Below are 288,358 nucleotides of genomic sequence, written 5' to 3'. Positions count from 1 at the left end.
CAAAGCAACCTCATTAGACAAGCAGTTTTGAGCCTCGTTAATGTGATGTCACACTGATAAAGCCCTGCCCACAGCCACTGACTGACAGTTCTGCAATACCAGTTTTCACCCTCAGTGAGTTGTACACTGTCCTTCATATTTTAACAGTGAGATAGTATTGTCTCAGACTGTATTCCCAGGTATTTTTCATCTATTTTGAACCAAAAGTGCTCACTGTCTCTTTTCATAAGGGAGTAAGGAGCTGTAGCTCCTTTGCATTCAAAGATACAGACATGAATCCACTATCACAAATTATTTCAAGCACAATCTACAGAAGGATTATAAATTCCAAAACACACATTATGTAAACAGTTTATTTGTATATTTTTCCCAACATAAAGTCATTTAAACTATATGAGCAGTAAAACCATAATGCAGAGAAAAAAGGACAAAAAAATAAAATCAAAATAAATACAAACCATGAAAGCAGACTTCTAAATAAATGCTGTCTATGATTTGTACACGAAAACTAAATGCCAGGATGTATTTACACAAAGTTACAACCATCAGTCTCAAAGTAAACACCCTTTTAACGCTCATGTGCCAACGATCAACATCATCTGCCAAAAAGTCATTTTACAAAATAAAAACAAAGTAAAATGAAATGACAGGTAACTGTATAAAAGGCATAGTTATAGCCTAATAAATATCCAGGGTTCAATAAGAGGAACACAGAGCCACTGAGTTTTGAATAATAGTTTGCAAAAGTCCATTAATGGGCATTGATGGCAGGAAGCACTGAGCCGCTGAATAGAGAGAGAGAGAACGATAGAGATAGAGAGAGTGTTGATCACACAAACTCTAAGGCCGAGCACTGGAAACCCAGCTGAACCCATTCTGAGTGTCAAGAGCTCACAGAAGAAGAGAAGATCTGACATCATCTGATAACTCAGGACACATCTGCAGAAAACAACAACAAAAAAGAATAACTAGAGATTCGTACACTGAAAACACATGCATATGTCTGATCAATAAGTGATACATACAGCTGGCAGGCTGCTCCCCGAATCTCCTCATCAACTGATCATGGGTGAACTTCACAAACGCATCATATTGTTCTGGGCAAAAATTAAATAAAATATCAGCATGAAGAAAAACAAAAATCAAAAGAAATAGTAATTTATTCGTGCCATCAACTGAACAACATATTCAACGGATCGTCTATGAGACAAAGTGATCATATGTCAATGCTAAAACTTAACATCTTGTTGATTTATTCATGAATAAAACAAAATAATAGTTCATGACAATACCTGCAAGTTTGGTGGTCAAGATCTCATCGTACTCCTCTCGGACTTTCTCCTCACGCTCTTTCAGCAGACGTTCACAGATCATTCCCACCTGTTTCAATGTGAACAAGGGCTGCTCTCGTCTGGATGGAGACACAGATCCAGAGGAGGTGCCTAACAAACAAAATCAAATAGGAACATTCACAAAACAGTCTGAATAACTGGCATGAAAACACAGGCTGATAAATAAACCCATCATAGTGCCCACAGTCAAATTACAGATCGCTCAAGTCTGCCACATGCGTGTCATAATCTACCGGATTCAATTCAAAATCATGATAGTTTTTATTTTTGTTGGTAAATTAGAAATTGTTTTACAACTTATAAATCCAACAATATTTTTTCCGCCTACCAATAGGCTTTGTTTAAGCCTGGAAATTAAACTTAAGACTATTTGTGATAAAATTTTCCAGACATTTTATCATATCCCTTAACATATTATCACTTGTAATGCCTTAAACTGACACCTTTAAAATAACATCATCCTCAGTGTCTTACCTTACATAGGTGTTAAAATAAAAAAATAAAACTGGTATGCTGTCACTTATATAAGATAACTCAAACCCCACTGTTAGCTATAAATCTTTTTTTTAATCAAGTTATAACAAATAAAGTTTGACCACAGTACATTTCTAAATATCAATTTTATATATAAACACACAGTGTTTACTTATTTACAATATTTTCAGGGCTCAACATAAAGGATTGCCCGGTGGCCCGGAGCAAGCGTGAGAGACTTTTGGGCCAGTAAAAAGTATTGTCACTTGCCTGATCATCAGGCCAGTGCTTCACCCTCAGTCACTAAAATATATTTTCATCAATGTATATTATTTAACATCTTGGAAGTAGGTAAAACACGACGACAATATTTTGCACAGTTTGCTGTCAGTTTACAGGCCTTATTATTGGAACATGTCTGTTGTATATGTATACAATTATATTTGACTTTTGAATTATTCTTTTTTATTATATGACACGGAGATTTTTTATTGGGGCCAGTGAAAGTTTTGGCCGGGCCAGTATAAAAACTCATTTGAGCCCTGATTTTGCATGTTAATTTTAATCTATAACGAAAAAATATATATATTGGTGGAAAGGTCTACAAATGTAGTTTTCAACTTTTCATATTTCAAAGCATTTTAACAATAATAATAATAATGCAGTAATGTATCAATTTGTTACAAGTGTATGCTGCAAACCACTGACACCTAGTGGCCGTTGTTGGTAAAACCACTAGAAGTGTAATGATGCGTTCACACCAGACGCGGAACAGGCGGCAAGCATGAGTGATTTACATGTTTAGTCAATGCAAAGACACGAATAGGCAACCTGCGGCATGGTAAGCGCAAATGGGGCGTTCCGTGCGAATTATGTGATCCGTGCGAGTTGAAAAAAATTCACGCGCGTTAACCAATCACGAGCTTGCTCTAGCAGTGATGTGATTACAGGAAGCGAGCAGATGCAGAAAAACAAAACAAAACAACAATGCAGGACAATCATCATCAGCTATACAAGACACCTTCATACTTTTACAGGAATTAAAAGCATCTTGTTTTGAAGAAAGTGAGGGGGGGCGACCAATCTGGTAAGTTTACTCAATTTGAGCTATATAAGCCCCTCCCATGAATGTCTTGAATGACTGGAATTTCATGCGTGAATGAAGCGAGTAAACTCAAAATGTTCATCTGTCCAACTACACGCGAATAATGTGTTTTTGCCACCTCTTCCGCGTCTGGTGTGAACGCACAGTAACACAAACATAATTTTTTGTGATATTTTATGTATAAAGTATTTACTGTATTGCATTATTATTTATTACAATAAACTGCTACAACAAATGTTTAATATTTTTACCTCCAGACACTTCCGTAAAATCTTTTAAAGTATCTACTTTAAAACAAGATAAAGATTAGGCTTCTAGACCAAAAAAATGCCAAAGTTATATTAATTTAAAGGTTCACATTTTCACGCCCCCTACACACACTCAAAAAGGGCTGTGCCATTTAAGGTGTTAAGTTCCAACTGGTAAGGAAAAAAAATGCTGCCTACATTTCAGGAAAAGTGAAAGTGAAGTGTGAATGAGTGGGGGATTTCTGGAGGACGGTATCATCACACCATACCTGCTATCGTGGCTGTGCTGCTGATGGAGGTGTGTGGCTGGGATTCAATAGGACAGCAGGCGTCAGTCTGTTGGAAACTGCTCTCCAGATGTCTTCTCTTCTGCATGCGCTTGTACTCCTGCTTGATGTTGCTCAGGATTTGCTCTGGAAGATTAGAAATTAAAACATAATTTCAACAAAGCAGCTTCAGGGACAGCAACACAAACACATGATGAACTTTTTCCCCTAGAAGATCATGCCAATATTTTGTGTTTTTCTTCTAGAAGAGCTACACGTCACTGCACATCTGACTGCTACAAGATTATTCTACACTAACATATAGATAACAACAGTCCCTCTATAGACATCACACCGGAAACACGCAAATGATTGACGGTCAGAGTGCGTTTCTGATTGGCTGAAATCCCGAACTGCTCAACCGACTCTTTGTGCTGTAAAAAAAGTGTTACCCGTAACCGTGCTACATCCAACACCACAATCGATAGTTAAACTTGTAAACCAGTTTATCTAATCTTATCTAACAGAAGTGTATCCAACAGACACACACATTTATCGCCTAACACAACATCTTTACCGTGTTTACACTCTAGTTTAACGTCCAGTTTCATAAACAAGCTTTCATTTAACTTAACGATCACCAATAATAATACGAGATCCTGTCTGGTTATCAGTCAGATCATAACAGATCACAGCTAGCGTCGTTAGCACACAGCGCCCGATTATTAAAAGACGATGGACTGACGTTGTGTGATCATATGAACACATCAATCACATCTGTTGACGTCATGTAAATGAATTCAACACGATGTGATGTCACACCTTTACTTTAGATTCATTGTGTGCTGTTGTTATTAGAGCTGAACAGACCTGTGGTGAGGACTGAAGACACTGTGCCGAAGGGCGACGGCTCCATGCGCAGGTACTTCTGCGGGGAGGAACTGGAGGAGGACGGGGACATGGGCGCACATCTCCTCCTTTTCGGAGACGCCGGATTCATCAAAGGATCAAAATCCATAGTCCGTTTCAGAGTGGCACCGCAGGCCATTTTAACTAAAGCGTGTGTGTGATATACGTATCAAGCGAAAGTAACCAGTTTGAGCCTTCTGCTAGCGACAGTCCTGTTTTGATCTCTAGGGAACTCGACTCAATCGTTTCGTTTTTATTCAATTCTTACGTCGATTCTTCAACCAAAACATCTACTACGACAAAATAAACGTTAAACTACAGCGATGAGCGTGACTGTGGACTGAAAACTCTACATGAACACGCCGATGATGTCGGATTCTGCTTAAAGTACATCCGACACCTCCTGATTTCCGCCAGTGAGCGCTAGCCGGCTAACAAATATGGCGTGCAAACAAAACATTCGACGAAATGCTCTCTTTGCGCATGCGCAGCGGCGTTCAGGGGACGTAGGAACTTGTAGTTTATGCATGACGCTTCATCGTAAATTCTACGTCCAAAGAGGAACGAAAAGAACTACATAAACACCAATGCATTGCTCTCTTTTTTATTGAGGGAAGTCGCCCATTGGTTGTTGGGAATTGTTTGTGAATTTGAAAAAAAGCAGCTTTAATATGTCATATACATCTCCTCCCACCAACTGTTAAAGGCTTAATAATCATACGCAATGCATTACTTTTATTGAGGACGCATACTCGTAGACTTTCTTTGTTTCTATATAAGTCAGGCTAATGACATATTTTACCCCCTAACCGTCAACCAAACCTGCTGACATTGTGAAAAAGTGCATTGTTTCCTCTCAAAGCATTGTGTATTTCACTCATTCCTGACTTCATGATGCTACTTGCAATGTAATGGTCTCCCTCCAGTATTAGTAAACGGTTACTAATTTTACTGTTTTTCTTAAGAAAATATTGTCCATCTATTTTCTAGTATCTTAATAATTGATTTAATTAAAACATAACATTTTGGGGAGAATATAATTCTCGATCTGGAATCTTTTTTACTCACAAACATGTAATGGTGTATCCTGGTTCAATTACCTGCGTTAAGATATTTGTTATTCACAGTCATATTCTCTGTAAATACGGTTCTGAGCAAACCTATTTTTTTTTAAAAAAAAATACATTACACTTTCTTTTCATTAAAAAAAAAACTGCATAGTTGGCTGTCTCTGGCTTTTTATTTATAAGGAGTGTTAAATGTTAGTCATGACTGTTGTGGCACTCTAGAATCAAATAAACACTGCACCCTATCATCTGGATTGCGTTTATTTTGTACCACATGGTCACACACACATAGACACACCCTGTATATAGTGTTAAGTGCTTTATAATGTTAATCAATGTACTGTTTGTAATCTGGTTGCTGTAGTTCTATGAAAAATGTAAGAAAAAAATGCAATCCTCTTCTATATTTACATTAAAGTTGGATTTATAGAGTTCTGTGTAGGACCTATGCTGTAGCCTGGTCAATCTTTGTTTTTACTGTCGCAAGCGAAAAATGCGTATGAGAAATCCAATGCACAGGAAGGCTTTTAGCAGACCAATCAAAGCACTTATGGAGCGCATAGGACTGACACGTTGTTATCTATGCCAGTGGTTCTCAAACTGGGGTCCGGGGCCCCCAGGGGGGCCGCGAGATGGTGCCGGGGGGGCCCCAGTTTGTTGACATTTTATAAAATACAGTAATTTATCATGAATTCTGTGTAATTAAACCTAAAAAATAAGCCAACTAACCAACAGCACTACTAGGTATAATTTATTATGCTTTGTTTAATTAAAATGTTACATTTTAGAACTGTTGTTGTCCTACATTTTTATTTTGGGGAGCCGCGAAGGAATGCACCTTACACAAGGGGGGCCGCACGCTGAAAAAGTTTGAGAACCACTGATCTATGGATAGGCTACAGTGTGTAGTCAACACAGAAGTTTAAATTGGACTTAACTTATTTTTTGCATTAGGTAGTGCCCTAATGCCAAGCTTTCACGTCCCAAGGTAGCAAAATAGTATTCTTGGAAGTACAATATGGTAATCAATCACCATAACAGCATTACCCTCTGATAGTTCACCAAAAAAATCTATTGACCCACCCTCATGTTGTTTTAAACCTGTATGAGTTTCTTTACTTTGTTAAACACAAAAGAAGATATTTTGCTAAATGATGGGGAGCACACATTTGTTTTTCTTACTATGGAAGCCAATGGCTACCATTAACTGTATGGTTATGACCATTTGTCAGAATATCTTCTTTTGGGTTCAACAGAATAAAGAAACTCATATAGGTTTAGAACAAAGTGAGGGTAAATAAAAGACAGCATTTTTACATTTTGTAAAAAGTAAAGCTTAATATGAATTTTTGAATTTGAAAATATATTTAGTTTTAACCTAAATATATTTCAAAATGTATTTCAGGGGCAACAAATACATTTCTAATTTTACAACCCTTATGGCAAAAAATATATTTTTCCCTGGCCAAAACAAAATATAAAAATATAAAAGTTTGTACAAAATCTACAAAGTATAAGTATAAAATGTAAATGTATGTATAAAATATAATAATATAAGTATATTTTTGCAGTTGAAAACATATTTAATTTTAACATTTTAAACTGATATGAATATAAATGCTATAAAAATATATCAATAAAGACCAAAAATATATTTGTGAAAAATACATGTTTATAAACATTTAAAAAATCTGCACATATTTTTTTGGCCATTATTGTATATTTTTAAATATATTTATATTGAATATATATATATATATATATATATATATATATATATATATTTTTTTTTTTTTGCTGTATATGGGGCACAACTGAAAATAGGGTGTGCAGATTTGGACACTATGCTTTCATGCAGTGGAGGCTGTGGTCTAAAATAATCATAGGTCTAAATGTGATAAAACACATCACAAACATTTAAATCTTCATTTCCTTTATTATGACAGATAATGTTTAGTCTTCCATATGAGACGACAATACTACCCACACATTCAATTCTTTTCACTTTTATTGTTACATATTTGACACACTTATAAGAAGTAAAAATGTTTTGCATGGTACTCATAGTAAGTTACATAATACAAGCAGTTGTTTTCCTCTTATTGTATTTAATTATTTCTCATTTGTATGAATGTACGCTTATTATTGTTCATGGGTGCCCCCCTCTTTACGGCCCAGCCCGTGAACGGGCGCCTCAGAAACCCCATCGATAATGCGCGGGCGTGAGTTTGCGCGCACACAAGCGCGAGATCGCTGATACAGAGCGTCGCGCGTGAGCTGTGCTGCCCGCCATTTTACATTATTGGGAATCGCGCGGAGCTCTGCCGGGGAGTCAGTTTACCCGTTACCCGTTCCCATTACACCGACCCGACACACATACACCGACCCGAAGAAACCGGAGAAACATCGTAAGGTAACCGCGTGGCCGCTCGCGAGGCGTTTGCCGCCGTGTGCACGTTTATTTCATCGCTGTTTGGAAACAATGTGAGGACCGCACGGGGGGAGGGGTGTACCAGACACGTCAAACGCCCGTTAACGGCGTTTCATCAGACGTTCAGTTCAGATTAAACATTACAGTGCGATTTGTGTGTGTTTTTTAACGCGTGCAGCTATGTATGTTCATGTTTGTTTGTGTCTGTGACGCGGGTGAGTTAGCAGGCTAACGTTAATGCTAATGTTTTTGACTGAAGACTCCTGAACCATATTTACGTTAGCACGTACACTTCTGATGTAAGATTTGATTGCTATACTCCCTTATTTTAAAGTAAAGACCACTAGCAGTTTGTTTTGAAATGTGTGTGTTTTTAAGCGCGGTTTGACTGAAAAGGGCCTGATACTGTACCGGCGCGTGCACATGCTTCATTTGACCCGCTGTGATAAGGGTTGAGTGTTTAACAGCACATCACTAAGTCAAGTGTAGCACAATCACACATAATTTGCATCATGTTTACTAAAACGGCCATATTATAACGTGAATAATCTATAGAAATCTACAGATAAAGTAAATCAATATGTTTGTGTAAAATATTGCAGAGGCAGATTTATAGGGCGATATTTGTGCAGTTAACTAAGCAAAGACTTTAAAATTGTATATTTATAAATGTTATGCATAACATGTTTATGTAACTTAAGTTATTTTCAGTTTGTCTCTTATTTAATGGAATTACATTTGTGTTATATGCGCCATACAGCTTTCATAATATCAGCATCAGAATTGGCTATTAAAAAAAAACATATCGGTCGACCACTAGAAATTGCCTGTAGCAAAACCTAAAATAATTTGGCTCATTGCATTTGAACAGATATCTGGAGACATGGCCACAGAACATATTAATGGGAATGGGACAGAAGAACCCATGGACACATCTGCTGCAGTTACCCATTCTGACCACTTCCAGACTTTATTAGAAGCTGGTTTACCACAGAAAGTTGCTGAAAAGCTAGATGAAATTTACCTAGCAGGTAAGACGAAACTTGAACCCTCCCAATTGACTTCTCACTCTTTGTGTCACATTCAATGCATGTCAAAGTGTACAGGTCACGCCTCTCTTTCAGTAGGGAATTGGAGTGTAACTGGCAACTTTGTGTGGTTTCACTGCAAAATGGGTACTGCAGCGTTGAACGATGCTGAATTGTCACGGCCTCTGGAATAAACGCCGAATTGAGCGTGTCTGGTCTGATCCAGAGAGCCGTCTTTCTGGGGATTAGCCCAATTTTAAAGGGAGATGGGAGGGGTCTGTCCCGGGGGACTCGGGCCAGCTGGGCATATGCTTGGACAATAGAGCCAGCTGTCTGGAGCGGAGACAGGTGATGTCCCCCTATAGCTTCTCGCTAACAGACGCTCATTACAAACGGGGATGAGATGGGCCCGGTTGCTTATAGTTTGTAATAATCATTATGGTTAATTTTAAACAAATGAATAAAGAGGAATGTCGGCCAGGCAGGCACTAATGATGGATTACAATTTGCTCTTTTTAATAATTTCCGGAGACATGAATGGATATAATTGAAAAACACTCATGCAAAAAAATGTCCAAATGATGATACACCTGAACTCTCTCTCCGAGTAACACGGTTACTCTGATGTACAACAGAAGAGTCTGATTGGACGTAGGTTATGATGTTCTGTGCATGATGTCACCTGCCGGTTAAATATGGCTGAGGTTTCTTCCACGCAGGTCTCGTAGCACACAGTGACCTGGACGAGAGGGCCATTGAAGCTTTGAAGGAGTTCAATGAGGAAGGTGCTCTGCAGGTTCTCGTTCAGTTCAAAGAGAGCGATCTATCTCATGTGCAGGTATGTGCGTTGTTCACATTTTGGGGTTATCCTCCAAATCGCTCGCTTTCACTAACACTCTCTCTCTTATCCAGAACAAAAGTGCCTTTCTCTGTGGAGTTATGAAGACGTACAGACAGAGAGAGAAACAGGGGACCAAAGTTTTAGACTCCAGTAAAGGACCAGATGAAGCGAAAATGAAAGTAAGTATGTCGTAGTGTACTATACTGTAAAGTATGTGGTAGTATTCATGTGTGTTATTGGGTAAGACGTCACTTAACTGCACTACACCTAATTGTGCACCTTTTGTAATTCATTGCTTTGCTCTGTAATGCTCTATAGATTCTGCTTGAGCGAACAGGCTACACACTTGACGTCACTACAGGTCAGCGTAAATACGGTGGCCCTCCTCCCGAGTCCGTTTACACCGGTGCACAGCCCACAATTGGAACAGAGGTAATGCACATAAGTCACATGACATAAAATGCTGAATGAATGAGGTCTCTTATGATTGTTTTCACCATATGGCTGTTCATATGATGAATTATGTACACTGTTCTGGAATAACTTTGTTATACTGACAGTTTACTGCTAAGATCTCACTATAGATCGATTGCTGACACCTAACATTTTAGAAAGACCTGACCATGTTAAATGGAATGGTTCACCGGTAAATGAAACTTCTTATAGTTTATTTACACTCATGCCATCTCGCATTATTAATTTTTTTACAGATTTATATAAAAATATGCGGAGACATGCAAGAACCAATAGCTGTGTTCACACTGCAAAGATTTGGGAGTGATATCTGCATTTTGAATCATATTGAGCAAATAATTTCATTTCAATTCATTTTGTCAATTTAAAATTTACTTGCACTTAATAATAATAGTGGACATTGTGTCTGTCTGTGTAGGAAATCTGTTGCCTGAGACAACAACAATCAGTTTTTTAGTTTACTGCTTAATGTTTTACCACGATTGACCAATCAGAATCATGTATACAGAAAGCCTCGTAATAATCCTTCACAAACCACAGTTGTTATCTTGCAGTACGTCAATGTATTTCTCACATGTATGCTCTCTGTCCTGCAGATCTTTGTAGGGAAGATCCCAAGGGACTTGTTTGAGGATGAGTTAGTGCCTCTGTTTGAGAAGGCAGGACCGATCTGGGACCTGCGTCTGATGATGGACCCTCTGAGCGGCCTGAACAGGGGATACGCCTTTCTCACCTTCTGCACTAAAGAGGCCGCACAGGAGGCTGTCAGGCTTGTAAGACATTTTACAAACTCAACTGAACTGCACATCAGTTCAGCGATCTTCGACAAATACACATTATGATGTGGCAGTTTTAGCCAAATTTCCATTTTGAAATTGTGTATTGGTAACACATGGTAGGAGTTTAAGAACAAGCATTGTTATTGATATGCCGCTTTTTTTGCAGTATAACAATCATGAAATTCGCCCCGGCAAACATATTGGCGTGTGTATATCGGTCGCAAACAACCGACTCTTTGTGGGCTCCATTCCCAAGAGCAAGACAAAGGAACAGATTGTTGAAGAGTTTTCCAAAGTCACAGGTGAGCGCACGGAGACAAAAGCCCTGGTTTATGCTGAATATTTCCCTTTTTTTCCCAGAGATAACCAAACTTGCTTCACGTCTACATGTGTTTTTTGTTTTTAGAGGGTCTCACTGATGTGATCCTGTACCATCAACCTGATGATAAGAAGAAGAACAGGGGCTTTTGTTTTTTGGAGTACGAGGACCACAAAACTGCAGCGCAGGCACGCCGAAGGCTCATGAGCGGCAAGGTGAAGGTCTGGGGGAACGTTGTCACAGTCGAATGGGCCGATCCTATCGAGGACCCTGATCCGGAGGTCATGGCAAAGGTCAGAACACGGCCCACTATAGAAAAGAGTTTTATGTCTGAATTTGAAGTTTAAACCATAATTGGGTATTAAAACTTTATCTGAGTTCTCAGATCTTGTATAAATAAATCTGATTATTTCACCTTTGTGATTGGCTGTCCAAAGGTCAGTGATTGGCTGTCCAAATGATGAAAGATTGGCTGTCCAAATGATGAATGATTGGCTGTCAAGTGATGAATTATGGAGTAACTTTTTTTTACAGTGACAGTTTTCCGCTGAGATCTTATTGGACAGCCTCTGATGTTGAATGCTTCTGTTGTTATTGTTACGCTATAATCTGTTTGCATTGTCAGATCATTTAAATGTCATCTAATGTATTGACAGTTTTTTGCGTCCGTCTCTGCTTTGTCAGGTGAAAGTGTTGTTCGTCAGGAACCTGGCCAACAGCGTAACGGAGGAAATACTTGAAAACACATTTGGTCAGTTTGGCAAACTGGAGAGAGTGAAGAAACTTAAGGACTATGCCTTCATTCACTATGATGAGAGAGATGGTGCGGTCAAGGTAATAACAAATTACAAATGACCTGAAGTAAGTCTGGTTTTATTGAATGGAAATAACAGACTGATGTGTTGTGTTGTACATTCACAGGCGCTGGCAGAAATGAACGGCAAAGATTTAGAGGGAGAGCATATTGAGATTGTGTTTGCCAAGCCACCTGACCAGAAACGAAAAGAGAGGAAGGCACAGCGACAAGCACAGAAGACGCAGATGTAAGATTTTATTCAGCATCATTTTTTTCTAGTTTATCTTTATTCCCACGCAGAAATGCGATGGATGCATCTGTAATGTGATGTGCGTAATGTTCTGTATCTGCTGTCTTTCCTCAGGTATGATGATTATTACTACTACGGCCCTCCTCAGATGCCACCTCCCGCCAGAGGCCGGGGCAGGGGCGCCGGTCGCGGCGGTTATGCCTATCCTCCGGACTATTACGGCTACGAAGATTACTATGATTATTATGGTTACGATTACCATAACTACAGAGGTGGCTACGATGACCCGTACTTCGGCTACGATGATTTCCAGGCGCCCGCTCGAGGCCGCGGGGGACGCGGCGGAGCCAGAGGCGGGACGTCTCCTGTGCGCGGCAGAGGTGCCGGCGCTCCACGGGGCAGGGCGGGCTTCCCGCAGCGCGGAGGTGGTCCGGGAGCAAGCAGAGGCCCACGGGGAGGAGCCAGAGGAGGGGTTCTGCCAAGAGGGCGCGGGGTACGTGGTGCTCGGGGTGGACGCGGTGGAAATGTAGGAGGCAAGCGCAAAGCCGATGGCTACAACCAGCCAGATTCCAAGCGGCGCCAGACCATTAATCAGAACTGGGGCTCGCAACCCATTGCACAGCAACCCTTGCAAGGTGGCGATCATTCTGGTAACTATGGTTACAAATCTGACAACCAGGAGTTTTATCAGGATTCTTTTGGGCAACAGTGGAAGTAGAGAACGTAGGCTTTTTTCTTTTTTTAAATAAAACCCTTTTTATAGAGACTTGATTGGTCCTCAAAAAACATTAAAGGTTGCCCCTCTCTCTGTTTCCTGGCGGTTTCCTTGTATATATTTTACGAATCCGCTTGGACTCGATCAGTAGTCACACACTCCTCCCACCTGCTTCTGCCGAACTGGTTTTGTTTTATGTTTTGTTTGGAAATCGTTTCCTACTTTTTAAAAATCGGGATTGAAATTTTTAAATTTGAAGTTCTGTGTCTATTTGGCTATATAGTACCATGTATGTTCATAGGATTTTTGCTCTCCATGTCTTAAGTAGGTTAACAGCAACAACAACAAAAAAAACTACGGGAAAAAATGTCTCCTAAACTTGTATTCAACATAAAAACCCACAAAAAATACAAAAAAAAAATTGCTACTTGTATGTTTCAAAAGATAATGCTAGTAAAATAGCTTGTCTTGTGTTTGAGAAAAACGATAAAAAAAAGGAAACAGGACTTTGATCCTAATTTTTTGGCTTTACATTTTGGCTTGTATTCTTTGCTGTTTGTCTGCTTGAATAAACATACACGCACCAGTGTACAAAAACTCAAATTGTGTTTCAAATTCATGTTTCGGCAAATTCTCTCTTCAAATTGCCTACAAATTTATGGCTCCTTGTGGAAGAAAAAGGATTAAAGGTTTGCCTATTAGACGTGCTGCTGCCTCACTCTGCATGCCTTCAGATTATATCACCAACACTTCAAGTTTTATGTGTAAAGAATACATATAATACCATTTCACACGATTGTTAACGGTTCACTGTCATTCCAATCCGGAGCTTTCTCTCCTGAGCTCCGTTTTTTTTTTTAAGGATTCAGTGGGGTTTTGTTAGAAAAACCCGACTGAGATAAGAGGCTCCGCTCTCACTTATAGCCACAGAAAGCACAATTTGACCCAACGCAGCTCGTCCAGATGAGGCGTCTTTGTCGCTGGAGGCTCTCTAACTCTTTGCACTTGCACGTTTGTTTTTCCAAATTTTCACGAAAATCGCCACGGTGGGAAATATTTATCATGCATGACTTTTTGTCTGTGTAGTATCTTTTGCTTTAGCCCAATTTGTCTTTTCTGTAACCCCCTCCCATCCACTGTGAGCCACCTAATTCCTGTCGCTAAGAGCCGTACTGGCTGTTGTGCTCGTTTCTTTCGGGCGCTTTACTCTTTGTGCATGCCAGACCACATGGTGTTGGTAGTCTCTAGTGAATGCATTACTCCTTTTAATTTTGTCTTAAACATCCCAACAGTCTTTTCTCTTGTTTGTGTCTGTGTGTGTGTGTGATTCTTGTATTTCCTTTGTGTTGTTGTATGTGTTGTTAATGCCCTTCTAATTTGTGTTCCTTTTGTTACCCGGCTAGCAGGGAATGGGGCTGGAGGCTGGTCTTGACATGTACCAGTGAGGATTGACTAGTTCGGTGGGGTCACGCCAGGTGCTGCCGGTGGATGTGACGGTAAGGTCTGGTCCACGGTCCGACTCAGTTCCTGCCTTATGGAAGCCTATCTACTCCCTGTCTGCCTCCGAGATTGCCATCAAAGCAAGTGTCATCATTAGACGTGTTTGGACTTTAAACCGTTATGCCACTACAGTAACTTATGGAGGTCGAGACGGCCCGAAGGATTTTTATCCTCAATTTTAAATGTTTTTTGCACTTTGTCCATGTTTGAAGTGGCTTGGAGGCGCTTGATGGTGTTGTATATTTTTGTGCATTTTTAACTGCGGCTTGGCATGGGATGAGAACATGTTGAGCTTCTGTTGAGTCTTGCTTTTTTATTTTATATATAAAAATATATTTTTATAACCTGGCATGCTTGACCAGGCATTCCAGGTCAAATGGTTCTTTTCTGAACCTGTTTTGCTTTGTTTCTTCTACTTTTTGAGGTTGTTTTGAAAGGGTTGGTTAACTACCTCATCGTGGAGGCTGAAACTGCCCTATCTGTACTGTACATACGGAGACTTTAAATGATGTGAGCAGGGCTTTTTATATTTCACTTATGCACAATGGTGACAGCAGAGACAATTTGTGTATTATATAGTTGGGGTTTTTGTATATTGCTGAGACAGTGAGACTGAACCTAATACTCATATGATGAGTCAAAGAGTTACCTGCCTCTGCAGATGAAGGTATGGTTAGGAGATCTAGTTACTTATTTGTAAAGGTGTGAACTTGAGAAAAAAGCTACTTTTTTAAGAAAAAAGCTTTGGCTATTTTTCTCTGGCGCTATCACACGTTTGAAGCTTTTTCTAAAAATACTTGATGGCTGCCCGATCAATTTTTAAATCAACATCATCCATTTTGTAGGCCGTGTCACTTAAACATGTACAATTTTACACCATTTGAAAGGTAAGTTTATAAATGCCAAGCGCTTCACTGAGACTCTGTTGTCCTAGGCAACCAATCAGATCTCACAGGATCGAGAGGATTTAGTGCTTCCTTGTTCTCCTCTCAGTGGAGGATGTTAGGCTGGGATCAATCTTTGATCCTAAGTTTTGCCTCTCCACCCTTTTGCCATTACCAATTGACTCTGTAGTGTGAGCTGGACAGGAAGTGTGATGATGTCATGTAACTGGGCACACCACAGCTGCCTTTACGTCACAACTAATGTGACAAATTAAAGGAAAACACCCCTGTTTTTCAATATTTTACCATGTTTTTACCTCAACTTAGATTAATTAAAACATACCTATCTTTTTTTAATGCGTGTACTTTCAATCTTTGTGCAGCACTACTTGAATGTGTAAGCATTTAGCCTAGCCCCATTCATTCCTATGACTCCAAACAAAAGTTTTATTTTGTGCCATCATACTTACTTGTGTAACTATTCATGTAACAGTCTTTAAATAGGGAAAACATGGAATTGTTTGGTGGCTTCTAAATTCATCCCTGTTTGGAGCCATAGGAATGAATTGGGCTAGGCTAAATGCTAATACATTCATGAGGCGCTGTACAAAGATTAAAAGAGAATGCATTGAAAAAAAGAGAGGTATGTATTAAAAAAGTTGAGGTAAGAACATGGTAAAATATTGAAAAACGGTGGTGTTTTCCTTTAATAAAGATATGCATCATTGTGGGCATGTGATTGATGATTTTAATTCTACTTTATTACAACTATAGGGTTTATATCTTTGTAAAGGGATTTTATGGTTTTTCAATTACTTTGTCTTTGAAAAATTTGACTGGATTTTGAACATGACTGACTGCCAGAATTTCTGTATTCTCATTAAACCATCTGATTACAAATGATGTTTGTTTTCAAAACAAAATACTGCTGCATATGTGATTTTGCATTCCTGCAAATAAATTTTGTAAATGAACGTGTAGACTATTTGATTTTGTTTGGGGAATATTGTCACTGGAAAAATTATGATTTTATTTGAATTTAAATGTTAAATTGTGTAATAAAAACTCCATCTTCCCCATGTAATTTCCAGTGTCATCATAGGTAATAAAAACACTAGTTCGAATGGACACATCTGTAGACAATAATACAGTCTTTTTTCATGTAAATAGATAAATATTATGATTTTTCTTTTTTTAAGAAGGCCATTTCAGAGACAGTAATAAATAAACTGATTTATACTGTAAGCATTTACAGTTTGGCTTTATCTTTTAAAGAATGTTTCATAGACTAATGTCTCAAAGTGATCACTTCTTCCACTTTCATTGTCTCATTCAGGTACGATGTATTCGAGCACTTAACAGCATTGTCTACTTTCTGTCTTTATGGAAGGCAAGTCTTTTTTAAATTTATCGACGCTTATCGTAATAACGTGACTTTATGTGCAGAGTCTGTATAGTGCCATGTTTACACATTAAGTGATATTTTAAAATATGTATTAAAACGATCTTTTTTTATGTATTAAAATTAAAAAAACAATCTGAGCTGGAAACAAAGAAACTTCCGTTTTCACATTTCCTTCCGGGTTGGGGGACGTCACAGATGATGGGCGGGGTCACTAATAAAACCTTACATTCATTGAACTGTAAATATAAATGTATACTGTATAAATGTAGATATTACGTCATATTGAAATGAGCAGTAGATACATTACTGAAAATACAACGGAGTTTTAATCATAGTATGCCTTCTTGGAAATTATGTGTTTCAAGACAACGCCTTTCAACTCACATTGGCGAAAGTAACGATAAAATGTTTAAAAAGTAATACATTTTTATAATATATTTATTTGGTACGAAATAACGGCACAGCAGCAGTGTTGTCTTTAGAGGCGGGACGTTAAGGGGCTGTAACGATGACGTAACACCATGGTGAACGCTGATTGGCTAGCCAGCATCGCGGAGGCTCGTGATTGGCTAAGCGGTAAATTCGAAAACATTCAGTCGTAGGCAACATGCATATGCTCAAGCGGAGATAGTTCGAGACAAATAAAACGAAAAATCCGACTATTAGCGATAAATGTTGCGATTAGAGCGTTGTAAATGAATTTATAAACAGTCAGTCACAGTGGACTTTTGAAGATTAGCGAGAAGAAGCGATGGACATTGCGTCTTATTTTCAGTGAGTACCACGAGACAGGGCGGTGTATTTCATGTTTGTTTGACTCTAACGTTATAAGTTACTGATATTTGACAGTACTGTATTGTGCTTGAATAGAATATAAAAGAGCTCGTTGATCTCCTAAAATTCACATGTGATAATTGCAGGGCTTTTGAGTCGAGTGTCTGCAACTATGTTGGAGATGACCCATTAGATCCTTGGGACAAGTAAGTGGATCGTTAAAGAAAGATCTATTTTGTATAGTAAAATAAAGAAATGGTCTCATTTTCTGGCTTGTCTGTGATTTGCCAGGTTTGTAGAGTTTCTGGAGAGCAGGCTGTCTCTGGAGGAGAGGACGGGTTTATCTGTTGTGTTGGACCGTCTGGTTCAAACCTTCCTTCAAGATGAACGATACCACAACGACTTGCGTTACGTCACTCACTGTATCAAATGTGTAAGTTTACATAGATTTTTGCTCAGTGAGATGTTCAGTCAATGTCTTATTGAGATGATGAACACACTTGAACCCTTCTCTCCAGGCGGGTTTCCACAGTGATCCGGTTGAGGTGTACAACTGTCTTCACAGTCAGGGTGTGGGGACACAGATTGCAGAGCTTTATATGGACTGGGCTCATCACTTTGAGAAGAAAGGATTAAACCATCAGGCTGAAGCTGTCTATCAGAGAGCTCTCCATAACAAAGCACAACCACAAGACCTTGTGCTGCAACAGTACAAGTAAGAGAGTTATCTCGCATAATATCTCATTAGCTGGGTTCCATCCAAACGTCAAGCGAAGCTTTTTAAATGGGACATATAATGAAATCTGACTTTATCAATGTTTAAGTGCTATAATTGGGTGCCCAGTGCTACTATCAACCGAGAAAATATGAAAACGAACAACCCAGTAACTTAGTTTTGGTAACCATTTTTTGCAAGGATGTGAAAAAAAAATAGGTAATTGAAATTTGTCTTCCCTTGTGATGTCAGAAGGGGATCTTATTATTATAATATCACCCCTTAATCTGCACTATCCAACCACGTCAATGCCATTTATTGGAGAGAGAGAAAATAATTGACAGTACAATTGAGTTTCAATTCTAACAAACAACCATCATTGCGATCAGTCTTTGCATATCATTAGCTCATTTGCATTTTAAAGGATACACCCAAAAACGACACATTTTGGCAATTTTATCATGCTATAAAAAATTCACAACTGCACTCTGGGGACACCAAAGATTTATTTTACATCTTAAAGGGGCTTCAAGCGAATCTATGTGACGTCACTTTTTTTGACGTTCGAAGTGTTGTCAAACAAAACGGAGCATAGCTAACTCCTCCCCCTCCCTCCCGTGCTTTCTGAAAAAGTCAACCCCCACTACCAGATCCTTCTTGTCGTTTATTGGCTGGAACACGTTTGTTATGTATCGTGGTTGTAGGCTACGCCACTTTGTTTTTGTTGCAGTTTGTGGAGCCTAGGCTGTCTACAGAGACCGTGTTTTTTACGGTGTGTTCAGGGGACAGGCAGCTAGCAGATAGTGAGGAGATGTTTACTGTATGAAAAAAAAAGTTTTATGGCCTAAAACGCGTGAATTCGCTTAGAGCACCTTGGTGATGTGCGGGTACCCGCAGTTACGAGTCATCCCAAAATATTTTTAATGATATTCGGGTTGTGGTCGGTCGGGTCGTTTGAAATAAAGATGCCAATTAACAATTTAAACAATTACTACTTTTAAAAAATGCCAGCCAGGGAGCGGGTCGGGTACAATATTACATTTTTAGCGTAAAGTCTTTTGTTTTTTTTATTTCGAGTTACTTTATTCTGTTGAGCAAAAACAATTATAAGCACGAAGTTGACGGTACCCATTTATGTCCATATTAGGAAAAATGAAAGAAAATGTTTACCGTCAACTGTGTGTTTACCATCTATGATGAAAACATCTTTTATACAGAATAAAGAAACTCATACAAGTTTAGGACAATATGAGGGCGAGTAAATGAATGAATTTTCATTATTGGGTGAACTAACTAAACTATCCATTACTCTTAAAACCTATAACATTATAGATATTGTTTCTGATCTTTCAAATTATTTATGTGGTGAATAATTATGTTGGCTTGAAAAAGCCAACATATTGTTATTGCTATTAAACTTATATCTTATTATTATGTTGGCTTGAGAAAGCCAACATACTGTTGTTGCACTTAAACTTATTATTATTATTATTATTATTATTATTATTCTTTTTCTTCTGAGACTAAAATTTCTAACTCTAACTCGTCCTAGAGCTTTCAAGCTACAGCCATCAAACTTTGGACAGACTTTCGGTCTGATCTGACGAGGTGTGCTATATCTTTTCTAACTGATGGGACCTTCCGAATTCCTAAACGGGGCGCTGAAACACCCCAAAATTTCCATTGACTTAACATTGAGACAAACTTTGACGGGTCATAGCTGCGAGTGAGAAACTTGTAGAAACTTGTGGCTTACCACATTTAAGGAGGCTGACAGGCTGTGTAAGAACATACATCACAATGGGGTGTAAGCTGTACCCCTGGGGTGTAAGAGGCCCCCAAAATTTCCCATTGACTTATAATGGGGCAGGAAACATGCCCATAAAAGGGAATAAAAGCGTCCCAGATGGAATATCTTCACTTTAGAGTGTCTTAGAGACATGGGGGTGGGCTCATTTTACTCAAGCATCCAATCAGTCTCTTAGGATCACCCCAGAGCTATTAAGCCACGCCCCTAGCAACAATTTTGGGTACCCTAGCAACATCTCCCATAGACTACCATTATAAAAAGCCCAGATGGATATCTTTGCACCAGAGTGTCATAGAGACATAGGGGTGGGCTCATTTTACTCAGGGATCCAATCAGTCTCTTAGGATTCTTATTGAGGTATTAAGCCACGCCCCTAGCAACAAAATATGAAGACCCTAGCAACATAATAAACAAAGCCTTATATCTCTGGATCTGAACATCGTAGAGACACATGGGTTGGACCGTTTTACTTGTGGCTTGAAGTGTAATCATTATGGGATGCCAATTTTCTCCCTAGCAACCAAACTTAGTACCCTAGCAACGGAATAAACAAAGCCTCATATCTCTGCATCAGAACATTGTAGAGACACGGGGGTTGGACCGTTTTACTTGTGGCTTGAAGTGTAATCATTATGGGATGCCAATTTTCTCCCTAGCAACCAAACTTAGTACCCTAGCAACGGAATAAACAAAGCCTCATATCTCTGCATCAGAACATTGTAGAGACACGGGGGTTGGACCGTTTTACTTGTGGCTTGAAGTGTGATCATTATGGGATGCCAATTTTCTCCCTAGCAACCAAACTTAGTACCCTAGTAACGGAATAAACAAAGCCTTATATCTCCGCATCAGAACATTGTAGAGACACGGGGGTTGGACCGTTTTACTTGTGGCTTGAAGGTTGATCATTATGGGATGCCAATTTTCTCCCTAGCAACCAAACTTAGTACCCTAGCAACGCAATACATGTTAGCTTCATGCTAGCTTCCTGCTAATCATGCTAGCTTCATGCTAGCTTCATGCTTATCATGCTAACATCATGCTAGCTTCCTGCTAATCATGCTAGCTTCATGCTAGCTTCATGCTAATCATGCTAACATCATGCTAGCTTCATGCTAATCATGCTAACTTCATGCTAGCTTCATGCTAATCATGCTAACTTCATGCTAGCTTCATGCTAATCATGCTAACATCATGCTAGCTTCATGCTAATCATGCTAGCATCATGCTAGCTTCATGCTAATCATGTTAGCATCATGCTAGCTTCATGCTAACTTCATGCTAATCATGCTAGCTTAATGCTAATCATGCTAGCATCATGCTAGCTTCATGCTAATCATGCTAGCATCATGCTAGCTTCATGCTTATCATGCTAGCATCATGCTAGCTTCATGCTAGCATCATGCTAGCTTCATGCTAATCATGCTAGCATCATGCTAGCTTCATGCTAATCATGCTAGCTTCATGCTAATCATGCTAGCATCATGCTAGCTTCATGCTAATCATGCTAGCATCATGCTAGCTTCATGCTAATCATGCTAGCATCATGCTAGCTTCATGCTAATCATGCTAGCATCATGCTAGCTTCATGCTAATCATGCTAGCTTCATGCTAATCATGCTAGCATCATGCTAACTTCATGCTAATCATGCTAACATCAAGCTAGCTTCATGCTAATCATGTTAGCATCATGCTAGCTTCATGCTAATCATGCTAGCATCATGCTAGCTTCATGCTAATTATGTTAGCATCATGCTAGCTTCATGCTAATCATGCTAGCATCATGCTAGCTTCATGCTAATCATGCTAACTTTATGCTAATCATGTTAGCATCATGCTAGCTTCATGCTAATCATGCTAGCATCATGCTAGCTTCATGCTAATCATGCTAACATCATGCTAGCTTCATGGTAAATCATGCTACCTTCATACTTAAACATACTAACAGCCAGATAGCCTACTAAACTAAACTTATGTCAAACCGTTTTAAACGTTCAGGCTACGCTTTCTCAAGCCAACATAAAGTTTGTCTTCAAACTTTACTATCTAGTTATTATTATTATTCTACCCCAAAATTTCTGACACTAACTCGTCCTAGAGTTTTCAAGCTACATGCACCAAATTTTCCACAGACCTTCAGACTGGTCTGACTTAGTGTGCTATATCTTTTCTAACTGATGGGACCTTCCGAATTCCTAAACGGGGGTCTCGAACACCCCAAAATTTCCATTGACTTAACATTGAGACAAACTTTGACGGGTCATAGCTGTGAGTGAGAAACTTGTAGAAACTTGTGGCTTACCACATTTAAGGTGGCTGGCAGGCTCGGTAAGAACATACATCACAATGGGGTGTAAGCTATACCCCTGGGGTGTAAGAGGCCCCCAAAATTGCCCATTGACTTATAATGGGGCAGGAAACATGCCCATATAAGGGAATAAAAGCATCCCAGATGGAATATCTTTACTTTAGAGTGTCGTAGAGACATGGGGGTTGGACCGTTTTACTTGTGGCTTGAAGGTTGATCATTATGGGATGCCATTTTTCTCCCTAGCAACCAAACTTAGTACCCTAGCAACGGAATAAACAAAGCCTTATATCTCCGCTTCAGAACATCATAGAGACACGGGGGTTGGACCGTTTTACTTGTGGCTTGAAGGTTGATCATTATGGGATGCCAATTTTCTCCCTAGCAACCAAACTTAGTACCCTAGCAACGGAATAAACAAAGCCTTATATCTCCGCTTCAGAACATCATAGAGACACGGGGGTTGGACCGTTTTACTTGTGGCTTGAAGGTTGATCATTATGGGATGCCAATTTTCTCCCTAGCAACCAAACTTAGTACCCTAGCAACGGAATAAACAAAGCCTTATATCTCCGCTTCAGAACATCATAGAGACACGGGGGTTGGACCGTTTTACTTGTGGCTTGAAGGTTGATCATTATGGGATGCCAATTTTCTCCCTAGCAACCAAACTTAGTACCCTAGCAACGGAATAAACAAAGCCTTATATCTCCGCTTCAGAACATCATAGAGACACGGGGGTTGGACCGTTTTACTTGTGGCTTGAAGGTTGATCATTATGGGATGCCAATTTTCTCCCTAGCAACCAAACTTAGTACCCTAGCAACGGAATAAACAAAGCCTTATATCTCCGCTTCAGAACATCATAGAGACACGGGGGTTGGACCGTTTTACTTGTGGCTTGAAGGTTGATCATTATGGGATGCCAATTTTCTCCCTAGCAACCAAACTTAGTACCCTAGCAACGGAATAAACAAAGCCTTATATCTCCGCTTCAGAACATCATAGAGACACGGGGGTTGGACCGTTTTACTTGTGGCTTGAAGGTTGATCATTATGGGATGCCAATTTTCTCCCTAGCAACCAAACTTAGTACCCTAGCAACGGAATAAACAAAGCCTTATATCTCCGCTTCAGAACATCATAGAGACACGGGGGTTGGACCGTTTTACTTGTGGCTTGAAGGTTGATCATTATGGGATGCCAATTTTCTCCCTAGCAACCAAACTTAGTACCCTAGCAACGGAATAAACAAAGCCTTATATCTCCGCTTCAGAACATCATAGAGACACGGGGGTTGGACCGTTTTACTTGTGGCTTGAAGGTTGATCATTATGGGATGCCAATTTTCTCCCTAGCAACCAAACTTAGTACCCTAGCAACGGAATAAACAAAGCCTTATATCTCCGCTTCAGAACATCATAGAGACACGGGGGTTGGACCGTTTTACTTGTGGCTTGAAGGTTGATCATTATGGGATGCCAATTTTCTCCCTAGCAACCAAACTTAGTACCCTAGCAACGGAATAAACAAAGCCTTATATCTCCGCTTCAGAACATCATAGAGACACGGGGGTTGGACCGTTTTACTTGTGGCTTGAAGGTTGATCATTATGGGATGCCAATTTTCTCCCTAGCAACCAAACTTAGTACCCTAGCAACGGAATAAACAAAGCCTTATATCTCCGCTTCAGAACATCATAGAGACATGGGGGTTGGACCGTTTTACTTGTGGCTTGAAGGTTGATCATTATGGGATGCCAATTTTCTCCCTAGCAACCAAACTTAGTACCCTAGCAACGGAATAAACAAAGCCTTTTATCTCCGCTTCAGAACATCTTAGAGACACGGGGGTTTGACCGTTTTACTTGTGGCTTGAAGGTTGATCATTATGGGATGCCAATTTTCTGCCTAGCAACCAAACTTAGTACCCTAGCAACGGAATAAACAAAGCCTTATATCTCCGCTTCAGAACATCATAGAGACACGGGGGTTGGACCGTTTTACTTGTGGCTTGAAGGTTGATTATTATGGGATGCCAATTTCCTCCCTAGCAACCAAACTTAGTACCCTAGCAACGGAATAAACAAAGCCTTTTATCTCCGCTTCAGAACATCTTAGAGACAGGGGTTTGACCGTTTTACTTGTGGCTTGAAGGTTGATCATTATGGGATGCCAATTTTCTCCCTAGCAACCAAACTTAGTACCCTAGCAACGGAATAAACAAAGCCTTTTATCTCCGCTTCAGAACATCTTAGAGACACGGGGGTTTGACCGTTTTACTTGTGGCTTGAAGGTTGATCATTATGGGATGCCAATTTTCTGCCTAGCAACCAAACTTAGTACCCTAGCAACGGAATAAACAAAGCCTTATTTCTCCGCTTCAGAACATCTTAGAGACACGGGGGTTGGACCGTTTTACTTGTGGCTTGAAGGTTGATTATTATGGGATGCCAATTTCCTCCCTAGCAACCAAACTTAGTACCCTAGCAACGGAATAAACAAAGCCTTATATCTCAGCATCAGAACATTGTAGAGACACGGGGGTTGGACCGTTTTACTTGTGGCTTGAAGGTTGATCATTATGGGATGCCAATTTTCTCCCTAGCAACCAAACTTAGTACCCTAGCAACGGAATAAACAAAGCCTTATATCTCCGCTTCAGAACATCATAGAGACATGGGGGTTGGACTGTTTTACTTGTGGCTTGAAGGTTGATCATTATGGGATGCCAATTTTCTCCCTAGCAACCAAACTTAGTACCCTAGCAACGGAATAAACAAAGCCTTTTATCTCTGCTTCAGAACATCTTAGAGACACGGGGGTTTGACCGTTTTACTTGTGGCTTGAAGGTTGATCATTATGGGATGCCAATTTTCTCCCTAGCAACCAAACTTAGTACCCTAGCAACGGAATAAACAAAGCCTTATATCTCCGCTTCAGAACATCATAGAGACACGGGGGTTGGACCGTTTTACTTGTGGCTTGAAGGTTGATCATTATGGGATGCCAATTGTCTCCCTAGCAACCAAACTTAGTACCCTAGCAACGGAATAAACAAAGCCTTATATCTCCGCTTCAGAACATCATAGAGACATGGGGGTTGGACCGTTTTACTTGTGGCTTGAAGGTTGATCATTATGGGATGCCAATTTTCTCCCTAGCAACCAAAGTTAGTACCCTAGCAACGGAATAAACAAAGCCTTATATCTCCGCTTCAAAACATCATAGAGACACGGGGGTTGGACCGTTTTACTTGTGGCTTGAAGGTTGATCATTATGGGATGCCAATTTTCTCCCTAGCAACCAAACTTAGTACCCTAGCAACGGAATAAATGTTAGCTTCATTCTAGCTTCATGCTAATCATGTTAGCTTCATGCTAGCTTCATGCTAATCATGCTAGCATCATGCTAGCTTCATGCTAATCATGTTAGCTTCATGTTAGCTTCATGCTAATCATGTTAGCTTCATGCTAGCTTCATACTGATCATGCTAACATCATGCTAGCTTCATGCTAATCATGCTAGCTTCATGCTAATCATGCTAACTTCATGCTAATCATGCTAACAGCCAGATAGCCTACTAAAATAAACTTCTGTCAAACCATTTTAAATGTTCAGGCTACGCTTTTTCAAGCCAACATAAAGTTTGTCCTCAAACTTTAATATCTAGTTTTATATTCTTATGTCTTCACGCAGGATGTTCCAGAGTCGAATGTCTACAAATACTCAGACGGTGATGTCAGGTAATTTAGCTTGTGTCACATGACTGGTTTAAGTGTTACTGAGGATGGTTTATAATCTATACATCACTGTCTGTTCAGTGACAGATCATGTACGTCAACCGCTGCAGAACTCTCAGCTCGTCAATCAGAACCCCAGACAGAGAGACACGCTCCAGACTCAATGCAAGGTAACCCTAACTACTCTTCACTACAGCTGCTTCTTTGATTTCTCATTCATAGACATTAAACACACATTTGTTGTGTTATAGGAACCAGAATCTCCTTGTCCTGCACCCAGAACAGTTCATGTGTAAGTGTTACTTTTACTGAATGTTCTTGAATACTGAAACACTGATATTATTATTATTATTACAATATTGTTATATTTCTGTTTTCTCAGAATCTCCCGGTCAGAGAATAACCCGAGCCGGACAGGTCGCAGTAATACACTTGAGTCTGTGTCCATGTATTGTGTGAATGAGATACAATGTGATGATGGATCAGAGATGTCTTTTGAAGAACTCCGAGCCAAACGATACTTTGCTAAATGCATAGAACAAGAGGAACAACGGAAGCTGGGTGAGTACGGTTACGTGTGAACTAATCACGGCTCACAGCAATGAGAGATAAAGAGATAAAATGAAAAGGGGAAGAGACACTTAAGGCCGAAGTATAGCCCATTTTAAGCCACATGAGGTTTAAAAAAATCAGTCAGTGCGTGTACAGTATGCGCTCACGCTTTCGATGATAAAAATTGCGTAACGCGGACTGTATGTTGACTCTTGCGTACGCGTAAAAACTTCGGCCTAATAACAAATATGAACTAATCACTGTTCATGGAAATGAGAGAGAGATAACATTCAAAGAGAAAGAGACACTTGGGCCGAAGTAAAGTCCATTTTTACATGTATGTGAGGGTCCACATACAGTTTGCGTGATGCAATTTTCATCATCAGAAGAGTGCGAGCGTACTTTATGCAAACTGGCAGATTTTTAAAACCCTGTGTACATTGTACGACGTGTAGGGCGTGCATGCGCCTACAGGAGAATGTAGCATGTAGCCCAGGAGATGCTTTGCACAATGCCATTGCGTCGAACGTCTGTGTACACGTACGAGTCAAACAAACTTTACTTTGCGTTCACATACATGTAAAAAAAAACAGACAATACTCTTGGCTTTAGAATTTGATTCTGTGTGACACTTTTGTTTACTTCATCCATATACTGTCATCCTTAACCAAATATTGAGAAACAACTAAGTTGGCTAAGAAACTGACAGGAGGTGACCAATCATGAGCCTCCACATCACTACAGGCGTGTTTGAGCATGGATAGCTAATGGTAGATTTTTAAATGTTTTAAATTTATTTTATTGTGCTTAAGTGAAACTCTCACTGAACTCAGATCTGTTTGGAAGCTGCTGAAAAACATAGATATTGAGAGCTGATGGATCATGGGTACATGCGTTTACATTATTGTGTATTGGCAGGCAGACAGGCATCCACACAGATAGCAAGGTGCTTAATGTTAAAATGAAAAGACAATATGAATGTGTGTTAGTTACACATACACACAGACATGATAATGATGATGAATGTTATGTGAGCAGCGGAGAAGCAGAGGAGGGTATTGGAGGAGGAAGAGGAGATTAGGAAGATGAAGCAGCTTCTGGAGAGTCTGGAGATGAATGTGACTGTACAGCCAGCAGAGCGGATGAAGGTAAAGATCCATTTACATCCAGATATCAATAAAAAAATTGTCGTATAACCTCAGTGAGGACACAAATTCAAATAGTTAAAGACTGTGTAAAGTCATTTCAGAGAATTGTTTCTGCACACATTATTAATGTTAGAAATGTATTTCTGACGCACGTTACAAAGACATAATTGCACAGTTTGATCTTTTAAAGTCAGTTATTTTATTTCTATGGCCAAACTGCTCTCACATTTTGTTGAAAGATTATAAAATATATTTTTCAATTGATGTGCAGGATCAAAGAGCATGTCCTGTTGAAAGTCCTCCTGAGCTGATGTCCTGCTCCAATCATCATACAGCACCACAGCTCTGCCCTGAGTACTCTGCAGTGCATGCTGGGAAATCAGACAGCTATGTGTCAGAAACAAACCGTTCACTCGTTCCTCAAGGCTCTCAGGCTCCTGATTGTGTGCGCAGCTACAGAGAGAGTGGTGATGAGCTGCAGACATACCGACGGTCAGAGGATGCTGATGGTGCGGTTTTTCATCAGAAAAACAGAGAAGATCAGTGAGTCTCCAATACATCATATCTGTTTTAAAAATCACTGAGCTTTGACCTGGGCTGCCAATTAATACAATAAGATAAATAAAATATGTTACCACATTTTTCTGATACAAAACTAAATGAACTCCATGTAAAATCACATAGCTGTTGCACATCACATGAATACAAGCAGTCAAACATCACTGTGCTGTTTATGAAATAATGTCACTCTTAGAACGCCACTCGATCAATAATATTTTGTTTCTATTGAATTTTGATTCATGTCTGTTGGTGTTTCTTTATCTGTAGTGATGTGTGTAAGCAGACAGAGGCAGAAAATGATGATGGAAATAATGTTGACAGTAAGAATTATCACACACACACACACACACACACACACATATATGTGGACTTACACATGCTCACTCTTTTTCTATGTCTCCCCCCCGCCCCAGCATCATGTGGAGGTTTTAATCACTCTCATATTACTCCAAACACATCTCTGGGTTTCATGCACGCCACCCCATCCCGAGTTCTTCCTTCTCCCACTGTCAACACACGAGAGGCTTTGGGTAAGAACACACCTCACACTCTTAACACTCTGATATACTTCATGTGCCACTCATTTGTCTTAGATTTCACATTATTTCTAGAAGTGAAGTACTGATGTATCGGCTGCCGATATGTATCGGTCGATTTTTGATAAGAAACCATCGGCAATAGCCCCAGAAAGGCCGATTCCGATTGTTTATTAATTAACTGCATGAAGGCAATAAGTTTCACGTCTGTTGCATAATAAATATTTAAATAATTAAATACTTCCCAAATCATAGTTTGTCAGACATGTGATGGTGGAAAAAAATCGTAAATCACGTAGTTAATCATGTGAGAGATTACTCATTCATGTGAGCCATGCGGTCATAGTAAGAGTATTTTGGGAAAATGTCTGCGGTCTGGGCTTTTTTCAAAATCTCGGAAAAATACCAAAAATCGCCAAAATTTGATTTTACTTTGTGCCTCTCTTATTTTGTTGGTCAGCTGAATGCAGAAATAAACTAGCTAATTGGCCAACAGTAAAGTATTGTATACAAGTGTTTAATATCGCTATTAGATATAAGGAATAATTGACGATGGGCCGTTGAATTATTAGAGAAATAATGCACACCTGAGGTGGTGATGCGGCCACGACGCGAAACGGAGGTTACCACACCTCAAGACATCGATCACATGTTCGTCCAGTTTTTGTACTTAAATCGCTTTTTTTTTCTTCCTCATCTCATCCTACGACTCTTTTGCTTGATCTGAGAGGGAGAGAGATTGTGTGAACGAGTTTACCTCTGTGCATCTCTAAACAGGACTGTTATTGCCTCGGTAAATTGTCTGTCGTGTTGTTTTTGTTAGTCCATTAATTTATTACAGTTTACTATGCGAAGTGATATGGAACTGTAATGTGGTCAAGAGAGCTGCCTGAAACTACATTCGATTTGTGTTTCCAAGAAAAAATTATTGCACACCTCAAAACGTTCATTAGCCAATCAGATTCAAGGATTCAACAGACCCGTAGTATAATAATATATATTTAATAGCATCGGTATCGGCCAATAGCTGTCAGTTTAAATCTGTATTCCCCCCCTCAACAAATCATATTGGTGCATCCCTAATTTCTAGCCAAGCTGTAGGCACACGTCATTGGAGTAAGACGGTGATGTAATAGTTAGCTCTGACTTCAGGCTTCACCCACAAATGTATTTCCCTACTTTCTCTATATTATCTATAACTCTATATATCTATCTGGTATTTTTAAAACTGTATGTTTTTTTGTCATGTTATATTGTGTTTGTTTTCTGTAGGTGTGATCATGGACATGTTTCAGGTGCCCACACTCCTTCAGGAGAGCATGATGTTTAACAGTGTCATTCAGCCGGAGGACAGCTTTGAGAAGAGCTGCAGAATCACCGGTCAGTAACTTTAACGTCATTTAGACCTGCGTGCCACAACATCACACTATAAGCACTATTCTGTTTATTCCTCTGGTTTGTTTTTGCATGCAGCCATTAAATACAAACTATTAAATGGGTTGCCATCCTACTTTGCACATTATTTCACTCTGATGTCACTCTGATTCTGGCTGGCCTGTGTTTTAGGCAGCGCTGCCTCATCTGTTAAACCAAACAACACAACTCCATTCATGATATACCAGGACAGAGATGAGCAGGAGAGTGGAAGGTAAGATCTGAACATTCATCTGTCCTGTCCTGTGCAGTGCTGTAGATGTTTGTATGTTTGACCTCTGTCTGTCTGTCTGTCTGCAGCTCATCTCAGGCTGTGCTCAGGAGAAAACCAGCAGTTAACCGAGGGCTTATGGAGATCTCGAAAGCAAGTGTGAGTATATGAGCGACTGTGCTCCACATGATTGGAGATTACAGTGAACATTAAAGGGGCCATAGAATATAAAACTGGATTTATCTAGGCATAGATTAATAATTATAGTTCTGTACGTGGTAATGATAATAGTGAGCCTCAAACATGATTGTTTCCTTCTTCTTGTGCATGCAGAAGGCCGTTGGAAAAAAGGCAAATCTCAACATAACGCCAACTGTGACGTTACAGTCATGATTTACGCCCACAACATTAAATTACACATTCAATTAAGTACCATGTTGCTACAATGATAGAAAGTTGTTACTGCTGTGTTAGCGCTATATGCTAGTTAATGCTATATGCTAACGTTTAGGCTGACGTCTACTGTTGACGTTACAATTACGACTTTCAGCTGCATACTAAAAAAACACAAACTTACCACTCAGAAATGTCCATTAGCAATCTCCAAAAAATTAATTATTCCTCAAAATCTGTATATTCGTCTGATACAGACTTAAAGTGCGTCTTGCAGGTTAACCACCACTGTCGATTAATGGGTACATAAATCACTCAAGATATGTGTATAATTTTTAAAATGTCTCAAAAATGGTCTTAAAGACCACTTTTTTTACGTTTTTGGTATTAACGGTTTTTTTACGCAATTCTGCGATGACGTCACGTTGGGGAGAAGTGAAGGAAGCCTCAGCCAGAGCCATAGAGATAGATGAGACATTTATTGCTGTTTAATACTTACGTATACAATTTGGAAATCATATATACATCGTAGTAAATATATAATGTGTTATACTGCAAAGTTACCATGATAATTATTATTTATGATATCTGTGGAAATAAATAAAACTTCGCAAATCTGCTGATTTGATCCATTCATGTCCTGACCACCAGGCTAGAGATTTTTAAACATCCTTAATCCACACTTACTAGTCTATCAAATAATATCTCAAATATATTGTTTTGTGAAATAAAAGAATGCTTTGTTATATTGTTTATGCGATAACGAATCACACGATCATTTTATACGCAGCAGCAGTCAGCAGCTGCAGCACACTCGGATCCGACCGCATACATACTGTAATAAACAGGCGTTCAGCGGCTTTTTACATCACGACAGACTATGCCATTTGAGGAGGAACCGCTCATTGATCACCGTATTTTTATAAATCCTGTACATGTTTGGACCTGCCGAACAGGTTGAGGACTTTCATATACTTTGTTTAGCAGAGAGGTTGAGCAGTTTGACCAGCGGGCTGCGGGAACCGGACGCATATCACGCCGCCAGACTGTGTTAACTCGAAATGTATAACTATTATCAGATCGACCCACCGGGAGAGTCCCGAGTCTCTCGATTGCCATTCCGCTACTGGCTGTAAGAAAACGAGTGCGTTTGGGTCGCTGGTCCCCGCGAACAGATGTGACGTGCCTCACTCACCTTCCTGGATTAGAGACATGCTGCCAAAACCGTTTGTGCTGAAGATCGCATAAAGTTACACCCATTTCAGGCAGGATCATCCCCCTCAAGCCAGCATGCACGAGTATGTTAATTGTTTGTTTACTTTCTACACGAAGATATGCTAACGTTATGCTATCTGGCTGTCTGTCTGCCTATCTCTCTATACTAGCCTATCCATCTGTCTGTCTGTCTGTCTGTCTGTCTGTCTGTCTGTCTGTCTGTCTGTCTGTCTGTCTGTCTGTCTGTCTGTCTGTCTGTCTGTCTGTCTGTCTGTCTGTCTGTCTGTCTGTCTGTCTGTCTATCTATCTATCTATCTATAATCTGCGCTATCAGAACTGTACTTTACTCGTCTTTCTATAGTCATTCTCAATGCTCTCAATGCAGCTTTGGTAAATTCTCTCCCCAGCGTGACGTCATACAGTGCGTTGTGGGGGAAAGGAGAATCATTGCAAACCGCTGTACTTTTTCATACTTTTTCGGGTTTTGTGATACCCAACAACATAAAATACAATGGATAACAGTTTAAATGTTTATTATCAACAAGCAAATTGCACAAATTCGTTGAAAAATTTTACCTGCAAATCGCCCTTTAAACATAAGGTCTGTTTACACACACACAGAGCTACTGAAGGAGCTGCTCTGAGAAACAGCCAATCAGAGCAGAGCTCAACATTATTATTCATGAACCGTTTAAATAAGGTAATAATAGATTCTTTCATTCTAAAGGCAAATCCTAGGGTTGTAAATGGACATGAAAAACCATCTCTGGATAATTTTTGAACTTATAAAAGCAACAAACCTTCTATGTTATATTTTATTATTTTTAACATTTCTTTTGCGCCTTTAACTACATTTACTCGCATTATAATCAATTCAGCTGCCGTCCACTGAGCTCTGCTTTACAGACCATCTATTTTATTTTCATCTGAAATTAAATCATATATGATTTAACTGTATAGTATAAGTTCAATGGTATGTATTGTAATAGCTTATTATTGTTATTAAATATGTTATGTTAAAGATGTTTAAATTTTAAAAACTTGTCATATATAATATTATTTTTTTTAGCTTTTTTGTTTAAAAAAAGTTTTTACCCATTGTCCTTTAGGTTTGGTACATAACATAACTGAGCCAACAGGTGAAAATGTTTTGAATTGTCAGTATTATTCAGTACAGAGCCTGTGAATGTGTCATGTGACACTACGAGTGTAGATGTATGATGTTCTTGTATGTATTGTGTAGGAGACTCCTGTCAGCACTGAATCTATCACAGATGAGACCGCAGTATGGGGGGCTCGTAACGTCTCGGTGGGCCCGTGTCCCAATCACACTCGTGATTTTACCCTGTCCGCTCATATGGTCTCCACACCCCTTCACCCTCGCGCTCCGTACTCCTGGGATCCGGAGCAGTCGCAAGGTATTTGTCTTGAGACGTCTTGAATCTGTTAATAATTTTTTTTTATCTATCTTATAGCAGTCAGTATTGATTAGGGTAGTCCTTATAATGCATTGTTCCTACAATATCTAGAGGTTGCTCAAAGCCTTTGAATATTTCCGAATTCACATATTTTTGCAAAAACTGTACCATTTAAAAACGCACAACAACACACATAAACTTGCTTCTTGGAGGGTAACTTTGTTCCAGTTATTTCAGTTTCTTCTGATCCGAGTAACCATATAGCGGACTTGCTTCGTGTTGCATCAGCCATTGTCTCAGTGTTTATTGTCTATTGTGCTTCATTCACATTGAAGCTTTCTTGCTTTGAAAGACATTTCACAACTAAAACGGGATGGAGCATGGTCAAATAAGTTTATTTCTGCCATATATTGTTAAACAATTATACATGCTAGCACATAATACGCCAAGGTCTTGAGCAACCACTAAATATTAATTCATATTGAAATTTTTTTAAATTTATTTATTCAAACATATTGGTGGGGTGAGAGCATGAATTTTTAAAAATTGAAAAATAAGGACCACCTTAGTATTGATGGATGATTGTTGTCTCCTCAGAGGAAAGTGTGCAGGTCAAAGGTGTTGAGAGCTCTGAGGAAAACCCATACGTGCGGCCGCCCACTAAACTCAGGTACCAGCTTCATTAAACAAGTTCATGATGTTGTTTCTTGCATTCTCATTTCTGTTAATCTTGTAGCTGAATTTCTCATTTGTCTGTAGTCCAATCATTGAGCAGAGTCCATTAGACGAGAAGCCTTCAGAGATGGCCGAGTGCAGTATGCAGGCTCAGGGCACTATTGTCGGTGAAGGTGTGTCTTTGGCTCATCAGACTCAGGGCGTTTCATTGAACCAGCACAACCAAACCTCCTGTAGCAGTAGCAGGCATCCACTGGCCGCCCTGTCCTTCCCCGACCAGACGGTCTTACGTGCGGAAGACGAGTCTGCGAGATTCGGCAGCACCAAACCCAGCTGGAGCATCTACCAGAGCCCGGAGAAAGAGCCGGAACCGGATCCCATCCCAGCGGCAGAAAGAGCTGGCTCCGGGTCCTTTCACAAGTATGAGTCTAGTGAGATGCCATCGGAGAATCAGGAGGTTGATCAAGATGTCTGTATGAGTCCCAAAGCTGCTCCAGGACTGAGCTGTTTACAGGTGGATAGCACGGCACACGCGGGAGAACGAGGTCTTGATGTCATGATGATGAGTCCTCGTCAGCCCGCAACTTGCACTCAACCCATCTGGACCATCTACAGGAGCCCAGACAAAGCTCCTGAACCAGGCTTCCTGTGGGCAAAGAGTCCAGAGCCAGTAGCAGAACATGATTTAGATATCCTCTCAGCGCAAGAGGAAGTACAAATTCTCCTTCCGAAGAAATCTTTCCAGCAGCGAAGATCAGGCACAGCAGCTCTTCAGATGTTACATGAATCTCTCCTGATGAGTCCACCAAAGCAAGTCTTTAAACCAGCACCGGACGAGCCCATGAGTCCAGCACCAGGACTAAACTGGCTCAGCACGGACACTCCACCTCGGCCAACAGAAACCGATCTGGATTTAATGGCGAGCCCACCGCAGAGCTCTGTTAAACTCTCAGAACTGAGCAGAATCGTACCCATGAGTCCTGATAGTACAGCAGATGTTCCCATGGTGGCCACACCTAAACCAGGTAATGATACTATACATTTAAACAATACTAATATATAGTAGTTAGTAGTTCATCACTTTAACTTCAGACCTACATCTTTATATTGAGTGATGTGTTTGTTTTTCTGCAGTCTGTCAGCAGCTGGTGTCAGATCCATGGAATGAAGATCTCATCGTTTCACTGCTCTCAAACCTTCAACCTCCTCTTGCTTCACATCCCAACCTCACTGTCTGGTCCTGTCGTCTGCCCAACATCACACCCAAAATGACCGTCCAGATCGGTAACCAGACGATACTTCTTCCACACTTAACACGTTTCACAGCCGGTCACACTATAAATGTGATGTAAATGTGTTCATACTTTACATGACAACAAAAATGGTCAAACATTTTTTTTGGTTTTCGGCTAAACAAGTAAAAAAAGGCAGAATACATTTTACAGAACTATTGGGGTTTTGATGATGCGATCAAATACCAACCAGCACAGTGCACGCTTTATAAATGCAGCAAACATGCAACATAACAAGTTTCATTTATTATTTAAAATCAAGACATCCTGAACAGCATGCAGCATATGAAAAAGCCACGACGGCGAATATGATTTTGGGTACTGGGAGAATGAGAGACTCTTTCATCTCATGCCATAAGAGTGAAGAGTAACGCCAAAGAGCGTCAGCAGTACGTAAAAAAAACTTCCTAGAACCAGTAAAGTCCTACAATGACAAACACGCTTTAATGAAACAAGAATTAAAATGTAGGGTTGTGCAATTAATCGTTTTTTGATTTAAAGCAACACTATGTAGTTTTTTTACCTTTAAATAATGTCTTTAAAATTATTTCAGTGATAGAACAACTTTTAACTGGACAAATTGTACTGTTGCTGCAACCTGAGCAGCCTCCTAGCTGCTACAAGCACACTCTGAAAGTGGCGGTGGAGGGTAGAGCACACAGCCCCGCCCCTCCCCCTGCCTGCAGAAGAGTGTCTGATACCAGGCACTGTTGCGCTTTTCAACCACATGGGGGAGCTGTAAGTCATTTTTACATGGAAACTACATAGTGTTGCTTTAAATTTCGATTGCAAAAAACAAGATAATCGAGGTAGATCGATTAGTGTGCTGCATTTCTGTCATTTCGTTTTAAGTTATAAATCCAGCGCATCATAAGCAGCTGCGCATCTCTCTCACACGTGCACGGCTGCACGCGCAGGGTTTCCCGCATCATATTTTAGTTAAGGCGGACCGCCTAAGCTTGGAAACCCTACCGCCTTAACTAGATCGTCCAAAAAATTAATAAAAAATTCGCTGCACAAAAGGCCGTCAAGTGCATCTCGGAGAATAGCGCGCACGTGCATTAAACAGCGAGCAGGGACGCGCGCCACACAGCCGAAATTAGATACACGTGGTCCGGACCGTCACTGTCTGGAGGATTACTTACTAGCCAGTTGATAAAACATTTCATAGAATAGAGCAGACGCACTACACACCACAAGCGTGCACGAGCACCACACGGCCGAAATGAGATATGACGTGCTCCGTCATGTCTGGAGGATAGCCAGTTGATAAAACGGGTGTCCGTGAGAACTGTAAGTGGACTTATGTTTTGGGTTTATTTAAGCCTGTTATTGTATAAGTCTACAGTTTGTGCAATTTTAAAGTAAGTTAGCTGGTGATTTTGTTGTTTGAGCAACCTGCTAGGGTTTCACGAGCCTGTTTATTCGATTGAGCGCTCTTGCTCACTTTATTTATGTGCATTATTTACATGCTACAGTAGTTACACTCCTTTAAGATAATGTAATTAATAGTGGGAAATAATCAGTTTTTACCATTTTTGCGCTATCTATCATCGTTCGCCAGACGTTCTACAACATCTGCTTTAGTTTGTGTTTATTAACCCTTTAGTTTCACTTCATCACGCAGCTATTCCTGTTAGGTAAAAACATTTAATTCATTAATAATCTAGTATGTGTTCATTTTTTGTCATAGCTTCTTCAAGAGAAAGTTTTATTGGAGAGCATTTTTTTTGAAGTCTGAACATAAAGTAGTAATCATCATCATGTGTTTGTTTAGTTTTGTGTTTCAAGCAAGCTGAGGCAAACTATTCCTCGTGTTTAAAATATTTTCACTGTAATGTGCCATCTACTACATATTGTTTGTTAGTTCAGTTGTGAATGATGGGTTTGTAGATATGACTCTCCTATATGATCTCTCTCTCTCTCTCTCCAGCTGGACAGTCACTGCGTGTGGACTTTATTCTTGGACAGGGAGCTTTTGCTACGGTTTATCAGGCTACAAACCTCACGAGTACACAAAAACTCTGTCTAAAGGTAAGAATAAAACTGGTTCAGTGGTGTATATAGATGGATAGATAGATACACACACGTTTACTGCTGAACATGTACCGTGTTTTCTGGACTAAAAGTCACTCTGGTGTATAAGTCGCATCAGTCAAAAATGCGGTTTGAAGAGGAAAAAACATATATAAGTCACAGTGGACTATACGTCGCATTTATTTAGATTTTTTTCCCCACTAAATCCAAGCCAAAGAACAGAAATTAAATCTGGAAAGGCAAGTTATTCAACTAAACAATAGCACAGAACAGCAGCCTGAATAGGTGTCCGTACATGATAAAGTAACATAAACAGTTATTTACACGATACACAATAGCATACAGAATATACCTGGGACGCTAAATAGGCTAAATGAACACGACAAGCCAAATCAAGTTCAAAAAGGTCCCGAAGTCATTCCACATCACTGCATCCATTGAATTACATTACATTAAAGGAACAGCATAGAGCGGACTCTCGCGGCTGTAGACAGTAATGGTGTCTCTTGGTTCATATGAAATAATTTTGATGTATAAGTTGCACTTGACTATAAGTTCCAGGACCCGCCAAACTTGTATTCCAGAAAATATGGTACAATACATTTGTGTCTCATGAGCTGAATCCTCACAGGTCCAGAAACCTGCCAATCCTTGGGAGTTTTATATCGACAGCCAGCTGAACGTCCGGCTAGAGCCCCGTGTACGTCATCTCTTTAACACCTTATACTCCGCTCATCTCTTCAACAATGGCAGCGTGTTGATCGGGGAGCTGCACAACTGTGGGACGTTACTGGTGAGAATCTGATTGGTTTAGATGTGAGGGCGGGGCTTGTTATTGTGACAGTTTGTAGATCCTTTATATGATATGATGATTTTAATGCACCCCATTTGACCTGCAAACTAAGTATTAGTGTGCTATGTTTTCCTCTGCAGAGCGCTATAAACCTGTACAGGGGTCGCAGTGAAAAGGTGATGCCTCAGCCGCTGGTTCTTTACTTCACCGTCTGTATACTGCACATGGTGGAGACGCTGCACCAGGCTAACATCATACACGCTGATATCAAACCTGATAACTTTCTGCTGGGAGAGAGGTACATACACCTGACTGAATCACTGGAAACATCATTCACAATGTTAATGTGACCTAGATTTCTAATAAACAACATTAATTTCCTGCTTCTTCATCAGAATTTCTCTCTTCACATTATGATAACATCAGCAATACCATGTTACAAAGACAAGAAGAAAGAGGATTTATTGTGTTAGCTGGTTTATTAAGGTCTCTCAGCAGATCTTGTGTTGGTTTCATATGAGCACACAGAATAATTGAAGCCAAGTTTCCACCGCATGTTGTTTAAAGCAATTTTGTTAGGAACTGAAGAACCTCACAGTTTGTGTGTGGGATTTTTAATGAAAGTGTGTTTGTTGTTTTATCACTCCTTAGGTTTCTGGAGAATGAATGTTTCGATCAGGAGAACCTGGAGCACGGTTTGACTCTCATTGATTTGGGTCAGAGCATCGACATGACACTCTTCCCAGAAGGCACTGCTTTCACAGCCAAATGTATGACATCTGGTTTTCAGTGTGTGGAGATGTTGAGCGGTCGACCCTGGAACTATCAGGTAATCGTCATTTACTCATTCATTACAAGACACTACATTTATTACAGTGCATTGAAAATGCGCTGTACTGTTCTTACTGGGCTTTTTATTATTATTATTATTATTATTATTCTTCCAACCAAATTTCCGCAATTAATACGGCTCGAACCGCTTAACTTAGAAACTTCATTCAAACTCTCAAACGTGCGGACTATTCGGGAATAGTGTGCTATGACTTTTATAAGCGATCGGGGGTACGGTCTTTGCCCCAGGGGCGAAAAAGCAGCCGAAAAATCCCATTGACTTAACATGGAGACAAACTTTGACGAGTCGTAGCTCAGACCTAGAATTTCACAGAAACTTGTGACTTGCCACATTTGAAGAGGCTGGCAGGCTCTGTAAGAACATACCTCACAATGGGGTGTAAGTTGTACCCCTGGGGTGTAAGAGGTCCCCAAATTTCCCCATAGACTTATAATGGGGCAGGAATCATGCCCATATAAGGAACTAAAAACGTCCCGGATGGGATATCTTTGCAGCGCAGTGTCATAGAAACATGGGGGTGGGCTCATTTTACTCAGGCATCCAATCAGTCCCTTAGGATCCTTATTGAGCTATCAAGCCACGCCCCTAGCAACCATTTTGGGCACCCTAGCAACATCTCCCATAGACTGCAATTATAAAATGCCCAGATGGATATCTTTGCAGCACAGTGTCACAGAGACATGGGGGTGGGCTCATTTTACTCAGGCATCCAATCAGTCTCTCACCATCCTTATTGAGGTATTAAGCCACGCCCCTAGCAACCAAATATGAGCAGCCTAGCAACATAATAAACAAAGCCTTATATCTCTGGATCCGGACATCATAGAGACATGGGGGTTGGGTCTTTGGGTCATATTAGCTTCATGCTAGCTTCATGCTAAGTCATGCTAGCTTCGTGCTAGTTTCATGCTAGCTTTATGCTAATTTCATAATAAATCTTGCTAACTTAATGCTAAATCATGCTAGCTTCATGTTAAATCTTGTTAGCTTCATGCTAAATCATGCTAGCTTCATGCTAATCATGCTAGCATCATCTTAATCATGCTAGCATCATGCTAATAATGCTAGGATCATGCTAATTTCATGCTAAATTCATGCTAACTTTATGGTAATCATGCTAGCATCATGCTAGCTTCATGCAAATTATGCTAGCTTCATGCTAATCATGCTAGCATCGTGCTAGCTTCATGCTAATCATGCTAGCATCGTGCTAGCTTCATGCTAATCATGCTAGCATCGTGCTAGCTTCATGCTAATCATGCTAGCATCGTGCTAGCTTCATGCTAATCATGCTAGCATCGTGCTAGCTTCATGCTAATCATGCTAGCATCGTGCTAGCTTCATGCTAATCATGCTAGCATCGTGCTAGCTTCATGCTAATCATGCTAGCATCGTGCTAGCTTCATGCTAATCATGCTAACATCGTGCTAGCTTCATGCTAATCATGCTAGCATCGTGCTAGCTTCATGCTAATCATGCTAGCATCGTGCTAGCTTCATGCTAATCATGCTAGCATCGTGCTAGCTTCATGCTAATCATATTAGCATCGTGCTAGCTTCATGCTAATCATGCTAGCATCGTGCTAGCTTCATGCTAATCATGCTAGCATCGTGCTAGCTTCATGCTAATCATGCTAGCATCGTGCTAGCTTCATGCTAATCATGCTAGCATCGTGCTAGCTTCATGCTAGCTTCATGCTAATCATGCTAGCATCGTGCTAGCTTCATGCTTATCATGCTAGCATCGTGTTAGCTTCATGCTAATCATGCTAGCTTTATGCTAATCATGCTAGCATCATGCTAATCATGCTAGCTTCATGCTAGCTTCATGCTAATCATGCTAGCATCATGCTAACGTCATGCTGAATCATGCTAATCATGCTAGCATCATATTTCATCATGATAACTTTTTTAAATCATGCTAGCTTCACACTAAAACATGTCAACAGCCAGGTAAACTACTAGACTAAATTTCTTTTACATTTCTGTCAATCAACTTTTTGCATTTTCATGCACTGGTAATTCCTTGGGAATTGCATATCTAGTTATGTATACTGTTGCATTTCATAGGTTTAATGTATTGATCCTGAAATAAACTCATGTTTTATTATAGTTATTGTGACTGATGCACAATCTTTGACTAAAAGAGAAGTCATATTAGCGCTTTCCACTAACTCTTTTCTTTTAAAATGATTCTTGAACCATTGAGGAAATATCTTGTCAATTTAGAGAAAACGCTTTCCTGCCAATGACGACTTTTTACGGCAATTCATATTTCTGCTATTATCCACTATGTGGTGCTCTTAGACAACTTATAAAATAGGGATGCACCGAATATTCGGCCACCGAAAATTTTCAGCCGAAAATGGCCCAATAGAGAATTGTCGATTTTCACCGAAACGATACGCCGAAATGTTGTGATGATACAAACAGAAACCGCAACCTGCACATGCTTGTCTAAAGCAACATGTCTGCGGTTTGGACGTATTTCAGTAGGCTATCCCTGTGTCTTAATTCGTTCCATAGCTCCCGCATTGTGATCATTCACAGCTTTACTCATCAACAACCAGCAAAACCATCATCTTCATTTTTAAACAGTACATGGTGAAAAACGCTGTCAATATCTGTGCATGAAATTTTAGGAATATAATTATTATTTTTTTCTTTACAATTTTAAAATATTAAATATTATAAAAAAATCGCTTTGTTACTTTGATCCTGGGTTACTTTCACCCCGGTTCTCCCATATACAGGGGTCAAGTTTAACTTTAATATTAATTTATGCAGTTGCAATGCCTTGATTTTAGTAAAGTAAGTTAGTAAACAGTCATAGCCATAAATGCAATGGTATTAATAATTGGTATAATTTCTTGTGGTGTTTCGGTTTCCTCTTTTTAGATTTCGGCCAAGAATTTTAATTTCGGTGCATCCCTATTATTAAACACTCTAGCCAGAGGCCAAACAGTAAAAAATGCTGACGCTGGCTGACTTTTTTCAAACGATGGTGGGAAACCGAAACACCGCAATAAATTTTTAAAGAAGAACATTTTCTGAAAGGCATTAAACTTTTGTGAAAATCAAAAAAAAAAATGCTGATGCTGGCTGACTTTTTTTCAAACAATGGTGGGGAAAGAGTTAAAGGAGCAGCTGTATGAAACATGACGTCTAGTGGCTGAACTTGGTACCGCAGTCTAAATTCTAAATATTGTAGACGGTTTATTCCCATCCCCCTTTCGGGTTGCCAGACACACAGGAGCTCAACTGATGATGACAACCTGTTTACATGATTACGTTTGCAATGTTTTTGTTAATTGCAAAATAAAATCTCGTTCATGTTAATTTTTTTTAACTCAATCTGCGTCGCCTTTCAGAGGTTGCATTTCGCTGGAGGTCGCATTTATGGGCCATTGCGGCCTCATTTAAGCAAGCGTAAAAACTAGCAACCGAGCTGTCAAAATACACTTGGGTAAATTGGCAATGGGCAGAATCACACAGACCAAAACAAAAACAGACAGTCTGACACGAAAGGCAAATTTTTTTACTGAATACAGCATTGTTTTTCAGAGAAACAGATGTGTGAACTTCATGTTTCTTAAATATCTACAAATCTATAATAGTATTTATCTTCATTTAGTCGAGGGGCAACCTTCAGATCTCTCTGATGAAGCTAACACAGAAGTGACTTAAACTGCAATTCATTGACTGGCCACTAGAGGCTCTAAAAGGGAGTCAATTCCCATAGACCTCCATGTTAAAATGCCCAACTGTAGAGCAGAAATAAATGTTTACAGCCTGGTACAAAATTAGTTTTTGGTCTGTATAGATAATTTTGCCCTTCATGACAACTGTGAGGGGGGTAATTTTTTTTAAACTCATTTGTTTAAATTATATTAAGCCTTAAACTTCTGCTTAATTAAGGGCGTGGCCACTTGAGTGACGGGTGAACTGCCACTGCTGTCACTACTGTCAAGCTAGGTGTGCGTTGTGTCAGCAACCAGCCACTTCAGCTTCACCCATGTCTCGCCTCTTTACCCATTTTCGGTTATCCGCGAGTGACGGGATGCTAAGATTGCGACGGCAGGCCCTGCCAACTATTGGCTTCATAAAAGCTCTTCACAAACCTATGGGTGATGTCACGGGCACTACGTCCATATTTTTTACAGTTATGGATTTAGTACAGTCAAAAACGTACATACAGCTCCTTTAAACAAGGACTATTAAAGGTAAGAGTTCACCCCAGAATGAAAATGAACCCAGGTTTTACTCGTCCTCAAGCAATCCTAGGTGTCTCTGACTTTCTTCTTTCAGTCAAACACAGTTCGAGTTATATTCAATAATATCCTGACTACTTTCAGCTTTATAATGGCATTTCTAAAGCTCATAATCTTGTAAATGACCTATGATTTGAATTGAGTTGTCAATTATTCTGTTGTGTTGTAACAGACGGATTACTTTGGCATCGCGGGGACGGTCCATTGCATGATATTTGGGACGTACATGCAAGTTAAAAATGAAGGTGGAGTTTGGAAAACGAATGGGATGTTTAAAAGGTAAATGATGATTATTTTAGATTTAATCTTGGTGTGACACATGCTGTTAGTGTGAATGTACTTTGTTTATTATAGGAGTTAATATATAGACACTACACATCACAATGTTTAATACTGGACTGCAAACACAGTTTTTATTGAGAAAAAAAATTGCATTATGAATATAGAATTAAACTGTGCATGTGAGTCTCATCTGTAGATTCATAAATAATTGTTTGGTGTGTGTTCAAGTTTTAAATAGAAATACTGCAATACAAAGAAGTCTGTTTGGTTTGTTTGTACTGAATGATTGATAATCTCCCTCTCTTTGTTTCTCAGAAACGTTCACGCTGATCTCTGGCAGAACTTCTTCCACACGCTCCTGAACGTTCCTGACTGCGGCTCAGTACCTTGTCTGCGCAGTCTTCGTCTGCAGCTGAACGCAGTCCTGCAAGAGAACTACAGCAGCAAACTGAAAAGCCTTAAAAACCGACTTGTGGTTCAGATCCTGGAGTCACGCTCTTCTTCACGCAGATAAACACCCATCACGTTTCACTTCAAAATCATTTTTCACTTTCTTTTATTCGTTTAAATTTTATCGTTGGATTTTATATTGTGTAAAAAAGTGTTGTGAAGCCTTTTGTAAATTGAAATAAACCCTGGATCATCCTCACTCCTCACAGCCGTTGTGTTGTGCAGTTCCTCTATCACACACTAGATGATGCTGTCAGACAAAAAACAGATATTAAAACAAAAGTCATTGTACTGACTTTCTAAATGTTTAAAGTGAAACCGGGGCATCATGCACTAACCGGCTTAACAAATTTATTGAAACATAAAAATAAATGCACACTGAGATGATGATGATCATCATCATAGCTATTAGCTAATTATTTTCTTATTTGAGATGCCAGTGTATTACCGGAGTCACATCAGGTCACATGTGTGCCTTAGGAACCAATCATATAACAGCTCTGATGTCACAGACCATTTGCAGTTAACGTTGAAATAGAATTGTTTTTGTTTTTTTGCACAGTATATATCACACATTTTGCTCCAAAAGGATTGTTAACCTCTCTAACACAAGGAAATGTCAGTGCCGTGCGTATTACAAGTTAAGGTGCTAGAATGAGTCCATGACGCACACATTCAGGTATGAGCAAAAGTCCAAGACGGCCGCTTTGAGTCCATGTGCATACGAGAACAAAATCTGCGCACATTACAAGCTCTCTTTGCGCAAAGTAAAACGCACAAACCCCCTCATGCGAATCATAGTTTCACATGTTAATGTGAAACTATGATGATAATTATTATTATTATTATTATTATTATTATGATGATAATAATAATAACCATCGCCAACTATCATCATGAAAGCCTGCTATAAGTGATATGTCTGACAATCGTCGATACACAATACTATCGTCTATCGGCACAACCCTAGTCGAGATGTACAGCCCAACATTAAATTGCACATTAAATTAAGTACAATGTTGCTACAATGTTAAAAACAAAGTTGTGACTTCTGAGTTGGTGCTACATTTTAGTTAATGCTATATGCTAGCATTTAGGCTGAAATTCTACTATTGATGTTACAGTTACGTTTTGCAGGTCCATACGGAATAGACACAATCTTACCACTCAGAAACGTCCATTAACAATCTTTAAAACAATTGAGCTACTGGCATGAGCCGCAGAGCTCAACATTATTATTCATGACCCTTCCAAATAGGGCAAAAATAGACCATTTCATTCAAAGGACGAATCCTAGGGTTGGAAATGGGCATGAATAAAACGTTTCTGGATAATTTTTTGCACTTAACGAAGTCACAGTCCTTTTATGTAAATGTATAAGAACAATGTAACATATTATCTCAATGCTTTCTTTGGCACCTTTAAGTGTTGAAGTTGGTGTTTCTTCTTGAGATCTGTAGTGAGTTTAGTGTTGGTGTGTGAATGAAGTATGTAGGCGCTGTACAATGAAGACATCCAAGCGCTGTTGCTATGTGCTTGTAACTATGATGTGACAAAGAAAGCTGGAATAAATCAAATAGATTTTTTTTAATTCAAGCTGAGGATTTTTAGTTCACATCTGTTCTGAGCTCTTATTGGCTGTTTTTTCTTTATGACTCAGTTCAGGTCATCCATTTCAAAAAATTACATACACCTTGAGATCTATAATAGGTTTTTAAGAAACATCACTAACATTTAAAGTTTTAAATTGTACTAAACTCAAATTGTTGACATTGAATCCTGATGTATAAATCCTTCTGGTGTTTGAATCAGTCATCAGATCATCGTAGTGGAAATCATTAGTTTTAAATTTCATCATCTTCATTCTTCAATGTCTTGTCTTGGATATCCCTCCAAAATTCATGAGTCTTTGATGAAAATTCAGGCCCTTTGAAGATCTTTTGTGTGGCCTTATTCAAAAGAGCATCTCTCGTCTTCTCTCGGTTTCCATTGGTTACACCACACAATGTGAATTCATTAACAATGAACAATGTGCTTTAAATACGTACCACATTCAGATGAAGCTGACAGCGTTAAACACAAACTGATGTGAACAGATGTGCAGCGTTACAGAGAAAAGCTTTTATTAATGGAGAATTAACAAAAGTGCTTACAGTAAACACAAGCGTGTTCATGTGAAGGTATTGATTCAGGTTATAGTTGATTTAATTGAAATGATGAGCGTTTATCATCACATTACTCCGTATGCGGATTAAAATATTATAAAATAAATATTTAAGTGATATAAAAGTTTATTTTAGTTCTAAAGTATTCCATAAGTTCTCCACGTTTAGACAACACTTCATTTACTAATCTGACCAAAGATACAAGGATTTATGACAAAATATGCATCGTATTTCATACACAAAAAGACCAAAACATTTGTTTAACAGAAATGTAACATAATTTCTTCTGTTCTTCTTAAATCAAGCAGGAGAAATGATCTAAGAGACAGCTGAATCAAATGAAGCACAACTCTGATTGTCATGAGGATTTGTGTTCATCTTTCACACCTCAGCTCAGACACCCACTGTAACTGATGATGAATCTGTCTCTATACTTTACACTGAATGTCAATCATACTTCAAACAGCTGAAAATAGCACACATCCGACCGTATATAGCGTTAATAATCATCTGTGTGATGTTAATGATGTGTGATTAATGACATTTCCTACTTGTTGTAGAAGTTTAACACAGCTATACAACCACATCATCAGACAAATATGGGTCATTCTACGGAAATGTCCATTTTTGTGTCCCTAGACTGTACAGAAATATTACATTTGAAAAACACTTTAGGGTTACAATTTTTTATATTTTAAAATGAAATGGTATGTTATTCGAACAATTACACCTTCTTGAGCCATCAATGTAGTAATATTTGATTTTTATTAATTAATTAGAATTCCAAGTACCACAGAAGTGCTCGTCCCCACAGTCATGTACAGAGGAATTTTTTTTATTTTGAGGTCAAAAAATAGTGTGTTCTTCCATTAAAAATACAACAATGTGGCCATAACTATCAAATATATGATGTAAATTACATTAAAAGACATAATGCTTAATAAATATTATAAAATATATAATGAAAGTAGTGGTCCCCTGGAGTTGTGTCACCGGTGTTACAGTTTAACAAAAAAGCTCTTATTTTTAAATCAAAATCACACTGATGACATCACTTGATTTTCTTCTTTCAATTTTGTGGAGATCTATGAAGAGACGCCCATATAAGTCCACTGTCTCTTTTCAGTTATCAGAAATCTTCTCATTTATCTCATGATTTCATATGAAGCTTTTAGTTTAAGTCACTGGTTTGACCTCCTTTATTGTTTGGGAATTGCAAAAAAATTGAATCAAAATGTATTAAACTACTTAATTTAGTGAATATACAATGATTGACAACGTGTGGTTTGATACTTTGCAGCAGAAATTTTGTAAAATGCAGTTTTCATGAAAATTGTCACTGGTGTTACCTTTCTTAGGGTAACAGCAGTGAAGATCTGTAACACCAGTGACTGGTGGTTTGTTGTGTCACTGGTGTTACTCTGTTTTTTTCTTTCACATTAAATAAATCTTTCACATGTGACATGATTATAAATTTTAATTAATTGAATTCTGTTACACTTAAGAATTAAGCTTTAAAGTAAAGAAATAATATTTCATAAATGCCTTTAATATTGCTAAAGAAGTAAGGTAACACCAGTGACAAAAGAAAGGTCTATGCAGTCTTAAAGTACATGCACACAAAAAATAAAAAAATCATTAAGCTGTCATTTATGTGTACTTATAAAGTCAAAGATTAAATGTTAGAAAAATAAATATATTTTAAGACATCTTGCCAAAAGTGGACGTTTCTGTAGAATGACCTATATACTAAAGTACATTATATATAAACTTCTAAATTATGTGAGGATCAGATGGATGGTGCTGGTATGAGGCAGCGACTAAACATGAAGTATTGAATATCTACCCAGTCTCACAAAGTTTCGTGATATAGTCACGTATTTTTTAAATTCTTTTTTCGTGATATTATCACGAATTTCCGCGTTTTTTCGTGATCGTATAACAAATTCCTGTTTTCTTGTGATTATCACATATTGGTTGCTCAACTGCTTTTTCCTATTTTTAAAGCATTGTCGCTTCGGTTTAGGGTTAGATTTGGTGCTTGCATTGGAATGTCACTTTATACATTGGTTTATACAATTTTTTCTGATTTATTTTTTATATGTCGCCTGGCGTTGGGGTTAGACCGAAGCGACAATAGTAAGAAAATAGGACAAAACAGTTGTAACCAATACATGATAATCACACGAAAACAAGAATTCGTTATACGATCACGAAAAAACTTGGAAATTCGTGATAATATCACAAAAAAAGAATAAAAAAAATACGTGACTATTCACAGCGAAACCTCACATGAGCTTCATTAATCTCTTCATATAGGTCAGGGGTCTTTAACTACTCTTCTTCAAGGGCCAGATTTAAAAATTGTAAATATGATGCAGGCCAAACTTTTACCACAATTTTTTACTTTTTATATATTATATTATATATATTACGCACACGCGCACGCGCACGCGCACGCGCACGCGCACACGCACGCGCACACGCACACGCACACGCACACGCACACACACGCACGCACACACACACACACACACACACACACACACACACACACACACACACACACACATATATGTCATAACTTATGTTGTTTTCGTTAATTTTTGTTATAGGTCATAAATGTAAAAACCATGCATCTTTAAAAAGATGCACACATCTTATTTCCAGTATTTTGCACTTTAATTACTGAATTAATAAAAATTATTTTCTTTTTTTAATATTTTAAAAACAATTGCAGTTTAACCTTGCACAAGCCTAATGTTAAAAGTTCAACTATGAATATTGCACAAAAAAGTGTAAGTGTAAATAACACATTTAGAACTCTTAAACTTCTTTTGTTTATAACTGTTTAACTTTCGTTAATTGTTTCATTTTAAGTATTCACAACATAGTCAGTCTTCTCCTAATGACTAAAATTACACTTCATGTTTTGTTTTTAATATTTTAAAAATATATAGGCTAAACCGCCTTTCAATTGTACACTACAATTAGACACGATGGTCGGAGTTCGCCCCCTAGTGGCAGTCGTCAAGAAATTTAGCCCATTAAATTTAATGACTGATTGTCATTAAAACAATCAGCCCATTTCTGCATTTTTTACGTCTTTTTTGGCCGTCATTTGTCATGTACAAGGGAAAGGTAAAAGTAACCACGCTGATTTTAAGTCAGACAAAAATGACCGGTTTGCCGGATAAAGGTGATTAGAGGACCGCATTTGGTCTGCGGGCCGCCACTTCACTATCCCTGCTATAGGTTGTTATATTGACATCTGCACTTATTGACTGGATTGTGCACTGTTAAAGGGGGAGTGCAATGTTTGAAAAACGCTTTGGAAAAGGGAGTCGGGCGGGTTTATCAAAAGAAGGTCCAGATTCTATTGGGATAGGGGCGTGTATGTTTAGGTGATTTCAAATATCAACATTGGCTATCAAACATTGTGCACTCCACCTTTAATGAACATTAAGATTATATGAGATTACCTTCTATAATCACCTGCCATCTATTCATCTATCCAATGCTGGCTAACAGCATTTAGAGATCATTCCAGTTCACATGTGATCTTAAACCCACACAGAGCTCATCTATATGACATCATTATAATCTTATGATTAGCAGTGAAACTCTCTGTTGGTTAAACTCAAGTGAAATGTTGTGTATGAATGCAGCTCTTTCTAAATGAAGAGAGAAGCACACAGTGATAAAACTGAAGGTCGTGTCATCCATCATAAGAAGCTGTAAGAAATGACCTTGTGTTCAAAGCCATGAAAGAACAGATTAAACATGAGAGAAAGACAGAAAACACTTGATTTACTTTTGAGTCATGAGTTTAATGTTGTAACAGGAGAAATCTTTTCTTCTGCCCACATTTACTTAATAAGAGAGGTGAGATGCTGAGCGGGAAGTCATCTGAAGAACTAAACTGTACATCACTGATCTGTCAATCATTTTAAAGCGGGGTGTGTGTGATTTTATGACTGTTTCATTGATGTAGAAATCTTTAAAGTCAATGTGAATGCAACAAGCAGCCATGGAATCGGTGTAGAATCCAATCCAACAATCAGCAGGCAAGGAAACATAATCAAAGACCAGGCAGATAAATCCAGTAAACCAAAAAGACAGACCAACCAGGCAACAAGACAAAGAGGCACAATAGTCGTGACAAGGAACATGGACACGAACAATAAACAGTGAAGGATGGAACGCTCAGTATGCAGATAAACTGACAATATTTTTCAATGTCAACATGGAAAAGGCATGGCTTAAATACACAACAAACAGGAAGTGAGTAAAAAAGGAGAGATATTGGGAGAGGGTGCCACGATTATCGGACATGTGCCCATTTATTACAGTGAAATCAAAATAGACCTTATTATTTTCTTAAAACGCATGATCAGTTCATTGGTGAATGTAATCCTAAAGTAAAATTGCATTTGGAGCCCATATGACCAGAGAGAGCGAACCTGAGCCCCAAGTTAAACCCCCCTGCAACGTAACTGCACAGATGAAGAAAGAGAGCATTGAAGGTGGAGATGGGGAGGAGAAGGGATACTGCCTTAAATATGCTTATAATGATGATTGACAGGCCTGAATTAGGCTCCTCCCAAACATACGTTTGAAATACATTCTGTGGAGTTACTGCCTGTTTTTGTAGATCTTCACATGTTAAATGTAAAGCTACAAATCGTCATTTATTCATTCAATCTTTAGGCAAACTCTTATTATGTAATGACACGCTTAAAAAAATATTCAAAGTAAACTTCAGTCTTTCATTTATTTTCCATTAAATTCATATATTTTTTGATATTCTTTTATATTTTTTGTCATTACAGTTCTGTGGTGATATTGTTCAAACATAGGATCATTTCGTATCATAAACCCTCACAGAATTCCTAAGTATGTGTTTGTATGTTTTTGTAAACTTTCTACTTTAAAGAAATGAAGATAAAAAATTTCAAATCTCTGTTAACATGTAATGAGTGTTTTCTGCTCTGAATCTGCACTGATGTTTTTTTGTCATTTTCACACACACACAAAATAGTATTGATAGCACACTTCATAGAAAGTAGAAGCTTTTTGTCAGTATTAAATAAAAATCAAGGACTTGAAAGGACACAACGTTCATGTATTAAAACTGCTCTAAATGTTCCATTAGAGCCATATGTTGGCCTTCAGACTCACATTAAACGACCTTTTGCTCACCTTATACAACCTCTTGTCTATTTTGGAGCGTCTGAAAGATGTTTTCTAAAGATGTTTTCCTGAGCATCTGAGAGCTGAAAACTTTTACAGCATGAATTGCTTTGGGAAGTCAAAACAACTTTCAGATCCTGAAGAATATTGTTGGTTAACAAACTCTTTATTCTGAGTCATACACTCACTGACCATCACTTTATCATGTGCACTTGTTGAACTGTTGCTCAGCCAATCATGTGACAGCAACTTAATGCATTTTAACACATCACGAAGAGAATCTGCTGATCTTCTGTTCTCTACTCAATACTCCAACATCTGAATGCAGGAGATGATTTAATAACCATGAAGGTGGTTGTTAGTGCCTGCGATTAGTTTTGAGGTACTTCTGAGGTAAACAACTTGAGACATTTGACATGAACACCAGAGGACTCAGATGAAGGTGTAAATGTGTCACAGTCCAGTGGAGACATATTCATGTTATCAGGTCTAACGGGAGTGGTGTTGTCTACGCCCATTTATTCATTCATACATTCATTCATCCACCATTCATTGATTCATCTATCCATCCATTGATTCATCCATCCATTCATTCATATCCATCCACCCATTCATTAATTAATTCATCCATCCATCCATTCATTGATTCTTTTATCCATTCATTTATTAATTCATTTATTCTTCCATCCATCAATTTATTCATTCATCCATTCATTCTTCCATACATCCATTAATTTATTCATTCATCCATACATCCATTTATTTATTCATCCATTCATTCTTCCATATATCAATTCATTTATCCATTCATTCTTTCATCTATTTTTTCATTTATTTATGAATCCATTAATTTATTTATTCATCCATCCGTCCATTCATTCATTCATCCATCCATCCACCCATTAATTAATTTATTCATCCATCCATTCATTCTTTCATCCATTTATTCATCCATTCATCCATCTATCCATCCATTCATTTTTTCATCCATTAATTTATTCATACATCCTTCCATTCATTCATCCATCCATTAATCCATCCATCAATGTATTTATTTATCTATTCATCCATTTATTTATTCATCCATTCATTTTTCCATAGATCCATCCATTCATTCATTCATTTATGAATCCATTCATTTTTACATCCATCCATTCATTCATTCATCCATTCATTTATTCATCCAATCATTCAGTCATTCATATCCATCCACCCATTCATTTATTTATTCATCCATCCATCCATTAATTCTTTTATCCATTCATTTATTCTTCCATCCATCCATTTATTTCTTCATCCATTCATTCTTTCATCTATCCACCCATTAATTTATTTATTCATCCATTCATTTATTCTTCCATTCAATCATTCATTCATCCATCAATCCATCCATTAATTTGTTAATCCATCCATCAATGTATTTATTTATCCATTCATCCATTTATTTATTCATCCATTCATTCTTCCATCCATCCATTCATTCATTCATCAGTCTATTCATTCATCCATACATTCTTTCATCCATCCATTCACCCATTTATTCATCCATTAATTTATTCATCCATCCATCCATCCATTAATTTATTAATTCATCATCCATCCATTTATTTATTCATCCATTAATTCTTCCATACATTTATTAATTCATTCATCAATCAATCTATTCATTCATCCATCCATTCATTCTTTCATTCATTCATCCATCAATACATTCATTAATTTATTTATGAATCCATTCATTCTTACATCCATCCATTCATCCATCCATCCATTCATCTATCCATCCATCCATCATCCATTAATTTTTTCATCCATCCATCCATGCATTTATTCATTCATTTATTTATCCATCTATCCATTCATTGATTCATCCATTCATCCATTTATTTATTCATTCCTCCATTTATACTTCCATTCATTCATCCACTCATTCATCCATTTATTTATGAATCCATTCATTCTTCCATCCATCCATCAATTTATTCATTTATTTATCCATCCATCCATCCATTTATACGCCCCCCACACACACTCATGAATAAAGCATAGATACAGAGATATCTGCTCTCTATGATTGTATTGATTGTTTTCTTCATCACAGTAAAGATATGTTTAGGGTTTTCTTCACATTTAAATGATCCAGTTACGGTCTGCTTCATTCATTGCTGCTCACATATAAATCATTCATTGGCTCATACCTAAACTTCCTCTTACACATCTTGAATAGGTCTCATCCAAAAACTGAATGATCTTTAGAAAACTGACTAAAGTCTGAACAGAGAAAGTGAGGACTTCAAACATTCCTATCTGCTGAAGAATACTTTGTTTTCATTCAGATCAATAAACTGCTGTTCAATCCGACTTTTGTATGATATTTTATTAGAAATAGATATGATTATAATCATATTAAATATATTTCTTTAACACTTCTGTACTCTTAATGTTTCCTACAGGAGAAGTGAAACAGTCCTTTCTGTTGCTCTGAGGTTAAATCTGTCTTTGATTTCAGAGATCTTCATCTAAACTCATTCAGTTTATATAACAGAGAGAGATGAAGAGTCAGAGTCTCCTGGCAACAGAGTTTGACCATGACACTCCTATACAACACTTAACTAAAGTCTTATATACTTATAATAACACAGACGTCTCTACAGGTCACACATTTCATATATATTTGACACCAACTTATAGAAGTTTCAGCAAACTATCTTTTTCTCAGTTTAACCCATATGATAAATGTAAACGAATGACACATCTTCTTCATTTCACAGGGCATAATGTTGCTTCTAGGCAATAAACTTTTTCAAATAATTTCTCGTGACACTTCAAATGACTCATAGTATTTTAAGGTGACGTTTACACACTAATAATATGAACAATTTTTCATGAGTGGAAAATCTTGTGTGAGCTGATCTCTATGGAAATTAAACAATACCGTAGTAAAACTCACTTATACCAGCAGACTCAGACCATTGGGTCGCTCCTACTGTCCAGACCTTTATATAATTTTTATTAGATGACGAAGAGAGCGATTACATTATCATCATCACTGTAGAGCTTCATGACATCACAACAGCTGATGGTTGTTTTTCAGCTCTTTACATCTTTACAATCAAGAGATCTGTAATGAAATCCTTCTCAAGGACAGCACACTTCTCCTAGGAGACAGCGCTTTATTAAAGATGTAAGAGTGAAGAGAAAAGCGAGTGAGGGGTGAAAATGAGACTTTATTAATAAATAATATAACACATGAATATTTCCCATAAAGTCATAGTTCAGTGTCAAAGAGAGAGAGAGAGAGAGAGAGAGAGAGACAGAGAGAGACAGACAGACAGAGAGAGATTAAACGTGTTCTTATATAGATATGTTAAGCACAGTTACGTTGAATCAAACAGACGGAAGCTGATAAAGTCCTGTTTAGTCACACAGGAAAAACGCTATCACCCACTTTACACCATTCAGCTTATTCTCAATCTTCACCAGTAAAGAAGAGAAGAGTGTTAGACATCTCAGAGTTAATAAAATGATGACATCAGACTCATGAAACAGTTGTGAGGTCTAAAACTACCAAGCAATTGATGCAGTTCTAAACGTAGGTTTGGGAGAAGCATAAACATTTAGGATCGAACCCCTGCCTCAGGTTCAGTCATTCTGAAGTTTCAGAGCTCCCTTCGAGGACAGCAAGTCAAGTTTGTTTATTAATAATTATTAAGACTGAATACGGAGGCAATAGTGAAATACTTTTGGTCCAAAACTCCAGGATAAACCTCAGGGTTTGCAGTTCGGGCAGCCCGCCTAAGCTGGAAAACCCTACCGCCTTAACTAAGTCGTCCAAAAAAAAGAAGCGGGCATGCGCGCCACACGACCGAAATGAAAAACGGTCCGTCACTGTCTGGAGGATAACTAGCTAGTTGATAAAACATCTCGGAGAAAAGCGCGGATGCGCTTCACGACCGAAATGAGAGAATGATGATGTGCTCACTTTATTCATGTGCATTATTTACATGCTACAGTAGTTACACTCCTTTAAGATAATGTAATTAATAGTGGAAAATAATCAGTTTTTACAATCTTCACGCTATATATCATTGTTCGCCAAATGTCCTACAACATCTGCTTCAGTTTGTGTTTATTAACCCTTTAGTTTCACTTCGTCATGCAGCTATTCCCATTAGAGGTATCTGTTAAAAATTAATAATCTAGTATGTGTTCATTTTCTGTCATATTTTCTTCAAAATTAAGTTTTATTTGAGTGTTTTTAATAAAAATATTTAAATTTTTATCATGACGTGTGCATCCCGCCCCTTTGATTGCCTTGCCCCCCGGGCCCGCCCACCCGTCCAACCCTACCACCTTAATTAACACATTTTCTACAGGAAACCCTGAACATATATTTTTTTTAAATACACTGAACAAGTAAAATTACTTAAATAAATACATTTGCAGTTTAACACTGTGTCTGTCTGATATTATTATTTATTTTATAAATAATAATAAATAAATATTTTATCCGGTTCTCAAATCTGGCAAAAAGCTTTTCCAGCCATGCAATATTTCACCAGTATCATCACAGGAACCATCGTTTGTATGATTCCTCCACTGATGGTTTTAGGCAGTGTTCAAATTATGTCAAAGATTATGGGGGTCCACTGTCTAAGACCCTCTCCCCGACCAAGCCGCCCCATGATTACAGGGTCGTTGTGATTTCACAAAATAAGATGTAGTCCTGGATCAATGTTTTGATCAAAGAAACCCCAAATTACCTTTAACTCAAACGCTAGTCCTTTTACAACCACTCAAATTAGTGTTAAATAATAGTTTGAGAAGCATTTTTTTAATACCCCCCTAACCCAATCCTAGATCTAAATCTAACAATCAATTCCTCCATAAAACAGCGTGAGGCACATTTGAGGGTATACAAACAAAAATCTTTTGGATTAGTTTATTGCAAAATTGGGACAAATAATGGACTGTATCGCTTTGTGGCAGTGCAGGTTTTAGGCTTGTCATGAAAAAACTGTGTGTTTATGTGACACACACTTAAAACAAGAGCAGAAGTACTACGATAAACCAGAACACGTAGGTTAATCATTAGTGATGGCCAACACCGCTCTCTTCTGTTATTTTAGATGTAAAAGAGACTTTACATCTGCACCCTTATAGTGTCATTATTGCCACCAACTAATAGTACAGACCATAAACACTTTACCAACTTGATTTTATCACATATCCTTATGAAAATATACAGACGTGTTATAAACGCTCACAACAAAGAGCTGAAAGAGTTTCCTGTCATCCTGGGCTTTAGTTTAGCACAAAAGAGGCTTTTAAAGACACTCCATTGTGGTTTTTGATTTATCTACACACTTTTGCTGTTGTGTAAATCCAACATCACTCTGGCCATGTTATATGGCTCTATATCAGCTGTGATTGTCTCTTGTAGTCGACCTGCGGCCTCGTGCCTTTGACCTAATCACAGCCGTGCGAATATATAGAGACATAGCACACAACTTCCAGAGAGATATAGCTTTTATAAAAAGACTTGTGAATGTCAGGTGTGAAGACATGCACTTTACACAGCTGTCTCCAGCTCTCTTCGTGCTATAACTCAGCCCATAAAAAATAAAAACAGATTAATCAGACATTAACTTCTCATTTAACAAGTCTTCCTCTTTTCTCCAGTTTATATCATTCACACGGTTCAATTTTCTGACTAAGTGTGTAAATATATAAGAGCTTCAGCACCTCTGTGTAATTATGAGGGGTAGTCAGTTCACCTTCAAGGTGAAAGTAAAGCTGCAGTCTGATGATATCTATTCTTCTGCATTCCTCTGAACATCCTCCAAAAAACACAGAATATTTCATCTGCTTACACTTCATGTCTTATATTATTTTAAATAGATTCATATCTGAGCTTTAAGACAAGCTGTTATAAATTAGATAAGGTGTATGTTGAGTGTACCAACTCTCTTTCTCTCTCTCTCTCTCTCTCTCTCTCTCTCTCTCTCTTTAATGCAGGTGGTTTAAGACATTCAGTGCTTTTTAATTTTAATATGTGAATGTGTGTGCAGTGTTGTCACACAGTTTCTATAATGAGTGAGTATTTACACAAATGCTTCCAAAAGGACATACATTAGTGCTTTCTGTTCACAACAGCCTCTCGGTTTCCCGTCTGTCATGGTTAGACTAAAATCAGTGTTAAAATGGTGTATTGTGTTATTTATTGGGATTTCACCCCCAGTCATCAGAGGGCTTACTCATCTGAATATTAATGTATGGACTCCATTTCTAATAATGCAATTCACCCACCTTGATTACTACTGCACCTGTTGGATAGCAGTGGGATTATTTAAAGAGCACCAATTATCCGATTTATAAGTGCGAGTGTAAGTGTGTATTAGTACATGTTAAGATATGCGAAAGGTAGTAAACGATGACGCAAGTTATCGTTTTCAACTTAAATCTCTTCTCTTGGACTACAACAAACACACAGATTGTAGACAACAGTTTACTTCCTGGGCCTGTTGACATGGATATGACGATCATTATCATAACTCTGCCCACTTCTGCCTGTAAGTAGTCTATGTTTTTATATTTAAAGAATTTACTACTGACTAGTGATTCAAGTTTTGTGCAGTGCAGAGTAGCGCTTGTTGTTTGTTGTTTCTAAGATCACAAAGGCAAACAAAATAGCTTATATGTCATTGAATTTCTTAACTGGTATTTTATGTCAGAATAATTAATAGGGGCTCCGTAGTATTGGCTGTTGACAAAGCGCTGTTCATCTATGCCAGTGTTTCTTAAACTTTTTCAGCATAAGGACCACTTTATCTTCCAATTTTTTTCTGAGGACAACCTAACAGAATCCCACTCTAACACGCCCCCAAAAAACAACAAAATAGGAAGGATAAGCTAAATTTAAGTTTAATATGCAACTGTTTCAAGTCAAAAACTAATGCAATGCTATGTTCAGAAATTATTATATGAATTTTATTTCATTTGAAAAAGTAAATGTGAAATGAGTTGCAGCTTAATAAAAACAACAGACTGCTCATGTGAAAAAAACTGCAATTAAACATACTGTAACGATCCCACTTAATGTCATTCCAAAGAGTCATTAGTTTAAAACTGAGGTGGTGGGTATATGAAGTTTATGGTTGTAACTGTAACTATAACTATTCCCCTTAAATGTCCAAAATCACTGAAATTGACAGAGATTTTACACATGAAACAAAAACTAGTACAGTACAAAACTAATAGATCAATGGATTTTAGCTGCTTTCAGTTGATTCTTGATCTTTTGACTCCTCTTTGGTTTACCCACCGATCCATTTTTACGTTATTAAAACATAATAGCAAGAACTGATATCACAGTTTCGCAAGTGCATTAAAAATCTACTTAAATAAGTAACGATTGTATAAACACTTGCCTAGTTTAGGTCATCTTTTGGCGGACCACTGGGGGGGTTTGGCAGACCACTAGTGGTCCGCGGACCACACTTTAAGAATTACTGATCTATGCATTTACTTAAGCAAAATTGTCCCCTGCTATTGAAAGTAACCAAGGGGACTATTTTCGGGCAGTGCATAATATCACTACGCCTGCTGCAGCCATGTTACATCAGCAAAGTCACAGATTTTTATGCCAGAATGAGAGTATATCTGCCATATCTGCCCAGAAAATTGCAACTTTAAATTTAATGTAACTACAGAAGAGTCAAGTTTTAAATAGGAAAAATATCAAAACTCTTTGGTTATTTTTTAGCGCAATGCTAATGGTCTAATCAGATTCAATGAATTATGCTAAGCTATGCCAAAAGTGGAACCGCCAGACCCGGAGATCTTCTGAATGGATTCCAAAACGGTAAAAATCTAATGTTTAACTCTAGGGAAGCAAAAAGAGTGGAGTGTCCCTTTAAAGGACAAGTTCGGTATTTTACACTTAAAGCCCTCTTTTCAGATTGTTTATGGTGAAATAGAATGGTTTTGACTGAAATTTCGACATATGCGGCTGTCCTGAGAATTTTCGCGTGTTTGTGTTTCACCTCACACCTCTACAATGGGTTTAATGGTGCACTGGAACAATCCTTCCTAAAATGCATTAAACTTTCGTTTACAAAGACGTGAAACTCACCGAGTGGTCAGGGGTGTTCACTGATATGCTCACACAAAAATCGCTGCAAAAGATGCTTTCCAACAGCTGTTTTAACATTCGTTGTTAACTTGTGGACCTATTTTTCCAAACGCCTCACACCCGTACATTCTTCCGCTTAGAGCTTGAATAATAGACACTCCAGCCCAGGTGGTGGTGATAATCCGCCTTTGCCAATTGCAAGAATAGAAACAAAGTTCCCGGCGCGGAGTAATACCGTACCTCACAGCACATCTAATACATATCAATGGAGGTGGTAAAAACTACGATAAAACCTGTTGGAATGCGTCTTTTGCAGCGATTTTTGTGTGAGCATATCAGTGAACACCCATGACCACTCAGTGAGTTTCACGTCTTTGTAAACGAAAGTTTAATGCATTTTAGGAAGGATTGTTCCAGTGCACCATTAAACCCATTGTAAAGGTGGGAGGTGAAACACAAACCCCCAAATTCTCGGAGCAGCCGCATATGTTGACATTTCAGTCAAAACCGTTCTATTTCACCATAAACAATCTGAAAACAGGGCTTTAAGTGTAAAATACCGAACTTGTCCTTTAATAAGGTAGTATATAACTCCTGTCAGTATTGCATTGGGAGCAGAGCATTTGAGCGGTGCGGAGCGGTGTGACGCTCCGCTAAATATTCCGCTCTACTGTTAAAGCGCTCCACTCAGTCGCTCACCGCCCAAGCAAGCACTCCGTTAACTTTCCGCTCACGCTCGGAAATAAACCAATTCCCGCTCAGATCCCGCTCCGACATAAAAAAATATTTAGTAAGCCTAATTGTTTTCTGTACTGACGTTCTTGGATAATTGCATTTAATTAAAGTATTAGCTAATACATCGAAGTTATGTACAGTTGTTTGTTGGCTATTAGACCTAGTTTAACTGATACGGATATAATTCAAATTAACAATTTGTTTCCACGACCTCCACATGTTTTACTAATTCACGATTTTAAGTAATAATAAATGTAATTAGTAATTATGAAATATTATAACAATTCGTTCCCCTTATGAGAAAAAGATTAACAAACTATAATATTATATAAATATATTATTTGAAAAAACTAAAATAAATTCAAGAACAATTTCTTAACAAGAAGGTTTTTAAGTGCGAATTTACATTGCATGGTAAAAACAGAACACAGTGTCTTAAAGAAATTAAAATTAGACTGTATTTATGAACCTGTAAATGTACAAAACGAATGCAATACAGAATATTTATTTATGGCATTTTCAATAGTATATTAGTAGATATATTAACATGTATCTATATAGTATGAAAACGAATAAATCATTATTTTGGCTAAATTGATCTGGATAGATCATTTTAGTCAGACTAAACATTTCATCATTTCAGAACAAGAACAAGCTTAAATGCTATCTATAACAACTTACATTTTATCCCAAATGTTACATGGTCGAAAATATGTAGAAATATAGCCTATAGACGGTTTCATCGGACGCACGTGATACACGTCTGGATCCGAACCTTACTTCCGGTTTCGTTTTTTTAATGGTCTGACTAGTTGCTATACTGATCTCTTGAATGAATGCCTCGTCGAAAATAACAAATGTTTTGGTTTCCTAGGTAATCTATGTGTTGTTTTTTTGCTTGTTATATAAATAAACTATGTTTAAAGAACTTTGTTGTTATTTATTCTTAGCGGAGTTTACCGGAAGTTACGTGCGGACCGCGACAGCCGCTTGTTTATGTTGTTACTGCTGAAACGGTCTATACGAGAACAAATTACAGAACAAAAATGTTTAGCTCACGCGGACCGAACGAAAAGCCGTTAATTAAGCGGACTCTCTGTAAAATAGAGGACGTGCTGAATCAGTCGAGTCTGCAGATTATCATCAATGTTTATAATGTTCCACGCAGATACTGTTGATGAAAAAATTTAATATCTAAATGTCCAGGTAAGTCAAGTGTTCAGTCAGTTAATACTAAAGGCACCGGCGTTTTTGGCTACAGCTTCCTCATCCACGGAGTGGCTGCTGTACATACACAAAGAACTATAAATGTTTTTATTTTAAGTGGTTTTAATGCTGGTAAGCAATCAGTTATACTATGTACAAATATATTTGTATTTGTGTTGATCAGTTAGATTAAAGTTATTTTAATCTTTAAAACTGCATCTAGATGCAGACGACGCTACAGTTATTCTGTCATCTTAGTTTCATTTCTTTCATTTATATATAAGGCTGACAACTTCATTAAAACAATATTTGAACTCCATAACTTATTGCTAGCCATTTTTACAGATTCTCGAACTAGCAAATTACAAAAGGGCATTCTGGGATGAGCGAGCGGTGCTGAGCGTATTGAGCGAGCGGAGCGGAATTTTCGGAAATGCGCTCTGCGCTCTGATGGAAATATTACCGCACCGCTCAACGCTCCGCTCCCGCTCCGCACCGCTCACATGCTCTGATTGGGAGTTAATCTTTCCAACATGGTAAAGAGCGTCACATTTCTGGCTGACCTCAGAGGTATTCAGGCCAATCACAATGTCTGGTTACAGTGCTTTTCAGAACAAAGAGATTTGTACAAAATCAAAGCGTTTCCGGAAGACAGGGATTTATAGAGCAACAAGAATGTATGGTATGTGGAAAATAATGTGTTTTTTGAACCATAATCCACGTTAACAAATTACATGACACCAAAATACACAAAATAACATTGTTGTTAGCAATTTAATAGGGGCTCTTTAAGTCTGCGATTCACTCACATTCAATGTGAAATCAACTACTTAGGACTTTGTTAAGAATTTTCAGGTGGTTTTCTTGTGTTTGATCTTTGCCTGGACTCTTGTTATGATTGTTTCCTGCTTGCCCTGATCAGTGATGCATGCTTATCATCTTTATATGTTTGTTGTGCATGCATGATTATCATTTATGATTGTGTTTGCCCAGACTATTTGTTGAGTTACATGCTGCCTATTGTCGCTCTTCACTGTTAATCATTAAGTTTGTGCAACAAGTCTTGAATCTATGTTAAATACTCAAATATTTTTGTGGAGTGATTTTTACATGTAGGCGCAGAACAAATAATCCAGTTTTTAAAGCTGATAGATTATGATGGTGCTGTAAAGGACGGCTTTAGATGTACTGTAGTATTGATGAGCACTGATGTGAGGTTTAATGTAAACAGAGCAGTTACATTAAAACACTTTACTGTTCATCTGATATGGCATGTAAATAAGATACTTTATTTATTCTACAGTATAACATCTACTCAAGAGGTGAGATATGACCTGCGAAGCATCACATTTGTGATTTTAATTGATTTGTTAATTAATTAAAGTCTGAGCAGATGCACAGTTTTGTTTGTCCGTTTGCTGCAAGTCTTTGGAAATATAAACAATTCCTGCTGTCCATAAAGGATTTAAACATTGACAGGCCAGTGACATTAATTAGATTTAGATTTAAAACTGCTCAGCTGCACACAATTTCAAGATCATTTGCAATTTATAGATTTCATAGCTGAAAGAGACAGGTATTCGTGTTTTCTGTGCGCACATTTGTTTTATGAATCGTATACGCTCTTTTAAAAAATGATTATAAGATTAAATTTAGGATGGTTTCTATGGATTTGAGTGCACAGAGCCACTGTGTCTGTGAGATCATCAGATTGTGATGTAATGACGTGAGGGTGACACACAGTGATGTTGTGTATATCAGAAGGTGGAGAGAGTCACAATAAGACAGGACTGAGTGTAGTTGCTGTGATATGAAGGGTGAAAACTGACCCAGTAACTAACAGTCATCATTTCACCGTGTAGGTAAACTATAGACCTGATATAGTCCTGCTATAAGTAAGCCACTTTTAGCCAAAATAAACTTGAATTAGGTTACATAACATTTTGCCAAAATAACTTGTCTGATATTCCATCATGTAAGGCGAATTCAACTGTTTGATTTCATTCTTTGATTTATTTAATTTAATTTAATTTATTTCTGAGCTATGGTTAGACTAATCTAATATATCTAATACATTTTTACAGACAGCCCAGATTTTGCCTTATTTTAGCCTATACGTCTAAGCTGTCATTGGATGGCTATTAGACGCCTTTTAATTTGCAAAATTGTGACACCGAAGCCGTTCATTTCAGTGCATATTTTTAAAACTTTAGTGCTCCAATCAGACCTGGGTGGGCGGAGCTAGCATAAAAAACACTCCATTAAGAGCTAATAGAAAGAAGATATCATTTACAAATATACAACAATGCAACAAAATCAGTAGTGCAAATTGAATAGTAGTGGTGCGCGGGGTAAAAACTAACGCGGGGTTAGTCTGATAGCGTAGCCTGACGTGCACCTCGCAAAATTTTTAACAGTGCGTCAGTTCTACGCGGACTGCAAGCACTGTGATTGGTCCACCAGAACCCCTCCCGTCAGGTAAAAAAATTGCGTCATAGGTATTTCCGTTTGTGACGGTAAAACAAAGATGAGACAAGTTGAGGAGTGATTTAACTCAAACTGCAACAAAAGTCACTGTTTATTTACTTCCATCATTGCTTGTGTTAGGAATCACACAACACAGGAATCCCAGCGCAGAGGTTTTTAATTCAAAATGTATAATAGAGAAAACACTTGGTGAATGTGTATAATAGATAACTCTCAGTGTCCGTGTGTGTGATGAATAGATGGTGAGAGAACACTAGCGAGGCGGACCACAGCGATCTCCTCTGGATAGGCTCAATGTGGGAAACACAGCCGGGCTGTAGGACATCCACAGAACTGCAAACACAGAGATGTAATCCTGGTGGGCAAACAGAGAGATTCCTGGCGGGCAGAGAGAGAGAGAGGCGGTCAGAGTCTTCAGCAGAGTCTGTGCTGGACAGCGCACAGCGACAGTCCGAGTCTTACGCAGAATTACGCGCCCGAGAGCGCACTGCGGCTGGACAGCGCTAGATGTAGACAGGCGCTCGGAGAATCCACAGACAGAGTGTACATAGAGGCTTGACGGCAGACACACCACTCGGGAGAGACTGACAGCGGGGCGAGGATCTACAGGGCAAAGGCAGCAGAGAGCACGGTGAATAATCCAAGAATGGAAGCTTGACAAGACAAGAGCTAGACAAGACAAGAACTAGACAGAGCTAGCGGGCACGAACACACTAAGACGAACTTGCAAAGAACAGAGGAAACGAGGGGAATTTAAATCAAACCGGATGGGCAAATAATAAGGATCAGGTGTGGGACGCCGATGAAAAGAGTCGGAGATGATGAGGTCACCAGGTGGAAGGCGCGCACGTGTGGAGCTGTCAAAACACAAACACAACACAACACATGGTGAAACAAAGAAAAAGCGGCCAATAAGACCGAAATCATGACAGGACTCCCCCCCCCACGACCGCCACCGGGCGGTCCATGAGGAGGCTCACCCCGTCGCCGGCGGAGATCCTCTATCAGCCCAGGGTCCAGGATGTCCCTGGCCGGTACCCAACACCTCTCCTCCGGACCATAGCCCTCCCAGTCTACGAGGTATTGAAATCCCCTACCCCGGCGACGCACATCTAGTAGGGACTTAACTGTATAAACGGGAGCACCATCTACAAGCTGAGGGGTGGGAGGGGCGGGGGCAGAGGGAACAGGGTTAAGGTGGGAAAAATGAACCGGTTTAAGTTTGGAAACATGGAAAACCGGGTGAACCCGACCGAGTGCTGGGGGCAATCTGAGCCGAACCGTCACGGGATTAATAACCTTCACTATGCTGTATGGCCCAAGGAATCGTGGAGCCAGCTTGCGAGAGGGCTCACGGAGAGGTAAATCCTTGGACGAAAGCCATACTTTCTGCCCACAGATAAAACGGGGCGCGGTTCTACGGTGACGATCGGCCGCGGCTTTGGTTCGTCTGGAAACCTGACGTAATGTAAATCTAGCTCTCCTCCAGGTGCGTTTGCAACGACGGACGAAGGCTAGCGCAGACGGAACCACCGCATCAGGTTCTTAGGACGGGAATAAAGGAGGCTGAAACCCCATGGACGCCTCAAAAGGGGACATGTTGAGAGAAGAAACAGGGAGAGAATTATGGGCGTATTCAGCCCAGGGTAACTGTTGGCACCAGGAGCTCGGATATTGCGATGTCAGACAGCGGAGAGCTCTACCTAAATCTTGGTTAGCCCGTTCACATTGCCCGTTGGTCTGAGGATGATACATCGAAGACAAGCTAGCTGTGGAGCCTATTTGTCTACAAAATTCCTGCCAGAAACGAGAAATAAACTGGGGACCCCTATCTGAAACAACGTCTGTAGGCAGACCATGTAAGCGAAAGACGTGTTCGATCATAACCTGGGCAGTTTCCTTCGCAGTGGGTAACTTGGGCAAAGGGACAAAGTGAGCCGCCTTGGAGAAGCGGTCGACAATGATCAAAACTACAGTGTTTCCCTTAGAACTAGGCAAATTGGTTACAAAATCGATTGCGATATGTGACCAAGGACGAGAGGGAATGGGTAATGGTTTAAGCAGACCAATAGGGGCTTGATGAGAGGCCTTATTACGGGCACAAACCTGACAGGCTAACACAAACTGTCTGACATCGGGACCCATAGAGGGCCACCAAAAACGCTGACGTACGGTAGCCAACGTTCTCCGCACCCCTGGATGGCAAACAAACTTGGACTCGTGACCCCACCGGATGACCTCGGAGCGAAGCGCATTCGGAACCCATAATCGACCCGCTGGGCACCCTTCTGGCACTTCCCCCTCCCGGCCGGCCCGTCTCACCCGCTGTTCTATTCCCCAGTGCAGGGCACCCACCACCCGCCCCTCCGGGAGGATGGTTTCGTCCCCAGCGGAACCGGGGCTTTCGAACAAACGAGAGAGAGCATCGGGCTTAGTATTCTTGGAACCGGGCCGGTACGAGAGGGTGAAGTTAAATCTGTCAAAGAAGAGCGCCCAACGAGCCTGACGAGAAGATAACCTCCTGGCTGAACGGATGTATTCGAGATTCTTATGATCCGTCCAGACCAGGAAGGGCTCCGAGGTCCCCTCTAACCAGTGACGCCACTCACCCAAAGCCAGTCTGACCGCCAGCAGCTCCCGATTGCCTATGTCAGGGGTCGGCAAGTAACTTTGGCCGCGGGCCAATATTTTTTTTAGCCAGTAGATGGCGGGCCAACTGCTGTTGGCACACTTACGTCTTATTTTGAATTAGCCTAGTATAGGCTATCTGATCTTTTGTCAAGAAACATTGTCTTTATTTCCTATTTAAAATACGAAAGACGGCATTAAAAATGGCTAAAAACATGGTTATGGGTGTGTGTATCATTCGTTCAATCGTTTTTTAAATTAAAAACAAAAATGAAAAAATTAACCACCACGGGTTTTCTGATTGTGTGCTCAGATAAAAAATTAATTACTGGATTAGACAATTTTTTTATTTAACACCTTTATAGGCATAATATATAAATGAAATCATTTTAAACAGATCAAGTACTATTAGTGGTAACATTACAGGCATTTATGCTCTCATGAAAGACTCTTACAGTCCGACTTTTGAACTGTATTCCTTTTTTTATTAATATTTATCCGGGACACACACATACATGTCACAAGGTGACGATCTTTCAGGGCGGAACCAAAAGTTGAGGAAGTTTGGTTCCGCCCGGATGTTTCCGTCCAGACCGGAGAACAGAAACACCGGACATCCGGCAGCTTCACGAAGGCTGTAATCAGCCGATTGAGCACAGCTGTGCCTAGTTAAAGAGATCGCCGGGCAATTGGACAACGGGAGTACATGGAGGAGTATAAAAAGCACAATTAGATCACAGTTGAGAGGTCGTAGTGTGTGCTGAGGAACGGAGCTGTGCTCATTGTTAGACGTGGTGGCTGTCTGTATTTCTCTCTCTCTCTCCCTCTCTCGTTGTAGTTTACGGTGGACCTGCTGGAGTAAACGGAAAATCCTATGGGTAAAAAGGAACTTTGGTCTAACCAGTACTTTTGAAGGAGTAAAGCAGGAAGAAAATTGACCTTGTTGTACAACGTAAACAAAGGCTATCCGCTGTGAGTATACCTTTTTGGTGTGGAGTAACTTGCAGAAATTAACCTGTGTAACCGTTGGAAACCTCCAGGAGAAGGAGGGCGGCCCTACCCCTACCATAGTGTGGTGGGCGAGCCGTTAGAAGCGTAAATCCAAGCAGCCACAGCAACGAGACTCTATTTTTGTCGTATTTCCATCGCCCTTATCTCAGCCCAAGTGCAGTGGAGGACACCGGGCGTTTCCCTTGTTGTGTTGCACTTATAGTGTGGTGAGTGAGACTTTGCAATTAATAAGCTTTTCACGTTGGAGTGGTGCTGTGTATTTGCTGTGGGTTGCTGTGTGTCTTGTCAGACGAAGCCCCGCATCATCCATTTCTTCTACTGGGCAGAGGACGGAGAGGCTAACGACCTTAGAAATTACCGCTACCATACGCAGTGTGCTGTTTCGGAGTGCGAAGGGACGCAGATCAAGAGCTGTCAGTGACTGTGAGTACAATATTGGAAATATTCGTGGTGCAAACTTACCTGTGTCTGTCTTTGTCGCAGAGTCAGAGGCGAAAGGGTCCGCCGCCCCCGCGGTCTCTACAAAGGGGCGCCCCTGTCCAGGATTCGATCGCCCTACGGGCAGTGGAGATAGGGCAGCGCTCGACCCGGTGAGGTGGTGTGTGACCTTCGCCCCTCTGCTGACCTACGGAGGAAACTATACCTACCCAGAGAGCTGTAAACAGCAGAGCCGGTGAGAAATACTCGAAGTCCAAGTAACAGTGTCTTTGTGTCCTAGTGGCCACCTGTGGAGAGAAAGGAGAACGAGAGTGAATAATTGAAGAACAGGCTGTGAACGTGATACCTACCCAGAGAGCTGTAAACAGCAGAGCCGGTGAGAAATACTCGAAGTCCAAGTAACAGTGTCTTTGTGTCCTAGTGGCCACCTGTGGAGAGAAAGGAGAATGAGAGTGAATAATTGAAGAACAGACTGTGAACGTGATACCTACCCAGAGAGCTGTAAACAGCAGAGCCGGTGAGAAATACTCGAAGTCCAAGTAACCGTGTCTTTGTGTCCTAGTGGCCACCTGTGGAGAGAAAGGAGAATGAGAGTGAATAATTGAAGAACAGACTGTGAACGTGATACCTACCCAGAGAGCTGTAAACAGCAGAGCCGGTGAGAAATACTCGAAGTCCAAGTAACCGTGTCTTTGTGTCCTAGTGGCCACCTGTGGAGAGAAAGGAGAACGAGAGTGAATAATTGAAGAACAGGCTGTGAACGTGATACCTACCCAGAGAGCTGTAAACAGCAGAGCCGGTGAGAAATACTCGAAGTCCAAGTAACAGTGTCTTTGTGTCCTAGTGGCCACCTGTGGAGAGAAAGGAGAACGAGAGTGAATAATTGAAGAACAGACTGTGAACGTGATACCTACCCAGAGAGCTGTAAACAGCAGAGCCGGTGAGAAATACTCGAAGTCCAAGTAACAGTGTCTTTGTGTCCTAGTGGCCACCTGTGGAGAGAAAGGAGAACGAGAGTGAATAATCAGAGAACAGACTGTGTAACGTGATACCTACCCAGAGAGCTGTAAACAGCAGAGCCGGTGAGAAATACTCGAAGTCCAAGTCCAAGTAACAGAGTCTTCGTGTCGCAGTGACTGCCCGTGGGAAACAAGGAGAACGAGGGCGAACGGACGATGGGGAACGTGAAGGAAAACCATATTTTTGCGGATTACTTTCATTTTTTAACGAATTTACCTGCCCATTTAGTCTTAATAATTAACGATAAACGAACTTGACTTGCTGTCGAACCTAAGGTCGGGCTCGAGCCCCAAGTTCAAGTAACAGAACAGAACAGTAGATTCCTTTAAAATCTACGTTAAAAGTGTAATAGTTAAAATATTACTGCAGTAAAAGAGTTTATTTTATCATATTTTGTGGTTTCTAAATGCCTGCAATTACTTTTCAGTAATTTGCAATGTCACGGAGTTTAACGTCTTCACGCGTGACGCATTGACATGATTTACGAGGTAAATTTGCAAATGATTCATGAAGTCAAACCTCTGCAATTATTTGATTGATTGTGTTTTAGAAGTATGTTCAAAATCTAATGACAGTTATGATCGCGGATGCGCTGGTAGAGAAAGAGAACGAGAAAGAGCGGCCGGTTAAGATTAAACTAGCTATTATACGCATTTTTTTCAGGACATTCTTGCGAGCTGGTGGCAACTTGTCCACGACGCAAATATTTTTTTTTCAGACGCAAATATTTTTTTTTCAGGTAATACATATTATTTGTCAGTGTGTTATACGCGAATAAATAATAATGAAAAAAGTTCAAAAGTCGGACTGTAAGCGAATGAGACTTACCGGAAAGGTTTCTATTCAAACCCTTATTAAAACCCTTATTAAAATGTAATCTGTTAGTACCTGATCTGTTTAAATTTATTTCATTGGTATATGTCTGCTAAGGTGTTCGATTAAAATTTGTCCGAACCGTTTTCATTCATTTTTGTTATTTTTGATCTGAGCGCACATTCAGAAAACGAGTCGTTTGATTTTAGTTCAGGAAATAAATAATAGAAAAACAAGTCGTTTTTCTTTCTTTCTTTTTTTTGGTTTTGATTTGAAAAAACGAATGAAGGAATGATACACGGGGCCATTTTTGTAAACTGTTATTTTAAAATAAAAAAGTGTGATTAAAAAAGTGTGATAAAAAAAATTTTTTTTTTTAAACGGATTTCAAATTAATCTGACGGGCCAGAAAATATTACTGGCGGGCCACTTTTGGCCCGCGGGCCGCCTGTTGCCGACCCCTGGCCTATGTCATAATTTCGCTCTGCTGGGCTTAACCGATGGGAGAAGAAGGCACAGGGATGCACCTTGCCATCCTTAGCAGACCGCTGAGACAAAACGGCGCCTACCCCGACATCCAAAGCATCCACCTCCACAATAAATTGAGCAGCCGGATCTGGAATAGAGAGAACAGGAGCAGAGATAAACCGGGACTTTAAATTATCAAAGGCCTCCTGAGCACTGGAATTCCAGACAAACCTCTCCTTAGTGGAAGTGAGAGCAGTAAGAGGTTGAGCAATCTGACCATAATTTCTGATAAATCGCCGGTAAAAATTGGCGAAACCCAGAAATCTTAATAAATCCTTACGGAAGTCGGGGACTGGCCATTCGGCCACCGCTTTGATCTTGGCTGGGTCGGGACGGATCTCACCGGGGGAAACAACAAAACCCAGGAACGAAACTGACTTACAATGGAATTCGCACTTCTCCGCCTTGACATACAGCTTATTTTCTAACAACCGGCGTAAGACTCGGCGGACATGCTGAGTGTGTTCCTGCATAGAGGGAGAAAAGATGAGAATATCATCTATGTACACAAAGACAAACTTGTTAATCATGTCTCTCAGCACATCATTGACCAGAGTTTGGAAGACAGAGGGGGCGTTACAAAGGCCGAACGGCAGAACGCTGTACTCAAAGTGTCCGGTAGGGGTGTTAAAGGCTGTCTTCTATTCATCTCCCTCTCTTATACGCACCAGATGATAGGCGTTGCGTAAATCTAGCTTAGTAAAGAACTGCGCCCCCTGCAGGAGCTCAAACACAGTAGACATTAAAGGAAGGGGGTACCTATTCTTAACAGTAATGTCATTTAAACCCCTATAGTCAATACAAGGGCGCAGGGAGCCGTCCTTCTTGCCAACAAAAAACCCCCGCCCCTGCGGGCGAGGTGGAGGGACGGATGAGACCGGCACGCAGGGCATCATTAATATACTGGTCCATAGCCTCTCTCTCAGGACCTGATAAAGAATAAAGTCTACCCTTAGGCGGAGAAGTGCCGGGGAGGAGATCAATAGCACAATCATATGGCCGGTGAGGAGGAAGGTAGGTGGCCCGGGCTTTACTAAACACCTGAGCGATATCCGCATACTCCGCCGGGACTCCGGTCAAATCGACCGCCGGAACCTGAGGAAGAGAAAGAACAGAACCAGAAACAGCAGAACCAAGACAAGACACATGACAAGACTGGGACCAAGACAAAATTACACTATGCTGCCAATCAACGTGAGGATTGTGTTGCGCTAACCAACCATGCCCTAAAATAATGGGAGATAGAGAAGCATGAAGAATATGCAACACAATCTCTTCACGATGATTACCAGACACAGAGAGACTCACAGGGGGAGTGCAATGTGTGATCCGCGCCATCTGCTGCCCCTTAAGGGACCAGACATCCAAAGGGGATTGGAGAGGGACAGCCGGGAGATCCCAGGAGCGAACCAGAGCTTCATCAATGAAGTTGCCCTCCGCACCAGAGTCGAGAAGGGCGGTGGACGGATGATCACGCCCAGCGAAAGACAGCATGACGGGGAGCTGGGTGGAGGAAACAGGGGAGAGTTTAGAAGATGTAGCGCCCACCAGGACTCCCGGACTCACTGGTGGGCAGCGGCTTTTAACGGGCAGGTCCTTGCAAAATGTCCGGGTTTTCCGCAGTAGAGGCAGAGGGCATTCTGCAGCCGTCTCTCTCTCTGTGACAGGCGCATGCGCCCCAGTTGCATGGGTTCTGACTCGACAGGGGGAGACGTCGGGGCAGAGGGAGAAGTGGAAGTCTCACCCATGAGCACTCGCTGGCGCAGAGAGCGACGCTGACTACGAAGGATCCTCCGGGCTTCGATCCGGAGAGCCAGATCAATAATGGCTTCGAGAGTGGGGGGAAGATTGTGCACGGCGATCTCATCCTGAAGATCATCTGACAACCCCTCAACAAACTGCGCTCGAAGAGCCGCTTCGTTCCAGTGGCAGGCAGCCGCTAGGGTCTTAAACTCTATGGCGTACTCGGTGACTGAGTGTCTTCCCTGAACCAGGCGTGCCAACCGAGCCGCAGCGGCGTCCCCGCGAACGGAGCGGTCGAATAGCTTTTCCATCTCCTCGCCAAACTCATCGAAGGATCGGCAGCAAGGATCGCCGGCATCCCAAATGGCTGTAGCCCACTCACGAGCCCTCCCAACCAGCAGGGTAATCACGTACGCAATCCGGGTGCGCTCAGAAGCATAGCGACGCGGCTGGAGGGCAAAGACCAGGGAGCATTGTGACAAAAACGCTCGGCAGGAGGCGGGATCGCCATCATACGGTGGTGGGGCTGTGGCATGAGGCTCCGTCTCAAACTGCTGACTGGTATGAGAGGTGTTCTGCCGAACCTGGTCAAGACGGGAGGAGAGGTCAGCCATGCGAGTAGATAAATCCTCGACCTCTTGAGACGTGGTGGTGAGACGGGCCGAGTGTTGGCCCAACCAAGAACCTTGCTGGGCGAGAGTAGATCGGAGGGCGTCAACCTCCGCGGGATCCATACTGGCAAGTTCGTCCTGTTAGGAATCACACAACACAGGAATCCCAGCGCAGAGGTTTTTAATTCAAAATGTATAATAGAGAAAACACTTGGTGAATGTGTATAATAGATAACTCTCAGTGTCCGTGTGTGTGATGAATAGATGGTGAGAGAACACTAGCGAGGCGGACCACAGCGATCTCCTCTGGATAGGCTCAATGTGGGAAACACAGCCGGGCTGTAGGACATCCACAAAACTGCAAACACAGAGATGTAATCCTGGCGGGCAAACAGAGAGATTCCTGGCGGGCAGAGAGAGAGAGAGGCGGTCAGAGTCTTCAGCAGAGTCTGTGCTGGACAGCGCACAGCGGCAGTCCGAGTCTTACGCAGAATTACGCGCCCGAGAGCGCACTGCGGCTGGACAGCGCTAGATGTAGACAGGCGCTCTGAGAATCCACAGACAGAGTTTACACAGAGGCTTGACGGCAGACACACCACTCGGGAGAGACTGACAGCGGGGCGAGGATCTACAGGGCAAAGGCAGCAGAGAGCACGGTGAATAATCCAAGAATGGAAGCTTGACAAGACAAGAGCTAGACAAGACAAGAACTAGACAGAGCTAGCGGGCACGAACACACTAAGACGAACTTGCAAAGAACAGAGGAAACGAGGGGAATTTAAATCAAACCGGATGGGCAAATAATAAGGATCAGGTGTGGGAGGCCGGTGAGAAGAGTCGGAGATGATGAGGTCACCAGGTGGAAGGCGCCCACGTGTGGAGCTGTCAAAACACAAACACAACACAACACATGGTGAAACAAAGAAAAAGCGGCCAATAAGACCGAAATCATGACAGCTTGTCTTCTTAAATCATACACAACAAGTTACTATTTCTTCTTCGTTTGTGGGTTAATTTGTCAAGCTTCTTCTTCTTTGATGGTCGCGCTGCTACTGTGGTTACACGGGTGAATACTGTCTACCAGCGGTCTGCACGCATGTTTGCACGTCGACGCGGAGGAAGACGCAAAAGTATAAATGAAAACCGACGCAGAACTACGCCGTAGGTCCTACGCACAACTATAAAGAGCCCTTAACAACTAACCCCCTGCCTGTTACAATTAACCTAGTCTCAGTCTCAGAAGTCACGCCCACAGACTGTTGGCTAAAAGTCTGATTTTTATCGTACACTTTTCTGGAAACCCTGTGAGAATGTTGAAGTCGTTTTGATTGGTTGAAATAAACCCGATTTCCAGGAGACGCGAGTGTCACGATTAGTTTCGTTCCCTGGAAAACAAAGCTCTGACCTTCCATTGAGGAAGAGAATCAGTCGTGTTTACGTGAATAATAATGACCAGTTATCATGATCAGCTAAACATTGGATTCTCAAAAATATGCAAACTTCGTGGCATAGACTCTCTAAAAGACGTCCAAGAGTTTTGCTTGAGGCAGTTAGTGGAGTCAAAAAGTTCGGTTCTCCTGAATTCCTTGTAGGTGTTACAAAGTGGAGAGATATGCTTCAAACAGAGATGGGAGTGTCTCATTGGTGTGGAAGTTGATGAAGTGCACAACGTTGTTCTATGGTGAGTAATGTTGTTTATTTAGATGCTATTCTGTTGCTGCTGGTTATTTTAATAACTGACTTGTTGCCAGCCGGCTCGTTATTGTGGGGAGAATACGCGACGCTAACGTGACGCTAGACGAAACAAACTGTGATTGGTTGTTTGACATGTCGGTCAAACAGCTCGTTGGCGGGCTTTGTCCAGAAAAAACAACGATTAACACCAGACCTTCAGTATTGAAGGTCTGGCTACGCGAGACTACAATTAACCCCACCTATGGGGTAAGTTGTAACGTTTGCACTTCTGTTACGTTTGGTGTAGTAGTCCAAGAGTGGTAAGTACTAGAAACAAACTTCAAATGTTCATTTGTAGCAGAGCTGTGTGTGTTACTTGTGTAAAAATATAATTTATCAAACTCAAATATTTTTTTCATGATTGAGCCAAAACCAAAAAGCATTAGGTTGTGCTCCGCTCTTCCCCTACAGCAGTGGTCTCAAACTCCCGGCCCGCGGGCCATTTGCGACCCGCCCTCCCCCTCTCTGCGGCACCTTTCAACAATATAACATAATCTGGCCCGCAGAAAGATTTTTATTCACTTTGTTTTATATTCATTTCATTTTTAATTTAAACGTTTAAGGGTTCGTTCACATGTCGCGTCTAACAACGCGTGTTAAAACGGGTCAAAGCATTTCTTACTTTCTAAAGTGCTCGGGAGTGGAAGTTGCGCTCCGTGGCGTGACGTCACGCGTTGCTACGGAGCCATGAGCTGCGCGCGCTCTGTGATTGCGAGGATAACGGAATGCGTGATCGGACTTTAATTCCTCATCTGGACCTCGCGTCAATCATATCATTGTCACCATGCGATCAGTTAATCTGGTCGGGACTTTGTAGTGTTTGTCCAGAGAAGATTTGTTACTTCTGGGTGAATATCAGCTGTTACTCAGAGAAGAGCTGCGATGGGACTCTCATCAACAAGTCACAGCTTCTAATGGAGACACCGCATAATATGAGGGAGAGCCGTAGATGTAATGCAACACATAAACTACAGATAAGGAAAACTGCCATCAAAGTGCCCAGGTTAAAAGAGGAAAGATGAGGAGAAACATGCAGAGGATAAAAGTATGTATACTGCTATATATAATGAAGTATAATATATTATTATGTAGCTTGCTATGCAATTACACCTAGCAGTATTATAATGTTTTTCTGTTTAACTAGCTTATGTAACATTGACTACTACCCATTCAGAAGTTTAAGGATCACTTTCACTTATTCATATTTTTCCACATATAATAGCAAATTCATTAAAACTGTGGAATAACAAAGATGGAGCATAATAAAGTCTATACCAGGGGTTCTCAAAGTCCGGACTCTGGTCCGGATCCGGATCCGACGGCAACTTGATCCGGACCCGCGTCCACTTCATAGTACAAGTGCATTAATTTCTATGTGATTGATTAAATGTGTGCAGTTGCTATTTTACAAATGCATATTAAACTTGTAAACCATTCGTTTAGTTTTTTTTCTTTTTAGATTTAAGAGTATTCCTGGTCCGAAAATAAAACGAGTTATTTAAAAATTTCCTGTGTGACGCTGTAGCCATCACACCCAGATATTATGCACAGCTACTTCATGTACTACGGCTTTTGATCAGTCCTTACCAATCACTGTTGGTTTGAGTCGTTTAAAACATGCATTTTAAAAAAGCAACACTCGTCAAACATAATCTTATACATATTCTTTATTATCATGAAAATACCTGAAAAGGTTTGAAGAACAGCAATATAAATATATCCTTAAGCCATTTCCTGGAGCTCCGTGTATCTGGTTCTTCGTCTGCAGCACATGTTAAGTTTCTGCCCAAGAGCGCCCCCTGGCTTTTGGATGTAGCGGCATTTCACCGTTATTTATTGAGAAGCATAGCAAGCATCATCAGCCAATTTATAGGTGCACTCCTTATTTTGGTCAGTGTCTCTGCCTACCAACCACACTTTTTTTCTTTTTTTGCCATGGTTTATGCATATGATGGAGAACAAACTGTGCCATTTCTCTAATTAGGTTGCTCTGTATTTTGCACCTGGTTACTTTTGGCATATTTCTTGTGTTTATTTAAAAAAAAAATTACTTTAAATGCAAAATACACTTATGTTTTTTCCCAAACTATTTATGTTGATTTGTTATATAAACAAATGATTTACATAAAGTTTTTCCGGACCTATGAAAATTATGGGAATTCAGATTTGGACCTTTGAATGTAAACTTTAAGAACCCCTGGTCTATACTATGACTGTAAACAATCCAAAATAAATCAAAACACAAACACTTACTGATGGTAATTTTTTATATTAGTTTATAAATGTATACAGAAATGTTATTTGTTAGTTTAATGCAAGGTTTTAATAGGCCTTAATTATTAAAGAGAAGGTTAAGAGATGATTTACTTATATAAAATAATGTATATTTAAAAGATAAAACCACTGCTTTTAGTATACATTAAATAATAGAATTTTAACTGTCTATTTACAGAAATATTGTACTTTTTAACCTTAAAATAGCTCTGCGGCCCTCCGATAAAATGTCAATCTCAGAAATGGCCCCATCAAGCCAATTTGAGTTTGAGACCCCTGCCCTACAGTAAGTGATGTAGTGTCTGTTCAACAGTACTGTGTGTGTGATGAATGTAAATTATGAAGATATGATGAGAAGTGTATTTTTGGTAGTTATAAGGTGATGCCAGTGATCTATCAACAGCTGTAGGCCTTCAGTGAATGTTTGCTTGTGAACACTGACTGATTACAGCACAGCAGAGAAAAAGAAATCTGATTGAAAAGATCTCGCTCAAATATTTTCCCCATGAATGACTAGTGACTCTTTTAGAGTCCATTTCAATATGATGAAAACTTAGCAGTGGGCGCAGACTGATGTGTATTTGTGTATGAGAGATGGACAGTGTTTAATTGACTCGCCCACAGATCATCCCCTCAAAGTAATCAGGACAGAAGCAGTCAAAAGTGGACAAAAGACACAGATTATAAACACCAGGTGTGAATGTGTCTCTCTCGTCCACTTGTGATCCGATCGACCAAAACGCATCTTAATACCAGGAGTGCAAAGTACACAAAACTCATCACAAAACTATAGTCTCCAAATCATACATGGATATCTGTATTCTCATATGGTGTCTTACATGCATGTTAATAGTCAGATACAGACTCTTGCAGACACAAACATGAATTAAATGCTAATATGATCAGAGATTGACCTGAACAGCAGGAAGATAATATTAGTGAGTCAGCGATCTGGGTGTAATTCAGCTACGGACCCGAAAAATATAAACGAAAACGGCCATCTGTCCACAGTCTGAGCAGAGGCACGGAGGACAATATCACTCCATAGAGACTGAAGTTTTGTGGACAGAGGGTGGGTGGAAGGTGAGATATGAAGGGACAGATATAGATGAAGATTAAAGACAAACTAAAAGTCTGTGTGTGTGTGTGTGTGTGTGTGTGTGTGCTTATTCTGATGATGATGTGCGACTGATGTGAGACTCTAGCTGTGACCGAGAGCTCAGCAGCGTCTCTGATTCATCATCATCTGACCTTCACATGCCGAGGGTTATGTGTTAATAAAGGGTTAAATTAATCGTGTGAAATGTAAATTAATTTATTCTTTCTTTTCACACCTATGTGGAACATTTAAAAAATGTTCATGCAAGTGATTTTACTGCTCAGCTCTCATAAAGAAGGATCGTTAACTGTTCGATTTTATATGACAGCTGTGTGTGAGGAATCTCCAGAAGACACATCAATGAATGAGATGAATTTCGTGATTTAAATGATGAAGATCCGATTCAAACAGTTATTATTTGAATTAAACAACGTCAGTCTGAAAACAATTAATAAGGTTTTGGCATAAACCACATATTCAAACCCACACAGACTGAGAATCAGGCGAATCCTGTTCTTATCATTCCAGCATCACATACAAGTGTTTGTTCTGATGGGAGAGCAGTCACGCGCACACATAGACACGCGCACAGACACGCGCACGCACACACCTCACAGTTTCACAGTTTCAGTCCACACTCATCTTCTCCTGAGGTGTTGTCCACAGAGATGTTATAAAGGTTTGATTGACAGCACACGTGGGATGCTGATGGTCATTTTATCACATCTTTACATTCTTCTCTTCTGTAAGCCACTGATCATATTTCTCTTAAAGGATTAGTCATTTTTAAAAAAAAAAAAATCCAGATAATTTACTCACCACCATGTCATCCAAAATGTTGTCTTTCTTTGTTCAGTCGAGAAGAAATTATGTTTTTTGAGGAAAACATTCTAGGATTTTTAATGGACTTTAATGGACCCCAACACTTAACAGTTTTAATGCAGTTTAAAATTGCAGTTTCAAAGGAATCTAAACAATCCGAAACGAGGCATAAGGGTCTTATCTAGCGAAACAATTGTCATTTTTGACAAGAAAAAAAAATGCACTTTTAAACCACAACTTTTCACCTATTTGTATGATGTTGATGAGTGGTACCCAGTGGGGTCTTCTGCTGTTGTAGCCCATCCGCCTCATGGTTTTGCGTGTTCCGGCTTTACAAATGCTTTGCTGCATACCTTGGTTGTAACAAGTGGTTATTTCAGTCAAAGTTGCTCTTCTATCAGCTTGAATCGGTCAGCCCATTCTCCTCTGACCTCTAGCATCAACAAGGCATTTTCGCCCACAGGACTGCCACATACTGGATGTTTTTTTCCTTTTCACACCATTCTTTGTAAACCTTAGAAACGGTTGTGCGTGAAAATCCCAATAACTGGGCAGATTGTGAAATACTCAGACCGCCCCGTCTGGCACCAACAACCATGCCACGCTCAAAATTGGTTAAATCCCCTTTCTTTTCCATTCTGACATTCAGTTTGGAGTTCAGGAGATTGTCTTGACCAGGGCCACACCCCTACATGCATTGAAGCAACTGCCATATGATTGGTTGATTAGATAATTGCATTAATGAGAAATTGAACAGGTGTTCCTAATAATCCTTTATGTGAGTGTATGTGTGTGTGTGTATATATATATATAATGTGTGTGTTTGTGTGTGACAATGGCTTAGTAAAAATGGGAAAGATTGGGTGGTCCTTGTAATTGAACAATGGCTAATGAATAATAAATCCAAGATAATTAGTAATTAGAAAAATGGGTGGAGGGATTGAATTGTTCAGCACGCTGAGAAAGGCTTTGAGCCAAAACGTTTGTGTCTGTTCCCAATAATGATGAATGTAAAATGAAACTGAAAAAGAAGAATGTTATTGAGTGTAATTTCTTATATTATTTGAGAATGAGCAGACATTGAAGGAATTTGTTAAACAATAACTGAGCATTTGTGAATCTAAACATGCATTTATAATAACAGCTCAGATCTTACACACTGCACATTACATTTGCTCTTTATCTTGTCTTTATTCACTCGTGGGGCTTTTCCACAGCTCAGATCATTTTAAAGATTTTACCCAAAGCCAACGGTGGATTTAATTAAAGTTAAGAATTTTTTTTTTCATAAAAATGAAAGCTTTTGTAAAGTGCGATATTTTTATATATTGCACTGTTCCTGTGTGTTGTTCTTAGTGGACAGAAAAATGTTAAACTATTTTAAAACCAATATATTTTGATAAGTAATAGTAAAAACATGGATGATTGGCTAACTTCAACTTTGGGCTTACCATCATTTATCAGAATATCTTTGTGTTTACGAGAATAAAGAAACTCATACAGGTTTGAAACAACATGAGGGAGAGAAAACAATGACAGAATTTTAATTTTGGGTTAAAATATCCCTTTAAACCACGATGTGTCAACTGTTCAAAGTCTTCCCCATTTCAAATTACCATGGTATTACTATCTGATAGCACCACTACTGTCACCGCTAATATAAAACATATTGGCAGCATCATGACGTTTTATCCCGTCACCATGGCAACCGTCCGCAGCATCCTCTGTCCATCCACGCAGCTGGACGGTAAGAGCCCACATGATCACATTCAGACAGACAGCGGATGATGGTGAAGATGTCAGGTGTGTTAGCCCAGGTTAAACAGCTGAAGACAAATACGATACACATCGGATTGATGAGGAATACATCAACAGCATGAAGGTCAGTTCAATGAAACCTTCTATTATTTGCTTTCATAGTTTATATGAATAAGTACGACGTTAAATCTTACACAGATAAATGAAAATAAGCGCTAAACTTCTGAGGTAAAGATGATAAATGACTTTGTGAGTTATCAAACCTTTACATTTCAATGACAGAAACATTTGAACACTGCGTTATTTCAATCCGCTTCTTCACCACTGACGCGACTACACGAGCGCGCGTTTATTCATGTAGTTTATAATCTTCATCTATATGATCGTCAGACAGCATATACAGCTACAGTTATACAAAATATAAGTGGATCAAACCGAGACCTGAGAAAACTTCTTGATTTCGATATTTTTTCGAGATTAAAATAGTTATCTTCGGTATTAAAGGAAACAAGATATCCTAAAGGTAACACTTTACATTAAGCTTTTTCTGTTAACATTAGTAAATGCATTAGTTAACATGAAGTAACAATGAGCAATATAGTATTTTAGCATTTATAAATCGTTGTTAATGTTAGTTAATGCAATTAAAATAGTTTAGGCTATGTTAATTCATTCTGCATTAATTTATGTTAACATTTCCAACTTTACATAAAAAAAATGTGATAGTAAATGCTGAAATTAACACAAACTAAGATTAATGAATGCTTTAGAAGTATTGTTCGTGGTTAGTTCATGTTAGTTAATGCAGTAATTCTCAAACTTTTTCGGTGTACCCCCAAAGAAAATATATTAAATAAATCTAAAACTTAAAAATAGGAATTTTATTAAACATAAAATATCTCTTTTTTTAACATGGCATATTAAACAAAACATATGCAATTATACATCTTAGTGCTGTTGGTTGGTAGCCTTATTTTCTGAGGTTTAATTACACAGAATTAATTATGAGTTAATATATTTTATAAAATGTCATAAAACTAGGACCCCCTGGCACAATCGCATGGCCCCCAGTTTGAGAATGTCTGAGCTAATGCATTAACTAATGTTAACTTATAAAGTGCGTCCAACGTGTTTTCTTGTAAATTTCTTGTTATGTTTAGGTTCAGTATTTTCAGTTTAATCCCAATGAAAAGATTATTAGTTAGTAATTGAAATGTTGTATTTTACATTACTTTTGTTATTTTATTTTTAATGAACAAATTTGACTTTCTTTAGCTGCAAAACCCTCTAAGTGTATGCACTCATTACTACCCGCCTTTTAGGAATTTCCCATTCAAATTTGGTTTTTATGTAAAATCTTACTGTGCGTTCACACCAGCCGCGTTTGAGGAGTCAAAATCGCGTGTACCGCGTCTAGTTTGCTGCTTGAACATTTTGAATGCATTTGGGCGTCTAGAGCGAAGTAGACGCGTGGAAAAAGCAAGCATGTGACACGCGTCAGAGGCTAAATCCACTGCTTGTGGGAGGGCAAGTGCTATGCGGTTGTCTGTTCGCAGAATGGCAGATGCCGCGGGTTGAAAAAACGTCACGTGACTCAAAAGTGAAGTGTGTATTTACAACTGACCAGGTTGCCGAATGTCCTCACTGACACTCTACCAAGCGAGGTCCTTTTTAATTCCTGTCTCTATAGAAATAAGAACTTCATAAGAAGTCTCCGGGTGACTGCTCACGGACAATATCAAGCATTCCTCCATGTTGAATGAGTGACTGCGGGCGGGGCTGCTGCCACAGCAGCAAGCAAACTCATAATTGGTTAATGCGGCTGGAAAATTCGCCAAAGTAAAACATCTTCAAATCAGGCGTCAGACGCAAATTCGCATGAAACGCAAAATGCACCAAAAGCACCATGAGACGGAATCATGTCTACCACGCCACACTTAATGCCTCATTCGAGTAGATATTCTCATATTCAGAAAAAATAGTATAAACCAATACTTAAAGTGACATACTAACGCAAACACCAAATCTAACCCTAAACCGAAGTGACAATGGTTTGAAAATAGGAAAAAGCAGTTGAGTAACCAATCAGTGAGAATGCCACGGAAATATGCGGAGATCCGTGAGAATGCCACGGAAAAATTTGCAAAACATTTCGTGACTATCTAACTTTGTGAGATCATGTTGCATAATTTTTTTTAAATGTAATAAAATCTTAATAAAAATTATTACACTATGAAAAATGTGTTACATAATAAACTCAACAAAATATTGTCAGAACTGTAATCATTTTAAACATTGCAAAAAATATTATTAGTGGTGCTTGCATAATTATTGGTGGACACCAATTCACTGCCAAGCAACCAAATAGAGTACCCTAACCACCGTTTAGCAAGACCTATATATCTGTATTAGAAGAGATGTTAGTGAGCTCGTTTCCTTAATGGCCTTGACTGTAATCATTGGAAGCCAATTCACTCCAAAGCAACCACCCCATGTACCCTAGCAACCGCATAGTAACACACTAGCAGGACCCATCCTATATCTCTAAATCAGAACATGTGTGTGGTCTCTTTTGATGTATGTTAGCAAACAGAACATTGTGAGTTTTGCCAAGGCAAGCACCACTTCACATTTTCTTTAGAAAATTACGTTTTGTATATAATAAAACTTATTTCCCACCCGCATCCACCAGTAAGAAATGTGAAAACAGGAATTAAAAATGAATGACAAGAAAATAAACCTTAAATCTTAAAGGGTGGAACTGTGAGGATTTGGAAAAAGAAACTATAAGTATTATTAAGTATGTGGATAAGTGAGTCATTTACGCCTTGAAATGTATGGAAAAGAATTTATATTGAAAAATAATTACTTTTGTAAAAGTAATTGTTTAAATTATTTGCTGGTATTACCTTATCAACTTATCAATTACATTTTAAGTAAGGAATAATGTAGAGGCAGCCGGTAGTTATCGGGAAATAAGAACACTGAAGGGGCTTATTTCCCGATAACTACCGGCTGCCTCTACATTATCCCGCTTATTACACGGCTACTTGCCACATAAGAAAAAAAACTGGACATGAATATGAATTTGAAACATTTTATTGGCATATTTGTTTTAAATTAACATTTTTATCCTTCCGCGAAACTTTGCACAGATGCATAAAATGATCGTAATACCTTATTAAGATCCTCTGCTTCATACTTGTCTGTCTCCATTTTTTCTCTTTTAGCCAGTCTTTGAGAAGTTTTAATGCCCATTCTGTATTTTTTTGTGTGTTGGCTTCGTAGCTGTCATGCTCTATTTTGTCAAGTTCAGTCTCAGAAAGCTCTCTTTGTCTTGTCGTTGTTCGTTCTTCTATCCACTGTTTAAATGTTTTTTTTTCCGTACATGTTAAAATTACTGTCAAAATGTTCCATTCTTAATTGTGGTTGTCCAGTGTTTGTCACAAGATGGCGCCAAACAGTAATCTTTATTGGCGCGGAGCGATTTTAATCGTACAAGTAGTACCGGCTATACGTTATTACTTTGGAGCGGTTATTATTTGAAAAGAACGAACCTGCAAATGTCTCAACTGACCAATCAGAATCAAGCATTCCAGAGAGCCGTATAATAATTGTTCATAATGTTATTTTATGAGAAATGTATTACATTATGTGAAAAATTAATACATTGAAAAAAATTATTACATTATGAGCTCAAGATTTTATTACATTTTGAGAAAATTATTACATTATGAACATTTAATTATAATAATAATGTAATACATGAAGCAATGATCCAAAAACTTTTTATTTTCCCACGAGGTATTTGTTCCAGAGGTCAATTTATTCACTAGCCAGATCATAAAACAAACAAAGACCGAAAAGTAACTTTAGACCAAATGGGTAACAGCGACAACGTGTGTGCATCTGATGAAACTGTCTATAAGATGTTGACATTTACACTGAGGAGAAATGGGAAACTTATACACAACTATTACAATAGATACTCACTGAATTTTAAGACGGCAACATTAAGAGCCAGGGATGATCAATGTCAAATGTTGTTATTTTGTTTAAAGATAGTTTCTTCATTTACAGTAGTATCATTCTTCTGAAGATATATGTTTAAATGCTTCCTGAACGGTGAAATAAAATGAATCGATCATTAGTTTTCATAGCCCTTGCTCTGCTTGTATTTATAAGCATCAGTGAATCTTTACACATGTTTTGAATGAGTTGGATTGTCATCTTCTGAACTGCAGTAATGTGTGATGTTATACATTAATGTGCAGACATTTACTTACAGTTAGGGCTTTGTTAAAATACCAAACCCATATAAACAATAATCAAGCTTTTAACACATACTGCCAATAAGTGAATAAATCAAGTTTCATCTCAAGATCAGTAATCATTCTAATGCGTACGGAAGCGCAACACTAATAAATGTTTTGTATTTGTTTGTTGTTATAATCTGCGACTGTTACCTTTCAGTCATCACTTTAAAATAATCTGTGTGACCTACATGATCTAAATATATTTATGCTATTACAAAATATAAGACTGTAGCAGATGTTCAAAGTCCAGGCTATCGTCAAACACAAGTCAACAATTCAACCAGCAAACAAAAAAGCAACATTGATCCGTAATACAAGATGCCAGACAAACACAATAAATAAGAACATAACAATGAAAAAACTAATCGAGACTGACCCAATTTATATTGAGTGAAGGTGAACAAATAGACGTAGATGAAAAATTGAGTGGTTTATGTGCTTAAAATGACGTTGGCTCCTTCTAGTGGTTGGGAGGTTTGGCTATCAATGGCAGATGTAAAGTAAATTCGGACTATTATCATTGTATTATAACTCTAGCTGACAATAGATACATACACACAATTATTTATAAAAAATTTTTTTGCATAATTGTATTATTATTGGAATGAGTTATTACAGTTTCAGTGTTTTAGTGTTTTCTGTCCTGTACAAGAACTACATTTTGATTGTCTTAAGTGTTGTGGTACTTCTCTTGTAAAACTCTTGAATAAATGTCTATACTGCTTGTGGTTCAAATGATTCATATAATGAAGAGCAGTATAGCAGAGCTTCAGGTCTGTGTATGTGTGTATTTAACAGTGTTTGAGTTTGACCACCACCTGCTGTTTCCTTGAAACTGAAGCCATTTTCTGTTTAGAGTTTCAGCTCCGCTTCTGTTTGATTGCTGACAAACCATTCAATCAAGAGAAGAAAAACTCTTACTATTCCCATCACGCACGCACGCATGCACGCACGCACACACACACGCACGCACACACACACACGCACACATTCCATAGACGTAATGTTTTTATAATTTACAAACTGAATATTTTATTCCCTTTCCCTAAACCTAACCCCAACTATCACAAAAAACTTTCTGCTACTTCACATTTTCAAGAAACATTATCCTGATTTATAAGCTTGTTTCCTCATGGGGACCTCAAAACTTCCCCACAAGGTCACAAATATACTGGTATTCCTATCTTTGTAGGGACAATTGGTCTATATACAATTGTTTATATTTTTCTGTCATCATCTCCTTTGTCCTCCACCATATGCCATAACATACACACACACACACACACACACACACACACACACACACACACACACACACACACACACACACACACACACACACACACACACACACACACACACACACACACACACACACACACACACACACACACACACGATTTATTCAATCAGATTCAGTTTGAAGCACTTACACACTAGGTACATGCAACCAAATAATTTGTTTGTAATCGTATTGATGGCTCAATCGTATTGAAAAGCCTTCATGTAAACACTTTACAGTTTTTTTTATTCGCTTTGGTACTATTTTCACAAGTAAGGTGTACATTTTCAAAACTCTTAGTACAAAAATCCAAACTGATCACACTTGTAACGCAGCTAGTCATTCTTTCAAAACCTGATGTAATGCTTTCAGTGAGTTGCACATGTTTTCAGTCCACATAGTCATTGTTTCAAATACAAGATTATTGTAATATGTAATGAGAACATTTGGTTTAATCACCGAAACACAACGGTATGATCTTCTTTCAGTTTAGTACTTTTAACAATCAGTTCATCCAACAGCAAACAATGCAAGATACATGTTTCAAATCAGCCTTAATAGTGCTGAAATTAATATGCTACAGTACTAAAAAAATACATATTGCTGTACACAGTTTCACATTAGGCACTACACTTACATTACTTCCATAATCTATCATTTCCAAAATATCCATCCTATGTGTAATCAAGTGAAGGATCAATGAAGACATCCTCTACAATCATTTGAGCAAATTACAGTAGTTTTTTTCAGATATAATTGTAACATATGTATACTTTCTATAATGTAACTGAATGAAAACATAAAATTTAGTGCACACATTACATTACATTACAGTAATTTGGATCGAGCCTGTCTTGAGCATTTGGCCGTAGATTTTTGTCCATCTCTTTGACCTCTCTGTGGGTGCCCATGCCCACCTCTCTGACGGATCCCTTGTCCACAAGATCTTTTTATTCCTTGCTATCTATTGTGCTTCATGTTGAAATAAATTGCCAGTGTTTACACCCCCACTTTACAGTACAGTAAATCTACTGTAATGACCAACTTTGGTTACCACTATGTAAAATCAATTAGCAATAAAGAGTATTTTATCATGTGTGGTTACACATAATTTATATGTTCGTACAAACACAGGTTTTATTTTTGTAGTTCTCAAAATCCATATACTGTATATTGCTGAAATGAAAATATATAGGTTTACCAAATGGTTCAGTGATTAACCATTAAGATCAGTTGGATTTAGTGATGGTCAAATGTATTTACACAAATGAGATGAGAAGCATTTCAAAAGTATTGTGAGCATTGCATTGTGAAAGACAATTACTTCAAATGAAAGATATTTCTTTGATGACACAATGATTAAGTGTGGTGAAAAAGTGAATGTATCATTTTGTGTGTTGTACTAAGTCAATTGAACATATGATTAAATGTTTGAAAAAACTGACTATTTGATGATCTGCCTTGAGTTTTGTACTAACAGTTGTGAAGTTTTACCACATACTTGTGAAAATAGTACCAAAGCGAATAAAAAAACTGTAATCAATAAGAGTGAGATTGATCGGTTGAAAATTTGGATCGTATTGAAGGGGGTGGTGTACTACCATCTGTGATTCGATCATTTGGAGTAAAGTATGCATGTAAACGTGTGAATCGTAGTATTTTCTCAATCCGAGGCAAAAGTACCTTGTGCATATGCGCTGAACATTTGTGCTCAAGTTAACATCATGTCATATTACCTCATATTTGCATCTCACATGATGCTCGTCACAGAAACATGCAATAGAAAGGCAATGGCAACACGCATTATTAAGGTAATAGGGGTCACGCGCTGTGTTCAAGTGTACTTTTATAATATTAGGCTACATAAAGAAATAAAATAGCATTATGCCTTTTGATAATTGTGTTTTCTTGCCTTGCCTTTATCTTGTACATTTATCCAGAGATAAAACATAAACTGAGATGCTGTGCGCTGGGTGGTGTTGCCAAGTCATCTGCTTTTTTCGAGTTCAGATTTGAATACGGTTTAAACTGTCTCTGCGGGTTGTTTTTTCCCTTGGGATTAAAGATGAAAGGATTTGGTTCATTAGTTATTGGCATTTGGACTATGAATAGTCATTGGGATGCTTTTGGGCTAGTTTTGAATGGCCATTGGGATTAGGGGTGTTCTAGATATTTGGAGGCCCTAGGCCAAATTTATTTTGGAGACCCCTCACATTCCTCCAATTTTCAGAATAATGTCAGTAATTGTTTTTTCTACCCTGTAAGAATTCATTTAAGCACTACAGTTATTAAACATGTTTTTCCGCATTACTTTTCTTTTTCATCAAGTTAAAAGTTTATTAGAAATAAAAATGTTATTAGAAATTATGCAAAACCACATGTGTTAAACATTTTAAAGCAGATACAATTTGTTCCCTTTCAATACGGTTCACTTCGCATTGCGTCAGTTTGCTGACGCTATGGGGGAAACTCCTGTTTACTCCGTGATTGAAGCCTATTGGTTAACGTCTGTAGAAAATACAGACCAATGACGTTTGAGCCCGCGCGGGGGCGTGGCACACGTCCCTATATAAGCCGGTGAAATACGTCAAGAGCTCATTACTTTTCTCCTTCAGCGCGAACCTTCTCGCTGCTCCGAAGAAGAAGCCCTTACTCGCCGTCGATCCAAGCACTGCAGCGGACTACAACACACCAGCGTGTTCCCCTGCCGCTTTCCGGTGAGCCTACAAGAGTATCTAAAAGAGCAGAAGCGCGTTGAGATAATGTCGCTTCGGCATTGCGGCTCCTGCCGAGCCCCTTTGCCCGTGGAGGATTTCCACAAAGAGTGCGTCATCTGTCTGGGTCCTGCCCACGCCGAGGCCGTACTCACTGAGGCGGGCTGCGCCCACTGCGAGCTCCTTCCTATCGCGGTGCTGCGCTCCCGCCTCGATATCTTTAAACGGAAGGCTTCCCGTGCTCTCCCGCCTAAACAGCAGCGGAGCCGTGAAGCTGGAAGACACCCTGAGACCGAGTCCACGCCGGCTCATCCCCCGCGTGCTCTGTCTCCCCGCCGTCATCCTGTCACCTTCGCCCGTGAGGACTTACGCCCCCTGCCGAGTGCTAGCGGCATGGTTTCCTTTGGGTCCGGTGACAACTTGGAGATGATGTCATCCTCTGAGGAGTTGGAGGATTGGGCGGCTTCGGATGACGACGCCCACGCAGCCGCCGCCGATGAACCTACCGAGTCGCGTCCTCACGACTCTGAGCTCATCCGCATCTTGACGCAAGCTACGGCGGAGCTCAATATCAAGTGGTCGCCGCCGTCAGAGCCTCAACTCAGCCGGTTGGACGAGTGGTTTCTGCAGCCCGGGCGCCGTCAATCATCCCGCCAACGGCAGGCGCCGTTTTTCCCTGAGGTTCACCAGGAGCTCACCAAATCCTGGCGTGCTCCCCACTCCACCCGAGCTCAGAGCGCCGTCTCCCACGTCCTCTCCGTAGTGGACGGCGCCGACGAACACGGCTACTCTAAGATGCCGCCGCTCGAGGAAACTGTCGCCGCCCATCTCTGCCCGTCTTCAGCCGGCGGATGGAGGGCTAAGTTGAACCATCCGTCGAAGCCCTGTCGCCTGACATCGACCCTGGCGTCGAAATCCTACGCCGCCGACGGACACGCTGCATCCGCTCTCCATACGATGGCGGTACTGCAGGTATACCAGGCAAAACTCCTCCGTGACATGGACGAGTCAGGTCCGGACCCGTCGACCTTTCAAAACCTGCGCAGCGCGACTGATCTGGCCCTTCGCGCCACTAAAGTCGCCACTCAGGCTGTAGGAAGAGCCATGGCCAGCCTGGTTGTTCTGGAGAGACATCTGTGGCTGAACTTGACGGAAATCAAGGACACGGACCGGGTTGCCCTTCTTGACTCGCCCGTGTCACCGTCGGGGCTCTTCGGCTCCGCTGTGGAGGGGTTCACCCAGCGCTTCACTGAGGCACAGAAATCGTCGCAGGCTATGCGGCATTTTCTACCGAAACGATCTGCCTCAGCGTCTGAGACCGGCCGCCCAAAACCGCCGCCAACTCAACGCCCTAAGCCAGCACCAGCTCAGCCCCAGCCGAGAGCTGAACCGGAGGTCAAGCGCCAGCGTCCTGCACGACCGGCTGGCCCGCCTCGACGCCGCGGTCCCCGTCCTAGGATTACGCTGGACCCGACGCCGGCACCGCCTCCCTGAAGAGAGTCTGAGGAGGAAAAGAGGCTCTGGTCCCGCTTCGGCCGGCCCGCCCTCGAAAGTTCTGCGTGTTTCAGTCCCCTCGGGCGCTGGACACACCCTCGCTGTAACAGCGAAACACAAATTTTTACCTTTTCACAAAAAGAGCAAATTTCCTCCTCTGTACACACAAACACACACACACGGCTTAACGTCCATAAGCATATCGACGCTCGCCGTCAAATTTCACGTTTGGCAATCCACCCCCGGTATGCCGGGCTGGATTCTAAACGTAATCCAACACGGTTATTCACTTCAATTCGCCCGGAGACCACCCCGGTTTCGCGGCGTTCTCTACACCACTGTCCCAGACGATCGTATACAGATCCTCAGGGAAGAGGTGCGTTCTTTATTACTAAAAGACGCGATAGAGACGGTCCCGGCGGATCAAAGCGAATCAGGCTTTTACAGTCGTTATTTTCTCGTTCCAAAGAAAGACGGCGGCCTCAGACCGATATTGGATCTACGCGTTTTGAATCGCGCTCTTGCCAAACGGCCGTTCAAAATGCTTACAGCCAGACGAATCATGGCGTTAATTCGACCGGGCGATTGGTTCATATCAGTGGATCTGAAAGACGCTTACTTTCACATTCCGATAGCGCCACGTCACAGGCCGTTCCTAAGATTCGCGTTCGACGGGACAGCATACCAGTACAAAGTTCTGCCCTTCGGATTATCTCTGGCACCACGCACATTTACCAAATGTGCGGATGCGGCTCTCGCCCCTCTCAGACAGAGCGGCATCCGCATATTGAATTACCTCGACGATTGGCTTATTCTGGCACAGTCAGAGAGGGAAATTACTGCGCACAAGACCGTTGTACTCCAGCATTTGGAGAATTTGGGGTTCAAAATCAACCTCCAGAAGAGTTTGCTCACCCCCACGCAGCGAATCACGTTCTTAGGCACGACGCTCGACTCATTAAAGATGCGGGCATGGCTTACACAGGAACGCGCGCTCACGGTCAGACGCGAGGCGGCATCGTTCAAAGCGGGTTCACATCTCCCTCTCAAACGATTCCAGAAAATGCTGGGTCTGATGGCAGCAGCATCCCCACTAATACCGTTGGGAATGCTGTTCATGAGGCCGCTTCAGTTTTGGTTGAAAGCGAAAGTTCCGCCCCGTGCTTGGTTGTCGGGCCGCTTATTAATCAAAATCACGTACAGCTGCGTGAAAGCGCTTTCGATATGGACATCCCCTCACCTTTTCCTCTCGGGCACGGAGCTCGGCTCCGTGAGCAGGAGGAAAGTGGTGACTACGGATGCGTCTGCGACGGGTTGGGGCGCTCACTGCGACGGCGAGCTCGCCTTCGGTGCGTGGAACAACCAGTTGTCTCAGCTACATATCAACCACCTCGAGATGTGGGCGGTTATCTTAGCGCTGCGACACTTTCGACCGAAACTCCAACATCAACACGTTCTAGTGCGGTCGGACAGTATGACGGTGGTTTCGTTCATAAACCACCAAGGAGGGCTGAGATCTCGCTCCCTATCCAGGCTGGCGAAACGGCTTTTATTATGGGCTCACGCGAACGTACGTTCGTTAAAAGCGACTCACGTACCGGGTGTAGCCAATACGGGTGCAGACATTCTCTCGCGCAACGGTCCGCCGCCGGGAGAATGGAGACTGCATCCTCAGACGGTCGAGAGAATATGGACCGTCTTCGGCCGGGCGGAGATCGATCTGTTTGCATCAGACGAGAACGCGCATTGCCCGATCTTCTTCTCGAGACATCACGATGCCCTGTCGCAAGCATGGCCGGCGTGTCTTCTGTATGCTTTTCCTCCGGTGGCCCTGTTACCACAGGTCCTTCAGAGGATAAGAGAGACGAAATGCGCGATAATTCTGGTCGCTCCGTTTTGGCACAATCAACCGTGGCTCCCCGACCTATGGCAGCTGAAAACATCAGCACCATGGCCAGTACCGCTGAGGAAAGACCTCCTATCTCAGGCGAGAGGGACGATATGGCATCCACAGCCGGAGCTATGGAATCTACACGTTTGGTCTCTGAACGGCAACCTTCACGCCTTTCAGGACGAGTGTTAAATACTCTAACTGAAGCTAGGGCCCCATCTACCAGGCGCCTTTACGCTCAAAAGTGGTCTATTTTTTCTGATTGGTGCACGACGAAAGACTTAAACCCAAACACCTGTGAAGTGGAGCATATTCTCTCCTTTCTGCAGGAAATGCTGGACAGCGGTCGCGCGCCCTCGACGCTTAAAGTGTATGTGGCGGCGATAACGGCGAATCACGCCCTTATCGCCGGTCGCACCGTGGGAAAACATGATCTAATCATTAAATTCCTCAGAGGCGCTCGCAGACTACACCCACCGCGACCTAACATGGTCCCGTCTTGGGATCTGTCCACGGTCCTGAAAGCGCTGCGCGGTCCCCCTTTCGAGCCCCTCGAGCAGGCTGACCTGCGCGCTCTCTCGTTTAAAACCGCTCTCCTCCTGGCGTTGGCATCGGTTAAACGAGTGGGCGATTTACACGCGTTTTCAATTGACCCGTCGTGTCTGGAATTCGGTCCTAACGATAGCAAAGTGATCCTTAGACCGAGAGCGGGATACATTCCTAAAGTTTTGACCACGCCATTTAGAGTTCAGGTGGTTTCACTTCTCGCCCTTCCAACGGCGGACGGCGAACAAACCCCGAACACGCTCTGCCCCGTCAGAGCGTTAAGAATATACACGGACCGTTCTGCCTCATACCGCAAGTCAGATCAGCTGTTCGTAAGCTTCGCACAACATTCCTTAGGTATGCCGCTCACTAAACAGAGGCTATCTAAATGGATCGTCGAAGCCATTGCTTTGGCTTACGCCTCCCTGAATGAACATTGTCCAGTTGGTTTAAAAGCTCACTCCACGAGGGGTATGGCTTCATCTTGGGCTTGGTCTACGGGGATTTCTATCGTTGACATTTGTAACGCGGCCGGCTGGTCCTCGCCGTCTACGTTTGTCAGATTTTATAGCCTGGATGTCCCTGCCTTACAAGCACAGGTCTTATCGGCTTAATGATTCACGCGATTGCGTTTCTGTATGCCTTCACGGTGCGTTGCTAGCTCACCGTCATGGCTACCTATTAATAAATCATGCACAGCTCGCGGCGCGCTCAGGGAACCCGCCGTCTCGTGCTCTATTGTATATGCATCATGGTGCGTTTAGAAACTTCACTGTATGCGTATTACTGTCTCATATATGGTGCTTACACTTGCGCTCGCTAGAGCTATGTATATGCTGGGTTAGGGCCACATGCAGTGTCTCTCCGGTAAGGGCACCTCAGTCCGTTGTGTATGCACGGCGGGATGGGATTACGTTCCCCCATAGCGTCAGCAAACTGACGCAATGCGAAGTGAACCGTATTGAAAGGGAACGCTTAGGTTACTCATGTAACCCCGGTTCCCTGAAATAACGGGAACGAAGCATTGCGTCGCTGGCCGTGCTACAAACGTCTACGCAGCGAGTGTTATTCGGCTGCGCGCTTCAGTCGAATAATAATGAGCTCTTGACGTATTTCACCGGCTTATATAGGGACGTGTGCCACGCCCCCGCGCGGGCTCAAACGTCATTGGTCTGTATTTTCTACAGACGTTAACCAATAGGCTTCAATCACGGAGTAAACAGGAGTTTCCCCCATAGCGTCAGCAAACTGACGCAATGCTTCGTTCCCGTTATTTCAGGGAACCGGGGTTACATGAGTAACCTAAGCGTTGTTGTTGTGGATGCAGGAGAATAATAAAAAAAACTTTCCCCAAAGAAAAAAATTAATGAGACAACACTACATTGCAAAAACCCTAACCCTAAAAAACTACAGATGAACACCTCCTAGACATTATTTCATTATAGGTGCTCTATGTGAATCTGTGTGACGTCACTTCTTGTTGATGTTTGAAGTGTTGTCAAACAAAACAAAGCATAGCTAACTCCTCCCCCTCCCTTGCGTGCTTTCTGAAAGAGTCATGAATGCGCCCACCCGTACTCCCAAATCCTTCTTGTCGTTTATTGGCTGGAACACGTTTGTTATGTTTCATGGTTGTAGGCTGCGCTACTTTGTTTTTGTTGCAGTTTGTGGAGCCTGGGCTGTCTACAGAGACCGCGTTTTTTTACAGTGTGTTCAGGGGACAGGCAGCTAGCCTAAAACGTGTGAATTTGCTTAGAGCACTTTTTTATTTTAGCTGGGTATGAAGAGGATTTTGTGATAGCCACTTTCCTTGTCACTTAACTCTTTCACCGCCATTGATGAGATATCTCGTCAATTAAGAGAAAACGCTTCCCCGCCAATGACGAGAGTTTCCGTCTTTCCGCAATACCGATATTATCCACCAGGTGGCTTCCGCAACTTTTTAAACCCGGAAGTATTGCCCTATGGCAAGCGGCTGCATGTCTGTTTTAAAGATCGCTCTGAATGGGATCTCTATGAAAAGTCCGTCACAAAAATGGAATTATCTCTGCTTTTTGCTCAAAATTTGGTGTTTTTGCAGAAACCTACCCATATTCAAAAGCTGATTACAAAAGAACCACTGAAGGTAGGATGAAACGTTTTTTTTGTTTGAAAGCAGAGGGTCTGTTCTTTCATTTGGTATATTGTATGTTAATATATTTAAAGAAGAACATTTTCTGGAAGGCATTAAACTTTGGTGAAAATCATGAAAAACGCTGGCGGTGAAAGAGTTAAAGTCGGTCATCTGCAGAGATTTGAATGCTGTTCATCATAAAGGCTAGGCTTCTTCAACTTCATGCGTGCTGCAAGAACCGACAGGCAAATGACATCATAGCACAGAGAGAGCGAATTGAGAAATCATCCAGAGGAGTTTGCTTATCAATCGTTCTCGCGTTACTTTAATGTCATCCACCTGTGGTTCTTGTGGATTGTCAAAATGTTGTGCATGTAAACAAAGCCATTGCTCAATTTTAAAACACTTGTTACCCTTCTTCTTTCTAATAAAATAGTCTGGGTTTGATTTTCTTTCATTGATATTGTGAGAGTAAATGTGTGAATATGTTGAACAATCACAAAACCAATACTGTAAATTGAATGTTTATTTCTCTCCACATGGTAAAAATAAGTCAATACATCCATGCTTTCCCAATCAGTCAATTCTTTGCACTAAAAATCAGAACATATACTAAATATGATTTAGAATAAACATTTGTGGAGACTAAAACAACACATGAGGAGAAAACACAAAGCTTACTGTAAGCATCAAGTGTGAGGCTGAGAATGTGCTTGTAGTTGTGCAGATCTGCGCTAAGGTTTTGCTTCTTCTACTTCTTCCTTTAAAACAGACAGTGGAGGATAAAGAAAGATAAAAAGTAAAAGCCACATTGCATCAGAAAACATCAAAAGGGAGCCCATTATTGCATTGGTCACGAATGTAGAAACAAGTTTCAAAGTGTCAAAGCAAAGGACAAAAGAGTCAAATTTGTCATTGCATCTAAACGCCTTCATCTCACAGTTTGTTCATGTGGGCACCACTTTGTTATTTTAAAGACAAATGTCACAAACAGAATAAGTGTAAAGTTACACATAAAAGTCTACGCTTGACTCATGCAGTTGGCAGAGAAATGGTGAAATTTAAAGCTCATGTTAGACTTAAAGGTTCTGCAGACGAAGAAGAGATACGACCGGCTTTTAAATGACTAGATGGGCGGTGACATTACTGCGTGCGAGAAACCTGACAAATCTCCAAATGTAAATGCAATTTTTTGCATAGCCGGTTTATTGATTTCTACAATAAGCAGATTTTTTTTATAGTTATCCGCTTATTCTGTGAGAAATGATCACGCAGACTGCTGTTGTGCTCACTGTGTCAAGAGTTTTGTCACTAAAGTATTGAGAAATGTGTCCTACGGATTGTAACAAACTGTAATGCTAAATACCAGTGGCGGCTCTTAACTGCTTTTCCGAGGGGCGCAAATTCAAAATAAGTGTTTGGAGTGTCGTGTGTTGCTTGCGTTTTCAAAATATGTGTTTGTTGCGTCATGAAAAACAATGTGCATCACGTGTTTTGTCAAAATAAGTGCCTGCTGCACATGCATCAAAACCGTTTATGATAAAAGAGTTCACAAAATACATGCAAGACGCTTCCTTACTAAACTTTGATTAAGATTATGGGTGTATCTGGCAAACGCGAGGGTCTCTTTTATCATAAACCCTTTAGATGCATCTGCAGCAGGCACTTATTTTGACAAGACATGTGATGCACACAGCTTCAATTGACGTGCCGAACACATATTTTGAAATTATGAACCACACACATGATGGACTACATACATTTTGTGACAAACTTCACATCATGCACCCTCGAAAAAAGAAGTCACCGGCCCCCACTGCTAAATACTAGATGATTGTCCTGCTTCCAAATGTATCTAATTGGTCTGACTTTAATCATCTGCACTATAAAAAATAGAAACTGTTCTTGAAGAGACATTCTGAACACATTGGCTCATGATGAATCACACAGAAGAACAATACAAAACAATAATACAATATGGTGCCATGACCACCTGCCACATGTGTTTGTAGACACACAAATAATATCACCACTGGATCTCTTTTGTATAAATTTGCTTAATGCTTACCAACAGATATATCACTGAAAATGTATGACAGTGGGTTTATACCAATGAATGCAGTGTTGTATTAGGATCAGGAGGAATATTAGTCAATGTTTCATTAACTGTGTACTGTAATACCTTTTGTCTGATGTGACTGATCATGTGTAATGTGTCTGATGTGTCTGACCGTGTGTAATGTGTCTGTGTCATCAATTCTCTGATGTCTCTCGCTTTACTGCCACAGTTTTCCTCAGGTCACTTCAGCAGTGAACATTTAAGGTTATACACAGACAACTTGACAAATGTTTCCAGCAGCACTTCTGGGCCTTTGGGAGCTTTGCCAATCCCTCTTCAGTCCCTCAGGTGGGCTTTGACTCTTGGCTCTGTCCAAGACTATATGTGTGTATGAAGATAAGCTCAAGGACAATGATGTAAGTTTAACTTAAAGAATTAGTTCAGCCCAAAAGGAACATTTAACCCTTATGTTGTGTTTAAACCTCTTATGTTTTTCTTTGTTCTTCAGAACCTAAACAAAGATTTTGTGTTATTTTGGGTTTTTGGGGTGACTATGGGAGTGAATAGTGACTTCTTCTTCAGGCTTCAAAAGAACACACAAGTGTTTACTTAAAACTCATAGTTGAACATCATATATATTTATATATTCATACATACATACATAAAAGGTTTTCCTGTGAAAGTAATTTCTTCATGCTTTAAAATAGCTTGAATGTAACGCTACACCCTTACTTACCTTATTTAGTATACATGGATCTAGGAACATGCACATTAGTCCCCACCTCCACTATTTCACACCACATCCGACCATATATATATATAAGATGCTATGTTTGGCAAATTCAGACAGCTGATGGTTTTACAATGCATACGTGAACTGCCCGTGCTGCAGTCGTGCAGCATACATACATAATATCTATTATTCGAAACTACTGATCCACTTTTTCAACTGTGATGTGATTGGTTCCTGCGTTGAATCATGCATCTGCACATGGTTTATCTTAAAGCATATTAAAAACACCACATAGTAATATAAACAACAATAAGAACTTACTTTTCACCACAGAGGGACTTAAAGACCAGATGCAAACATCACAGTTGACACAAAAACCAGCATACCAACCATATGTTGTGTTTTGGTGCTGGTTTGCTAGTGACCACCAGCTAAACGAGCATAGACCAGCATAATTCCCATGCTGGTTTGAGGCTGTTTTTTTCAGCAGGGTTGTTTCCCAGACATTACACATTATTTAAAAATCATAAATGACACAGGCACATGTCAACACTTTTATTAAATAGATTATATTTTAGTTACACTTAAGTTATGTACACTTGATTAATGACATTTTTGTGGTCTCTTGAAGCTTGAAGAGATGGTGACCATCCAATCTCATTGTAACCAGAAAACACAAAACAACACTTTGTAAAAATCAATGTTTTGGTTCTGAACTGAGAGAGAGAGAGAGATAATTTTAAAAGCTCTTTATTCACAAATATACAAAAATGCTTACATCAATAATACAAATCAATAAAAAAAAATTCAGTAAATTACACTGCAGAGTTGAAAAATGATACAGAACACAGAGCCTACTTACTGCGCTATTTCAACACAAAAGAAGGAAAGTCATTAACTTGAACAAAATTAAAATCGATAAGCACTTTGGACTTTACAAAAGCTGAGGAAAGAACACTTACTTCATGCTCAGGTTTTTGTTCAATTACTGTAAGTTCTTCCTACTTATGTAGATTGCTATAGTTTTGCTTGACCCAAAATAAAATGAAGGAACAAACGTCTTTTCAGTTAATATCTCACAGAGGTTTCTACAGAAAAAGCTTAAGAAATGACATTTTCACGTGTAGCGCCAAGTTGTTTAAATAGCAAATGCATTTGCGCCCATTTGGCGCCCATGGGCGTTCTGATCTAAAAACGAGGTGTGTTCAGGCGCGTTGCTATTTTGAGGCAACTAAAATAGGCGCAATATGTTTTGTTGTTATTTAATGAGCGCGTTAGAAATATGCGCCTATAAACAGGACGACAACGCGGGTTTGCTTATCACACACATGGATGCGCAGCAGCACAAAAAAGCTTTTAAATATGAAAAGGTAAAGCATTCAAATGTTAAAGATTATTATTGAGTCTCTTGGACATATATGTCGTTAAATTAGCAAAAGTGGATTCGGACATGATTCGGAAGCGTTTAAACCGTGCGCTGTGCGCTTTAAACAATGCGCTTAGATCGGTAAAATAGGGCCCATAATGTTGGAAAAGGGTCATCACTATTGGGAATTCTTATCCCAGTACAAAAATCTGATTTTAAAAGTCTTTCTTCAGTTGTTAAAGCAGACTGATATTTAACCATCAGTTGAGAAACTATTTGGGTGGAGGAGATCCTGAGGTGTGAGGCTGCTTGGTCAATATTAGAAAAAGTGGGTACAGCCAGATCACAAGTTAGCCCCAAGGTGGTAATATTAGAGCTGCACAATATGGAGTTTAGACCACGAAAACTAAAATCAATGTCAGATATGTCCAAGCGGGCTCCATATACTAAAGGCTCTTTTAACAGCCAATCTAGCGAGTCCATATCTTGCATTTTTTTTAAATGAAAGAGGCTCCATACTTCTGATAAAAAACTGCCAAGCCTTGAGTGTCCAACTTAAGGGGGTCTATCAGAAAGAGGGATTTGACCATTTGTCCAGGGATTTTGCCTCCCAAGCACCGTAAGAAAGCACAAGCAATGGCTCTCCAGCCAAATTTTGTTGAACCCACAAGTAGTCTCTTTATAAACTGCAGACAGAAAGCTTCTGTTCTGCTTTGAATGTTCTACCCTCCTCTTTGAACATAAAATACTTTGAAGAATCCAGTGTAATTTGTCCAAAAATAAATCTAATAAAACTGCTTGAATTTCTGCCAGCAACTTTGGTGGTGGATCTACACAAGCAAGTTTATGCCAGAGAGATGAAGCGACTAAGTTGTTTATAACTAGAATACGCCCATTGTAAGACAACTTTGGAGCCAGCCACTTCCATTTGGTTAAACAACCAAGCTTCTCAACAAGTCCTTCACAGTTTTTTGCATGGTAATTTTATCACCTAGAAAAAAACTAATATTTAAAACCACCTTAACTCAAAAATACTTCAAGTTAGTCACATTCCCAAAATGTAATGCTTTACTCTTATTCCAGTTTTGGCAGAGGATAAGAACTTAAAATCATCAAGCAAATTTAATAAACACTGTACATCACTTTGACTATTGATCCCTATGAGCACCTCATCTGCATAAGCTGATAAATGAACATTGAAGTTAAAACCAGGTATATGTAAACCACTTAACTTAGATCTTATTTGTTGCAAAAGGGATTCTATGGAAATTGAATAGAGCATGTCTGACAAAGAACACCCTCGCCTGACACCCCTACCAACTTGAATGGGAGTGCATAAACCACCATTCACTTCCAGCATACTCTCAACGTCACTGTATTATCAACAAATTCTTGTCAAAAACCAAATGCTGTTAAGGTTTTCCAAAAAAAGTTATGCTCAACTCTGTCAAAAGCCTTCTCTTGGTCTAAAGAAATTAAAGCAAAATCCAATTTATACAGTTTGGAGACTTCTAAAATATCATTATCATTGAAATATTATCAAAGATTGTTCTACCAGGAACGCAGTAGCTTTGGTCCGGATGAATGATTTGTTGCATTACTTCCGCCAACCTATTTGCCAAAGATTTAGAGAGCAGTTTGTAATCTGTGCAGAGCAGTGAGATGGGACGCCAGTTCTTGATGTCAGAGAGAGAGGTATAGGCTATGTCCTGCTGTCAGTCTTGTACTAATGTAGAAGGTAAATAAACATTTGGCTACTTGGTTATGGTAAAACTGTTTTTTGGCTAAGAAGTAAGTTCTGAAAGCTTGAAAAATGACCTCCAAAAGAAAATGATATTTCTCAGCATGTGAAAAGATATTAAATATGTTTTCAGTTTGTCACACCACTGAAAAATGTGTGTTATTAACCAGCCAGCCAAATTTGAATGATTAAAAAAACGGCAAGTAAATAAAATAAGTTATCAAAATCTATAAAAAACAGGCAGGATTCTCTATTCTCAAACACTGTCCACTGTGGTTAGAGCTGAAACCACACCCACTAGCAGGAAAGCTGCGATCTCTCTCTCAACTTTCAAACAAAGCTATGGACCTGAATAGATGCTTGCGATTGTGTTAGGGGCGGGGTCATGCTCGGTGGCTCCAGTGCATCATCGAGCTTTTGTTTTAGCCCCCCCAAATAATCCTGAACTCAGAAATGTGGAAAAACTTTAAAACTTGTGTACAGTCTTTGTACTGTTTCAGCAATTCAATTCTAACAGTTATAATGTGTGCAGAAACAATTGTCTGACATACTATACACCAGGTATATACAACCCTGCTCCTGGTGAGCAACTGTCCTGCAGACTTCAGTTCCAACCCAACCACAATTCTAAAGGAGCTACAATCTACAGGACGGTAGATCACCAGCTGTAGACTTTAATGTAACACTGGTCTTAAACAGAATTGTTTAGTGTTGATCAGTGGCGTGTTTACCATTTTGGGGGCCCTAAGCAAAGTCCAAGGACCTGGGGCCCCCCATGCCCCAACATTAAGAAAAAAATTCTTGGTTTAAAAATACAAATAGTGCCAATTGTCTTATTCAAAAGAATAAAGAATCATTATCTGTCAAAAACATAAAGGTCTTGGTTTTACCGCAGTGGTTTCCAAACTTTTTCCAAAAGGCCTCCCTTTTGTACAGAAAAATATTTCTAAGCCTATCTCAGATATATCCTTTGCTGGCAAATTCCTTATAAGATGTATTTAAAATGATGTAATTAATACAGTACTGCAACTTCAGTGTGTGATCTTAAAAAAAAAAGAAGAAAAAAGCGGAATGCTTACCACGCAGACTTTTTATAACTCTGCAATCATTAAATAAAAAAATCATTAAATAAGTTAACCGCTTGTGGACAGTAGGGGGCCCCCCAAGCCCGTGGGGCCCCAAGCAATTGCGTGGTTTGCGTGGTGGGTAAACACGCCACTGGTGTTGATCTGTTCATAAGAATAACACATTACCAAGATCTGTAATCAGCATATCAATTTCTATGTACAATCAAATAGCATAATTCACATGTCTCTTGGGCTTGAAGTATGTAGTCATATTTTCTGATCTCTGGAGATCCATTGATGATGTGGTGATCCAACCTTTAATGCTTTGATCTTTGAGAAATGTCGTCTTCTCTTAAGAAGAGCTTTGAATAATAAATGCATTCATAGATGTGATTTTGAATGTCAGTGAGTGCTATTTTCTATTAATTTAATCACACTGCTGCTTAAATGAATTTTTAAGTAGACATGTGACATTACGACACACAGTGTGCTGTCAGATTATTCTCTGACACTTGACACAAATCAGAACAATGATTTTCCAGCACAGCATCTGAAGAACACAAACCTGAACTCAAATTAACCTGCAAAACTGAGGGAAAAACACAAGTTAACACAAACACTGATCATACATTTAGTAAAGACTATTTTGCACTTTATACTCTATATATGTCAGATTGCAGTCACTTTTATTTATAGATTAAACACATTTATTTGATAATATGCATGAACACTGTGGGCTCATTTACCATAAACTTCATTCTCACTTTGACTTCATGTAGACCAGTAATTCTCAAAGTGTGGTCCGCGGACCACTATTGGTCCGCCAAACCCCACCAGTGGTCCGCCAAAAGATGACCTAAACTAGGCAAGTGTTTATTCAATCGTCACTTATTTAAGTAGATTAAAACAGTTGCATATTAAACTTAAATTTAGCTTATCCTTCCTATTATGTTGTTTTTTGGGGGCGTGTTAGAGTGAGATTTTGTTAGGTGGTCCTCAGAAAAAAATTGGAAGATAAAGTGGTCCTTGGGCTGAAAAAGTTTGAGAAACACTGATGTAGACCAATCAATGTTTGACATTATTAAAATATGCTGACCGCTCGACATGTCTTTGAACTGCTCTCATGATACTTTGATGTCAAACGCTGATCAGTCTGTGCCGTCTTGCATGTAGTCAAACAGTCCTGTTGACTGCACAGATGTCTGTGGGCTGTGTTTTCAGCATTATCAGTCATTATCAGTCTATTAATCATCTGTTCTTACCACTTTACATTTATTTAATGTTTTCATTTTGATAGAGGATATATGAACCATGACAGATCAATGTTGTACTCAGCACTCGGTTAATATGACAGTATTTGTAAAAGCAGACAGTTTTTAGATAATCTGTTCTATAATGTCTCATAACCCATTACTGTGTGTCAGGGCTGGACTGGTAATTTGGCATACCGGTGGGCCGACGTCCTTGGGGGCCGGTGAATATAATATGATTTTTTTTTATTGGCCAACGACCGGCCCAAAAAGCAGGGACGGCGGCATTGGTTCATTTTCCATACTGACACTGGGCTGGCCCAATCATCTCTTAACAAGCTCCACCCTCCCCCTGTTTCTTCTTTCAGATGGACAGTCACAAGAAACAGAGAGCGAGTATCATACAGACGTATCATACATCTGACACTATTTTTGTCTGACCAGCCACTCGTACATCACGCAACGCAGCCCGTTGCTCACTTTCTTTTTTTGTGTGAATGTAATTTATTAATGGCTCTAAAAGGCGCAGTGGCAATGTCCTGCATTTTCCAAAAAAGTTATTTGTACACGGTGTGACTTTAAAAATCACAACACATAAATAGGAAAATGTTTGCGTTATTTTGTCACTTATTGGGAGCAGTTTGCTAGCTGGAGCCATTCACTTCTAGTCTTTGTGCTAAGCTAAGCTAAGCTAGCGGGGCTGTGTCAGACAGAGTTACAGCACGCCCGGAGATGAGAAAAGTATGTAAGTACTTATCTAACTCTGGGGGATACGGTGAATAAGCAAAATTTCCAAAGTGTGGGCGTGTTCCTTTAAAAGTGCATTTTAGTTCATATTCATCATGTTTCAAGATAGCAAGGATAAGTACACTTAGATAATTTTAAGAACATCTTAAGAAGTACTAAAGAATTTTTTTTAGTATATTAAGTACAAAATTAGTGTACTACTTTTTTTATCTGGGCTTTCATCACATTCAGGCAGAAAATCAATCTGATCAACATTCACTCATTCTGTTTCTCTCTACAGAATTAAGCTGACGGTATTTAACTCTTTCATTAACTTCTTACAATTTATGGTGTTAAAAGCTCCATGTGTCTTAATCAGCTCCTTCATGTATTGTGAATCCCTATATGGGTTTGGCCACTGTTAAGGACACTTGGTCACTACACACTGGAACACAGATGACTTATTTTCCTGTAATGGGACTATTTAAAGGGCATAGTTAAACGTCAGCAAGGGTTTTTATCACCAACAGGCAGAAGCGAGCTCTCTCTTTTTTCAATGCCGCTTCACGTACTTTGATTATTCTGTTACAGGTCTGTGCAAAATTTCAGCCGAACTTTAAAGGTGACATAGAATGATTGAACGGGGTATTTATCCTTGTTCTGTGATGTGACATGTAGACAAAAACATTTTTGTTTGGGTCTGTAATGCCTTAGAAGCTTCCTAAAACCTCTCTCAGATAGCTCTATTAGGGTGGGGGATTTTAAACAAGTGGTTTTGCACCTATTTGGCTCCCCCTACTGGCTTAACTTGCAATCTCATTACTGATTGGCTGACTTTGCTGCCACTCAAAAAATGTAGCCAAATTATTTTAAAGTGAAGGGACAGTGAGATGCCTGTGATGTCATAAGCATCAGTTTTTCAGATTGGGCTGTTTTCTGGCTGACATTTCTAAAAGAGGAATTTCTATTAAACTGAGATGTTTAGCATGTCTAGCACTTTTGTATGTTCGTGAATGCGGATAGACTACCATTATTCAACAAAGACAAGGTAAAAATGGTTTATCATTCTCTGTCCCCTTTAAATTTGAACTAATTTGATGTTTCCTTCTTGTCTAACGATGTGTGCATATATGAATCATGAATAAATAATGGCAAAAGTTTTGGCTAAACTGTTCCTTTAAAGTCCTTTATTTAACCCTGTTTATCTGTGTCTTTCACAGGGTGCTAGTTGTCCAGAAGAGAAGTCTTTCTGTCTGTATTCCTGGTTTTCCAGGAATCAAATACTCTCAGATTGAGGTCCCGGCTGTGGGATGGAGATGGAACGTTACTTGGGGGAAAATTCTGCCGCTCCGCCCAACGCCACCAACGTCACAACCACAACAGGGGCAACGTTTCATGTTAAGGCGTTGACAGAACGATTAGCCCTGGTGGCTCTGTTGGCTTTGCTGACGCTACTGACGGCCATCATGAACGCTGCTGTTATCGCGGCCATTTGCACCACCAAGAAGCTCCACCTCCCCGCAAACTACCTCATCTGCTCATTGGCTGTCACTGACTTCCTGGTTGCTGTGCTGGTAATGCCTATTAGCATCCTCTACATCACCATGGAGACGTGGTCTTTGGGGCAGATTGTGTGTGAGGCGTGGCTGAGCGTCGACATGACCTGCTGTACTAGCTCTATTCTGCATTTGTGCGTCATAGCACTGGACCGCTACTGGGCCATCACCAAAGCCATCGAATATGCACGCAAGAGGACAGCTCGTCGTGCGGCCATCATGGTGGCGACGGCGTGGCTGATTTCTGTGTTTATCTCTATACCTCCTCTGTTTTGGAGGCGTCGGGAGGACGGCGGTGGCCCGCAGCAGTGCATCATAGAGCACGATCACGTGGGCTATACCATCTTTTCAACCTTTGGCGCATTTTACATCCCCATGACACTCATCCTCATCTTGTACTCGCGCATCTATGCCGCCGCCAAGACGCTGTATCAGAAACGGGGCTCGTCGCGACACCTCAGCAGCCGTAGCACCGATAGCCAGAACTCTCTGAACCACTGCCGGGTCACGCACGCTTTCTGCATCTCCGACCTCTCAAATTCTGACCCTACAACAGAGTTCGACCGGAACAACATCGCAATTCGCATGCCATCCATCGATATGGAAATGGCAGATTCAGATGAGAGGAATCAGATCTGTACGTCCCGTGAGAGGAAGGCTGCACGGATTTTGGGCCTTATCATGGGAGCTTTCATCCTGTGCTGGCTACCATTCTTTCTGAAAGAGCTGCTGGTGGGCCTGAAGATGTTAAATCCACCGCCTCACGTGTCAGACCTTCTCACGTGGCTGGGCTACATGAATTCTTTGATTAACCCGTTGCTCTACACCAGCTTCAATGAGGACTTTAAACAGGCCTTTAAGAGACTGATCGGACGCAAAGAGCACACATAGGCACAAATTGTACCTTAAAGAGACTCTTAAACTAAATCATGCACAACTGAGTTCTAGATTTTGGATTTTCACTAAAGTCAATATGTTTCTCAAGAGAAAGTATCACTTGAAACATTACTTGCTGATATCATTTCCTAACATTTTAATAAAACCCAATGAAAACCCACTCTTTGCTTTTTTACAGCACAGAATCATTTCATTCATTTTGACACAACAGAGATCTCAGCAATAAACTACATTATTAACTTTAATTATACATTAAAGGTAGGGTAACACATTTTGAAAAATGCTAACGGTAGCCGCCTAGCAATGTAATCCCGATCCCACCCTCAAGTCAAATCGCCATCCAAAGTCACGCCTCTTTCCAAACACATGAACACGCACAGATCAGACGGTCACGTCTCATGTCTCATTCACCAGTGAGAAAACTTTGCAGTACAAAGTGAATAACACTTCCAAAATAACCAACATAAACAACTGGTTTACATCAGAATTAGTTTAAGCACACGTTCGGTTGTGTAGACGTAGTAACTATATCGTTATGCTAATCCGTAAACTAACACAAATTTCATAAGCAACACAACGTTTCATCAAAGTAGAATATCTGAATCCATCTCAATACAAACATATCGCGTACCTACCTTACCAAAATAAACAGTGCAACGACCCTTTCAGACCCTTTGCCTCCTGTAGCTGTTTGCATCTCGTGGTAAAGCAGTAAAGTTACTGATGTTCATTTGGATTTTTGCTCTTACTGATCCAGGCAGTTTTTGCTGTTGTTGTTATAAAAGATGCATTTAGTTTTGTTGCTCCTGTGTAGGTTGTCAATTTAGCAGAAAAGTTTGCTGTTCTCGCTGTTTACAGACAGAGCGCACGTGAACGCGCCGATGACGTATGGTATCTGCGTGGACTCGCTGCGCAGTGGGAATTCAAATTACGCTTACGTATGAGGGACATAAAAGGAAACGTCCGTTCGGACCGAAATCTATGATTTGTTGAACATTTTTTTGTCCTACGCCTTTCACAGATGACATAAATTTTTACAAATACATTTAAACAACTTAACACAGTGATTGCTATCAGGATGTGAGGAGACTTTTAACCAGCATAACTAAAAATGTTTCAGGATCAAATCTGTTACCCTACCTTTAATTATAACCACAGACATTTAATCACAAATGTTTCTGTCAATGTTTGTATTCAAAGAAATTTCCAATATTAACCAGTGTAACATCCATCCTCAATGGGTCACCTGTCAATGGGTCACGTCAGCGTTATTCTTGGAATTTGCATTTCACTGATTCTTGAAACTTTGGCAAAAACATGTCCCACTAAGAAAAGTGCTAATTCTGTTGGAAATTAAAAACATTTTCATGAAGAAAAAGAATCAATGTTTTAATCAGAGGGTCCTTTGCACATATGTAAGGTTCTTTTATAGGTTTATTTTAATTTTGTATTAATTTAATGATTATATGCTTGCCCATTGCCGACAAAATCAGCTCTCCTCGGTTAATAATGCTTACTAGGACTAGATGTTAAAATCCCTTGATAATTAACAAAGTTGTTGTTGTAGACGTCCTCTTGAGTGGGGTTGGGTTGAGGAGGAGAAAAAAAAAAAAAACCCTGGTGCCTCCAATACACCACATCATCAGTTGTGCACCCCGGCCTCATTGGGTGTTTCAGCCTTTTACCACAATACACCCTCACCCGAGGATGGCCCACCACAGGCTGATCAGACCTGGGTGTGTGTTGCACTGGAGGCTCCATAAGGTCATTTGGCTGCCCATACGGTCTCCTTCCGCTTCAGCCACAGCCAGTGACTGCTTCTTTCGGCAGTGGTTGCAAGGTCTTTGATGGTTTTTCGCTGCGCCTGTCCTCTGATTCCAACCTCCTTTAGTAACCTTGTGGTGGAACTAGCAACAAAGCCCCTGCAGCCCACTTCCACTGGACGCACGCTTACCTTCCAGCCCCGGTCCTCTGCTTCGGCAGCCAACTCTGCATATCGCAACCTTTTACTTTCAGATGCCTCTTCGATGGCTTCTTCCCATGGGACTGTCAGTTCCACTATGAAGACATGTCGACAGGATTTGGACCACAGGACCAGGTCTGGGCGCAAGTTGGTCGCTGCAATTTCCGGTGGGAAGATGAGCCTCTGACCTAAGTCTACCCGCATTTCCCAGTCTCGGGCTGCGTTCAGTGGGCATAAGTTTGGAGGCGATCGATTGGTAGACCTTTTTTCCCACTCCCGGACGAAGGATTTTGGTTGCATGAAGGTAGTTTGGCTTTCCTGGGGCATGGCGTTAATGGTAACCCTTTTACTCTCCAATGTAGCAGCGAGGCACTTCAGCACTTGGTTGTGGCGCCAGGTGTATCTGCCTTGTGTAAGGCTGGTCTTACAGCCCACCAGGATGTGTTTCAGGGTTGCTGGGGCAAGGCACTGGAGGCAGGCTGGATCTTCTCCAAACCAGAGATGTAGGTTGGTTGGAGAGGGCAGGACATCATATGTGGCTCTGATGGTAAAGCTCAACATATTAGCCTCCGTGTTCCACAGTTCGCTCCAAGTGATCTTCCTCCTCTCCACACCTTCCCACCTCATCCAACGGCCTTGCTTTGCTTGGGACACCGCTCTGGCACACCTGTCCGCTTCCTCCTGGTGGCGCACCTCTTCAACTACCAGGTGCCGGCGTTCAGCTGGAGTAGCCTTCTGCCATGTGGGTGTTGTTGTTCCCAACCCCAAACCCCCTCTGCCTTGCTGGACCTGGCCCACAATGTCTCTGTGTTTTAGAGCGGACTTTGCCTGTGCCACTGCTACACCTGACCTCCACTTCCTCCCTGTGGCTAAAGTGGGAGCAGCCCCTCTGATAAAAGGATCCCTGGATTCTGTGAGAGTCATTTCGAGCCTTACTTTAGAGCATTTGTACTCGTCCACCAGGCTTGAGATTGGCAGGGAGAGTGCCCCATTGCCATATAGGCCTATGCTGCTGAGGCATCTGGGTAATCCAAGCCACTTTTTTACTTGCACATTCACCAATTGCTCCAATCGATTAGCATGGGAAAGGGTGACTTCGTAGATAGAGAGTGGCCACATGAGGCGGGGCAGAAGTCCAAACTGAAGGCACCAGAGCTTCAGCTTCCCTGGGAGAGCCGTGCTGTTGATCTGCTTCAAGCCACTGATGGTATCCTGCCTAAGTTGTTCCACCTGTTCGGCATCTTTGAGATCTGCGTTGTACCACCGGCCAAGGCTTTTGATGGGATTTTCCAGAATTGTTGGTATCGGCACGTCATTGATGTAGAACCTCTCATTTACAATCTGGCCCTTGACAATGGAGATACTGCGGGACTTGCTGGGTTTAAACTCCATTCGTGCCCATCTGATGTTTTCTTGGAGTTTGTACAGCAGGCGTTTGGTGCATGCGTTAGTCGTTGTTATGGTCGTCATGTCATCCATATACGCCCTGATTGGAGGAAGCCGCAGCCCGCTCTTCAGACGTTTACCTCCAACCACCCATCGAGATGCCCGAATTATTAACTCCATTGCCATGATGAAGGCCAGTGGGGAGATGGTACAGCCCGCCATTATGCCAATCTCCAATTGCTGCCAGGCAGTTGTACTAGCCTGAGTTGTAACACAGAACTGGAGGTCCTGAAAATAGGCTTTGACCAGCCTTGTGATGCTCTCTGGGACTTGAAAGAAGTTGAAAGCTGCCCACAGCACCTCATGAGGCACTGACCCGAATGCGTTGGCAAGGTCTAGAAAAACCACATGCAAGTCTTTCTTTTCCTTCTTGGCTGCTTGTACCTGGTGCCAGATGATATTTGCATGTTCCAAACATCCTGAGAAACCACTTATCCCTGCCTTCTGCACTGAGGTGTCCACATAGTTATTCTTTTGCAGGAATGCTGAGAGTCTCTGGGCCACTATGCTGAAGAAAATTTTTCCTTCCACATTCAGTAGGCTGATCTGGCGAAACTGGTGGATAGTTGAGGAATTCTTCTCTTTAGGAATCAGAATCCCTCCTGCCCTTCTCCATGCCTTAGGTATGATCCCTTTTTCCCATGTCACCTTCATTAGCTTCCAGAGTACCTTCAGGACGCCTGGTGTTTTCTTATACAGCCTATATGGAACACCGTTGGGCCCAGGAGCTGATGCTGTTCTTGCCCGCTTTACTGTGTTCTCAACTTCGCTCCAGGTTGGGGGTCTTGTGTCCAACTGGTGCTCAGGTGGTTGGATTGGTGGCATGTCATCTGGAATGGTGGCTGGCACATGCCTTTGATTGTCAGAGTAGGTCTTCCTCAAGTGCTCCTCCAGTTCCCTCACAGTTACATTAAGAGTCCCGGTTTTCTCCTTTACAAAGAGGTCTTTGGCAAACTTGTAGGGATCTCTATAGAAGGCTGTCCTTGCTCTCTCTTTCTTTTTACGTAAAGAGATAATCATTTCAACTTGATAAAAAAGCCAAAAGTAATAATTGAATTGAATAATATATTTACCACATGAAAGAGTACATTGTAATATGTATTAAAAACTACAAACAGTGAGTTTTGAACAATATTTACTATTATTTTGTGATTGCTCAAAATCTGTCCCACATATTCGTCACCACCGTCAGATATTTATAAAAGCAATAAAATCAGACGACTACAGGGTCAACTGCATTCCTGAGGACCCCATTTTCAAACCTTCAGCTCTACTTCATGCTTCAAGATCACTCAAGCTCCTGTATGTTTGCAATTTTCTCTTAAACTATTAATAAACTAATATTTTTGGACACTGCTACTGTGACAACCATAACATGTCAACACTGCCATCTTTGTAAAAAAAAATATTAGATTAGATTATGAAATAAATGTATCATTTTTAAGAAGAGGTCTGAAATAGCTAGCAACAGAGGGGAAACAAGATGGCTAATGTGATCAACTCATCTATTTTTTGTATCTATATTAGGTTTTTGTCACCACCGTCAGGTTTTCTGTCTTTTCTGTCAGGTTTTATGTATTTTAGGAAGTTATGATTTGATATTTGTCCAACACAGTGCTCAGGATTGTTATTTTTGGACCAAATATTTACATAAAGTTTAAGCAAGAAGCCATTGACTTGAGTGGTATACATTTTGGAATAATGAGGCAAATGTCACCACCGTCAGATTATTGTCACCACCATCAGACGGAGTTTTATTTGTTTTAAATAAATATGATCACAATATGTTTCTTCAGTGCTGTTGTATTAAATTTAAAGTCTCTAGTAATACAAAAATATGTTTATTAAATAAAAAACAATTTATTTTTCTATTTAGGCTTAAAGTAAATGTTGTAGTAGTAATAACTGGAAAAACGCCTATTTTATAAAAAAATACGAACAGGGGAGGTTGCACCAGTAAATTGCTGAACAGCCAAGACCTTGGTCTATAATGATATACCTTCAGATTTTGTAATTTAACTAACTTTTTTTTCAAAATGTAAACCTGTTTTATCCAAATTCCCAAGAATCACTGATTTACTGCTGTAGAAATCCTCAGTGTATTCCACATAATGGTGTGAGTCTTGTTAGATGGATTTCCATCAGCCATGGAGGTGAAGACTACAACTCCCAACATTCCCCGCTCCTTTACAGCTTCATCCATAGACATTAAAGAAATATGTTATGTCCCGTGTTAATGTTAATACACTGCAATACTGAGCCAGTCCACTAGAGGCTGCAGGAGTCAGTAGTCTGTGGTTGATGCTGAAAGGAGTAAAATAAAATAAGAGTGATGTTGTGAACCTAGGGTGCGTTCCACTCCAGTTTTAGACACACACTCGCGAACTTCCCTAAGCGGGGGAATCCCTGTCCCCATTTTTAAGTGCGTTCCACTTCGTAAAGTGGATAAGGGAAGTTTGTATGGACAGACCCTCGCTCCCTCGATTTTGACAGAGGGAGCGAGTCTGCTTCATATGTACACTTCATGCAGCTTCATATCCCACAATGCAACACGATTGTGATGTCACTTCAGCGTCTCGCGCTTTGCACATGGAGGAGGCGGTCTCCACTTTCCATGTGATCAAGGGCTTAGGGCGAACCATTTGAACCCACTTCAAGTGTTCTAGCAGTAGTGGGCACTCGTACAACGTAAGCAATGACGTACATCCGAGTGAACGAGACTGAGGGAAGTTAGCGAGGGAAGTTTCTTAAAAAAACGAACTGGAACGCAGGGCACGTCATAAGCCGTTTCTTAATATTCGTTCTTGTCTGTACTTGTGTTCTTGTGGACTTGTGAAACGTCATCAGTCGCGGCCCAAGTACTGTTCCAATTCAAAGTTCGCATCAAGCCCAAGTTCACATAAACTCCCCGGATGTGTTCTTGATCCGCCCATTTTATCGAGGATGCATCAGAGGAGACTTGTGTGGACTTATGACAGCAAAGTTTCCCAGAATGCATTTCGCTTCAGGAGTTCGTTCTTCCGAGTCTGAACTTGCAAGTTCGAACTACGAAGGACACAAGTCCGAGTTTGGCTTACTTGGTATTGAGAAACGGCTATGTTCTCTTCATCTAAATCCTTCACATAATAAGCTCCAAACACTACAAAATACCTAGACCACCCTTTGGCCACTTTTGTTCTGCTCCTACAATACGTCAGCTACGCCGCCATAGATGTGGCAAATGGCTACATCAAGCTTTGCCATAGTTTTTTTGATTTCCTGTTGTAGTCAAATTGTAGTCCTGTTCATGTTACCTCACCCTAATTCTGTCAAACACCCTGAGCTCTAAAAACTTTCTAAAGCTCTAAAAATCTAAAACTTTAGCTGAATTCTAAACGCATCCATGTGCCTGATTCAGATGGTCAGAGTTTGTGAAGTGGAAACTTTGGAAGAAGATGGGCAATTGTAATTATTCTATAATAATATACTCATTTGCATCACACTTGGGGAACAGACTAATGAAAACATCATTTTTCTTTTCTCATCATTTGCATCCCATTCCGGCAATTCCTTTTAATGTTTAAAACATGCAGTTCCTGCAGCACTACTGACGCACACAAGGACTGATTGCCTGATGCTTAATTAATGATTATATAACAGTTCTTTCTGGTTCTCGAATCTGATTGGCTAAGAACTCTTTTCCCAGCCGCGCAATATTTTACTGATAACATAACAGTAACCGCATCACTGTTTGTATCATTTGGCCACCTACTCGTCATTTTAGAATTAGACAGGGAGGCTTCTTTAAACACTTGATCCATACGCTCACATATTTGTGATTGGAAAAAGCCAAAAGATTGATGGTCACACACATCCACGAGCTCAAACGCTGTTTTACACAGACTTTCCGTGTCTCAATAAGTTCCCTAGCTCGTGAATCCCTTTGAAGACCAGCAAGCTCTTGGATGTAAACTTTTCGAGGGAGTTCCGCAATATTGTAACATCGTGTGGACGATGTAAATACACTTGGCAAATAAAGCAATGAAATAAAATAGTAATCTCTTTATCTGGAGCGTCTGTTTCCGCGTCTCTCCTACCTGAAGTGCTCTTTAAGGATGCAAAAACGCCATTTGGAACTGCAGGTAAGGATTGCACACTAGGGACACTTGATGATTATTTTCGTGTGACGTGACTATTAAAACACGTTGTGAGATATCACCACTGATATTTATAAGCAACACGCAGAAACATCTCTCTGACTTATTAAAACATATTACAATATAAAAGTCTTAATTATTCTGTTTTATGTAGTACTGACAAAAATAAAGTCCAGTTATAAAGCAAGTGCTCAATTTCCTTAAATCGAATGTCAACTTTTTGAGAGAAAAACAGGTAAAAACCAATACAATACGAATAATGCAGATTTTCTCATTTAGTCTTTGGCTGAATGCAATTTTACATAGTTATTTAAAAATAACATATTAACCAAATAAGTCTTTATATTAAATAATAATTATATTAAATTGCAAAAATATTTAAAGTTGCATGCTACGTTTAATGCACGAATGAAAGTAGCATCCCCTAGATGCATAAGCTGGTAGCTGGTTTTAGCTGGTCCAAGCTGGTCCTTCCAGTATGGCAAAGCTGGATAAAGCTTAAAAAGTGACCAAAACACAGCCAGACCAGCTTGCTAAACCAGCAAAACCAGCTAAAACCAGCTCACCAGTTTATGCTGGTCTTAGCTGGATTTTTCAGTAGGGTCAATTAAAATATTACGTAAATATACAATGTAAAGCACGTTACAATTACATACATTAGAAGCTTAACACAGTAAAACCTTCATTAATTCCTAAAATATCCAACAGGGAAGCTTGGAAAGCATAAATAAAAGCAACAAGCGATTTTTAGAATAAGGGGCTACAAATCCATGAATACAGTTTGCAAAACCGTGGTGATGGATTGCGAAAGCGTGGACACAGTTTATACATTTGTAAAACTGAGGGAACAGTTTAATAATTTGTACGGTGTATAAACTAAGGGGACTAATTACAAAACCGTGATCATGGATTTGCAGGTCTTGTTCTCTTTTCTCCAAGGGGTGACCTGCCAGGCTCCGTACTTCATTATGCATTTGCAGCAAAAATTCAGAGTTCAGGGAGTTCAGAGGAACTTTATTGTATCAGTTTCAGCAATGATAGAAATTTTTCTTTGGTTAAAAGGCTCCCATACAATCCAACATAACTGATACATACATACAATCCACAATGCATGATTCATTTTAAAACAAACATCTAACATTAAGATAAAAAAACAACCCCACACTCACTTAACCTTATACTTTTTAAGTGTGTTGCTTTAACTCTAAATAATGTCTGATTTACTTTCTGTAAGATATTCAATGTAAACAAAGTGAACACAAAAATATCAAAACAGCGTCATCTGCCTTTAGTTTATTCTTACAGGATTTAGCTATTATCTAAATCTGGTAATCACGTTGGCCGTTTTCAAAGCTATTTTTATGTAGCGTCATTAAATACAAAAATTACATTTTCCTCAAAGCCACGTGAACAAGAGGTATTAATCACACGTTTCCAGAGAAGAAAAAAGAAAAATATTTACTTTAAAAATCCTTTTTTTTACTTTTTCCAAAGGAGTACTGTATAATTTGAAATCATTCATAATATGTGACAGATTTGGTTTACAAAGTGCCCATTTTGTTTTGTATTTTTTTTTATGTATTTTTATTGCATAACTAATCAAATACATCAAATACAAAAAAAAACACATTTTGCTCAATGCCACATGAACAAGAGGTATAATCAACATAGGTTACCAGAAAAGAAAGATAAAAAAATACATAATTGAGTGCTTTTAAAATATTACATGTTTTCAGAGCTTTTTTGTTTTTTACTTTCTCCAAAGGGGTACTGTATAACTTGAAATCATTCATAAAACGTGACAGATTTGGATTACAAAGTGCTTACAGATTTGGTTAACATTTTGTTTTGTGTATATGGTACTTAATACAATAAATAACTGTATAATAAATTGTTCATTACTTTCCAAATGATCTCTCTCAAAATATAAAAACACATCAAATACACCAATTTCTACTAATATAATTTTCCACATCTTTCCCAAAAAGTCTTGAGTAGATACAATGATGAAACAGATGCAAACTTGTTTCTTTTTCCTATTTACAAAATTCACAAGCATATGAAATATTAAGTTTAAATCTTTCCAAAAAGCAGGATACATAAGAACTTTTAAGAACATTTATTGCTGACACAAAACTTGTTCAGTATTTTCCATATTTTATCCTAGTAAGTACTGTATTACCAAAGAAACAAAACAAAGGGTTCTCTTATAACATTATTGCTACACTTTTGTTTTAAGATATTAACATTGACGATGTATATACTACCACAAAAATCATCCAAATTAATTTTCAATGAACTAGAATTCTTTAAAAGAAAAAATACAACACTCTTTGAAATTGCATCAAGAACAATAGCACAATCTTTTGGTTTAACTATCATAATTTTCCAAGAAATTCAGTGTATGACAACAAATACCCATCAGAATTTACCAGAACTGTTTTACCAAAATAATCCCTTTATTGCTTTGAATTGAAAATATAGTTGTATATATTCTTTAGTATTACATATAACCTATTTTTTAAATAATGGGGCTTTTTCTTCAGATAAAGTGATACAATATCTTAGACAACAACACCTTCCCAAATACCACAAATTAAATGTCTTTTTTATAATTGGTCTTCTTTGTTTTTCATTTTTGCAAATAACTATACCCAGATAAGTTACCTTCTATATGTGTAAGGGAGCAAACTTTTAGGGGTAACAATGCAGATTTATCTAGATTCATTTTAAGGCCTGAAACAGCAGTAAACGCCTCATACTCTGGAATATATCTGAAACCAAAGAGTATAGAAGCCCAAGAGGCGAAACTATGTTGTGTTATGGGTAACAGTCTGTAGATGGCGCTGCGGAGCCACGGCCGCCATTATGGACTGTAAGCTGCTGAAATCGTTAGCGCGCCTCACAACTATTCCACACTCTTCCATTCTATGTCAGTGCCTCTTCTCTCACAAAAAGAAAAAAATTCAACAAAACTTCTCATACACAAATGCTCACACAATAGATGGTGGTGTCTGATTAATTACTGAGATCTTATGGCTCCATTTTAGTACTGTTTATAGTTTATGTGTGCACTTGCTAGATTGCACATCTTTTTTGTACCTTTCCGCCTGTAATAGGACATTCACAGATTGTTTTTGTTCTTGCCATTGAAACGTTCACTGTGACTTGTTAATATTTTTGTGATATTCTATGTAAAAGATTAACTCTTAAAGGAGCATTTCACCCGTAGAAACATTAATTTTTATTGAAAGTGTGTCATATTTGTAGTCGAAATGTAACATACATTTAAAATTTTGTGCCTATTTGACAGAGAAAAGGGGTGTTTGTAGTCTCACCCCCTCAACAAAGATATTGGACTTCCTTCTTTCAATGATGCAAAATGATGATTTTTACATCATTGAAAGAAGGAAGTGCAACACTGAAATCTGTATTTCTTCTGTCTCAGTGGCAACTGAGAAAATTATGCATGACCATTCAAAAACATGACTGGGGTTCTAACTATACAAAGCTTAATGCAAATCGGTGAAGTGTCCCTTTAAGAAATGTTCATTTATAATTTATTTATTTATTTTTCCAAATCATATATATATGATGTTCACTCATTTCAAAATCAACATTTGAATAAATATCTTATTACTGTGTGTCTGCCTATATATTATTTCATGAATTTCTGTTATTCATATAACAAGGAAAATGCATAATAGAACATGAATATTGATAGATTAAAGGTTTGCAGTAATTTTATAATTGTATCTTTGCAAACCGTAAGTAGGCTAATGAAGCCGATTCGGTGGGGGACATACCCTTACGAAAAAGTACTATAGGAATCTTATAGTATTTTGGGACAAAATAGTATAGTAATCTTATATGAATACTATAGTAATTTGGGACATACTATAGAAGTACGATAAGACTAGTATAGAAATACTATAGCAGCTTTAAAATATTATAGAGGTATAAGAACATCACAGAAGTATGTTATGTTCTGTAATACCTCTATAATATAGCCGCTAAAGTATTTCTATAGTATATCGTACTTTTATAGTAATATTTTGTCCCAAAATACTATTTTCCTAAGGATTATTAGGCCATGCATAAACACGTTGTTTTCGTATTTAGATATGACGACCAGAAAAAAAATAAGTTATGCCAAGTTTTTGTTATGTTAAGTTGGTTCAGTGCCATTGACTCTCATTAGGTGTGTTCGACATCGGCTGCGGCTGGATGTAACCGATCGGCGAGATTAGCCGCGTGCAGGCGGGGAGGAGCTGAAAACGGAGACGTGAAGTCGGACGCGCTGTGGTTCCCGTAGTTTGCTGCATTTACGTCAGGCATGGCTGATCACGTGCCGTTTGCTTGCTTAATCGCATTAAACATGATTTGTAAGATGTAAACTACATAAAAAGTGATTACTGTTTTGAATGTCCGTGTATGAGCATGAGTGGAACTGAAGAGGCTTACAGCATCTGTTTTTACAAGAATAAAGTTTAACAGAAGGATAAATTATTTAAATACCAATGTAGTTGGGTCTACGTTTTTTATCCATTTTATTTTGATGAAGATGAAACAATATAACATCGCGACTACATGAAAAGAGCTTTAACTGTTATAAAAATACAGATTTGTGAGCATTTGTGGAACTGAGGACGTGAAAATACACACGAAACACACGTGATTGTTGTCATGTGGTGAATCCGACCAATCTTGAAACAGCTGTGTCGTCATTACAGCCCGTGCAGCTCCTCTTTGGGAACTGCGCTGGCTAACTCAGGCGGCTGATCTTGAACCGCTCTCGCGGTACTTAAAAACCATATGACACAGTCACGTGCCTGCAGCGCCAGCTTAAGTCGGACAGAAATACTAACCGGAATGCACTGCTTCAAGTCAGCCGCCGATCGGTCTGCGCAGCGCCGCATGAAGTCGAACACACCTATTATTTTTCGGCGTTTTCCTTCAGTTTTCAGTCCATAATGGCGGCCGCGCCGTCACGTCATGGGGGCAACTGTTGCTATGGAGCGTTCTATTGAGCTTCGCCTCTTGGGCTTCTATACTCTTTTTTTTTTTTTTTTTTTTTGCAAGAACTAACAGATGAGAACATACATACAAAAACATAGACATACAATATCGAGACAATATACAGAGAAAAAAATGATAAATAATAATAAATAAGTAAATAAAGAAGAGGACAAAAGAACAAAAAGAAACAAAAAAATAAAATAAAATAAAAAAAATAAAAAAAAGGGGCTATCACCTAAACAGCATCAGATGAAGAGGTCAAAAGTAGAACAGATCCTAACTGTACTTATGGCTTTCTTATTAGTGGAGACTGATATTACATTCAAGTAATTTTGCAGATCTTTCAGGAAGACAGAGAATACAGGTTTAGAGTTTGAAAATTTACATTTGTGAATGTAAAATTTGCTAAGAAAAATAATTAAATTAACAATAAAGCAAATATTTGTTTTTTTGGGGTCAGTGTCATAAAATCCAAATATAACGTTTCTCAAACGTACTGCAAATCCTGGCAAAATCTTACACTTAACAAACACATCAATATCTTTCCAGAACTTTTGTACGTAATGACATGACCAAAACAAATGTACAACGGTTTCATCACAAGTCAAACAAAAAGAACATGTAGTCTCAATGTCAGCTCTAAATCTTTGCATAAATCTCTTTACAGGGTAAAATCTGTGTAAAAGCTTAAAGGAAATTTCTTTCACTTTGTTTGTGAGGAAAATTTTTTGTTGTAGAGACCAGATTTTTGTCCAATTCAGGTTAACAAATAATTTATTCCAAAAAGAAATTGCAGCTGGAACAGAAATCAGGTTCTTAAGAAATAATGACCTTATCTTATAATTTTTAGATTTCGACTCAGAGAAGCAAATTTGTCCAACAGGAGTATCACAAATTTTTGGAAAGGATGCAGTAGGGCCTATAGAAAAATCACAATTTTTAAAAAGCATACATAAACCAGAGGGAATAGCTCCCATAACTATAGCAAACTCTTTGGGTGTTATTGGTATTTGATATTTAGTTAGAAATTCTGCGTAGCTGAACAAAAGACCCTTCTCATTAAACAATTGCTTCACCAAAAATAAACCATTATTAAACCAATTATCAAAAAACAAGGACTTATTCTTGAATAAAATGTTCTTATTGTTCCAAATGAAGCATTTTTGTGGTGAAAAGTTGTGTTTATAAATTAACGCCCAGGCTAAAAGAGCCTGACGATGAAAGTTGGATAGTTTGGTTGGTAGTTTTAATATATCATAATTGCAGGTTAAAAGAAAATTAATACCACCAAAATGTGAAAAGATAAGTTGGGGGAAAACATTCCATATGCTTCTATACTCTTTGCTGGAAACTCAAAAAATACATAAATACAGCACGTGACGAGACTCACGTGACTCACATAGTGCGTAATGACGTACAGGGATTTGGTGTCACGTGACGCGCTGTGCGTACGCGGCGGAATTGTAAGTGAAGATGGCGGACGAGGAGGCCGAGCAGGACCGCAGCGAGCGGATCGACGCTTCCGACGCTTTTAATGCGTTCTCAAAGCGACTCGACGAGATAGCGGCGGCTTTAAAAAGCAGCACGGAGTCTCGTGACGAGTGCACGTCGCAGTACTGTTATGACTTCTGTCAGGTGAGAGCAGATTAACCGACACAACACTCACAAACATCAGCACTGCAACTCCGATAAAATAAGAACTGTTCTGAGAACTGCGGCATGACTGCATAAAAACATTACTAGGGGTATAATTGATGCATTAATGTGTCTGTAGCGCCTTTGTCGCGTTTTTGGTGTCGTTATTTGGCTACTGTGTGCATCACGCGCAGCTCACTGTAAACAAGCACGCAGCGCACGCACGCAAAGCTGCAGAATCAACGCTGTGTCACTGTTATACATTTATATTATCTATTACTGACGTCACATAATCATCTATCAGTCATTGCACTGGGTGTGAGAAAAGGGCATTATAAATGAAACGTAGCCTATTATTATAATCTGAAGTGAATGACAGATAATGATGATGATGGTGATGAAGTGCAGTGAATGACAGATGATAATGATGTGCAGTGAATGAGAGATGATATGTATATATTTTCATGAATCAGTTTAATGAATTTGAACATTATTTAAACATCATGTTTTTCCAAAAATAAATAATGGACTACATTGTAGACCTTTACCATTTTTGCTTTGAGTTTTGTCTTTGAAGTTTTCTTAGGGGCCCCTTAAAACCTTCTGGGGGACCCCTGATCTAGAATACATTTCACTAGGGGTGTAACGGATCACAAAACTCACGGTTCGGATCACATTACGGTTTTTGATGCACGGATCAGATAATTTTTCAGATCAGCAAAAAAGTGGTGGAAAAAATCTAAAAAGAACAAATAAAGAAATTACAAAAATGTATAAAAAAGTAAAGTTTAAAGGTTAATTAAGGTTACTGTCTCTTTAAGATGAACACAGACCTGGTTTCCGTACGGATCACGGATCAACTGTGATCCGTAACACCCCTTCCATTTTTGCTTTGTATTTTCTGGGGGCCCCTTAAAACCTTCTGTGTGCCCCCTAATCTAAAATACAATTCACAATCTTTATGCGACTAGAGGTTGCTTTTACACAGTAATACAATAACAAAGGCAAAGCTTGATAATGTTATGAAGAAGAGTGGAACGATGGAGGATGTAGTGCGGATATTAATTATGGATTTACAAATCCTTGGTAACTTTTGGGATTATGTACGACTCCATAAAATATATCACATTGTGCAAGTGGTTTTTGGATATTTTTATTACTAAAATCTTACATATTGTGGCTTTTACATATAATATGAATATGTGCATTGGGTATTCAAAAACAAATTTTTTTAAAATATTTAATCTCTCTCTTACCCATCTGTATTTTTGGAATCAGCATGGTGATATTGTTTTTTACTTTTATAGAGGTAGTGTATGATGATAATAGATGAGAATAGCATTATCAGTTTCCTGTAATTCAGCGAATGTTTTTTTTTTGTGTGTGTATTTGTATGTTAATGTTTATGTGATGAGATGAGTGAGTGAGTTTATGCAGTTGTGTTTTTGCTTTGATAGTTTGTTGACCATCCATCTACTACCATCCATATGAATAAGTCCTTTCATCATTGATATGTTTATTCTGCCCTTAACTCGAGATAAAATTAAGTTGTGGTAGTCTATACGTTTTTAAACACATGATAAATATATGAATCATTTTTCATTAATACCACTGATTAGTTGATATTAAATCAGTTCAAATCCATTTACACTGCAAATCGTAACGCACATTGACATTTGTTTACCTTTATCAAACATGTTTCTTATCTCACACTGACAGTTGGCATTAAAGATACATTTCTAGCACAACATCAGAGAGTCTTAATGTTTGTCATATCAAGAGTAAAACACATTGTTCTGTAATCTGCAGAGAGAAACGATTGCTTGTAAATCTCATGTTATAAAGATAAACACATTGCACCATGCTGGCAGCAAAAAGCTTCTGTAGTCTAAGAAATAAATTTGCATGTATAAGAAATTGTGAGACATAAGCTTTGGTAGGTCTGTGTAAACAAAAATGGAAAAATCTAGTTTAAGGTTTAGATTGAATATTTCCAGAAATAACACATAGTTTCTTAGCAGAAGTGTACTCTTTTAAGCAACATTGAGAACGAGTGTCAACAGTGAACATAAATTGTCTTACTTTTGACACACCTGTGACCTTGAGTGCCTGATTTCCTGAATTAACAAACCTCCTTAGATGTTTGTGTGTGCATTTAAGAAATGAAATACATTGTGTTTCAGGATAATGATTAAAGGAAAGGAAGGATAGCAATGATAAGACTTGTTTAATGCTTCAATGGTATGTTGTATATGGTCATGTTCAATCATATTACAGCTTTTATACAGATTTTAAAATACTGCTACTACAGTACAGATCAAGTCCAAAAGTAGTAGGGGTTTGATGAGACACTAACTCCACGAGATGAGACGTGAGATTTTTGCACTTTTTAAGAAATCCTCAATGATAAAATATATGAATGGGAAACTGAAATCACATGTTTCTGCAATGTTTGAACTAATCAAGGACTGTCACTAACAATTCTTTTGGTAATTAGTAATGAAGTAATTTGATTTTTTTGGGTAATAGATAGGAATGCACCGATTGTTCGGCAGCAAAAATTATTCGGCCGAATAAATGAAAAGACCGAATACATTTAATTGAAAAATTAGGTCTTTGATGACATGATCAATAAAAAACCAGCACACAGTAAGAGATGTCCAAATGCAGCAAACATGTTGGTAAAAGCATTTTAAAGTGTCAGAGAAAGACACGAAAACATACAGCAGTACAAGTTTCCAAAAACCTTTAAAATTAATAAAATAATAATTAAAATAATGGACGCACAGACTGACATGCGGCTGTTACCAGTGTGCCCATATAAAGCAGAGATATACCCTTTGTCTATTAGTCATCATATTTCATTACGAGATAAGTTTGATCGATGATTTTATTAAAACATAAAACTACATTGACTCATTTTAAAGTCCCACTAGCAAGTTATTTAGGCAAAAAATATTAATTTGCTTGAGAAAGCTGCCGTTTGTACATACATTTTCATGTCATTGGCTATATGCCACTGCACTAAAGGCTTGTTGGAATATTACTAGTAACTATTATTTAATTGATTGATCGTTAATTTAAACGATCATCGAACATGGAAAATCGCATAAATTGACATCCCTAGTGGCATATGCGCCAGTGTATTGTAAAAAAAAATGGCGTCATTATTTCCTTATCGATTTAAGCCTGAATCAGACCAGGGAATATTAGTTAAGAAGATTTAACAGAATCTTTGCAATCTTAAAGAATGTTTCAGAATTATGTTTTTGTTTGTAGTTGTCTTATACTTTTTAGATACGTTGTTATTTGTATAATGTTATATTTGATTACAGACTGTGGATCTACAGTGATTGTTACTGACTGTAAAGCAACCCTACTTTTATCTTTTTACAAAAAATTTACAAAAACTCACCCCCTTGATTGCGTGTTCCCCAGAGGAAGGATTTGTGTAAATTTGTGATGTTACTAACCCAGGAAGAAGCTCAATGTAGTAAATCCAGCCGTTCTTTTGTAGTTTATGAGAAGCGTTTATTTTTTTATTTATTTTTCTTCTGTTAAAGAAAATATCTCCCTGTGCATTAAACCTCGAGTGTTGTAACTTTGCAGATGTTGTTTATGCTCAAACAGCAAGTTTAAAAAGTGAAACCATAATCAAGGACCCCTTTATGTGTGAAGAAATTGTGTTAAAATGTAGTACGTTGAGATAAATTTTAAGTGGATGTTTTGGGGGGATTTGTCTGTAATGACCAAATGAGCAGTAGTGACCAATAGTTAATGAAGTATGGCCACTTTGCTTGTGATCATTTCAGGCATTGGTGGAGTTTGCCAGTCTGTGGAAGATAGATGAGGAACCATTAGCAGTACTGGAGGTTTACGTCATCGCTCTTCTCAGCTTTACACAGGTGACCTCATACCTTTCTGTACAGTGTGAAAAGGTGCCTGTCGTACTCGAAAGACTCTCACTGTAAGTATGCACTTAACAGTTATGTAAGAATGCTTGATTGTTTCTGTTTTTATTTCATATACTTTTACTTCTCTATTAGTGCTGGGCGATAGACTGGTTCAAACAATAAACCGGGCTGAATTACACACACACGGTACGACTAAAAAAAGCGGCATACCAGTAGGAGTGGTTAAATGGTGGTTTAACAGTATTGCATGTATTCTGACTTATTAACACAGTTTTAGAGTTGGATTCCTCATGCTAAACATAGGCAAAGTGTCAAAAAAGGTGTTAAAACATTTCCTAATTTGAAACGTGCTACAGAGTATTTCAGGATTCATATACGTTTCTGAATTTTTTTTTCGAACATGGGTACATTTAACGTAGTATGGGAAGACCTTGCGTATCATTTCTTTTATGGGCACGTCTCCCGAAGAAGCACGCCCATACGTCAGTTACGCTAGAAGTCACAGGCATCACTGCTTGCAACAGCTTTTTTTATATCAAGACTTAACAATGGCACTAAAGAAGAAGTTTGTTATTGGATGTAAGGAGAATTTTATTCTCATTGTGTTTTTATTAAAAATAATAATAAACCACAAATTATGTATCTTAAAGTAAGGGAAAAATCCAAAGGTCTTTCGTGGGGAACCGTGATAAACGGTAAAAACTGCCACCCTTAAAAAACAACAAAAACAGGTCAAACTGCCCAGCACTACTCTCTATCTGTATTTCTGTTTTTTATTTTGCAAACTGTGATTATTTTTCCTTCTGTAGGAGTTGTGTAGAGTTGCTGATTTCCCTGCACCAGAATGTCCCAGATGTATTGTGGGAAAGGTTTAGGTCATCTGTTCAGGTAAATTAAATAAAGCATTGGTTAGCTTTACCATATTTGGACTGTTATTCTAAACTGACAGATAAACAAACAAAGCAAATTCTGTTTCATTTCACTACTTCAATTTTGCATTGGTTTCCAGACTAATGGTTGTAAAATAATGGTTATATTGTGGGCTACTACTTGTGTTTAGACTGCCCATTCATCGGTACAGGAGAAGGGAATCTCCCAGCTGATGATGCTCTACACCCTCTCACAAGAGCAAGGCATATGGACCAATCCAACACTGCAGAGTATCCTTAAAAATGATACACTAGCTCAAGAGAAAGGTGCGATTTATCTTCATTTTCCTCTTTAAATCAGTGTGAGGAACCGACACCAGCAGTCTGAGATTCTTCTTTTTTATCTCTTTAGTTCATGAGTTCCTCACTCTTGAAGGACCAACATTGCTTATGCTACGAGTCAAGCACCTGATCAAAGAGAATTATGTTGAGCAGGCTGCATTGCTGGCCAAGGCCTGTGCTGAGATCTCTCAAATTGAAGAAAAGGGACACTTCAAACAGACATACCTGGTTTGTTTGTGCACTATTGCTCCACAGGAAATTGTAATGGAAGAGGTAAGAATGAATGAATTTGCATACCATCATTCTGGTTTAGTTTACTTATAAAAGTTTTAAAAAGTCAAATGAACCAGAGCTTTATTGAACTTTCTGATAGTTTTTGTCAGTAGGTTCTTGGAGGTAGCTTTTCATACACTTAAACACAAATTAATTGGCTTATGGCTTTATATGACTTTTTTCTTTTCAGCTATCGAGAGTGGACTGTCGTGATGCTTTAGAGATGATTTGCAACCTTGAGGCAGACGGTGATGAGAAAGCTGCATTTACTTTGTGTTCTGGTTTTTTGACCCGTCAGATTCTTCAAGAGGATTCTTACTGTGCTTGGTAAGTTACAAAAGTAACCATCGTTAAGAGAATAAGTGTGGAATTTGATAATGCTACATTCACCTTGGTAAGAAATTTCAGCTCATTGTCAAAAACAGGGCTGCCCAGTACAACGAAAATTATTGAAATATCGCAGATGTGTATATGGCAATAATAGTTTGCAATAACGGAATAATTTGAATTCTTCCAAAGGCAATGTTCAAGTCAAAGTTTATCAAACCGTCTGGAGTACTTGTGTGTGCTTTGATGTGTGGAAAATTATCCACTATCAGAAAGAATGTTAAACATTTTAATAAGTTCAAATTTATTTCACAAACTTTGGATTGCATATCTATTATCGCATCAAGCTATCGCATATGAAAATATTATTCGATATTGTGCAGCCCTAGGGAAAAACATGGATGATAATTTATATTCTAAATAATTTGATGTAATGATTTGTATGCTCTCTTGGCAGGGAGCTGACTCTGTTCTGGGGCAAACTACTGAAGAGATTAGAGCCTTCAGAGCAAGGCTTTTTAGACAGATGTCGTCAAATGTCGCTTCTGTCCAAAACTGTGTTCCATCTACTCTTTTTCGTTAAAGTCGTCCAGTCAGAGGTGTGCCTTTCCTCATCTCATGCTTTATGTAATTATTTTACAAAAAAAATTTAAATGTCTTGGAAACACTAACCAAACCTTTTTTTAAATCTGTAGATGGATAAAGATGGACTGCCGACTTGCATTGAGATGTGTATACGAGCTCTCCGAATGGAGTCTTGTGAAGATAGCACCAAGGCCACGGTCTGCAAAACCATTTCCTGCCTGTTACCCTCAGACCTAGAGGTTAAACGGGCCTGCCAGCTGACACAGTTTCTCATGGAGCCAACGGTTGACTCCTATTACGCGGTGGAAACTCTTTTCAATGAGCCAGACCAGAAGCTAGAGGAAGAACATCTACCAGTACCAAACTCACTGCGTTGTGATCTAATTTTAGTCCTCAAAACCCAATGGCCTTTTGACCCTGAGTTCTGGGACTGGAAGACATTAAAACGCCACTGTTTGGGTCTTATGGGAGAGGAGGCCTCTATCGTGTCCTCCATTGATGAACTAAATGATGGTGACCCTGAGGCATCAGAGGAAGAGGCGAACTTGTTCGGTGGGGAGTTTAAGGATGTAACTCAGCGGTTTGTGGATGCAACTAATGAACTGAATGAAATTGCAGATCAGAAGCAGAAGAACAGAGAGATAAAAAAGTTGAGAGAAAAAGGCTTTGTTTCTGCTCGGTTCAGGAATTGGCAGGCTTACATGCAGTATTGTGTTTTGTGTGATAAGGAGTTTCTCGGTCACAGAATAGTGCGACATGCACAAACTCACTTTAAGGATGGATGCTACACCTGCCCAATATGTTTAGAGACATTTGATGCAAGAGAGACTCTCGAACCACACGTTGCATCGCATGTGAAACTTTCATGTAAAGAACGTCTGGCAGCGATGGACACGAGTAAGAAATTAGCCAACCCAAAAACTGCCGCTCCTGTCATAGCTGCTCTGAAAGCTAAAAGTGGTGAGAATCAGCTGCGAAAGACCAAAGCAAAAACCAACTGCAACAGGGACTCCAACAAACTCCTTAATGGAGATGCCGATGACTCAGAGCGTTTGGACTTAAATGATGGTAGCGAAGGGAGTATTTGCCCGGTTCAGAGCTGCCGGAAGGGATTTAAATACTTTCGTAATCTTCTTGCTCACGTAAAAGATCACGGGGACAACGACGAAGCAAAGCGCTTTCTTGAAATGCAGAGCACAAAAGTAGTGTGTCAGTATTGCCGTCGTCAGTTTGTCAGCGTTGATCACCTGAACGATCACTTACAGGTACACTGTGGCACAAAACCCTACATTTGCATACAGCTTAATTGCAAAGCCAGTTTTGACTCTAATGCTGAACTTCTTGTACATAAAAAAGACCACCCAATCTTCAAGGCTAAGTGTATGTTTCCAGGTTGTGGCAAGATTTTTCATGAAGCCTATAAACTGTATGATCATGAGGCACAGCATTACAAAACATTTACCTGCAAAGCACCAGACTGTGGTAAAGTGTTTCATTGTCAGGCCGAGTTAGATCTCCACACTGAGGGTCACGTCACAAAAGTGGAATCCCAGAGCACTGACGGCCAACCTACAGAACCTTATCAAGAACAGTTGCATCAGCCAGACCCCGCCTTGGTCACACATTTAAATGGCATTGGCGTGGATCCTCTTGTGGACCGTCCTTCAGCCACGGTGTTAGTAAAGCATTCTGTCGAAAATATGCTAAAAGGTGCTTTTGCAGTTTCCTCTGAAGGGTCCATCCATCCAGAAATAGGTAAACCTAAACGGCAAGAAGAGAATCCTATCTATCAGCAGATCCCTCAAACAAATGACCATCTGACCCAGCCAGCCATGGGTGCACACATGTCTCATTTAAATCAGTTTGGGCCAGAGGAATCTCTGCTGGAGGCATTGATGAATGATTCAGATCCCATGCCCTCTACATCTTCTTACCAGAGCTTATTAGAGGACTTTCTGCCTGTTCCAGCGACTGATGTTTTGCAAGACCAGCTACCAACCACTGATTTGGGGAAGGCTTCATTATACAACAATACAAATGGAGTGTTTGGGCAGTACAGTCCCAATCCTTTGGGTCAGATTCAGTCGCAGTATTCAAACATTTACCCTAATAACATGACGCCACAAACGCAGCCTTGTCACAGTGCAACGCCACTTGTGTCATTGTGTCAGATGGTTCCACCTGTTTCACAAACGCTTCCTCTTCAAATTGCTCCATTACCACCAAGTAATGGACAAACATCTGAAATCAAAACTGTCCAACCGGTAGGCACAAACAGTGCTGTACAAGTGGTGAAAGAAAAAGAAAGACACAAATGTCCACATGATTCATGTACCCGAGACTATAGCTCTTACAGGAGTGTAACTAAGCACATGAAGGCTGTTCATCCTGATTTTTACACACAGTGGAAACTAGCGAAGAAGAACAACATGGCACCCCGTTCTGTTTCTATGAAAGGACGTGTCAGTTCAATTCGACGAGACAAGATGGGTCAAAAAGTCCCTGGCCCTGTTGTTCAAACACAGAACCCCCTTAGTCCATCTAATCCCTACTCAACAAACTGCATAAACCCCAGTTTTCCTTCTGTCGCCTCTCATATAACTTCTCCCCCCACAGGCCATATCCAAACCAATGGAATGGACAACATATTGGATCCCATTGTGACCTCTCAACTTGGAAATGGTACAAATCAGTCTCAAATGCAATCTGCCCACTCATGGGACTCCAGGAACAATTCATTGCCCCAACAACAGACATGTCATTCCCAGGCAATGCCTCAAAACATGAACACCATGTTAAATAGTAATTTTACTCCTCACTTGGACACAGCTTCTAGTGAAAATCCCATGCATAGAGGAATGCACTATATTACTCTACAATCACAGAATAATCCTAACATTTCACCTGCGCCAGCCCCAGTGGACAGTGTTCAAAAGCTAATTGGACCCACCAATAACAGTTTGCATTCACTTGGCAACATCCATCCACCTCAACAAGTCATGAGTCCTAATATGATGGGAGTTGGTAATTCTGTAGCAAATCCAACTTCGTCCCCTGCTCAAACGTCTGTGTTACCCTCTTACACTGACAGTCTGAACAGTTCAATTCCTAAAGATTCATCCGTATGCAATGATACTTTCTCTGGAGTAACACACACTGAGTGTGTAGTGAAGATGGAAAGGGAAGAGGATCCCAATTTACATATACCACTTTCAAGCATTGGAGCTGCCCCATTAGATGAGAGTTCTTCTCACAATAACACTGGACATGTGTCAGACGGCAAGGGCAAAAAAAAGGTCAAACGAAGCAAAAGAACAAAGTGGCCTGCCATTATTAAAGATGGAAAGTTTATTTGTTGCAGGTGCTATCGAGAATTTCCAAGTCCTAAATCTCTTGGAGGGCACTTATCAAAGCGTTCTTATTGCAAACCATTTGAGGAAACTGACCTAACAACTGATCTTCCGAGCTCCTTTCTTGATCTTCTCAATTCACCTCATCCAACACCTTCCTCATATGTGAACCTGGAGCTGTCTGTGCACCCACCAGTTAAAGGCCCTCTTGATCCGAAACTATTTCCCAATGTCACTTATCCCCAAGCTAATGGTTCCATTCACACGAACAATGATAAACAGATGGAAGAAGTGTTCAAGCAAAGCCCATCAAATTTGTGTGTGAGCTCTGGAAAAGAACAACAGATGCTTCCAGATGCCGGTGGAGTGTATACTCAAAGCAATCGCATGTCAGAAACTAGTGTTATACAGCACACAGATAGTGTGAAAAATCAACTACAAGCAAGTTACCCAGAGCTGTCCAACCCTATTTTTAATAATGGTCTTAGTGATCCTCTTCTTTCTCAGTTGTTGGCTGAGGACCACTCTGCATCCTCCCCAGGTAGTGGATCTTCAGATCATGTCAGTCAATTTCTTCAAGCTAAAACTATGAATAAAATGAAAGAGAGCAAGGACAAAACATCTGTCGTCAATGCAAGTGAGTTATCAAATGATGGACTTCTGGCAGCCATGGCCACTCTTGCTCATAATTTAGTGTCTGAAAAGAGCGTCAAAGAGAGACTGCGTGAACAGATATTGGCTGGAGACCCCAACAAAAAACCCAGCAGTTTGCCTGGTGAATCAAGTGTTGAGAGTCCCTGCTCACAAATGTCTGTAGCAAGTTCGGTGACTGAAGATATGCAGCGTAGCTCAAACGTTAATCAGAATTTTACTCAAAATGAGCAGGAAATTGTGGGAAATGCTGCTGGGAGTTCTGCCAAAACTGTTCTGGAGTTGGGAGACGACAATCCGAACGAGGGCTTAATTCAAACCAAGTCCTCTGCACCGTCAGGACCTGCTGTGAATGACCAAATCGCAGCCAAAGTGGATGAAATCTTGGAAATTCAAAATGCTTTGGAGAAGCTTGACCTAGACAGAGATATCAATGAAGATAGCAGCACTGTCAGTGGTGCTAAAGTGAATGACGAGAAGCCTAATAAGCCAGTAGAGTCCAAAGGTTCACCCGCTGAGATGCCAAGTTTTGTGAAACCATTTGGATGTGATGCAAAGGGTTGTACTTACAGAGCAATGACAAAAGATGCTCTTTTTAAACATCTAATCAAACTGCACAATTACACAGATGACATGCTCGCTCAGTTAAAAGACCAGTTTAATGTCGCCCCTTTCACCTGTCAAAAATGTTCCAAGGCATTCACACGCAACTCCAACCTCAGAGCCCATTATCTAACAATTCATAATTTTTCACAGGAAGATTGGAAAAAGATGAAAATGAATTGTCAGTCGATTCACATGCTGAAGGAAAGTGACAAAGGAAGCCCTTGCCCAGTGCCAGAATTTGTGTCCAATCAAGTGAAAAAAATGCCACTTCCAGATGAGTGTCAGCAGCAAGAAGCTGCTTCAGTAAAATCAGGGTCCTTGAAAGTGAATAAAATCAAAAAATCTATTTGCGTCACCCCATCATTTGTCCAGCAAACCGCTGTCGTGCCTAAAGGCAAACGTCTTGCTATAAAAAAACAGGCATTAACTTGGGAAGTTCCGATTACTATTCAACCCTCAGTCATTGTGTCTGGTCATTCTTCAATGAATCCAAAAGTAGATCAGCTTCCAAATACATGGTGTCCTGGTCAGGTGCATGGCTCCCCCCTTAAAGAACTTCTACCTATGCCTCCCTTAACCCAAAATCCGTCAGCACCTGAACAGAAAGCAAATAAGTCAGTGGACATAAAGCCCAAACCTAGCAAGCCCCGACCGGCAAAGCCAAAAGAATCTCCCAAAAAAACAAAAGAGAAAAAGGTAGAAACTGATGATGCATTTAGTCCCTACAGACCTTATCGTTGTGTTCACAACGGCTGTGTGGCGGCATTTACAATTCAGCAAAATTTGATTCTACATTACAAAGCGGTGCATCAGTCGGCTTTGCCTAAATTTGAGGTGAACAATCAAGATGAGCAAAACGATGATGAGACAGAGGAAAATGGTAAGAATGAGGAGAACGAGGACACTCCAGATAGTGAAATTAAAGAGGTGGATGAGTTCAGGTGTCAAGTCAAAGACTGTTCTTGTATTTTCCAGTCAGTTCCAGACTTGCTACAGCATTACCTTCAGCTGCACAAGTTAACCCTCGAGAAAGCAGGTGCCATGATGTGCAGCATCAATCTGGGCCGGTTTCAGTGTGATCAGCCAGACTGCTCTGAGAGTTTTACAGGCTTTTGGAAGTATATCAATCATGTCGATACAAAGCATAAAGATATAAAAATCTCTCAAGTTGAGGCTGTGGAGGGCTTGTTCAGATGTCAGGTGGAGGGTTGTGAATGCGCTTACAGCACACGGTCAAATCTACTGCGGCACACCATGAAGAAACACCATGATGTTTACAAACGAATGCTTATGAACCCACAAGAAAGCAGGGGGGTTAAACTCGGTCGTCCGAGGAAAAATCCTTTAGACGTCGTTGAAAAAGAAAACAGGGAAAATCGGGAAACGAACAAGAAGCCAATAAAAAAGGGGTGTCTGAAAAAGAAAAAAGATAAGAAAAACAATTGGACCAAATATGGAAAGCCCATTTTGAAAACCCAGGAAGAAGCTTCTGCGATGTGCACAAAACGATTACAACTGCAGTATGCTTGTATGATAAAAGGTTGTGAAACTGTGACCGGTTCAGAAAGAAATATAATGAAACATTACCTGCAGCATGGTCTCCCAAAACAGTACCTGGAGGAACAGAGAAGCAACTTTATATACTGTAAAAAGTTACCCCGATCCAGATATAAAGGTATCGCGTCCAGAAGTGACGACACTGATAAATCTGCAGAGAGCTCCATCGAGACATCTGATAACGAGGAAACTGTTGAGCCGGGTCCGAGCGAATCTGAGTTCTCAAAACCCACATCTGAGAAAGAAAGCACAGAGGATGCAGATCTATCAGACGCCAAGCCTACCACAGACACGTGTTCAGAGATATCCGTAGTGGTAAAACGGCGGAGGGGACGCCCACGCAAGGGCGATGGCAAAACAGACCGATCATTCGCACGTAACAGGACAACGAAGCCAAGGACCGCGAGAAGCTGTGCTGTGAGTTATCTAGACGTAAACTCTGATTCCACCTCCTCTAGCGCTACTCTGACCCAGGAGGATGTCTCTGATCCAAACACACCATTGAATTCGTTCAAGCCCATGGGATTTGAGGTGTCCTTTCTTCAGTTTCTTAAGGAATCAAGGACACCCAATAAGCGAAAGGCTACAGTACCGATAAATGGAAGTTCATGTAAGCGGATGGCTGCTTTCCATCTAAAGACTGCGACAGTGGTGTGCAGAAGATCTGATGCAATAATGCCCTCACGGGATGTCCTCCAACTTGTTGAATTTAAAAATCCTCAAAAGTTGACTTGTCTCAGCAATGTCACGTTTGAAGTGCATAAAGTCTTTTCTGATGTCCTTGAACTTCTGCTCAAACAGCTTCATGACATGCGACCCACAGTGATTCTCGAAAAAGAAAATTAATTTACATGAACTTTTGTTGTTGGAACTCAGGATTAAGGTTCATTGCTGCAAACTGGTGTCTAGTCAAATGGTTTTATCTCTGGTATGACATGAACGCAGAACAGCTGTTGCTCGTCGAAGGAGCTGTGGAATTATTTTTAATTATGTAGAAAACACTACGTGCCCTTGATCTTAATGACCCCTATAGTATGATGTTTATAACTTGTCAAGACAGCTTGTGTATGTTAACCTCACGTGATAGTTGCAGTAGATGATGAAATACCTCTAAAGCATGCGTGTCCTTATATAAAGCCCATCAGCACATTTTCTTGCCTTGATTTTGGTTCCTTTATTATCTGTTTTGAGTATTGGATAGGCTCATGACTTTGTAATATTCTATTGAACTTTTTCTATCCAACTGAAAGTGATTCATGATCAGTTCTGAGGTTATGTGCTGTGTAAGAATTGTAACCGTTTTGGTCATGTTTACCTTGTAAATCTGAAATTTGTCAAAAATGTTGTGTCTGGTTCTTTGATCAACTACTGCCACCAGCAGTCTGTATGTTACTCAATAGATACCAATTTAATACAGCTTGCATTTTCTTACTCTGTCTTGGACTCATTCTTAATGACAAAGTGTGATTTTTTTTCACGCATTTATTCATTCAGCAGATGCGTCTGTCCAAAGCGACTTGCAAATTCATTTTATTGCCGGTAGTACAATATTATTAAGTTTTAGTCACAACATTGTGTTAACAAGTATTGTTAGCAAGTACACGAAGAGATGAAGGAAAGAGAGAATTAGTCTGATTTTTTCTTCTGCTATCATGTTGCACTTCTGTTACCATCATCCTGATCTGGGTACTTCAAAATTTGGTTAGTATCAATCTTTTCAGTGGCCATTACTAATACACTTTCAGCGAAAAAGTTACAAAAGTTGTCACTAAGGTGACACCTTTAAATAGGTCCAAATACCTACTATTTAGGTACTGATTTGTACCTTTAAGTGTGAACCTTTATAGCAGTGGTCACCAATCCTGGTCCTGGAGGGCGGTGTCTCTGTAGAGTAAGAAGCCGTTTCTCAATATGCGTTCTTGTCTGTTCTTGTGGACTTGTGAAACGTCATCAGTTGCAGCCCAAGAACTGTTCCAATTCAAAGTTCGCGTCAAGCCCAAGTTCGCATAAAATCCCCGGATGTGTTCTTGATCCGCCCATTTTATCGAGGATGCATCAGAGGAGACTTGTGTGGACTTATGACAGCGAAGATTCCCAGAATGCATTCCGCGTCAGGAGTTCGTTCTTCCGAGTCTGAACTTGAAACTTCGAACTACGAAGGACACAAGTCCGAGTTCGGCGTACTTGGTTTTGAGAAACGGCTAGAGACAACAAACACACCTAATCAAACACACCTGAAGCAGCTAATTAAGGTGTTTCAGGTGTGTTTAATTAGGGTTGGAGCTAAACTCTGCAGAGACACCGGCCCTCCAGGAACAGGATTAGTGACTACTGCTTTAGAGGTAGCAATATTCACCTGGCTTTTAGGTACAAAAGTGTACTGTTTGAGAAGGTACTGCTTCAGTGACAACTTTAGTGGATTTTTTTCCCTTTTTTTAAGAGTCTACAAGGAGAGCAGGTTGGCTGATGCCAGTACGTATATAATGATAGCAAGTGAGAACGTTGTCAAGCTGTAAAAAATACTCAAACAATATTTATTATAAAACTACACAGTTTTGTTGGAAGAACCACTTGTGTTTATTGGCCATGAAAACACTGTTAACAGATCTCATGGGAATTTGTACATATTTTACAAGTTGGCTATTTCAAATCTTATATGGCAAAAAAAATATATTTCAAAATATACAAAAATGGCCAAAAAATACTGAAATATATTCTGAAATATGTTTACAAAATTTTTTTTCTTGTATATGTTATTGTCCGTTTTTGTCTAGTTTATATTATATCATATATTTTAAAGCATTTATATTCACTTTGTGTTGGAAGAAAAACTTTGTATTGTAAAACCTATAAACAACTGGAAACTGCAAGAATATACTTAGAATTATACACACTTATAGACTTTATACTTCTACTTTATACATTTTATTCAAACTTTTATTTGGGCCATAAAAATATATTTTTGCTGTTTGGGTTGTAAAATTAGAAATGTATTTGTTGCCCCTGAAATACATTTTGAATTATATGTTAATATAATAATTTATGAAGGTTAAATAAAATATGTGAAGGTTAAAAACTAAATATATTTTTATTCAATAATATATTTACTTAAGCATTACTTTTTACTAAATTAATTTAGAATATATTTTTAAAAACATATTTTTGGCCAAAGAAATTTGTTTTTTGCATTATGGGATGAATTCGTACAAAATGTAAAAAATATAAACAGTAATGAAACCCCGCCCCTAACGCCAACGTCACGGGGCGAAATCAGTTTGTTCAGAAATGTGTGAATGTGGATGTATGAATTAAAGGAACAGTATGTAGGATTGTAGCCAAAACTGGTATTGCAATCACAAAACTTGTGGCTAAAACTGGTACTGCAATCACACAGCAGGGGCCCGTTCTTCGTACGTCGCTAACTCAGTTAGCTGGATTTGATTGTTGATGATTTGGCATGATCTTGGATTATTTGGTTCTTCGAAGCTCATTCTAAACTTGCTGTCATAGCAACAGGTCCCTAAGCTCAAACCTGCTCGGGAGCAGGCTTATTTCATGTAAACAAGATTAGTTTGTACCTTTTTAAGCGGATGTGATACGGAAAGTCTGACGCAGTCGCGTATTCTTCATTATACGAGCGCAATCTGCGTAAGATGCATGATTAATATAAAGAGCTTTTCAAATTCAACACGTAATAAAAAAAGAATATATTAATTAAATCTTTTAGCGATGTTATTTAAAAAATATATAATATAACAAATATATTTTCCTGTACTTGTGCGACTTGTTTTTGTGTAACAGGTGTTTGATTATTATTCTTAAACGAATGACATGCTGATCACATTCATTTTAAATTTGTTTGAATTTTCCTTAATAAAAACAGCAATTAATCATACCCAGCACTAATAGATGTTATGTACAATAAAGACTATTACTCAGTGTGAAATAATTTTCATTTGAATAAACTAATCTCCTATTTTAGTTTTGTCTTTAGATTGTCAAGTAGCTGTCATGCATGAAAGGGTTTTCGTTTAGTAATTTCTATCTGTTCTATCTTTAAAACGTTGTCTACAAATATGTTACCCTGTCCCTGTTCTGTGACAAAAATGACCAAAATAACCAAATAAGTTTTTTGCACATATTTTCACATATCTTTATCTGCTTTACTACACTTTTCTGTGCAGATGCAGGACTTTCGGTTAACGTGGAATACTGCTAATATAGTCAGAAATCAGTTAAGAATAATGCAATTGAAGTAAACTTATTTAACCACTTGCATATAGTTTCTCTAAAGGACTACCATCTGAGAGGATTTCTTTACTGTCATGTGCATTGCTATCAGAAACGGTTGTATTTTATAATCTTTTGATGTAGAATAACATTACCATTCCCTTACTGCACATCATACTTTATTTACCACATTATTGGAAACTGCTAAAAGTGTTGGTGTATTATCTACAACTGCACAAAAGAGAGGAAAACACTATCTTATAATACACTACAATTAAAATTTTATTTATCAGGAATTAAATTGTTGCATTGGCTGTCGGTTTAAGAAAGAGCAACTGCTCCAGAGATTATCTGTACAATCAGCCAGTTTAGAGACATCACTCCTGCCAGCACATCACATGAAGATGGAGGGCCACCACCTGTGTTTTTTTATTCTGCTTTTTAAGTTGCTGTTACAAACAGACAAAATAGCATTTAACTGTTTTTAAAAGAGACTTAAAGTACTTTAGGAGCATCAAATTTTAATTACAATCATTAATTTCAATCTTTGACAAGCATAGTAAAGATATCAAGATTATATTTTTACAGAAAATTTTGAATGATTTATGGTGATCTATGTACTAAAGTAGCTTTAACTGGGTTTTTAAATTTAGTCACATAAAAAGTTCACAACCTTCCATCAATAGCTCTCAGACTGCAGGGGTTAAAAATGGGCGTGTTCTTGGCCATTGTAACAACTGGCCAATCACAGCGTGGCTGATCAGTGTTTCTACTATCGATATGTATTGACTTTTCTTGCAGTGCACGAACGCGCTAGCCTGGTTAGCCAGACCTACATCAAGATGTAAGGTCTGGCAACTCTTCACACAAACGGCTCAATGCAAGGGGCGGGATATAAGTTTGTCCCTCAAAATGCCTCTGCACGCAATAGGATAGCGCTATGACCAATCAGAGCAACGAAGAAGGTGACGTAGTTACCGTAACCAGTTGGCAAAACTCCAAACACATCTTTCTTGCTTAAAAAGGACTTCAGTAGGGTTATTTGCTCTTCTCTCAAAGAAAAACATAAGTCTAAGTCCTCCAGAGTCGCGGCCAAAGCCGCTTCAAAAGAAAGCTGCTCGCCAGCAGCAGCAGCCCTTCTTTGTTTTCAAGTAGGAACCGTTGCAGCTCTGTCGTCATCATCTTAAGCCCGCCCCACAGACGCTACACACGATGTGATTGGCCTGACCAAATTTTGGTTTTTGGAGCTGTTAAGTGTATTGTGAGTGCCTAGACTAAACCCTGGCAGCAAATATATTTTGCGGCCGCTAGGGTGCGTCTAGATTTCTAGGCTACGAACGCGCAGTGATCTCAGATAATTCAATCCTGCCATAATAATCATCAACAGCAGTGGTGTTCAAAGAACCAAATAAACGAGATTATAATTAGCCAGATCTAAACTTCTCGGATGTCTCATTTGATCTCGGATGTATTAAGCGACGTACGAAGAACGGGCCCCTGGTGGCCAACACACAAAATGACAACATAAACATCAGTTGCGGGCTGCAACTCCAATTTTTAAATGACAATATCCAGGCCGGATCACTGTTGTCAGTGATATAAGTATTTGAAATGAAAATGATTTCTTAATGTCTACTAACATATCAGGGCCATTTTATGATTAATTGATATAAATTTCTTACATACTGTTCCTTTAATACCAATTCACGTGAGATTGTGTTGTAACAGACGATGTTTGTTATCAGTCTGGCTGCTAATCTGTCCATGACTGCTTTTTTGCACAAAGGATGGACTTGCCCCACCAAGTCTTTAGAAATCTTAACACTTTATTTTTCCTGGTTTAATCCACTGCGACGTAGGCACCTTTCACTTAAAATAATCACAACAGTCCGTCTATGATGTGGCATTAAAGGTTGGGTTTTCTTTCTCTGTTGATGCTGAATGCAGGCCACCATCATTAGATGTTGATAAAAGCTTTGGGGCGGCTGAACCAACAGTCGCCACAGACGGAGGTCGACTGCGACGGACGACTCTTTCGTTCACAGAAATATACCTCCTACTGAAACACTTCCAACACTGTTTAGATATAATGTACAGCATCTCCACCATGTTCAGTACGATGCAGAGTACAGATGTGCATCCCATAATATACAGAAATATTTTTTTCTCCGTGGCTTTAGAGATATAGCAGTCCACAGTATTGGGGCAGGGGCTCTCCTCACACTGGAGTAATCGAGGAACGTTAAAGCCGCTGTACAGGAAATAGAAACCGAGTAGAGTAGCCACCTCAAATGTGGTTTTAAGGATCAAACTCATGATGTAAGTGAAGAGCAAACCTCCGTCTATGCTGCTCGTGCTCTCGTAGAGTCGTCTCTTGTGTTTGCTCTCGCGGTGTTCTCGGTAAGCCACGTGCAGCGCCACCAACAGCGACGGTGTGGAGACCGTGATCAGCTGAATAGCCCACAGTCTCACCTGAGAGATGGGGAAGAAATGGTCGAAGCAGACCTGCTCGCAGCCCGGCTGCTGTGTGTTGCACACAAACTCTTTAAACTCATCCTTCCACACCTGCTCGGCGGCGGCCACGAACACCAGGATCCGGAATACGAAGAGGATGGAGAGCCAAACCCGTCCGATGACTGTCGAGTATTTGTTTACTCCGCTCAACACGTTCTCCAGAAATCCCCAGTTCATCTTCTGTCGGCTGTCATCGGGCTGTCGATGTTAAAAAACACCCTGAAATCAACATACAGTAGAGGTGTTGTTCTGTTCAGATTTGCTTATGAGATACAGAGGTGGAACCTCCTGAAAGTTTGCATTTTGCAAAATACATAATTTCAGCTAAAAAAGTGCTATATTTCCTCAAAACAAATGTCTCTACACTCTAAAAAATGCTGGTTGTTTTCACATGGTTGGGTCATATTGGACAAAAACACATTTGCAGTTTTGATTGCAGTTTTTTTTTACCCAGCAGTGTGTTCTGTGCAATTAAAAACAACTTTGCACTTTTGTTTTGGTATTTATGTGCCACCGAAAATTTTGATTTTAATGAAACATTAAAAACCTCTAGAAAGACACGCACCATACTTTACATTAATCTGACAAAGTGCTTCATAAATGTGAATAATACAGCAGAAAAGAATAATCAAACTTTACATATTCATGACATCGCATTTACAGATGATTGATCAGAATTTTGCAAATAAAATACTTTACTTTGGCATACGTCTTAGAGAAATAGGTCTTATTTACCTGTGAATTTGGTCTGATTCCTCTTTTCTGTAGTTTTTCTCTGTTTGGTAAAGGCTAAAGCTCGTCTCTCTGCTATTTGATAGTCAAATACACCTGGCGTAGGTGCCGCACCTGTTTGGTTTCCATGGGAGAGCTCTTATGTCAATGGAAACACTTCATGCCAACCAGAGTGAAAATGGACCAATCAGATGCTTTATCGCAGTACATGGTTTCTGGTAAACAGAACATGTGATGATGTTGTATCCTGCTGCAGTGTTATCACTGTCAACACTCACTGTGGGTTGTGTTCAACTAACCTCATAAGATTAACACACTTGAGTCCTTGGTGTAATGTTACAGCACCGCACAGTAGTTTCTTCATTTCAGTCTCATCGCAGCACATTTCAGTGAGGCTTTGCTAAGACCATAGAGGAATTTCAAAAACTATATTTGACACAACATGCATTATGAGTTAAATAGCCTATTGTTTGGAGCAGAAAATAAATGAGTTTGTATTTTTCCGATTGATTTTTAAAGCTTGCAGTTTGTTGATGTGAAGAAGGGAACAGATGTCATCTCAGTCATCTAACACAACTTCCTCCGATAGTGGAGCTTCATCTTCCTCATTTGACCACAAACAGAAACATCACATTATTATTATACAAATCTATATTCATTCAAGCCCTTTTCTTCCTTTAAGGTCAAAAATATGTTTAATGTTGAAGTTGGTAAGTGAATCTTTCCATTCCCATAACATTTGTTTATTTAAAGTGACTGATATTGGGTAGATGGGCCTCATATACTACAATTTGTAAGTTAAGCTTTAATGTATTGTGTTGGCTGTTCCTCAATCTAAAAAAGAAGTCAAAAGGGATTTGGGTGATTCTCTCGAAATTAGGCTTATGAGGTAACATTTTGATAAAAAAGTAAGAGTATCAAAATAAGATGCATACAGTTAAAAACATCTCTTTATGTACTATTTTGCACATGAATTCAAATGACAAACCAATTTTGTTGTTTTTTCCACATTTAAGGGAAAAATTGTCATTACCGCAACGTGTCCATGACTGGATTTGGGTTCTTTGACATGGGAATATTTATAATTAAAAAATAAAAAGCTTCAGTGCATGTTATACTTTAAACATTTACAGTAAAGAAACATGTGTTATTTGTAATCATTGGTATATTTAGAGACAATAATAAGGAATATAAATGTGTCCAAGACCAATTTTCTCATCCTCCACAACAATTTTCAATCATTGTTTAAGCCCTCAAGGAACTAACATTTTCAAAAAAAAAAAAAAAAATGTTGGAAGGGACATAATTGACTGTGACACTCAAGATGGCTACCAGGTAAGCAATTCTTGGCTGTTTCTCAATGTCAAGGATACTTCCTTTGCAGGACTAGTTCTTACAAGTCGCTTCCTTCAGAGGCTAGGCGTGGCTCCTCTTTAGCATTCGGAGAACACGTAAATGAAACAGGCTAGCAAGTGCACGTCATTACATCAGTGAAAAGGTGTGCTTTCAGCGCTGCACGCATAGGATTGTGGGTTATTTCAGAGCACGTAGGCTACACATATGCATCCTTTCCTGTACATGGAATATTTCTCGAATGAAGGACTCAGTCCTTGGTTGAAATTCCAAGGATCCTCGACACTGAAACAGTCCTTCGACGGATGTTGATGACGTAACATCCTCGCAATTCTGGCTTTCAAGGATCCTTCCTTGACAATGAGAAACACCTCTTAATTCTTCTATCCAGATACAGTTACAATTTTGTTTGTCATTGTACCAAGACAACTTTTTATTTCTCATTACCGAAACATGAGTTTGAAAAGTCATATATTTAATGTAATGTCATGTTGCGGTAATGATAATTTTGGATAATGATAATGTAAAAAATGTAAATAATTCTATAGGAAATTTTTTTTAAATACTCTAAAAATAATGGTTATAGTAAATTTTTTTTTAAATTTTAATTTTTTTTGATGATGGACACCTTCTTAATCTGGATTACGTGAGAATCACCCAATTGGGCTTTCTCTAGTAGCTCCTAAACAGTCTGCACCTTTATATTCAGAATCGTCAGACTCCATCCCTAGAAGTTTTTGAAGACTCATCTCTTCAGCCTGGCTTTTTGCATGACTCATGTTGTCCTCCATACACTGTGGGCAACAAAGTTGCATTTAAATGTGCTATATTAATAAATTAAAGTTAAAGTTGAAGTGTTCAAACCCAAGGGGTAGAATCAACTTCTCCTAACTGTGAGAAGAGTTCCTCTCAGCCATCATGCACAAACTCAACATCTATCTTTTTAGAGATTTATGCTGTGATGAATTTGTTTATATGTAAGGTAGCAGAACTGCAACAGGAGGTACTGATCCAAGTTAATGTCACAATTGCAGAAAACTGATGTAACACAACAGGTGCACATTCACTTTTAATGACTGCCCATGAATTACTGATGAGATCTGTGGCACTGATCTTATTACCAGTGCAGAGACTGTATGTAGAATATTATACATTGTTTCCTTCATCAAACTACAATAGATCTGATGCTACTTACCATATATATATAGTATTTATCTCATTATGAATGATACAACAGTGCTTGTTATTCAATAAAATATCACTTATATACATACATGTAACAACTCAGCCTACGCTGACCACATCAAACACTTTTACTCTTAACACGTCTACTCCAACCATCTGTCATGTTGTGTCTGCCAGATAATTCCCTATCAGAAATATACTGTATGTGATCCTGTGGTCTGTGTAATCCAGTCTAAAGTTTCATAATCTAATGATGAGAATAAGAATTTGATTTCACTCGTTGATTTTAATCCTTGATTTCATTTAGGCATTTAACAGATGATTTTATCCACAGCAACTTACAAAGATTAGGAAAAAATAAAGCGATTTGTCATAGCCTCATAGGGAGGCAATAATACAAGTGCTTATACCAGGTTACAAATTTTCAATCTTTGACATGACCGTACACACTTAATATTAAAGATATCACAATGACTCATGTAGGTTGAGTTTATAGTAAACAATAGGCTAGATTACAAATGACTTCAGCTGGGTTTTTACAGGCAATTCACAATTCAAATATTGTTGAATATCCAGTTTCACTTGAAAATACAGTCAGAGTGAAATGAATTTATGTCAACTCCAATTCAGTGAAGGAAACTTAAAAGTTACAGATATGATTAAATGACATAAAAAGTTTACAAATATTTTACCTAATAGGAGGATAATAGGAATAAATTACCTGATCGTTTGAAGTATTTTAAATAACTGATCTGAGGACTGGTATCATTGTGCATGTTTTGAGTCTTCCTCGGTGTATTGCTGTGTAACTTCACACAAGATTTCTGTCACATTGTAACTACATAGTAAATATGTAGTAATATTGAAATTAAAACAAATTGAATGACTTTATTTTGAAACTAACAGGTTTTAACAACCAACGATTTTACAGTAAACGGTGAATTTATTAAAAGTAACCGGACACAAATGTGCTCCGACTCTTAGCGTCACATCATCTCGATAATCCCTTCTGTTCATTTGAATATCGACTCATCGATATTATGCAGTGATGTGTTGTGAACCCTAGAGGGCGCTGTGATTTTACTCTGACGCGTGTAAACTCTCTGTGCTCTCTTTATTTTCAGTGTTTTATCCAACATGTCGTCCGCCTGTGCATGAAAACAACAGAAGCGATATTCACTGCGCAGTTTATGAAGTGAAGGTTTTTTTTTCTTTATTAAAGGGAGTTTATTAAGTGAACAAAGCATGTGTCGTGCGGAGGACGCCAGCGGGAAGGGAGGCGCGCAGAAGCCGGGTATCGGTGAGCGGGAGACGGGCTACAGGAGTCCCGGGCTCCGGGGAGTCCAAACCACTTCACTGTTCCGCGCTGTCAACCCGGAGCTCTTCATCAAACCTGTCAGTGTTTAGTATTTTAAGTGTCAAGTCTCAAATGCGTTGCGATTTGTAAAAAAAATATATAGAGAGATGACCTTCTGTGTCCTTAAACTAACACTCTGGGCTGTGTGTTTCGAGACAGCCATGGATATGTCAATGTTTTTTGTATTTGACATCACATGAAGTGTAAACATAAGAGTGTGGTGTGTTAGATGTTACTGTCTTTAATAAACCCCAGTAAAGTGTACTGATGTATTTGTTTTGTCAGAATAAAGCTGTGATGGTGATGGGATTGTTGAGCATCAGTCTGTGTGTTGGATATCTCGGCTATCTTCACGCCATCAGAGATAGAGACCAGCAGCTGTATGAAGCCATAGACAGTGATGGAGAGACATACATGAGGAGAAAAACCTCCAGATGGGACTGATGATGGACAGAAAACTGAGAGTCTACATATACAGTTGTGTGCATATAAAAAACATCAACAATAAAGCATTTATTTATTTTATTGATAATCATCACATTTTGTCAGTTATAAAATAAAGTATTGACAATGTCTGACAATGATGTCCGGTGCCATAACGGCACTTTTTGCTATGCTGGATGTATGTTGAATGGTTGTACACAAATATATTATTTTGTTAATTAAAATAAAAAAATCATATCTATTTATCAGTAGCCCTGTATTACTGCTGTATAATCATCTCACAACATTTATTTGGGGTGATTATGGGTGTTCGTATCATAGACAATGAGGTTTGGATTTGTAGAATGGATGAGAACTAAACTCGGCTGATTTTAATAAAAAATTACCACAGATCAGTTCACTGAAATGTCATGGTCATTTCTGAATATCTCTGATAATCATCAGATTTACTGAATCTCTTTGAGAAAACATCTCATGACTTATCAAACACAGTATGAGGGATTCTCTTCTATATATTCATTTTATCATAATTGTGTATGAAAGAGACATCTAAAGCTTCATAAATCTTAAGATAGGTTTGACACAAAAAACTTTAACTTGAAATATGCTTGATATTAAAGATATCACAATGCTCCATCATTTACAATGAAAACAGGACTAATATAAGAATAAAAGAGATCACATGTACTCTTTAGTTTACTGTACATATCAGGTCAAAAAAGTTTGCTTGTCAAGTGTAAAATTTTAAATGATAAAGATCTTGATTATCAAATCATTTTTTTACAAGAAATAAACTACTAAATGTGTAATTGATGAAGACAGAAGAGGGGAGGATGACATTTAGATCTCTAGAGCTACGTGGACACGCTTATGTTAAACATATATCATGCAGTGGTTACATTTTCTGTTATCTCACCATCAGCAGTAAATAAAGACACAAAGGTCCAGAGGATTTTCTCATACATGTAGCATTATAAACATCTGGGGGTGTATTATAGTGTTAGGCCAACCAGACGATTTATGAGTGTTCATTTGATCAGAAATAAATGAATTCCAGTTCAGTCATAATACAGTACAAAGACAGAAAAAACAACAATGCCTGTGACATTTCAGTCAATTGATGGTTTTGGACAACGGTGTGTTTTAGTGGAGTTTGCATACAGTAAATCACACCATAATACTTTCACATCTGCAAGAGACTTTCTTAACCAAACACTACAAACTGATGTTTGCCCCAAAAACATTTATGTTGTCTAGTTAATATAAAACATATACAGTCCTGTCTTATTGTGCATTATTTCAGTGTATCAGTGTGTATACAACAACAACAACTGTTGCTGTTCAAACTTTTCTTAGTTCACCCACAAAATGAAAACTGTGATTAATGAATCACTCTTCTGTAAGACTCCTGTAGGACTTAAAAGAATTACCTAACAGATGTTATTCATCCTCTTTATCATCATTTGTGTTTCACAGAAGAAATAAACTACTATGAATGATATCATATTAGTTGAGATATCAACAGGGTGAGTAAGAGATGAAAGATGTTTCACTTTCAGGTTAATGTTTTCTTTAAAGGAACAGTATTTAGGATTGTGGCCAAAACTGGTATTGCAACAACAAAACTTGTGGCTAAAACTGGTACTGCAATCACCCAACTGGTGGCCAATACACAACATGACAACATAAACATCAGTCGAGGGCTGCAACTCCACTTTTAAAATAACAATATCCTGACAATATCCTGATATAAGTATTTGAAATGAAAATGATTTCTTAATGTCTAGTGACATATCAGGGCCATTTTATGATTAATTGATATAAATTTCTTACATACTGTTCCTTTAACTAACAGCAAATATTGTGCCGTGTTTTAATATCCACTGTTGTAGATATTACAGGTTTTACAAAATACATCAATGAAATAAAGAGGAACAAAGCTATATTTGAAAACAAACACAGATCAAAAGGTTTACTTTAATTTGTTAGGGGGCGTACACAATAAAGCTTTTACGCTCGTGGTCAGCGCATGTTTTCAATTGTTTCCAATGGAAGCTCTGCGTTTTTCAAATAAGCCAGCAGCTTGGGTTTTTTCTTCCACGCCGAAAACTGTCGCTCGGCGGTTTTTGAGCGCAGAGAGTTGAAAGATATTCAGCTTTGGGTGAAAAGCTTCGCTCGTCAATTTCAGTTCTTATGGCCGTTTCACACGGTACGTGGCAAGCGTCGAAATCGCCGCGCGGCTACAGCTTTTTTCGTGTAGTGGAAGCGTTTTGTGCAGCATTTCGTGCCAATCTGTTTATCTTCAATGGCGCCTGCCATGAAGAGCCTTGTTCGCGAAAGGAATAGGATTTTGGGTGCACTAGCAAACTCTGTTTCACTTTTATAACCGCCCCCGTTTTGGTAGCTTTGATACTTAAGCTGTGATCCGATTGGTTGCTGTGGTAATGTCCCGCCCCTCCTCCACTGTTGGATGGCCGTGTGAGGACTGACAAATTCTTTTGAATATTCGGCGCTGAGCGTGGAAAAACCGCAGAGTGCCAGTTTTCAGCGCAAAAAAAACCCTGCTAGCTGCTAGCTTTTTAAAAAAGAAAAACGCAGAGCTTCCATTGGAAACAATTGAAAACATGCTCCGGCCGCGAGCTTAGAAGCTTTGGTGTGCATGCTCCCTTACAGTATATAACTCAAATCTGCCTAATATTTCCCTATTAACTCTATATCTATATATGATAAACCTCATTTTACTTATTCTTGGAATAATTTCATTTGGTCCTTATTAAAAAATGTTTTACTTTTTTTTACATTTTGATAAGAACTAGTATCAGTGACATCACAATGTCCAACATTACTACAAAGAAAGATTAAAGAAAGATCCCTTACGAAAATTAACCATGGTTTTACTACAGTTAAGACCAAAAAACCATGGTTACTCTAGTAAAACCCTGGTTACCACAAAATAACCATGGTTTTGACAACCATGGTTTTCAAAAACCATAGTTAAACCACGGTTAGTGTAGTAAAACCATGGTTTTGCTCATAGTAATCAATTGACCAAAAAACCATGGTTACTTACTACACTTTTACCACAATAAAACCATGGTTAATTTTCGCAAGGGATATAACAGCACTGCTGAGAAACAACATTTACATCATCAATTACTAGAGATCATTCAGCTTAAGCTATAACAGATAACAATCATAAAACCCCCCAGAAGATTCTGTTGAATTTAATGAGAGTTTTTTCCTTCTAAAGCTGTATGACCTGTTCCCGTCACATTCCTTTAACATAATTGGTTTACAAATACATTTCTGGTGGGTTTTTTTCTACAAGACTGGATTTTTCAACATTTTTTAAATGCCTACATGTTTGTTTCAGTGTGTGGGTAGAGTGGGCGGGTGTTTGTCGGTTTGCTCCGCCCATCCGCTGTAGGTTATAAATGAGCGCGTGCGGTATCGGATTCGGCTGGCCGGTTATCAGGACCACTAAACGTCGAGATGTTCGCGGTTTCGGCCTTAACATGGCGGAATCTGTCGCGTGTTATGTCTCTGTCCCACTGCACACTAAAGTTTTTTTTCAATGAGGATTATTATGGAAACGGACGCAGTTTTTGGTGTTAAATGAAAAACATGAGCAGCTCACGCGCAGGTAAGCAACAAGTGGATCAGCTTCAGTTTAAAGTTCGTCAGGTTAAATAAGTTTTTTTTTTGATAATCATGAGTTTTTGTGTGAGAGTGTAAATAAACAAACAAAAAACACACAGACGAATATTTAATGCCCAATTGTTTTTGTTTTAGAGATGCTGCCTGCAGATGACGTGTTAAAGTCTGGAGCTCTTACATTCCCCGGTAAATCTAATTCAGATTACAGTCGTCATCATTACAACCCTTGAATCTGATAAGATCTGATAATGAGTGAATGTGTGCAGGTGTTTTTGATCAGACCGGATGTCCACTGCTCGTGTTTCCTGCTGAGACTCAACACAAACTCAAATCAGATGAGATCAACAGAGAGGATGTGTCTCAATTCATACACTACTGTCTGCGTCTACACAGGTCACGCGCACACACTCACACATCTCAGTGTGTAAACACTGAAATGTTAAGTAAATTATGAAGTTTTGTCATCAAACTGCTTCATAAATCATAAATGTGTTGTTCATGTTTACAGTAAGAAAGTTGAGGAGACTCAAGTGTCTGTGGTTGCTGATCTGAGACATGCTGACATCACTATCGTGAGGTTTATCACTGAAACCCTGCTTTGGTTGGAGGTTTGTTGATCCTTTAGAGATGTTTTCTATAACATTAGTTGTCATTTAGTATAAAGAATTAATAAGATGTTGATGAGGTCAGACAGACCTTAACCATGTTTACTGTATTTTTACTCTGTGTGATTCAGACGTTCATCTGTTGTACTGCACAGATTTTGATAACTTCTCAGTTTGTTTGAGTATTGAAAGACTTCAGTGTTTTGTTTGCTGAATTGTCCAGAAGTTCACATGTCTGTTGTCGATCACATGTCTGATCTTATCTAATGCTGAACCTTTACTGGGATGCTTTTAGGGTTTAAATGGACATTACAATTCATTAATCCTTTGATTTTCAGTATTATTAAACATAAGTTGTTATATGATGTTAAAGGGGTAGTTCACCCAAAAATGAAAATTGTCATTTTCTCAAACTCATGTTGTTTTAAACCTGTTTTATTTATTTATTTATTTCAGTTGAACACAAAAGATATTTCGATAAATGCTGGTAAACGCACAGCTGATTGTAACCACTGACTTCCATAGTAGGAAAAACAAATACAATGGATTTCAATGGGTACCGTCAACTCTCTGCTTGGCTTGGCTTACCATCGTTTATCAAAATATCTTCATCATTTATCACAATACTACCATAATATTTGTTTTTTTTTACTATGGAAGTCAATGGTTACAATCAGCTGTGTGTTTAAGTGTCCAGAGACTGTACATCAGACAGCTGATTATCTGATGTCATGCAGGTTTACAGGAGGATCATTCATTCAGTGTATATTGTCCAGCCGAAGAAGAGATCCGTGCAGAAGCAGCTGGTGAAACTTCTGACGCCGAGCTCCAAACAGAACAAACCCATTCTCTTTAAAGTAAGTTCATGAGGATTTCTTTCTTCTGTTTCTTCATAGATGCATGACAACGCTGTCACCTGTATGACTTTCTGCTGTTAAAGCCATTTTGAAGAACTTATTGCTGTTTTTATTATAAACTTGTTGTAGCCTTGATTAGAGTCTGGTTTGTAACTAAAAGGTCATCGGTCTGGGTCTCTCGGCTGGCAGGTTGTGCCTTTAGCAAAGCAATTTAACCCCAAATGCTCCAAGTGCTGCACAGTGCTGTGTGTTTGTGTGCGTGTGTTCATGGCTCACTGGATGGGTTAAATGCAGAGGTCACATTTTAAGTATGGGTTACCACACTTGACAAAACATGATGTCACACTTTCACTTTTAAAATGATTGGATACAGTGAGCAGAGACTGCCAAGCTCCACAAAATCACTTTTAAAATGTTATAAAATGGCAAATGCTACTGTAGGGCAAAGCTTCTGAGCTGATATAATGGGTTGATGTGAGCAACAGATGTACAGTTAAAGGATTAGTTCATTTTCTTAAAAGAAATCTAGATAATTTACCACCATGTCATCCAAAATGTTGATGTCTTTCTTTGTTCAGTTGAGAAGAAATGCATTTTTTTTTTTTTTTTTTTGAGGAAAACATTCCGGGATTTTTCTCATTTTGATGGACTTTAATAGACCCCAACACATAACAGTTTTAATGCAGTTTAATATTGCAGTTTCAATATAAAATCCCAAACGAGGCATAAGGGTCTTATCTAGCGAAACGATTGTCATTTTTGACAAGAAAAATAAAAAAATGCACCTTTAAACCACAATTTCTGGTCTATCTCTGGTCCTGTGACATGCCAGCGCGACCTCACGTAATTGCGTAATGCCGTGGAAAGGTCACGTGTATGTATATATTTTAAAACATAAACTGATACAAAGACATTAATTGGTATCATTTGACATACAACAACGTCGGAACGGTCCTCCTTTCTCCACACTTGTAAACACTGGGGCGTAGTTTCGCATTCGTCATCTGGGACCTCTTGACGTGATGACGTGTTACGTGATTTCGCAGAACCGGAGATAAACAAAGTTGTGGTTTAAAAGTGCATATTTTTTTATTTTTCTTGTCAAAAATGACAATATTTTCCTAGATAAGACCCTTATGCCTTGTTTGCGATGGTTTAGAGTCCTTTGAAAAACTGTTGAAACTGCAATTTTAAACTGCATTAAAACTGTTAAGTGTTGGGGTCCATTAAAGTCCATTAAAATGAGAAAAATCCTGGAATGTTTTCCTAAAAAAAAAAACATAATTTCTTCTCGACTGAACAAAGAAATACATCAACATTTTGGATGACATGGTGGTGAGTAAATTATCAGGATTTTTTAAGGAAGTGAACTATTCCTTTAAGCTGTTGTATTTGATTTGACCTTCATGTAAATATTTCAACTGCATTAGAGATATTTATGTCATACCTGGTGTGTGTAGATGTATTATAATATATCACAAATGTGTGCTTAGAAAACTGTTGTTGTGAATGATTGTTCGGTTCATAAATGTTTTTTTTTTTTTTTTGCATGTATACACAGCGAGTTTTCCTCAAGGATGTTTTTGAGCTTTCCAACTACATCGACAGAAGTCAGTTAACATCTGATTTAGGAGGATACCTCATATACTCTCATGAGAGCTGGGTTAACTTCATTAAGGTAAGAGTGTGTGCATCTGCGAGTGTGTCTGTGTTTAACATTAAGCAAAGACAGCAGAACTGAAGGATGTTTAATGATTATAAAGTAGTGTATATGTGTGACTGTATTGTCTGGGTTATTTTTAAGACTTTTCATCTTTAATCACATGATGTTGTGTCTGTCTATCTACACACACTTAAGTATACAAAATATATGCAGTAAGAGTTGTGGGTTTTGTAGCAATGTTTGTTTCTGAATGTAACTACTGTCTGAATGCTTTGCTAAACGGAGTGTCGTTTTTTTTTTATAAGTGTAACTATGCATGTCATCAGTTGCGTGTGTATGTAGTACAAAGGATCTTTTAGAGTACAGTAGTGTCTCATGATCTTATTCAGCGCGGTAGTTTTCTCTTCATTTCACTTTAAGATTGTCAAGATCTCCTGACATACTGAAGCCTTCGTGTACTCCGTGCTTGTTGTGTGTTTTGTTGTATCACAGTATTATTGAATCCATTATTATGTGGTGTGCTATTTATTTTATCGTACTCTTTTGCACAAACATGAGTACACTTCTTAAAATGACTATCAAATATAATGTCTTCGTATTCCTAATGTCAACTCGTATTGATACTGCCATAATTCACAGGGCAGTTAGTACACCGTATTAAAGAACTATTGTCTTTCCCTCAATTCATTCTTCATCCTTTTACCCTCGGGTCATAGACAATTACCCCACCAAAAGCACGCTTCAGAGAGTTTTGTACCCTTGGCTATTAGAGAGTTAAACTAAAACAAGTTTCTCCTATTAGCTCTGTGTAGGGGTACTGATGTATATTTTGTATAGGATGGGGTGTATCTTGTGAAATGATTTTGTCTGGTGTAAATGTGTCTGTATTTGTACTTTGTGAAAAATGTGTTTGACACACACAAACCAAATGCACATAATACATCGTTTGGTGTACAGTCTGTGGAAACAAACTTTCTCTATTGAGTACAATAAAGAATGAATGTGAATGTTTCATCATTAGTGTATTCATGAGCTCATATCTATTGTGTGTTTCTCTGGAGGAGCTTCAGAGATCTGAGATCATTAACATGTGAAAGGGGGAACGTTCGCTCGCTTTCTCTTGTGTGCTTGTCCTCAATGTCATGTGCCTGCTATTCACAGACACCAGTGCTCGTGGTTTAAAGGGTACTTCTGCTATGAAGACTTTGTATGCTTTAATACTTCAAATTTGCCTTTGTTAAACTAATGTTTCTACTTGGGCTGGGCCATTTTCTTTTTCCGATTTGAATGTTTTGACGTTTTTCATTTTATTATTTTTATTTCAATGCAGGGTTTGCCTGCATTTAAAATGAAATTGCAGCCGCCCAGGCAAAATTTTGGAACGCCATAATCAATTAAGTATTTTTCCTCCTACGTACGTTGTGGGAGAAGTAACATTAATAGAGAGTGCTGTTATCCCTCCTTGTGCGCATTCCCTTAACTTTCCCTCCGGCGTTCAAGCTATGTCGCTCAGCTCTTTTCTTCAAAAGTGCAGATGAATGAAACATGACCTAAACCCTGTTGTGGTCCATGCATTTCACACCTAGGCCTTCAGTGGTGTCCTATCTGAAATAATCCATCTTGTAAACTACCATTATGGCGTCTTCGCAATAGAAACACATCAAAAGGTTAATTGCAAAGTAAATAGAAATTACTGTATTTTACACCTCGAAATAAGTCACATTTACTTTAGACTAAGACACTACAAAATGAGATGCAGCGAATAATGTACAGAAACCCATTTGAACGGTATTTTTAAATGAAGGCAAACTTTTCATAAATGGTTCTTGAAAAAGCTTACCAAGTGTTTTTAAAGTTGCCAGCCAGCGCCAGCATTTTTCATGATTTTCACTGAAGTGACTTTCAGAAAATTTTCTTAAAATATATAAACCTACAATATATCAAATGAAAGCACAGACCTTCTGCTTTCAAACAAGACGTAGTTTCATCCTACTTTGTAACCTCTCAAATCTGGGTAGGTTTCTACAAAAACACCAAATTTTGAGCAAAAAGCTGAGCTAAGTCCGAGTCATTACCAGTGCAGGTGCTAGGAGTCAATGCCATGTACTCTTGCTTTGACTTGAATGCACAAGACGCATGCAAAGTAAATCACACAAACTCTCTCATGCGAGGGGAAAAGCATGCAATGTGCATCTTAATGTGAATCTAGGCTAATAATACTAACTATCGGTGACTCTCATTAAAGCCAGCTATCAGCCAAATGTCTGACTATTGTCGATACACGATAGTATCCTCTATCGGCACAACCCTAGATCCCAGTGTTAATCTAAACCAGGGGTGCCCAACCCTGTTCTTGGAGGGCTACCGTCCTGCAGATTTTAACTCCTACCCCAATCAAACACAGCTGAAGCAGCTAATACAGGTGTTCAGGGTTGCTTGATAATTACAAACATGTGTGTTGGAGCTGGGTTGGAACTGAAGTCTGCAGGACGGTAGCCCTCCAGGAGCAGGGTTGGGCACCCCTGATCTAAACCATACATGCGTTTTATAGTCGTGATACACTTGTATTATATAGTTATTACAATAAAAACCCAGAGAAGGGCCTAATAATAGTGTCGGAAGTCTTGAGTGTAATTGAGTGATACTACTATCTCTCTATTGATCTTCTGATCTGTTGTCTTCTACAGGAGATTGATGCGTTTGTTCAGGAGTTTCTGTCTGTAGTGAGCAGACTGCCGTCCTGTATATCAACCCTACAGTCACTTGCTAAACTTCCTGTACCTGCAGGCTTTGAGGCGCTCAGTGAGTTTTGCTCTGTGAATGAAGCTCGATTCCAGCAGCTCAGGAGGTATTCATCACACTGACATCCTCACAGAAATCTGGGTTCTCATTAGATGTGTAGCAGTCGTGTCTTGTCTCTAATCAGACACACACTTTTTAGGGATCTTGGATTGGATGACTTGTTAAAGCGCTGTGAGTGTTTACTAGAGAAACTGCGTTACCCCGAAACAGAGCCCTGTTTTCACGCCATGGCAGGAACGAACCTTTTCGCAAACACTACCCTAGAAATGATCCATAACTATAATCGGTACGTCTGAACACTTGACACTTTCATTCACAAAAAACTTCTGTTGAAATGTTAAGACAAGTCTCTTTGTATCTGTCTTTCTCTCAGTATAAATGCAGCGGTGGAGAAAGTGGAGTTGCTATGGCAACAGGTATTTTCAAAGGCCCGTGTCCAACTTCAGGTCATTCACCTGCAAAGAGAAGCTCAACAGGTTAACAACACACAAGGATCATTAAACACATGTTTCCTTAAAGGCTGTGTCTGAAATAATCCCTTGTGTCCTCCTTCACTATGCCCTACAATACTCCACCAATATTCTCCACTTAGAGGAGTGAATAAAAACAAGAGGCACTTAAGTGCTCCAGAAGTGCTGCGGGCCCGTCGCCATCTTGTGTTGAGATGCAGGAGTTTATTTGGTACTGCAAGCCTCAATGTGATTGAGTAGCAGCTAGCTCTTGATTGGACATCGGTTGTATGCTGGTTTTGTGTATTATGGGATTTGAATAAGTGCTGTTGATAATGTCCACTTTAAATTTGGACACCATTACAGCCCACTACTGTATATAAGAGTACTGTGAGATATTTTAAACCCAGCCTAAATGTATCTGCATTGATTTTCTCAATCTGAGTGAAGCTGATCTGAGTACAGCAGAGGATTGATATGAATGTCTGCTTTTATTTCAGATACAGGAAGAAATGATTGTGTTGCACAGCGAGAAGGTGCAGTCCTACAGGATTGAACAGGCTGAAGATGTCCACAGGGCTGAAAGTCGCCGGCTTGAGTTTGAGACTTCAGTGTACATGCATGCAATGGTCTGTACCAGATCTTAAGGATGGATAAAATATATTTTTACTTGTTTAGATGATCAAACTTCAGTCTAATATTAACAAGCTATAAAATAAAATCTTACAGTAGCCACATTTCCATTACTCTTTAAATTGCACAAATTGATAATGCAAATTGAAAATACTGCCAAAGGAAACACGCCAGTTTCACAAAAACTCATATATCAGACAAAAGTGTGTACGCCCGCATTAGGTGTTTGTTCAAGAAATTTGAAAAAGAGGTATTTTGCAACACTGCAATTTGAAACCTGATGCACGTAAGTCACTATTATTTCAAGATGACACTGAATGTACTAAAACCTCCCAGAAACACCTCCATACGTGTCTGATCCCAGGTATAGGAGGCTTTCCTTACAGATAATGTTTAACTTATTCACCTCCTTTGGTTAAAGGTGACATAGAGTGATTGAACGGAGTATTTATCCTTGTTCTGTGATGTGACATGTGGACAAAAACAATTTTGTTTGGGTCTGTAATGCCTGAGAAGCTTCCTAAAAACCTCTCTCAGATAGCTCTATTAGGGTGGAGGATTTTAAACAAGTGGTTTTGCACCTATTTGGCTCCCCCTACTGGCTTAACTTGCAATCTCATTACTGATTGGCTGACTTTGCTGCCACTCAAAAAATGTAGCCAATTATTTTAAAGTGGAGGGGCAGTGAGATGCCTGTGATGTCATAAGCATCAGTTTTTCAGATTGGGCCGTTTTCTGGCTGACATTTTTAAAAGAGGAATTTCTATGAGACTGAGATGTTAAGCATGTCTAGCACTTTTTGTATGTTTGTGAATGTGGGTAGACTACCATTATTCAACAAAGACAAGGTAAAAATGGTTTTTCATTCTCTGTTCCCTTTAAAAATAATGCCTAGTGCGGTGGATGTTATATAAGTAAACCTACCAACATCGCGAAAGGAAAAAACTCTTTCAGTCCCATATCATCGGTTAATGGAAATGCTGTCATTTTGCAATAGTTTTTTGTCGGCATTTAAAAAAATTGCGAACGTTTTGAGCAAATCTTCAATGGAAACTGAGCTACTGATGGAGTGATTCATGTCAACCGACCCCAAGTCGCTTATCAGTGTCTGTGGTTGGTCAAATTAAGTCTTTGTAGATCTGAAATGAGGGATTTATCTGTCATGTTGTACAACGGTTTCATATTCGATTACATCAAAATCAACAGCAGTTTTTTAATGGTTTGTCTGTGTTAGATGTTTGCATGCAGGGTTCCCACAGGTCCTTGAAATCCTTGAAAGTTTATGAAATGTACATACATAGATACAGGTTGTTGAAAGTGCAAGAAGATTTCTAGAAAAAAATCCATGTAATTCCCTTTGAAGTGTAGGATAATATTATAAAAATTCTTGACTTTATAAGCACATGTGCTAAACGGTTTGCTTTAAATGCTTATATCATCTGTATGCGAATGTTGATTTATAACAAAATGCTTTTTTGCATAGTTGAGTTTGACACGTGAAAACTTCTCGTTGTTCCCTGAGAAGAGAATGAGGCGCTGCGTCTCCCTAGCCATACTTCCTGCGTCCCTGTTACGCCGTCTTTGGCAATATTTCAAATAGTGATATACTTCCGGGTTCTCGCGTACCTCTGTCATTGTCGTTAAACCTCACCATTGGTTGAATTTGATATACACATTCAGATGCACTTACCCCTGGAGGCGTCCCCAAAGTGTCACTGCAGTGACTCAGCGCAAGTTCCCTCGAAAGGGAACTGTAACAATGTATCTTAAAAGGTAGCATGATGTAACCTTGCTCTCACTTGAAATGTGTCCCCACATTCAGTCCTTGATTTTGACGGTATTGGACCTGGAAAGTCCTTGAAAGGTCCTTGAATTTGAAGTTAACTAAGGTGTGAAAAACTTGTGCGTGTTTAATCTGCTCTCATGTTCATCAAGCCTCTTGTTAACAGGCCCTTGTTCGGCGTGCAGAAGATGTGATCCATACATTAGCAGAGATGTTTCCATTAACAGAGCTCCAGCCCAGAGAACCGTGGGTAGATGATCTGAGAAGAATCAAGGAGAACCTCGCATCTTCTGTTCAACATCTTTATCAAACTCTCAGAAATCTGTCAGACTTTCATTACACGTTAAACAAGGTGTGTGCACTTCATTCAAAGGGAACATTGTTTACTGCTGAACTCTGAGTCTCAATGTTGTGTTAATTGTGGCACGTGTTATAGTTTCAAACTTAGATGTGTCGATTTTTATCAATAGTGCAAGAACTGGCACAACCTTGTGCTATGCAAAGCCTTCCTGCAAGATCTGTTGGTGAGCAGAAGTCATGATGAACTGGATGAGAGCCGTTTTTCTTCAGACCTGAGTGGAGTGAGACGAGGATTTGAGTCGTTTCTCAGGAGTAATCCCTGCCCTTCGGTACAAGAGTTGGTGAAGTTGGCTCATCTTGCTAACATTATAAGTGACCCTAACCTGCAGTACAGTGGCAAACAACTCTCTCACAGGTAAACACTAGTGTCTTAAACAATTATAATAGAGATGTCCCAAACTGATTGGCTGTATTTGTTGGCTTTTATTTATTAGTTATGTTTGGTAAACTGAGCTCAAGTTGTGAATGAATACTCTGCTAAATCGGCTGTGGTGTAAAAATATAAAAGCAGGACAACAAACACTTGTAATGTCTGTAATGCAAGCATTTCATGTAAGATTAGTTCATCTAATATTTTTACATCTAAAGCATTGATTTGCCGCATCTGATAAATGTTTCTAATCTCATGTACAGATGCATGACACTTAGGAGACTCTTGACTTCACCTCAGTCTGTGGATCTTCATGACCTTCAGCTTGCACTTCGCTGGCAATATGAGCACCTCATGAGTAACAACAAAACCTCTGACATCACTTCACCCGAGACCACCGACCAGAATAAGCCCCTCATAGACTCGCTCTTTATATCCAACTCTGTGTCACACAGACGTTCAGTGTCTCACTGTGTGAGTTTGATTGATTTAGCCAAATGTCCTTCATCCATCGGCAGCCCTGTCGTAGCGTCTGCTGCGGTCAAACCTCCGTCTCTCAGCTCTTTTGACTCTGGCTTTGATGGAGCAGGAAGCAGTCACTTGGATGTAAGGAGCAGAAGAGACGGCACTCCTGGGTTTTTGGGCAGCGTGGACTCCATCAAACCCAAACCGGCTTATGCAGAACTTCATGAGGAGAACGTTACGAGTGTGTCTGATTCAGAAGATCAGCATGAAGAACTACGCTTTAGTTTAAAGAAAGATAACGCTCAGGCCAGTATTCAAATCGTTCCCAAAATAACCTCAGACTCCTTGAACCTTGAGATCAAGGTGAAACGGTCGGCAACGCTACCCAAAAACCCCTGGCTTAGTCTACCTATAGATGATTTGGAGAGCTCTTATACGGTAACGATTACACAGAACTCGTCACGAGAACCGTCTGCCCGGACACATGACCTGAACACGGATATGAAGAGCCAGGACTGCTTCGAGGACTCTGACCTAGAACCTATCGGCAATGTTTTGTCCAGTACCATAACAGATCATGAAGAGAAACCCAACTGCACAGCGGAGGCTGAAGCGTCTCTTGTTTGGGACACATTTGATCTTCACAATCTTAGACCGGATTCTTCTGAACGGTAAGGCTTTTAGACTCATAACCACATTTCGTTCATATTTAATGCTACTTTTATAAATTGCTTATTTTTTTACTGATGTTTGTTAGTGCATTAGCAAATTTTGATGGACCTTCAGGTCGATGTGTTTATTTTAATTGGTTGTGTTGTGTTTTGGATAGGTTGGGTGTTTCTCTTTGTGACTGGGTTCAGAGAGAACAACAGGAGCTTCAAGAAGTAGAGAAGACTTTAAACCGAGCAGCTGAGATTCTGCAGGTGAGTCTTGAGTTGGGAAATGAATCGAATGGGAAGCCTTTTACACAAAGTGTTTGTTTCAGAACCTATGGCATTTTTCCCGTGGTTCAGTTAATTTAGTTATATGTGACCACTGCTTGGATCCGCACCAAACTAGTTACTAGATAAAAATTTAACTCTGGATCAGTTTGCTTCTGGTGAAAAGGCAGACCTTCAAATCAGTCTGTATCACAAATGTGAAATTATTGTATGAGTATTACTGCACCACACGCTTCGTTGTTGTGGTGTTTGTCAAGCGTTATGATGCCGACTCCTTTCTGAAGAACTATGTTGCTTGAATAATTTTTTCTTATCAGTAAACAATGACTCTCTTGTTCTTGGGTCTTACTGCTTTAAATATCTCAAGTATGTTGATTTATAATGATGAAATCTGTTAGGAACATCAGTGTCACTGAACTTTTTTTAAGCAATGAATTATAAGGGTGCTCTCGCATTGTACCTTACCTGACCAAACAGTACAAGAGCACGATTGTCCCACTCCCCACAGGCTTGCACTCCCACTGTACTTTGCAGTGGCGGCCAGTGACCTCTTTTTTTCAAAGGGGACTCGATGCGAAGTTCGTCACATGTATGTAGCCCGTCATGTGTGTGGTTCCTTTTTTCAAAATATGTGTTCTGCCCATCGAGCGAACCTATGTGCATCACGTGTCTTGTCAAAATAAGTTCCTGCCACAGATGCGTCTAAAGGGTTTATGATAAAAGAGACCCTCGCGTTTGCCAGATACTCGCATAATCTTATGCATAATCACTGTTAAGGGAGTGTCTTGCATGTATTTAGTGAACTCTCTTATCCTAAACTGTTTTGACACGTGTGCAGCAGGCACTTATTTTGACAAAACACGTGATGCACATGGTTTACATGATGCAACAAACACATTTTGAAAACGCAAGCAACTCACATGACACTCTGAACACTTATTTTGAATTTGCCCCCTCGGATGAGCAGTCACAAGCACGTTTTCATAATTAGGATGTGACAGTTTTAAAGACAACAGGAAGTAAAGCGCTTTCTCGACACTGAATCCCATCATAATGTTATGTGACGTCAGAGGTCTTCAGGCCAATCACAACATGCAGGTTAGCTGGCCAATCAGGGGGACGGAGCTTTTCAGATCGATGAGCTTTGTACAAAATCAGTGCGTTTCAGGAAGAGAGGAATATCAGGAGCTACAAAAATGTACGGTATGTTGGAAATGTGTTTTTGAACAATATACTACGCGAAAACATTATATTATACCAAATACACACAATGTTTTTTAGCAATGAAATAGGTGCACTTCAGAAGATTTATCGTCAATGCTTATATTTAAAAAAATTCAAATATCAGGCAATATATCGGTCTATCACTAATTTGTGGCTTGTATTTTGAGTGGTTTGGAACGCAGTGACGATCCATCGCTTACGCCGCTCGATGTTCACACATCCGTGCTGCGCGCATCAGAAGGTTTTTATGAAAGCAGATGAAGTCAACTGACGTCTCACCTTTTGAACTGCACACTGAGTTTTGGCTAGTTTGGAAACCGCACAATTCTCGTGAATGTTTGGTTTAGGACAGGGATGGGCAACTTCGGTCCTGGAGGGCCGGTGTCCTGCAGAGTTTAGCTCCAACTTGCCTCAGCACACCTGTCTTAAAGTTTCTAGTATGCCTAGTAAGACCTTAATTGTGTGTTTAATTATGGTTGGAGCTAAACTCTGCAGGGCACCGGCCCTCCAGGACCGAAGTTGCCCATCCCTGGTTTAGGGTAAGGTTTGGTGGTAGGATTAGTATGAAAACCGTACTTATCCGGTTTGTTTTGGATAGTGCAAGTACTTTCTAATGTAACTGCAAAATAAACTGATTAACTCTTACCAATGAAAAGAGAGTTAACTTCTACATGACTTAGTTTGGAATGTAATATTGTAAACGCGAACCAAGAGGAAATTGCAACATTGTAATGATGCAAGTCCCTGTTTCACAACAAAGCTAATGTATCAAAAACATGCAAAAACAAAAATAATTTATTAAAGGTTAATTCACCATTTCATTAAGAGTGAATTTACTTGGTTGTCTGATGGAGGTTGGATGTGATATTTGGATTTTGATGTTTGGTATCACGTGTCAACAAATGGTGTTCAATATCAGATGAAGTTTCATTGAAAACATCTCTCATTTAATCTGATATCATTTGTGAGGTTTATAACATCACATCGGCCCTCACTCTCAGCTTGTACCCTGTATCTCTGTTAAGGGTTCTGAGCACAACGCCCTCCCCTCAGACAACACACCAAAGATGCTTTATTATCATAAAATTACATGTTAACGCAAAATTAATATTGCCTGTTTGTCATTGATCTCTTAAGGAAGAAGAGCATGTACTTGAACAGGAGGTGATACTCGATGATCTGTTAAAAACTGATGATCTGTACAACCATTGGCCTTTATGGAACGAAGATCAACACAATGCTGTAAGTTTGCCTTCATATTTATTAACAAATCTGAGATCTTTTACAGCAGTGTGCATGAGCATTCATATTTCCTTATTCAATCTGAAGTCATCTTGTACTAGAATGTTCAACTGTGAATGCCATTGTCAACAGAAATGAGCTGGAGTCACTGATTTACTTTTTAGTCTGTAATGCTCTATAAGGGTCCCAAATAATATTTAATATTACTTCTTTGTTTCTTGAATGATTAACATCCACATAAATAACTGTATACAAACTGTTTTTGTTTTGTAGCTCTTGTGTATATAGTGCGTAGAAATTTGTTTTTTATTGGGAGAAACTATACCTACAATATTTGAATTTCATGTCAATTTTCTTTTTCTTTCTAGATGTCACCACATGATCAGTATCAGTCTGCTGTTATAGGATTGGATGATGATGATGATTGTGATGATATCTCATCTGTGCTCCCCATCAGTCCTCAGAGTAAACTTTCATCTTCTGATTCAGACACGGTTACAACAAGTGAGATTTGTCAAAACCCCTCTCCTGAATTATTTTTGGGAAGCCCTGCACATCTGGATGGGCTCATAGATCAGAAGGTGGACCGAAGTCACGTCCTTCAAGAGCTTAAAGATCTTGATGAGCAGATTATTGAGGAAAGCTTAAAACTTGATGCCCTGCGTTGCAGTGAATCTGAGGAGCATCGGTCTGACGTCACCGCACACAGCTCCTGTGGAGAGCCGAAGATGATCCTGACACAACCGGAAGAGAAGAAGGTGGAGAATATAGATAAAAGTCTGAACGGAGGACAAATGAAGGTGAAGAAGAACTCAAGATACAAAGTTGTGAAGTGCTCCATCATGGACAGAAACTGTGGTTTCAGACAGCATAGACTTCAAGATCTTGATTCTGCTCCTCTGAAACATCTGTCAGATCCAGCAACAGATGAAACCAGCAGTCAACAACCTCATCATACAGATACATGTCAGTCCACATCTGAAGAAGATTACATCAGTCAGCCACATTTAAATGAAACCATAAAGGAGGACTTGTTTAATACTGAGCCTTTGAGTTTAGACGTCACACATGCATCTGAGCATCGCTCAAGTTTAGATGAGATTAATGATCAGTGTCACATTGAATCTGTTATACAAACACCCAGTACACATTTATCTGCATGTGTCCAATCAGAGAGCTCCTCAGATCTTCCTGTAGTTAGCATCTGTCAGACAGAGACCGATGATGTGTCTGATCCTGAGCAAGATACATTTGATCCTGGTGGTGTTGTAACTCCTGTGCCTGTGGTCTGGTCTGATGCAGTGGAGAAATTATCATCCAATGAAACCGCAGACAGACATGGGCAGTCAGACTTGATCTCACGTGACGAAACCCTCCCAATACCCCGAGAGTTCACTAACCCACTACAAGGACAGCATAACAATAACAACAACAACAAAAATACTGTCGTCCAGCCACCAGTATTGGACCGAGTACCATCTGAAGCCCAGATGAGCTATGAGTCCTCAAGAGTCCCATCAGAGATGAAGCATACAGACTGTATGTTTATCAATGTTAAAGGTGTTGAGATGATCAGACAGGTGTCAGATAAGAATGAAGGTGATGTTTATGACGGTGGTGACACTATGAGAGCCGTCTACAGATCTTCACTTGACCGACTGCAGATGAACACTTCAACTAGACTGGTGGGAACTTAAATATTATACATGGGTTTCAGCTGGCGTCACTCTCTTGTCTTCCGCCATTTTGAGGACCTGAAGTGGTCGCAAAAGAACTATAAGCTCAGCCTTCAATATGTTGTGAGCATCAAAATCGCTATTTTTACAACACTAAGAAGGCTCGACAAAACATGATATTTTGCTCGAAGTATCGCCTGTGTCTCTACACGTGAACTCGAGCATTGAGAACATTGTTTGTGAACAAAGAGTTTACTAAAAAGAAGGTTTTGAACAACTGACTTTGGTTGATTTGGCTTCCGCTCGCCGCCATCTTCCCAGTCTAGATGTATCGATCTGCGAATGGAACGTAAGGAGGGAGGAGAGTAAAGATGAATAGCTCCTAAAGCATAGTTCCATATAAATGCACAGATAATTCGTTGTTTTGTCGCAAGTGAAAAACAATATTGACCTTCTAGTTGAAAAAGGAGCCTCATATGAGATTCATTCATTCGCATTCAGAAATCGATTATTTCCGTCTGGCAGGGATGACGAGCAGACACCATAACAGCCAAAGTCAGTTGTACAAAACCTTTCTTTTTATTAAACTCTGTGTACACAAACAATGTTCTCAATGTTCGCGTTCATGAGTAGAGATCCAGGTGATACTTCGAGCAAAGTTTCATGTTGTGATGCACCGCCTTAGTGTTGTAAAATAGTGGTAGTTCGGTAGCAGCGAACAGCGGCTGGAAGAACGTATCGGGGATTGAGTAGGCATCACACCCAAACCAAGGTATATTTTTTTTAAGTCGCGTTTCTTTTCATGACAGTCGAGGTGCGACATGTTGTCTTTCGTAGCCATTTCCCGTATCCATAAGAATCATAGACAGTAAAAGATAAGAAATCCGTAAATCGTAGCAAGCCAGCCAATGCTTGTCAGTAGCCTACTGGTACTCGGTAGGTCCTCAAGATGGCGGCATAACGTAAAAAGTCACATGACTGAAACCCATGTATACTGTAGTGATGACATGACAGCAGTTTCAAACATTACTGAGCTCTCTTCAAAGCGTATATTGATGGACTTTACATCTACTCATACTTCATCTAAAGCACTAGTATCGGACTCAATCTAACATTTTATTCCAAGCTAACAAGATTACTTGAATCTGATTTGGCACTGGAATTGACCACGTTTAAATGCACACTCATAATGCGATTTATAATGGGATTTTGGCAATATTGCAATTATACCTTTTTAAATCATGTAAGCGCAATACTTTAGATAAAAATAATGTGATTTAAGCTCATAATCGCATAAAGTATAATTGTATCAAAAGAGGTGCTATACGCTGGTTTTAATCACAGTATGTGTCCATGTAAACGCCCTATTGGTGTTCATGTAAACATAGTCATTGATGTACTGCGCAAATGCATATACCGGTATACTAAATTATAATGTCCATTGAGTTTAACAGCATCTGACATGTGGGTTTTATACTGCCTACATGGGTGATTCTCACGAAAACTTGGTTTTAAAAATGTCAAGCATGAAAATGTAAAAATTGCTTAAATTTACTTTTTTTCCCACCAGACATTGAAAAACAAAGTCTGGAGTAAATGGGAACATTAATTTAAACACTTTTACTTATCATTTAACACTTTTTGTAACATAATTAAAAAAAAAATTAGTCCTAAAAAATCTCATTACCGCAACAGTCAGAAAACATCAACACTGACATATTTTCAAAATGACATGACAAACCTGAAAGAACATAATTTGGAGATTCTGCACATGCATTTAAAATCAAAGTATTATGCTTCTATTAATTAAATTAACATTTAATAAGCATCTGTTGCGGTAATGATAATCAAAATGTCGTGTAAGCATTCTGACAAGACAATATTTCAAATTAACTGTAAAAAAATGATCTTACCTGGTAGCCATCTAGAAGTAACTGGTCCATGTGCTTGGTCACTCAAAATCAAACTTTATTAAAATTCTGTATGTGTGCTTAAACTGTTCTCAAAAAGTGTTGCGGAGGATGAGAACATCAGGCATGGACACATCATTTTCCTAATTTTTCTTCATTATTATTATACATGAATATTCAGTAAATATTTTTCTGTCATCTAAAGTAGTCTAGCAAAACATCCATTTATTTTTTTTCTAAATTTTTGTGTTAATTTGATTAAATTACAACATAACGCATGTTCAAACACAGTCGGACATATTGCGGTAATGAGAATTTCAGCAGAAAATGAGATAAAATTGACAAATTATAAATTCTTATGTTGAAATCACACATTGTGCAAGGTAGAACACAGTATTGTGTTAATTCTGATGCTTTTTAATATTACTATATTAATATATAAAATACTATACTATATATAAAATCATTAGTGCCGTGGTGTTTCAATGGTTTCGTGAGAATCACCCACATAGACATGAAGTCTGCTCACTAGGGTTTGAAACGGCTTTTGTCTTACTACCACCTTTCATATTCCTATTGAGTTTATAATAACCAGACATCATTCATATCTATTCCTTTTACCGTCTTTTTTTATTTTAATCATTTAGAATCAGATGGAGTACAAGACGGCCATTGTTTTGGATACAGGATCTGGTTTAATGAAGGCTGGGTTTGCAGACCAGGACCTTCCGACATCTGTGTTTCCAACTATTATTGGGCATCCAAAATATGAGGTAGTTTCTTCTGCGTGCATACAGTCAGATCATCTTCAGTTCTTCAGACAGTCATGAATGTTGATGTTATTGCAGGAGGTGATGAGTGGAGGTGTAGATCGAGAACTGTATGTTGGTCATGATGCTCAACACATGAGAGGAGTTTTGACTCTTAAACATCCCATAAAGAACGGCATCGTAAACAACTGGGATGAGATGGAGATGGTGAGATGATCACAGATGCTGTTGGGTGTTAATGGGTACTGATGTAGTGCACACGGTTTATTAGGGTCTTTGAAAACCTGATGAGTGTTTTTCAATCATAAAGGTTTCTGAATTTGTGATTTTTGGGCTTTGTTTCTAAAAATAAGATTTTTTTTGTGTGTAGATCTGGCATCATGCTTTCCAGCAGCTTGCTGTGGATCCTCAGGATCATCCTGTGTTGTTAACAGAGGCCGCCAGGAACCCCGTGGAGAACCGTCAGCGGATGATCGAAGTGATGTTTGAGGTCTTTAATGTCCCTCTCACATTTGTGGCCATGCAGGCTGTTCTGGCACTTTATGCTTCAGGACGTACCACAGGTCTGTGGGTTATTTTACCTGCTGCTCTCAATCACAGTATGTCAACAGATGAAGTTAGACTTTGGCCTTTAAAAATTATACTTTTATCAGTTGATAGTACAGCTAATCCAGTATTTATGGTCCATGTGTGGAGCTGATTATTCACACTTCTTTCGTTGTGTGTTTGCAAAATGATGTATCATGTTTCCCTGTATCATGGTTTATGGATTAGTTTGTTTCTATGCAAAATGTTCGTCATATATAGAAAATAAGTGTTGTGTGTTTGTATGGTCAGGTGTGGTGTTGGACTCTGGAGATGGTGTCAGTCATTGCGTTCCAGTATTTGATGGTTACTGTCTGCCTCATGCGGTACAGCGCTTCAACCTGGCTGGAGCAGACGTCACCTCACAGCTTCAGAAGGTGCACACACATTTAAACAATTTATTTAAAAGGGTTAGTTCACCCAAAAATGAAAATTTTATTAAAGACCCTTAAGACCTTCGTTCATCTTTGGATCACAGTTTAAGATGTTTAAGATTTAGTCCAAGAGCTTTCTGACCCTCCATTGAAAAATCTATGTACAGTATACTGTCCATGTCAAGAAAGGTAATTTAAACATCAAAGTAGTCCATGTGACATCAGTGGGTCAGTTAAAATGTGTTGAAACATTGAAAATACATTTTGGTCCAAAAATTACGACTTTATTCAGTGTCGTCTTTTGTAAATCCACGTGCATGACACTACAGTGACGCTGCTAATGTACGACACTGCTGACGTGTTATCTGGTGCGCCCGAGCTCAGTTTACAGTCTGAGGGAAACACACGCTGTATTCAAGCTATTGTATTGTTTGTATTTTGGTATTGCTATATTTTTTTAAATGGTGCGTAAGTGTGCATGTTGTGGATGTCCTAATCCCTCAGACCGTAAACGAAGCATGGGCCCACCAGATAACATTGACCAATGACACACACCGATGCATGCACCCGCACACAATTCATACATTGAGCAGAAATTGTGATGAGATGCGAATTGAATTTTTAGAGACAACATTGTGACTTAATAGACATTTGTGCATTTAAGTGATTTATTTTTTATTTTTATAAAACTAGAGCAGCAATATGACACTGCAGGGTTCAATAAAGTGTTTATTAAAATGTTTATCAGTTTTTTAATAGCGCTCTTTAGGCCCTTTATGGTTGACAAGTGTCAGGTTTATAGTTTAAATAACTGATAATATTACTTTTAACGTACAGACATCTATTCAGCCTGCTGTTGTTTAATTGAATAACTTGCCTTTCCAGATTAAATGTCTGTTTTTCGAATTGGATTTTATGAAATAATTTTCTAAATAAACACGACGTATAGTCCACTGTGACTTTTGTTTCGTCTTAATGACGCATTTTTGAATGATGCGGCTTATATTCCGGTGCGGTTTATAGTCCGAAAAGTACTGTACTTCATAAATGTTTTTTTCTTTAATAGTAAAGTTTCTGTATGTTGTAGCTGCTCCTGGATCAGGGTGTTCGTATGCAGACATCTGCAGAACTGGAGATCGTACGAGAGATGAAAGAGAAATGTTGTTATGTGGCTTTGGATTATGAATCTGAGCTCAGGAGAGGAGATACAGACTCATCTGAACTTCACTACACTTTACCTGATGGACGTCTCGTCTCGCTCACCACAGAACCATTCAGGTTAATCATCTGTTTGTCTCTCAACTAAACCTCATCACTCATTTAACCGTCAGATATTAACATTGATCCATCAGCGAGACCTGCTGTATTCTGTAAATCTACACTATATTACTGTCATACACAGGGCTCCAGAAATCCTCTTCAGACCGGAGCTGATTGGACGAGATCATTATGGGATGCACGAGAGCGTTTTCAAATCCATTCTTCAGTCAGACATTGATCTGCGGAGGAGCTTTGTAGGAAATATCGTCCTATCAGGTAGAGAAATAAAGATTATTAGTTCTATTGTTCTAATCAGTCAGATTTTTTTGTGATCGTTGCGGGCTAAAGTGCTTGATCTTGCGGCAGGTTTGCGATTTAAATATGTGGGATATTTATGCAATTTTATGCGATGAAATTGCGGGAACTTGGAAAAATTGCGGGAACTTGCAAAAACTGAGAACTTGCAAAAACTGTTTGCAGCTTTTCGTTGGTGTTCACGTCTCGTAATTGCGTCACTTCCTAACATTCCCATGACAACAGGGGACATGGCTGCGCTTGTGTGAAGTGAATTAAACATTTTCAGCTTTTTTGCTAAGATATATTTGCCATTAAAATGCGGGGATTATGAAATCATGCAAGCCCCACATATTTTGCTTGTGGAAATCTGCAATTTATGCAGCGAAAGTGCAGCGTATTTTAAATTTATAAACAATTTATACAATTTGTTAGTTAATATTTTTTATAAGACTAATAATATTAGTTTTGTAATAGAGATTTGTAATAGAGAACATTACAGCACTTATTATATTGTTAGTGTTTTGACCAATCAGCATTAGGCATGGGCCGATTACCGGTTTCAAGGTATACCGAGGTTTAAAACAGTCAAGGTTTCAAAACCACTAAAATGTTCTGTGATACCGTCTCCAAGGTATGAGCTGTGTTTATACAAAATTCATTAAATCATGAAGTCATGTGATTGATTTGATGTTTACATTTAATATATATTACGAAAATATTATATATGTCTTGAAAGCATATTATAATTTAAAGGCTTTATTGTACCTGGCATTTGAAAATAACACATTTTAGTGTTGCAATGGCAATACCGCAACACCGTGAAACCGTGGTATTTTTGCTAAAGGTTATCATACCGCCAGAATCTTATACCGGCCCATGCCTAATCAGCATCCAGATGTTCTCTAACGCTCACCATTGTTTTTTTTTTTTTGGAGGTGGTAATACGCTGTTGGCCGGTCTTCCTGAGCGTTTACAATATGAGATCAGACACATGGTTCCTGTTGATCTGATGGACAACGTGAGAGTATTGAGTCCAAAAGATCGAGATTTCTCTGTATGGTGTGGAGGAGCCGTATTGTCAAACCTGCCCTTGTTCTCCAGTGCCTGGATCAGTGCTGATGAATATGAAGAGTTTGGTCCACAGATTGTCTTTAGGAAATGTTTCTGAGACAACTCATTTTAATGTTTTATTGTCTGTCAATCTAAGGCTTTTGAAAAGAGAGAGGATTTTTCTTTTTAAGTCTTTAAAGCTGCCTGATGTATTCTCAGGTTTTGACCTCAAACTTGAAGGTCACGTTTTAATGATTACAAATGAACTTCTTTAAACAAACACACAAAGCTCTTAATAATAATAATATTGCTTATATTAATCAGATGTCTTTTTATCAAATTAATTTTCTAAACAATATTTTGTCTGTTTGTGTGTAACCAGAGTCTGGTTTTTATAAATGTTAAGTTGTCAGTGTTATTCTAATGCTGTGTGTAAATGTGCAGGCTGTGCCATAATCATCTATAGACTTAAATCATCTTTATATAAAACTCTCAGAGGAGTGCAGTCTTTACATCATGAGATCCTTTTCTATTACATCTGCCCAATTTCTCAACCTTTTCTCAGGTACTTTTTATCTTTTGTGTGTTTTGCTGAGCAGAATTTGATTTATTTTTTGTGCACGCGTGTCATTTTTCAGTTATGTTTGTAACTTCACTTGGGTTTTGATTTAGTCCCTAATCTGAAGAAATGGTTTTGAATATGGATGGATTACATGCATTGATCTCTGTCCTGCAGACTTTGAACTCACAGACCTCTTAAATCCCATCGGTTAAAATTGCTTTATAATTCACCTCGTATGTATGTGTATTTACTGTGTCTGTCTGCGTTTCTGTGACTGTATCAACTGTAAATGTACTGTAAATCTCTAGGGATTTGGTAGTGTGTAAATGTTAATAGTTGAGGTTTAAAGACAATCTAAATCCTCTTATGTGGAGTTACTGTATGTGTTTAATGTAATGGATTTTATGTCATGTGATCCCAGCATCAGTGTGTGTTAAACTGTCCTGACATTTTACAATAAATATTAATTCAAAACTGGTTTTATGTACTTTACTATATAAATGTTTACAATTACCACACTTGAAATCTCTACTGCTGCTTCTAAACTACACTAGTCAACATTTGAAGTGGATCAAAACCTTTTCTAAAAGTTTTCTTAAAACCAATATCCAATACCCGTTCTTGTTTTAGGACAAATTTGGTGAATGTTTTTGATCCACTTCAAATGTTGACTACTATATTTCAAAAGTGGTTATATGTAAAATTAGGTTTTATTTGACATGTACAGACACTACTTTTTAAATGCTTTTGTTTTGTTATTTTTAGGAAAATGTTGTGCACCCAATATGTTATTGATGTTACATGCATTAGACTCATTCCCGGTAACACCCCTGCATATGTCTGACATTTAAATTGACTTGATGTAAAAAAAAAATGTGTAAAACATTATGACTGATTTACATGTTAACCCTAGTCAACATTTAAAGCGAGTCAAAAAAGTTAGTGTCATCCTAAGACAAGAATGGGTATTGGTTTAAAGACAACTTTTATGAAAGGTTTTGATCCACTTCAAATTTTGACAGGTATAACTTCAGTGCGTTTTATTTCTGTATCTTTATACATTTTATTCATCACAATAAGAGACTTTCATTTTGAAATGTCCGATGATAGAGACTTTTATTATGAAACTTCCGGCTTTAAACGGACGCTGATTGTTTTGATCGCTGGCTTCACTGCGCTGTTTTCACGTGTTCACACATCAGTGAGGTGAAGCGAATTGGAATAATGTCACATTCAGACGGAATCGTGTAAGTAAATGTTTGTGTGTACTGTTCTGTTTGTAATTTTATGTTATACATCATTTTGTCTAACTTTAGTTTAGAAGGGTAACGTTAGTTAAGTTGTTTTAGTAAAAATATCTTGCCAGCTTTCTCAATTTGAGACACGTGAAGCTAGTCTTGGATTATTTATCTGTATTTCCACAGCGTAGTTTCATTAACTTACCATCGCAAAAATAACCGTGGTTAAGTTAGTACCAGACAGTGTACAGTGATGGTGGTGTACCATGGTATGTTTGATGTTTTTGAGACATGATTGTGCTCTTGTGTTTGTCTTGTGCCTGAGATCATGCGAAGCTTGTGTTCTTTAAAAACTGACGTTGAGTTTCTTCACTTTTGCTTGTAAATGTTGATGTTGATAATGATCTTTTATTTATTTATTTCTTGTAGTAAAGCGAAAACGAGGCGATCCAAACGCTTTCTGCAGAGCAGAGAAGCCAAACTAACAGAAGACCTCAAACATGCGATGATCATTAAAGGAGGAAACACGAGTGAGATCGTCACACAAACTTTAAAAGATGTGGTGAGCGGTCATAATGTCTGTCAACAACATCAGATCAGATCAACACCAAAAAAACCCAACTTTACTTATTGTTAGTTCATAATTGTTTATGATGTTTTAAATGTTTGATTGATTGTTTTGTGTTGTATTTGAATTTTTTTGTTTCAGTATGCTCTAAAGAAACCAAACGCAGTAATGTATAAGAAGTAAGTTTTTGTTGTGTGTGTCTGTAATGAAATAATCCAGGATTTGGATTTGGTTAATGCAGTAACACTGATCTACTGACATTATAGTCTCTACAGTACAGTTGCATGATGTAGTCACTTGTATCATTCAGTAATCTATTGGGGAAAGTTACTTTTAAAAGCAGTGTATGACAACAATATTAAGTTTCTCTCCAAAAAATAAACTAATTGCATTACTTACTTTCTGTCCATGGAAAGTAATACTTATGTTACTTTGAAGTTACCTTTGCATTCTTCCTTGGCTGAGGCTTGATCTCTTTCAGGCCCTGCAGGTGTTTTTTTATGACTGAGATTGCGTGTTCCCATCGCAAAAATGTCTGCATTCGTTAAAAATGAGCAATAAACTCAATATTTAATGTTTCTTACCTCTGCTTGGAGGTCAGGTCCTGATAGTGTCTGGGATATTTCTGTGATAACAACCTGCTGCCTGTACATTATCTCTTAAACAGACATGAGTTTGGTCATCATGTAGAGAGTGACACTAAAACTTTTGTCTCTTCTCAGGAAAAACATAGTAAGGCCATTTGAAGACTCAACAGCATTGGTGAGATTATGATTTGAGTGTCATGATTTTATTCATATGTAGTTTCAAAGTCTCATTGTGTAACATGTTCTGATGTTTATAATTTCTCAGGAATTCTTCTCAAAGAAATCCGATTGCTCCTTGTTTCTGTTTGGGTCACACAACAAGAAGCGACCTCATAATCTCATATTTGGTACGTTGGCTGAATAAATCGTGAAGGTTTACTGTAGGCTACACTTACACAGCAATAAAATAGTAATATATATTTGCATTGTTAAAACTTTTCAATGGAGTCAAAAAGATTGCATTTACACAGATCTGTGAACAGAATTAAATGTGCACCTGGTCAGTAGATGGCGATGTTACTTTATATAGAAACACTACACGTTTGCACACGTACACGGTCTTCAACTGAGCAATAAATACAAACAATCAAGGCCACAAAACCGTAAAGTAGTTTTGTCTAAAAATGTTACTTTTGCTTGTGATCTTTGCAGGTCGCATGTTTGATTTTCATGTGCTGGACATGTTTGAGCTCGGCATTGAAAAGTTTGTCGCTCTCAAAGATATAAAGGTACAGCAGCCTTCAGTTGTCTGAATGTTTGTTTTTTCCCCCCATATAAATAGATGCGTAGTATATATTATTTGATCCCGTTACAAACTAGGGATGCACCGATAGGATTTTTTTGGGCCGATACCGATTTAAACAGACAACTTCTGGCCGATGCCGATATTAAACACTTGTATACAATACTATACAGTTGGTCTATTAGCTAGTTTATTTCTGCATCAAATTATTTTTACTGAACATGGATTAGATCTAATTAACATTCAACTGACCAACATAATAAGAGAGGCACAAATTAAGGTAAAACAAATATAATAAGACAGCATGACAACCTTCAAATGTGGTTTTCGCTATTCAGCATTTATTTTATTAACAACATTAACTCATTTTTTGCATATAATGGATTTCTTTATGCGGTTAATTAATAAACAATCGGTATCGGCCTTTCTCATGCTATTGCCGATATGCCGATGGTTTCAAATTCATCAAAAATCGGCCGATAAATATCGGCGGCCGATACATCGGTGCATCACTATTACAAACCCTTAACTGAATAGAAAGATTACATATGAATTTAATTTACCCGAGACATTTGATGAGTTGTGTATGCAAACTAAAAAAAGTTTCTGTCTTTTGTAAAGATAAACAAGTGTCCTGAGGGCACAAAGCCAATGCTGGTGTTTACAGGTGAACTGTTTGACACAGATAATGAACATAAGAGATTAAAGAATCTTCTAACAGGTAAGAGATCTCCTCTGAACTCTCACTAGCCCTTTTCACACAGACATTCCGGAAAATACACGGGAAAGGCATCCTGGATTTTTCTGGGATCCTTAGATGATGATGATGATGATGATGAGAGATGAAACCTCTCTTACTACAGTCAAAAAATATTAACTCTACATTGTGTGAATGTAGTGAAACTTGTCAAATAAATAAATAAATAGTTTTAATATAAATCCATGAGAATATATTTTTCAATTATTTATCCTCTTTATTCTCATGTTTGATTCATATGAACTTTTCCAAACTCAAAGACACTTGTGTAAGGTTGTGTTATTTTCTGATGTTGTGTCAGTCATCACTGTAAAGCTGTCTTCACTTTCAGTCGAAATGTTAAACTTGAGCTTGAAACCTCTTGAGCTGATGTTTAGCCACCATTTGAGTAGATGTTATTTGACAGTTAAATGGGACATATCATGAAAAATTTTTCCATGTTTAAGTGCTATAATTGGGTCCCCAGTGCTTCTATCAACCTAATAAATGTGAAAAAGATCAACCCTGTAACTTAGTTTTAGTAAGCCCTTCTCTGCAAGCATGTGAAAAAATAGGTAATTGAAATTTGGCTCCCCTTGTGATGTCAGAAGGGGATCTTCTTATAATAATACCGCCCCTTAATCTGCACTATCCAACCACGGCACTGCCATTAAGTGCAGAGAAAGAAAATCACAACTGAGTTTCAATTTCAACAAACCACCATTATGGCATTTCATCGGCTCATTTACATTTTCAAGGACACACCCAAAACGGCACTTTTTTACATTTTTGCTCACACCTACAAAGTGGCAATTTTAACATGAAAATTATCTGTGGGGTATTTTGAACTAGAACTTATGTACTCTGGAGAGCTTAAAAAGTGAAATGTACTGTTTTAAAGTCCCTGATATTAATATTGTAGGGATGATAAGAGTTTGATAAGAGCAAACCAGCAGCTGGAGTCAGTCAGATGAAGTGCTGTAACGTTTCTCTGATTTTGCTCTGTCAGATTTTTTCTGTGGTCCCAAAGTAAAAGCCGTGCGCCTGGCAGGACTCGAACATGTGCTGCATTTCACTGCGCTGGACGGCAAGATTTACATGCGCAGCTACAAGTAAGACACACAAACACTTGTTTATTTGCATAATACCCCAACCCACCCACTAAACCTTACACTCATAGAAAACTTTTACCTCTTGCTTTAAAGCCTCACAGGAAGTGTTTATGTTGTATACCCATAAACCACATCTGCTTATCCAGACTTTATTTCATATGATTGAGTGATAAAGTTACTGTGATTCTTACAGAGTCTTGTTGAAGAAATCTGGCTGTCGGACACCCAGGATTGAACTGGAGGAAATGGGACCTTCATTTGATTTTGCCATGAGGAGATGTCACATAGCTTCAGATGACCTGTACAGATCTGCACACAAACAGCCTAAAGGCCTGAAGGTACACAGTCACCTTATAAACATAATTCAGAAAGCATTCATTGTCTTTCCTCTCATCTGTTTCTGAGTTTAGGTGTTTTGTTTCCTGATAGAGCGATCACTTCATGTAGTGATTCACTATTTCCAGAGTGTTGTCATAGAAAAGCATAATTTGAATCGGAGTTAAAATTGTTTTGCTGAAGATTACAGATTAGATCTTCATGAAACTTCATTATGTTGTGTCTTTATATCTGCACAGCCCAAGAAAAAGAAGAACATATCCCATGATGCCTTTGGCACCAGATTAGGCCGTTTACACATGCAGAAGCAGAACTTGGACAAACTGCAGACGCGCAAGATGAAGGGCTTGAAGAAGAGGAGAGGAGACGTCAAGACCGATGCCACATCAGCCAAAAAACCCAAAACTGATGAATAACGTGACACTGTTGCATTATGGGACTGTGTGTCAGATTTAAAATCCCAAACGGGCTTTAATGCAAAAGAAAGAGGAAGATGTGGATGGCCTTTCTATTCAACATACATCTCTATCAGTGACAGGATATTTACATGGAGGAAGACTGAACCTGGGGTTTATACATTAAAACAGATTTACATTGATAAAAAGCTTACACTTGAGTTGTGATTGTAATAAACTCATGTTTGTGCAGTTTCTTTTTTGAATAAACTGCTGTTTAATAAATGTTGCACAGTGATGTGTTTGTGTGTTTGAATGCATTCAGTTTTCTGAAGCTGTCAGATGTTTGTGTGTGTGGCCATCATGGCTCTATAACGTACAAGAAAGACTTGTGTCTGTATGCATTTTTTTTCTTGATGAAAAACACTGGTTGTGATGGTGCATGTAAGAAGGATAACAGTAAAAGAGTTGAACGTCTGTAGCTCTATTTGATTGGAGGGCAAGAAAGCTCAATTTTCTGTCTATTTCAAGCTATGAATATTTAAATCACCTCTAAACAGATGAACAGAAAGTACCAATCCAACTGCAAGTAAAAATGCGAGATTCCTGCCAGGCCTCCACTTCAGCGATGCTACATTTATTTCATGGCAATACTTGCCTGACAGCGGGGCGTTCCCCTTATTGCGTGATAACTTACTTAATGCTGGAGTACGGAAGCCCTGCAGCGCAACATAAAAAATAAAACGAGGAAAAATATTCTTCCTGAGACATAAGAGTCCTAAGACTTTTTTCTCGGTCAATTATTTACTTAAGACCACCACAAAAGAAAATAAATGCAACAATTAGCATGCCATGTAATACCAACTTTGACCCCCAGGTGTCACCACAAGAATGAAATCGTGTGCTTTAAATGCCCTCTCTGCAGATAAGTGATTATTTAACAGAGGTTACATATGCTTAATTCAGTCCACAATCACTTTTTATATTGAAAATCAGTCATTTTGTGTTTCCCCCCAAATCACTCATGAACTTAGCATTAAGTTAGCATTGACAAAAAGCATATGTCAAACAAATATAATGTTCATATTATTTATTAACTATTATTTATTATTAATTATTTATTTAAAATTCTTTTTTGACAATCACACAAATCAGTAAACTTTATTGAGTTTATTAATGTTACCTTGGAGCATGTATTTTCAGATTCTTAATTTTACATTTCCTTTGGTGTGTAAGTATTAGTGGGTATTTCCCAAATAGTGGGCCTATTTATGTCCACAGGGTGTAATTCTATTAAAAACCAATTAAATCTAATACATTTTAGCACCATTAATTAGTATAAACAAAAACAAGCCTAGATTTTTTATGGGTGCTCTTACTAATAATTTTATCACATTTTATTTGTGTTTTGGGGTACAATATCAGTGTGTTGGTGTTGTCCTTCACCAGAGTTTTCACATGTTGTGCCATATCTCATGCATGTATTTTGTGATAAATAATGTTTATGAATAAAATTTTACTTGAACTAATAAACTACATGCACAGATTAAGCATATATATGCATTTTGTACTTAATTTTGCTTAATTTCTACCTTTCCCATGGTTTAACTGTCATTACCAACACGCTCTGTATAAAGGGACTTTCCCATGGCATTCACTTAAAATAAGCTTATATTCCATGCAGGGTAGATTGATGAATCATAAATTTAGATACATAAATGACTATAATTCATCTTGAAAGTAAAAATCTCATTAAGATAAATAAGATTCCATGTGAAACCACAAAATATTTTAAAAGCACTGATGTATCATTTAAGTTTTATATGTATTCGATGATGTGAGGGTAAAGACACATTTACTTGACATAGTTAAGAAAATGGCAAAAAAATCATAAATTCCCTTATCTTATGGTCTCAACCAAGCTCATAACGTCGCTCCTGACTTAAGGACTGATAATTTGATGTATACCAATAAGTCAAATTTGGAATGTTAATTTTCAAAATTGCAGCAACCCAATTTGGCACTTAATCTGAGAAATACCCGAGTAAATGATAACAATATGCAAAGGTACAAATCCCAAAATAAACAATGACGCAAATTATCTTCTCCAACTTAAATCTCTTTTCTTGGACTACAACAAACACACAGACTGTAGGCAACAGTTTACTTTCTGAGCTGATTGACATGGACACAATGTCTTGATCATAATCCCGCCCACTTCTGACTCACAGCCTGTAAGTAGTCTTATGTTTTCATATTTAAAGAATTAAGTACTGACTAAACCATGACTCAAACACAAGTTGTGTGCAGAGTAGCGCTTGTTGTTTGTTGTTTCTACGTTCATTAATGCAGACATGGTTTTATGTTTTAATATCCTTACCATACCAATCTTTTATGTTCTTCTGCTCATAGCCACGCTGGTAAAGTTGATCCATCAGCTTGGTCATCTGCATTTTCTGGAACAGATTCGGCCCATATTGATAATGTAGTAAAGCCGATATTAACTCCTGTCAGGATTACATTGGGAGCTTATCTTTCAAACATGGTAAGGAGCGTCACAGGCCAATCAGAACATACTGGTTAGCTGGCCAATCAGAGGACACTGCACTTTTCAGATCGATGAGTTTTGTACAAAATCAGAATGTTTCAGGGAGGCAGGGCATAGAGGAGCAACAATAAAGTACGTGTTGAAAATAACGTGTTTTTGAACTATAAACTATGCAAACACATTGTATTACACCAAATACACACTATAATGTTGTCTTTAGCAATGTAATAGGGACTTTTTAAGGGCAACAACCAAGCAACAACATAACAGACCAATTAACATAAATGAAAACGATATTAAACTGTGATATTATTAATCATTACAGTGTGTTACAAATTATCCTATAACTTCAGTTTAAAACACTATTGCTCAAAAGTAGGTTCACTGTGGTGTAACACAAATTTTACTGTAATTATATATGTTGAATAAAAATCCAAAAATAAAATGTCACTGTAGTGCCCTGCAGGTTGGTCCTGCATGTCTAGTGATACAGTAAGATCCTATACAGGACAAGTGAAATCCTGCAGGAATCCTACATATTCCTACAGTCCTACAGGGCAATATGTTAGTGGTTCTCATACTTTTCAGCATGCGGCCCCCCTTGTGTACGCTGCATTACTTTGCGGCCCCCGAAAGAAAATTTATGACAAAAATAGTTCTAAAATGTAACATTTTAATTAAACAAAACATATTAAATTATACCTGTGCTGTTGGTAAGTTGGCTTTTTTAAGGTTTAATTACACATAATTCATGATAAATGAATGTATTGTATAAAATGTCATAAAAACTGGGGCCCCCAGTTTGAGAACCAATGTGTTAATAAACCCTGTAGGATTTTTATTCTATCCCACAAGAATCCTGTACATAAAACTACAATCCATTCCTGAAAAACTGGAAAAGACCAGGCATGATCAGTCGTATGATCAAATTACATTCATAATCTGTGTAAAAATTATTAGGTGTGTCTACAAGACCCCAGTTTAGGGGCAGTACTGTCTTCAGTGATTTACTGTAGTAAAGTGGGAAGGATTTTTGTAGCCCCGCCTCTCTCAGCTAGATCTATATTTACACGTGTTTTTGCAAAACCAGAAGAGGCATAGGAACCGCGTGCTGCGAGAAAGTATGGTGTTTGTATAGCGATCCGCACCAGCTCATACTATATACAATCATATACCTGCAGTGACATCAGACATCAGCATGAGTGACGCGTCAAACGCGAGTAAAGACATCAGCATGAGTGACGCGTCAAACGCGAGTAAAGACACCGCTGAGATGGACGCTAACGAGCCGGAGGTGAAGCAGGAGAATGGGGGCAGTAAAAGCGCTCCGGGCGAGGAGAAAGCCCCACCGGCAGAGTTCGAGCCCCCTGAGGGCGGCTGGGGATGGGTGGTGATGCTGGCGGCTATGTGGTGCAACGGCTCGGTGTTCGGGATCCAGAACGCTTTCGGTATTTTATTTGTGTCTCTACTGAATGAGTTCGGCTCCGCGGACGACGAAGACCTCCGCTTTAAAACAGGTAAACGAGCACGCGACACAATAGGCTACAGTAAAGGCGCGTTTTTAAGTGTTTAAAACTTTATGAATGTAATCTAAACACGAGTCAACTTAATCTGGCCTGAAGTTTAATAGAAACCTGTGTGAGATATAAGAGCAAAGTTCACTGTATGATTATGGGATTTTACTGTCAGCTGTTATCAAATGAAATATGATGATGGAGCAAATTTCTAGATTGGAGGACAGAATTTACAAACAGATGAACTAAAGACGTTGAAACAAAACCCCTGCTAGAGAAAAACCGCATCTGTGCACATTTTTACATTTACAGTCTTGTGGAAACTTGCCCATTGACAACTTGCCCCGGTTTCTTATCTCATTCATGCCCACGAAACTACATATAAATTTGTGACTGTGTGAATAAACATGAAACGAGACTCTGAGGCTTTTTTTCAAAGCTTTGTGCAGGTGACAACAGGTCCAGAATCAGATCTGTGATAATGATGACTGACATTACAAAGTTTATAATAATATGAAGAGATCATAATTCAGTGAATGAAGTGTTTGGTTCCGAAACGAGATAACTCCGTTTTTTTAATTCGTCAGAAATCTCGTTTTTTGACTGCATTTCAAATAATATCAATCAAATTGCAGTTGGTTTGTTTTGATTTAAGCCTTCTTAATAAAAAATAAAACACAATTAAAACATAAACATGTTTTGACAAAAAAAAATATCGCGGGTTATCTCGAAGTGAAATACAGGTCTGGTTAACTTACTGATACTTTTCAAGTAATACAAATAATAATTAAAAGGTAATAATTAAATACACGATAACAATAATAATACAGATGGTATGATAAAAACAGAAATCTAGTATGCAAACCTGATGTTTGTTAGTCTTGAGGTAATGCAGGGACTGTATATGTAATAATGCTCTCATAACACTGATAGTATCCATATGAAATCTAGCACTAGCTTATCTCATGCAGGTCAATGTGGGAAAATTCACACAGAGATTTAAATGAAGTTTATTGTCAGTAAAGTTTGTGTGAATGTGTTTGAAGCAAAGCTAGGGGGAGCAGAAATGTGTTCAAGTCATCTGCACAACAATAGAGTAAACTTAGCTGTGAACATTCCTGTCTTTGTCATTAGTTTTGCATTAGCAAGCGATTATTCGCTGGTATTAACATTTGAATATTGTAGTGAGAGATGATTTCCTTCGTAATGTTTGTGAAGATTGCATCATTATCATCATCAAAAGCGGTAAAGTCCAGCTGTCCTCGTCCCTCAGACAGCAGTGACGGATGCCAACAGAGCTCAATGTCCAGCTTTTAAAACACAGTCAACATACTGCACACACACACACTGAAACTGTAAAACACACAAATACATTTCATTAATTATACCCTGAATGTGTATTTTTCATTTTTAAAGAAACATCACCCGATCTTCTGGTTTGAGAAGGTTTGTGTGCTTTGAGGAGGAGAATTGCTCGTCATCATTTATGTGTTTAAGGAGAGTCATTGATTCATTCATGTACTGTCAGACACAAATACTGACTGAGGTTTTTTTACACCACAACCATTCAACCTTTAACAAGAAAGTGTTTATGAGGTTTGGCTGTTTGTTTACATGACAATGGTGTTTTGGGGCCTAAAAAAACGCATATCTGTGATGCGCATGTGTAAATTTAGTCTATAGACATGCGTGAGTATAACCGAAACAACAATGGTGGCCTACAGGGGCCTATGCCATGAAGCCAGACGGTTTAGTTTGCTAGCCTGGTAAGTTCAGGATTCGTTTGTGCCAATTCTGGGTTTTGGGCCTCATGAAAGTTACTCAGTAATGAATTTTGTTACATCTAAGTGAATTTTTCATTTTCAGTTCGTTCACCGAAATGATTCATTGAGATTCGTTCACTGATTCGTTCTAAATACACCAGTAGGTGGTGAAGCTGCGCGTCTAATGTGTTATAAGACAATGAAATAAACTAAATCTCATTAGGGTTTATTAAAGCTCAAAGTGTGAAAGCTAGAGAAAACAGTTAATGTTGTTGTGTATTTGTAATGTATTTGACAGATGTATACAGTTATAGTTAATCTATTCTGTGCTTGTTGTGAACAAAGACTTGCATGCTGTACTGAGTGACTGGCAATGGATGCCTGCTTTGGTTCAGTCGACCATCAGAATATAAATTAAAATTACATAAAGGTTTTTATAAATGCAAAGGAAAAACTTTGTGTTTTTCACCACATCGTTGTGGTGTAAACATGGCCTGAATTTGCAGTGGCTTTTTACCACAGTATTTTACCACATGCTTTTTTACACAACTTCTGACTGTCACACAAGCTTGTGATTACTGTATGTGTGGATGGTTTGTGTTGTCAGTAGTTAGTCTGTAATGGTGTGAATTTGGGTGATGGGTTTTAATTCAGTAATTTGTAGAGCTGGGTATCGATTCAGATCGATTCAATTTCGATTCACAAGCTATCAAATCGATTCGATTTCCATTCTCGGTTCAATTTTCGATTCCGGTTCTTGGGTCGGTTTTTATACTCGATTCTTGATTCAACTCAATAAATAGAGATTTAATACAAATACTATATTAATAAAAAATAACATTGAACATAAGTTTACAAGTGGGTAATTAATACAAAGAAATTAAAAGTCACAACACTATCATTGTCGTCTTGCTTGCGAAATCTAAAATGCTTCCATACCTCTTAGTTTTTATGTGGAGGTGGCATCTTCGTCGATGAAGCACCTAAAACCGCCATTTTAAGCACTCAATGAATGAATGAATGACAGGCTCGCCTCTCGCTCCTTGGTAACATCGCGCAAGGCAAAAAGAGGGTGACATCTAGTGAAGAAGACTAGTAATTTGATAAATGTTAAACTTACATTTAATGTTTGCAGGAAAAAATATGAAAAAAAAATCGATTCTGCTCTCTGAGAATCGATTCTGAATCAACCACGTAAAAAAACGATTAATCGAAAAATCTATTTTTTTGCCCATCCCTAGTAACTTGAAACATTGTCTGTATTTTACTGCAAGACCAAACCTCCTGCTGCTGATATTTTTAGCTTGAGATGTCGTACTGTAGGTTTATGTTTCCATTGCAGTGTTTATGAAGGTGTATCTGTTATCCTTTAATCTGGCTTTCCTCTGGAAATTTGAGTTTTTTTTTTTCAAATGTTGACATTCGTTTTTTGGCAGGTCTATGTGCTGCTGTGGTTCTTGTTTCCACCTGAATCTGATGAGAGGCTGAAACACACAGAGATGATGCAGTGTTTAGGGATTAGGTTCTGGTGCTGTAGGAATTTGAGCCCATCGATTTACTGGTTTTGGTGGTTGAGGTTTTAAAGTGAGAGGTGTAGGGTTTAATGGATGGCCTGAGATGAGCTAAGCAGATCAGGCAACATGACTGTTACTGTTGTCAATTCCCTGACAGTTTCTCTCTCTCTCTCTCTCTCTCTCTCTCTCTCTCTCTCTCTCTCTCTCTCTCTCTCTCTCTCTCTCTCTCTCTCTCTCTCTCTCTCTCTCTCTCTCTCTCTCTCTCTCTCAGAAGCAGTAAAAGTGCCTCTCTTTCTATTCCTCTTTTGCAGATTAAAAACGTTTAATCCACTCATTATATCAGATTCAAAAGTCTACTAGCTGTCCCGGTGACAGGGGACTTTACATTACAGCTTTGAGTTTTTATATCTTGAGTCAGCTTGAGCTTTACTCGTTCAGTGCTTGACATAAGCATTGCTTATTTGCTACCATCTCTGTGGTCTCTGAGCAAACCAGGGGCCTCATTTGTAAAATGCTGCATAGAGACCATTCTAAATTCATTTCACAAAAATGCATACATGTGATTTATAGAACGTACAGAAAAAACAGGTACCCATTTTTTCAGATGTGAAATCTATAAATCACAAATGATCTTGAACTTGTGCGCAGATGAGCAGTTTCAGTGGCTCATGAAAGGGCGCCTGTCAATGTTTAAATCATTTTCGAGCAGCAAGAATGGCTTATATTTCCAAATAGCAACAGTAGTAGAGGTTTACACATCATGTATAGACAATGTAAATGAGAATTGACAAACTTAAGTGGTTTCTAGCATTTGAATTGAAACATTAAATCATGCTTTAATGGTGTCATTTCCTTATTCTTATGTAAACCTTGTACATTCAAAAGACTGGAAAACAGGCCAATCTCAACATTACACCGACTGTGACATTAAAGTCGAGATGTAGCTACACCCCAACAATAAATTAATTACAATGTTATTACAATGCTAAAAACAAAGTTGTGACTGCTGAGTTAGCACTGTATGCTAGTTAATGCTTTATGCTAGCGCTAAGGCTGAAGTTCTACTATTGACGTTACAGTTACGTTTTGCAGGTCCATACGGAAGAAACACAAACTTACCACTCAGAAATGTCTTATAACAATCTCCAAACAATTGATTGTTCCTCAAAATCTGTATTTTCGTCTGATACAGACTCAAACATAAGGTCTGTTTACACACACAGAGCTACTGAAGAAGCTGCTCTGAGAAACAGCCAATCAGATTATTCATGGCCAGTGTTGGGGAAAGTTTAAGTAACAATATTAAGTTACTCACCAAAAAAGTAACTAATTGCGTTACTTAGTTACTTTTTATGGAAAGTAATACTCACATTACTTTTAAGTTACTTTTGTGTTACTTTTTCTTACTTGGCTGAGGATTGATCTCTTTCAGGCCTTGCAGGTGTTTTTTATGACTCAGAAGTTTTGCATTCCGAAACGGCATATTTATATCAAAAAAATATCAAGCACTGGCCTGCAATCTCCTTTTCTGATTCAAACTGTTTTCGCTAAGGGGCCCACGCACAGGGGTGCGTAATGCTATGTGACTACGTTCAGTTTAATTCAGTTCATTATTTTTATTAATCAAATTAATTAAACTGAAAAGTAAATCGCATTACTTTTTTAAAAAGTACTTTAAATATTAACGTGTACATTTATAAACAAAAGTGTTACTTTACTCGTTACTTCAGAAAAGTAAACTAAAAATGAAAGCTAAGAAGAAACTTTACATTACATACACACACTGTCATTCAGTGCGACTGAATGTTTTTTTTTGTGTTTACTGCTGTGTCATCTCATAAACTTTTATCTGTGTCTCACACACGTGGACTGCTGTCACATTTCCACATAATAAACTTGTTTTAAAGCAGATAAGAGATACACATACACTGCTGGCATCAGGCTTCATGCTGGGGTACAATAACAGTTTAAAAACAAGTTTGTGTTTTTCTAAATTCAATGCAGAAATTTATGTTTGTGATTTCAAAACATATTTTGCAGAGGAAATGTTTATAATTCATGTCTTTTGTACTCTTAAATCTTAAAGTGGTCTATGATTTTCCACAGCTTATTATTTGTTTTATTGTAGTAATATATGACCACCTGCTCTCAGACCTTTTTGAGAAAAACTCGTACATTGCTTCTCCTTTACGTCCTCTAGTGTTATGATTGGCTCACATCCTTTAATGTTAAAAGTGATATTTTTCATTAGGTGTCCCCAGCTACTTTACGGCCTAAAAAAAATTATGTGACACAAGCAATAAAAGAAATTGTGCTTCGTTAAAAAACTTCCTAAGGTGATAGTAGAGATTTTGGGGCTTTAACTAGGCTTACGTGGATCAGATCTCTTCTGTCTTTTCAAGATAAACATCAGTGTTACTCACATTATAGGGAGATGTATATAACAGTGGTTAAAGGCGGAGTGCACGGTTTCTGAAAGGCGCTTTGAAAAGGGAGTCGTGCCGACTACCAAAACACACTTGTAGCCAATCAGCAGTAAGGGGCGTGTCTTCTAACCGACATCGTTGCCTGGGTTGTGTATGTGTGGGGTGGGTCTATCAAAAGAAGGTCCAGATACTTTTGGGGTAGGGGCGTGTTTTTTTAGGTGATTTCAAATGTCAACATTGGCTTTTAAAGATTATGGACCCTGCATTTAAAGAACTTTCATTTTACAATACAAAATATTAGCATATTTAAATATTAACATTAATTAAATGTCATTACACTCATGCTGGGTTGTTTTAACTTATTGTTGGGTGAAATAGAAACATTTTCTGGCAAATGTGTAAATGTAAATCATAACTTAATTACTTGAAGAACTGTAATAATTTTTCATAAATGTGATTATGAATGATAAATGACTTTTAGTTCCAGAGGTAATGATTTTGCATTCAGTCTTTTGTAGTTGTCTGTGATCAAATCGATTGTTGTCAGTGCTAGAAGGAAAACGTGTGACGCCCCTATCATGTTTTTGTGTGTGTCTGATACTCTTTAGTGAAACAGTGACATCTCTGAACAAATATATCAGTGCCATTGTTTTGTCTCAAGATGCACACCATTATTGTTTTTTTTTTTGTAGGTTTTGTTTGTAAAAACTACTTAAATGTCCTAATATAACTTAGGCCTAGCCCAGGATTAATCTAAACCTTGTCAAGGAAACTAACCCTTAGGGGTGGTTTCCCGGACAAGGATTATTTTAAGCCAGGAATAGACCTGAGTTGAATTGGAAAATATAACTAGTTTTAACAAACATACCTTACTAAAAACATTACTTGTGTGCATTTTGAGGCAAAACAAAGGGCACTGATGTATTTTAAGATATGTCAGTGCAAGTTGTTTTCAGTTTGGACAGCTCTTACATTTATTTTAGTCTAGGACTAGTCTAATCCCTGTCTGGGAAACCGTCCCTTAATGTTTTTAAAATCAACCCGCTGTATGTGCTTGACAACTAAATAACTCTGCAGTGCATTAGGATAAAAATATACATGAATCCACTTCACTTTCCTTTAGTTTTTTTTTATTTATTTAAACTCCCCTTTCTCTTATTTTGTTTAAATTATCTATCATTATTATTATTTAACGATTTAGTTTAGTGCAGCATTATAGTAACCTGTATTAAACATTAATATGATCTCAAAATTAGTTTCTACATATTGAAGTGGCAGCATTATTGTGAAACCCGAAAAGCAATAAATGTTTTATTGAGAAAGTTTAGTTCCTAAAGTACTTTCAATGTGACTGGAGAGGAGGAGCAATAGAGCTTCATTCAGAAAATACTGCATCAAACACTCAACAGTTATTTATACTTGAACTCACATCTTCATTGTGTTTCTGGACAACGGATTTCACTTCTCAGTGACATTTCAGTCATGATCCTGGTTGTAAACCTCCTGTATAGCAGAAACCAGGCACAAACCTTTTCTGCAAAGATACCAGAGTCATTTTGTTATACCATGCAATGACAATAAAGTTGTCCTTGATAAAGGCCTTGATAATGATCTCTGTAATCGGCTCTGGACACCCTGATGTTCACACTAGAGATGTTCAGCCTTCAGTAGAGAAATACACTGAATTCAGCTTCAGACTAGATTAGGTCTTAACCTATAGTGCCTGATATTGATATACAGCTCACTACAGTCATTTGTTGCTCTGGCCTTCGTTCTTATCTGCTCTGAAGCAGGTGGAGTATATGTAGACACGTGCCTCTCTCCCACACAGGTTAGTTAATAGTTAACCGAACAGTTGATCTCTGTCCATACAAAGTTTAGGTGAAGGTTGCTGGCAGATAGAGTAAACACCATGAGCTCATAGAAGGACCAATCACATCGCTCCCGCATCCAGTATGGCATCATCTCCTCATAGCTGTAGTTAGTGTCGTGTGAATGTAGATTTGATTGTTGATGTGTGGATTCGAGCAGCAGCTTGTCAGGGATGTTTTAAAGTGAAATGAATTCTTCTGAACCTGTTGTTGAGAACTGACACACAAAACATTTATTTCTTCACATTTATTCACTTTGAATTTCTTTCCATTACTTTATTTCAATGCATTCACAAATGGGCTTTTAGTTTGAAATGAACCAGCAGCCTTTCTGCAGCCAGCCTTGAACCTGAACCTGTCCCGCAGGCTAGAAAGAGTAACGTTTGTTTGATATCTGCACTTCTGAGAGCGAAACGTTGGAGTTCAGGTGCATTATATCTGATGATATCGTATCATTGACTTGTGTTTGCTGTCTGCGCCTCAAGTTAGATGCAAACTCCTAACAGCTGCTTACATTTATATTAATGCATTTGGCAGATGGTTTTATCCAAAGCAGTGCATTAGAAGATATACAGAGTTTTTTTATATGTGTGTTCACTGGGTTTAAACTGAGGGACAACCTTCCAATCGCTCTGATGAAGCCAATACTGAAGTGATTTAAGCTGCAATTCATCGACTGGCCACTTGAAGCTGACTCCCAAAGGGAGTCGATTTCCATAGACCCCCATGTTAATTCTACATTTACACCAACCGCGTTTCAGGCGTCAAAATCGCGTCTACCACGCCTAGTTTGCCGCTTGAACAGTTTAAATGCATTCGCGCGTGTAGAGCGAAGTAGACGCACGGAAAAGGCAAGCATTTGATGCGCGTCAGAGGCAAAATCCGCTACTTGTGGGAGGGGCAAGTGCTATGCGGTTGTCTGTTTGCAAGATGACTGATGTTGATTGTGCATTTATAGAGAGAGTTACTGGTTTGTATTTGGTAACCTTACTGTAGGGGGAAAATAAACGGCGCGGGTCGATAAACGTCACGTGACTCAAAAGTGAAATGTGTATTTACAACTTACCTGGTTGCCCGATGTCCTCACTGACACTTTTCCAAGCGAGGTCTTTTTTTATTCCTGTCTCTATAGAAATAAGAACTTGTGTCGTATAGCTCCGGGTGACTGCTTACGGACAATATCAAGCCTTCAGGTTGAATAAGTGACTCCAGGTGGTGCTGCCGCCACAGCAGCAGGCAGGCTCCTGATTGGTTAACGCAAATTTTTCAACTCGGCCATCAGCAACAAATTCGGATCAATTGCAAAATGCACAAAAAGCACCATTCGCGCGTACCATGCCAGGCGCTCAATTTCGCGCTATTCGCGAATTGCATCTTCCGCGCCGCGCCAAACGCCTCATCCGCGCCGTAAAACCTCCAGACGCGCGTCAATGCATCTTCACATTGACTTAACATTGAAATCACTCGTGCTTCACAGGAGCACAGTACTGCTGTTTCAGACTCAGAGACACTATAGCATTTATCTCAGAGGGTTTATTTTCCTATCACTGCAAACCATCGGCTTACTAATGCAATGCTCTTCTTGTTAAACTGGTTATTATGTCTGAATGCTGTTGAAGATTTTATCAGTGTTGTACATGATAGTGTTGAGATCTTTTCCTCTCCTCACTCAGTCCATCCCAAACTCTTTAGGTCTGAAATGATCCATCATGTTCTTCAGCTTTGTGCTGTAGATTCTCAAGCTCCATCCTGCAGATGGACAACAAATGTTTCAGTAGATTTTGCAAAGTCACGATGATGAGTAAAGCTGGGTCAGACCTGTTGAGGCAGTATGGTGTTTTCTTGAGGTTAGGCAAGCACAGAGCTGGAATGACTAGGAAATAAAGTCTGTTCGGCCTCCTCCATGACCATAAAACCCTCTTAGATCTTCAGGAAAAGCCTAGGGGCCAGCAGTCAGGATCTGTTGTAGGATGAAGTTAAGGCCAGATGTGGATCAGCACATTAAAGCTCAGTGTGGTGCTCAGGGATGAAACTGACTCATAAATGACTGCCTGACGGTGGATTCTCTTAATTCTTAACATACTTTTGACTCTGTACTACTGTAATACACAGAGCGATGCTAGTGTTATGTCAGATCTATCTAACCTTATATGTCTTTTTTCTTAAAAAAAAATATATATATATATATATATAGTTGTGAGAACTTGTGACAGTAGATTTATGTCAGACCTGCTCAGTAAAATCAATGTTTAACCTGTTTGATATACCTTAGGTATTTTGACTGAACTAACATTAGTAATGATGTGGGATGTATATTGACTGGCAGATGTTGGTAAGCCATTATTTTTGACACCCATGTACTCCTCTTTTTAGATTCCTAGCACTGGGTTCTTTCAGTGTTTGCATAGCAAGCATTGTTTGTGCCAACTGTAAACTGTCGATCAGTTTTGCATTGGAAAATCTTTATGAGTTCACTGATTTGTCGCATCTCAGACTGTATGTGTGGTTTACAGAAAACGGGAAATGAACCACAGCTGCAAATATCAAAACAATTGTACAAGTTCCAAGTCAAATTATTAGTGTGATTTGAGTGTTATTAACATGTTGGTATTTGGTTGTTATGGTGATTTGAGCGTTTTTAGAGTGTTGCTATGTGGTTGCGATGGCGATTTGAGTGTTTTAAGAGTGTTACTATTGGCATTTTTCCATTGCATAGTACTACCCCACGGGTCAGGTCAGCTTACTTTTGGGGGCTTTTCCACTGGGTACATTGCGTAGTACCCAATATTTTCTTAGTACCTCCTCGGTTGGGGTACAAGCGAGCTGACCTGCTGACACAGGTGTTTGTACAGAAACTGTCATGTGAGACAGAGTAAATGATAAATGTCTCAGAAGACGTGAGAAACGTCTGTGGTCGTCAGTTTTGATTTTGTGGTGGACTGCCAAATAAATTAAGGTATGGGAAACACTGAATTCCAATGATGCTCGCTTAGACTTTTTGTATGATGTCAGAACTATGAGCTGGCACCAGTATGGCTATGGTGCCAGCTGATGCCTGACCAACAACCACCGGCAGAACCCGCTTAACCTCCGCCTAATCTCCTTATCCGTTTCAATGTATATATATATATATATATATATATAGCCTGTATATAAATATCTCCCAAGGGTTTTTCCCTCCTAGGACTTTTTTTACTTCCCCGGCTTAGCATGGGTTTTTTTTTCTCCTAGGGGGTTTTTCAACCCGGGGAGGCAGCCTTCTTTACGTCACATTAGTAATACGCACGCTCATAGCCGCAGGAAATTTAGCTGCTTGTGCTATCGTGTATTATGTTGTGCTATCTGTCAATTTTCTGTGCTTTCCACTGCTTCTATTAATGTAAAGCTGATTTGAAACAATCACCAATTGTGAAAAGCGCTATATAAATAAAATTGAAATTGAAATTGAAATTGAGAACAGTAAGCAGCGCAAATAAAATGACACGCCTATAATCCCTCCCACTCTGAAGTGGTACCTCAATGAAAAAGCTAACCAAGCCAAAGTAAGGTGAGCTGACATGGCTTGACCCGTGGTATACTATGCAATGGAAAGCGCCATATATGGTTGCTGTTGCTTTGGTGAATTAAGGGTTTTTTGTGTGTTACTATTACTATGTGGTTGCTATGTTAATTAAAGTGTTATTGGGTTGTTGCTTTGTGGTTGCTATGGTGATTTGCATGCTTTTTACTGTTGCTATGTGGTTGCTATGGTGATTTGAGTGTTATTAGCCTGTTTATTTTGTGGTTGCTATGGTGATTTGAGTGTTTTATTATGATTCTATGTGGTTGCTATGGTGATTTGGGTGTTTTAAGAGTGTAACTATGTGGTTGCTATGGTGATTTGAGTGTTTTAAAAGTGTTACTATGTGGTTGCTATGGTGATTTGAGGGTTTCAAGAGTGTAACTATGTGGTTGCTATGGTGATTTGAGTGTTTTTCCACGATGCTTTGTGGTTGCTATGGTGATTTGAGTGTTTTAAGAGTGTTACTATGTGGTTCCTATGGTGATTTGAGTGTTTTACCATAATGCAGTGTGGTTGCTATGGTGATTCGGTGATTGCTATGTGTTTTATAGAGTTTTTTATGTGGTTGATATGGTGATTCTATGTGGTTGATGTGGTTGATATGGAAGAGTGTTACTATGTGGTTGCTATGGTGATTTGAGTGTTTTACCATGATGCTTTATGGTTGCTATGGTGATTCGAGTGTTTTACCATGATGCTACGTGGTTGCTATGGTAATTTAATTTTATTAAAAGTTTTACTTAGTGGTTGTTATGGTGATTTGAGTGTTTTACCATAATGCTACGTGGTTGCTATGGTAATTTAATTGTTTTAAAAGTTGTACTATGTGGTTGTTATGGTGGTTTAAGGTTTATACGAGGGGCTACCTTTTGATCTTTCAGATGAAGGCAATAAATACGGAAGTGACGTAATTGAAATTCATCGACTGGCCGCTAGAGGCTGGCTAGAGTCAATTTCCATAGACCCCCATGCAATGTTAAAGGGATATTTTGGCTAAAAATGATATTAAACCCATGAAGCTGTCTGAGATGCATATGTCCATTATTTTTCAGATGAACACATTTTCAGTGTATTATATCTTCCAGCTGCTAAACAGTAAAGTTATGGGGTACAGCTCCTTCAAGTCCAAAAAATGTGCATATATCCTTCCCCAAAGAATTTCAAACGGCTCCAGGATGAAAAAAAATGTGTTTGTCTGAAAAATTATGGACATATGCATCTCGGACGGCTTTGGGGTAAGTAAATCATGGGTTTAATATCATTTTTGGCCATTAAAATGCCCAATTTTACAGTAGAAAATAATGTTTACAGCCTTGTAAAAATTTTGTTTTTGGTCTATATAGATAATTTAGCCATTCATGACAACTGTACTAACTACACTTTTTTGCTAGTGTATTAAATGAATACCTTTATTATGAAATCAAGCGTTAAGGGTGTTAATTATTTTATATAAAAAAAGAAATACAAATTATATTGTTAATAAATTTTGCCATGCTCACTGTTAGACATTCCTGTAATTTTTACAGTTATTTACTGTATATCACCCAGTATAATACTGTAAACTATTTATACAGTACATAACTGTAATTCGCGTTGCATTTTGGGAATTTTCGGTGACATCATACATCATATACAGTAATCTACTTTATTTTTGAAAATTGCTGTATGCTACTGTATATTTTCTAACAGTCTTTTGGCGGTATTTTCCTTATTCACACAAATCCTTATTTTATTTTTCTCAAAATCATCATTTTTGACAATTGTATACACACAGGCGTTGACTTATTTTAGCTAAGGAACCATGTAGCAGCACAGGTGTTCAGAGGACCGATTTCAGGTGTGCACATAAACTGAAGAGTTTTCAAACAAGCCTTTCCCTGGACCCTGGGACAGCGGCGCTTTTCAGTTGAAGATACACGAGAGGAGAGACTGAAAAAAGACCAGCAAGGTAAAATAATCTATAAAAGTTATTTATTATCAGACCCGCGGTTGTTGTTTACACGAACGGGACATTTTAAAACCATTAACCGGACGCGTTGCTTAACGTATAACGGTAGTATTAGTTTGCAAAGTCAGTATAAACCAAATTAATAAATCATACTATGTGTATGCAAGCCTACGAGCACACGCGATGCGTTAAATTATACGATAGTGTTTTCCTTTTCTAAAACTATTATGAAGAAATGCTTAACGTAGCCTAATGTATACGTCAATGATATGAAAAGATCAGATTTAACGTTACCTGAGAGAATAATTTATTAGTATAAAAGCATATTTAACAAAGTACCCTAAATTACATGAAGCTGGGAGGAAAACTCTAAATGTGTAAGTTACCACGTTGTGTTTATATTCTCATCCGCTTGGGTTTAACTTACCTGTTACATAAATTATGCGTTATTAATAAGGTGTATAACTACATTTTATCTTTCAAATTCGTTAAACTACGTTAAGCATTTTAGCGTAAGTTATGTTATGTGTGTGTGGTGGCCAATCGGAAAAACATTATATTTTAAATGTGAATATGTTTAAACATAAATGCTGAAACCTTATTTGCATAAAATAAAGTTTTAAAATGTGTTTTTGTTTTGTATTAAATTGCTTTTGAGGACAAGGTAGCTGTACAGTAAATATTCAGCCTCGATCAGAAAACCATGTCCCACTGTCATAACACACAGACCTGTGGCCATGTGTAGTGATTTGAGTAGTGTACATCTCTGGTTATCATTTCAAAACAGTATTTACTGAAAAATATGAGTGTTTAGCATCATGTATTAAATGTGTTAAATATGTCCTTTTTTCCCTGCATTTATTCTGCTGTCTAAAATTCTTTGGGAGGATAAATTAAGGAGGATGTAACAAAATACACTGCAAGAACTGGAGTGAGGATGAAGAGGACAACAGAATATCCATCCTTTCTTCACCACCTCACAGAGTTTGAGTGAAACAACTTGTATTAGGTGAGACACTTCTCAATAAGATACAGTATGTGCTGCATATATGGGTTATGCCTAGCGTACACCAAAGGATTTTCACAGTCCCAGACTAAAGACCGGCAGTCTTTAGGAATCCTACTGGAGTCTCGGCGCGCTCCCGTCGTCTCGATCGTTAACTGTGAGGTGATAATCTGCAGTCGGCGACCCGATTTATGCCAGTCTTTCTTTAGTCTTTCATATCAAACATGTTTGATATTATCGCAAGTCCCAGCGTAGTCTCGTGACGTAAAACAATTAACAACCAATAAATTCGTTCTCCGAAAACCGGAAACAGGAAGCCATCAGTCACAACAAAGAAACATGTAGACGGACGTGGAAACAGAACGAGCGCCAAGTAGGCGAAAATGGACCGTGTGGATGAGAGGAGCGCCTTGTCGAGCGGTGGGCAGAGCAGCCGTGTCTTTTTGATGTAAACTGCCGTTCATACCACGACAGAGTGGATAAAGAAAAGAAGTGGAGCGATATTTGCCGAAAAGCGTGAGCAACGCGTATGCGGCGCGTGTTTTTTCGGTGCCCATGTTAACAAGCATGTACACCGCACGCGTGCGGTCATAAATGTGACACCAAGTGTGTTTCAAACAGTCATGACTTTGAGCAATTCAAAAGAAAGCAATTAAATATTTAAAAACACCAGAAGACTGCGCTGTCATTCACTCTCTGCCCAGCAAATGAGTCCTCATATAGCTTAATACTGTTCAGAGAAACAGATAACGTACATCTATAAATCTAAATCTTATGCTTAAACTGTTGAAGGGAAACACGATCGACTGCTTCATGCTGTCAATCACTGAGTGAATTTTTTATTTTATCGTAAAACTTAAGAGAAACATGTTTAATAATGTGCCATGGGCTTGTTATGTCTATAATTGTGTATTGTGTCTATATATGTCATTACACGAACCAGAACAGCACGAAAACAATGTGGGTTAAACAAATCACAGTTAAATAAATTACACTGACCGTCAAAAACCGTCTTGAAGAGGTTTTGCTCATTAATGCATATAAAATAAAGTAATGTGAACTTGAGATTTTTATACTGTTATTAAACTGCACAGTATGCGCTGCAAACGCTGTTGAAACCGGCGTACTAATGTTTGATATTGACATTACTGTACAAGAGCACGAATGAAAGACTGAATGAAAAAGAGAAAATCTAGCTTTGCACAAACTGGGAAAATGTAACTAATGCTACCCTATGTAGCCTATGTTCCATTTGCTGAGGTTAAAACACGCAGCATGTCTTTCAGGACACAGTTTGCTGAGACCTCTAAGTGGGAGTGGGGACAAGGCCCTCACTTCTTTTTTCTTTCACTGCAAATGACTGCAATGGCAAAAGCCACAGTAGCTAACTGTAGCTGCTTCTCCTACATTTTACACTATACACTATATATTTTATATATATATATTATATATATATTTTATTATACACTGCTGAGCATGATGGGAGGAATTTGGTGGCAATAAAAAGCTAAAATAATCTTCTTGTAGTCTTGTAAATAGTGTCACTACAAGATTCAGTGTTTGTAAAATCTTTTTGTCTGAGACTAAAAACTGTGAACCGAAGTCTTTAGATGTGAGCTGATAATCTTATAGAGTCTTTTCTAAATCTTTTCAAAGTCTTTAGGTGTACACAAAGCATTAGTTAGGTCTCCCTAATTAACTATCAGCTGTAACAAACAGTACTGTAATAAACTGTGGTTCAAAATAATTATGACCATCTTTCTTTTGCTTACAGGACTCACAGGATTATTTTATGACAAGACTGATTATTTTATACCAGAAGTATGGTATTTTTTTGAAGCTACTGTATTATTTCTTATGACAATTCATTTTGATGTGCATTCAGAACTGTAAGTTGGTAAGTACATTTACTGTATTTACTGTAAGTAAAGGCTAAAGAGTATATCTCCTCTAGTTCTAAGTTCTAGTTCTAAGTTTTAACAACGTTCCCAAAGGTCCCAATAATGTTAAGCCAACATAAAAGTGTCCAGTTTTTAAATTGTTTAGGAATGTTTCTTGATTGTGCGAATGTTAGAGGAATGTTACATTTTATTTTCAGACAATGTCATGTTTAAATGTACTCACAATGTTTAAAACACATGTTTAGTATATTTTATGAATGTTTATATGCAATATTTTAACAGAACATTAAGAAATAATGTTTTACAACAGTTGGTAAATAATAGAATGTAATGTTTTTTTATCATTACAAGCAAAAACAATCATAACGTTATTTGGAACTTTGGGAACTTTCAAGGAACATTCTTAGACCTTTCTCTGTGGTTGAGCATTGTGTTAGCATCATTAAACGCCATGGGTTCAAACAAGGGAATGCACATGCTGATAAAAAATGTATACTTTGCAATGCACTGTATGTTATTTGCCTTTTTCTGTAAATGTGAAGATAAATGTAAAGACAGACAGTCATTGTTTCATTTTAAACCAGTTCTATTTTAAGAGAACTTAACTAGACTAAATAAAATGGTCACAAAAAATTTAATGTTGCTATTATGATCCTGATTTTGTGGTGTTATGGGTTTTCTGGTTACAGTGGTAGTGGATCATGATCACCTCTCTAGCTTCAAAAGTAGGATGCAGAATGTATAACACCAAATCATTATAGCATAACTCCATGTAACTTGACATAATTTAAAGCTCCACTGTGTAAGATCTACTCCCATCTAGCGGTGAAAGTCTATATGACAAGCAACTGAATAATACTTTCTAGCCCCCCCCATTCGGAACGCGTTTTAACTCGTACGGTGGCCCGGCCGTGTCATGCCAAGGTTAACATGGCTTCCAGTAGCTACAAAGCAAAAGCAATGAGAAAAAAAATGAACAATTTGCAATGTCCTTTGCCTGTGATCCATCAAAGCACACCGATTTATGTTTAACATGAAAAAAGTCTGATTGTCATGATATGTCCGCTTAAAATCACATACAAAAAGCAACCATGACGGGTTTAAATGGACGCGAATTAATATTATGTCAAAGTACAATGCTTATGTTTTAAGTAAACGTTACATGTCCGTGTATATGTAAGAGCTTTCTCTCATATTGGTGAAAAAAGATCACGCAACTTTCACACGCTTGTAAAATGAAACGAAAGACGCGCAGATCAGACGCTTTTATCAGAGTATTATGTCAGACATTATGTCAGAGTACAATGCTTATGTTTTAAGTACACGTTACATGTCCGTGTATATGTAAGAGCTTTCTCTCATATTGGTGAAAAAAGATCGCGCAACTTTCACACGCTTGTAAAATGAAACGAAAGACGCGCAGATCAGACGCTTTTATCAATGAAAGGCTAAAAATAGCGCTGTCACCGTGTGTTTGTGCTAGAGGTCAGAAAAGATGAAAAACATTTATCTCAGTACCTCAGATTACATAAATGGGCGGAGAGACGGCGTGTGTCTGTTCGGACACATTAAACCACATGCATGTTTACACTAACAAGTGTTATGCATAATCATGCTAAAGTTAGCCAAGGAACTATAAAACTTCAAGTTTACAACATGGACTGTATTGATGTAAACGAATATGCTGAATTACCTGTGGAGAATATAGAAAGTGCAACTTCAGTGTCCCTTGAGCCCCCTCTTGGAAAACTAACTCCAATAGTGACTTTGGTCTTGATGTTTTTCCTGTCGCGTTGTCGTTTAAAATCCCCGTTTCGCTTCCTTGGCGATTTGTTTTAATGTCCTCGAGAATATGTCTTCAACAGGCTTTCAAATCAAAGCATTAGATCGCAGGTTCATCACGGTGTGCGGTTGTTGTAAAATCCGAAGGATTCAGCTACGCAGGTCACAGGCTGGATACGATACGTCATCAAGCCTGGTTTATTTAAATCAACTGAGCATTACATTCGCAAGTCATACGCATATTACATCAATTTATAATTAACTAAAAATAATTGTCAGCTTTATAATTGTTAATATTCTGAAATAAGACTGTATTGATGACGTATACCGCCTACACATGCAACCTCCGGAGGCTTCAGCTATCGGCCAGCATGAGTGTAGAGTGAAAGCGCGAAAGGCGGAGCTTGAATTTCAGGAATGTCCCTCGTCGGCGAATGTATTTCAAAGATGGAGGCACAACATGGATTCAGCCAGAGAGCGCTTCGACGGTATGCATTTTAAATAGCAGATTCTACACTTACGAGAATACTTTCATTAGTGGGTGGGAAGTAATTACACATGAATGAGCACATACTTTTGAAAGAAAACATGGGTTTTTGTTAAGAATTAACTCAATAAAGTACACAGTAGAGCTTTAAAGTCGTCTAAAGGCAGACATGATTGGGTGTGTGAAGTCCTATGCCAAAGACTCTCCAAATACTGCATCTACACATTCTTCCTGATGTGTATATTTTGTTGGTATATCCTGGTTGTTGCAGACCTGACAGTAAACTTGACTGTGAGCATCCTATCCATCAGGTATAGCTGTTTACTTGCATTACTCATTTAGAGAAATGACGGGTCAAAATTGATTATATGGATTATATTTTCATCACCCCTTTTTGTATGTCTTTGGGACACTTGAAATATATAGCATGTATAATGTGGAGCCATTTTATAATGCGGTCACAGACTACTCCCATTGTAACTGGAAAACCAAAGAAAATCATTGTTTAAATTATACAATTATAATTTTTGGATTAACTAAACCTGTAATCAGTGATATATGTATGTATGTTTATAATTTATGTTATTTTAAATGTATTAAATGAATTGTAATTTCACACAACTTCTTAAAGTATTTGTATTGTTTTAAATAAAGGCTTCAATATTTGAAATTGTCTCTTTGAATTAAATGTTAGCAGTATCTGTAGGTTAAAATGTAAAAATTAATTTTATCTAAAAATTATAGCTAATTTAAATATAATAAAAATGAATGTATAAAAAAATAAAAAGAATAGTAGTATTTTATACAGTAGTATACTGCAAACCTGGGTTTTTTACGGTAGCACACTGTATTACATATTTACAGTAGCATTTAAATACTGTAAAATGGAAATACAGTTTAGAACTGTAAATCTTATTTACAGTAGCCTACTGGCAACAGTGTTGCCAGTAGGTTACTGTAAAAATCCTTGAAAATGTCTAACAGTGCTGGCTGTCAATAGAGTGAATGCATTAAGGGTCCTGAGCACTCAATGTTTTTCTCTCGCACCTATCATTGGTTTAGTTTTTCACAGTTAAAGTGTAAATACTGTCTCATTTTGACTTCATTAAATCTCTGTTGGGTTTTGGGATTTGTGGCTTTGTAGATTTGCACTAAACAATCCTAAATGCTTTGCATTATTTTCGTTTGACAGATTATATTGACCTTAGGCTGGCTAGGCTAATTCTGTTTTGCAAAGGTGTGTTTGCATTTATTTGCATGCCTCATCTGTGTTTTGCATTTACAAATAAGATTATTTTATTTGTTTTAAAACTGTCGCATTTAAATAACAGCTGTATATGCTTGCTACATAATGATAACAATAACAATAGAGCTCATTTATATTCCATTAAAATAGAAATACTGAGTGAACCAAATTCACAGCAAGAGAAATATCTTTACCTCAGCAGCTTCATTTGTTTTCAGTTAACTTCAGGTTATAATAAATCACTGAGAGAAAACTTTCAAACTTTTATATATAATCTGCGAGAGAGAATCTCATACAGCTGAGCTGTCACACTTTACTCTTCATGAGTAATGGAGGAATATTTTCATTTATCATTTTAATGCCAAAGGTGTATGAGAAACACTCATTCATTATATTACTAGCAGATAATCCAAGCATTCATGCATTCTCACAGATAAACATCAATCTGAGTCCTTAGGCCTCATTAATCTTACTAACATTTGTCAAAAGCGTGCACATGTGATTCATAAAACAAACGTAGGCACAAAAAACAAACACGCGTATAGATATAAAAACTATAAATTGCAAAGGATCTTGAAATTGGGCATCTCTAAATAGTTTCAAATTTCCGCATTTAAACGATGTATAATTAATGTCATTGACATATAAAAGAGCACCAGTCAATGTTTAAATCCTTTTCGAGCAAGAACCTGCAGCATCAGTCAAGGCGTGGCACTAAGTACTTTTCCACATCAAAGACAGTTTTTATAAATATGGACTTTGCCATGGATTTGTGCGTACGCATGCTTTATAAATGAGGCCTCTTATCTGTACCAATGTGATGATAGGACACATCAATCAAGATCCATATAGATTTGATTTGAGTAACTTTATTAATCCCTGAAGGAAAATTCACATGCCACAGCAATCTCACCACACACAATAATGCATAGTATAAAAAATACAAAATTACAATTACAACAATGTTTATACACAATGATTTATAAGTCTGTGATTTATAGCAGTTTATTAAGACTGAGAAGAGAGGAGTCTGAAGAGAAATGTTGGGTGCGGTGCTCAGATGTTATGAACGTTGAACTGTGGAAGTGTTTGTGTAAGCAGTAATACATGAACATTGTTCACAATCTTATAAAACAATATTATTGCTGGATCTTCAGCTCAGTCAGTATTTAACACAGTGAAATTGGATATTTTCAATGCAAAGTATGCAAGTTGTGTGTTCAGGGTCTCCTTACTCTTAAATCATCAAATACTTTTATAACCTACTGACCACTATTTTGTTTTAATATTTCATATTTTTTCTATTTTTTGCTTGATGTTTTACTTCCATTGTACAATATTGGCAGCGGATCTTGTGTACTAAATAATAATAACTTAAACTGCTCTGAAGGAAGTACAGTTAAAGTTTATTTGTATGGCACTTTGATATTGTTTCATGTTTATTGTTTTTTGTTATCCGTCAGAGATGTGTGTTACAGTAATAAACACTTATGTTATGTGTTGTGTATTGAGTTAAGCAGACACAATGAATGGGTTTTTGAGTACACTGAGAGACAGTCTGTTGATTTGTATAGTCAGGATGTGTGCAGCATACACGAGCAGATTTATTGTTAGTTAATTTAGCTGTTCTTAAACTCTTGAGTATGAATGTGATGATAAAACCACAGAAAGAGGAAGTGAAGTAAACACAGTAAGTGTTTGGAGTAGTTAGGGTTATTTGTGGTATTCAGGAACTGAGCGTTCAGGAAGATGTCATCATAAGTCTTCTGTCAGTCTAATGTTTACCGTCATCATTGTTTAAAGTAAGAAGTGAAGCGGATGCAACAGAATCTGTGTATCAGTCCTGTTTACACATAATTCAATTATGAACCAGATTGTCAGCCCGATTAAACTACGCCCGTCACACTATTGAAGGTTCAGTTGTTTGTTTGTGCCGTTTTGGGTTTGTTTTGGCGTTAGAGGATGTGGACATGTTAAGCTCTTAGAGATTATGTGATGTTTGTTTGATTTAGTAACCTAACTCACCTGCTGATCTTCTCTGTGGAAACACAACTCAGATGAACATCAGTGATAATAGGCTGACCATCACTGATGTGAGGAATTATTCAAGAATACTGTAGAAGAAGAACTGCGGAGAATGACAGGACATTAATGTTGTTGTTTTCTCAAGGATGCCAACTCTACCTCAAGATATTTTGTGGTATAGTTACAAAATATTTGATTTATTTATTTGTGTTCTTGGGCACGATTGTTTTTTGTGTCACTCAGCACAAATTTCTATAATTAGTTTTTGTGTCTGTAGCATGACTTTTATTTTTGTGTCATTTTATGTATTGTTTTTCTTTTTTATTTTCTATTTTTAAATTATTGTCGGTTGTGGTTGAGGGAAGGTTTGGGTTAGGATGTCTGAACTAAAACAGAAAGTCAGTCTAACCCCAAGCAACAATGGTAAAAAACAGGAAAAAAATGAGAAACAAATACATAAAATGACATGAAAAAGAAAGTTGTGCTACGGACATGAAAATCTATTTATAGAAATTTGTCCTGAGTGAAACGAAAAAGACATTTGTGCTTAATAACACAAATAAATAAATAAAGTATTTTGTTACTATACCACAACGTGCCTTAAAGGAGTAGTTTACCTAAAATTAAAATTTTGTCATAATTTTTTGAAATAAATGTTTTTGTTCTGCTGAACACGAGGGGAGATGTGTTGAGAAATGTTTGTAACCAAACCGTTCGTGGACTCCATTTACTTCCATAGTATTCTTTTTTCCTACTATGGAAGTGAATGGGGTCCACAAACTGTTTGGTTACAAACATTTCTCAAAATATCTTCCTTTGTGTTCATTAGAACAATGAAATGTATGCAGGTTTGTAACAACATGGAGTAAATGAAAACAGAATTTTCATTTTTGGGTGAACTATCCCTTTAAGATTGGGTTGTGGATGCTGGTGTGCAGGCTCCTCCATCTTAGGTTTATGTCGTGAGGTTGTCACAGAAGTCTGGAGAAAAACCCCTTAGATCCAGATGACAACATTTCTTCTGCTCTTTCACGTCACACAGTATAATGGTTTATTAGCTTTTATTCATACACAGATCTGCTCAATGTAATGGAGTATTCATTAATGTAATGGAGTATTTATGAATGTCATATTTTCTGTTCATTTTTAATCCTGATCGACATCATGTGATTTATTTCTATTACTTCCCATATGAAACTGTCAAAGACAGCAGAGCAACATCAAGGACATGAAAGTGCGTCACAGAAAAACCAATGTTTGTCTACAATTGCAGCAGTGTTACATTAACATCACTGACAGATCAACAGATTACACATACTGACTCTCTCAGTCTGTCTGTCTGATGTTGTTTGTATGTGTGTGTGTGTGTGTGTGTGTGTGTGTGTGTGTGTGTGTGTGTGTGTGTGTGTGTGTGTGTGTGTGTGTGTGTGTGTGTGTGTGTGTGTGTGTGTGTGTGTGTGTGTGCGCAAGAGAGGTGGAATGGGTCACGGACTTCATGTCAGATTTTAAAGGTGCTGTAGACTGTAAAACTGTATTTACCTTGGCATAGATTAATAATAAGAGTTCTGTACATGGCAATGACATATTGTGAGCCTCCAACACAGTCCCGGCGCCATGGGCGGGCTTTAGGGGGCCGGGCCCGCCCTGTGAGTCACCAGTGCCCGCCCTGGACGAACCTGCGGTCTCCCTTCACCTGTTCACCAGCTCCATGTTTTTGTCAATAGGCCACTGTTATTTATTAAAAGTTATTTTTTTTATACATATATAACTCCTGAATAAAAAAAAACGTGTTTGGTCTGATTTAAAAAATATATATTTTAAACGTATTTGATTGGTTTGTCAATAGTGAGCGCGGAAATGTTTGGTTGTTTGCTAAGCGCGCCACCGCTTAACGTTAAGACACGATTGAGTGCCTGCAGTGAGACTGACACGTTATGGTTCTGCTGTTATCTTTCACTATTTTCGCTGCTGAAACAACAAAAACAGTCAACATTGCGTCTAAAATGTAAGTGGCTTAATATTAATAACTTGTTTAGTGAACTGTCATTAAATCTGTCACATTTTCAATCGTGATGTGATGCTGCTTAACTATATCATGTTAATAAAAAATCCAAATTTTTACCGCAGTATGTTTAACCCACTTTGTTAACACACTATGTGTTTGCTGTGCTTATTTGTTTAACTTTGCGTTATTACATTATTCACTTTCGGTCGCCATTGATTAAAGGATGCAGAATCATTATCCTGTTTTGGTGATTGTTATTGGCGTTTTTAATCAGACTAGGCAACTTGTTCGGTCGAGCAAGTAAAATTCTCTTTCACTTGGCCTTTTAAAAAATCCACTTGTCTCTGATATTAAGCGGACAAGCGTTGATGTCGAGCCCTGCGACGTGTTTTATTTGCGTTTAGATTGCTTCAGTAAGCTAGTTTCAATCTTTACGACTTCTCCGTTGAATTGCGTTAATGGAGAGGTATGTTAGTTCTTCCTCTCTTTTTTGTCCATTTAATTCATAATTAATGATATTATTAGGGATGCACCGATACCGATACTGGTATCGGGTATCGGCCTCGATACCACATTTTCTAAAGTACTCGTACTCGTTAAAAGTCCCCCGATACCTGGAATCGATACCACCGTCTGAGAAATGTCTATGTTTGAGCGGCGTGTAAGGGGTTAATGCCTCGTGTCGTCCAAAGAGGCAGAGTTTACAACAAACTGGAAAACTAGTCCTTTGTTTTTTTGTTAAATTATATGACTAAAGCTGTTACCTGTAAATTTAAATCATGTTTTTTTATTAAGTACTCGGAATCGGTATCGGCAAGTACTGAAATGCAAGTACTCGTACTCGTACTTGTATTACAAAAAAAGTGGAATCGGTGCATCCCTAGATATTATGCATTGCAGTGAGGTTGCTCTCATTTGTGCCCCCCTGAAAAATGAAATGCCCGTCCGTGAATTTGTGTCATGATGTACGCCCCAACATTAAATTAAGTACAATGTTGTTGCAATGCTAAAAACAAAGTTGTGACTGCTGAGTTAGCGCTATATGCTAGTTAATGCTATATGCTAGGTCTACTATTGACGTTACATTTACGTTATGCAAGTCCATTCTGAAAAAGACTCAAACATAAGGTCTGTTTACACACACACAGAGCTACTGAAGGAGCCGCTCTGAGAAACAGCCAATCAGAGCAGAGCTCAGCATTATTATTCATGACCCTTTCAAATAAGGGAATGATAGACCATTTTATTCTAAAGGAAAATCCTAGGGTTTTAAATGGACATGTAAAACCATCTCTAGATAATTTTTGCACTTAATAAAGCCACACACCTTCTATGTAGATATCAGAAAACAATTCAAAATTAACAGTAATAAGTACAATGCATTCTTTAGCACCTTTAAACCTGTGTTAGGACTCAGTAACCTCAAAGACAGATGAACAGATGTATATGTAGTGTAGTTTGTGCTGTGATTGACAGCTCTTGTATTGAGTTTATATCAGTGTGTTTGTTTGTGTTTTTGTAGCATGGGTCGGCTCTCTCTCCATGGGTATGATCTTCTTCTGCTCACCAATCGTCAGTGTCTTCACCGATCTCTTCGGCTGTCGGATAACAGCGGTCGCCGGGGCAGCTGTGGGGTTTGTGGGAATTCTGGCCAGTTCCTTTGTCTCGTAAGTAAGATTTCTTACAGATTCTGTTTCTGACTCTGTTCAAAGTTAATTGCTTATCTAGGTTAACTAAGTGGTTTGGTAATCTGACTAATTGTTCTGAGAGGTTGGTTAAATTTACTTATCATAGTTATCATTACTAGCACATAGAGAGAGGAAACATTGCAGATCTCTGTCAGATAAAGATGATGTTTGATCTTATCAAACCAATATTGTGTCAGTGACATAAAAGACAAACATCTGCAGATACATAGTGAGATCAGACTAGAGATCAGTCAAGTCTTTATATCTGATTAATGAGACAAACAGAAAGTCCCACCCACAACCTAAACCAGCCAATGAGAGTTTTTCATGGCATGATCACAGTCAAACTATTATATCAAAGTATTTTAACATCTAAAATATACAACTTTTACACTGATTTGAAAATAGCAGTCATCACGTGCATGTTTCTCTTTGCAGGTCTCTCGGGCCGCTGTACTTCACCTATGGCATAGTTTTCGCCTGTGGGTGCAGTTTTGCATATCAGCCTAGTTTGGTGATCCTGGGTCACTACTTTAAGCAGAGGCTGGGTCTGGTAAACGGGATCGTGACGGCCGGCAGCAGCGTTTTCACCATCACGCTGCCGTACATGATGAAGGGTCTGCTGGATCGCGTGGGACTTCATCACACCCTGCGAGTTCTGTCCATCTTTATGTTTGTGCTGGTGCTGGCGGGCTTTACCTACAAACCCCTCCTGCCCAAACCCGTGAGCAACGCTAAGTCCGGCGGTCGCTTTCCGGCGCTCAGCAGGGTCTTTAACGTGCAGATCTGGAAATCTCTGGGATATCGTATCTGGGCGTTTGGAATCCCTGCGGCCCTCTATGGATACTTTGTGCCTTACGTTCACCTGGTAAGTGTGCACGCTGTTTGTCTGATTCAGATATCAATAGTGTTGTGTTGTGTGTCGTAATGATGCTTGAGGACGTGACAGAAGAGAAGATTGTTGATCCTGAATGAACCAAATGCTTAATAGTCATGCAGCTTCTGACGTGGGAAATGTTTGTCCTGTGAGGATCATTACATAATAATAAAAAGTCAATTTGATCTGTAGAGATGAGGTTGTTGTTCCAGCGCTGGCGTACGCAAACAGACATTGTGTTAGGATAGATTCTCTGGGACATGACGGCTCATGGGCAGCGCTGCTTGTTTATGTGCAGATAGTTGTTCTCGTGTTGTGAAATGTTTCGTATTATCCAGGGGCGTCTCCGCTATGTGTTTTTAGGCTGAAGAAGCGCTGGGTTTGGGGTGATCCGTAACATTAAACATTCATCTCAGCATGTCATTGTCATCTGACAGGGTTGAGCCGTACACTCGACCCAATCAAGCCAAAACAAAAACAGGCTCCTCAGGGTACGAGGTCAGATGGACTCAGTGTTTTTAAACCGTTTAGTTAACCCGGCTCTCAGTTTCAACCCTAAACTCCAACCGGGAGGAGAAACATCAACTGCTGACTCGAATCAGTGCGGATGAGGAAAACACTCCTAAATGCCAAAAACATAATAATGCAACATCAAATGGCATGAGAAGCATCTCTCTCTTCTCTTTCATGGTCTGTAAAATAATGGAAATGAAACTCGACAGAAAGCCATGTGTGATCTCCATGCAAAATACAATCCAGATGACATTAAACCAGTTTGAATATATATAGTGCTATACCTCTTTAAGACAAATTAACATTGACAAAACTGATATACACTCACCTAAAGAATTATTGGGAACACCAGTTCAATTTCTCATTAAAGCAATTATCTATTCAACCAATCACATGGCAGTTGCTTCAATGCATTTAGGGGTGTAGTCCAGGTCGAGACAATCTCCTGAACTCCAAACTGAATGTCAAAATGGTAAAGAAAGGTGATTTAAGTTATTTTGAGTGTGGCATGGTTGTTGGTGCCAGACGTGCCCATCTGAGTATTTCACAATCTGCACAAAATTACTGGGATTTTCACGCACAACCATTTCTAGGGTTTGCAAAGAATGGTGTGAAAAGGGAAAAACATCCAGTATGCTGCAGTTCTGTGGGCGAAAATGCCTTGTTGATACTAGAAGTCAGAGGAGAATGGGCCGACTGATTCAAGCTGATAGAGGAGCAACTTTGACTGAAATTACCACTCGTTACAACCGAAGTATGCAGCAAAGCATTTGTGAAGCCACAACATGCACAACCTTGAGGCAGATGGGCTACAACAGCAGAAGATCCCACCGGGTACCGCTCATCTCCACTACAAATAGGAAAAAGAGGATAGAATATGCACGAGCTCAACAAAATTGGACAGTTGAAGACTGGAAAAATGTTGCCTGGTCTGATGAGTCTCGATTTCTGAGACATTCAGATGGTAGAGTCAGAATTTGGCGTAAACAGAATGAGAACATGGATCCTTGTTACCACTGTGCAGGCTGGTCGTGGTGGTGTTATGGTGTGGGGGATGTTTTCTTGGCACACTTTAGGCCCCTTAGTGCCAATTGGGCATCGTTTAAATGCCACAGCCTACCTGAGCATTGTTTCTGACCATGTCCATCCCTTTATGACCACCATGTACCCATCCTCTGATGGCTAATTTCAGCAGGATAATGCACCATGTCACAAAACTAGAATCATTTCAAATTGGTTTCTTGAACATGACAATGCGTTCACTGTACTAAAATGAACCCCACAGTCATCCAGATCTCAACCCAATAGAGCATCTTTGGGATGTGGTGGAACGGGAGCTTCGTGCCCTGGATGTGCATCCAACAAATCTTCATCAACTGCAAAATGCTATCCTATAAATATGGGCCAACATTTCTAAAGAATGCTTTCAGCACCTTGTTCAATCAATGCCATGTAGAATTAAGGCAGTTCTGAAGGCAAAATGGGGCAAACACAGTATTAGTATGGTGTGTTAACTGTTTTTCACTGACAAACACTTAAAAGTTTTTATATTTTCCTTTAAATTAAGTTGTGTAGTTTGTTGTAACTTAAGTGTATATTATAAAATGAAGGTATAACAGCAGTAGTGGTGTATTTAAGGCTGTGCCGTCATTTTATGATGGAAATCTGTTGTCATGTGACTCGGTTCATCCTGAGATGTGTCTCTCGTGCTGACGCTGTCATTATCTAATCTGCTGAAGTCAGCGATCATGTGTCAAACCATCAAGAAATACATATAAGCATTTCTACAAGTCAGAGTCCAGTCCTTATTATTTATTATTATATGATCTTATATGTGATCTTTATTGCTCATTTATGATAGACTTTTATTTTTATAACACTTTCTTACAGTGTTGCAAAGCAGCTTTACGTTAAAAAAGGAAAATGCAGAAAAAAGGAAAATATATAAAATAGAATGCATTCTATTTTCTTCATAAATGTTTGTAATATCTACTAAAACGGTCCATATATTTGAGACTATAAGACATTTAGTCAATGATTATGATAGAAGACAGGTATCAAATGAAAGCAGAGTGTACATAAAAACGATAAGATAAGTGAAACACACAGACAATCTGCATTGATCGCATTAAAAATACACCAAAGCTGAATAAATTGGATTTTAGTGGGTAGTATGTCAGTATAATCTACCATAACTTAGCATTGGGTTTGAAAGTTGTGTTGTTATCACTTAATGTCAGCATTGTCACCATAAAACAAGACAACATGGTGACAGTGGCAAGAAACCAAAACCAATGTACTTTGTCCGAGAGGATCAGTTCAACAATAACCCTTTTTCTTTAAAAGAAAACCTTAAATAATGTATTACAATTTTATATTGTCTCTAAAACAGTTAGGTCTGATTTTTTGGCACACGGTATGTATTTATGTCGAGAGGCCAATGACTGGAATTTACTTATAATGAAGAGGCAGGAAAACAGCTCTTTTCCTGTGTGTGTTTGTGTGTTGGCATGTGTGTGTGCCTGTGTGTGTAAAAGAGAGACATACTACTCATGAATGTCCATAATTCATTTTAAATGCTGCTGTCTCTCACACACACGCATACACACACACACACACACACACACGCACACACATCTCAACTTTATCATAAAAAAACTTCCATGTGCACAGAGAACAAAAGAGAGAGAGAGAGAGAGAGAGAGAGAGAGAGAGAGAGAGAGAGAGAGAGAGAGAGAGAGAGAGAGAGAGAGAGAGAGAGAGAGAGAGAGAGAGAGAGAGAGAGAGAGAGTAGGGCAATTGGGGGCACATGATGTGAACCAGATGTGGTTGGTGGTGGTTTATGGGCGTTTGGGTCCTCCTCCCAAAATGCACCAATCTGAAAACAAAGAGACAGAACAGTCCCACTAATGACGTCACACACACACACCACAGACTGCTTAAATACTTTTAACATGGTGTTTAAAGTCCATGTAAAGTCTGATGTTAAATGTGTTATTATAAATGTGTTATTAACGGCAAGCCAAATTTGAATGATGAAATTAACCACCAAGTAAATAAAATAAGTTATCAAAAACTTGTAAAACCAGGCAGGATTCTCTGCTCTCAAATGCTGGGGGCGTGTCCACTGTCAGCGCTGAAACCACGCCCACTCATGGGAAAGCTGCCGTCTCTCTCAACTTTCAAATACCGCATGCAACTGGATGCTTGTGATTGTGTTAATGGGTGGAGCCATGCTTGGTGGCTCCAGCACCTCATCCAGTTTACAGTCTTTGTGCCTTGTTTCAGCAATACATTTATAACATTTATAATGTGTGCGGGAACAATTCTCTAAAAAGCTCAGGAAATCTATCAGTATTTGTGTCTCTGGTGTAGCTGTATGTGTGTTCATAGTGGAGGGCGGGGGCGAAAGTACCATTTTTCAGAAAAACATAATTTTTAAGATAATGTTTTGGACAGAGTATTTTTACCAGGTGCTATTTTGTACAAATGTAGAACGACTTCAGTATAATTTCACTTTGAACGCAAGTAGCGCATTATTACTTTTGACCCCCATTCATCAGATGTTTCAAAAGCAACCCAACAGTACAAACTTGAATAGTTAAGAATAAAACTTTTTCAACAGTATGAAAAATAAATGAAATTAAATTAGCATAAAATAAATTCTCAATACAATGCAACAGTATTAGAAGTGTGACAAAAGTAACGACAGAAACTCCTGACATTTAAACCCAATTTACTTTAATACTGAAAACCTCTGAGAAGGCAAACTTCAGGATGTGTTACAGCACTAAATAACCTGTAGATTGATCAGTAATGTAACACATGAAACCAGAAACACAACTTGTTATTAGAAAATTACTTTACAGCTTTCTGGACCTACACGCAGGAAACAATCACAAATAAACACAATATTTGTCAGCTCCATCAAGGGTTGCATGCTGAATGTGTGGTCATTCATCATTCATCTGATCTCCGGGTCTGGTGCTAGCACTTTTTACATAGCTTAGCATAATCCATTGAATCTGATTAGACTATTAGCATCGGTGCAAAAAAATAACCAGAGTTTTGATATTTCTACTATTTAAAACTTGACTCTTCTGTAGTTACATCGTGTACTAAGACCGACAGAAAATTATTCAATTATTATATTGATTTTCTAGGTCGATATGGCTAGGACTATACTCTCAAACTGGTGTAATAATCAAGGACTTTGCTGCCGTAACATGGCTGCAGCAGGCGTAGTGATATCACGCAGTGCCCAAAAATTAAAAGTAGCCAAGGGGAGTATTTTCGGGCAGTGCGTATATATAAATATATTTTTTTCTTAAAATGATACACGCATGTGTGCATATTTATATATACATAATTATTATACACAGTTCACACAAATATATGATGTAAACGAAAACTTTTATTCTGCTATAGATTAATCGCGATCTGAGCTCTGAGAAAATCACTTTCGCCCCCCACTCTAGCCTACCTTGACCATCACTGACAGGTGTGTTTGTTTGTTATCAGATGAAACATGTAGAAGAGAGGTTTGGAGCGGACACCAATAAGGAGCTTCTGCTGATGTGTATCGGCATCACGTCTGGTGTGGGTCGTCTGATCTTCGGTCGAGTGGCTGATTATGTACCTGGAGTCAAAAAAGTTTACTTACAGGTGAGATAAACAACACAACCATCACACTGTTATGTTCCTTTAGAGCATTGGGTTAACAACAGTAAACACATATGAAGCAAATCTAGAGATTGAATACACTGTGTAAGTTTATCAAAATAAATGTCAAGAGTTATAGTCCCTATAACTATCCCCCCTCTCTCTCTCTCTCTCTCTCTCTCTCTCTCTCACTCTCTCAGGTGTCATCATTCTTGGTCATCGGTCTGATGTCTATGATGATTCCTCTATGTCAGAATTTTGGTGGTCTGATCGCTGTGTGTCTGCTCATGGGTTTGTTTGATGGCTGTTTTATCTGCATCATGGCTCCGATTGCCTTCCAGTTGGTGGGCTCTCAGAACGTCTCTCAGGCCATTGGCTTTCTCCTGGGGATGATGTCTGTACCCATGACTGTAGGACCTCCCATCGCAGGTACACCTTACCCCTCTCTCCTGACATCATGAGTCCTGTCACACTAAACCACTTTACTTTCATTTGTTCACCTCTTCTAAATAGGACTTAACATTTCTTTTTTTCCACGGGACATGACACACTTCTGTGAGAACCGTTGTCCATCATTTGAGTTTTTTTTACTTTATTAAAGTCTATTTAAAGGATAATTCTGTTGTTTAACACTTTGAGTCTCATTTCTGGTTTGTTTTGGACGAACTACAGTGATGGACACAGAAATTTTGACAATGGGTCGTGTCTTGAGTTTTTGACTCGTTTAGAAGCGTCTCTTGACTGCTTCAGAATGGAAGTCAATGACTATGCACATGTCATTAAAACAACACTTAACGTTCATTTTCAAAACTGTACTACTCACCGAGTGGTTTGTGGTGTTTGTTGATGATTAAAAACAAATATATTGGCGCAATGTATGATTTCAATCTGTGTTATTTGCTATAGTGTACCTATTTTTTCAGATACCTCACAACCGCGTATATACTTCCGCTCTCTATATTTGAGTCTGAAGCGTTAGCACTCCCGACCACTTGATGGCGACAACCACTTTGCCATACAAGTACGCTCTGTGTCTAGCGTATAGACAGTCACAATCGAGCTCAACTTCAAACCTAAAGCTGGCCATCAAATATGGGAAAACCGAGCGAAAAAACTACAACCACATGTAAACAGACCCTTTTCTGATTTCCGGCAAGTAGTGTTGCTTTCGTCAACGAAAAGTATGACGAAATATCCTCGTCAACGAACCTTTATCACGTGACGAAAACTAGACGAGACTCAACGTAAATGCTGGTTATGTGACGAAAACTATAATAAAATGTATAATACAATATTGTTGACGAATAAAAACAAGACTAAAAGTGGTTTACTAAATAAAAACTATGCTAACATGTGTCTTCATTTTCGTTGACCAAAACGAGACGAGACGAAATGTTATAACGTTATTTCGTCTAGCCATCTCCTGGCACCCCGCCACCTGACTGCAAATTATCATGTGTGTTCAATGGCGCTCTGCAAATCGATCCGCAAAAATACGTAAACGTACCGCGAGAGCGATTAGAAAGCATGCAGAGCAGTCTGTTCTCGCGATGCTTTGATATCATACGCAATCCGTTTGCGCAGTAACACGCGACACGTCACGTTTGATGGCCAGCTGCGCCCGCGAATACACCGCCGCATCAAGTCTTCAAATGGAAACGAAAAGTCCAAAATGAAACCCGTGCATCGTTTTCAGGTGAGTTCACAAGCCTGTTAATATGTATAGCGTTGACTGCTGGCACCGCGAACTCATCTGTGTGATTTAAATAATATAACAATGTACCAGTTTGCATCTTCAATCGTTTAAATGACATGTGCTGCGTTGTGTTTTGAAGCATGGTAAATATGATGAAGACGTTGTTTTATAACTTATATGCTAACAACAAGGTTCTGTGTCCTTATTTATTATTTGAATTAACTAAACTTAATTAACTGAATGTTTGAGTGTTAAATCAATCAAACAGCTGTATTATTAAGAACATAACCATACATACAAACTTTTGCTTTTGTTAATAGACATATAATGTTTCTTAAAGCTTGTTTTTAATTTACTTAGAACAAAGATATTTAGTAATTCTCCAAAATTGCTTGGATTTATACTGACACGTAAAATTAGCTTTGTCACATTATAGTGCCATTAGCTGAACAAATACAGATATACTATATTGCATATTTGTATAATTGTAGTTTGTGTTGCTGTCAAAATACAATTATAAATGATAATAACATAATAACATTTTAATAAAGTGCTATAGCATTTTAATAAAGTGCTATTCTCACACATAGCCTACTATAGTTGTGATTTGTTGTTGTTTTTTAACTAAAGGTGGCACCACCGTAAAAGTCAGCTTATGGCACCCATCTGACCAGCAGTGGCCCTGTGTGTGTGTTTCTTCTTAGACTACTCTGTTTGTAGACTTTAATGTAGACTCTTTACCTACAGTCAAGTCACTCACTCAGAGGATAAACAAAATTAAGTAAAATCTTCAAATCAAGTAAATTCCAATCAGAGCATCTTCCATGTCTGAAATGGATGTATTCTTATATCTATAAGGTATAATATAACAAGATAACTTTTTTTAATGGGTTTGGCTAAAAGAAAATTTTGGTTTTGTCTATACTTCTGCTAGGTACTTATACTATATTGACTGGGTTAAGTAGAATTGCATTACTAAAAAGAGACTAAAATACAATGTTCATTGACTAAAACTAGACTAAAAATGGCACCAGTTTTCGTCGACTAAAACTAGACAAAAATAGTCAAGGATAATTCTGACTAAAATAAGACTAAAATGCCCAGACTTTTAGTAGACTAAAACTTGACTAGACTAAAAAGAGTATGAACTGACTAAAACTAATAAAAACTAAAATGTCAGCTTGACACAAAGACTAGACTAAAACTAAAATTAAAACAGGCTGCCAAAAACAACACTACCGGCAAGGGAGTGATAAGTCTTCCAAGAGAAGTCAATGGAATTTTACAAAATGCCAAATAAAACACGACAGAAACTGTATTTTGCTACACAACTTGTTTTTAATCATCAACGAACACCACAAACCACTCGGTGAGTAGTACAGTTTTGAAAATGAACGTTAAGTGTTGTTTTAATGACATGTTTGTGCATGGTCATTGACTTCCATTCTGAAGCAGTCAAGAGACGCTTCTAAACGAGTCAAAAACTCAAGACACGACCCAAATTTCAGTGTCCATCACTGTAGTTCATCCAAAACAAACCAGAAATGAGACTCAAAGTGTTAAATACCGGAATTATCCTTTAAACTACTGTACCCTCAAATACTGACTGTTAAACTAGTTAGTTGTTAAAATGCAATGTCTTGTGTTTAAAATAAAGCTGCTTTTTATTGTTCATACCTAATACAGACTGTTATCATATTTATTATTATAATCATTTATTCAAATAATATAATTCATATAATCAAAATATTTTTGTTAACATGCAATGGTAATAAAACTTCTGATGAAGGGGGATGCTGTACACAAATGTTATGTGCAAACCTCGGCCTTCTAAAAGCATTCCTTGATTTACACCCGATGAATCTCATTTCTGTCTTTATTTGTGTCCTCAGGATTCTTAAGGGACCGTTTGGGAAGCTACGACGTGGCTTTTTACCTGGCAGGAATTCCTCCGATCATCGGTGGTGCCGTGTTGTGTTTGATTCCCTGGGTGGAGGCAAAGAGGCGGAGGAAAGATGAAGAAGCTGCTGATGTTGCAGAGAAGATGCTGGAGCGAAAGATCGACGCGCAAGACGACGCAGGCATTCCAGAGAAAGCCGATAATCCTGAATCTGTCATCTGAATATAAGCAGTGTTTTAATGAGCAGACTTACAGAAGCCATGAAACGCTTCTGACTGACCGTCCAACAGGCAACTCCTGCACAAATGTGATTTTTAAGCTATGCAATCATCATTGAAAGTTTTTTTACTTTTAATGGTTTCAATAGAAATTGTGCGGACTTGAACGCTATAAATGAATTTTTTATCAAAAAGGGAAAATGTTTGCCAAACTGCAGGGGGATTTTAATACCAAGTTTTTTCATTAATACAATTAATCTCTTTTTAATTTGTTTTCTTTCTGACTACAGTTACCTTTTTTGAATGGTAAAGGTTGTAGTAATAAGGAATTACCGCATGTATTGTTTGCTTCCTATAATTGTGTAACTTTTTTATTGCATGCAGATTATAGCCATGCCTGACAACTTCAACTTGAGCACTTCAGGAGTGTTTATAAAGCCGATGACAGTATGCATCACTTTTATCTGTGATATATAGGAAACATTAATGCTGCTTATATAATCAAAAAAAGCCAAATTCAGTTTGTTATGCAATGCTATGTCCTCGAGGCCTTATGATATATTGTCAGTGTTTTCTATAGATTTAGGGTTGTGTTGTGCTCCTGACAGGGCAGAGATATATTTCATATGAATTGAGTATTTTTTCTATGCAGTGAGGATGTGAAGTTGCTCTTTATAATGAATTTATTTTTATAATGTTGGCGTGTGCATAGGAAAGCCATCAGATCTCCAGATGTGTGTGTGTGTGTGTGTCGGTCGGTCACATTTCTTAAAGCTGTTCGCTATCACTCGACGTCTGATAACTTTAACTTGAGAATGAGCTTATACGGTAAACTCTCTCATCAGACTGTCCCTTTATGATAGTGACTCACTACATCTGTGATGCCATTTTATTTAATACCTCATGAGAGGTCATCATCTGGTATTAATCACTTGATATAAATTTGACCTGTGTTCCTGGTGATGATGCTATAGCCGGTGGATAAGTTGAATATGACCTACAGTGTTAAATACGTATACAGTGTAGTGCTGTATTATTGACTAAACCCCTGTTGTTATTGTTTTGGACGTTATCTTACACATCAGTGTGGCACGTGGTCTATAGGAGTATTCGTTTGATCCTGTAATCTACCTCAGTTGATTTGATTTATAAAGCATTTCTTATGAATATCAAAGAAGAGAAACACTGATCACAGGTGAAAATGCTCACATATCTCATATATATGTCATGATATTAAGAGATATTAGTGCCTTGACAATATGATTTTAATATGAATGACTAAAACTCAAACCATTGGCAGGTATTCAAGTCATGCCTTTCATTCAAGTACAACAGAGAAAAAAATCTCTGACACATTTAACTTTATTCAAATATTTTTCTTTTGTAATCTGAATATTATTACGAGTTGCTTTTCCAACTTTTTCATATTTCATTTTTTACCTTTAGTTCTTTTGTATTTTTTAATCCTATATTGTTCATGTAAACCATGGTTGTATACACACATACATACGCGTGTTGTTGCATATTTTGTGTTGACAGAAGACAATCAGCATTAATTTACTCAGGTAATAAAACATAATTTACTTGTAAAGTTTCCTCAAACTTCAGCTAAACACCAAAACAAAACCTTCGGTGCCTAAAGTATTCTTTGCAACGTTTGTCCATCTGTTTAGCATTTTACCTGATATGAATTTTATTTGTAATATTGTACAATGAAATATATCCAATCATCCAAACCTAGTATTAAGCAATATACATCAGTAGATAGCTAGTGACTCCATGGGTATGATGACAAATACAAAGTAAGATTTCCCATTTCTTCATCTAATCTTATATTTGTAAATCATCATGCAGATGAATTGTTGCTTCAATTTTCTGCATTGTGCCACTGCAATATTTCTTATGTTCAATTTTAAGATTGCCTGCATGATTTCATTGTCTGTTATGTTTTGTTGTATGTACCACATTGCTATATTTCAAACTACAATAAAGAACGAACATAACCTTATGGGCTGTAGTAATAAAAATGGTGATCTTACGTTTAGCAGTGTTTCTTGGCCACTTATTAAAGGTAGCGACACAATATTAATGAATCGAAAGTCACAAATATTTTTAAGATACACCACATGTGTTCTGTTTTTATACAACAGTGATCTGATATCTCAGTATCATCTCATCAATCTGCTTGCATACAGAAAAAACTAAGAGCGTTGGAAATTTTGTGCAAATGTACAAAAGCTTTGATTTGTTATAGTTCATTAATAATAAAATCTTTCCGTGGCAGTCTCTTATTCACACTATTGTAGGCCTCATCTTGGCACTGCAGTTGTGACAATTGTGATGATCACTTTCTTAAAAAAATACTGAAGAAAACACAAGAAATGTTTTACATGAAATGCAAGTAAATAAAATACGAGGGAACAATTCTTATTAATATCTGAATAATAATCAGTATCTGAATTATAGATTCAGATCACCTGCATGTGTGCCTATGTAAATCAGCCTAATCCCCCCATTTTTAACCATAAATAGTCAATGCAAACCTCCATCCAAGATACATTTTCAAAATGTAAAAGGCAAACATGCTGTATGTTTCTTCGTGCTAGTTTTGTTATGAACACCATGAATGTTAGGACTAATATGAGGACACAAGAGATTACACTCAAAAAATGTCTGGGTTATTTTTGACCCAATGCTGGGTTGTTTTAACCCAACTGCTGGGTTATTATATCCCATGGTTGCATAACAACAACCCAACATTGGGTCATTTTTGAGCCAGCATGGGGTAATTTTTAACCCAGCATGTGTTCTGTCCAATATTTCCCCATTATGGGTCAAAAATAACCCAGCCATTTTAAGACTGTAATGACTGTGCAAACGTTTATTGTCTGTATTTACACACTTTTACATTTGATGATAAAATATGCACAGTATTGTATTCTGCAATTATCTTACGGAATTTGATAATGTTTTCCTTGCAGTCGGGCCAGCCGTGTTCCTTATCCACATTATTTTCGAACGCGGAAGTAATTGATGTGACGTATTTTCCTTTTTTTGTGCGAGACTTACGTTTTAATAGCAAAAACAGTGTGGTGGGAGCATGCATAAAACATGATTTAAACAGTTAATATTTACTACACCTGACATGTATAACCCAGTGGGAGGATGAAATGAAGTAGTGGCCTGATATATCATATGAAGATATATTCAATAATTTCATGTTGTTGCTCGCGGGGTGACAGGTTTTCAATGCACAACTACAAGAGCACAGAGACATATCAGTATCTTTACAATGGGAAAGTTAGATGAGTGTTTGTACATTAAATAGACCAAGACGAATAGGCCAACTTTTCCCATGGTGTGAAATTTTTTTAAACTGCAATTTTTAATTGACTTGTTTTGAGTTTCTATGGCGGAACATCAAGCTTCACACGGTCCAAGACTAAGCATCATCTTTATCATTCAACACATTGTTTATTGGAACAATTAAGTTATTTGAACAAACCATAATAAACATATTAAACAATTACATTTATTCAATATTATTTTCTTTTATGAAAAATATTATTATATAACTTCTTACGGACTAGAGGGAGACATGAGCAGGTAATTTAGGAAATTATTTTGTTTTTCCCTTTAAAACATAACAAAAGTACATGCAAACACATTAAGAACTATGCATTATGCAGGTCTTTCTGGATTCCATAATACACATTAACTATAGTCAGTCAAAACCGCACACTCGTGTCCCTCGTAATATGACACCATTCGCTTTAGTGGCTCAATCAGAAGTCTTACACAAAAGAGCTCAAAGACGGCGCTGCCCACATTTACATCAAAAATAAGATTTTTGATGAGTGTGATAGCACTGATTAAATTATTTTGAATGAATTTGGATTCAAGTTGAGTTGAAGGTGGTTATTACAAAAATCATGCAGTACAGGCGCAACTTACTCTGTATTTCTTCTTTATGATAACATGGAGCTAATGTATGATATGATGTGAAATAAAATGTGTGTGAAGCATCAACCTAATCATTCACATCAGAATCACATTTATTTCCTACAATCTGACTTCAGTTCAGCACGTCACCATCTGTGTCACCTAATTCTCCTCGTCTCCAGAGTTTACTTACAGGTGTGCACATTCATTAGTCAGGTTTGTTTTTTATAGATCACAACCTTTGCGTGGAAAGAGATGTACGTACGTTTTCAGCAACTTTTTGTGTGCACGCCATGTTTAGAAATAAGCAGTTCACATATGGTTTCACTCCTCATTACAATTTTTCTTCTGCATACTCGTCCCCTCTGATCATGATGGTCACACACTGGTTGCAGCCAACTGTTCTGATCTGCTTTGTCTGATGAGTGCAGCATTCAGTGGATTGACTGCATCTGAACCTTCACAGAAACACAACACACATCACCACTTCTGTACTGGATAGCATTGGGATAAAATATGTCTAAAACCTAAGAGATATGTGAAAATACAAACCCGTTAAGTTGTACAATACACTTATGAGATTTAGGAAACTTCTCCTTCAATAATCTGATTCCCTTCTCCATTAACAGACCGGTGTGTTCCACTGCACCACGAGAGTTCCAAACAGCATCAAAACTATATAACAAAAGTTCAGTACATTATTGAGTCATTCTGTAACCACTGTAACCGCTATAATATAGTGTTACTTTATAAAGTAGTCCAATCAACGTGTGTCGTATTTCACTTAACCATCAAGAATCACTTAATGAAGACATTTGAAATAAGACTGTGATTTTGTTTTTGCTCTTTTACACACACACAAATCAAATCAAATCAAATCAAATCAACGCATACATACCATAGAGGTGAGTGGGGTACAACGTAACACAACTATTTTAGTTACACAGGGCCAAGGAGCTGTGCTTTTAATCATTTTCTCTCATTCTCAGAAGTAGGGATGCATAACGATGAATTGCGATTAATCTATAGCAAACTACAAGTTTTTGTTTACAACATATATAGTGGCAAGAAAAAGTATGTGAACCCCTAGGAATGAACTGGTTTTCTACAGTGATTTGCCATAAAATGTTATCTGATCCTCATCTAGGTCACAACAATAAACAAACACGATGTGCATAAGCTCACAAGACATAAATAATTCCAGTTTCTTGTGTCTTTTTTGGAAACACCCATTAAACATTCACAGTGCTGGCTTGAAGACATCATTGGAACGGGCACACAGCTCTGTTCCTAAGTCTACCATACGCAAGTCTTTGGACAGGCACGGTGTCTAAGACATTACACCACGGAGGAAGCCCCTGCTCTCCCGAAAAAACATTGCTGTGAGCCTAAAGTTTGCAAAAGAGCACCTTGGCAAACCCCAGTGCTACTGGGAAAATATTTTATGGATTGAAGAAAAAAAAGTTGAATTTTTTGGGAAAAATGTTATGGCGCAAAATGGGCACAGCTAACCAACATCAAAACATCATCCCAACAGTGAAGTATGGTGGAGGGAACATCATGATTTGGGCTTGCTTTGCTGACTCATGGCCTGGACCACTTGCCATCATCGAGGGTAAAATGAATTATTAAGTAAAAAAAAAATCCTACAGGATAATGTCAGGGTGGCTGTCCACAGTTGAAGCTCAGTAGAAGTTAGTTGATGCAACAGGACAATGACCTTAAGCATTGTAAATCCACTACAGACTGGCTTAAGAGAAACAAAATGCGTCATTTGGAGTGGCCTAGTCAAAGCCCAGACCTTAACCTGTGGAATGACCTCAAGAGAGCCGTTCACACCAGACATCCTACAAATGTGTCTGAGTTAAAGCAGTTTTGTAAAGGGGAATGAGCAAAAATTGCTTCTGAACGATGAGCAGGTCTGATTCAGAACTACTGAAAGCGCTTGCTGGAAGTATTTGCTGCCAAATGAGCCTCAACAAGCTGTTAAATCCAAGGGTTCACTTACATTTTCCTCCAGCACTATGAATGTTTAATGGGGGTTCTCAAAAAAGACACAAGAAACTAGAATTATTTGTGTGTTGTCACCTTATGCACATTGTGTTTGTCTATTGTTGTGACCTAGATGAGGATCAGATCATATTTTATGGCAAATCACAGTAGAAAACCAGTTTATTCCTAGGGGTTGACATACTTTTTCTTGCCACTGTATGTGTGTGAACTGTGTATAATAATTATCTATTTATAAATATGCACACATGCATGTATATTAAATATATATTAAAAGTATTTATCGATTAATCGTTATGCATCCCTACTCAGAAGATCTCACGCTCTCCTGTGAGTTCAGTTACATGTATACTATTTGATGTACTATCATGTAAAATATTTTACAAAACTGGTGGTGGGGTTTTTGGGGGTCGCTCACCCAGGGTAAAGGGGGTTGCCACACAGGCTAGAACTGCTACTTATTTGATGTAACGGGTGGATTAATATTAACATGTAATTTGCATAGCGGGTTAGGGTAGAATGGCACAGGCAGACTGCGGGTCTAAAGCCAAGAGCGTTTCGATTCCGTACAGGCTGAGACAGCTGCTTTTTAAAACCGTCCTGTGCTTGTTTGTGTCCATGCTTTGTCTGGAAACAGTTAAAGGTTTATAACAACAGTGCAATTTGCAAGTGCGGGTCAGCCACGGTCTTTATATTAAATGCATCGGGTCAAATAGTTAAATTAGTGCTGCTGTCAGATAAAGGCTCAGATGTTTTGTTAATTACTGCAAGTTACATCAAATATTAGCGGTGCACCCGCTTGCTCAATGGTAGCTGCGGTCACCTTAAGCCCGGTACACAACAAAAGATGGGCTGAATTTTGAGCCGATTTTCCACTTAAAACAATCTTGGGTAAATCCATCGTCTTCGTGACTGCACCGATTATCTTATCAGATTTCCCTGTGTTGCACAGTGTGTTAAGAGTTTCTGAACCTGCTCAGAAGCATGTTGGGGCCGCTCCGATGGCAAATCAGAAATCTGGTTGTGTGGGGTGAACCCCGAGGACAAACGCACACACTGATGGTCACGTGAAACAAAATGATACCCAATCAGAATACAAGATTTTCAAAGACTAAACCATAACAACTACAGTCATGGGGCATAAGGCACATTCCAAAGTGAGATGGACATCAGAAATGTAAAATAGCAGTCCGTTTCGTGCCATTTCTTTGTCCGTTGTTCGCTATGTTTGTTTACTGTGAAGTCCCTTTTGGCCGTGAGAGACATCGCAAGATCTCCGCGGAAAGTCTCGGTGGAGACTTGCATTGTTTGTGAAGTTGTGCGTGGTGTGCTGTCATGACCACATAGCGGCACTCCACACACTATAGGAACAAAAGTGTTAACTCATTGATTTATTCATCAAGTTTGTAGTCTCTCACATTTTGAAAAAATAGTTTGGTGTGGCCCTAGCTTTAGCTCCTCCCCTTAATTAAGACTTCCTTTTATACTGAATGTTTATATGTAGTGTTTATGCAAGGACAGAGTTAATAGGTATGTGTAAGTGTTGCCATGGCCATACTAATATAGCGGTGCGTTTGCGGAAGTGACTTCTTTGGAACCCCTGAGTAAGTATCATATTTTTTTTTTTTATAATTATTTTTTGGGCCGTTTTGCCTTTTTTTTTTTATTGATAGACAGTAGATTTTAGAGACGACAGGAAAGTAGAGGGTGGAGAGAGGGGTATGGGATCGGCAAAGGACCTCGAGCCGGGATTCGAACTCGGGTCGCCGGAAGTGCGTTTGCACCATATGTTGGAGCGCTGCCCACTACACCATCGGCTCCGACAAGTATCATATTTTTAAGATCATTTGTTTTATTGGTGTGTATTGATATTGTGGTAGCATGGGGTGTTATTAATCATAACCGCTTGTCCCGCTTCTCCTCCATCGTGATTGGACGGCTGGATAAAAGTGCCAGGTTTTGATAAATACACATATTATTACCAGATTAACAATTGTTTTACAAAGTATCTTACAAAGTAACATTTTAAAATGTATAAGAATCTAAATATATATGTATATTTGTTGTGGAATATATTTTATAAACATCCTTTTAGCCAATAGGGGGCCTGGCCCCCAACCCCCCCACAAGATCTGCCTATGTCTAGTGTTACAACAAATTCTCTGTTTGTTACAATATACCACACCTATGGGGAAACATTTGCACTTCAGTCACTATCAGTATAATTATGTGAGAATGGTAGACTCTAGAAACAAACTTTAAGTGTTGCTTGGGTAAAAATATGATTCATCAAACTTGAAACCAAAAGTTACGTTGTGCCCTGCTCCCCCCACACACAAACACGAAAACACACACCACGTAATCCTTACCGGAGCTTCTGCAGACCGCTGCAAGACTGAATGAAGAAGAGGATTTCAGAGGCCCATTTCTCGGTCAGAACGGGAGCAAAAATAATGATCACATTTAACAAAGACAAAGAGGACAGAGGGGACAGCAAAGCTTTTATCTGCTTTTCAAAGCCGTCACTTCTACAGACACAGAAAAAGAGAGATAGAGAGACATCAGCTCTATACTATAAACTTCTAATGTAATCTAGATACATACTAGTTTACACGTTTGTAATTTTACAAACATACTGTTCGGTTGAGCAGTTTATATTGTGGAAGGCCTGTAAGAAGCTCTTTAGATCAAAGCTGGACATCTCTGAGCGTGGATATGTCAGGTAGATTTCAGGCAGCGATTGTGCATTCTGTGGGCTTAAACGACACCTCTCCACGTTCAATCTGCAGGTCAAGGGACAACAAGAAATTTGTACACATTTATTAACACATTTATTATTATTATTACTACACTTATGAATGAAGAGGTTGTGTATTTAACACAGAATCAAATAGAAATTGATTAAGATACAAGTGTGATAGAGATCAGTACCTAAGCTCTCCATCTTGGTTAAAGATAATGAAATCTGAGCAGAAACTCTCCGTATCACTGCAATCAGCTCTTGTATGTAATCTGCCAAACAGAGTCAATCATTAATATCTAAATATAAATGCACATATAATAAATATTAGCTGTTCATCACCTGGCAATAGACAAATCAGTGATGATCTTATTTACTAATGAGGTTATTAAATGACCCGTGCTGGCAAAATTAGTCAGAATGAGCAATTTTTTAAAAATGTTGTTATTTATATTTTGACATTCTCCATTAAACAAAACTTCAAAATGATGTATTTTTTGTTGGAATCCAATGAAAATGACAGAGCTTCACCTGTTTGAAGTTAATAGAGTCAACAAAGTCAATTTTGAGAAAAATCAATTATTTTCTTTGAGGGTTCAAAAAACTAAATCACTGCATCCATACCTTAAAATCACTGTACAACTAATAGATTTAATTCTTGCATGTTTTATAACAGAAACCAAAATATCAGATGTGCAAGTGGATGGAGACACATAGATTAAGCATTTAGGACGGTACAAATCTCAGAAAACGTACAAATAAAGATAATTTTACTGAATTGAGATTGCTAGCCGAGGGCTTTATGTACTTACTTTAAGGAAAACCTCAATTTCAACCAAAATTAACTTTTATACTTTTAATTGCCTCTAGCTGAAAATTAGACAGTGGCATTCTGACTTAATTTTCCATTCCGGGTAACATATACAGTATTAATTTATAATTAAAGATGCTGACTAAGATGATTTGTAGTGATTACCTGATCTCCTCCCAGTTTTTAGTGCTCTGCAGGAAGTCTGTCAGGATGAGGGCCGTGTCAGCTGAGATGTTCTTTAATGGAATCTTAACAATACCCACAGTCTTCTGTTTCTGTAGAGCATGAAGAATCTGCTGCAGACTTTGATTTGAAAGACTGTCACCGTACAGTCTGTAAAATCACAAACATATATAGATTTATCATTGTAACAAACATCAAATATATCAGATACTTTATAAGCTCTCTTCTTATCATAAACATCTTTACAGCAACTTTCCCAGTAGCTTTCCTTCTCCAAGAGCTGAAATCATATCACAAACATCTGTATCTGCCAGGCTTTCGACCGTCAGCCTACAAAAACAAAAACAGACCATCAAATATCACAGATTATGCAACTTTCACTGTTATTACCGGAGACATGTTTGCAGTAAACTTCTGTGTAACAAATCAGATCTGTCATTTGTCTGAAGTCAAAAAATTTTTTTTAAATATCTGTGTTTATTTCTTAGTCTTTGTTTTTTTCCTGTATATTAAAGCCGCGGTTGGCAACTTTTTTGATCATATTTTTTTATCATATTCACTGAAACCAACACTATGCTCCGACAGAACAACATAAATTAGACTGTTTAAGAAAAAAACCTGCGCTTCTAGCTCCACCTAGAGCCTGTTATTCTGATTCATTTGGTCCAATCAGCGCAGGCCGGTTCATTTGGTCCAATCAGCACAGGGCTGTGTAAAATCTGCCTGTCAATCACAGTTACTGCACGCCCCACAGAACCCCCCCTCCCCCTCGCGCGTATTACAATATCACGTGCATCCGCCTGAAGTTCACAGGTGTTTTGGTTTGAACGCAGCGTGATGGCGGAGAGAACATTTACTAACAAACTTCCGATTCCTCTGTTAACAACCAGAGCTAGGAAAACAACCAATGAAAAGAAGGAAACAAAGATAGAACGCAACTGTGACCGTAATAAAACTAGGATCAATTTCGGACCAGCATTTGAAAGGTGGAGGAATCTACGAGATTTTAAAGGGTTCAAGCTGAATGCAGAGCTCGCCACATTTCTTCTCTACAGGTAATTGTGCTTTATCAACCATTTATGTAATTTCGGAGTGTTATATAATCTAAGTGTTCTTGCTAAGTATGCGTTCCCAACTGTTTAGCACAAACATTTCGAAAATAAAATAAATAAATAAAAATACCTTCCGGTAGCGCCGCCATCTTAGACTCTTCTGTATTCAGGAGAGAGTATTAGCGTAGTGTACGCACTTTTCTTAGTGACGTATGACAAATTCGGAGGGCGGGGGCACAGAGCAGCAGCAGAGTAGCCTCGGTAAGCTGCGTAAGCTCTCATCCTGAATTCGGACGCGACTAAGATGGCGGTGCTACCGGAAGGTATTTATTTACGTTAATAAAGTTTTAAATATGGATATTTCTACAACAACACCGCGCGGATTACCCTCAGAAGACCTTTGTTTATCATCCTGGAGCCGTTTGGATTTATTTTGTGAAGGATGGACGCACTTTTTTTGGACTTGAAGGTCGTGGACCCCGTAACATTACATTTAATCAACTGAAAGATCTAAAACAATTTCTAAAATATCAGAAAATGTGTTTTTCTGAAAAACGATGGACATATACAACTCGGACAGCTTGGGGGTGAGTAAATCATGGGTTTAATATCATTTTTGGCCGAACTATCCCTTTAAGTACTCATATGAGTTTTAAAACTTTAATGGTTTAAGGCAGTCGGTTTCCTAAAACGGTTTGAGTTAACTTATCGGGTTTTACAGTGCAGAGTACATATGTGAAGTTTTAGCTCACAATACCATATAGATAATTTATTATAACATACTAAAATGGCCACTTTGTAGGCGTGAGCAAAAAGTTGCTGTTTTGGGGTGTCCTTTAAAATGCAAATGAGTTGATCTCTGCACTGAATCCCAGTGCCGTGGTTGGATAGTGCAGATTAAGGAGTGGTATTATCCCCTTCTGACATCACAGGGGAGCCAAAGTTCACATGCTTGTGAAAATGGTTTACCAAAACTAAGTTACTGGGTTGATCTTTTTCAGATTTTCTATGTTGATTCAAGCACTGGGGACCGACCCAGTTATAGCACTGAAACATGGATAAAGTCAGATTTTCATGATATGTCCCCTTTAAAATTTCAACTAAAATGTTCTGATTAATTATTAAAGGGGTTAAATGATGATACAGACAATCGATTAAATATATATATATATATATATATATATATGTATATATGTATGTATATATGTATGTATATATATGTATGTATGTATGTATGTATGTATGTATGTATGTATGTATGTATATATATATGTATATATGTATGTATATATATGTATGTGTGTGTGTGTGTGTGTGTGTGTGTGTGTGTGTGTGTGTGTGTGTGTGTGTGTGTGTGTGTGTGTGTGTGTGTGTGTACCTGGTAATTATCACGTTGTGGGGACCAATTGTCCCCACAAAGATAGGAATACCAGTGTTTTTGTGACCTTGTGGGGACATTTTGATGTCCCCATGAGGAAACAAGCTTATAAATCTAACAAGATGATGTTTATTGAAAATCTAAGGTACAAGAAAGGTTTTTGTGATGGTTGGGGTTAGGGAATGGGGTAGGTAAGGGGAATAGAATATACAGTTTGTATGGTATAAAATGCATTACGTCTATGGAATGTCCCCATAAAACATGGAAACCAGAATGCGTGTGTGTGTGTGTGTGTGTGTGTGTGTATGTATGTATGTATGTATGTATGTATATATATATGTATATATATATGTATATATATATATATATATATATATATATATATATATATATATATATATATATATATATATATATATATATATATATATTGAGTAATATTATAAATATAAATTTTTTTATGTGTGGTTCTCAGGTCTTTCACACTCACTCTAGGTTTTGGGTCCTGCAGAGCACATGCTGAAGCAACTTCAATTCTTCTGCTGCAAAATTGAGTATCAGGCTTTTGACGTGAGGACAAAACTCCAGACAATACACTAAAGCCCAGCAGTCAGTCCTGCTCACACGTTTCCTGAACATCTTTATGTCCTGCCAGGCATCAACAGCTTTCTGCACGAAGTCCTTCTCGTGAAGCTCATAGAGGCAGTGCAGAATGAAGGGCAAAAAATCATCATCTCTATTTGAGCTGATTTTAAGGATTAATTTCTTTAAATGTGCTTGGACAGAAGGTGGGACAGAGACATGGTAAGTTTCCTTGAGCAAGCAGCTCACTTCTTCATTACAGAGACCACAGAGGAACTGAATCACAGCAAAATCGAATTTAGGTCGGCCAATCTTTATTGGAAAATCTTGGACATCACAGCTTTGCTGTTTTAATTTACTAAGACACTCTTTTTCATCGAGTGAGATGTAGTACAGAGCAGTAAAAAACTCCTGAAAGCTGAGATGCATAAAGCTGTACATCGTCTCCTGTCGGGTTCGTTTCTTAAAAAGGGACTTGGTCAGAAACAGACTGCTGCCGGGGTCTGAAAGTGTTTCCTTCACAGTCTTCTCATCAAACAAAACTTGTTTTTTTAGCATCCCTTTCTCTGCCAGCTGACCCAGACTTTTCAGCAGGGTCCAGACAGACTCATTCAAACCCTGACAGTGATGCTGCAGTAGGATGGACACAAAGTCAAGGTATATAGACGTGGTCGTTTCTAGATGTCTTGCTATATCTGTACCTTTATTCAATCTTTCTCTGATCACTGTGCAGATGATCCAGCAGATAACAGGAATGGAGCAGGCAGTGAACAGGATTTCATTTGCTTTTACAGACTCATAAGCCTTTTTGAAGAGTTCCTCATCCTGATAAAACTTCTGGAAGTACTCCTTCACCTCCATCTCAGAGAAACCTAAAATCTCAGTGAAACGTTGAGGTTTCTTCAGCAGATCGATTAAATTCTTTGCAGCTGTGGATCTGGTGGTGACCAGCAATAAGGCCTTAGGCAAAATGCAACCCTTTAGCAGGCCTCTCAGTAAAGCTTCAGGTTGTACTTTTTCACACAGATTGTTGGGTGTTGACTTATTTGACGTGTCACTTAATGACAATTTAAGTTCATCAAATCCATCGATGAGGACAAGCAATCTTTTTGGTGACTTCTGCAGCATCTGGAAAATCTGATCTGATGTTAAGTTAGAGTTGATGCTCAAGATCTCCACCAAACTCTGCTCTTCAGATATTTGGTTCAGTTCCTTGCATTTCAAATGAAATATGCAATCAAAGTTGAGATGTCCAGATGCCCAATCTAACATGATCTTTTGTGCAGTGAAGGATTTGCCTTTCCCGGAGTTCCCTTGAAGTATGACAGCATCAGGACATATGCCTTTATTATCAGCACTGAAGAGCGCATCCAGGACAGTCCTGTCCTTCTCTGCATTGTTCTCAGAGATTATCAGCTGCTGGAAACTCTTTCCCATCAAGCGCAACTCTTCTGTCCTCTCTTCCTTCTCTCTGTGTCTCATTATGATCAGAGGCTGCGTGTAGCGCTCACATAGGAGCACTTGTTCTCCAGGTAAGGAGTTATACTCCGTCACATACTTATATTCTCTCTGGATCCACTCCTTATATTTATCTGTCAAATACACCAAACTCATTAGTGAGAAACAGACATATGGGCTACATTTGTATTGGTAGCATAAAAATGTAAAGAAGTTAAGATAACCACTCACCTAAGCTTTCTTCATGACCCTCGGTAGTTGGTGAGTTGATACCTGTGAAAGTATTAACAGGACATATTTGACATACAGTATATGTTTATAAGTCCTACATAATAAATATTAAAGGAATAGTTTACCCAAAAATAAAGAAAATCTCTCATCATTTATCTACCCTCATGGCCTGTATGATGAAAAAGGTGAAAAAGTAGTACACTTCCATAGTGTAGTAATTTTTTTATTAATATACTAAAAATTCATCTTCAGTACTTCTTAAGATGTTCTTAAGATCATCTAAGTGTACTTATTTGTGTTATTTTGAGACACTATAAATATGAACTAAAATGTGCTAAAATTGTATTTAAAAAATGTTTTATGTACCACTTGTTGTAAACTTGAACCCATCTTTGTATAAAAGTTGAGTTCAAGTTTAATATAACTAAATATGTTAACTAAATACATTTTTTAATAGAGAGATGGTATGTTAAAAGTGCATTTTAGTCCATATTCATATTGGGATGGGTTTTTAGCTGATTCTTAAAGACAGCTACAGAGTCAGCAAATCGTGTAACGACCGTCAGATTATTCCACAGTTGTGGAACAGCTCCTTAGAAGGTACACGCTAATGTTTTTTTCCCTTTTTGAGATGGCACCACAAGCCGTCGCTCTGTGGCAGAGTGCAGGGATTGAGAGTAATAATGTATGTCCTCATTTAGGAAATGTCTAATTTTCCTAATATTGTAGAGGATGAATCTACAAGAGCGAGCGGTGCTGGCAACATGCTCTGTGAAGCTAAGCTGATCATCAATGACCACTCCCAGGTTTTTGGCCGTCCTGAAAGGCGTGATGGTCGAGGAACCTAGCTGAATGGAAAGGTTGTGCTGAATCTTTGGTTCAGATAATATGACAAGCAGTTCTGTCTTCGCAAGGTTAAGCTGGAGATGGTGATCCTTCATCCAGAGTGAGATGTCCCTCAGGCATGCTGAGATGCGGGCAGAAACCGTAGGATAATCAGGGTGGAACGACAAGTGGAGTTGAGTGTCATCCGCATAGCAGTGGTAGGAAAAGCCATGTTTTTGAATGACAGAGCCCAGGGATGTCATGTATATCGAAAAGAGCAGCGGTCCAAGCACAGAGCCTTGAGGCACCCCGGTATTGAGATGTTGGGGTTCAGAGACATTACCTCTCCAGGATACCCGAAATGACCTACCTGAGAGGTACGACCTGAACCATAGAAGCGCTGTGTCAGAGACACCCATGGCCATGAGGGTCGACAGGAGGATGTGGTAATTGACCTTGTCAAAAGCGGCAGATAGATCTAGTAAGATCATGTGTAATATGAATAAAAAGAGCTTATAAACACCTAAAATAATATCCTATAATGAGTGGAGGCTTGGACTCGGAAACAGCATTCCTTACTGTCATGACTTAAAGGAATAGTCTACTCATTTTCAATATTAAAATATGTTTTTACCTTAACTAAGAACTGTTGAATCATCCCTCTATCATCTGTGTGTGTGCACGTAAGCGCTGGAGCGCGCTGCGACGCTACGATAGCATTTAGCTTAGCCCCAAAAAGTAACTATATTTTATGGCGTAATAGCACTTTTGGGAGTACTTCGACTCAGCGCAGTAACACCCTCCCTCTCCCATTATGAGGGTGAGAAGGGGAGCAGACTTTTCAGGCGAGTCGAAGTACTCCCAAAAGTGCTATTACGCCATAAAATATAGTTACTCTTTTAAATCCGCTTAGAAAAGCGCTATGTTTTATTTTGTACCACCAAACTTGCTCGTATAACTACTCGTCTTAAATAGGAAAAACGTTGATGTGTTTGGTCACTTCTAACTTTATCTCTAAATGGCAGCATTGAATGAATGGGGCTAAGCTAAATGCTATCGTAGCGTCGCAGCGCGCTCCAGCGCTTACGTGCACACACACAGATGATAGAGGGATGTATCAACTCTTCTTAGTTAAGGTAATAACATATTTTAATATTGAAAATGAGTAGACTATTCCTTTAACATCTGGATACAGAGACACGTGAGGCATTTGCCAACCTGAGCACATGTACAGTAGCTACCTCGAAATAGCTGGTTTCACCACAGTTTGAGGCTAACAAGCTGAAAGTATGGTTCAGATGATGCCAGGTTAAAATGTTGGTCAGAAACATCTCGATTAACTGCAATTTTAGCCAGCCATTTTAGAGCTATCTGTCTTCCCCCCATTCAAGTACTGTAGATAGGCTTTAGTCTTAAAGTCTATCCTTTAGTGATACACTAACTCTAGTGGCACTATGAGATTGTCACGTGTAAAACTTTGTTTTTGATGAAGAAGTGCTCTTACTCAGATCTCTAAGCAGAAGTGCTGCATGCTTTTCCAGTCCAGAATAAAAGGCAGATTTAATTTTATTTCCACCGGAGTTCAAGACTCCATGCAGCTCTCTCATTTTGTTTTGGTTGGTATCTGCTGATTTGATATTGCAGTATGCCTCATATCCGAGCATTCCTTTATTTGACCAAAGCTCATCCACTATTGGCATCACCGCTGTATCAACCCTCTGAACGAGTTTCGCCCAGTGACTGTCCACAAACTGTGCACCTGGCGGAGAGAAAACCAGACGTTTATAAGTGACAGATCAGAAAGTCAAACAAAAAAGCACAGAGCTTTTCAACCTTTTACAGACCATGGACCCTGTGGCGAATAAAGAGGAGCAAGAGACTCCTGTAATTAACTGCCTATCCTATATTTACACATACTGCAACACTGTAATATTTCATGAATGTGGTTATATACTGTTCTACAAAATAACCACTGTTTATATGCTAAGTCATATATGTTTAATTGCCTAAATGATATCGTATTTTTCTTTAGAAAAAATAAACATGGTTCATTATGGTAAGGCAAAGTAAATGTGTATTTTGGTGTTTAAAAGCAACCTTTGTTTGTGTATTTGAGAGATGACTTGAGAGTATAGACATACATCTGTGTTGTATTTTATTTAATTTCATTTTTTTAATGTATCAGGTATTTTTATATCAGCATATTATATTATTATATTATATAGCTGCTGGTTCGAGGCTCACGACTGGAGGGTTGCGACTGTGGTGCCCTTGAGTAAGGCACCTTAACCCTAATTGCTCCCAGCGTGATGCAGGGATAGCTGCCCACTGGTCTCTGTGTTTATGTGTTCATGACTTGCAGTGTGTGTGTTCACCATTCACTGGGTGGGTTAAATGCAGAGGTCACATTCCAAGTATGGGTTACCATACATTGGCAAATACTCATTTCACTTCACTAATGCATATGCAAGACTTCATACTTGTTGGGCAAAAGATAACACATGTACAGATGTGAAGCTATAGGTTCATATGAACAGTTGCTAGATTTGTCTTTGGTCGTTGTTGAAAAAAAAAACATCACTAAAATCGAGCAATAAGTGGGGACCTGCAACCTGAAACTAAATTCAACAGAGGCAGGCCTAGTAGAGGATAAGGGGGCAGAAGAGGCCCGCAGCATGGTAAAAATAAATGTAGTGTGTTATTCTGCCTGTCTGTTTATTGCCTGTTTGTAATTAAAGTTTATAATTTTATTAAACTCCTCATCAACAGAGACAACAGAGAGATGTGTCTAGTAAGGGACAACAGAGAGAATTGTCGAATTAGGGACAACACAGAGATGTGTCTAGTTCGGGACAACACAGAGATGTGGCTAATTAGGGACAACACAGAGATGCGTCTAGTTCGGGACAACACATTTAGTTTTTAGAGTGTTCACATTATCCAAGAGAAATACTTGATAGTGTCACAGACCATTTGTGGTATGTTTTGAGGGTTGCTTTACGTTTATAGATGTTATGTACTTTATTTTTTGGTTTACAGATGCAGAAATTGTTATAATTTTTATTTTTACTATACAAAATGTGTTATCAAATAAGTGAACATAAAAAATATGAATTGAACTTGGCTTATTAGTTTACTTCTGGAGAAAACAGAGTCATACATGACAGTGAAAAATAATCCTGAAAATAAGCAGTAGTGTGACCCCTAAAAGCATGGTCCCTGTCTTTTTTGACCATTAAATCCTTGTACTGCCACTTCATTCATTTCAAAGTATTACATTTATTGTTACTGTATGCAGGCCCACTTACGAGTTGCGTCATGCTCCATGATGTCTCATAAACGTCTGTAAGTGTTTTGGAAAGATATCATCCTCTAACTTCAAAAGCGCCTATGTCGTGATGTCTCCCCCCGACTACTGTGACATAAAGACCGCATGTTTAATAACATTAGACCATCGCAAAACAATCCCCAGCGGTCCGATGACTTAAAAACAAAAGTACAATAGGCTGACTCGTAGGTGGCTCAAATCATTATCGCTAAGGCTATTAAAACACATTAAACACGAATAAAACCTTGTTTTTTTATCTCCTGAACTTCTTTTAGATCCGAATCCCGCTTGGCAATCTTGTACCAGAGTTTTTCCGCAAAACGTCAGTCAGAGGCGGGACATCAGGAATGAGTAACTTACGCTGCGTTCCAGGTAGGTTTTTGAGCCCGTGAATTACGACTTCAAAACCACGACTCACGACTCTATGCGTTCCAGGCCGCCTGTAACCCGTGTTTTTACAACCTTCTACCTGTGAAAGTGCACTGGAACGGCAGTCAAACCCGTGACTTCCCACACATGAACTCGTACTAGATCGATGTACTCCCAATTCAGAGTCGTGAGTCGTGGTTTTGAAGTCGTGATTTACGGGTTACAGGTTGCCTGGAACGCAGCATTACAGTGTTTGTTTTCTAATCAGGTGCAGTAGTCTACACAGTGACAGCGTCAACATCATAACATAGAGGGGATATGTCAGTCGACATTTCACACCTGCTGAAAAACAATACAAATTATATTTGTTTTCTATAATAATGTATTACGAACATTACGAACATTTTTTCAAAGTTGTTTAAAGTTGTTTGTAAAACCATTACAAAATAGGACTTTAAAGTAGCCTAATGCGTTTCAAGCCTTCAAGGCTTTTCTAAAATTGTTTTACTTTGTCATTATGTGGCAATGAGACATATGTATCATTATTTTACCTCGGTCTTCAATTTGTTTTATTCTTTAAGAAGTTTAAAACCAACTTTATTTCCTTTTATTGCGATTTTAAATTCTTAATGTCATGTAATTGTCTGAATGTAAAAGTGCACATGAGTTAAAGCAGATTCCAGATAGATCCTTACCTTGTGATGAGTTACAGTAATCCAATTCTAGTTATATGTTTGAGATCTGATTGGTTGGCTAAATGACATGACTGCTAAAAGAAAAGTCAGATTCTAAAATCTCTAAAAAGATTTTTGTCTTTAATTATTCAAGTTTGTGTTTACCTTGAAAGTCTCATCTTTGATACAGTTACTTCAGTTTGTCCTTGTGTACGTTTTGACAAATATTTCTTCAAATAGCAACACTTCAGATTTCCCAATATTTTTATGGCAATAAAAACTTTTACCACAGGGTGTAACTAAAGCATTTTTTTTTTTTTAACACTGACCGGATTCATTATTGAGGCGAGACAGTTTTGACAAGCTATGGAAAGAACACAAAAGAAGTGCACAAACAATTAATTATGTTTTCCCTTCTATTGGCGAGTGAATGTTTAGAAAGTATGCTACAGTATGGGCCAGTACCAGCCAACATTGCAAGGTGGGGCCCATATGGGCTTCCTATGTGGGCCCTATATGGGTTTGTCCACGGGTTCCACTATGGCCCCACGTGGGTTGCCCACATGAATTTGATATAGAAACTGAGTGGGGCTTATGTGGGGCCCAGCTGGGCACCACACATGGGGCCCATATTGGCCCCACCTAATGAAGCCCACATTATTTACCAGGGCCCAGTATGGGTTTTTAATGGGTACTGGACAGGTCCCTTATTATGTAATAATTATACTTTTTATGCTTAATTGTAATTTACTTAAATAATATATTTGTTTTAAATTGAAAACTGATAAAAGCAAAATAATTTCCGTTCGGTAAATATCAGATTTTAGCATAAATATTCAACAGTTTATTCATCTGTAACATCACAAAACATGAAGGAGGTGCAATATGAGAAATCAAATTAAAAAACTGTAAAGGTTCAATATATCAAAATACTTTATTGTCAATTAATAACAATACAATGCTAAAATAATCATGAACATTTCAAAACTGCTAAGGCAGGTAATGACTAACAATTTAACATAACACTTAAAATAAGCATTGAAAGAAGTCAAACTCTTAAAATACTTGAGACTCAAAAACAACACAAATATTGCTCACTGTTCTGGAGATGGTCTTAATTCTGATCATTATTAAATCTTTGTTCAACAGTTTTATGAAGAACTTCCAAAGCATCCACAGCCAAACTCATTAAATGTCCTTGCACGTTTGCTTTGATTCATCACTGTGCAGTCCATGAACTTGCACCGTAGTCCCAAGGTGGGGCCCGGGCTTCCTATGTGGGCCCTATATGGGTTTGTCCACGGGTTCCACTATGGCCCCACCTGGGTTGCGCACATGAATTTGATATAGAAACTGAGTGGGGCTTATGTGGGGCCCAGCTGGGCAACACACATGGGGCCCATATTGGCCCCACCTAATGAAGCCCACATTATTTACCAGGGCCCAGTATGGGGTTTTAATGGGTACTGGACTGGTCCCTTATTATGTAATAATTATACTTTTAATACTTAATTGTAATTTACTTAAATAATATATTTGTTTTAAATTGAAAACCGATAAAAGCAATATAATTTCAGTTCGGTAAATATCAGATTTCAGCATAAATATTCAACATTTCATTCATCTGTAACATCACAAAACATGAAGGAGGTGCAATATGAAAAAAAAAACTGTAAAGGTTCAATATATCAAAATACTTTGTCAATTTATAACACTTTCAATGCTAAAATAATCATCAACATTTCAAAACTGCTAATGCTTGTAATGACTAACAATTTAACATAACACTTAAAATAAGCATTGAAAGAAGTCAAACTCTTAAAATACTTCAGACTCAAAAACAACACAAACATTGCTCACTCTTCTGGAGATGGTCTTCTGATCATCAATTAATCTTTGCTCAAACATTTTATGAAGAACTTCCAAAGCATCCACAGCCAAACTCATTAAATGTCCTTGCACGTTTGCTTTGATTCGTTGCTGTGCAGTCCGTGAACTTGTACCGTAGTATTACATTTTCTAAAAACACAACTCAGGATAAATTACAAGTGTAACAGTTGTGAGAGACTCCTGCTTCTCCGGTAGAAACTGTATCCTTGCGCCTGAGCGTAAATTGTAGTTTAAATGTTTATCATCTTTATAGTTGTAATTTTAAAAGTCTGCCTATTTTAGCAAAGATTATTTAAAATATGATACTATATTATGTGAAAAAAAATCACAATTAAAAACATTTGAAGCAGGACTACTTTGTCAAGCGTAATGTGTCATAGCAGTGAGCAGATCGTAATGAGGTCTCCTTATATGAAACACCTGACTCCACTAATCAGGCTTCTTTCAGAATGTTTGAAACATTTCTTTAATTAACACCTTAACAAAATTATGAACTTTCTGACATTTCTTATTTTCACTCATGCTAAGCTGTGCAAATTAAAATTAATAATTGGCAGGTAAACATTACAAATATCACAAATGTTAACAATAATGCATTTTTATTTAAAATGTTTTATACTGATCATATCCTATCTGTGATATTATTTGCTCTATGTATAAAAGTGACTATCAACCAAAAGTGATAATTTTAAGAGTTTAAATGTATATAAAATGTATTTTAAGCATGAAATTATTTTGCCCACATAGGTCCCATATGGGTCCCATATTATCATCCAACATGGGCATACCTATATGGGACCTACATACGGTAGCCAACCCACATGAGACCCATATATATTGCCCATGTTAAGCCCATGGTCACATGAAACCCATGTTGCCCATATGGGACCCACGTGGGGCCCACATATCAATGTTAATTAAATGTAAAAAAGAATGCATTTTTATTTAAAATGTTTTATACTGATCAAATCATATCTGTTATATTATTTGCTATTTGTTTAAAAGTTATTACTTTAAGATTGTAAATGTATAAAGATGTATTTCAAGCATAAAAATGTTTTGCCCACATAGGTGCCATGAGGGCCCCACATTATTATCCCACATGGGCAAATCTATATGGGACCCACATATATTGCCCATGTGAAGCCCATGCCCACATGTAACCCATGCTGCCCAGATGGGACCCACGTGGGGCCCACATATCAATGTTGGCTGGGATGTAACTGGACATTTCACATTATTGATGCTTGTAAAAAACTGTGGGCAAATTGGTATGTTTAATAATAAGAAAATAAGAAGAATTTGCTAACATTGCAATAGTCATGATGAATTTTCAGTGTAAATACCAAGCGTGCCGCACAAGCCCTGAAAAGTGAAGCCAAAACGTCTCGATCGCCCCCCCAGTGACTGGTCCCAGTATAGGTCATAAACCCCACCTCCCCATGTTATTCAATGGGACTTGAGACCAACTAAAAAAATTAATTACACTTCAATTATCTTTTTTCCGAAGCTGGTTTCTGTCATTTAATGTAGTTTTTATCACGCTGATGTACAATTTAAATGTTTGTTTTTAAAATAGGTTTGTGTTTAGTTAGTTATTTAATGATATAAAAACTGTGGTGTCACGTCATGATTGACAGCTGTGATATCGTGTGATATGGGGATTCTATGAGAGCGAGGGCGGGGTTTTAATTTCGCGGCTTCACTTTCTGGTCACTACTGCGCATGACTGGTCCCGAAATCGCTACTGCGCAGACTCAAGACCCAAGATGTCAGCGTCATGTCGGGACACCTGCTTCACTTTTTATTAATGGAAGAGAGCGAACAGGCGTCGTCCATCTTTTTTTACAGTCTATGGTAAATACAGGCCAGGCTTACATTTATGTCAACTACATGCAAGCTCCATGTAGCAAAGTCTCATACACAATTCGCCTTGCTGTGTTTGTTTACAAGTAAACCATCCTGATGATGTTTACTAACTTGCCTTTCCTTAAAGGGAAACGAGTTATTTACTATTATGATTTGAAATAATAATAATAATAATAATCGTGATTATGATTTTACTTATAATCGAACAGCCCTACAGCTGACTCACCAAGATAGAATGTAAGATTTAATTGAATTAAGTCCTCTCAGCCTGTCAAAGCTGAAGATGGTCAAGCTGATGGGAGCTGATATTAGCTGGTGGGTTACCAGCTTGACCAGTTAAAAAGTGGTCAAAACCCCTCTAAAACCCTCTTTAACCAGCTAAAACCAAGCTGGGAGACCAGCTAAAACCAGCCAATCATCTTAAACTGGTTTAATCTGGTCTTTTCAGTAGGGATGTCACTGGATCACACCAGTGGCCTTGCTTTCGGCTTTATTAACTGTTTTACTACTGAGCAGATTGATGATGATGATGATGATGATGATGATGACGACGACACAGTTTAGTTCTTGCACTGAAAAAAATGATTCATTGAATTTAATCAATTTTTTTAAGGTAAGTGGTTGCAATCAATTTATTTACGCTACATTTAAACAAAAGTTTTATATTTTATTTTACTTTACTAATCTTTTTTGTTTAAATGTAGCTCAAATCAATTGATTGCAACCACTTACCTTAAAAAAATTGATTAAATTCAATTAATCATTTTTTTCAGTGTGTGTGCTGCTTGTTTGAAGTGCTTTTTTGCTTTTCAAAATGTCTTTATCAGGTTCAGAATGTTGACTATTTACTAGTGGGTGTGTGGTGTAAGGTGGGGTTAGTGGTGCGGAAAGAGGGGTTTGCCTAATCCATTATACAAGCTAGAACCGCCCCTTAATGCTTGCAGATTTGAGTGTTTTTGCCTGGTCCAAAGGTGTGATTTCCATGTCACTTACAAAAAATTCAGTAGAGCTCCAATGATGAGATTGTATGATAGGATGATTAGTTTATTCACATCAAAAAGGTCACTTCAATAAGTTGAAACGGTTCCAAGAGTCCATTACATCATTCCCTAAGGACGAGAGATTTAAACAATCTTTCATGTGACTACATTCTTTGGCCAGCAGGTGTCACTATAGTGACGTTAACTAGTAATGCCATACAGTATATCATTTATCAGAAGCATTTCATCATGAGCAAGTCAACAATTCGTGTTTTGACAGCCATACCAAATTCCAGTTTGTATCTTTACAATACACTGAACTCATCTATTCAATGCTTTATTAAGTATTTAAAATGCTATGTGTTCACATCACATTTTACAATCAGTTTATTCAGAAATCTGCAGGGGCCACAAGTATATTTAACACCAATGAATGCAGACCAACATAAATAAAAAAACAAATTGCAATGATTGTGACATGCTGCAGACTAACATTACATTTTAATTGTGCTGTAAATATTTATATAGAAATGCACACTACATGAGAGGTTTAGGGTCACTTGACTCAAGTGTTTCTCATGATTTTAATACAGTTTTGTTCTAAAGGCATTGTTTTATAGACAAAAATATAATTGTGACAAATATTTGTTTAGTCAAGAGCTTAGTGGTAGTGCATTGCATTAGCAAAGCAAAAGGTTATGGTTTCAATCACATACTGATAAAAATGTAAACCTTGGCTTGTACTGTAAGTCGCTTTGGATAAAAGTGTCTGCCAAATGCATAAATGTTAAAAAAAATTTAAATCAATAAAATGGATAAAGTAGACAATAAGACTCCAGAATCAATAGGAACTCCGGCTGTTTAAAAAGCATCACAGACTGAGAAATATTTTAAAAGACATTTCTGCAAATTCTAGGCCATAGAATGATTAATTTGAATATTCTGATACAGTAAATAATATATTTTATACAAAAATGTAGGGATTTACAGTTACATAACTCTCATTAATATACTTGTGTTGTGTCTTAAAGACTTGATTCTAAAATGTTGAAAAGTATTAATAAAGAACAAGTAATTGACCCTAAACATTTCATCTGTAGTGTATGTATAACTTTGATTTATTTAAACCAAAAATCCAGGAAGTGATCATATGTGGTAATTGTTACATTTGTTGCATGTGATCCTTGCTTGCATATAAATATGAGCCTGAAATGAATTGACAAATTAGATAATTGAATACAGTTAGTAATACATAACAATCTTACTAGGCTATTTACAATACTTATAAGGTATTTAGACAGGAAATCATGTGAATTTAAAAAGAATAACAGATTAAAAGAGTGTTTTATTAAATCTATAACAGTGCTATTCAATTCTGGTCCTGGAGGGCCAATGTCTTACAAAGTTTAGTTTAAACCCTAATCCAACACAACTGCCTGTCATTTTCAAATAATCCTGTTGACTTCCATGAGCTTCTTCAGGTGTGTTGATTTAGGGTTAAAGCTGATGTAGGACACTGACCTTCCAGAACCAGAACTAAATATAGCCCTGTTCTATAAATTATTTTATGTGTGGTGTTGTTGACGTTTTTTTGAAAAGGTTTTCCATCCGTGGGATGAATCCAGCTAATCTTCATCCTCTAACATGGTGTGTGTGTTTAGATTGGCATTATATGGCTCTGTATCTGTGCCTTCTGGTATTATGGAGACAATGTGAGTCCTGTAAAAAATTAAAATATAAAAGCATTAATAAGTAAACAAAAGTTAGCAGATGGTGTTTCATAAACTCTCTCTCAAACACGCATTTAATATCTAAACAAAAGTAATGTAATTGTCTGAAAATGAGAAGTGCTATGATGTCATTAGAATGTAGGGCATCAGGACAGGTGAGGGTAACTCAAAGCCCAGAGCTTCATACAGAATACACAGATGCTAATCCACGTGGATTATTCTTAGCCTTACCCAGATTAACACTAATAAGATTAAAATAAAGAGGTGGCCAGCTTGGTCCAGGTCACAAAACTATTTTAAACTAAATCAAAATCTTAGGAGGGTTTTCTCAGTCAGGCCCTACGTTTAGAAATCTGATAAGAGCTGTTTATCTAGTTCCCCTAGTTTCCATCAATTCCTCTCTCTAACATTTTGACAATTTGTTTGAGATCTTTAAGAATAAAGTTTAATCGTTTACAAGTGATTACGATTTATGTCAGACAAAGAAAAGATCATAAATTCAGCATTTCCACTCATCCTGTTCCAGTTGAATTTGAATTTGTTCGGTTGCTAAGCAGGGCTTGAGGATATCTATGTAACACCCTGGTAATACTGTTAAAATAGCACTACATACATTTCTTTAAAATAAACAATAGATATATCACTTTGTAATAACTTTGATTTAATTCACTTTAATACATTATGTTTCCCGGACAGGGTTTTTCCTAAAATGCAAGCTTGAGATGCTTTCTTTAAAAGCACCTTGTACTGACATATCCTAACATATATCACTGACATTGTTTTGTCTCAAGTAAGCTGTTTTCGTAAAAACTACTTAAATGTCCTAATAATACTAAGGCCTAGTCCTGGATTTATTTTAAACCCTGTCCGGGAAACTGCCCCTAAATTCTAAACTCACAGCTCTACTCATCGTGAAATGAAAAATAGGTGATCATCAAGTATTTCCAAACTCGAAATGTGACTTCTGGATTTAACCCATCCCAGTAAGTGGTGAATGACCACACACACTGCTAACACTACAGCACCTGGGAAGCAACAGGGGGAAACGTGCCTTTCTCAAGGGCACCTTAGTCACAACCTCTTGGCCGTGAGGCTCGAACCAGCAACTTTTAGGTTACAAGCCCAATTCTCTAATCATTAGACAGTTCCTCCAGAAAAACGCGATTGTGCGATCGCACGATTTATTGCATAATCAGCCAAAGTCCGCATATTTTTGCGGGGCTGCATTTTTTCCAAATACAACGCACTTTCGCCGCATTAATTACATTAATTGCATTTACTTCACACAAGCGCAGCCGTGTCCTCTGTTGCCATGGGAACGTTATGAAGTGACGTGATTATGTGACGTGAACATCATTGCAGCTTTTGCAAGTTTCCGCAGTTTTTGCAAGTTCCGCAATTTTCGCAAATTCCCGCAATTCCATCGCATAAATTGCATAAATATCCAGCATATTCCATCGCATTTCTTAAGAAAACGTGCCGCAAAATCCAGGATTTTTGACCGCAACAATCACAAAAAAACACAGAGTTTTTCTGGAAGGACTGATTAGACTATGACCGCACCCTTACTTTTTAATCTACTTAAAAATAAAAATCAGCTTACTGCCTAATCATGGGACATAAAAAATACATTGGTTTGTTTTGGGTCTACTGTAGCTGCAGAAAATTGTAGTAGGGCAAAAGTTAACATTGTGATAAAATCAGTTACAAAACTGGTATTTCTAGAATTTCAACAATTACAGATATGTTCTTGCCTGTGGTTTAACAAAAAACAAAAACAAAGAAAATTCTACACAGCTTGTTTTTGCATTGTACGTAGCAAATTTGTATCTGACACAATAAGCATGTTTCTACTAAACAAAACACACAATTGTATTAATAGTCACTGACTCATACTAAAACCTAAAAAAACATCCAGACCATTATAATTTTCATAAACGTACCCATCACTTGTCAAAGCTGTGACATCACTGCCCTGAACTGGTTGTTGCTTGGCATCAGGGAATGATTGTTGCCGCTCACTTTGTGATGACATCTGACTTAAGGGGCTACTTCTTATAAAAGAGGGTTGAAGACATGCTGTTGGCAGCCTCCTTCTGGCAGGTTCGCCCCATGGCCGTGGTAATGTAGAAGTACATGAAGATGTCCATGTGTAAGGGACTGATTGGTTGTCCTGACAGAACATTGCCCGAGCTTCAGAAACTGATTGTGAACTTATAACCTGAGCGTCATTTTCTTTTGTCATGACCCAGCTATGCATACTAGAGGTGGCTGGTTTTGAGGATGGTATCCACTTGCCCATGGGATGGAAGGGAGCAGATGGAGGACTTGGTACTGCATGGTGCACAACGGGACAAGAGGGTGGAAGTCGTGTTTTGGAGACAGGCAGAGTCGTAGGTGGAAAAAACTTTGACTGCAGAGTTGCGGCATGATCACCCTCGATGTGATCATCGGATTTTTGATGTGGTTGAGATCTCTGTGTACTTCCATTAGCCAGACCTATCTTGGCAGTGGACTCAGCAAGCAGGCATGGCAGATGAACAACCTTTTGGAAATCCTGCTTGAGGGAGGCTGCTGACTCCAGCTCAACAGTTTGCTTGTAATCCTGTTCAGTGCAGGAACCCACCAAGGCATCTTGACCCAAAGAATGAGTGGCTAAGTAAGTCATGGAGTCTTGTTGCATGTTAGCCCCTTTGGGGGTCACAGTCTCTCTTTGCAATAAAGTGTGATGCTGTCTACACTGTGACACATTAGTCCCCTCCTCAGATGCCAAGCCCACACTTCTTTCGAAGGAGTTCTCCATCAGCATCTCTGGGGGTGGAGGAGGAAGACTGTCTAAATCCACATGCTCAACTTTGTCTGTCAGTCTGGCCTCAGGTGGATAGATGCTTGTGTTGATATTGGTGGTAAGAACACCTCTGCTGCTTGACAGCAACGGAAGGACGCATTTCCTGTTACTTTTGACTTTCATTGGTTTTTGATCTAAAGGACCTTGTGTGGAATTGCCATCGACCCTTTGGCTAAAAGTATTAATGAGCCTCTTGACAGCATTTCGGCCAGGTGGTTGTGGGGTAAATTTTGGAGGAGAATTAGGTGGTATTGCTCTAGATGGCCCTTTGCTACCATACTGAAGCCCATAGTACCTTGTTGCATTCTGTCCTTCAGATAATGGTTTTCTTATCTTTGAATGAACATGACTTTTAAGCTCTCTAGGCAAACTCTTACTTTTCAAAACCCCCTCAAGAGTTTGTGTGTTCATTCTCTGTTGCACATTTACATCAAAGTCTTCTGTTTTGCTACATAAACACTCTGTGGATTGTGAACGCTTTGGTCCCTTTAAGTGGCAGTGCTTTGGCTTAATCTGAGAGCTGTTGTCTGCAGTTTTTGGCCGTCTGGTTTTCCGCTTTAAGTTACTGTTGTTTTGGTAATTGAATTGAAGCCCATCCTTAACTAGAGAATGGCTCAAGTTTGCATCAAAAGAACCATGTATCGTTCCCCTTGTTTTGTCAATTGTCCGCTCGTCTCTAACACTAACGTCCTTAACTTCTGCATCATCATCATTGTCATCCACATAATCATAGTCATCATTATCTGTAACTTCCTCGTTGCCATTTAGAAACTGCTTATCAGGTGAGCTACTTGTGGTACAAACAACTGTTGCAGCCACATTTGATCCTGATCCGGAATTACTTCGATGGTAACGGAGGCGTTCTGAGCCAATCTGACACTCATTTTCTGCACCTATGCCACTGTCCTCACTGTGCAGGGTAGAATCTTCAGGATTGGACTTTATGAAAGCAGCAGCTTCAACACGAGTCAAAATCTGCTTTAAGCGTCCCTCTGCCATGTGCTTAGCCTGCAGCTTGTCTCCTAACAACTGAGACAGGGAAGCAAAGTAATCAGTTAGTTCTTGTAAGGCCGAGTCACCCAGGCATCTCACAGAGTCTCCCACAGAGATCATTTTCTGTGTGGAGTTAAGAAGCATTTGCTGCAGCAATTCAGAAGGAACCTCAGAAACATTCAGCTCATTGTTGGGTTTGGTTGCTGAAGGCGGGCAATGTTTAAGTGACGCCATATAGTGTCCGTGTTCGCACAACATCTGCTCACCTTCAGCCACCATTTCCTCCAAAGCCTGGTTGATTTCTTCATAATGCAAGACTACCGAAGCCACCGTGGTCTGCAAAGATAAGCGGGTTTGAGCCGCCTGGTCCAAAAGCCCTAAAAGCGACTCGTATCTGGATATGCTGGGGTTTAGATAAGCATAGGCTGCCTGGTGTGCTTTTAATATGAATTCTGCTTTTTCCTGCACATATGAAGTTTTTCTTTGCCTCTGTTTTCTTTGCATCCTCAGTTTTGCTTGCTTATCTGTTGTCTTAATTTCTTCTTTGCCTTCTTTCATGTTCCCCAAGAGGCCCTCTTGTGCAATCTGTTCATTCTGAGAACCTTCTTTCTGGACCACATCCACATCATCTTCAGGACCATCTTCTTCGACTCTCACAGCAGCATCACAAACTACATAATCTTCTGAGGATCTCTTACCTATTATGGGTACTGTATTTTCCTGGGTCTCTTTATCTGCCGATTGTTCTGAAGGCGTATTTGAGAGCAGTTCTTGTGGTGCAGTTGCTGGAGCTTTTCTACTAAAGAGTTGACCTTTAGATGGTGAACAGCCCATCTTGGTGTATTCCTTTTCTTTTGATAAATTTTATTAGCGTGGGTTTAAAAGTGTCTCAGGAAATGTAAATAACTTTCCTGCTTCTTTGATCATCCCGTAAAATATCTTCTTTAAGTCTTTTAAATCTGTATTCTTTTTGTTGAGTTTCACCACAGCCCAGACAGTCCCAGAGACTGAGACACAGAATGTCCAGCCTCCCACACAAACACATATGGTTACACTGTGCATGCGTAAGACCATAAGCTCATCATGCTATTAAGATGCCCTGCTGGTTACCTTCTCTTTATTTTTTACCCCCTGTGAATTCTGATAGAAATAGTCCTATTCAATAAATATTCCAAATGCTTTAAAATCTTGTAACTTTGATTAGGAGAAATAATTTTCTCAAACTAAAAAGCAATGAAAGTGATGTTGTGTAAGGTAACTATTTTGTACTGAATTGATTAAATATGTTCACATGTGTAACTTCATATCAGGTATAGAGGTAAGCCCTCATCGTAAAGGTTTTTAACAAAGAACAGTAACACATTACAAATAAGGTTTAGTGTGACTGGAGTATTTATGTATGTTTACTTCTCACTGAAATCCTCTCTGGACACTTGCCAGATATCTGCTAAGAAGAATTTAAAAGTCACAGGTAAACATTACAGTAACAGACAAATACGTTTATTAAAGGTAAAGACAAATTCAGTTATGCAGTGTATGTGTGTAAATATGTATATACTACATATACATACTACATATACATACACACGCATGCACGCGCGCACACACACACACACACACGCACGCGCACACACACACAGAGTGCATTGTTACACAGTTGTTAGTTAGTACAGAACAATTACATGTTTTTGATATACAGATGCAAAAAAATGAGATAGTGACAATAACTGAATGCTCTTGGCATGTTTTAAATGTTCATCAAATACTTTCATTTAAAATCCACTTAATCGAGGCCTCCAGCCATACAGAAACATTGAAAGAATTTGTTTGATAAAAATTATCATTTACAAGAAAACATGTCAGATGCATTTAGAGGGTTTTGCAACTCTTTTGACAAAAAGCCTCAGCCTAATATTACAAAGGTCATGCACATTATTACACACACATGGTTAACAATAACGAAAGTCATAACTTCATAACAACTTTATATAATAAAGAACATTCACAACCTTTTGTGGATAATAGGTTAATCGATCTATTGGTACAACGCTGCTGTGTGATCGAAGCTCAGAGCTCCGATGAGTTTATCATCTAAATCCTCTTTTCTTACTATATTGTTCCTATCTATATAATATAACTTATTAGTTTATTTTATGAATACTTTACCTTGACGCTATTGAATAATATTACTAAGCGAAACGATTTATTACTAATAACACCCAATGTTAGCGTACATAGCCTGTTAGCATCACCAAATGGTGCCGGCGAAAGTTAGCATTTGCTTACCGTCTGTTTACTGTCAACCTTCCCTGTCGATCTAATGACGGATTAATCCGATGTATGCTTTTTAGATCTGTCCTCACAAGAGCGGGATGCTGTGGAGGAGCTGCTGCCCGGCTTTCGTAGATCCAACACGAGGTTCAGCGCCCACTTCACCCTGGCTCCAATCCGTGAGAATTGTCGCTTTGGTTTAGGGTTAGATTTGGTGTTTGCGTTAGTATGTCACTTTAAGTATTGGTTTATACTATTTTTTCTGATGTATTCTTTTATATTTTTTAAACTTTAATCAATTGTTGCCTGGTGTTGGGGTTAAAGTTGGGTTTGGGTAGGGATGTCATTTTATGTATATCTAACCCTAAACCGAAGCGACAATGGTAAGAAAATAGGACAAAACGTTTGAATAACCAATCCGTGAGAATGCCACGGAAAAGAAAGTCTGTGGCAGGTCCACGGAAATATGCATAGATCTGTGAGAATGCCACGAAAAAATTAGCAAAAAATTTTGTGACTATGCCACGGAAATTCGTGAGATCAGGTTGTAGTGGCAAGTCAGCTATGTGCACTCTTAGTGAATAATAGTCGTATGAAAAGTTCCAATCAGGATTCAGGCCCCACCATAGCACATAGACAGCACTGCTTAAAGTTACAAATGACCTCCTTTTAATATCCGATCGTGGTGAAATCTCAATCCTTAAATTACTAGACCTTAGTGCAGCCAGTGACACAATAGATCACACAATCTTACTCAATAGACTAGAAAACTATGTTGGCATCAGTGGTCAGGCGTTAGCATGGACTAGATCGTATCTAACCAATCGCTATCATTTTGTTTATGTAAATGAGGAAGAGTCATATCATGCCCCGGATAAATACGGCGTATCGCAGGGATCCGTTTTAGGTCCTATTCTGTTCTCTATATATACGTTACCTCTAGGAGACATCATCAGGAAACATAACATAAGTTTTCACTGCTATGCGGATGATACCCAGCTTTACATCTCCTCTCATCCTAGCTAAACACACCAGCTCTGTAAACTAACAGACTGTATTAGCGATATAAGTGACTGGATGGCACATAACCTCCCTCTAATAAGACAGAGATACTTATTATTGAACCGAATCGCTCAAAACAAAATATGTCAGATTACAAGTTGCCCATAGATAGCTGCACGGTGGTGCCATCTTCCACAGTTAAGAACTTAGGTGTGATGTTCGACAGCAATTTATCCTTCGATAGTCATAGCTCCAACGTCGGGCACAAAGCATTCTTCCATCTTAGAAATATCTAAAAAATCCGCCATATGCTGTTTGCATCAGATGCAGAGAAGCTCATTCACGCTTTTATGACCTCTAGAATAGACTATTGTAACTCGTTACTCGGGGGATGCCATGCAAATCCGGTAAACAGGCTTCCGCTAGTTCAAAACGCCCTTGTTGCTTGTTCTAAGAAGTATGACCACATAAGCCCAATTTTGGCATCTTTACACTTGCTACCAGTCAAATATCGCATACAATTTAAAATACTATTAATCACCTACAAAGCCTTAAATGACCTAGCACCTTCGTATCTTAGAGAATTAATTTCAGAATACAATCCACCACGTACATTGCGGTCGCAAAATTCAGGTCTCTTAACTATCCCTAGAACATCAAAAGTGTCTAAAGGTGGTAGAACCTTTTCCTACTTAGCCCCTAAGCTCTGGAATGATTTGCCAACTAAAGTCCGAGAATCAGACACAGTCGATCACTTTTTCTTTAACAAAGCATTCTCATAATTTATCTAGTAAATTATACTTATCTCGCAATAGTTAGCTTGTACGGAACAAAGCATTCACATAACTTGTCTGGGTAATATACTAATGCCGCAATAGCTAGCCTGTCTGGAACCGAGCATATTAAAACACAACACTGTGTGACACTTGCATTACATGCGAATGGCCCCTACGCTAATAAGATTTTGTTTCTCTCTCCCTGTCTCGTCCTCGAACCCGAGGACATTAAGACAAACAGACCCAGTTCCGGATGCCGTATAGGTCAACACACCACTGATCTACTGGCCGTCCTTCAACATGATGCCCAGCCGATGCCTGACCAACAACCACCGATGGAACCTGTTAAATCTCCTTATCCGTTTAAATACAGTTTGTTCCTCCCTGAGGTTTTTCTCCTAGGGGGTTTTTCAACCCCAGGGAAGTCAGTCGACTTTGGCTTTACTTAGCACCCTCTCGTATACGATACATTATTAATATGCTCGCTTGCAAAGTTTATTCATAGACGCTGTATTTTGCTACTTATATTGTCTTTGGATTTTTCTGTTTCCTTGCTTCTTTTAATGTAAAGTTGCTTTGAAACAATTACCAATTGTGAAAAGCGCTATATAAATTGAATTGAATTGAACTGAATTGATAAAAGCAAGACAATCCACCCAGAAGATTCATCTGTTATTGTGTCTTTGTCTTTGTGTTTAGTTTATAGTGCCATCTCTATGCTCCTCTGATAATCCCACAGTATGTACAGGGCTGGTGGTATCATCACTAGAAAGTGTGCTAACTATCTGCACAGATTCTGCTGAATCCTCTTCCACACCTTGATTGATTATACCTGGGGTCAGAGTCATCTGGCCTTGATCATGTAACTCAGTGTCTGTCCCTTCTGTGTGGTGTCCAACATGCCTACTCAACCTTCCCATCCTGGAAGAATTTGAGTTCCCAGACAAATCCCACAGGACTAGGAAGCACTTAGGGACAAAATGGCAGAGGATTATGGCATAGCTGGAGGCCAGAACGGCTGAAGCCTGAACAATGTGTTTCTGTTCCGTCTGGTTCTTATTAATGTAAATGGGAATAAAGCAAAGCCAGACAAACAAATGAATCAACATGCTGAAGATGATGACCCCAGTGTCATTAAAATCCTGTGGGACTCTTCTGACCATGAAGGCAAAAAGGAAACAAATAAAGGCCAACAGAGCAATATAACCATGCATGACTGCGAAGCCTGCAATAGATCCCTCGTTACAGATGACATACTTTACCATTCCTGTTTCAGGCCACTCCCTCTTTACATCAGGAGAGTCGAAAATCAGCCAGAACAACAGGATGACTCCCTGACCCACTGTAAGCATGAATACATTTATAAGTGGCTTGTAGAGTTTTTTAAGATGATGTTGTGTGCTCGGATTCAAGCGCATGAATGTCACAAAGGTGTGATAGGCTTTAACCAGGATGCTTGAAACACACAAAGTGAAACTGAGGCCGTACACAGCCTGCTGCGCCTGACACAGAGGTTTATTTGGCCTTCCAATAAACATGATTACACTAATGAAGCTAACCATCAGGCCCAGCAGCATAAAACAAGACAGTTTGACGTTGGCCATTCTTATTACTGGTGTGTCTCTGTGTGTGAGATAAATGATAAATGAAGTGAACACCAGAATGATGCCTATTGCTGTTGCCACTAACAGAATGATGGGATACGCTTCCCACCAGAAGAGATATTTCTCAATGAATGTCTTGCATTCAGTTGCATTCTCTAGTGAGTGCTGTTCCTCTGGACATTTATGACAGCTGCTTTCATCTGTAAAAGAAGTCACATACAAACATCAGATTTGTAATAGTATTAAACGATATACAGTGGTGTGAAAAGTGTTGGCCCCCTTTCTGATTTCAGATCATTAAACACATTTACATATTAATCAAAGATAACACAAGTAATCACAACATGCAGTTTTTAAATGAAGGTTTTTATTAATAATTGTTTTTATTAATTTACTATTTTTAATGAGTGTTATTGCACAGGGCTGTTAAATGCTTTAACCTGATTGGTTGAGAAATATTACACAGGTGTTGATTATTTTTTCTGTAAAACACACACCTGACCTGTTAAATGCCTTAAAATAACCACCAGAGCAATGTCTATGGTAACCTTGGTATAAGAGAAAAAATTGACGCTCCTTTAAATTATTTGAAATAATGCACACCTGCCGTGTAACTCTGCTTCACATCATGCCGCATTACCACACTGGGTGTGCATTATTTTCAAATAATTCAACGACCCATCATTAACTATTCCTTACATATTTTATTTGACCTTTACCCCAAGCAAACACTTCTACATCGGTAAGTCAGTTAGAATTTCAGTCAGTTTCACACAATTACTTCTTCAATCAGTATTTTACCTCTTAATTTCTTTATGTGTGCATTCATTAGCCAGATGAAACAGAAGCAGAAAGATAACTGAGTAAGAGGAATGAGTTCAGATTTACCGTATTTATCAGTATAAGTTCCTTCAGTACAAACAATGCAGCTGATGCAGCAGGAATTGTTTGTCACGCTCTTACTGCTGCCTGGTCGGCAGGATTTTAAGCATTTAAACTGGACCTGAACTGAGGACTGCAGGACACAAGAGATGATCTTTTTATGATATACTATACAGATGAAAACGTTGATTGTGGAGAACAGAACTCACGTTTAACTCATGAAATTCATTCAGTAGCTCCACTTGTCCTTTTGCTAAGAGAAATTTTCCAACAACTTCAATAATTCGACCAACATCAGTTTTCTTCCACCGTATGAGGTCATAACCATCCGTAAAGTCCCCGTTGTCATCAAAGTAATGTGTAGTGCCATCAAGTTTGAAATTCACACTGCGAATACTTTCCACCAGCTGTGGAAAAAGAAAAATTAAAAACTTTATTTATATGCATCCTTATTTTACCTGACATCTTGATGTTGAAATATAGAAAATCTTATGGACATTCTATGTGTCAACTACCCACTTACAAAAACACAACAGAACATCACATTTTAACACGTTACATGTTAGACATAATCTTTTCATCTGAGAAATCTTACCTGCCAAGGTGGGAAGTTGATATTGCTGTTGCAGGCGGTCTCGTTACATTTAAGGATTTTTTTGAGACCATGAGCTATTGCATATATCGCCACTCTCTGACTGTAAACCTCTCTCAGGTCCACCACACCCAGCAATTCATCTACGCTGCAGTTCAGAGGTGAGATGGAGCAGTTCAGTCGCAACTCTTTGTACTCTTCAATGAAGTCATTTCTTGCCCCAGGTGTTGGCCTGAGGTTTTTCAAGTAATCTTCAAACCCTGGTATATTTCCCATGGTGAAAGAAAAGCCGAAAACATCACCCACTTTATTTATGTCTGGTATCTTTGTTAAAGGACCAAACATTGACCAGGAGTCACTCGCGATCCAGATTGTGTTGCTGCTTGTGTTGGTTTGAATCATCAATTTAAAGATCTTTTCCACCAGCTGTGGCTTTAGAATAAGAAGCACAACCTGTGCGGATGAAGCTCGTATAGTGTCAACAGCATCTTTGACTTGCTTATCAACATCCACGTGGTCCAAGTAGTGCGTTACTTCCTTCTCAAAGGCGAAACATACTTTTCCCTTGGCCTTTTCCAGTATACTCTGGTGGGCTGCTCTACCATAATCATCGTCTCCATAAACCACACCGACCCAGTCCCACGAAAAATGGGTCATTAGCTTGACCAGCGCTTCAGTTTGGTGGACATCATTGGGAATGACACGCATGAAAGATGGATAACGCAGTTTGTCACTGAGGACTGGTGAAGAAGAGGTACAGCTGATCTGTTAACAGAAAGAGAGCCTGCATAAATCATTTCCAATATTGATATTGATTTACACTCTTATTTGCATTAAACTGGGATTACTGAACAGTGTAACAGAGATGGTAAATGGAAATTGGACTGCAATTGTATAGCGCTTTTAACAGACCCATGGCCATCCAACGCGCTTTACAATTTGCCTCACATTCACCCATTCACTCACTCATTCATACACCGACGGTGGTGTCAGCCATGCAAGGCGCCATCCAGCTTGTCGGGAGCAGCTAGGGTTAAGGCCCGGGTATACTTTTGTCCGCGTCCGGCTCGCGCGCACGCGTCCGCGCAGCTTTCCGAGTATAGTCCCCGCGGCTACACGCGGATGGCCGCGTTCGACACTATACGCAATACAAATGATTTCTTATTCAAATTATTAGTCTAACAGGCTGTCAGGGCAGCACTGATTTGGCGACATTTACAGTACATTAAAACATTAGGATAAGTGAAGAAAAGTAACTGATCCACCATTGCAAACACAGTTTAGAACAAACAACAAGAAAACAAAGAACAGGAATCAAACAAACATGCTCCACAGCTTTCTGTTCTTGGAAGAAGTAAAAGTTAAAGAAGAAAAACGATAGTGTGTGTGCAAATGCTGTCTATTTCCTTTGTATAATTGTTTATAGTGGAGTGCACTGTACGCGCACTGTCCGCGTGGTCTCAAATTTTGGGCTGCACACGGACGGTCCGTGCGGCCGGCCGCGGACCCTCCTGATGACGAAAATGACGTAATGCGGACGGCGCGCATACGCAGACGTCCCTAGTATACTTTCGGCTTTAGGTGTCTTGCTCAAGGACACCTCGACACTTGGTCAGGTGGGGCCGGGGATTGAACCACCAACCTTCCGGTTTGTAGACAACCTACATGAACCACCAAGCCACTGCCGCCCCTAATCGAGATAATCAAAACACTGTCACGACTGGAAACAGGAATCAGGACGCAAGTGAAAAGTTCACATAACATAAGAACATTTAATAATAAAACATTAAATAAAACACAGGAATCAAAAAATGGACAGGTAAGTAACACAGGATCATGTAACATGAACAGCAGGTACCACCGTGGTAGCAGCGACAATGATCCGGCAGTGAGTATCGAACAGACAGGGGTATAAATACACAGACTAATGACATATAGGTGTGATGAAGCAGGTAATTAATAATCAAGAGTCCAGGTGACGACAATCGGAACAGAAACAAGACATGTCACGGATAGATCGTGACAAACACATTTCCTGTTGTAATTCTGTGGAAGACAAATTAAGTTTTTACACTCGCCATATACTCACAGAATGAGAGGTACAGATGGTACACTTCAAAAAGATCCTAATTTGTAACGTTTGGGTACAGATATTTAAAAGTTTTGAATCAAAATGTTTGAGGTACTAATATGCACTCTTTAGGTACAAACTGCCACAAGCTGCCCCAGTGACAACCTTTGTACCGTTATTTCTGAGAGTGTACAATGACAGTTTTTAATGAAGACAAACTATATAAATGATGTTTTATTAACAAAGTTCGGGAGGAACATGTCAAATAAAATACCTAAGTGACTTCAGCTGTTTTCAATCAGTAGTCAATGGCACCAGCCGCTTTCAATCGGTAATCAACAATACACCCAATCAGCTCGAAAGCAAGCCATATATAAATCACAGTTGAACTCACTGAAAATCCTTCGCATCTTTCAGAATGGCATCTTTCAGAATAGTAAGACCAAAACTCCGTCGACCTCCAAGTAAGAGTACGAGCCCCAGCAAGCCTGGGTCGATCCCCTGCTACACCGCAACCTGCTGCTCCACGTCATTCAGCGGGGGCTTCCAGCACTCCTCGCCCGGATTTACCAGCCACCAACAGTAACCGTCGCTCCGCAAGCGTGAGGTTGCCTCCGCTGTCGGGGCAGGCGCGAACTGTTGCCACCAAACAGCTGCGGTCCGCGGCTCCTGACGTGAGGCTGCCTCCGCCAGAGCCGCGAGCCCGGAAAACTTTTCCGGATTATTCTCCACCACAGGCTTCCACTCCGGATATACCAGCCACCAGCAGCGACCGTCTCCCCGTCAGCGTGAGGCTGCCTCCGTTGGCGGAGCAGACGCAACCTGCTGCCAATATCCACTGTTCATGGCCCGCGGCTCCTGACGTGAGGCTGCCTCCGCCAGAGCCGCGAGCCCGGACAGTTTTAGCCGGTCCTTCTCACGAAGCTAACCCTAACACTTCCTCAGCCAGGGCCTACGGCAAGTGGTAGCGCGATGATGCCTCCACTAGAGGCGCAAGCCCAGCCCATCTACTTTCCACCTCAACACTCTCTCTCGCCTTACCGTTCGCTTCCCAAACTCCATCAGCAGCAGCGAGCACAAGACCACCTCATTTTTTCTACACTGAACTGTATTCCACAAAAGTGGTTGTTTTGAAAACTCCAGAAACGCTGAAAGCTGCGATCTACATGTAAAATAATCCACTCATAACAAATGAACGAGTTATTTGTGTTATTTTTATAAGCGCCAGTGAATCCACCGCGGGTCTGGCAGCGAATCTCTCCCTCTCTCCCCCTCTGTGCTCATGCAGCCGGTCTCTGACGGGCAGAGGTTTCTTGAAGCGCGCGCAACAGGTCCCCAAATAAAGAGTTCTTCTCGCACATAATGCTAATAGTTGTACGTTTCTGAACTTTAAGACAAAACTCTCGTTTACATCAGTGACACGTGCGCCGATTGAGCGATGTAGTTTGAGGCCTGATTTGCTTATAGTACAAATATCTTTGATCAGAAAGACGAGAAAGAAATGCAAATGTTAAGGTCTAATAGAAAGTAAAGAGCGTTAAGACCTTAAAATAGACTTCATCACATCATAGCACCTGTCATATTTATAATATCTATATCTAGAGATCCGTCTCTCATACAGGTATTTATCCTGTCTGTTCGTGTTAAACTTATACCTGTTCATTTTACATATTGCCTATTTTAATGTAATGTATGCATAAATACAAAATACAATGCATACTATAGCTTCAATAGTCTATAAAATTAATAACTCAAGACTCTGTCTATCAAGACTTAATCTGTTGTTAGCATCTGAGCATTTTCACTTTAACATTATTAACTTTAAATTGTCCATATTTAAAAACTGGTAAAACTGAATCATTCCGTGGAATAGATTTTGGTCATTCCGCCCACCCCTATCTGGCACCATTTCATGCTTTTTCAAAAACACGTATCTAGATCTCAAAGATCGGATCAGATCGAATAATGATAATCGATTCAATATCTGGAGAATCGGAATCTAATCGATTCTTGAAATTCGAATCAAAATCCCCGCCCTGGCCAGTTCCATTAAAGGCTATCTAAGCGGAATCCAACTTTTCCATAAATTAATTTTCAGCTCTCCCTCCCCTAATAAATTCACAAACTGCTTATTAAAGCCACCCACCCACCCAGATGCTAGACAACCTTTAACACTAGACCTACTTACTAAATGTATCCATACCCTGTGTCTAGGCTATTCCATCAATACAGCCCGCACATTGGATGCTATGTTTATTTTTGCTTTTTCGGGTTTCTCAGATCCTCGGAACTCACCAAGACCTAAAATTTTAACCCAAAGATTCATCCCACAATTTCAGATCTATCCCTAGTAGAAGATGAAACTATCTCCTTCTTTATTAAACAGAGGAAGACAGACAAATTCAAAAAAGGCCATTTCATTTATATTTTCAACCTCCATTCACCTATCCAACCTTACCAAACTCTCAAATCCTACCTTCAATTCAGGAAATTAACAAGTAAGGACCCCTCAGACCCAATTTATAAACGACGCAAAACATCCAATCACACGCTTCTGGTTTCAAAACATTTAAAAAATTAGTCCTAATCCAATCGGGCATCCCAGCAGAACTCCTTTCAGGTCACTCATTCTGTATAGGTGCTGCAACCACCGCCGCCCAAAAAGGATTCTCGCGGCAGCAGATCCAAGCTCTTGGTCGTTGGTCATCTGAAGCTTTCAAAAGCTATATCAGATCTAACCGCTTCCACATTAAAAAAGCGCACCAAACCCTTATCAGTTAAATTAACTCCAATCACGAAAGGGGGGCTAACCATCCGATTGCAGCGAGTATTAAGTCCTGTCAAATTTTGCAAAACCCTCCCAATATGAAACAAACAGAATGCCTTCTAATATAAATGATTAAATTTCCTCACCCATTGCCAGCATGGCTTACCTGTCCGATCGCAGCGAGTATTGAACTCCCGTCGGGCACCACTAGAAGCCTCCTAATATAAATTATCATTGCCCATCGCATTGCCAGCGAGGCTACCTGTCCGATCGCAGCGAGTATTGAACTCCCGTCGGGCACCACTAGAAAGCCTTCTAATTTAAATTATCATGGCCCATCATCCCTAGCGAGGCTACCTGTCTGATCGCAGTGAGTATTGAACTCCCGTCGGGCACCACTAGAAAGCCTCCTAATATAAATTATCATTGCCCATCTCATCGCCAGCGAGGCTACCTGTCCGATCGCAGCGAGTATTGAACTCCCGTCGGGCACCACTAAGCCTCCTAAATGAGCGAATTCCCCATTACCAGTGGGGGGCTACACGTCCGATCGCAACGAGTATTGAACTCCCGTCTGACGCCGCAGAAGCCTCCCAAATTCAAAACATGAAACAAACCATCAGCGAGGGCTTACCGCCTGGTCGCAGCGAGTATTGAACTCCCGTCGGGCTCCATTAGAAAGCCTCCTAATATAAATATTTAAATTGCCCTCCATCAACGGGGCTTACCCGTCCGATCGCAGTGAGTATTGAACTCCCGTCGGGCACCATTAGAAAGCATCCTAATATAAATGATCAATTGCGCACCATCAATGGTGCTTACCCGTCCGATCGCAGTGAGTATTGAACTCCCGTCGGGCACTATTAGAAAGCATTCTTATATAAATTATTAAATTGTCCACCATCAACGGGGGGGCTTACCCGTCCGATCGCAGTGAGTATTGAACTCCCGTCGGACACCACAAAAGCCTCCTTACATAATTTAATGAAATTACCCATCCGACCGCCAGCAGGGCTTACACGTCCGATCGCAGCGAGTATTGAACTCCCGTTCGGATGCCGCAAAGCCCCTCCAAAATTGTCCAGCTCATCGGAGGTGGCAGGCTCACCCATCCTACAGCGCAGCATATATTAATCTTCCATCGGAAACAGACTCAAAACTCCCGATTCCAGACTTCTCGGCAAACATCAGCCTCATCATTTCTACGTTTGGGGGGTACAGCTCCCGGCTGCTGTCCGAATAATCTATTTTGCCTTTTGGGGGGATACTCTGTGTTTCAGGCTCATTCCCTGCTCAGAGCCCTCTCCCCGGACAGCACGCCAAATACGTTTACTAATTTAATTCTTTTAACTTATTTGTAAGTGTGAACTCGTGAAATGATGTTTTATTAACAAAGTTCGGGAGGAACATGTCAAATAAAATACCTAAGTGACTTCAGCTGTTTTCAATCAGTAGTCAATGGCACCAGCCGCTTTCAATCGGTAATCAACAATACACCCAATCAGCTCGAAAGCAAGCCATATATAAATCACAGTTGAACTCACTGAAAATCCTTCGCATCTTTCAGAATCCCTCCTCCACCCCGTCTCCTCTCACTTATCAAGTTATTTCCTTAAGGGGGGGGGATACTCTGTGTTTCAGGCTCATTCCCTGCTCAGAGCCCTCTCCCCGGACAGCACGCCAAATACGTTTACTAATTTAATTCTTTTAACTTATTTGTAAGTGTGAACTCGTGAATTTATTATTATTGAAGAAGTTGTATCATCTGTGTGCCATACTATAATGCTTATGATAACTGTATGTGAGGAACAAACCAAAATTTAAGAAGATATTTATTGAGAATGTCCATCTGAGTGTCTCCGTGAGCTTTGGAAAATGGAAAAGATGATTAGTTTATAAATATATGATCTAAGCTTGACAGACATGTTCACTATGTACTGTTATGTATGTAAAAGCTGAATTAGAATTCTTTCATGGAGAATGTATCAAAAGCGACATGAAGGGAAGTAAATAATAACAAAACTAACAAAAACTTAAATTAAGGTTAAGTTACAGCTATAGTACCTGAGGAAACAAGTAGAGGCTGAGGAGTTTGGCAACGGCTATAGATAATTCAGAATATCTTTCTCCCAAAAGTGCTTTCACTGATGGCCGGAAATCTGAGTAGTCGGAGAGAACCGGCAGCGATCCGTTTATAGCCAATAGATGTTCCAGACAGTGCAGTGCTTTAGTAGGAGATGCACATGGATCACAGACTACATATCCAAACTTAATTCCCGGAAGAAATGAAGAATTATTGATTTCTTCAATTGTGTGAATGGCAGCCAATGATTGTACAAATGGGATCAGATCAAAACTGGTGATTAAAGAAAGTGCATTTCGTTAGCAAAACATTTTTAATTTTCCAATGTACACATAAAGCAGTGTTTGAAATTTTGCTAAAGAGATTGGGTTGTTTACTTACTCACTACAGATGAACGGCTCTGGATGTGTTCGCTTGTAAAGATTAATAACTTTTGAGTGAATCGATGACAAAATTGCACAGTTAACGTCTCCATGCAGGTACGCTTCACTCAGAGAATCAGGAATGTCACAATGGACCAACAAATCCAAGCCCGCAATCAGCCCCATTACAAAGACATAGAGACAGGAGGTACAGGACTTCATCTTGAAAATGTGCAGACTACTATGAGCAATTTTCTTTTTTTGTGACATGAGTTAAAAGATGGCCTTAGACGATAAGAGTTTACTAGAACCATTCTGAGATCGACCTGCTTGGTTGCATTTCTCACCATTTAAAGGAATGCAGTTTTGCTTATGTTGATACTTTTCACATTACAACAATTGCATTGGTAATATTTACTGTGGTGGTTACAACTATTGTGATATTATGGGTAATAATATGTTTGTTTTCTATGAAAACAAAGGGTGGTTTAATTGCATCATAACGAAAGCATATTTCTTTAAGAAAACCTTATAATATGTTGTATTGTCTCATAAATATAACAACAGTTAAGGTACATTATAATACCTACCTATTTGTGGTTATAACGTTTAAGAGTTTGTTGATTTATAACACATGATGAACTCAATAAGATTGCGTCGCTCTACTACTTCAGGCAAGTCTATGGGGAAATTATGTATAGATTTTTTTATGATTTTATTGTTAATTTTTCATATTCGCTACTTACCTGTTGAAAGTATATTGTATACAGTCAAGGTAAGCAAATAAAATATAACAGCACATCACTTTAATTTTAGTATATAATTTATAATATATAAATATATAATTTAAGCAACATCAAACCAGAATGAAACAACAGCAGATTAATATCCAGCTCGCGCTGAAGCAGAAAAGGACTACAGGTGTGGAGCGCGCACCCGTCTGCCGGAGGCTCTGCTGGAACACAATCCTGAAGTGAAATCTCTTTACTGAGAGGGTTTAAAAACGTACTACACTGCGGATTATGACTGCAAGTGATGTGAGCAGGATCCTCATGCTGACTGCATGGTTTTATTAATACATGACCAAAACGTTTCAAATAATGTTTTTACTAGAAAGTTGCCAGCTAACATTAGCAGCATGTTAGCTAGAGCATTAGTTAGCCTAAAGTTAACAATACCACAATAACTGGCTAAGAAAACTCAGTTTCTGTCATGGCACAGTGAAGAAACATTTACTGAAGGCTTAAATTTATGTTTTTTTATGTAATCCAGAACAGCTACATTTGTGAGACTACATCATCTTAACATCTGAGTCCTTGGTGGACAAGAAGACACATCGAGGAAACCAAGCCGCAAAAACAATGAAAAATGGTCATGACTTTTTATTTAAAATAAAAGTTAATAAGTGTTGACTTAAATATAGCGTTGTAAAGATGTTTTGATAAGTTTTATAACAAGAGGTTAACAAAGCACCACTTTAATTTACAAGGAAGTACTGTAGAGGTACTCTGTTGTTACAAATTGGTATGCTGTAAATTCTGTTTAATAACATGGTACATTGCGGGTCGTAATATAAAGCGTTACCACTTGGCTTGCTGTCCTTGAAAGGAGCTCTAAACCTTCAAAGAGAAAGAACCTCTCTCTTTCCCCTAAAAATAAGTAGAAAATTATCAAACATTTTCTTCTTCCTCTTATTGTAATTAGGCTATTATTTCAGGGCTGACTCCTGCAGGAGTTAATGACATCACATGGGGCTCCCCAGCAAGCAATAGCCGTCATTTCAACGTCTCGTTTCAGTATAGACCCGATATAGCCGGGCTGTGCCTAGCCCACTTCTAGCCCAATTAAACTTTAATTTGGTTACATGTGGTTTTTGACAAAATAATTTGAGAGATGTATGCTATTTTATCATGTAAGCAAAGTTAACAGCGATTACAAGGTATTTCTTTTCATTTCTTTAAAGTGTTTTATGCATCGTCTGTACGTAGTCATAATTTAGCTTATAAATAGACCGACTACGAATAAACCACGTTTAGCCCAGAAATAACCATGAATTTAATTACATGTTGTTTTGCCAAAATTATTTGTGAGATGTATGATATTTAATAATGTAAACAAAGTTCAAAGCAATTAAGGTATTTTGTTTCATTTCTTTAAAGTGTTTTATGCACGTCTGTACTTAGCCACTATTTAGCTTACAAATAGACCGACTACGAATAACCCACGTTTAGCCCAGAAATAACCATTAATTTAATTACATGTTGTTTTGCCAAAATTATTTGTGAGATGTATGATATTTAATCATGTAAACAAAGTTCAAAGCGATTAAAGCATAACTAAACCCCTGGTCAGAGGCTGACTCCACCCACTGGCAATATTTGAAAAATGCAAGAAAAGTGGGCAGATCCCTACGAAGATAGAGGGGACGAACTAAGCTTGTACCAAGTGTGTGGTGAGATCGTAACAAGGGCGTGGTGATCTTGAACCTGCTTACGTCACGAGTCATTTTTTGGACCCAACATCCAATGGGAAAATTCAACTGCAGTAGCCACCGTTTAACCTGAAGAGGGCAGCACTCAGACGTTTTTACACCATATATTGCAGTATTGAAACACCCCAGCAAGCAATAGCCGTCATTTCAACGTCTCGTTTCAGTATAGACCCGATATAGCCGGGCTGTGCCTTGCCCACTTCTAGCCCAATTAAACTTTAATTTGGTTACATGTGGTTTTTGACAAAATAATTTGTGAGATGTATGCTATTTCATCATGTAAGCAAAGAGCGATTACAAGGTATTTCGTTTCATTTCTTTAAAGTGTTTTATGCATCGTCTGTACGTAGTCATAATTTAGCTCATAAATAGACCGACTACGAATAAACCACGTTTAGCCCAGAAATAACCATGAATTTAATTACATGTTGTTTTGCCAAAATGATTTGTGAGATGTATGATATTTAATCATGTAAACAAAGTTCAAAGCGATTAAGGTATTTTGTTTCATTTCTTTAAAGTGTTTTATACACCGTCTGTACTAGCCACTATTTAGCTTACAAATAGACCGACTACGAATAACCCACGTTTAGCCCAGAAATAACCATTAATTTAATTACATGTGGTTTTTGCCAAATAACTTATGAGCAGTGTTGGTCAAGTTACTTGGAAATAGTAATTAGTTACTGATTACTGATTACTTCCCTAAGAAAGTAATCCCGTTACTTTACTGATTACTTATTTTCAAAAGTAATTAGTTACTTTACTAGTTACTTTACTAATTACTTTTCAAAAACATGATGCACGACCTGAATATGCTACAGCAGGGATGGGCAACTTCGGTCCTTAAGGGCCAGTGTCTTGCAGAGTTTAGCTCCAACCATAATTAAACACACCTGAAGCAGACAGATAAGGTCTCACTAGGCATACTAGAAACTTTTAGGCAGGTTTGTTGAGGCAAGTTGGAGCTAAACTCTGCAGGACACCGGCCCTCCAGGACCGAAGTTGCCCATCCCTGTGCTACAGTATGCAACAGGGCCCAGTTGCATAAAGCACCTTAAGTGTAATTTTCCCTTAAATTCACCCTTATGTTTCATTTCAACTTAAGGGTGTTGCAAAAAAAACCTTAAGCTTTTTCTGTTGCATCTCCATGGCAACAATAGTATTTTATAAACCTGGGTCGCTGTCGTGAAACATTTAACGATTACCCTTACCTAAGAGAACCATTTAAGGGATTATCCTGTATGCAACACCCTTAAATTATTCTCTTACTGTAGGTAAGGGGAATTTACCCCTTAAGTGTCATACTTAAGGGAAAAACTTAAGGTGCTTATTCTATTCTTTCTGCATATTCCATCATCTGAAATTGAATCAAATGAAACATTATCTGTTTAACCTCTCGACGCGCACTTGTAAGGTAGGCACCACCCACTGGTCCAATAGCGGTCTCCAGAGGCGTGGCGGAGGATTCTCGCGCGTTTCAGTCTTTCCTTTCACATTGGATAATAAGATATGGATTTATACATTTCTTCATTTAGATTATTAATCTCTTATCTGACTCCAATTAAATAAGACATAATTAATATTTATGTGGATTGTTCTTTATTAATAGTATAATTTGAATGGATGTTTGTTTATTTATTCTGATAAAGCTCTAGTATTACACTCGTTCATTCGGTTCTCACAGTCGCACATGATCCTAGTATGGGCCTCATAATTAATATACTGGTCAACGGTCGTAAGCGAATCAGTGTTGGTCGCTGCCAGAGGTTGGACTATACGCTTAAGCGGCCGCTTTCTGCGTGCTCAACTTTAAACATACTTTATTTAGTCCCCTTAGAGGTGACACTTAATTATTACAATTATTATTTCTAATCAAGATTAATGAATAGAATAACATTGAAATAAACAGAGGTTGAGGCTGACCCTATTTAGAGTAATCAGAAATGTTACTCTAAACGGAAACACAGCCTCCACGCTTCTAAGTACACTTAAACTAACGCCAATTGCTATTCGTATCTCACAAATCCTCAGCTGATGTATTATTCACTATCTAACTGGGTTTGGGCCGATCCTAGCCTGATTTCAGTCCTTACGGTAACTACGGATACAACGATATTACTTGCAGTGTCAATATTTACCGAGCAACACAGAATAAATCAAACTTAACAATTTATTAACCAGGTAAGAAAATCACAATTCAAAGCCAATTCACAGTTCAAATAAAATGTAACACAAATACAAACCAATAGTATTTACATCAAACAGGAAATATAAAAACCTTTCATACCTGGTAAAGACGACACACAGTAAATTGTGCGGGATATCTGGTTACAGATTCCCAGAAATGTTTTTCAGCTCTCCTTATATACCCAGATAGAATAAACATTATGTAAACATTATTTATCAATGGAAGTTTGCAGTGATTGGTTCTTTCAGACCTATGGGAGGCACCTCGTCCTGGATACATTTGTAGTGGGGTGTACGCCCCTTGGGTAGAGTTAAGTTTTCTTACTCTATTAAGACCTGTGTACCAGTCGCGATAAAACCTTTGTAATGAAATGAAACATGAATATTTTCCACTGTTATTTACATTTGATATGACCTTTCTTACACATAATCATCTGGTGTGCTGTAAACTGTCCTGTGTTGAGGAGGTAACAAGGAAAGGAGGGGTAGAGGGGTCAGACATTTGTCTGCAGGTCCATCATTTGTATGGAGATGTGGTGTTTGAAAATCAAGTGTAACTCTCCAGGGAGTCTCCTGTAATCGATATACAGTTCTGGTTCCCGAGAGGGGTGTTTTGGGGGTCTTGGTCCCCTGCCGTGAGTCCCGGAGGAAAGTTGTTGTGTTGCAAAAGTTCTCTTTTGATGTCCTTGCTGCCTCGGGCACCTACAGGGCACACACACTGCACTCTCGGGCATCCATGCTGTGTTCCCAGGAAGGGCTGACCTTTTGGTCAAGATCAATCAAAATTCTTACAGTATTTCCCCGCTTGGCCCCGCAGGCGAATTGTAATAGGGTACCTGCGGGGTCAGACAAAGCAAAGTTTTTTTTTTTTTTTTTTTTAGAGTCTTTGGAACACAGGTATCTGCAGTGGGCTGAGGGCAAGGGCAGCGTGTGTGGATTCCTGTGTAGATTGGATGAGATGCCTGAAGTAACAACACTGGAAAATGGTGAAGGTGAAGATCAGGGCACTGCCAATGGCACACCCCCGGAACACCCAGTCCCACCAGGTGTATGTGTACTGTGCCGACCGAGTGGATGAACTGGATAACAGTTGTGCAGTCTTTCGTGCCAGGTTAATCTCAACCTGCGCTTGGTTGAGGTGGTGTCACAGGAGTGACGATCTTTTAGGCGGAACCAAAAATTGGGAAGTTTTGGTTCCGCCCGGATGTTTCCGCCCGGGCCGGTAAGAGCAAACACCGGACATCCGGCGGCGTCGCGAACGCTGTAATCAGCTAAACTACACACAGCTGGGAACTATTAAGGGGAGCGCCGGGTGATTGGAGGAGGACAACACCCAGGGGAGTATTTAAGGGCAAGTCAAATCATAGTCTTGGCTGATGTTATCCACTGATGTGTTGTTGTGTATTGTAGTGCTGAGTTGAGCTCGCCTAATACGCTATATTCGGATCGTTGTATTGCTCTCTCTTCATGTGTGGATTATAGATCGATGGAAATGAGGACATCGAAGACCTTATAGGTGAAGTACTAGACGGACACTGACACTGGTTGAGAGAAACGGAAAGAGAGGAAAACTTACCGCTGTGAGTATATATATCTGTGGGAAAAGTGGTGTTTGTGGCTGGAAAGCGCCCTGTCTAGATGCTTGAGTCACTATTTGCACGAAGACAACCTAGGACGAAGGAAGACAGAGATCGTGAGTAACCAAAACCCTTGAAGTGAGTGTTTATATATATATATTGGATTGATCCATTGTTTGAGTGTTCTTAAGAGAGATCGAGTGGCCCTACCCCTGTACCAGCGTGGTGGGTGAGCCGAAGGTTTCCGTGGGAAAGCAGCTACAGCAACGATAACAAACAAACGCTAGGCCATCTACCATCTCCCTATTCTCGCCCAGAGCGACGTGGAAGAGGACGGGTGTCTATTGTTGTGCACTGAGCGTGGTGGGGTGAGTCTTTTGGAAATTTTCACTTGAAGTGGTGCTGTGTAATGCCGTGTATTGCAGTGTGAGTGCTGTGTCCTGTTTGACGTAATCCCGTTGCCAGTCACTCGTCCTGGGACGGTGAAGAGGAAAGAACGGCGCTAGGAAAAACCTGTATAATACTGCTGTAGTGTGCTTTCAATTCCACAGAATTACAGAGTGGCGGCGGAGAACTGTGCGAGTAGCAGTGTGTGTGAGTACTGCATCCATCTTTGTTATCTTACTCGTGTGTTTTCATCATCACAGAGTAGAGGCAGGAGAGGTCCGCTGGCCCGAGGTCTCGACGAAAGGGCGCCCCGGTCCAGTGTTCGATTGACCAACGGGTCTCGAGGAACGGGCAGCGCTCGACCCGGTGTGCCGGCGTGGTTTGTCTCGCCCCTCTGTTTTATCAACGAGTTCGCCGAGAGGGTCTTGGCCCCCGGCGTCCCATTGCAAACCATTGCAGAAACTAGCCAGCGAGTGAGATACTGAGCTGTGGAGAGAAAGCGAGCCATACCTACCTGGAAGCTGAAATCAGCGCAGAGCCATCTGTGGAGAGAAAGAGAACCATACCTACCTGGAAGCTGTAATCAGCGCAGAGGTGAGCAAACGTCTTGAGAACGACTTATTGTGTCCCTGTGTCCTAGCAGCCATCGGTGGAGAGAAAGAGAGCCAACGTGAACACTGAGATATTGAGTTGTGGAGAGAGCATACCTACCTGGAAGCTGTAATCAGCGCAGAGGTGAGCAAACGTTTTGAAAACGATTCATTGTGCCCCTGTGTCCTATCAGCCATCGGTGGAGGGAAAGAGAGCCAACGTGAACACTGAGATATCGAGTGCGGAGAGAAAGAGAGCCAACGTGAACACTGAGATATTGAGTTGTGGAGAGAGCCATACTTACCTGGAAGCTGAAACCAGTGCAGAGTCATCTGTGGAGAGAAAGAGAGCCAACGTGAACACTGAGATATTGAGTTGTGGAGAGAGCCATACCTACCCAGAAGCTGTAATCAGCGCAGAGGTGAGCAAACGTTTTGAGAACGATTCATTGTGCCCCTGTGTCCTAGCAGCCATCGGTGGAGAGAAAGAGAGCCAACGTGAACACTGAGATATCGAGTGCGGAGAGAAAGAGAGCTAACGTGAACACTGAGATATTGAGTTGTGGAGAGAGCCATACCTACCTAGAAGCTGTAATCAGCGCAGAGGTGAGCAAACGTCTTGAGAACGATTCATGGTGTCCCTGTATCCTAGAGTCATCTGTGGAGAGGAAGAGAGCCAACGTGAACACTGAGATCTTGAGTTGTGGAGAGAGCCATACCTACCTAGAAGCTGTAATCAGCGCAGAGGTGAGCAAACGTCTTGAGAACGATTCATGGTGTCCCTGTATCCTAGCAGCCATCTGTGGAGAGAGAGAGAGCCAACGTGCACACTGAGATATTGAGTTGTGGAGAGAGCCATACCTACCTAGAAGCTGTAACCAGCGCAGAGGTGAGCAAACGTCTTGAGAACGATTCATTGTGTCCCTTTATCCCAGCAGCCGTCTGGGGAGAGAAAGAGAGCCAACGTGAGCACCGAAATATTGAATTGTGGAGAGAGCCATACCCATCTAGAAGCTGTAACCAGCGCAGAGGCGAGCGAACGTCGGGGAGTCGACTCACTGTGCCCTCGTGTCCTAGTTGGAACCTGCGAAGAGAGAGAGAATAAGGAAGGCGAGTGAGTCAACGAGCAAGGACCTGTGGAAAGTAGGCGGTGCACCGCCGTGCGCCGAGTCAAGGTACACCAACAAAGAAAGACCCATACCAGCACTCATTGTGGTTTTATTCTGCCTCCAGGAAGGAAGAGGAGCGCGCCACGAGTAGAGGGAGCCCGAGGCAGGAGCCCGTTCCCCCCCACGTACGACCCCCCACCCTTAGTCAGTCATTGGGCCGTGGCCCCCCCCCCCCCCCCCCCTGGAGGACAGAACCTGAAATTAGTTTTAATTTCCCCTTTCCCAGTCCCCCTTATATTTTAATTATTTAATTCAATAAAGAACATTTTAAACTTACTTGTGCTCGTTGTTGTCTGGTCATTGGGTTGGTTTTGGGGACCTCCTCGAGGTGGACGTTTAGAAGGGGCGTGGCTCATAGCACTAGCAGCCAGCCCCTGGCTTGTGACAGATTTTGGCGTAGTCGGCAGGATTCCACCTCGAGTTGAGTAACCAGACTAGCCCAATGACCGACAACGCAGGGCCCGCAGCCCAACCCCGTGCGGTGCCTGTCTTTATGGGCAGCCCTTGGGTCCAAAAGTATGGAGGAATAGAGTCGGAAATACGACTAACAGAGTGGAAGGCCCAGTTGGAGTATTTAGCCGACCTGCAAAGCCTTAGTGTAGCCCAGCGGCTCCAGTTCGTGTTAAACTCCCTAGAGGGAGAAGCGCGGCGAGAAGTACAGGCCGCCCCTGAAGCTGTCCGAGCCAGTGCCCAAACTATATTTCAGTTCCTTACCGAGCAATATGGTGACCACACCCCCGTAGCTGTCCTCCGTTCCCAATTTTTCAACAGTAAACAAGGCCCCCGACAACCCATTAGAGCATTTGCCCTGAGACTGCGAGAGCAGTTCACCCGGCTACAGGCCCGTCGCGATCATGGATTGGGAGATGGAGAGACTTTGCTGCGCGACCAATTCCTTCTGGGGATGAAAGAGGGCCCCGTGAGACAGAGTTTGAGGGTCCAGTTTCGCAGGGACCCCGACCTCACATTTGAAGACCTAAGGAAGGAGGCGTTAGCCTTGGAGGGCGACGAGGTCGAGGTGAGTGAGACCCCAGTATGTGCAGCGGTAAACGAAAGCGTGCCACCACCACCAGAGCGCACGGATTGGAAGCAGGCTATAAAAGTAGAACTGTTGAAGGATGTCCGGGAGCAGATGTCAGAGTTATCTAAAACTCTTCTGGGAGAGCTGCGCCAAGGTAGGGCGCGGGAGGAGCCAAGGCCGGCACCCCGAGAGCGAGTATACTCGGAGAGGAGCCGAGAGCCGCCGGGACGCCCAAACCGTTATAATCGACCCCGTTTTGAATGGGATGACCAGGGACGACCAATTTGCAATCGTTGTGGTGAGCCCGGGCATTACAGTCGTCAGTGTGGGCCTCGCAGGGCATCTGAAGGGGGTTTTTAGGACGACCGGCCACAGTGGGTCGTGTGGCCGGGACCCCTCAAGAAGACCCGGGAAGAAGGAACGGTTCAAGGCAACAGATGATCGGGCATAGCCCGGTGGCAGAAGTCAAAGTGTGTGGCAAGTGGATTCAGTGCCTGGTAGATACGGGCTCGCAGGTAACGATGTTCGCAGAAAGCCTCTCCAAGGAGATATTCGGACAGGGAGGAGTACAAGGAGCGGAGGCCCCCTGGTTGACATTGAAGGGCGCTAATGGCCTGGAAATCCCCTACATTGGCTATCGCCTAACGGATCTAGAAGTGCAAGGGGTAGTCGTTCCCCAGAAAGGTGTGGTCATTGTGGAGGATAGGTGTTTAGGCACCCACAGAGCCCTATTGGGCATGAACGTCCTTTCTGAGTGCTGGGAGGAGATATTCCGGGCTAGGCCTGGTCCAAGGATCTCACCTGCCGAGAGGCCCAAGTGGGAGCGCGTGGTGGCTGACTGCCGCCGGGTCCAAATGAATCAGGTGCGTAGAGACCGGGAGGAAGTGGGAAGAGTAATGTGTCGTTTTGCTTTGTCTATTCCCCCTAGGAGCGAAGCTATCGTCTGGGCAAGAGTGCCCCTTCGGGAAGCGAACCCCGAGGAGTGGGTGTTGGTAGAGCCACACACGGATTGTCCACAAGTGGAGGTAGCACGGGGACTAGCGGCGGTCTACCGGGGAAGGATCCCTGTGAGAGTGAGAAACGAGCACCCCTATGCAGTCCAACTATATCGACACCAACGACTGGCCCGACTAACGACGGTCACACCTCACCAGGTGAGAGAAGAAAGGGACGTCAGTTTTCGTCAGGTGTGCCCCACTGTGATCGAGGTGGCCCTGACCCAGATGGATGCCCCGGCGAGTAGCCAGGGGGGGGGGTATGCCGAAACATTTGGCGGGTGAGTCACTGCGAGGGGATGACCTGGGACAGGTACAGACACAGATACTGCAGGCACTCCTTCGGAAGTGGCAACATGTGTTCGCAAGGCATGATGAGGACTATGGGTGCACCCGGGTGGTGGAACACCACATCCCCACTGGGGATGCGGGGCCAAGCAGGGAGAGGTATCGGCCGATCCCACCTACCTTATATGCGGAAGTACGTACACTTCTGCAGGGCATGTTAAGCCGGGGCATCGTTAGAGAGAGTAGCAGCCCCTGGGCGGCCCCCATCGTGCTCGTACAAAAGAAGACGGGAGCCTGGAGGTTCTGTGTGGACTATCGCAAGCTGAACCTGGTAACAAAGAAAGATGCTTTCCCTTTACCACGAATCGAAGACTCCCTCGCTAGCCTCACGCAGTCAGCCTGGTATTCCACCTTAGATCTGGCCAGTGGATATTGGCAGGTGCAGGTAGCTGAGGTGGACCGGGAGAAGACGGCTTTCACGACCCCATTCGGATTGTTCGAGTGGGACCGGATGCCTTTTGGACTCTGCAACGCTCCAGCCACCTTCCAACGCTTGATGCAACGCTGCCTGGGAGGTCAGTTGATGGAGTCGGTATTGGTATATTTGGATGATGTGATTGTGTATTCCCCAGATTTCGATTCCCACCTCCGGCACCTAGAGGAAGTCTTTCGAGCCATGGAAAGATACGGGCTGAAACTACAGCCGGACAAATGCCACCTGCTGCGGCGAGAAGTGAAGTTCCTGGGCCATGTGGTCAGTGCAGCAGGGGTGGCCGTGGACCCCGAGAAGGTCTCCGCCGTAAAGGAGTGGAATGCGCCTAAGACTGTGAGGCAAGTACGATCCTTTCTGGGGTTCGTGGGATATTACAGACGGTTTATTAAAGATTTTTCCAAGATTGCCAAGCCTCTTAACCAGTTGCTGGTTGGTACGGGACGAAGCCGGGGCCGTGGATCACCCTCTATTAACTGGGGTGATGATTGTGAGAGGGCTTTTCAGAGGCTGAAGCAGGAGTTGTTGCAGGCCCCCATCTTGGCGTACGCTGACTTCTCTAAACCTTTTGTCTTGTATACAGACGCGAGCAACCTGGGACTGGGGACGGTACTGGCCCAACGACAAGAAGGGACTGAGCGGGTGATCGCCTATGCGAGCCGAAGCCTCCATCCGGCAGAGAGGAATGATGCCAATTATAGTTCCTTTAAGCTGGAACTGCTGGCCCTGAAATGGGCCCTGAGCGAAAAGTTCAAGGACTACCTTTGGGGAGCTGAGGTAACGGTTGTTACAGATAATAACCCTTTAGTGCACTTACAGACGGCGAAGTTGGGGGCCGTGGAGCAGCGATGGGTGGCTCAGCTGGCCAACTTCAACTACAAGTTGCAGTATCGGCCCGGACGAGAACATACGAATGCGGACGTCCTTTCAAGATTGCCGGAGGCAGAGAGCCCTAGACGCCAGGGGTATCGAGGGGAGGGTAGCCACGAGGAGGGCTACATGATAGGGGTCGTAGAAGCGCCCGGAGGCCAGAAGGAAGCCGTGCCGGGGAACTGGGGGTGGGACCCCCGCCGATGGATAAAGAGGCAAGCCCAGGACCGGGACGTGCGCCAGGTGAAGGTGTGGGTGGAGCAGGGCCAACGGCCCACGCCGGCGGAAAGATTAGCCCAGACGGAGACCGGGAAGAGGTTACTGGGACAGTGGGAAAAGCTGGAGTTACAGGAAGGGGTGCTTTGCCGGAAAATCCGCGACCCGAAAGTGGGAGAAGAGGTGTGCCAGATTGTGGTGCCCGCCGACCAGGTAAATGCATTGGTCTCGGTCTACCATGACCAGTTGGGACACCAGGGACAGGAGAGAACCGTATCCCTACTACGTAGATTCTTCTACTGGCCGGGGCTGGAGGCGTCTGTGCACAACCTAATCCAAGCTTGCCCCCGGTGCATGTTGTTCAAGTCTAGACGAGAGGCCCGAGCACCGATGGTACCCATCCATGCGAAAGCCCCCCTCCACATAATGGCCATGGATTTTCTGACGCTGGGCCGCCCTCAGGACCGGTATCAAAACATCCTGGTCATCACCGATCTGTTTACTAAATACGCCTGGGCAGTTCCGACGCTTGATCAGACAGCCAATACCACCGCCACAGCCTTATGGCGCCATGTTTTTCAGACGTTTGGATGCCCCGAGTTCCTGCACTCCGACCAAGGGGCGAATTTTGAGTCCAAGGTAATCCGTGAGTTGTGCCAGTTGTATGGATGCACGAAGACCCACACAACGTCGTATCATCCCCAGGGAAACGGGGGCTGCGAGAGGTTTAATCAGACCCTATTGGGGTTACTGGGGACCTTAGACCAACAGCAGCAGAGAGATTGGGTGAGTGCTTTACCGAACCTTTTGCAAGCGTACAATAACAGTGTTCATAGCACAACGGGGTATGCCCCTACTTACCTGATGTTCGGCAGGCACGTGCGAATGCCCACTGACCTGGTCGTGGGGGTAGCAGCAGACCGGGAAGAAGTGAGTGTAACGGAGTGGGTGGGGCGCCATCACCAGCGCTTACACTTCGCGTATGAACAGGTGTCGAGGAGAATACAGACGGCAGGAGAAAGGAACAAACGGCTGTATGATCGGACTGCCCGAGATGCCCCCCTGTTACCAGGTGAGAGGGTCCTGGCGAGGGATAACCAGCGGCAGGGAAAGGGTAAGCTAAGCGACCGCTGGGAGGCTATCCCGTATGTGGTCTGCAAGCAGCAGAGGCCGGGACAACCGGTGTACACCATCCGACCCGAGGGAAAACCTGGCCCCGAACGTGTGGTACACCGGAATATGCTTCGCCCTTGTCCGAACTACCCTGAAGCCGTGATAGAAGGGCCCGCCGAGCCAGTACGGGAGGCCCCCTGGATGGAAGGATGGGCTGTGGTACCGGAGAGACCCATGGTAACGCTACCCCCGGCCGCCCAGAGGCAGGCAGAGCTGGCACCCGAACCAGTCGAACCCCCAGTGGCCCAGATGCAGCCTGAGCTGGCACCTGAGCCGGTTGAGCCCCCGGCGGCCCCGATGCAACCAGAGATAGTACCCGAGCCAGCCGAGCCCGATTCACCCGTAAGGCGCTCCCAACGAGAGAGTCGAGGACGCCCCCCTGCCCGGTACGGTGAGTGGACAACGCCGAGGCATTCTAGGGACTAGAATGTATTGGTGGGGGAGGATGTCACAGGAGTGACGATCTTTTAGGCGGAACCAAAAATTGGGAAGTTTTGGTTCCGCCCGGATGTTTCCGCCCGGGCCGGTAAGAGCAAACACCGGACATCCGGCGGCGTCGCGAACGCTGTAATCAGCTAAACTACACACAGCTGGGAACTATTAAGGGGAGCGCCGGGTGATTGGAGGAGGACAACACCCAGGGGAGTATTTAAGGGCAAGTCAAATCATAGTCTTGGCTGATGTTATCCACTGATGTGTTGTTGTGTATTGTAGTGCTGAGTTGAGCTCGCCTAATACGCTATATTCGGATCGTTGTATTGCTCTCTCTTCATGTGTGGATTATAGATCGATGGAAATGAGGACATCGAAGACCTTATAGGTGAAGTACTAGACGGACACTGACACTGGTTGAGAGAAACGGAAAGAGAGGAAAACTTACCGCTGTGAGTATATATATCTGTGGGAAAAGTGGTGTTTGTGGCTGGAAAGCGCCCTGTCTAGATGCTTGAGTCACTATTTGCACGAAGACAACCTAGGATGAAGGAAGACAGAGATCGTGAGTAACCAAAACCCTTGAAGTGAGTGTTTATATATATATATTGGATTGATCCATTGTTTGAGTGTTCTTAAGAGAGATCGAGTGGCCCTACCCCTGTACCAGCGTGGTGGGTGAGCCGAAGGTTTCCGTGGGAAAGCAGCTACAGCAACGATAACAAACAAACGCTAGGCCATCTACCATCTCCCTATTCTCGCCCAGAGCGACGTGGAAGAGGACGGGTGTCTATTGTTGTGCACTGAGCGTGGTGGGGTGAGTCTTTTGGAAATTTTCACTTGAAGTGGTGCTGTGTAATGCCGTGTATTGCAGTGTGAGTGCTGTGTCCTGTTTGACGTAATCCCGTTGCCAGTCACTCGTCCTGGGACGGTGAAGAGGAAAGAACGGCGCTAGGAAAAACCTGTATAATACTGCTGTAGTGTGCTTTCAATTCCACAGAATTACAGAGTGGCGGCGGAGAACTGTGCGAGTAGCAGTGTGTGTGAGTACTGCATCCATCTTTGTTATCTTACTCGTGTGTTTTCATCATCACAGAGTAGAGGCAGGAGAGGTCCGCTGGCCCGAGGTCTCGACGAAAGGGCGCCCCGGTCCAGTGTTCGATTGACCAACGGGTCTCGAGGAACGGGCAGCGCTCGACCCGGTGTGCCGGCGTGGTTTGTCTCGCCCCTCTGTTTTATCAACGAGTTCGCCGAGAGGGTCTTGGCCCCCGGCGTCCCATTGCAAACCATTGCAGAAACTAGCCAGCGAGTGAGATACTGAGCTGTGGAGAGAAAGCGAGCCATACCTACCTGGAAGCTGAAATCAGCGCAGAGCCATCTGTGGAGAGAAAGAGAACCATACCTACCTGGAAGCTGTAATCAGCGCAGAGGTGAGCAAACGTCTTGAGAACGACTTATTGTGTCCCTGTGTCCTAGCAGCCATCGGTGGAGAGAAAGAGAGCCAACGTGAACACTGAGATATTGAGTTGTGGAGAGAGCATACCTACCTGGAAGCTGTAATCAGCGCAGAGGTAAGCAAACGTTTTGAAAACGATTCATTGTGCCCCTGTGTCCTATCAGCCATCGGTGGAGGGAAAGAGAGCCAACGTGAACACTGAGATATCGAGTGCGGAGAGAAAGAGAGCCAACGTGAACACTGAGATATTGAGTTGTGGAGAGAGCCATACTTACCTGGAAGCTGAAACCAGTGCAGAGTCATCTGTGGAGAGAAAGAGAGCCAACGTGAACACTGAGATATTGAGTTGTGGAGAGAGCCATACCTACCCAGAAGCTGTAATCAGCGCAGAGGTGAGCAAACGTTTTGAGAACGATTCATTGTGCCCCTGTGTCCTAGCAGCCATCGGTGGAGAGAAAGAGAGCCAACGTGAACACTGAGATATCGAGTGCGGAGAGAAAGAGAGCTAACGTGAACACTGAGATATTGAGTTGTGGAGAGAGCCATACCTACCTAGAAGCTGTAATCAGCGCAGAGGTGAGCAAACGTCTTGAGAACGATTCATGGTGTTCCTGTATCCTAGAGTCATCTGTGGAGAGGAAGAGAGCCAACGTGAACACTGAGATCTTGAGTTGTGGAGAGAGCCATACCTACCTAGAAGCTGTAATCAGCGCAGAGGTGAGCAAACGTCTTGAGAACGATTCATGGTGTCCCTGTATCCTAGCAGCCATCTGTGGAGAGAGAGAGAGCCAACGTGCACACTGAGATATTGAGTTGTGGAGAGAGCCATACCTACCTAGAAGCTGTAACCAGCGCAGAGGTGAGCAAACGTCTTGAGAACGATTCATTGTGTCCCTGTATCCCAGCAGCCGTCTGGGGAGAGAAAGAGAGCCAACGTGAGCACCGAAATATTGAATTGTGGAGAGAGCCATACCCATCTAGAAGCTGTAACCAGCGCAGAGGCGAGCGAACGTCGGGGAGTCGACTCACTGTGCCCTCGTGTCCTAGTTGGAACCTGCGAAGAGAGAGAGAATAAGGAAGGCGAGTGAGTCAACGAGCAAGGACCTGTGGAAAGTAGGCGGTGCACCGCCGTGCGCCGAGTCAAGGTACACCAACAAAGAAAGACCCATACCAGCACTCATTGTGGTTTTATTCTGCCTCCAGGAAGGAAGAGGAAAGCGCCACGAGTAGAGGGAGCCCGAGGCAGGAGCCCGTTCCCCCCCACGTACGACCCCCCACCCTTAGTCAGTCATTGGGCCGTGCCCCCCCCCCCCCCCCCCCCCCTGGAGGACAGAACCTGAAATTAGTTTTAATTTCCCCTTTCCCAGTCCCCCTTATATTTTAATTATTTAATTCAATAAAGAACATTTTAAACTTACTTGTGCTCGTTGTTGTCTGGTCATTGGGTTGGTTTTGGGGACCTCCTCGAGGTGGACGTTTAGAAGGGGCGTGGCTCATAGCACTAGCAGCCAGCCCCTGGCTTGTGACAGTGGTATTCAGTTTGCAGGATCAGTCTTTGTGTTAGCTCCATCGTGTCAACCACAGCTTGGGTACTTTGTTCATAGAAAGTGTCATCCCACCATGGTGAGGTCTCTGTGTCCAGTGGCACTCTTCCTTAAATGTTGACTTGACCCATCGAAAAGTCCTCTGTCACTTCCAAGCAAAACGAGTGATTAGCAGAGCAGGCCAGTCCTCCGTAGGTAAAAGAGTTCATCTCACTGACCACGCACCACTGTGAATGTGACACCTGGATAACATCATAGTAACCATGCAGTGACTGAACATTTATAAGTTTGGTGTCATTGGGGGAGAAAGGTTGCAAGGTGTTACATGTACAGATAACATAATTGTGTGTTTCATGGCAACATGTGCGACTGGTAAACAAGGTCTCATTACCCTTTTGTGTCATGTATCCAGTGAGGTGATCCCATTTAATTACCTGATCCTTCACTACCACGCCCATAGAGCGTATGGTAGTGGAATTTGGAAAAACCTGATCTGGGTGTATCAAAGGAAAACTGACGAAAAACCCAATGCATCCATTACATTCATTTCCTGTAAACATCATTATGGTGGATAGTAGTTCAGAATACCTTACATTTTTCATTTTTTCTGATTCATACCACCTATGTAGATCTAAGATCTCTATGAGGTCATTTAAAACATGTCTAGGTGTCTTGTACAGAAGAAGATCTAGGATTTCTTGTCTAGCAGCAGTGAATAGATCTTGTGCATATGTCCTACAGGCTAAGTCACGTTCGATGGTACGGGTCTGATTGAATAATGTGTGGCTGATCGCAAGAAGCGCCTGCGCTTCGGATCGAACCGCTTTTATGATATTTTCATTGCTATTTGTGATATGCTGAAAACCAGTGGCTACCTGGTTTGCCAACCATGTTGAGTATTGTGATTTTTTGGTTATTTTGTAGTTGTTGGCAATGGAATTAATGGAGCCGAAGAGACCCGCTATGTTTCCGAGCAGGTCTCGTTTCGAGCGTGCAGGTGAGATTTGCACGGCAAGTCTGTTTTTGTAATCAGAAATTAAATCATCGATTCGTGACTGTAGCCATGCATATGTCTTGTCATTTTTATCACAGTGATTAACATAAGCAGATAAAATGTTAGAAATATTGTATGATACATGTGTCATCACTAGATTTACATCATGAAATAATGTCTTGTTAACATTCCCTTTTATCAGTCCACCAGGAGGAATAGGATATAGTTTCGGACATTTCTTTGGTTTGCTATATCCACAGGTGGTTAAATTAAAACAATGATTCTTTATCCATGTGCAATTCTGTGGCCCAGTGTAATTATCTGGGTCGTTGACACATTTTCCCACGCAATACATGCCTTCTCTCTGGCTAGTCCAGACAAAGGCTTCAGGTTGATTGTTATCAGGTACATATGAAGTTATATCGAATTTGTATTCGGTATAACTCATATGCGTAGTGTTGATTGTCTCAGTGTGTGTGCACCTATATGTTGCGGGTTCTAAATTTTTGGTTAAATAACAAATTTTTGGATCTAATCCATTGTTGATTTTTTCATAGAGAGTGCGCATGCTCCCAATTTTTGCTCCTGGCTCTGCTTTAAGTTGATACCAGGCTGTTATGTTGTGGAAAAATGTGGGTGCCGGTGTGTCACCTGAAATGTTTACTATAGGGAGATGGTCGGAGCCTACTTTACAGCAAATTTTTGATGCGCAATTTGGTTCCGGTACTACTCCGGGAGGCCATGTGACTAGTTTTCTGGTTGAAAGTGTACTGAAAATTGTGGATGACCTCTTTGTGTATTTCCATACCCATCTCCCGCATTCCAGTGTGTGTGTGAGTGAAACCCTTTGACCCAGCTTGATGCAAGCGGGTCCAGAAACTTTCCTCTCGTCCGGTCTCCATGGGATTGCAGCAGTCAACCTAGGAGATGAAACAGAGAGAAATGTTAATAATTATTGATTAGCGGAACCTTTGAAGATTTTGCACTGGGACATGTGGTACCATTTCAACTTCCCCTTGACACTTATTGCCACACAGCTATTGCATATAGCTTTTATCTCATGTGGTCCATGCCATCTTGGTGTGAATGGACCCTGTTTTACAAACACCCGTATCATGATCATATCACCCTCGGTAAATTTGATCTCAGAGGTTGGGTTAAATTGTGCATCATTCATAAGGTCCGACTGTTGCTGTTTTAAAGCGGTTTGTGTTTGTAACACTGCCAGTCTTTGCTGTAGTTGTGTTAGCACAGTCTGTTGTTTTGCAAGCACCAGGGGTCCCAGATCTGCTGGGGAGATTTCTGGGTCTATGGGTAGTTTCATGACTCTGCCTGTCATGAGTTCAAACGGGCTGATGCCTGTTGCTTTGGATGGGGTTGCTCGCAAAACTGTCAGAACTGTTGGCAGTGCATCAGTCCACCTGTTTTGATGTTGCATTATTTGTTTTGAGATGCTTTCTTTAATCGAGCGATTTGCGCGCTCTACCATACCTGAGCTTTGCGGCCTGTATGGAACATGAAATCTTTGTTTGATATGTAGCATTTCACATATTTGTTTCATTACCTGACCTGTGAAGTGTGTTCCTTGGTCAGACTCAATCTGGGTTGGTGTTCCCCAAATTGGGAGGATTTGATTTGCCATTACTCGTGCCACCGTGCGTGCGCTGTTGTCCCGAGTTGGGATCGTGTCCACCCACTTTGAAAATTTATCAATTATGACGAGACAATAGCGATATCCCCCTTTGGCAGTGGGTAATGGGCCAATAAAATCTAGCTGTAAAAATTCCCATGGCCCTTTGGGTGGTTCTGGGCGACACAGTTTTGTACGTCCAGTTCTACCCTGGTTGATGGTGGCACATACGAGGCATGTGTCACACCATCTCTCAATGTCTGATGCCATTTTTGGCCACCAGAAGTTTTTCTGTATCAGCTGTTGTGTTTTGGTAGCTGATACATGTGCATAATCATGGTACAATTTGATCACTGGTTTCTGGAGGGCCTCTGGAATTATGTATTTCCCATCTCTGAGAACCATACCTTCTACGATGCTGATTGATTGATCCTGCTGCAGTTGCGGTACAAGCTCTCCGTCTGACAACCATAACTCTTGCTGGTATTGTTTTAAGTCAATGGGAGCAACCTGTATCGCACTCACAGAAGGGGCAATCAGCTCGTCAGGCTGCCATTCATTCCCTTTAATGGCTGCAAGTTTTGCAAGTTTGTCAACGATGTTGTTATTTTTCTCGTGCTCGTCGGTGCTTTTAGCGATGTGCGCGCGAACTTTGATGACTGAGATTGGAGAGTTGTGCGTTTTGATTGCTTGCCAAATTGCGGTGATTGTGTCAAAATGTTTTATTGGCGTTCCGGCGGATGTGAGAAACTTTCTTAATTGCCATTGGGCCATATAATCGTGCACTATGCCGTATGTATACCTGCTATCGGTGTACACACAGATTGGTTCTGGGTGCGCTTTTATGGCTTCAAGTAATGCAATTAATTCGGCTTCTTGTGCGGATTTGTTTGCTGGCAGTTTTATCAACAATTGTTCTGAATCTGAGTTGAGGGGGTGGGGGGTCCACACGGCACATCCTGTACGGAAATTGCCATCATGCCAATATCTGGATCCATCAATGTATACTGGCGTTTGATTATCAAATTGTGTATCATGAACTGGACTTTGTGTTTCATGTTTTGTTTGGCATGTGTGTGGATGGCCCTCCATCTCCCCCAAGAGATGTGGTAAAATTCTTGTGTTTACCATGGAAATGTTGCGAGCTTGGATGTCTGCCAACCATCGTGCCAGTCTTTGCGACGATACTCCTTTGATTCGGCCCTGCAACAGCATTTGCACTGGCGTGTGCATTGTGTGCACAACAACAGATTGAAAACCAACAATGGGTTCTGTTGTTGTTAACATCCAATGGACCGCAAGAACATGTTGTGTACATGGGTCGAATCCCTGTTCGACTGGAGATTTCTTACGGCTATAGTATGCAATCGGGCGCAACTTTCCTCCATGATCTTGCGCAAGCACTCCACTCAGAGTATTTTCATGTGCATCAACCTGTATATGAAACGGCTTTGATGGGTTGGGCAAACCCAGAGCGGGCGCGGCGCACAGGTGTTGTTTTAAATCTGTAAAAGCCTGTTCGTGTACTTCTGCCCATTCGAGGACATCAGACGGTTTTGATTTTCCCTTTGAGAGGTCGTATAGCGGAGCAGCTATATTTGCAAAATCAGGGATGAAATCTCTTAAGTAATTTGCAGTACCCAAGACTTTCTGCAGGGAGTTCAGCGTGTGCGGACGAGGTAGTTCAGCGACGCATTTACGTCTGTCATGTGTCAATGCCTTGTGGCTTTGGGTGATTGTATAACCTAGGTATTGAACTTCTTTTTGTGCAATTTGGGCTTTTTCTTTGTTCAATTTAAAACCAGCTTTACCTAGTGTTAACAGTACTTCATCGACGAGTTGTAAGTGCTCATCGAATGAGTTTTCGGTTGCAATTAATATGTCATCGACATAGTGCATTACATTACCGGTTCCGATTACAGGTTTTAGCGCGTCCTCTAAGGCTCGATGAAAGATCGATGGCGAGTTGTGCAACCCCTGAGGCACGCGGCGCCAGGTATATTGTATTTGGTTTACCGTGAAGGCCAATTTCCATTGGTCTTCATGTCTGACCTTGATGGACCAGAAGCCATTCTTTATATCAAGTACAGTAAACCACGACGCTCTGTTAGAGATTTGTGTCAACAAGGTCGAGGGGTTTGCAACGATAGGTGTAGCTTTAGGTAAAACTTTGTTAAGACGTTGGTAGTCAATACAAAGACGCCATTTACCATTTGGTTTTGGAACGGGCAGACACGGAGAGTTTGTGGTCGAGCTACATCGTCTGACTATACCTCTGGTTTCAAGCTGCTGGACTATTTCATGCACTGCTGTTTCAGCCTCAGGTTTGATGCGGTATTGTCTTTGTGGGGGAGGTGGCTCTCCTTCAATACACACAACAAAGTCAATAAGGCCACAGTCATGTTCATGATCAGCCCAAACAGTGCTGTGTTTGTCAATCAACTGTTGAATGGGATCTGTAGTGGAAATGGACATAATTCTAACCACGTTGCGTGGTGGACATTTTTTCACCGTCTTGTTAGTTTGAATTTCAATCTGTTTTTCAAAACAATGAATGACAAATCCATGTTTTTTCATGATGTCCATTCCCAGTACAGTTCCTTCACTGTTGTTTGGCAAATACCAGAAAGGTTCTTCAATTATGGCTATGCCTAAATCGAGTCGAGCGGGTTTGGTTTGTGTTGCTATCATTAGCGTGTCACCGATGCCTTTAATCTGTATGGTTTCGTCTGTTAATGGCAATCGAATGTTTGTACATGAGCATGCTGCGCCGGTGTCAATAAGTACGTCAGCTAATTGGCCTCCTAAATTAGCTCTTATTTTGATCCGGTTGCCGCTCTTAACTATGCTTCCTATAGCAATGGAGGCCACGCACCCCTATGGGAAACTGTATTTCTCTGGCGCTGAACTCGCAACGATCGCTCCGTTCTGTGAATCATTTTGTTTTTTCAATGCGGCGAGGAGTGTGTTAACTAGCTCCGCAGTTTTGTCAGAGGGATCGGTTTGGTTTTGCATTCGCTGTCTGTCCCCATTTCTTTTAAAGCAGTCTTTTGTGTAGTGATTGTTTTTTTTGCAAAAATTTAAAAAATTTTGTTGGGATTTCGGGTATGGTTTTTCTTTTCCCTGTCCTTCTGCTGTCCATTGTGAAGACGCAACGGCGCGAGTTTTATTTTTCCATCTATTTTCTATTTTTGTGCCCCAGTCTACTAGCGCTCTGAATGTGTTCTCTGCTGGATCCACGCCATTTAACAGTGCTTTTTGGATCGGGAGGCCAGCGTGACTTTTTATCATTTGTAACAATACTTCACTATCACGACTCGCGTCTTCGAAACCAGAATGCTCTTTATATGTTACCCATACTCGCTCTGCATACGTTTCAAACATTTCGTTGGGTGCTTGTTTTATGTCTATAATTCTCTCCCAGTCTACGTAGGTTGGCCCTCTTAAGCTTATCATTGCCGCTTTTAACCGTTCATAAATTGCATCATCGGTTTCGCCATTTTTCCTCTTTATTATGTCTCCGGATTTCATTTCAGCGGTCAATTTTGGTTTCATTTCCTCAGGAATGGTGAGGAGTGCTATTTGCCACACGTCTCGGACTTCTAGTCCGTACACCGTCGCTTGTAACATTAAAGTTTCCCAATACGGCTGAAACGGGCCTTTGCGAGGCATCATCCCTACGACCTGTTTGTGTCGTGAGCATTCTTCGCATGTTAATGGACGACTAATGGTTGTAATCTCGTCGTCTGTGTTTGTTATGGTTTTTAGTACGGCCACATTGACTGAATCTTGCTGAACATCGTTCGATTTCGCTCTCGTTCTCATTGGGCTAATTTGATTAGCACCCTCAGGCTCTTGCATTGGAGCTCGTCTACGAGCATCTCTCTGCGTTTTTTCCTTCAAACACGGCTATATCGTCTTCATCGCTATCGCTTTTTGTTCCGGCGTCTAGCATCTCGTTTATGGCTGCTTGTTTAATGGCAGCTACGGGGACACCCGAATGATCGCAGCAATCTTCAAGCGCGGATATGTAATTGTTACCGTTTTTGAGTTTCTTTTGAAATTCGTCAATCTTTTTAGCCATCGTCTCGCTTTGTCTTGCCCAATTTTGTTTTTCATACGCAAACGAGTCGACCTGAGCTCGTAGCCTTTTTAGTTCGTCTGAACGTGAATTTTCAATCTCTTTTATGCTTGCGATTGTTCGCTCGGTTTTGGTTATGGTTTTCAAATCGTTGCGACGCAACAGGTAAACAATAGCGAGGGGAGTCTTTTTGTATTTTGATTTCGTTTCCAGTTTACGGCCCTCGACAGAATACCAGGATACGATTTCATTATTGCTCCATGTGAGAATTAGTCCCTTCTCTTTTAACAGAACAAGGGTGTTTTTCAGTTTTAGCGCGGCGGTTTCCATGATTTCCTCCTCTACACTGCTTCTATAATGTCCCTGTGAGTCCATGTTTCTCTAATTCTTGTACCCCACCGGATTTCTACGGTCTCCGGTCTAACAATGGGCGTACCGGCCCGTTCTACAAGAAATGGTGTCTAAATTTGGTGTGCAAAACTTTCCCTCAACACTTCTAATAGGCAAAAAGGAACGAACTTACCACAGCAGCTGTAGACAGTGTAGAAGGAGATCAAACCTCATATCTTCTGTGTGAATCCAGAACTGAATAGTCGCGTCGGAAAGACGTCACTCGCCTGTGCAGGTAGAGAGATCACGTCCGGGGTCACCAACTTGTAAGGTAGGCACCACCCACTGGTCCAATAGCGGTCTCCAGAGGCGTGGCGGAGGATTCTCGCGCGTTTCAGTCTTTCCTTTCACATTGGATAATAAGATATGGATTTATACATTTCTTCATTTAGATTATTAATCTCTTATCTGACTCCAATTAAATAAGACATAATTAATATTTATGTGGATTGTTCTTTATTAATAGTATAATTTGAATGGATGTTTGTTTATTTATTCTGATAAAGCTCTAGTATTACACTCGTTCATTCGGTTCTCACAGTCGCACATGATCCTAGTATGGGCCTCATAATTAATATACTGGTCAACGGTCGTAAGCGAATCAGTGTTGGTCGCTGCCAGAGGTTGGACTATACGCTTAAGCGGCCGCTTTCTGCGTGCTCAACTTTAAACATACTTTATTTAGTCCCCTTAGAGGTGACACTTAATTATTACAATTATTATTTCTAATCAAGATTAATGAATAGAATAACATTGAAATAAACAGAGGTTGAGGCTGACCCTATTTAGAGTAATCAGAAATGTTACTCTAAACGGAAACACAGCCTCCACGCTTCTAAGTACACTTAAACTAACGCCAATTGCTATTCGTATCTCACAAATCCTCAGCTGATGTATTATTCACTATCTAACTGGGTTTGGGCCGATCCTAGCCTGATTTCAGTCCTTACGGTAACTACGGATACAACGATATTACTTGCAGTGTCAATATTTACCGAGCAACACAGAATAAATCAAACTTAACAATTTATTAACCAGGTAAGAAAATCACAATTCAAAGCCAATTCACAGTTCAAATAAAATGTAACACAAATACAAACCAATAGTATTTACATCAAACAGGAAATATAAAAACCTTTCATACCTGGTAAAGACGACACACAGTAAATTGTGCGGGATATCTGGTTACAGATTCCCAGAAATGTTTTTCAGCTCTCCTTATTGAAGGATCCTACCTTAGATCCTCACGTGCAGAATGTGTTTATTATTGTGTTTTTTTTATGTTTTATCATTTATTTACATAATCATCATAATAATTTTATAATCATTAGTTATTATCCATTTAATTATTGTTTGATTATTTAATATTATTTTATCATTATCAATTTCATTATTATCATTTTTATATTTTATTATATCATTCATTAATTCATTGTATTTCTATATTTTATATGTCTCTTTGTGGTTCAGTTTCACATTTGGGAAGTTTCATAGAACTGTTCTGTCTGTGTGTAAACAAGATAGATAAAGAGAATGTTTATGAAAGCCCAAGGTCTAAGGGATGATGCAGCTGAGCAAATTTGGATATAACAAGTGCATGCTGTATTCCTGGGTGGACGGGGTAGACGAGGTGGACGAGGTTTGAACATTGAGGCATATGCAACTGAAACTAACTGTCATCAATAAAACTCTGTTCTATTTTATCATCTAAAACCTCCGTCTCACGCCTCTGTTTACGACTCTGTTTATGCTCTCTTCTAGCAACAATTGATCAGCCTTGTATCTGACAGATACTTTAACAAAGTAAACTTATATTTTCTGACGTGATCTGGTGTCCGGGGCTGGATCGTTATATTTTTTCTGTGGTGTGGAGACCAGATCTAACAGTTATGGCGTAGTCGGCAGGATAGAATAACATTTTTTAAACATTTTTGTTGTCTCTATCCGAACGAGGAGTCGGGATTTTCTCTCGCACATCCAGATGTAAATGTTTCCAGACCACTGGCTGCTGACTCCAAGCCGCGAGTGAAGACGGAGGGTTAACCACGGCTGGTCCGGTGTCCTCTCTCCTGACTCATCCACTTAAGCAAAAGCAAAAGTGAGTGTGTTCTGTTCTGACATTTTGGAAAATTCAGTACGTACTGTGTTGGTAGCTTGTCTACTGGTCAGATTATATTACTTTGATAATGGAGCAGTCAGTTAATAGATAAAAATCAATCAAGCTAGAAGGTAATTAAAAAGCTAAAACAACAGCTGAAAGAGCGCTTTAAGATCAAACAAGAGGAAAAAGAAAAATTCAGTTGCTAAATATAACATCAAATATAATATAACATCAAAGTACGTTGGGCGGTCTTTAGGTTCCCAAGACAAAGGTAAAAGTAAAGACATATTAAAGACGTATATAAAGAGTTAAAAAAAAAAAGGTGTAAAATTCAAAAAATGATAACCCGAGAATCGAAGCGTATCCCTTGGATTTTTGTCACTTTGTCTAAATGTAGAAATTGAAAAGTGAAAATGTAAAATCAAGACAAACATAACAGAGATAAAAGAAGTTATGGAGGGAATGCTGAAGGGGTTATAAGATAGATTATAAGTCAAAAGTTTAAAGCTCAGTTTGAAAATAAACAAAAATCTAAAATGGCTTATGTTTAAGTTATAACTCTTTGTTAATCAACAGAAAATTACGTCGGTTTTACCAGATTTTAAATGCATGTGACACTGGTAGTGACATCGATACAACAACCAGTTTCAGATTTTGACACAGACAATGATGTTTGTAAAAAGGGTAAATCATGTCCTTCGTGAGTTCAGATGAGTATTGTATTTTGGTTTTGCTATTTCTATGCTGTGCTTGGCAATGAAGATCTGCCTTTGTAAATGCCAGTTATACCATGATATACATGATCTATGCTATTTAATTGTACAATGTTTAAGGAAGTTGCTTTTCGAAATTTGCCATGAATAAACATAACAGTTAAGGGACAAGTTTGTGATCGAATTCTTCCAAATTTCAAATTAGAGTTAAGATTACAGCTGCTATCAACTGTCTGACGGACTATTTCATTAAGCTCCACAGGAGCGTACACAACCACAGAATATTTTTCAAAAATTTTAATGGGTAAAATAAAGGTAAAGTGTTTCAACTCTCATTTTGTTAACTAAATAAAATATGCTCAGTAAATTTATGTTCAGATACGAATGGTGTGTGTGAAAGACAGTGTGCTGTTTTTCATAGAGTTGAGGGCTCAAAGTAAGTGTATGAAGGTTAGAGGAAGTGGAAGAAGTGGAGTAAGTTTATGATGGTCAAAGGAAGTAGGGAATGTCATATCCATGATCAGTTTTAACTGTTTGGAAGCTCTGAAAGAGATTTATTTTTCTTTATTGGTCAGAGACGGGTTCAGCATAGTTTCAGTCAATCTGTTATGAGCAGACAGGAAAAAGTTTGAAGAGGTTCTTGGTGAAGCTTTGAGTAGTGAACATTTAACTGACGATAGAGCTAAAAGAGATGTTTGGATAAACCTTTAGGTTTGGTTTGATGTAGGAAGGTACAACAGTAAGTAGTTTGGAATGAATTTGCAAGTTGTAAATGAAGGATAAATGAAAGTGTTGAGAATCACTGAACATTTGTGTGAGCGAAGGAGGGGGTTTGAGAGGCGCTGTATCTGTTCTTCCAGCAATTGCTGAAGTAAAAACAAAACAACGATAAGCTTTTCTCTTCTCTCTTTAAAGCTTTGAGAGAGAGTGCTTATGTGCCTACTCTATGTGTTAGGGTCCATATTTTAAATACATATTTTATTTTCTCATTGATAAGAAGCAGAGATAACAATCTTTCTATCTGATTTTCTTACAGAAGTTTCTCTAAAATCAGAAACGAAACTTCATGTTACAGAAGCAACAGGAGAAAGTTTGAAATTTCTCAGAGAAACACAGTGTTATGGCCTAGGCAGCAGCTTTGCTGTGCGGTACGCAGCTGTGAATTCTGTGTGCGTGATGATGTTGGCCTATCGAGATAACTTGTGTTCTATTTTGATGTTTCTCTGTGTTAAAGTAAAATTTAAGTATAATTTAAACATTTAATTACCTGTCGAGAATAGGGGAAATGAGAAGTGTGAGTGAGTGTCACGTGTCATTTATGTTGCTTAACCCTTTTCCAATAAGCATATTTTAAACAGGGGTTCGTAACATAAATGGGAACTCATCCATGATATTTAGATCTTCCTCTCATTTTTCAGTTTGTCCCACATGTAGTCACTGTTGCAATTTAGTAGGTGACGTAATTCAGCCATTACATGGTTTGGATGTTTTGATTAATTTGAATGCAGATTTACAATTCAGAATTGAAATGTAATATGGCAGTTATGGATCATGGAGACTCACTGTTGATTATAGAGAAGCAAAGCAAACCAATACATTGATAAGATAAGACCTCTTGTGTCTGACTCATCAACAAGTTTCAGCTTGATAAAACCGGAACACAAATGGTTTACAGTGTTTGATATGACTAATGGATTTTGGTCTCTACCAATTGTAAAAGAAATTCCATCATTATTTGCTTTTACAATTTAAGGTCAAAATGATACCAGCAGTCTTTGTTAAAGACATTAAAGACATTTAAGACTTCAAAGACATTTGAAAGATTTAGATTTAACATCAGACATCATTCAATATATTGATGATATTTTGATTTGTTCAGAAGACAAAACTGAACATGAGAGAGACG

At 39.5% G+C, this 288,358-nt stretch overlaps 13 protein-coding genes and 1 pseudogene across 23 annotated transcripts; 8 read left to right on the top strand and 6 right to left on the bottom strand.

Moving 5' to 3' along the window:
• Positions 1–339: 339 nt before the first annotated feature.
• On the bottom strand, positions 340–4,803 carry akirin2 (akirin 2). The gene is made up of 5 exons (XM_065257429.2): positions 4,316–4,803; positions 3,449–3,592; positions 1,293–1,442; positions 1,026–1,097; positions 340–939 (listed from the first exon to the last, which is right to left on the bottom strand). Exons 1-5 carry the CDS (start codon positions 4,491–4,493, stop codon positions 929–931), a joined length of 555 nt encoding a protein of 184 aa, XP_065113501.1. The 5' UTR covers positions 4,494–4,803; the 3' UTR covers positions 340–928.
• A 2,851-nt stretch (positions 4,804–7,654) lies between these two features.
• syncrip (synaptotagmin binding, cytoplasmic RNA interacting protein) lies at positions 7,655–16,412 on the top strand. 9 transcript variants are annotated; one of them, XM_065257427.2, is made up of 12 exons: positions 7,655–7,834; positions 8,724–8,883; positions 9,600–9,718; positions 9,793–9,900; positions 10,040–10,153; positions 10,792–10,968; positions 11,141–11,276; positions 11,381–11,586; positions 11,978–12,127; positions 12,215–12,336; positions 12,454–12,832; positions 14,461–16,412. In XM_065257427.2, the coding sequence occupies exons 2-12, from the start codon at positions 8,736–8,738 to the stop codon at positions 14,497–14,499; spliced, it is 1,698 nt and encodes a 565-aa protein (XP_065113499.1). In that variant the 5' UTR covers positions 7,655–7,834; positions 8,724–8,735; the 3' UTR covers positions 14,500–16,412. The 9 variants fall into 9 exon arrangements, with proteins under 9 accessions (XP_065113499.1, XP_065113498.1, XP_065113497.1 ...); XM_065257426.2 differs by having other exon boundaries at positions 14,458–16,412; XM_065257425.2 differs by having other exon boundaries at positions 12,454–12,974.
• Positions 16,413–17,439: 1,027 nt separating this feature from the next.
• Positions 17,440–45,775, top strand: bub1 (BUB1 mitotic checkpoint serine/threonine kinase). The gene is made up of 25 exons (XM_065257418.2): positions 17,440–17,617; positions 17,764–17,823; positions 17,909–18,050; positions 18,136–18,332; positions 26,149–26,195; positions 26,274–26,362; positions 26,444–26,484; positions 26,575–26,753; positions 27,783–27,892; positions 28,164–28,435; positions 28,721–28,773; positions 28,867–28,983; positions 30,262–30,369; positions 30,556–30,637; positions 30,724–30,793; positions 33,486–33,660; positions 34,258–34,330; positions 34,420–35,360; positions 35,470–35,619; positions 37,561–37,661; positions 38,296–38,457; positions 38,598–38,755; positions 39,109–39,286; positions 43,753–43,859; positions 44,178–45,775. The coding sequence occupies exons 1-25, from the start codon at positions 17,595–17,597 to the stop codon at positions 44,374–44,376; spliced, it is 3,834 nt and encodes a 1,277-aa protein (XP_065113490.1). The 5' UTR covers positions 17,440–17,594; the 3' UTR covers positions 44,377–45,775.
• A 34,940-nt stretch (positions 45,776–80,715) lies between these two features.
• On the top strand, positions 80,716–106,570 carry LOC135738702 (5-hydroxytryptamine receptor 1E). The gene is made up of 2 exons (XM_065256752.1): positions 80,716–80,835; positions 105,230–106,570. The coding sequence occupies exon 2, from the start codon at positions 105,320–105,322 to the stop codon at positions 106,454–106,456; it is 1,137 nt and encodes a 378-aa protein (XP_065112824.1). The 5' UTR covers positions 80,716–80,835; positions 105,230–105,319; the 3' UTR covers positions 106,457–106,570.
• A 13,917-nt stretch (positions 106,571–120,487) lies between these two features.
• Positions 120,488–137,116, top strand: znf292b (zinc finger protein 292b). The gene is made up of 8 exons (XM_065257415.1): positions 120,488–120,661; positions 124,474–124,628; positions 125,385–125,463; positions 125,636–125,771; positions 125,857–126,059; positions 126,250–126,386; positions 126,844–126,985; positions 127,082–137,116. The coding sequence occupies exons 1-8, from the start codon at positions 120,500–120,502 to the stop codon at positions 133,979–133,981; spliced, it is 7,914 nt and encodes a 2,637-aa protein (XP_065113487.1). The 5' UTR covers positions 120,488–120,499; the 3' UTR covers positions 133,982–137,116.
• A 154-nt stretch (positions 137,117–137,270) lies between these two features.
• Positions 137,271–140,760, bottom strand: gjb7 (gap junction protein beta 7). 2 transcript variants are annotated; one of them, XM_065257416.2, is made up of 2 exons: positions 140,615–140,760; positions 137,271–140,098 (listed from the first exon to the last, which is right to left on the bottom strand). In XM_065257416.2, exon 2 carries the CDS (start codon positions 140,054–140,056, stop codon positions 139,259–139,261), a length of 798 nt encoding a protein of 265 aa, XP_065113488.1. In that variant the 5' UTR covers positions 140,057–140,098; positions 140,615–140,760; the 3' UTR covers positions 137,271–139,258. The 2 variants fall into 2 exon arrangements, with proteins under 2 accessions (XP_065113488.1, XP_065113489.1); XM_065257417.2 differs by having other exon boundaries at positions 137,271–140,077; positions 140,615–140,758.
• Positions 140,761–144,253: 3,493 nt separating this feature from the next.
• smim8 (small integral membrane protein 8) lies at positions 144,254–145,350 on the top strand. Its single transcript, XM_065256751.1, has 2 exons — positions 144,254–144,544; positions 144,792–145,350. The coding sequence occupies exons 1-2, from the start codon at positions 144,395–144,397 to the stop codon at positions 144,948–144,950; spliced, it is 309 nt and encodes a 102-aa protein (XP_065112823.1). The 5' UTR covers positions 144,254–144,394; the 3' UTR covers positions 144,951–145,350.
• Positions 145,351–148,400: 3,050 nt separating this feature from the next.
• LOC135739135 (uncharacterized) lies at positions 148,401–170,962 on the top strand. Of its 2 annotated transcripts, none has more exons than XM_065257413.1 (23): positions 148,401–148,593; positions 148,743–148,793; positions 148,874–149,000; positions 149,116–149,215; positions 149,950–150,069; positions 151,631–151,747; positions 154,420–154,580; positions 154,674–154,820; positions 154,908–155,010; positions 155,484–155,612; positions 157,566–157,751; positions 157,870–158,114; positions 158,393–159,265; positions 159,424–159,517; positions 161,897–162,001; positions 162,370–163,686; positions 166,241–166,360; positions 166,436–166,564; positions 166,728–166,920; positions 167,195–167,319; positions 168,404–168,594; positions 168,719–168,852; positions 169,809–170,962. In XM_065257413.1, exons 1-23 carry the CDS (start codon positions 148,566–148,568, stop codon positions 170,039–170,041), a joined length of 5,028 nt encoding a protein of 1,675 aa, XP_065113485.1. In that variant the 5' UTR covers positions 148,401–148,565; the 3' UTR covers positions 170,042–170,962. The 2 variants fall into 2 exon arrangements, with proteins under 2 accessions (XP_065113485.1, XP_065113484.1); XM_065257412.1 differs by having other exon boundaries at positions 166,235–166,360.
• A 645-nt stretch (positions 170,963–171,607) lies between these two features.
• On the top strand, positions 171,608–176,497 carry rpf2 (ribosome production factor 2 homolog). Its single transcript, XM_065257411.1, has 10 exons — positions 171,608–171,732; positions 172,153–172,285; positions 172,433–172,470; positions 173,014–173,053; positions 173,144–173,225; positions 173,530–173,606; positions 174,242–174,341; positions 175,366–175,468; positions 175,662–175,806; positions 176,044–176,497. Exons 1-10 carry the CDS (start codon positions 171,710–171,712, stop codon positions 176,218–176,220), a joined length of 918 nt encoding a protein of 305 aa, XP_065113483.1. The 5' UTR covers positions 171,608–171,709; the 3' UTR covers positions 176,221–176,497.
• A 3,317-nt stretch (positions 176,498–179,814) lies between these two features.
• Positions 179,815–217,395, top strand: slc16a10 (solute carrier family 16 member 10). The gene is made up of 6 exons (XM_065257410.2): positions 179,815–180,264; positions 205,320–205,464; positions 205,924–206,353; positions 211,397–211,540; positions 211,738–211,966; positions 215,126–217,395. The coding sequence occupies exons 1-6, from the start codon at positions 179,946–179,948 to the stop codon at positions 215,353–215,355; spliced, it is 1,497 nt and encodes a 498-aa protein (XP_065113482.1). The 5' UTR covers positions 179,815–179,945; the 3' UTR covers positions 215,356–217,395.
• Positions 217,396–218,325: 930 nt separating this feature from the next.
• On the bottom strand, positions 218,326–234,228 carry LOC135739132 (NACHT, LRR and PYD domains-containing protein 1 homolog). Its single transcript, XM_065257408.2, has 12 exons — positions 234,136–234,228; positions 233,872–233,978; positions 232,068–232,322; positions 229,739–229,780; positions 227,958–229,641; positions 225,284–225,367; positions 225,020–225,187; positions 224,235–224,315; positions 223,940–224,086; positions 223,673–223,831; positions 219,846–219,968; positions 218,326–219,751 (listed from the first exon to the last, which is right to left on the bottom strand). The coding sequence occupies exons 2-12, from the start codon at positions 233,888–233,890 to the stop codon at positions 219,628–219,630; spliced, it is 2,886 nt and encodes a 961-aa protein (XP_065113480.1). The 5' UTR covers positions 233,891–233,978; positions 234,136–234,228; the 3' UTR covers positions 218,326–219,627.
• Positions 234,229–239,149: 4,921 nt separating this feature from the next.
• Positions 239,150–246,078, bottom strand: pcare2 (photoreceptor cilium actin regulator 2). Its single transcript, XM_065256693.1, has 2 exons — positions 243,354–246,078; positions 239,150–239,265 (listed from the first exon to the last, which is right to left on the bottom strand). The coding sequence occupies exons 1-2, from the start codon at positions 246,076–246,078 to the stop codon at positions 239,150–239,152; spliced, it is 2,841 nt and encodes a 946-aa protein (XP_065112765.1).
• A 3,729-nt stretch (positions 246,079–249,807) lies between these two features.
• LOC135738700 (G-protein coupled receptor family C group 6 member A-like) lies at positions 249,808–253,193 on the bottom strand. Its single transcript, XM_065256750.2, has 4 exons — positions 252,375–253,193; positions 251,989–252,186; positions 251,786–251,912; positions 249,808–251,097 (listed from the first exon to the last, which is right to left on the bottom strand). The coding sequence occupies exons 1-4, from the start codon at positions 253,077–253,079 to the stop codon at positions 249,989–249,991; spliced, it is 2,139 nt and encodes a 712-aa protein (XP_065112822.1). The 5' UTR covers positions 253,080–253,193; the 3' UTR covers positions 249,808–249,988.
• An 11,549-nt stretch (positions 253,194–264,742) lies between these two features.
• On the bottom strand, positions 264,743–279,195 carry LOC135739131 (uncharacterized; annotated as a pseudogene).
• Positions 279,196–288,358: the final 9,163 nt, after the last annotated feature.

The sequence above is a fragment of the Paramisgurnus dabryanus genome, chromosome 12 (assembly GCF_030506205.2).
Source record: "Paramisgurnus dabryanus chromosome 12, PD_genome_1.1, whole genome shotgun sequence".
Classification (NCBI taxonomy): domain Eukaryota; kingdom Metazoa; phylum Chordata; class Actinopteri; order Cypriniformes; family Cobitidae; genus Paramisgurnus; species Paramisgurnus dabryanus.
The sequence above is the reverse complement of the archived record's forward strand: the minus strand, read 5'-3'. Positions and strand labels throughout refer to the sequence as shown.

Coding starts and splice junctions, on each gene's coding strand:
- znf292b (XM_065257415.1), top strand. CDS start 120,500: ATGGCGGACGAGGAGGCCGAGCAGGACCGCAGCGAGCGGATCGACGCT. Junction 124,629..125,384: donor GTACTCGAAAGACTCTCACT/GTAAGTATGCAC, acceptor TTCCTTCTGTAG/GAGTTGTGTAGAGTTGCTGA. Junction 126,387..126,843: donor GAGGATTCTTACTGTGCTTG/GTAAGTTACAAA, acceptor CTCTCTTGGCAG/GGAGCTGACTCTGTTCTGGG.
- rpf2 (XM_065257411.1), top strand. CDS start 171,710: ATGTCACATTCAGACGGAATCGT. Junction 171,733..172,152: donor TCACATTCAGACGGAATCGT/GTAAGTAAATGT, acceptor TATTTCTTGTAG/TAAAGCGAAAACGAGGCGAT. Junction 173,226..173,529: donor ACCTCATAATCTCATATTTG/GTACGTTGGCTG, acceptor TGATCTTTGCAG/GTCGCATGTTTGATTTTCAT.
- syncrip (XM_065257419.2), top strand. CDS start 8,736: ATGGCCACAGAACATATTAATGGGAATGGGACAGAAGAACCCATGGAC. Junction 10,154..10,791: donor AGCCCACAATTGGAACAGAG/GTAATGCACATA, acceptor TCTGTCCTGCAG/ATCTTTGTAGGGAAGATCCC. Junction 11,277..11,380: donor AGAGTTTTCCAAAGTCACAG/GTGAGCGCACGG, acceptor TTTTGTTTTTAG/AGGGTCTCACTGATGTGATC.
- LOC135738702 (XM_065256752.1), top strand. CDS start 105,320: ATGGAGATGGAACGTTACTTGGGGGAAAATTCTGCCGCTCCGCCCAAC.
- LOC135738700 (XM_065256750.2), bottom strand. CDS start 253,079: ATGCGTGTCATTCCCAATGATGTCCACCAAACTGAAGCGCTGGTCAAG. Junction 252,187..252,374: donor TCAACTTCCCACCTTGGCAG/GTAAGATTTCTC, acceptor CTTTTTCCACAG/CTGGTGGAAAGTATTCGCAG. Junction 251,913..251,988: donor ATGAATTTCATGAGTTAAAC/GTGAGTTCTGTT, acceptor TGTGTCCTGCAG/TCCTCAGTTCAGGTCCAGTT.
- bub1 (XM_065257418.2), top strand. CDS start 17,595: ATGGACATTGCGTCTTATTTTCA. Junction 26,196..26,273: donor TACTCAGACGGTGATGTCAG/GTAATTTAGCTT, acceptor CTGTCTGTTCAG/TGACAGATCATGTACGTCAA. Junction 33,661..34,257: donor GGATCCGGAGCAGTCGCAAG/GTATTTGTCTTG, acceptor TTGTCTCCTCAG/AGGAAAGTGTGCAGGTCAAA.
- smim8 (XM_065256751.1), top strand. CDS start 144,395: ATGTGTCGTGCGGAGGACGCCAGCGGGAAGGGAGGCGCGCAGAAGCCG. Junction 144,545..144,791: donor CGGAGCTCTTCATCAAACCT/GTCAGTGTTTAG, acceptor TTGTTTTGTCAG/AATAAAGCTGTGATGGTGAT.
- LOC135739135 (XM_065257412.1), top strand. CDS start 148,566: ATGAAAAACATGAGCAGCTCACGCGCAG. Junction 148,794..148,873: donor TGGAGCTCTTACATTCCCCG/GTAAATCTAATT, acceptor GAATGTGTGCAG/GTGTTTTTGATCAGACCGGA. Junction 154,581..154,673: donor CGATTCCAGCAGCTCAGGAG/GTATTCATCACA, acceptor CACACTTTTTAG/GGATCTTGGATTGGATGACT.
- gjb7 (XM_065257416.2), bottom strand. CDS start 140,056: ATGAACTGGGGATTTCTGGAGAACGTGTTGAGCGGAGTAAACAAATAC.
- pcare2 (XM_065256693.1), bottom strand. CDS start 246,078: ATGGGCTGTTCACCATCTAAAGGTCAACTCTTTAGTAGAAAAGCTCCA. Junction 239,266..243,353: donor TGATGTCACAGCTTTGACAA/GTGATGGGTACG, acceptor CATTTTTTTCAG/TGCAAGAACTAAACTGTGTC.
- akirin2 (XM_065257429.2), bottom strand. CDS start 4,493: ATGGCCTGCGGTGCCACTCTGAAACGGACTATGGATTTTGATCCTTTG. Junction 3,593..4,315: donor GTCTTCAGTCCTCACCACAG/GTCTGTTCAGCT, acceptor CTAATCTTCCAG/AGCAAATCCTGAGCAACATC. Junction 1,098..1,292: donor CTTGACCACCAAACTTGCAG/GTATTGTCATGA, acceptor ATTTTTGCCCAG/AACAATATGATGCGTTTGTG.
- LOC135739132 (XM_065257408.2), bottom strand. Junction 224,316..225,019: donor AAAAACTGGGAGGAGATCAG/GTAATCACTACA, acceptor TCTGTTTGGCAG/ATTACATACAAGAGCTGATT. Junction 224,087..224,234: donor AACCAAGATGGAGAGCTTAG/GTACTGATCTCT, acceptor CTTGACCTGCAG/ATTGAACGTGGAGAGGTGTC.
- slc16a10 (XM_065257410.2), top strand. CDS start 179,946: ATGAGTGACGCGTCAAACGCGAGTAAAGACATCAGCATGAGTGACGCG. Junction 180,265..205,319: donor AGACCTCCGCTTTAAAACAG/GTAAACGAGCAC, acceptor GTGTTTTTGTAG/CATGGGTCGGCTCTCTCTCC. Junction 211,541..211,737: donor TCAAAAAAGTTTACTTACAG/GTGAGATAAACA, acceptor TCACTCTCTCAG/GTGTCATCATTCTTGGTCAT.